This window comes from Anas acuta, chromosome 17 (genome assembly GCF_963932015.1).
Source record: "Anas acuta chromosome 17, bAnaAcu1.1, whole genome shotgun sequence".
In the NCBI taxonomy this organism is placed as follows: domain Eukaryota; kingdom Metazoa; phylum Chordata; class Aves; order Anseriformes; family Anatidae; genus Anas; species Anas acuta.
In genome coordinates, this window is record NC_088995.1 from 1,433,238 (window position 1) to 1,640,958 (window position 207,721).

Sequence of the window (207,721 nt, forward strand, 5' to 3'; positions counted from 1 at the left end):
ATGGGCAGGATCCTGTCCTGCCAGCACGATGACAAATCGAGTTTGAAGTTTTTACAAAAATCCGATCTGCCCGCCTGTGTGGTCCCACCGGCACTGCCACTTCGGGGAAGGCTGGGGAAGGAACCTGTGATGATGATAAATTCACCGAGGGATTTTTTTTTTTTTTTATATTCCTTCCACATCATTTTATAGGAAATACATGCTGGAAATGAAATTGAAATGAAAATGAATAAATATTTCATAGAATACAATTACCGTGGCTCAGGACCAAGACAACTGCAGCAGACCCCGCCGCACGGAGCGCCTCAGCAATTCAGCCTCCACCAATTGCTCCCTCACCTTTTGGTCTGCTTTTTGCTACCCAAATAACCCCCCGTGCCCCGGGATGTGCCCGGTGAGAGCGGGGCGGTGGCCGCAAGCCTTGGCCATCACCGCAGGACTGGGGAACCTGGTGCTGCTGGCGGGGCCGGCGGTGCCGCGGGCACGCGGGCTGCAGAGCGATAAGAGAGAAAAATCAAACCAAATCCAATTCCTCGCCGTAAAAGCAAGAAGGGGATAAGGGACAGCGGAGGAACAATGAGGAAGATGGCAAATTCAATAAGAGGTCCTGGCGCAGCAGGTCCCCGGGTCCCGTGGCTCCCGGTCCCCGTATTGATTTCCCGTCTGCTCTCCCCGCGCCGCGGCTCCAGCAGCCGGTGACAAACATCCCTGCCTGGCCACAGCTCCGCGGGACGCGGCCGTTCTCAGCCATCGCCGGTCCACGGGGAGGAAGAAGTGCCTCTTCCAGAGCGCGGCGGGGAGCGGAGGATTTATGAGAAGCAATTTGGTGGAGAGAGTTTATTTGGTTTGCTGCCTTGTGGCCGGGGCCTGGGGAGCAGCGGGGCGCAGGGCCACCAGCCGGGTGGCCACCCCGACACATCCAGCACCTCCTCGTGCTGCTCCTGTCCCCCCTACGGCCAGCACCCACCACCCGCACGCCCTCCAGAGCAGAGGGGAAGGGAGGTGGGAGGCAGAGCAGCCTTCCCAGCACGCCACCCGCACGAGGCCCCGTTGTGTTCCCTGCCAGGTGCTCGCAGCAGCGGGATCGGAGGCGCTTTGATGCTGGCGGCGCTTTGAACGGGGAAAGCTCAACAAAATGGCACAGCCGCAGAGGCGCGGCGGCGGCGTGTTTTCCCAAAGCAGGCATAAAGCAGACGCGCAGACAGTGCTTTGCAAACAATTTAATTTGCCTAATGCTTTGATATCGAGGAGGACGCGGCTCGGCAGGCGCGGAGAGAGACGAGAAACTCCCTTGGACGTGGTGAGGGGGGGGGGTGGCTGCGCTGTGTGTGACGTGCTGGCGTGCCATGTGCTGTGCGCCATGTGCTGTGCGCCCTGTGCCATGTGCGGTGTGCCTTGTGCCTTGTGCCATGCACCACGTGCCAACGTGCCTTGTGCCATGTGCCGTGCGCCCTGTGCCATGTGCCGTGTGCCATGTGCCATGTGCCATGCACCATGTGCCATGTGCCACACGCCGTGTGCTGTGTGCCACGTGCCATGTGCCTTTTGCCATGTGCCACATGCCATATGCCACGTGCCATGTGCCTTGTGCCATGCACCATGTGCCATGCGCCAATGCCCTGTGCCAATGCCCAACGCCGTGGTGACCCCAGCTCCCTCCAGGCTGCACTACAGCAGGGGACAAGCGTCACATCCCGGTGCCGACGCCACCCCCAGCATCAGCCAGCCCTGCCCAGCACCCAAACGGGGCCGGGGCTGCGGGAAGCCTCTCCCCCAGCACCCCAGGAAGCTAAAGAGACAGGGCTGGGAGCGCTTAAGGAGCGCGGCTGTCAGATATGGGGCGCGCTGAAATATTAATGGAACTAACATTTCAATTACCTTTTATCTGTACAGGCTCAGGCTGCAGCGAGGAGGCTGGGGCCGCCCCCCCGCCCCCCCGCGCGCTGTCACCCAGACATTCATGCTGTGCTGGTTCTTTTTATTGGTTTTCATCACTTTTGACATTGCCAACAATGAACCTTGAAGTAAATTTTCAGTAGTGACTGTGTCAGTGGAAAACCGTCTCCCCGTCATTTTTCTAAATTAGGCAATGATTTGAGTCCTTGTGGCTGGAGCTGGAGGAGAAGAGATGGGGCTGAGGAGGAGGAAGGCGGGGGACACACGGAGCCTATTTCCAACCCCCCCGAGCTCATGCCCAGCACCCCATTCCTGGCAGAATGAAGCCCTGCCACCCCTCACCTCCCCGAGCAGCCAGGAGCTGTGCGGACATCTGTGGTGCCGCAAAACCCACCCTGAGCAGCTCCCACGTGTGCCCCATCACCAGATGCACCCCTGAGCCAGCTGTGCCCCAAAACCAGCTGCGCCCCACCACCAGCTGTGCCCCACCACCAGGTTTCCCCCCCCACCAGATGTGCCCCAGCAGCAGGGCCGTGGCCCCGCCGCCCCCCCCCAGGTCCCCGCACAGCACCACCAGCCCCCTTCCTGCCGCGAAGGCAGACGTCAGAAATCAGTCAGCCTAATTAAATTGCTACTGACTTCCACTTGCGTCCTCAGTCAATAGTTACTTTAATGCTATCGGAGACGGGGCTGGCTCTCAGCTGAAGACGTTTCCTCCGAGCCTGATGCGTTCTGACGGCGAGCTGATGGTTGGCGATGATGCCGGCAGGAGGGCTGGCCGCCGGGGACGTCACCACAACGCGGGGACATGGGGCACGACAGCGCCTTCCCAGAGGGACCTCTCGGACCTCCAAATGCTCCAAACGACCCCGGAGTGGGGGAGCCCCAGCCCGGTATCCATCACCCCCTCCCAGCCCCTCTCCTGGGACACTCGCTGGTCCCCCAGCCCCGTGGCATTTGGGGCCAAGGAAGAGCCCCAAATCCAGCACAGCCCTGGTGGCTGCCTCCAGGGGCACAGAGGTGGCAGGGACGCAGCCAGGGGCACAGGGGGGATGCAGAAAGGATGCAGGAGGGTTGCAGGGGGGATGTAGGGCAGATGCAGGAGGGATGCAGGCAGGGACCCCCATGAAAGGCATCCACAGACCCACTGCAGGGTGGGCTGTGAGCGAATGCTCCGATGCTGCTAACATTGCCCCTGCTAGTGCCGTGCAGCCAACGATGATCCAAAATCACCTCCCTACAGTCATGGCAAGCTCCTGGAAACCAGCTTGATGCTGGTGATGCCGTGCTCAGCCCAGCGCCGTGGGGCCGCTCCGGTTCCTGCATCGTGCCGGCGCATCCGCACACCTCCGCCGAGCCCCGGCCCTCCTCGCCCCGGGGAGACCGAGCACAACTTTAATTTTAATGTTCATCGAGCATGTAAAGGGAAAAGAAAAAATCAATTTAATAACTTCACAAACAGTGCCTGGAGGCTGCTCGGCAAGCACGGCTCGGAGAACTTGGGCGAGTCCTTTGTGCTGCGCTGGGTCCCGTGGGTGCTGGGGGACGTCGTGAGCAGCGGCGGGCATTGCGAGGGGGCAGCAGCACCACCACAGCCCCTGCCTGTGTTCCGCTGGGTGCCTGAGTTGGTGTCAATCAGGCTGAGAAAATCACCTGCGTTGTGAGACAAACACAGCCCCAAATTCCTGGTTCCTTCTTGTTACTCTGCACGCGGGTTGCGCACTGCATTGGGGCTGCCTGCATGGGGACGCAGGGGATGCATGAGGTTGCAGCTGCCTCTGTTCTCATGGGAGGAAGCTGGAAATGCTGCCAAGACTTGAAAATAACACGTATGGTAATTAAATACACCTGAGTTTTCTCCAGGTACACGCACAGGAGGCAGGGACCTGTGGCACGGGTGCAGGCGACCCCGGTGCAGCGCATGCGTGGCCAGGGCCGTGCCCGCTGGGCGGGCCGCTCGGTGCTCTCACCACCAGGATCAACTCTGCAGGCATCCAGGGAATAATTTATTGGTGAACTATAATGCAATTCGCAGGATAAATTATTCAGCAAACTTTGTTCGACGTCGGGCAGCCGCCCGGCTGTCACAGCGGCTGGAGGAGCCACTTGGTTCCCTGCGCCGTGCAGCCCAGGTTCGGGGAGAAGCCCTGCTGTGGGCTGGCAGCCCCTGGCCCTGCCACCAAGGGGCTGAGCACAGCTTTAATTTTAATGCTCATTGAGCGTGGAAAAAGGAAAAAAGGAAAAAAAAAATCAATGGAATGAGCTCGATTTGCAGATGGCCGGGAGGCTGCAGCGGGTAGCGCCTGGGGACACCGCGCGACACCGGCACGTGGCTCCTGTCCCCACTGCATGGAGAGACCGATGGGGGTGAGGGGACATGGGGACATGGGGAGGGGACTGCTGGAGCCATCAGTAGGTCTGTCAGAGAGGGGAGAGGCTCCTGGCTTGGAAACGTGGCAGAGGTGCAGCAGCTCGCGTCTTACCCGTGGTGCCGAAGGGGGGCTGCAGGTGGTGGTGCCAGGGAACCCCCCAGTTACCTGCAGGCACAGGGGTGATGCAGCCCAGCCCTGGGTGCACCAGCAGGGACAGCGAGGGACAGCAGGGGACATCGGGGAACCCCCAACACAGCAGCGCAGGGTTGGGGCCGGGGCCAGCCACCAGGTGCCCCGGCAGCAGCGGGTGCCCGCCCCTGCTCCGCCGCAGCACCGAACGCAAAGCGAAGCAATCAATTCCTTCAGCCACGATTTGGGATTATAATGATCTTGCATTTAAATAATTATCCACTCTCCCCCTGTTAGCTCTGCTGAGTCGGGTGAAAATTTTGCATCTTATTTATGAATATGGTTTCCTTTAGTCACTCGCTGCCTTCCCTTTCCCTCCTCATTAAATGCGCTCGCAGCACACACTTCAAATGGCACATTGCTTGCAACATGCCTGCCCCAAAGTGCATATTAACAACTGTTTGCTATCAGCTTTTGATTACATTCCTTTTTATCTTTACATTTCAATATCATTACAAATCCTAGTGTTATTCAAATTACATCAATTATTCAATTTCTACTGCTCAGAAAGTGAAGTCAGGCTTCACAATGGCTGAGCAGTAATGATCCAGCCCTTCCGAAAGGATTTAAAATTCAGATGGGATCCATTTGAGTTCCATTAACCTGTACTTTTGGCTTCTGATAAAACCAATGAATTGATTCAAAAACACTTTCAAATTCATTTCAGGAGACAATTTGCGGCGGAAATTATTTTGAATAAACTTTCTGTTTACTTTGATGGCAATTTCTCAGCGCCGCAGGTTGCAGCCCCTTTCCTTTTGCTGCTCCGAGAGGGGGGGGCTCCCCGTGCCTGGGCTCCATCCATCCCCCCCCCAGGACCTAATCCTGGTGCGGGCGATGCTGTGAGCAGAGCCAGGAGGTCTCTGCCCCCGGAGCTTCCCCATCAGTGCCAGGGCAAAGCCCCGTTCTTGCCCCTCCTGCCCCCCAAGACCCCCGTGCCCCCTCCCTGTCCCCCTCTCCGGTTTACTGCGGGTGACACGCAGATAAATAGCCCCTGTCATCGCCCCCGTCCTGCAAAGAGGAGGTGTCACAGTGATTTATGGCACTATCTGCAGCGGCCGTGGTGCGCGCCGGGGCCGGCAGCCAGCGCCGTGCCATGGGGCAGCCGGGGAGCGCGGCCACCGCCGGGACCCCACAGGGACAGGGGCACCGGTGCCGTCCCCAGGGGTGCTGGTCCTGAGGGGCTGCGGGGGGATAAATAAATCCCATTTCTGGGGGTGCTGCATGGCACGGAGCTGCCCTCCTGGCTGTGGACAACCCACAAGCTGTGGCCTGGTGGTGGCTTCTCTGGTGGCTCATATGGGGTTGAGCCCTCACCTACCTGCCTTGGGGTAAAGAGGGCAGCCCCCTTTGTTCCCTGCAGCCCCTTTTTATTCCCTGTGCCCCTTTTATTCCCTGCAGCCCCCCCAGTTTCCCCAGCTGGGACTGCCAGTAGGATGGGGAGGAGGAGGGAACGACTCCGACAGCCTCCAGGTGCGGCAGCCACAGGGCCTGAAATGGCCAATTTGTGAAACGAGCACCAATTTGGGGTGAATTTCGTCTTCATCACATGCACATGTGTGGCCCCAGTGCCCAGCTGGTGAGCTCCTGGTGTGAGCCCTGCCCCGGTGTGGGGCAGCTCCCAGGGGACCTCACCGACCCCCCCACACCCCGTGCTGCTGCTCCGCACGCCCCCGCTGTTATTTTCTTTTTGCGCACGAAGCCACGGGCAGATTTTGCCCGAGATCTCCAATATTGGTTCTTTCCCACTGGGAGAACATTTTGTATAAAATTAAAGAGAAACGGCTGTAGTCAGCGCTGTCAGCCGCCGACCCAGGGCTACTTAGAAATTGCCTCGGTTAAATGAAATTGAAATAAAATCGGAGACGTGTGTGACATGCAGAGGCGGGCGGCGCCGTGCTGCGGGGGCCCCTCGCCTCCCCCTGCTCCATCCCCACCCCGGCTGGGGGGCGATGCCGGGGTCCCTATGGCCCTGGGGACACCGACCCCGCTCCCCGAGCCCCCCGGCCGCCCCCAAATGCTGCAGCACCCCCAGATTTCTTTCCTTTCCAATCTTTTTGCCTGGCACAAGCGTGATTAACACATCAAAAGGCTGCTTTGCTTTGCTTAACGCTATTATATGCTCACCCGCTCCGTTAATTGAATCACGGCGATGTTTGTTTGTTCAGGTTGGGTTCGTCCTAACAAGTCTATTTTATTTTGACTCCTTTGGTGCTTTCTTAGGGCTCCTCATCCCCTCCCCGTGCTGCAGGGCCGGTGTCCCCGAGCATCCCACCGACACCGGTGTCCCCAGGTGTCCCCTGGGTGTCCCCAGCCCCGCTGGTGGCACCTCTGGGACTAGGACATGGAGGGGTCACTCCCCACATCCCCACATCCCCCCTGCTTTTAGGGACAGGGTCAGGAACGTGGGCAGCCGGGAGGGGGCCAGCAGCTTCCCCAGTGGCTGAGCTATTTCTGGAGGGTTTTTGCGCCCCTCTGCCCGTGGGAGAAGAAATCTTGCAGGAGGGATGGTGGCAGGGACACAGCTCTGGGCAGGGAGCTGGGGACGTTGGGGACGTTGGGGACGTTGGGGACAGCACCATGGGAGAGCCACCGGGCAAGTGCCACGAGAGGGGTCACGTCCTAATGCACCTTAGCAAAATGCTGCAGGCTCAGCCATGGCACGGCACGATGGCATGGTGACACGATGGCGTGGTGACACGATGGCGTGGTGACACGATGGGAAGGGGCACCCGGCTGGGCTGGTGCTGCTGGGTGCGCAGGGACAGAGAAATCCCTGGAGGGACCCAGCCAGCAAATAATCCGGCTCTGAAAAGAGCTGCTGATGCCTCATTAACAACTTTGCAAAGCATCCGGTGTAAAAAGCTCTCTGCCCTTGTATTGGGTGTTTTCTGCTCATTCCTCCTCTTGTCCTTGATTAATAAGGACATTTGCATGCAAATTGCCTCCTGGCTCCTTGGGAGCTGCTGTGCGGCTCCAGGCTGTCCCCACCTGAAGCTTCCCTGGCCCTGCAGCCACTGCCCTGCCAGGTATGGCACAGCACATAAAATTTGGAGCCCCCCATCCTCACCTTGCATTGCAGTGATCAGCTGGAGCCAGGGACATCTGTAGGGCAGGGATGTGGGGCAGGGTTGTGGGGCAGGGGCTCAAGGCAGGGCCACGGCGCTGGGGAAGCCGCCAGCCCGCGGTGCCCGGGGTACGGCGTGCCGCTGTTGTGTGTCGCGCGTCGGCTCTGAAATCCTATCCTGTCAAACTGAGAAGTGCCTCTGAAATGACTACTTTTCTGTTTATTGTATAAAAACCATTTTACAATTGTTTGAACAAGCTCCCCTCTCCGAGCCTGCGCTCCCCGGAGACTTAATTTTCAAAAACAAATGCATTCGCTGAATGCATATGGAAAAGTGCCTCTCAGTTGGGCAATCCGTCTGGCTGGGTTTGATGTGTCATTCCCACATCGTGTCAGTTTAAAAGGTAACATTTTGTTAATGGAAAACACTTCGGGGCTCTTCCTTCTGCTCCTCTTTCTCCATCCTGGGCGGGTTTGGGGATGGGCGAGCGGACGTGGCCAGCCCTGTGCCACCGCACTGTCCCCGTGCCACCGCTGCGGTGTCCCCGCCTGTGCCAGATGCACTCGCCCTGCTGCTGGCTGTCCCAGGACAGGGCCACCCATGTGTCCCCAGCAGGGTGAGGCAGCTGGTGGCAGCGCTGTCCCCAGCAGGACCCCTGCACCAGGCCGCTCAAATTGCTGCGGAGCCACGCGGGAACATGCGCGAGCGCAGCCCCGACCATGGGGACCCGGCACTGCTGCCCCCAAGGGAACGTGCCCAGGGGCCAGGGAGGCTCAGCCAAGCGTGTGACGAGCCTGAGAGCCACCGAACCTCGTGACAATGATGACAAGGGCACTGCCTCGGGTAGCTCCGTGTCTGCAGGAGGAGGGCAGCGAGCGCACGGGGTTATTTTTAGCCCGGCGGCGCGCCGGAGCCCGGCCGCAGCGGGGACGGGGTTATTTTAAACCCATTGCGTGCAGCGGAGTGCCACTCTCCGGCACAATGAATTCCCCCAGCCCCTGCTAATCAGGAGTGATTGCTTAATTGGCACATTTCTGCCTGTCTGGGGTCTCTGCCAAAGAGGGTTCCTCTCCGCTCCCGGCAGCCGTGGACTGAAGCCTCCCGCACGCTCCCCAGGCAGAGCTGGGATTGTCCCGTGATGTGGGGCGGGTGACAAACTGGGGACACTCTGGGGGTGGTGGGGTGGCCCCAAGGAGGGCAGGGCACCCAGGATAACCAGGACACTTGGTGGGTGCTCTCACTGAGCCGAGCTCCACCACCAGCTGCACACAACCTTGGTCACATCCCTTAGCCTTGAGCGGGGCCCGGTGCCAACGTCACCACCCCTGTCCCCTCCGTGTCCCCCAAACCTCGGGCACGTGTGGCACCAGGGCTGCCCGGGGCCCTGAAGCCCAGCGGGACGGTTGGGATGCGGGTGCCACGCACGGGGGTGAGGCTCGCGTGAGCCCCCATTTGTGTCGTTTCCAACCTGCCATCGCGAATCAAAGGAGCTGACACGCACGCTGCAACCCATTCTTCTCATATCACTCACACCATTTCCATGCTACATTGTGACAATAGGGTATAATTAAGGTGTCAGCATATCATTTAGCCTTTTCAATATAAAACCAGGAGACAGGCTGGGAAATCTGTAGTCTTCTTTAATGAGGAACGCAGGGAAAAAAAAAATAGAGAGGAGGAGAAGAAGAGGCAGCGACTTGGTGAGGGCGAGACAAAGGCCCCTCGGTGGCTCGGGGCGCTGGAGGACACGGTGGCACTGCCAGGGGACGGAGCACTCCTGGGCCGTGCAGATCCTGCCAAAAGTACTTGGGTGCAGGACGAGCTCGTGGTGCTAACGAGCACAACCAGATGCGTGACGAGGGCTGAGCTGCGTGCGCTGCGAGCTCCGGGGCCACACCGCGGATACGGACATCCCGGGTGCCGTGGGTGCTGCGCCCACGGTGTCACCAAATGGATGCAGGGCTCCCGTTCCGGCCCCATTTATATTTTCCCAGAGCTCAGCAGCTGGTGCCCAGCAGGCTCTAGACATCACGAGCCCAGCTCCATCACCGTGCTGGTGAGTGGGGAGCCCCCGTCCCCACCCCGTCCCTCGGGCACCACGCTGCGCTCGGGGAGGGCGGCGGTGCCGAGGGCAGCAGGCGAGTTCAGGGCCATCAATAACGCCCTGATTTCTATAGAAAGCACTTTCCAGAGGAATAAATCCTCGCTGCATCAAAAGGAAGCTACAAATCAAGGCGTGAGTCTCCGATCCCTAACGATGGGAACTCGGCCGAGGGTTTGGGGGCCGCACACGGGGCCGGGGCTGTGCCCCCGCGGCTGCGAGGCTCACCCGCTGCAAGCCGGGACCAAAATTAATGACGGGACAAAATGAGAGCGGGGAGCAAAGTGGAGCAGGACAGGAGTGAATTTGGGGGCCCAGATCCCAGCCTGGCTGGGTGCTGCTGCCACCACACTGTCCCTTAGGGCTACCCACCAAGGACACCCCGCAGGCTCCTCGTCCCGCTGCGAGCAGGACCTGGTGGTGTGTGTGGGGGGGATATTTGTGTGTCCTGACCCATGGCAAGTTTTCTGTGGGGTGAACCCCTCCTCAAACAGCCAGGGGAGTTCAGGTCCCCCAGCCGAGGAGGGGACACGGCCCCGCAGAGCTGCTGTCCTCGGGCCCAGCCTTTGTCTGCTCCGGGCGCGCGCCCGGGGAAGTTTCTGCGAGATGGATGTGCGGCCCCGCGAACGCAGACATGTTAAATATGAGATCCTGGGAAGAGGTTTCCTTAGCAACAATAATGAAGTGAGAGAGAGAGAAAAGCTCTCATGGCTCCGCTCCCTCCTCTTGGGACTTTTTAGTGGTTTGGGGGACTTCCGACGATAGAAGCGCATTTGCGGGGCCGGCTGCGGGAGCGCGGCGCTGCCACGAGCCCCGGGCATGGACCCTGCACCTCAGCTCCCTGTACCCGTACCGGGGTTTGTGCATGGGCTGCTGCCACCTGCATGGCCCTGGCCCTACCCAGGCATCGCCCCGGCCCCGCAGCACCCCTGTGCCTGCTGTCACCGGATCTCCACCGCTCCCCGAACCATCCTGCTGGGGCCACCGGCACGGGGACAACCGGTGGCACAGCCGGGGCCAAGGCACGAGGCCAGGCTCCCCCCCACCACAGCGCCCTCCTGCAGCGTGGAATTGCTAATCAGCATTTTTAATTACCTCGTTTGAGTTGTGTTTCTCCCCTTTCACCTTTCCCTTAATGAAAGCTCAGGTGAGCGCAGCCCCGGCAGCACCAATTTGATGCCCCGGCTGGGAGCGGCGATGCTCCTCTTTGCTCCTCTTACAGCGGGGCCACGCCAGGTGCCGGGGGGGGGGCTGTGGCTTTGTGCGAATCCCCTGGGGGTGCCGGGGGGGGGTTAATGGGGCTCAGCACATGGCGATATTTAGGCTTCCAGGGAGAGTCAATCAGCACCTTGTTAGCACCGAGCAGCACCGTGCTGCCACCGGCCAAGGCGCCGACGACGTTTCCATCCTTCCCCGGCCCACCCTTGCAGCCTGCTGGGCTTTTGGGGGAAAAGACGTCCAGTTTGGGCTGCTGTTCAGTTTGGGTTCAGGCAGGTTGGTGCCCATCCTCTGCGAAACCTCTCCTGGGACGAGGGACCGGCGGTGGCACTGGGGCACAGCCCTGTCCCCGTGCCGGGGACCCGCCAGCCTGGTGCCCCCTTCGTCCTGCTGCAGTTTTCCAAATTCTCCGCCGAGCTGTCGCACTGCCCCTTCCTCCCTGGGCCCTGCCGGCTCGTCGGGTGATGGCACTGTGCCTCGACTCACAATTACAGCAAATAAATCCGATTAGAAGTCCTTTTCCTACCGCATGTGCCTCATTACAAGATGCCAAAACCCCTGGCTCCTGGGAGCTCCGTCATAATGAGGAGGGGATGTATGTATGCTGGAAAAAAATTAATGCTTATTGGAGTTAATTTGTTTTTATTAGCTCACTTCGCCTGGCAGCACGGATGTGGCCGGGTGCAGGGACGGGCAGCCGGGGGAGCCGCGTGCCAGCGCTGTCCCCGGGGAGCACCGAGATGGAGCAGGGGGCGCATGAACCCGTGGGGCGATGCCAACGGGGCAGCGGCATCTCCGCAGTGCCCCAGCCCGAAGGAGGCTGGCCGAGGTCATAGCTCGTTAATAGGCTAATTAAGAGGAAAGCATCAAAAGCAAAATCCGAAGAGCCGTGCTAAATAACCCGGAGTGGGGTTAGCTGGTAATTAACTCATCAGGGCCACGACGGCTGCTGCTGCGCCCGCTCCTGCCCCGGTTGGTCCCTGGGAGCCCCCTCACAGCGGGGCAGCCCCAGGGGACACGGGGGACACCAGCTCGCTCCCCGGGGTCACACCGTGCTCTGTTTGACTGCAAACCCCAGAGGATGCCGGGGACTTTTAGGGTTTTTCCCAGTGCTCCAGCACAGCCTCTCCGGGGATGGTGCCGTCCCCTCCCGTGTGGGCAATAACCAGCCCCAAAATCCTCCTGGGAGCGAGGGGCAGGGTGGCCACCGAGTGTCCCCATCCCCATCTCTGCCCTGTGGCCACCGAGTGTCCCCTCAGCTGGCCCCGGCACGCAGCACAAACATTTACAGCCGCACCTGTGGGGTCGGCTCGGCCTTCCTGCCGGGCTGGGAAATATAGATCGCGCCGTTAATAATACATACATTTATTAAAATTAAACCACCAGCAGATATTACATCCAGCAGCACTGAATTATGGATAGGCCTCGTCCCCAACCTTTGTTTTTAATTAAAAAGCCCCTTTCAGTAATTCCATTAAGGCGGTAGCTTTATGTTTTCTTTTTCTTCCCCTCTTTCAATAATGCAATCCGGCAGCATTTCAGTTGTGCTGATGAAACGTCTTTGAAGTTTCATGAATTGCTGATGTAATTGAATAAAAATAATATTAAGAAGAGAGAGAGAGAGAGAGAGAGGCTCTTCTCTAAACCCAAATCCTAATGAAATCACCTTCGCGCACCGAGCGGAGTGACAGCGAGCTCCGGATTTGCGCGTCTTCCAGTAATCCTAAACCCATTAGCGGGGAGGCGCCGCGTGGGCCACATGGTGCGGATTATGGCCAAATAAAAAGCCCCGAAAAAAACCTTGGGCATCCCCTCGGGTCCCTTGCCCCACTAACGAGCCCCTCGCAGCCCCGGCCCCAGCGCCCCCTCCTCGCCCCGTTGGAAGCCTTTGGTTGGCTCCTTCCTCGGCCTGCAATTAAGCTGGAGGGTTTCCCAATTATTTTGCCGTGTGCCATTATTAATGAAAATATTAATTTTACATTAAGTGCCTCTCGCCACCCTTAACAACGAGCAGGTTTTGTAACGCTCCCGGCCCCGCTGGGCGCACGCTGCCCGGTGGCCTTGGCACCTCCTGGGCTCCGGGCTGCACCCGGCCGCCTTCCCTCACCTGGTAATTAAAAGCTAATTGAGCTCGGAGCCAGCGGCGGCTCGGAGGATGCTCCGTAATAAAGGGGAATGTGTCAGGAGGGTTTTTGGCTCCGCTTCCCCGTTCGATCTAATTGCAGCTTCCACCTTGCGAGCCGATGGCGCGGCGGCTTCCCGGCCTCCCGTTCTTTAATTGTCATCGCCTTGAATGCGTCGTCCCCGCCGCCGTTAACAAAATGATAATTGCGACATCGATCTTGGCAAAAATCACTGCAGAAAACACGGGCTGCTGCGTTTTCACACGGAGGTGAAGGGCAGTTCAGCACACCGCCGGCACAGCTGGCACCGGCCGTCCTGCACCCCCTGCACCCCCTGCACCCCCTGCATCTCCTGCACCCCCTGCGTCCCCATTCCCCCACGGGATGGTTCCTGCAAGGGATGCTCAGCCCTGCTCAGGAGGTGATGCCCAGGCAGGAGGCGATGCTCCAGCAGCCTCCAGCAGTGCCCGGACGCACGGTGCATCCCAAACCTTCCCCACTGCCCGGGCTCGGGACCACGCTCACCGGGACGGGGAAGACCCCCTCGCCTCTCCTTCCTCCTCTCTCTTCGAATTTCTTTCTTCCCAATTTCGACTCCTCTCCAGGATAATGCAATAAAGACACGAAGCACCTAATTTTCATTGGGGGACAACAGACGCAATGGTATATTTACCCAGTCATACCATTATGAAATCCTACAATTAAGGCTTCAATCAGATAAATGCAATTACATAACACGATCTTATACGATATAATTAAAAACATCTGCAATCAAACCGAAGCCGATGGTACAGTAATCCTTAATCAGAAATTACCCACCAGCGGCTCCACGCCACAATCCAGCAGGACGTGGTGGCAGCTCCGGGGTCCCCCCCGTGGGCACGGGTGGGTGCCCTGAGGGGACCCCGGCACCGCCGTGCCCGGCCCCGTGCCGAGCAGCGCCCGCGTGCACCAGGCCGATCCGTGCTCGGCTGGCTGCGAGCGTTTAAGCAGAATTGACTGTGTATTCAGGCACTTTCAAACACAAGTAATCTTCATCTGGGAGACGGGAAGTGAAATATGTTATTGCTGGCCGCAGTAAATTACCCGTGCCAGCCCCGGCGTATAAAACATTACAGTTGCTGGCCAGTGCACTTACTCACCGCGCTGTCTGCATCCCATGATAAATTATGAAAGAAATGGATGCTGGTCAGTCCTGACGCACCGAGGGGGCTCGGCCGGTCACAGCAGCGCTCTGCCCAACCAGAACCAGCCCGAACCCAGTGCACGGGGCCGGATCCTGCCCCAAAAATCACCAGGGGCAGCTGGAAGGAGCGGGGAACAGGCGCTTGGAGGCTGCTTTCTCGCCTCCTCCCTGGGGGGCAGCCCCACACCGCTGTGTCTGTCCCCTCTCCAGGACCCTGCGTGGGTGACCTCGGCCTCGCAGCACTGCAGGGTGCTGGTGCTGGTCCTGGGGCAGCTGCTTCGTTAAGGCTAACGAGCTGCGGTGCTGGAGGGCGGCAGCGTCGCGCCCCGCGGAGCCGGGAGGCGAGCGGCGGCGGCGGCGGCTCTGGCTCGTTTCTTTTCCCGGGGAAGGCCTCGAGAAAGCAAAACCCCCAAACCGTAAAATAAAGAAAATAAAATAAATTCCTGCAACTTTAACAATCATTGCGTTGGATTTGGGAGATGTTATTCCTAGTGACAGACAAGGGCAATTATCTGCTATCCGCCAGCAGTTTTAGCCTAATTTCATTACTGCTGTGCAATTCTTCCTGAGCCGCTAGTCTATCACTGTCTCACAGAAAGGATTAGCCGGCACTTTCTTCATCTTCAAATGAATTTTAGCTGTCATGCCCTTGATGAATAGAACGGGAGGAGTGCGAGCCCGTGCCGGCGAGCGCGGCGGGGCCAGGCCACGGGGCTGTGCCGGAGCCCGGTGTGTGTGCAGGATGCTGCTGCTGCTGCTCCTGTGCGCCACGGGCTGAGCTCCGAGCCCCGTGTTCTGTGTTTTGTGCTCCTGCCGTCCTCCTCCCTCTCCAGAAGACTTTTAGCTGCCAGTCCGGGCCACCGAGGAAGAGGAAAAAGCAATTTGAGCTTCAGAGCTGAGACCGAAGGCGATGCTGCGGGGAGCAGTGCGCCCTCGGTGGCCACGAGCCCTTGGTGGCCACGAGTTTTTGGTGGCCACAAGTTTTTGGTGGCCACGAGTTTTTGGTGGCCACAAGTTTTTGTTGGCCACAAGCTCTTGGTGGCCTCAAGCCCTTGGTGGCCACGAGCCCTCTGTGCCTGTGAGCCCTCGGTGGCCACAAGCCCTTGGTGGCACGTGCATGGCAGGGGGACACTGCCCGTCCCCGAAGCCCCCCGTGGCCCCGCAGCGCTCCCCGCGCACCCACCACGCTCTGACCCCGACACCGGCCCGGGGGGCTCGGTTCTTCCACGAATGTCAATTCCCCAGCGGCGCATCGTCCCGGTGGAATATTTTAGCACCTTTAATGCAATTTCCTCCTCTCGCTGAAATATCATTTCAATCCGAGCCAGCCGCACCGTCTACCTGCTCCCTAATAAACCTCTGCGACTTTAATGAACTAAATAGCAAATTACTTTTTTATTCAAGAATGAAATTTCATCATATTCATAATTCATATTTTATTTCAGACATCTGCTGCTGATTACATTACATTTAACTAAAATTAGATGATGCTCAGAATGTAATTAAGCCCCTGCCAAATTCTCTGGCCCACCAATACCAGCCTCGCTCAGCGGGGGCCGCTTGGAACCTAATATGTAATTAGGAGCTATTTTCTAGCTGTTTTTAAAGTCTGAAAATTAGCTGCCTTTATTAATCACACAGACAAATATAAAGCGGAGCCAACGCTTGCTGAAATTTCTAAAAAGGATTTTTTTTTAATTATACACCACATAGTGCTGAGACTCATTTTGAATGTTGATTTGTTGTGCACTGACATTTTGACAACTAGTTCTCAATTTGTCTGTCGTAGTTAGGCAACAACAAAGCAGACAGTAATACTTAACTTTCAAAACCTCTCGGCGTGCCGGGAGGGGCTCGGGGCGGTGCCGGGGGCTGCTCCCCGCTGCCTCTGAGCATCCCCATCCACGCCGAGCCCGTGGCCAGGAGGATGGAGCTGGATGCACCCATGGGTGCTGCCCGGGGCTGGATCCGTGGGGGAGCCCCTCCTGGGAAACTCCTGCCCTGGGGGTGATGCTGCAGCAGGGGGGACACCGGTGTCACTCGGTGCCACCAGTTTTGGGATGACGATGGCACCTGGGGACATTCCCCGGGGGCTCTACGAGGGCTGGCACTGCAGGGAGCGGGACGGGGCTGGGGGTCCCCATCCTGGCAGCCCCCATGGCCGGGGGGGCCCCCAGCAGCACCCCCCCGGCGGCTGCGCGCTGACATTTCCTCGCCGTCCCTGACCCTTTTTCTGTTCTCTCAAATAATGTCACTGCCTCCTTAGCATCGATTCAGCAGAGCAGAAGGAAGCCGCTGCTGACACGGATTAAAAAAAAAATGCCAGCTGTGCCTCGCGGGGCAGGGCAGCGCCCACCACGGCCCCAAAAGAGCGCACGGCCTCGTCCTGCGTGGGGAAAGGCTACCAGGATGTATGAAGGGATTTCCTTTTTTTCTTGTAAGAAACACCGGTGTCCCCCTGCTGCTGCTGGAGCTTTGGAGCAAAGGGAAAACAGCCCTGTCCTGCAGGAGCCAGCTGGAGTATCGAGGGCTGCAAAGTGACCCCTGGAGGGCCAGGTCCTCGAGGTGGGGAAGGTCCAAGGACCCCGTCCCGCTCCCCAGCATCCTGAATCTTCTCCTACAGGCGGAGGGAGCGCGGCTTCCCCTGCCCGCCCCCGTCCTGGCTATTAGAGGCAAACCCCGGCTCGTTAGTCTTCCTGCAAAGCTCATCATGTGAAAAATGAAGCCGAAGAAAAATTAGCCAAATTACCAGGCTAATCCTTCAGCGGCAATCGCTGCTCCGCTCCACATCCGTAACATCCGATGGGGGAGAGGAGAGGAAAGGAGAGGAAAACAGAGGGGGCACCCGGGCTGGGCTCAAGCTGAGCACCCCGAGCAGTGAAGGACAGGATTTGGGGTGCCCCGTGTCCCCCTTTGCTCCGTAAAACAAGCACAAGGGGTGGCCGTGAGCTGGTGCTGCTGCCGGGTGATTTCTGCGCCCCGCGCGGATGCCAGCAGCAGGCTGCTGCCCGGTGCCCCCCCGGTAATCCCGCTGAGAGCAGCGAGGAGCCTGCCGAGCCTCTGATTGAGCCTGGGAGGGAGGAATAAATGAAGGAGAGCGCGGGCACTCCAGCGCTCACAGATGGATGCTAAATCCGGGCTCACTGCTAACAAATTGGGACCGGCTCCAGCTGCTGACTTACGCAATTCTGGTCCTGGTGGCACGGGGGGGGGGCAGCATCCTCCCGTGCTGCAGCCCCCGCCTCGTGCAGAGATGATTTGGGAGCCTGGGAGGCAGGAGGGAGATGGGGGGGGGGACCAGCACCCACCACAACCCCGATCCCTCCAAGGTCACCGTGTCCGGGCTCTGCCCCCTCCCCGCGCCACCTCTGCACCTCCACCACCCCCCAGCCAAGCAGAGGCCCGCCAGACGAGGCTGAAAGTTTGGGGACAAAAACGCCACAGGTCACAGATTGCAGCAGAGCTCGTGCCGGGTAGTGCCAAGGCCTCCAGCTACGGCCCTGGCACAGCTGAAAGATGAGAAATGGAGCAGAGCCAGCACGCGGGGCCGTCGCTGAAGGACTCGTACGGCTCAGCGGGCTGATAACGGGAGGACCCACACGTCTCAGTTACAATTTAAAGCAGCAAACCAACATTTTTTTAGTTCTTTTCCTACCAGAGCTGCCAGGCCTTCTTCTAAGGAAAGCAGCTAACGCTGATTAACCCCCGAGACGTTGTTTTGAAGTGAAGTTTCTTCGCAGGGAACGTGGCATTTCTTTGTGCTCACCAGGAGAAGCTACAGACACGTTTAAGCGGTGATGAAGGCAGCACGCACCCAGATCCTCACATTGATTACACTGTATTAGAAAACGGTAAATTATTTATCAGGCTTTCTGACTTGTGATTAGTGTAAAGCTGTTCTGGGATGCAAATTGGAATTGTAATTAGACATGTAGAAAACCAGCCTCTGAAACCTGGTTTTATCGAAGCAGTGTACGGTACTTTTTTTCCTTTTGTAGCCGGCGTAATTATCAAAGAACACTTTGCACGTATAAAATGTCAATTTATTAAAAACAGAGACAGTTTTATTTATGTCTGATCAGTGAGCTAAACCTGGTCATGAGGATGGCAAGACGTTAGAGCTGGTAGACCTCAGCTTCTCACACTTGATTTCTTATTCCTACACGGGAAGGGGAAGGCAAGCTCCCCCACCTCTGACGATTTATTATTTGGCTTTCAGTGAAGTTAATTCTTGAGCAGAGCAACACTTAAAAAAAAAAACAAACAAGGACAAAATCTTCAGCAGGTATCGAAGAGATCCCAGCCACAAAGAGTCAGCTTATTTCTGGGGTCACGTACTCACCTCCCAGTTCCATTAGTTCAGCAGTACACCATTAACATTTCAGAAGAAGCTGCATTTACACAGCGAGTGTAAATGCATTCAGGTTTTATGCCTCACCACTTGCAAATTGTGGTCAGCTCTTGAAAAGTTTTTTTTTTTTTTTTTCCTTACTTAAAACCAATTACTTTAAGCTAAGTTTTTAAAATCTGCGTTTGCTCTGTTTGCTGACCCCCTCCATCTCTCCCACCTTTACAGGAGGCACAGCTCTCACCCCCACCAGCAGGCTCATTTAAGACAGAAGCATGAGAGCACGCTCCCCAAACACATCCCAGAAGAGCTATGGTCAGTAGAAATCCTAAAACTGCCTTTGCCTCCAGCCACCCTCCCTGCAGGTAACAGAACCAGAGCCTGAACCAGACCTCGGGCACGTGAACAGAGCCTGGTTACAGGACCCTCTTTATCAGCCCAGAGTGAAAACAGTGATAAATTCATTAGAGTTGTGCTGTTTTTTTTCACGTTAATTATCCACCTCTTAATTAGTAACAGGTAAGAGCTCTATTTAAATGTTTCCTTTCCACTGTTAATTGCAGTCCAGGAAAAACCGAGACCCAAGTGTCGAGCCCTGAGCTGCCAAGATGCTTTTCACCCCCAAATGTCAAAGCACTCCGCACATCCGCCTCGCCAGCCTCGCTGCACGCCCTCGCAGGACGCCAGGGGAGACGCGGAGAGACACCGCACGCATCTGAAGCAGGAGAACCAAGCCGAGTGTCATTATCCGTGCTGGAATCCAGCCCAGAGCTCTCCTCCTGCCCCTCGAGATTAGCACAGCAGTTGAGAAAGGAAATTCAGTAGAGGATTTTTGAGAGGCTGGGTCGGGCTCGGGCCCAGAGCAAGTGCGAGCAGTTGCTCCTGGGTCCTCACCGCGGTCCCAGCTCCCCGAGGCACCGGCCCTGAACCCCACCACCCAGAAGGATGCAGATGGGAGCACTGGGAGAAGCTCCCAGGCAGCAGGGGCAGAGCCAGCCACGAGCTCGGCCTCGCCAGGGGCAGCGGCTCAGCTCTCGGAGAGCTCGTGCAGCACTTGGGCTTTTAAAGACGAGGAGGAGTGCAGGGTCACCCCGGGGGCCCCGATGTCGGTCTCCCAGCACTCAAATCCGCACGCGCACAGATCTCGCTTGGCTGCTTCCACGGCCTGCGGGGTGGTGTCTGCCGAGAGGGAGGCAAGAACGGGCAGGAGGTCAGCCAGGCCGTGCCTGGAGGCAGGAAGGGGCACCCACGTTCGCCCCCGTGCCGAGCTGGGCGGGCAGAGGGGCACTGACCTGGTCGCAGCAGGGTGATGCCGCAGCCGCCGCCACCAGCGCCGGTGAGCTTGCTGTGCAGGCCGTGCGAGGCCGTCACCCGGCACAGCCGGTCCAGGGAGGGGTGGCCGACCCCGATCACGTTCAGGTGGTGCTGGTTGATGTCGAAGAGTTCCTAAAAGAGATTGCACAGAGAGGAGATGAGCAGGCGTGGTGGGAGCAGCTCTTCCTGGCCATGGATCCTTCCTCAGGATGCTGCGGGGGGCTGCCCTGCCTTCCTGGCCACCTGACAGCCACCTCGTGTCCACGGGGAGCTTGGCCACCAGCACGTCTTGGGGTCCAGCAAGGTTGAGGCCAGTGCCTGAGCCCCGTGTTGCTCCTCTGACCCCATCCCCATGATTTGTGCTGCTCCAGCCCATCACTGTGACAGCGGTACAGCAGCTTCTTGGCCTCCTCACTCAGGAGGGACAAAGTCCTGGTCGCAGCAAGCTGCTCACAGATGTTTATTCCCGGCCCTAAATCAGAACTCCCCGATGCCTCCCGACTGTTTCGCCTCTCCCCTGTCACACAAGCGCTGAGCTGAGCTCTGTGTGGGCTGCAAGCCAGGGGGCCTCTCACCAGCACCACGCCGGGCTCCTGGCACCCGGCACAAGTGGGGTCAAGAGGAGCTCCTCTGGGAGCAGCACGAGCTCTCCCAGCAGGGCTGCCTGCACGGCTCCGTGCCAGCCCCCAGCACTGCTGCTCCTGGGGACAAAGCCTGAGCGCCCCAGGTGACAACAGCAAGAGGCAGGGCTGCAGAACAGGTTCCAGAACAGCCAGATGTGTGCACACATAGCTGCTGCATGTGGTCGATGCTAAACCCAGATGCTAAAAGGAGCTGCACTGCTGTACCCATGGGTTGCTCAGCACCCGTGGCCAGGTTTCCCTCAGCTGGGCACCACCCCACGTCCTCACCCTGCACGGGGCGGTGCTGCAGCGCTGCCGGCACCGCCACGAGCTCCCCCCGCTCGGCAGCAGCCTCTGCTCCTCTGCACAAAGCCAAGCTGAGCGCAGATCTCGGCGTGCACCTCATGCATCAACGTCAGGTCAGCTCTGGGCACAGCTCCGTTTGTCATCCTCTGGAGCCAGGACGAGCGCCGAGCGCTGGGAGCTGGCTCGTGAGCAGCCCCTCGAGCTGGGCTCCCCGCTCTCTGCTCCAGCCCTGGCAGTGATGGAGCAGCAGACGAGCGAGGCTGCCCAAACACACCCCAAAGTGTGTTTCCTTTTCCAACGGAACAAAACCTTTAGGGCTGCAAGTCCCCAGAGCGCCAGGTCCGCTCCCTCCCTCCCTGTCCTCTGTGCTGCGGGAAGACACAAAGAGCATTTTCTGTCCCCCGGCTCCCAGAAGGGCATTAAGAGCAGCGCACGCAGACCACAATTCCACTCCGACCTGAACGCTTCCTGCTATCAAATTCTTTCTTAGCCCTAATGGTCTTTAAATGACATTTTGATGTTCAACAGTAACGGCGTCTAAAAATACTGGCGAACGAGCCCCTTACCTCCAGCACAGGGTAATGCTCCGGTGATGGATTTGCAGGCATCGCTTCCAGAACACTTTGGCACTCCTGAGAAATGGCATCGATGGAGTCCAGCACCGGGTTCATTATAGCCGGGAACTGAGAAGCAGAGAGGCGAGATGTGAGCAGACTGCTCGCTGGACCTAACGCCACCCCGAGAAAGCCGCCCCAGCCCCCTGGAGCTGCACAATTCCTCGCCCCACGCAGGGCTGCTCGCTCACAGAAAAAAACAGGGCAGAGCAGGGCAGTGCCCAGGTGCTCACACCTGCAAAAACTCTAGGAAGAGAGGGAAACAGAGGGAAACAGGCCAGAGAAAGGAGCTATTCTGCTTGATGGCTGAACACTGGTGATTTTTGCAATGAGCCCCATGTGCTGGAGGGAGGGAAGCTCAACTCCAGTCCCCAGGTGTTAGCTAGGAGCGAGCTTGAATGCAACAACCCCGAGACCTCACAAGAGCTCCCTGCGAGCCCTGCAGGAGATCAGAGCTCAGCAGGACACTAGGGTTACCTCCCCCCAGTGCACGCCCCCATCCCCGTGGCCACGCAGGCGCTGCACCTTCAGGATCTTCTCCTTGACCCCCGCCACCAGGACCTTGGTGCTTCGTGGGACTTTGGTGTTGGTCAGCAGGATCCTCAGCGTCGGCACCCTGCGAGCAACGAGACACGGTCAGCCCCCTTCCTTCAGCAAAGCCCCGCAGCGCCCGAGCCCACCGGGCCTCTCGGGGTTTTCCTTTGAGCACAACAAAGACAAGGGTCCCATTAATTTGGGGGAAGTTAGGCAGGTGCTCAAGCACCAGCTGGATTCAGACTTGTTCCTCTCGGTTACAACGAACAACTCTACCAGCACAACAAACGGGACCAACGTGTTTACCGAAATCCGTGTTTTCCAAGTAAAATCTTTCCTTTGAAATACTGCAAGGCTGGCCAGCAGTGGCCATTAGCCACTAATAAAGCAATTTCATGCACTGGGGAAGATTTTAATGGAGTCAGATTATCCTCCCGTGGCAGGAGGCATTCAGGGCCCGGCCCTGCCCTCTGCAGCTCGCTTTTTACGCAGCGCTGCCATCAGGTACGCGAGAAGTTTCCCCCCTCCCCACAATGTCATTCGCTGCCAGGAGCAGATCCGCTCCTGCTGCCCATAATGCCATGAAATTAATATTGATCCCCTGCGCCGCGTTCATCTGATGTGGGATAACGACCAAACGTTTTGTTGTTCTCGCCCACCCCGCACCGAGGCAGACACTCAGGCTCCCCACACCCGGGACAAAAACGTGGCCGTGGAGCCCCGCAGCCTCGTGCAGTGCCACATCCACCCGAGGCACTGCTGCCACGTCCCACCCCCTGCGCCGCCGAGGAGTTATTTTTAAGCTCCAGCATTACCTCTTTAACGCTTTGATTTTTCCTGATTGGTATCTCAGGGCTCCACCTAAAGTGAAACACATGCATTGTCTCAGCACACAGCCCGCCGAGATAAGGCGGTATTGTACGAGACAGAAGGTCTTTCATCTTCAGAACCTCACCCAGAGCACATGACAGTAATTGCAAGGAACACCAGCTAAATGAACCATGTTCGCAGGCAGCATGAATCTGCCCGGCCCCGCTGACTTAATGAGAGGGTCTCGCTGGACACAGTTAACCCGGTGACTTTCCCTCTGCCCTCCTCTGCTTCAGGATCACGTTCATTTATTTATTTTTCCAAAGGCAAAGAGTTTGGCCAGCATTAAATCTTTGCTGAAAGAGACTCCAGCAATGATTCCCCGGGGTAGAGCCAAGCGTGCTGGTTTCAGACGGGACTGGACGCGTGCTGGTGTCAGCAGCTGTCTGCTAGCAGGGAACTTCCCCGTGCTGGACGATTCTTGCCTGGCTCCTGCTTCACCAAGGCACTGCGATTAGGTCTCATTAGAAAGATTACCGAAAGGAAAAGGACACTTCCCAAACACTTGGAAGTCTCTGCTAATTGAAGCTGCGTGACAGCTGTCCGAGCGCATTTTCTCCTGCCTGATCCCGGGGGCAGGATTACGTCCCTTTGTTCGGACCAGAACGTCTCGGCTCCTTGCAGCAGGGTCTCTGCTCTACAGCACCTGCCCGGGGGATGCAGACCCCTGGTGTAAACGCAGGTCTGCCAGCCCCAGAGCTGGTTCCAGTCCCAGTTACGGACGGGGCTCACCACCTTCCAGAAGCAGGGCTGCTGTTCTGGCACAAAAATCCCCTCAGCACCCCCGTTTGGGGTCGGGGAGCAGCACACATGCACGTACCCCAAGTGCCAACAGCGTTGTCCACACCCGAGGGATTGCCGTGGATCACCCGCTCCCCTTGGAAGGCCCAGCTGTTGATCAGAGTCATCTCCTCTTCTGTCCACCTGGAAGGCAAGAAAAAGACTCAAAATCACCCAAAACAGCCCACAAGGAGCAACAGAGAGAAACACGGAGAGCACAGCACACCCAGAAGCAGATCAGGGTCTGCTCGCTGCGCACCCAGCCCCATCCACACCTCCCAAAACTGCGTTACCACACTCTGCCCTGAGATCCTGCTCACCAACACGCAGGACAGCGAGTTCACACGCAGATGAGAAGGGAACCCCAAAAGTTGCACCTCGCACAGGCAGCCCCAGCCTCTAATTGCCAGCTGCTCAGCCGCAGAAGCCTCACAAATTGGGTCAGAAGATGTCACTGGAAGCGATGCTCGAGCAAAGGCTTTGATTTTTAGGGATTAACTCCTAACACTTCAAGCCACGCTGGATGCTGGCACTTAAAACACAAAAGGGAAGCAAATGCCGAGGTGTTTGTGCTGAGAGACACAGGAACAGGCTCTCTGTGGCCCTGAAAGCAGTCACACAGGCTGCTAAGTGCTTGGAGAGGTTAAACGCTGGCTGAAGGGCTCGGTGCTGGGTCAGACTCGGCCAGGATCGAGGCCCCTGACCGAACACACCAATTAAGGGGCTGCAGCAGCACAAAAACCCATCCCGGAGCTGCCGGTTGCAGAGCGGTTTAATGCTCCGTGGGATCAGATAACCCAGCACCAGGACCTTCTGCAGAGATCACAGATGGCATTTGGTGCCCAGAACACAAACTGGGTGCCGGAGGCAGAGGCGCAGAGGCAGGTTTTAGATAAGCACCAAGCAGCCCTACACGAAATAAGGAGCAGTCGCTGACCCCTGCTAGGGTAGGGCAGAAATCAGGGGAGCTGCCTGCTACCTGGAAGCCCCTTCCTCACACTGCCCACGTTCCCAGGCTGCAGCTGAACATCTTTATCCATCTCCGCGCATCTTTAATTTCACTTGCCAATATTTAATCTGCGAAGCATTCAGGAAAACAGCTCACACCACCGCTACTCAAAATAGAAGCGCAGTTTGCTGTAAACCACTTGTTTTTAATCCTCTTTGAGAGGCTGCGATTCTTCTCGACGCAGGAGTCATTATATCACGCTGTTCTTTTCTTGCAATGTTAAGCAAAAACCTTCTGAAGTCTGACACCCCCATCTCTCACTTACCCCTCTGCACGCCAGCTGGAAGAAAAAAAAAATTACGCTGTATTCAAGCTGAAGCTAAGAAGTGTGAGCAGGGAATGAAGACATCCTTGCTGCTCCCTGCTTTAGAGCTGGCCTCTGGTTTCTCACGTCGTGTGACCACGGGGAGGTTTGCACCCGCTCTAGGAACGTGTTTCTGGCTGTTTGCAAGCTCGGGTTTTGAAGCAGAGCAGAGCCACCCCCTCTCACGGTCTCACTTCCAGGCCCCCCCAAAATCCACAGAGCCAACCATAAAAGGTTGCACCTGGCTCCGGGGGAACAATAGAGGGTTCTGCAGCTCCAGCTGCGATACGCATCTCTGAGCTGAGCCTCCTTCCACACACAGCAGAGCAGACCAGTTTTTCAGGATTGAACTCCAAGGGAAAGCAGGGGAGAGGGAAAGAAACTCCCTTTCAACAGCCCCTGATAAAGGGCAGACTCAGGCAAGAAATCGGAAGGAAACGTACCACGTGCAGAAAAAAAATCCATGGGAAAGCGCAGGAAAAAAGACAGAAAGGATCTCTGACTCCTTGACAGCTCAAAGCAAAACCTAAAAGATGCTCAGGGACAGAGAAGAAACAGAGGTAAAAAAAATCCTCTACATTAAAGGAAGTGTTTTATTTTCTTGGCAAAATAAAGCTACCTTACCCTAGACAGAGTAAGCAGCGGGTTAAATGTGTGTGTTTTTACCAAGTCTCTGCATCCAGGTGCTTTTATCAGGAGAACAGAACTGTAAACACGATTCGCAGGTCAGAGCCCTGGGACAAGACACGCCTCTGCTGCTGGAGCACAGGCAGCAACAGGCAGGGAAGGGAAATAAGCTGAGCTCAGGGTGCCACAGCCACGCTCACAACCAGAGCCTGAGCCCAAGAGACGGCCAGACAGAGCAGGAGAGGTGCCAGAGCCAGGATTTGCTCAGACAGAAGGAAAGAGGGGGGCACAGCGGTCACAGTGTGGGATGTGCTGATCCAAACAGACCCCCCCAGCCCGGGGCACGGACCCCACATCGCAGCGTGCTGCTGTCAGAGAGCAGGGCTGTCCCCGTGGCGTGCCTCCCAGGCGTTACCTGGCTGTGATCTCCCCGTCCTTCAGCGGGCAGGAGATGGCTCCACAGGCGTGCAGCAGCGCCGCCGCCAAGCACACCGCGTAGGCAGCGCTCGACCCCAGCCCGGCTCCCGTGGGCAGCTCCGACCACACCACGATGTCCACGCTGGGAACGTCTCTGAAACACAAAGGGCAGGTTTAGCGACCTCAAATCCCATCTCGAAACAACATCTCAGAGGCAGAAGATGCCAATTAGGACCGATCAGAGGAAAAGCTGCTTGAAAATTGGCCCCATCAGCACACACACACACGCAGGCAGCTGAGTAGCCTCGCCGAGCACCGTGCCAGAACAAAGCCTGGCTGAGTCGGCTCTGTGATTAGCACAGCTCGTCAAGCAGCTAGGAGGGGCACTCTGTAACCAAACACTTGAGTAGCACCACAAAGAGACCCTTCAGAGGCTGTTGCGTGAATTTAAATGTGCTTTCAGTAAGGCCCAAGCGTCACAGATGCCCAGCCGCATCCTTACACCTCGCTGGAGCAAGAAGCTGCACGTCTCACACCTCGCCCCAAACACCCTGTCAGTAACTTCCATTATCCCCAGCTGTGCTGATCAAGGTTAGAAACTGGAACAGCCTCAAGCTGCAGTGACCCCAAGTTACCAAATTCGGAAGGAGATCCAGCTTAGCAGAGGGATCAGACGATGAATTCACAGCTTGTTTCTGTAGGTGTTTCTCTAACCTACGCTAAGCCCGTATGAAACGAGCTGCCTGCACCAGCTCTGAAGGGGTCTCTTGAGGTGCCCAGAACCTAAATAAAGGGCGATTCCCTTTGATTTCTTATTCTGCCTCAAGGAGTTGGCTTCCTTCTGTGACCTTAAAGATTCAATTAAAGCTGAACGCCCCAAACACATTTATTTTGGGGCAGGAGGCCAGCCTTACCCATACTTAGCTGAAATAGCCAGGCACATATAAAGAAAGGCAAGAATAGCGAGGCTGTCGGGACCGGAGGCTTCGGCAGGGATTCCAGCAAACTCTTTCAGTGCTTCCAGCAGCTCTGCGCTGGGGGGCTTCGATTCATCTAAGTCAGCTAGGGAGGCAAGCAGGGGAGAATTCAAACACTGAGAGGCCAGGAAATTGTTAAACTCGAAAGCTGCGTTTACACAAACAACTCTTGTTAGAGGAGGCAGACACAGACTCTGAATTAGTTTCATGTTTTACCTACAAGCTTTCTGCTCGGGATAAAATAAAGCAAGACCTCCACCAGCCACCCTGAGAACCTGATCTTCCCCTGCACCGTCTCAGAGGCTCCCTCCTTGCCTTCGCTTCTCACGTGTGCCCATCCACCACCAGGCCGAATTTGGGAAGCCAAATGCTGGTTATTAAAGACCAGGGACGCTGAAATGCTTCAGCCGAGTCTGAGAGCCAGCAGCCAGGGCAGGGATGAGCACAGGAGAAGTTCAGGCCGGTGCCGAGGTCACCGACGTGCTGACCCTGCAGACTTTGCCCTGCCGAGCAGACCAACCCGGTGAGGGGCAGGGAGCTGCCACCAGGTCCCGCAGCGGGAAGGGCCCCATGGGGTCACCCGGCATGAGACGCTGAGAACCCAGGGGTGCTTGGGGCTGGATGGGGCCCTTACGGACCCCCTGGTTGCAGCCCCCTGCCCCAACCCCAGGTTCCCCCAGCCCCATCCAGCTTGTGAGGGATGGGACACCCCCTCACCCTGTACCCCTGCCTGTTGATGACCCCAACCCAACCCAACCCCAACGCCAACCTAACCCCAATCCCAATGCCAACCTAACCCCAATCCCAACGCCAACCTAACCCCAACACCAACCCAATGCCAACCTAACCCCAATCCCAACGTCAACCTAACACCATCCTAACCCCAATCCCAACACCAACCCAACGCCAACCTAACCCCAATCCCAATGTCAACCCAATGCCAACCTAACCCCAATCCCAATGGCAACCCAACGCCAACCTAACCCCAATCCCAACGCCAACCCAACGCCAACGCCAAGCCTAACCCAATGCCAAGCTTAACCCAATGCCAAGCCCATCCCCAACCCAACCCCAACCCAACCCTACCACAAGCCCAACCCCAATCCCAACCCCACCCCACTCCAATCCAACCCCAATCCAATCCCACTTCCAACCCAACCCAATCCCAACCCAACACCAACCCAACTTCCAACCCAACCCAATCCCAACCCAACACCAATCCCAATCCCAATCCCAATCCCGACCCCAACCCAACCCCAATCCCAACCCCAACCCCCCCCATCCCAGTGCCGCCCCCAGGACCCCTCTCTCCCCCCTCACCCCCGAGGCGCTCCCTGAGGGCGCTGAGCCCGGGCCTCTCCCAGCTCCTGAGGACTCCAACTCCGGGCAGGCGGACCCGGAGCCGCCCCTCACCGCCGGGCCGCAGGCACAGGAAGGTGCGGAGCCCCAGCGCCACGGCCAGCGCCGCCTGAGGGAAAAACGGGACAAAACGGGACAAAAACGGGACAAAACGGGGCGTGAGCACCGGGAACACGAAGCCCAGCCCGGTCCGTGCCGTTCTGCCCCTCACCTTGCCGTGCACCACCGCGTGCTCCCCGTGCAGGATCACCTTGCCCGGCGCCGACACCACCAGGCCCCGCTCCGCCATGGCCGCCCCGGCACCGCGCTCCGCTCCGGCTTCAGCCGCAGGTCCCGCCCCTCTCGCTCTCAGCCAATCGCGAGGCTCGTAGAGGTGACGGAGAGGCGGGTTGACCAATGGGGAGGCGGCGTTGAGGGGTGGTGAGGGGATGGGGTGAGGCCGGCGAGGGGCGGGCGGGGGGCGCGGAGGGTGGCGGCGATGCTGAGGAGGGCGGCGGAGGCGGCGGCCAGGGGGCTGAGGAGGCCGCTGGGGAGGCGGCAGAGAGGGGGGGGCGGCGGCAGGTGGGGACGGGATCGGGATCGGGAAGGGAACGGGGCCGGGAAATGGGGACCGGGGCCGGGAACGGGGCTGGGGAACGGGGAACGGGAACGGGACCGGGAGGGGACCGGGAAACGGGGGTCGGGACCAGGGACCGGGAACGGAGCCGGGGATCGGAGCCAGGGAACGGGGCCGGGAACCGGGGAACGGGATCGGGATTGGGAACGGAACCGGGAGCGGGGCTCGGGACCTGGGAACGGGGACCGGGGACCGGGAACCGGGGCCAGGGAACGGGATCGGGGCCGGGAACCGGGGAACGGGATCGGGACCGGGGATCGAGCACCGGGGGATCGGGACCTAGGAACCGGGACCAGGGACTGGGAACCGGGACAGGGCACCGGGACCAGGAACGGGGCTCAGGACCTGGAACCGGGGCCCAGGAGTGGGCCCAGGAGGTGCCCGCCGCCCCCTGACACCCCCCTGCCTCCCGCAGCCCCTCCAGCAGTGCCCGCGCCCCGAGGATCTACACCCGGACGGGGGATGGAGGTGGGCAGGGGGCTGCCGGGGAGTGGGGGCTGCACGGTCCCCCCCCAGCCCTGCCCTGACCCCCGGGACCCTCGTGACCCCCGCAGGCTTCTCCAGCACCTTCACCGGCGAGAGGAGGCCCAAGGACGACCGCGTCTTCGAGGCACTGGGCACCACGGACGAGCTGAGCTCTGCCATCGGGTGAGTGCCCCCCGGCCGCCTCCTCCCCAAACCCCGGGGGGCTGCGACCCCGCTGCCCCCCTCACCCTCGACCCTTTTCCCCGCCGCAGGCTGGCCGGCGAGTTCGGTGCCGAGAAGGGGCACGGCTTCGTGGAGCAGCTTCACAAGGTGAGGGGTGCCTGCAGGCCTTGCCCGGCCTCCCCGCCGTGTGCTGTGCTCGTAGTTTTACACAGGGTGCTCCCCTTGACACGTAGGAATTTGATAAACTTAGTATTAAAACATTAGAATGAAGCATCCCGTAAATATTTAAGGCTCTGAGCCACAGTTACTGCCCAAGAAACAAACTTGAGCCAGGAAGGAAACCAGCAGGTCAGCAGCAGGCAGATAAACGTATCTGCACGTACCCAGATCTGTGCCCCCACACATCACAGCCAGGAGTTGAGCCTTGTCACAGAGCCGCAGGTTTGGGATCAGGGCACCAAAACTGCGTGGCTATGATGGTGGGAGCCTGCTCCCACCATGGCACCGTGTGGGTTTTACTAACTGGCTTTGCTGTGCACAGGAACTCAGGAGCTAATTGGGGACCTTACAGAGCTTTGTGAGGCTGTCTCTGAAACGTCCCGTGCTACGGAGAGATGTTCCTCAAATGGATGTGCCACCGAGCCAGCACCACCCCCAGCTGTTTGGCACTGCCGTTCTCTCAGAGGTTCCTGGTTTGGTGTCCCACCAGCAACGGGATCCTGCGAGTGCTCCTGTTCCGCTCTCACCAGGGTCATCCAGGGTGGTTCAGCGTGCCAGTGAAAACGAGTACACGCGATAATCTGGTTTCTCATAAAGCAATTAGGGAGCACGTACCCGATCCCTCCTGCCAGCAGGCTGGGGATGATGAACAGCAAGGGTCGGATCCTCTTTAATCAGCACAAGCAGCTGTCGCCTCCCAGAGCTCGCTGTGGTTGTACCGGAGCATCAAAGGCTGGATAAACGTAAACACCTCTTCTTTTTGTCCTGATTGCCACTTCTAGGTCCAGTGTATGCTGCAGGATGTGGGCTCCAACATCGCGACGCCTCTCTCCTCAGCCAGGGAAGCTCACTTAAGTAAGCCCCGGAGGATTTTCCTGGGATAAGAGGTCGTGAATCCACGCTGTGCTGGGCTGGGGCAGGGAGAGCTGTCCCAGGGCTGCCCCACACTGTGTGCCTGGGTGCTGAGTGTGTAACGTGTGGTTCCACGAGCTGCTCGTGCTGTGTCTGCGTGACTCGAGCGATGCGAGCTGGCCTGGGGCACTGCCACAGCTGCTGAGTGGGGAGCCAGCCCTGCTCCAGCAGGAAAAGTGCTTTTGGGGTGCTTTCCGAGGGCTTGCCAATCCAACAAAGGTGAAAGGAGAGCCCCGTCTGTGGAGCGAATGCTGCATTTCCTGCAGTTGACTCTTCTTTTCCTTCTGTAGAACGAACTGCGTTCAGCGAGAAGCCTGTCCTGGAGCTGGAGCAGTGGATTGACAGCTACTCAGAGCAGCTTCCTCCGCTCAGAGCTTTCATCCTGCCCGTAGGTATTGCTCGTGCCGCTCGCTGCTGGGAGAAGGCTGGCTCTGTTAGGGTAAATCTGCCCCACCACTTGCTGTGGGAGCCAGGAGAAAACAGCGTGTGGAGCTGTTATTTGTGCTGACAAATAGCGAAAAAAAGCACGGAGAAGGACCAGGCTGAATTAAATTCCCATAGTTCTGCATTTAGGTCTCTCTTCCTAGTTGCCTGGCCATACCAGGGCGTGCGTTCAGCTGCGTGTGTGCGAGATGCGATGAGCTTTGCTGCAGCTGTCCCACGAGGCGGGTGGCTGTCTGGCTGCAGGCACTGATGTGCTGGTTCCTTCTCGTTGCAGTCGGGAGGTAAAAGCAGCGCCGCTCTCCATTTTTCCCGAGCCGTCTGCCGCAGAGCCGAGAGGTGGTGAGTGTTGGCTCTTGGTGTCACCGAACAAAATCAATAGAAGATGATCAGATTGCCACAATAACAGCAAACCAGAAGGAAAACTCACCTGCTCATTACCGAAATTACTTCCCTGTGAAGTCGCTTGTGTTTGCCTGGACCCGCTGTGCAGCAGCTCCAACCCAGCTGATGTTGAGGGAGACGTTACTGCTGATGTGCTCTCCTTACAGCAGGGCAACCCAGTCTGCAAAAAGCTAACATCACAGTCAGTTGTTTCTTCAAAAGACAGCTAGAATGAGCGCTGTACGCCAGGCCAGAGGCGATGAGCAGCTCTGTTCCCTCACCAAAAAAGGGTTCCTGTTTACCTGCAGAAAGGCATAATGATCCTTACAAGCTGCTGTCATTATTCAGTGAAACCCACTCACGAGTATCCTTTGGTGGAGCACACCTGCAGGCCTCCAGAAAGTTATGGTAACGATTTGTGTTACGTGGCCACCACGGATTTCTCCTGGTGGAACTGAGCAGCGCTCAGAGCTGCCATGGGGGATGAGGACAGGGGCTCCACGTGAGGTTGGGGTGTGAAGTTTGGTGCTCCAGCAAATTGCATTTATTTGTTCTTTCCGAACTAGAAAGTTAAATGCACTAAATCCTCCCTTTTCTTGTTCTAGCGTGGTTCCTTTAGTACAAGCAGGGGAAGCAGATCCAAACGTGGCCAAATATTTAAACAGGTAAAAAAAAAAAATCCATCTACCTCTTTATTCTTGTAACACTGGAGTGTGCTTGTTGTTGTTCCCTTACCACGGCACAGAACTGCGGGGTTTTACGTTTCGAGGAGTTTCCCTTCCAGATGATGATCTTTGAAGTTTTAACAAGCAGCGTTTTAAATATGATTGCATGGCCTGTATGTCTGTGCAGACACTGCTGGGGTGCTGGACGGGCAGCCACCTCGCTTTCTTTGCTCATTGCTTTTCCCTCGGTTTCCAGACTGAGCGACTACCTCTTCGTTTTGGCCCGTTACGCTGCAATGAAGGAAGGGAAGGAAGAGAAAATATACATCAAGCCTGAGCAGTGACTGGGAGCTGGGATCTTTGCTTTCTAGATCGTGGAAAGGTAAATCCAGCAGAGTGCTTCCCTCAGGCATGGATAGGGCAGAGAGCAGGCCTGCGCTGGGAATGCGAGATGTCGAGAACTTCCAACTAAAATAACTATGACCGTGTTCATAAACGCTGTGAGGAACACAGCTGTTCTGCTTGGCCTTGTCCGAGTATCTCTTGCGCTGGCTTCAGAATTATTCTTTGTCCTACACTGGAACTGAGTCAGGAGGCTTTTAATAACTACAGCCGATTTTTAGAGATGTCTTAATTTCCCTGGGCAGCGGCAGGTTCTGTGGAAAGGCTTTGAGGCTTTGACGGGGCTCTGAGGAATGAAGAAGACAAAACAATCAGCTTCTCTCTGTAAGTCACAACGCCCGTGCAGAACAGCCACTGTGCCGAGATTCAGGAACTCTGTCCGCAGGCTTTGAAATAATAAATGTGATTTACTTGTACCAAAGGGCCCCTAACTGTCATGCTTTAATACCGAGCCCAGCTTGCTTTTCTTTTTTAAGTTGCTTTCAATCCATCAGCCCTGGCTGGAGCTGAGCTGGGTGGATTTACAGGAACGCACTTCGAATTCTTTGGCTCTGGCTGCCTCTCCTTATGCATGTGAAAAATGTCCCCGTGCTGACAATCCCATGCATCCTCTGCCAGGAACAGGCTCGTGCAGGACGGGGATTCAAGGAGGAAGGGCCAAATCCTCCGGGTCAGGTGCAGGAACAATCTCTTGAGTTAGCTGGGGTTAACTCGGTGCAGAGCTGCCCTCCCAGCATGCAGACCCCTCGAGCACACCTTGGTCACGGCGTCCCCCCTTGGCTGAGGGTATTTGAGTCCAGTTATCAAATCCCTATCAGCTGCAGGCCACTCGGGTCCAGTTTGCAGATAAAGGCCTTGTGGGGAGTAGCAGAAGCCTGGAGGTTTTTCAGCTGGCACAGCTGGAGGTGGAAGAGAGAGGCCTATACCCACAGATGTTCGCACCCCACACATTAACGTCCCTGGGATTTGCACTGCTGCGGAGCTCTCAGCAGAGCGGACGTCCCAAAGTTTGGGGAATCTGGCTGCAAACACCAGGATAGGACATGGTGCTTCCAGCAGAGGAGACATCCTGTCGCAGAGCTCACCTGGGGCGGCTGAGTGCTTCATCTTTCAGAACAGCTGCACGTTTTGCTGTTTTTTTTTTTTTTTTTTTTTTTTTTTTACCGTTTCTTATCATTTTCAGTAAATTTGAGTGTAGCAATTTCCGTGATACAAGCTTAGCAGCCCGATCTTCTAGCAGCAAGCCAAAGGCACCTCCAAGTAAATTGACGGAGCGAGCTAACTAAAATTCAGAGACCTCAGACTCGCTCTGTTGGAAGCTTTTTCAGCTTCCTGATGGATTGGACTGCCAAAAAAACCTGGTAGGTAAACAAGTGCGTTCCAGCCAGCTGAACCAGTTAACACCTTGCTACCCATGCTGGATGCACAACAGCCGGAGGACTCCAGTCCACGCAGTCCAAATCTCTTACAGCTCAGAAATACAACCCGTCTCTCACACGTTCTTCCACGTGGGTTTAAGTTGTCCCCTCCTTTTGCGGAGGAGCATCCCAGAAAACGGGGCTGTAGGGTGATTACACAGGTTAAGGGTGCTCGTTTCACACCAAGAGCGTGACTCTTGGTGGTGGGAGCTCTTCACTCACGCAGCTTCCCCTGGTCAATCATTTAAGCAGGAACAACTTCAGAGTTGCTCCCCAGAACTCTCTGGCTTTTGTATTAACTTTTTAATCAGAGTGGGGTCAGAGTGAAGAATGCCCAGCGCTAATAGATACTGGCTCATTATTCACCCTTTTTTATTTTTTTTTTAACGCATATTTCATGGCTATTGTTAATGCACATTTTTCACAGAGTAATTTTCCAAGCCTTAGCCTGTAACACATCCCAGTGACAAATGCTCTTGATTTGGACTGTACCGTCAGCTGCAATGTCACATCAGACATTTTCTCAATGCCTGCTCCAGACAGGCCATCCAGTTTTATGATAGCTCTGTCTCAGTGATCACTATTGAACCTTAAGAATCCAGCGGCTTTTCAAGTTTAATTGAATAAAATTCTTAGCAATATAAATTCTTCATGAATGCTATATAAATCAGCTCCAGGATGGATTTATAGTATTTTCTTTTTTTTCCAGCTGGGGGGAAGGAATCTCACTACTGTTTTGGGACCAAAGCTGGTATTGTTTTGAGTGCAAGGAGGAATAAATTTAGCTACCGCACTTTTATACGATGTAGAGATTAAATTTATTAGAGTTCACTCAGCTTCCAGCTCGCCCCCTCTCCCTTTCTGCCCAAACAGCCCCGTGCAATTGTTTCAGCACAGCTGAAGCCCGGGGGGGCTGGTGTCTGGGGTGCCCCCGTTGTTCCGGATAAGCAGGCACCGGGGGCAGTGCCTGAATTTAGGCAGGAGCCTGGTTCAGGCTGAGAGCAGTCCCAGCCCCAGGTGGCTGCAGCTCAGCAGAGCAGAGCAGAGCTCCCCCGAGGCCACGCTTGGCCCTTTGCAAGTTCTCAGCCTGCAGTGCTTGCAGTGCAGCACAGCCCTGGATGTATTAAAGGCACTCCTCTGTCCCAAATGCTACCCCTTAACAAGGGAACTGCTGGCCATAAAGCTGCAGAAAGGCTTGGGGGAGCCCCTGGGATGGAAGCAGGGACCTTTTGCACCAAACTCCCCAAAAAAGTCCCAGTGCAGCTGAGCTGGCAGCTGCTAGCGCTCCGGGAGCAGCACGCAGCAAGAGAGGGGCTGGGTGAGCAAAGTAGGAGTGAGAATTAAATCCAAACTTAATTCTCCCAGCGCTCTGCGTTAGCAGGTGTTGTTCCCAGTCCTTTGTCCCCACCTAGCACATCCAGCTGTACAACACGGGGATTCCGCTGCCTGCACCTCATTAATATCACGGGAGGGAGGCAGCTGCTTTGTCCGTGCTGACCGTCTGCAGGGCCCAGACGCATTCCTGCCTAGCAGGGTGCCTTATTTATGATTATGTTGGATCTGCCAGCGCAGACATATGTTGGTGAGGGTCGTTTATTCTTGTTTGTAAAATGTATGGCTGCTCCTAGCTTACGCACTGTCAAAACTGGAAGAACTGGCCCCAAAATCTCTTGCTGCATGATTGGATCAGACGCCTGTACATCTGTTAACGCTGTAGGAGCTGTAAAATGAAATAAGTTTCACTATAACTCAAGCACCTCGATTACTGCCACAATGTGTAAGCAGCAGAGCCGGCTGCTGCTCGCGCAGAAATGACACAAACATACATTTTGCCAAGTTGTATGTAAATTTATACGAGGCAGCATTTGCTCTGCTCGTGCAGAGGAGGAAGGGCTGGTACATGAGTGGGTCCCCACCCCGCCAGGAGGTGCAGGGGCTGCCTCCAAAAAGGAAGCCAAAAAGCCAGGGGCCAGCAGCGGTCCCGCACTGCTCCTGCCAGGCTGGAGGACCAGAGGGACCAGAAGGACCAGAGGCCAAATCCTCTGCACTCACAGGTCCCTGAAACACTCGTTTTGTCTGCAAGAAAACCCCTCCCTGCCCAAGCAGCAGTTTTACAGCAGGGTAAGCCCCGGCTAGAAGAGGACAGGCGTGCAGTTAAGGCACCCCGGACAAGAGCCACAGCCCCTGCATCAGACACAAGCAGGCTGGGCTCAGGCTGTGCTGCACAAACCCATCCTGCTCTCACACCTCCACAGCAGCCTGGCTGTTCAGCACCTGCACAGGTCCACAGGGCAGGACCGCTGGCCTGCAGCAGGTCAGGGACGTGGAACGGTCCCGGCGTGCACGGAGCCAGCCCCGGCGAGCTCCCCGCTTGCTGGCTCACCACGCAGCGCCGGCGAAGCAGGCATTTTGCAGGCCTGGCTGTCTCTTGCCAGCTTTCTGCCTTTGCAGCATCTGCTGTGGGGTTTCTTTTTGCTGTTTTTGACGGCACCATATGCCTCGGTGTCAAAACAATGGTGCTTGCACACTGACTGGGAGCCCTCTTCCACGCTCCCGCCGAGCGCCCTCTCCCCGGTCGAGCCGAGTGCCCACGGGGCCGCCCCGAGCACCGTGGGGCCATCGGCACGGTGAGACCCGGCCAGGGGGGCACAACGTGGGGCTCTGAAGCTGAACCTGAACACGGAGGGGAAGCTGGACCCGTGGCGACAGGCACAGCTCCATACTCCTGCAAGGAAGCGGATCCCAGAGCCAGGAGAGGGGAAAAGCCCGATGCAAAGGGCCCCACAGGGGAAAAACAGCAGGGGCTTTCAGCTCTGCTCCCTTTACCCCTACCTCCAAGAAGTACCTCTTCTCTCCTGAAGGTTCTGAGGACTGACCTCACAGCACCCTGTGGATCTAACAGCGTTTCTCCAAGCATATTTTAAGACCCAAGGACAAATCCTGCTCAGAACAACCCTGCCAGGTGCCTCCAGGCTCAGGGCTGCTCTTACCACCCCCAGTAGCGCCCCAGGAGCCCATCTCAGGGCAACCCGAGCACATGAAAGGATCCAGCCTGACAAAGGGACATCCAAGTGACAGCAGCCTTCACCTGCTGGCAGAAAATCAATGCCCCAAAGCTCTGCTCCCACTCCTGCTGTGCGCCCTGAGCAGCAGCATCGCACCCAGCGGTTTCCCTGCCCCTAGGGGAAGGAAGAAGAGACGTCCACTCATCTTACTCATACCAGGTTTATTTTTCTCTTCCCTGCATTTCTTATCCAAGGGATGTACCAAAGGCTCCACGGCAGCAAGTCTTCCGTAGAAAAAACAGCCAATCTCCCTCAGCAGAGCCATCCTGCCCTGCAAGGGACCCGCGGCATGCAGCAGCGCGGGCAGGGAGCAGACACATTCACAGCCCTCTGCTACGGGAAAACCATCTTAAAACCTCTCTGTCAGCCAGGAGGCAGCTACTCAGGAGAAATATCCTTGTGCACGCGGCCACCAGGGCAGTTAGCAGACGATCACGTTTTATACGCCAGCTACAAATCGGATGTGGTGTCTCCTAGTGCAATAATTCCAGGTTGGTGGGGACCTAGCAAAGGCTGCGCTAAGATCTTTTCTAGGAACTGTGCTCCTGAGGAATAAGGGGGAAAGGGGAGCAAGGATTTTACCTCACTGGTTTCAGCAAAACGGCTCACTGAACAGTCACTGTGCTCCATTTAGACACCGCGTTCTACGAGAGGGATCTTGTGTAAGGTTTCAAACTATGAATGGTGCAACCCAGAGCCTAAACCTCTCAACTACACAATCAATGACAGCTTAATGCTGAAATGCTATGGAAAAAACAAAAGAAAACCCTAACCAAATTATTTTTGCTATCAACTTTAACTTCTCTGGACTTCATCCAGTACCTTGAGTTCTCTGGACGCAGACACTCCTGCCCTCACCAACGCTTCCAATCACTCCTGCTCAATATTACTGAGACGACTCAAAAAAAGGACCCCAACATCACTTCTAGCCATTGATTGAAAAATAAAAAAAATACAATTCTTTCTTTCTGAAAATCTGCTGAAGCCAGGCAGAACAGAGAAGGATGAAGCGAAGGGCATTCCTTTCCTCTCGGCTGAACGTTGCCAAGTATTTTCTGCTCTGCTTGAAACGCGACCACGCGGCGGGTAACAGGGCCTCTTCCAAAGAGCCCAGGGAACCTTCCCCGCGAGGACAGGGATGCAAATCCCCGCTGGATGGACCAAGGCAAGGCAGAGGACGAGGCAGGGTACATCAGCCTCACACCAAGCTGCTGCTGCGAGCTGACTCGTGCAGCACAGAGGGGCCAGAGCGCAGGGGGAGAGCCACCAGCGCCCCAGGAAGGGGATGAGAGGGGAGGCAGGGCAGTGGAGCTCCCTGCAGCCTCTGAGGTTGGTTTTGTGAGTGAGCGGTGACAGAGGAAGGGGAGAAGGTTTTGAATCCTGTCCCAGAGCAGAAGGTACGCGGCTTTGCTTTCTGCCAGAACCCAGCAAGGCCCGGGCAGCCCAGCAAACTGTGCTCCCACCGGGCAGGGCGTGCAGCAGCACAAGGGATCCAGGCTGGGAAGCTGCAAAAACGCTGGGCAAATGAGGCTCTGGACTTTGTTAGAAACAGCAGGAAGGCTCCACACCTTCCCAGCACACACACACAGGCACACACACCCCCACGCTCACGCTGTCCTGAAACACGACGTCCTGGAATTCACAACCACCTGAAAAAGCTGCCTGCTCCAGGCAAACAGCAGCTGGAGAAGTAAGGCCAGAAAGAGACAAAACAACCAAAATCAAGACTTTGGCAACAAAGTGAGCGTGGCTGTTACACAGAGGCCAAGTCGGAGTTCACCAGTGCATCTCCCTAACCAAAGAGACCGCAGATAAAAGGGAAACTTCTGTCCCAGCAGGAGGAATTTTGCCAGTGGAGGTTTCCAGAGGACTCTCGGCAGCTCCGCACGCTCCCCTTCCAGAGAGAGCAGGGGGCACCTGCCCCGCTGCAGCACTCTGCTGGGGAGCGAGGGCTGCCCGAGCTGCGTGCCAGCTCCCCAGCTCTGGAAGCTAAATAAAATTAAACCTTTTCTGCTCCCAAGCAAGTTCTGACAACAATTCCTTTTGTCCAAGTCGCAGGCTTTAGTGAGAGCTTGGCAGAGGCGCAGCTGGCTCAGCACGCTGACCCCCACGCCTGCTGCTTGAGCTCTTAACCTACAGCACTCCGAAGCCTTCCTGAGAGTGGCAGGGTCCATCTGCTCGCATTTAACCTGCTGCTTCTTGAGTCTGGGCTAGTGGTTCATGCTCGAGACGAATTCAAAGGCCTTGCACACAGCAAGGGTGTCGGGAAGCCGCCCCCCCCCAGTACCTGACCTGAGTAAAGAGTGCCTGTTTGTGGCACATCCAGTGCTGCTGCCTCACGCTCGTCTCCTTGGGGGCTCAGTCCTGTTCCTGCCCTTGTGCAGCTTTTCACTGACTGACTTCCACCCAGGAAGAAACTGGACCAGCTCCTGGGAAAGGAAAAAAAGAAAACGGTCCCCCTGTGGCAGCTGCCCAGCCTGCCCAGCCTGCTGGGGGTATCACGGTCACTAATCTGACTGGCACTTTTAAGGCTCCTTTTACGCTCCCCCGGGGTTTGCTTTTAAAGATGATTTACGTGGGTGTCAAGTGAAGTGTATTGGGGCAGGCCCATCACCTCCTTCATCCTGGAGAAGTGCCCAGGAAGAGCCAGCCCTGTCTAGCCCAGCAGCTCTTCCCTGTAAACCTCTAGTATCAGCTGCATCTCTCCGGCCCCCGAGCGAGCAGCCAGCTCCCGCAGGGCTGATCCGCTCTGCGCGTGAAGGCCTCCACCTCCAGCAGCAGTCAGCAGCTCTGAGAGCCCCCGTCGTGGAGTCCAGGGCCATGGCAACTAGGACAGCTCAAAGCCAGTGTTCATGCTGATGGCGTAGCGCAGCTTCTCCCGCAGGATGCTCTTCTTGCTGTAGTTGGGCAGCTTGAGGAGGTTGAAGCAGGTAGAGGAGGTCGGGAGGCGCCCCCCTGGCTCTTTCTTGCGGATGGTGAAGAAGCCCCGCAGCACGCTGCCCAGCGTGTCCCCGGTGTCCTGGAACGGGGTAGAAATGCTGAGCTCATCCTGGCTACACGCGGGGCAGAGCTGCTAACACAAAGCCCGTCTGCTGGGAGCAGGGAGAATCAAACCCCGAAGCCCTGTCCCCCACAGCTGCTAGAAATGAGCTCATCTTTTAACTTCAAATGCCATTACACGTGCAGGGTCCCCTTGCAGGGTGCAGAAGAGGATCAGTAGCACGGGGGGGGGGTCACATGTGAGGAGAAAACATAACCCTGCAGACAAGCAAAGGAGCCCAATCGCTGCTGTGTGTGGGAGAAGGGGGGTGCAGCCACGAGCATCCTATTAGGGGAAGGTTGCTTTCACCTTCCCCTGTCGAGCAGATATCTTTCAGGTTTAGTTTCCTGGTCAGAGGGAACACACGGCACACGAGCGAGCAGGCTGCCTACCTGATCGTCAGAGACTTCCACGCAGCGGATGGAAAACGGAGGCTTGAGGTAGGCAAAGCCCAGAAGTGGAGGCCTAGAGCAGCTGGTAACGAACTGAAAAAGTGATGGAGAGTGAAAGGCAGCAGCAGGGCGAGCAGCCTGGCTCCCACAGACACATGGCTAACGCAGTCGCAGCGAGCGGCTGCTTGGACTGGCATCTGAGCACCCCACAGTACAACGCTGCTGAGCTTTGGTGCTCCACTAGCCTTTGAAAACCACCGTCCATGCAGGATTATTCGTGGCAACACGAGGGCATTTATGGGAACTTTGCTCCCAGGGCTGCCCCTCTGCTCGCCCAGGGGAGCAGGGCGTGGATTTTAAGGCATTGAGCATTCTGATACTGCTATTAGGGCAGGAAACAGGCTGAAACCACCCCGAATTCCAAGTTGGGCTGAAATGGCATTTACCTTGAGGAACATCGCTCTCTCCTCAGGGCTGAAGTCATTGGCTAGGATGTCCCACAACCAGATAATGACGCGATGACTCCCGTGGAAGCCCCCGTAGTACACCGTGTGTTTTCTGGGGAGAGAAAGGTTGTGACAGGCTCGTGGCTCGCTGCAGCAAGAGTCCCCACAAAGGGGCTGGATCAGAGAAAAGGGAAGGGCAGAGAGAAATTCTGCTTGCAGGAACCATTGTATGCCAGTGGAGGAAAAGCCCCTTCACGTTCATTAATACTTTCTCCAAATTTAAGGAACTTCTTTACGTTTTTTTCCCATCTGCTCCAAAAATTCCAAACAGGAGGAGCAGAAAGTTGGGAGTCAGCCTCCTGCAGCCCTCCAAACAACCACGCAATAACCCAGCCTGGTTTGCTGAGTGAGAAAGGCAGCAGACCGAGCCGGCCACTTACTTTAGGTCCTCGAGGTCGATCTCGGCGTTGTCACCAGAGATCAGTCGCTGCAGCTCCGGCGCGGAGAACATACGAATCCACTCAGGCTTGATGATCGACCTGAATCCACTGATGAGCGCCGCTGTCTGACTCTTGATTTGCGTGTGCATGCGGAAGTGAGCCATGAGATGGATGTAGCTGATCCTGCAGGCGAGAGGCAGGGTGGCAGGGGGGGGAGCTGGAGCAGCAGGAGACACCCACCTCACTGGTGTGACTCGGGGTTGCCAACCTGCCTCTCCAGCCCACGGGCACTAGCACTGCCTGGAGAGGCGTTATTTCTTCTCCTCCAGGCTCCTGCTCTTTATTTAAGCAGGAGGAGCTGTTCCTCTGCCCAGACTTTTTTCCTTCTGTCTCTGGGCCTGCCTGATCCTTCCTTAAAGCTCCTTCCCAAGCCAGAGACCAGCTGGCTCTAACAATTAGCTGAATAACCTTGGCTGAACAGCAGCTGACACAGGGGGAGCATGCAGCCAGCTCCTCTTTAAAGGATCAGACCCCCAGTGATAGGAACTTTTCTAGGTCTGAAAATCAGCTCTCTGGGCTCTGATACTGCCTGCACTGAAACCCATGGCTGATCAATGTGGTTGTAAAGGGTATCATTCCTGAGCAAGCCAGTAAAAGCAGGAATAGTTGGAAGGGGAAGAGCCAACAGATGATTTTGCAGAGTTTCCCATGGCTCTTTCAAACAAATGCAGCTTCGAAAATAATTTGATGCTGCTGTGGGCAGCTACGTAGACAGAAGCAGCAGTGTCAATGTCTTACACTAGCCACGTTTTCTATCTTGTTACAGTCCAACACGTTTTAGATGATCCTCAGAACACACAAATTGCTATGCAGTACATGCAAAAGAGGATTCAGCGTCTGCTCACAATCCTCAGAAATACCGTGCATACGAAATGCTTTGCTATTATGAAAATAAAGGGCTGTTCTCAGTTCCTCGGGATTAACAAGTCATGCTCTGCAGAGCCTTCACTGGAGCCGCAACTAACACTAAAAAAACTCAGGAGATTTCCACGGGCATCCCAGGAGTAAGAAGAGGTGCAGCGTTTATTAGAGAGGCACCATCATTTTTCCTCTGCTTACCAACAGTGGAAATAACTGACCTTGCTGTTCATCAGGCAGACACCACCACAATCACGTCGAGTGGGTTTTCAGCTAGGTAACCTCGCTGTGCCATTAAGAGACGGAGCCGTTTCCAAATTGCTTTCACTTATAATACTTCTCCCGCTCCCTCTCAACTACCAATTTATGTGCACATCTGCACAAAAGCTTCAAAGTTTCTGCTGTAAGCGAGCACAGCAACACACAGGACTTTCAACCTCCTCCCCGAGCTGATTTCTGACAAGCCAGAGAGAGATCCTTTCAAATGCAAACTCCCTGGTCAGAGCTCAAGAGGGGAAAAGACTGGGGAGCTCAGACTGCAAAGCACACTAACAAAGATAAATCTTCAGGTAGGATCCAGCTTTCACTTGCCATTAGAGAGAACAAGCCCCAGATTACCAGTTCAAACACGCATCTGCTTAATAGATATTTTACCCTGCTTTTATGATCACTGAAGGGTATAGAGAAGAAAAAAAAAACGAAGGGAACAAAAAGGTGGGTTTGGTTTTCAGGCTCTGGAGTTGACATTTACGATAACTATCTAAAAGCCGGTTATCTGTGAAAATAGCTACAGGGCTCAGTGTCTCCTCTGATTTCCTGTGTCTAAAGTACGACTGTCGACTGCATTTGAATTCAGCACTGACTCTTCTGAAGAACAGTGCTTTATACAACTGCCACATGTTATCATTTTGAGAAGATCTGTCTGCTCCAAGGTGTCTTTGAGCATCTGTGCCCTCTATGTTCACGACTGTGTGCCTGAATTGCTTTGAATCCATCTGTCTGTATCTATCACCATCATTAAATCCTGCAGAATCTCACAGACTGTGTGCCTTTGACCTCAGAAGCACTGTTTCAAGAAGTAAATTGTCAATTTTTATTTTGCAAATCGAATTTAATACAATTTCTGCCGATGAACTGTAACCAGTAAATTCTATTAAGATATTTATGGGCTCCTTCTACTCTAATCTATTTCAATTCATTCCAGATGCAAGAATAAAGTATTTTGCAGTGATGACCTTAAAAATCTAATTGCTGTACTTACTTATTTTCATTGGTAACAGGAATGGTCTTCCCTCCAGGAACAAGTTCATGGCAAACAAGCTGAGGGAAGAAACGATTGTGTTGCTAATTACTGCCTGGAACCACAATGGAAAGAAATGCCACGCTAAGCTGTTACCTCCCCATAAAACATTTATTTTTACAATAAAACAGTAGGATTTAAAATTTAAGTAATAATCCTGCTTCTGCCTCAAACCAGTTTCACTTAACTATTAACGCAGTAATTGAGCAGCAGGGAACTCCAACTCTCCCACCGCTGGTGCCAGCCCACCTTCGAGGAAGCCTCCTCTCTAGGCTGATCCATCACTGCTGAACCGCACACAAATCAATGCAAGGAGCCCTGGGGGGCTGTTGCCATCCCAGAATCCAGAAACAGAACAACCTCAGGGCCTCTGCATGGCCCAGTCTAACAGCCTGACCCGAAGCTATCTGCTCCACAAGTCTCACCTGGCACCACCCGAGTGACAGAGCTCCCTGGAGCTCACTCCCTCAAACTGGTTACTCAAAACATGAAGCAGAGCACGCTCAGAAAGCGAGATGGGGGGGAAGGATCCTTCCTGCCTTATTGCTGGGCTCTCATATGCTGGTTTCTTACTTGAAAAATAAAGTGGAAAGCATAAAACAATGTTTTTCAACTAGAAAAGAAAAAATCCTGGCACTAGAAAAGTTAAGGGTCAGAGGGCAAACTTTGTTGAAAGAGCTATTCTCTGCCCACAGCTAAATATTGAACGAAGCCACAGAATCCTACGGCCGAGTTCAGACAACCTCTGAATCCGAGCCAGCCTTTGAGCACAGGCATTTTTTTGTAAAAGGAGAGCAGAGCTAAGCCCTAACCGCAATCAAACACAAGGTCATTTATGAGTCAATCTCCTCGAGATTCTCGGTCAGATGGGGCCATGCAAAGCACGCAGGTTACCCACCCAGAATCAGAGTGAAAAGCGCTCTGAGAAGCACAAGTTGGAACAGATTGCCTGTTCGATGCCCAAGACCAGCTATCAGAAAGCTCAGCAGAGAAAAACAGATGCCTTCTGTTGGCCACACAGACTTCGGTCAGTATCTCTGCCCTACAGACACTACTAAAAGATAGAATACTTCTGCTCAGGGGTCAAACCTGCTTCTGCTGCTAACTGCTTATATTCACAACCTGCCACTTCAGGCATCACAGGCTTTCCCACAGCAGTGAGCACTGATCCTCAGGATTGCTCTCAGCGCTTCTGAGGTTCTTCCTGGAAACATCAGACAGGCAAGGGAGAAAATTCCTGTAGGGAACAGCTAGGATCTAACTGGGAGCAAGAGGGATTGCCTGAGCGAAGACTGTGGACTCACTATCGGTGTTCATCAACAGATAGCACAGGGAGGGTGCTGGGAACACAGCAGGGATGAGGTCCATGTAATTAATAAAATTAGTAAAAGCCTACCTGACCCATCACATCTTCATCGTAGGACAGCGTTAAGCCCAAGTCACTGATGTCACCATCATAACGCTACAGGAACAACAAAGAGAAGGAAAGAAGTCAGTGTTCAGCAGCAGGAACAGCATGTCAGTATCACTCTCCCACGATGTGATCCCTACAAGGAACTAGGCACCAAATAACAACAAATATACGACTTGCTCAAAGTTATGGCAGAGCACACAAAATCTGAGGCTAAAACTTGTGAATTGCTGATTTCCAGTTCCAAGCTTACACCTTCAGACTCCTTTTTCATCCCTGCTTGCCCCAGTAAAAACAAAGGGCTGCTGCATGCCAACTTGCTTTGGTATCAGCACGCAGCTCCACTAATGCTATTACTTTCAGGGTGTTTTTCAAGGCGATCAGCACCCTAAAGGCATTTGCAAATCTATTATTCCTAGCAGCAACCAGTGGTATGAGTTGAACATCAGGAAAGATAACGCTCAAACCTTAATCGAAGTGAGATTTTTATAGAATTCGGAATCCAAGGAGGGAAGTTCATCTACAGAGCTGTAGAAGACGCTGTGGTGGTGTCCAAGCAGCTGACTCAAGAAGAAGGAAGCAAATGGTACATCCACAACTATTCCCTGCAGACAAGAAGAATGCAGAAGGAAAGTCACTCTGTGTATTTGCTACGTGCAAGGTCTGTGGTTACCTAGGAGGCCTGCAGGACAGATTATGTGTTGTGGGACAAATACAAAGATTTAAGATGTTGAAATCAGCTGAGAAAGCCACATTCTCTTAAAATCCATTAACTAATGGAAAGGTGCAAAAAGGCAAACACAAAGGGGAGCTCTGTTTCCTTTAAAGAACTACCTTAGGTGGAGGTCACTCTGCCTCTGAACTACTTAGTGCAATACTAACAGCTACAACACCCTAGGGCAGCAGCTTTAGCTCACCTCATATACAGCCTTCCCAAGCATCTTTCCCACAAACTCAAAGAGCTGCAGGTAGTTCTCATGGATGTAGGATGTCGGGGATGGATACAGCCTCTCATCACCACTGGTCGTCTGCACACAGAGGAAAGAATACAGTGAGCCAGAGAAAAGAATACATTTGGGCAGGCTGTTTGTGTTTGCAGCTACTCATGACAGCACCTGCAAGCCTGCAGCGTACCTTGAACAAGTTGAGAGCAGGGTCAAACACCTTTTTTATTATTTCTTCCAGAAACTCTTTGAAGACTCCATCTTGATCAATGCCAGCCTCATCGACACCCAGATCATTCACAAATTTCACTCTGATCACTCCCTTCATGGCGTTCTGGGAAAGCTGTCGTAGCTGCTCATATCCATCCTACGTATATTGGAGAGCCACAGGACAAACACGGTAAGACACATGAAACACCCATGCAGACATGCAGCAGAGACAGGAGACAGGGGTACAACACTTAAATCTGCGTTTGTCACTGCATTTGTGTGTCCAAAATGACTGACATTTTTCCTAGTCAAAACTCCAGGTCTGCAGCAGTCTGAACTGAAGTCCAACATTTCCCTTTAGCACCAATTCATCAAAAAGCAGACAGAACTGTCGGGGAGTCCCTCAGCACCCACAGAGAAGACAAAAACATATTCACATCCCTCCCTTGTCAGCCCAAGTCGCTGGTTTGTTGGCTCCTGCCAGCCCAGTCACTCACCTCCAACATCCGTGAGCGGCGGATGGTGATGTGGGTGACGTGAGGTGACGCAGAGCTGGTTTCAACCAGTCCAAGCTTCTCCTTCTCCTTCGTAACCATGTTTCGGAAAAGCAGCACCCTCTTAAAAAGAAAACATGGGTAAGCCTTCACCCACAGGGATCCTCATCCTCCCGTGCAGCAGGGCTTTCAGATGCTCCCGATGCACAGCTAGAGCCAGCTCTCAGTTGTCCTGTCCCCACGTTGGCCCTACACCATCGTCACCTTGTCACTAGAAATGGGGAGGATCTGCCTCCTTGTTCCCCAGTGAGGCAGAGAAATTCTTGAAGCCCTGCTTTGGAAGGGACGAGGTCCCAACAATATTAGAGAGTGGAGAGCAGACAATATAGAGGGAGGAGACCTTTGTTTAACTAGCATTCCAGTCACGAGCTTCACCCCACAAAATGCTCAATATACACATCCCTTCTGTCCCAGGCTACCCAGCTCACCCTGGCTTTTCAGCCCCCATCCTTTGCCCCTGTCCCACTCACATTCTTGTGGGGAATGACATGCGGGATGTACTGCAGGAGCAGCTGGGCTCGTTTCTTGTCCTTGTCCAGCTCCTGGAAGAGCACGCTGGGTTTGAGGTCCCTTACAAAGAGAGGCACAGATTCAGAGACCCCTGAGAAACGCCCAGGCACTGTGAATAGCTGGGGGTAGGACAGAGATGAAACCCATAATGACTTCAAAAGTGACTTGAGGTGTACACATCTGTCCCATGAATCACTTCTCAGAGCACCACCCTCCATGAGTAGCAGCTTATCATGGCACCACAGAAGAGAAGCACCTCTGGGGGGTATTTAAACCCAACAGAAGGGGTATCCTTAAACGCAAACAACCCAGGGAGCGCTTCCAACCTTGACCTCGCAGGCAGAATGAAAGGCACCCAATTTAAAGTAAAGTCTCCCCAAGGGGAGCTGCTGCACCGGGACAAGCAAAGAGCTGCACAGGACCCCTGCAGCGAGCTGGGACACTCACTTGCGCAACCAGTGGTCCTCAGGAGCAAAACGCCTGCGGCAGTCCCTTTCATACAAGACCATGAGCCAGCCATGGACAGAATGAAACAGCTCCAGCGTCTCTCCTCGGGCATTCTCTGAACAAAAGGAACAAAGCAATAGTGTGCAGGCACCCTAGGTAACAGGAGTGTCCAGGAGCAACATGTGGATCACCTGCCCCGTGCTGGTAGGAGCGGTGTATTTCTCCTAACTGCCTTCAGAGGGAAGGAAGAGATTTTGTGCCTCCCAGGAGACAGACAACCCCTTCTTTAACTGAAGTGAAAAACTCCTACAGATGGCTCCAACCAAGCCATCACAACAGAAATGGTCTATCTCCTCTAATTCTGAGAACCGAGCTGTACCAAAATTATTCCCACACACAGACTGACACTGCTAACTACAGAAACTCTAGCAAGATGGCAAAAGTCAGTATCCCCATTGTGTCTGGTAAAAAATTCTCACTTCAAATAGATGAGTGCACCGTATTTGGTGCCAAGCATGACAGCGGCATCTGGACACCAAAGTGCTGGGACACATTCTCAAGCCACACAATAATATCGTTTTGTTCAAAGCAATAATCAGCAGAAGCTTCATTTTCAAAAATTAATGGCATATATTGTGCTAATAGCATCCTCAACTTAGGCTACAGAAAGCGCTTACCCACAATTCCATCCCAGATCATCTTAAACACAAAGGAATTCAGAAAAGATGAGATGGTAACGAGCTCCTCCAGTTTGAATGAAATCTGCTCTTCATAGACTTCTATGTCATCAAGAATCCTATCGGAGAAAACAAATGCAAATGTACAAGTGTCAATTTAATTCCCTCTTGAATTTTTTCATACAGGCACATTATCCTTTAGCAGCAGCTTATTTCTATGACAACTGACACACACGAGGATCTGAAGTCATAAACAACTAAACCTTATTAACTGATTTTAATTGATATCTGATCCTAACAAAAAACAGTATGAAAGGTCTGAGATACAAGCAGACAGTGTTTCATAGTTAAAAGGACCCACGCGCTAGTTCCCAGGAGACCTTTTTCATCATCCAAGCTAAGAAAACTGTCTCTACTGACCAGCAAGGACAATTTTCCACCACCTCTCCCATCCTTTGTGCTGTGCAAGTCAGTGATTGATACAGCAAGAGTTGCAAACAGAAGCACGTAAGCTGCAGAGCTTCCTTGCAGCTATACCACCATTCAAAAGCTCATCTGGAGACACCCAAGTACGTGCTCTGGACTGATGCAATTGCTGCCCAGAAGCAGCAGAAATATTTATGTCCCTTCCCTAGCTAGTTCTGCAGTATTTCATCACCACTTCAGCCATCTGTATATTCCTGAAGCAGCCCAAGGCTGATGGGGGAAGTCCCTTTCAAGTCCTCTCTTCCTCAGGATTGCATTTGAAAGCCTGCTGCCTTACTCTACCTCATTATCTTTAAGCAAAGTCAGCAATGCATTAACTATTCCTCTCGAAACCTAAGAAACACGAGAGTTTCACATTACAGGCCTAGAGCACGCCCTCCTCTTGCTACCTACGTGATAAGGTGGCGGGAGCAGTCACAGAAGAGCATCAGCATGGCCAGCAGCCTCTTAGATTCCTCCGTGTCATTATTCAAGCATTCCAAGAAGAGCTTTAACCCGCCCTGTGGTCCCAGCTCACAGATAAAAGCCCACAATTTGGGCAACAGATCGTCCAGGTAAGTGAGGCCTGGCAATGGAAAAATACAAAGCACACTCAGTAAAGCTTCTTCTGCTTTATTTGTGCATCCTCCAAGAGAGAAGTGTAACTCGGAGCTGACAGATCCTTTTGCAAAGCAACCCTTTGCTTGAAGGGAACATTGGCATCACACCGGGCTCCCAGGTCTGTCTGTATTAAGAGGAGACGTACGGTCACCAGGAAAGCCAAAAAAAATAGGCTTTTTAATGAGGGATTCATTATTAGTATATCTGCAGCCCTTTCCTGCTGTGGACTCTTTCCTCCACTCTATCCACCAGGCCAAAAGAACACTCGTCTCCTCCTCTACCCATTTGGAAGACAGGCAATTTGTTCTTAAAACGTATGAAAGCATTCAGAGTTTCCATCACAAAGATTAATACTGCCAGGCTTCTTGAAAACACTGACTCAGTCTTAAGTTTGATATGGAGTAAGCAAGGTTTCATTATAGGAAAACTTGCTTCAATTTGTATTCTGGAGTGTTAATGCTTGATAAAGAAGTGATGAATGCTATTGATCAGGTGCACGGTGCAGGATGGAACAAGCCTTCCACCCAACCAGTCAATAAACTGTTGTCAGCAATAAAACCACCAACAAGTCAACAGAATTTAATAAGAAAAATCTATTTTTTCTCCACTATTAAGCAATTTGAAAAGCGCAGATGTGCCCTCACCTGTGAGTATCTGCAGGCGGATCTGTGTGAGGGTTGTGAGGGTGGTCTGGTACAGGACGCAGATACTGCACACCTTCTGCACTTCTGCCGAGTCCACTCGCTTGCCCCCAACAGGCTTGAGGATGTTGCGGACAGACGCAGACTTCTGGAAAGCTCTCTTGAAAAGATCTGGTGACAGAGAAGCACGTGAAACGTTGGCTCAGGAGACAGAAGCGCTTCTCCAAACCATTTCTTATCCTCAGCCACTTGGCAACCTTGTGGCGAAGAGGATTTTAGCAAACTGGGTCACGGCACGGGCAGCAGGTTTTGGTAGGTTTTTCTCACAGTACAGCTGCCAGCAACACAGAAGAATGTTTTGCTGGGGACATTACTCTGGAGCTTAAAACCTTACCAGAACTGCAGTAACTAACGAGCCACGGGATCTAGTGCTATGCACAGCAGCTGGAAAATAGCTACCTGTCTTATTCTAAACATCCTGTCTCGTTCTAAATCTGCTTTTGCAGGATCCCCATGCTTCACAGGCCCAGAAGCCTGCTTCACCCCACTTCTCACGTGGGAAGCTGGCCTCCCCATCTTGCCTCGGAAAGCACTAAGCTATGCTGTAAGCACTTCAGCTACTTGAGCAACAATAAAGAAAAAAACTGCTAAAATAAGCACATATTTTCACAGCACCAAAGTACAAGACTTGCCCCAGGTCACAGAGGCTTTGTGAGCTGGAATTACAAATAACTTAGATCATATCCCCACCTAAGCAGTGGCAGCTGCTGCAAGTAATTACTCAAAGCTTTTAGCTTAAGTGGAAAAGTCCAGCTCCTGTGAGACTGGGAGAGAGAAACAATCACACTCATGCAACCCCTCTCCCTCCCAGCATGTAGACACAAAAGCAGCCCTCCAAAACTGACTCTTCATAGGGAGGCTGTTCTGCGGGGAAGCTGGCTGTGCTGGCAGCTGAGCTATTTCCTGATTCTCTAGCAATTTCTTGCTGAGCACATCACTGAAGAGGATGCGAATCATATGGACTCCCCAGAGATGCTGCAGTTGCTTTGTCAGCAGAGGCATGGACTCATTCAGTCTGAAAGACAAGTCAGAGAGAGATGTTAAAAGGCAGGCTGGTATAAAACACCAGGGATACTCTGATACACTTAGCTCACAGCCAAAATGGAGCATGAACCCACCCTGCAGATGGTCCTCAAGGAAAAAGCAGTACCCAGGTCCTATACCAAGCGTGCCAGCATGGCCACTGGTACCAATCTAACTATACTAATTGAATTTCTTCATGTGATTGTTTGTGTATGAATGAGACAGTTTAAATTGTGCAGATATAACCTGAACCAGCTGAGAAGCTACTCTGAATAGGGTCACGCTGTTCATCTCAAATCCTAAAGCACTTTGCAGCTTATAAATAAACAGAGGCTTAAACCATCTATCACCATAAGGTCGTCTTCACTTACCCATAATCCACAGTCTGTGAAAACCAGCCCAGAACAGGATGCCAGTGGGTGAGATTGGATTTCTTTTGGGAAACGTACTTCTGGCAGTAGGAGAGCATGTGAATGAGCACACCCACAAAATGAGCTGTCTCCTCCTCAAGAACTTTATCATTCAAGGAGCCCAAGAACACAAGATTACCTGGCAGAACAACCAGCACAGCAAAACTTAAATGAGGGACAGACACTGCAGGACAGTGGTTACAGATAAAAGAGACAAAAAGAACTCGCAACGAATTTCAAGTCCACAAAAGGATTACCAATAAAAAATTACTGTTAGAGGCTACCCTACAGGAAGCCATTTCCATCACATCAACCACTAAGGCGGTGCATCACTTTGGCATTCTCTTGCAGCCTTCTCATTTGTAACTATCTAAAGAAGAGTAAAATGTGGGGAATTGGAGGCAGATCAAGAGTCAAGTGAGTCAAGACTCCCTTCCAAGCACAGAAGGAGGATGTCTTACAGGTGCTTACCCAACAAACACAGAGTGTGACTTCCTTCCAAGCACACGCAGACATCTCGGCACTGAACTTCACGACTTAAAAACAGGATGAACTTGCGGAAAAGCTCATGAGATTCTATCACTGCCAGTCGCTGAAACACAGAATTTAACTGCAGGTGAGGCTGAGAAGCACCACACAGAACAACCATAGCTCATCTGCTATCAGCAATTTGGACTGCCTTTCCTTTCCAGATAAATCAGAAAGTTAAAACTGTTGAAGACAGAGAAAGTCCTCGACTCAAAGCTGGTCTAAGAAATGAAAAGCTTTGCAGATGAACAGGCCACGTTCTAGTTGTAGACAGACTTTCAACTGTCTGCAAGAGCACAGAATGCCGATTTTGTGCAACAATTGCTGTCTGCACCAAGCTACGCAGAGGAGCAGACAAGTTTAATTAATTAGAGGACAGCCTGCTAGTTCCCATCAGAGATCCTCTGCCATGCAACAGATTGATTTCTATTTTGCCTTTGCCTACAATTACAGAAATGGAAGGATAAGTACGTGCAAAAACTCAAGCTGTGTCACATATTTCTTTCACTTTGTTTTATTTATTTATCTGAGGACAGTTCAGTCCATCACCTCATTGGTGTTGATAACTCCTGTGGTATTAGAAGCCCTGAGCATGTGGAGGGATCAAGTATTTCCTCAACAGAGCTTGCAATTGGAAAAGAAATGCCGATGTTCTGTTCTAAGAGCCGATAAAATGGAATAACAAGTGGCCCTGTGTGATAGTCAGTGGATTTTTGGTACTGTTACCTCACCCACTTACCTCAGGTGTTAGAGTAGCGAGATGAGTCATTATAGCAGGCACAGACATGATATGGATCAGAAATGACCTCAACAGATTGTCTGAAAACTGTGCAGCAATCACAGGGCTACAGAGAGAAAAATATTTCAGTGCAAGATACCTGACCTAGCAAAGGAGGAAGCAGTCTTTCTAACCGAGCCATTCAGGACCGGCTTCTGATTCTATCCTCATCAAGAAGCACGACTGGAGAAGAACGTTCACTTACACTTCTGTTACCACAGCAAGTTCACAAAACTGCTCGTGACTCAAGGGAATAGAGTAAGTCAAACAGTTCACAGCATAACCTATTTTTCCACAGCTCATCCACGCAACCCAGAGAGCTATAAATGTTAAGCAGTTCATCTCCTAAGTTCCCCCTCTCCACACTGCCACAAAGATAGTAATTAAATAATGTTTTCCTTAGGCAGACGTTAGGAGACTTATTCAAGAGCTCTCTACGGTGAGAGATAAATGTGTAACAACAGTTCATCATTAAGGGGCACAACTGTACTTATCCAGAGAGCTCTGGTCCCTTCTGACAGTTCAACAGAACAGCGAGCAGATCCAGTGTTCTGAACTGGAACTGCACTCCCAAGTCTAGACTTATGCTAGCACTTATTACTAACTTAATAGCATTCTGACCTGAAAAAACGATGACAGGAAAGTGAACTATTTGCCTAAAGCAGCTCTTTTATCAGGGAGAAACTCTCAAAGGCACAAAGGGACTGGCAGAGAGAGGTCTGCAACAGCACAATAAAGCCTTTGGCTGCCTTACCGCAGTGCGAGGGAGAAGATGGCAGTTAAAGAGCCTTTGGACAAGGATGGTCTGGATCTTGCCAAGCCATTAGTTAGCAAAATCTGGAATAAAACAAACAAAAAAAAAACCCTGCAGTACTCAGAAAAAAAAATATTATAACTGTTTGTGAAAGATGTTGTGTTCATTTTCAGAGCAGAGAAAGAACAACACCAAAAAAAAAACACTGAAAAAGAGTTACTGCTAGATATTTGGCAGAACAGAAGGGTTCAGATTAATAATGGCATAAAGAGAAACTGCATTCAAATCAGGCAGCCAGTAGTTCTTATTTCTCTAGGCACTGTACTCAGAAGATTCCCAGGCCTTTTAAAATTAACAGGCAAGGCTCACAGCAGCTTGGTAGCATCATTCTAATTTAAAGGATTAGGTAAAATGACATCGGTTCCTTTCCCTAACAGAACAGAACACAAACCAAAGTTAGGAAAAACATTCCAAAGTCCTTGCTCTTGTTATAAGACAATGAAGTAGCATTTAGATTTGCCAGTAGAGACAAAAGGCAGACGATGTATTTGGGCTCAACAGGAAGACTCTGTTCTGAAGAAAAGCATGCCCACACAAACCACCAGTGCTCCCCACCCAGCCTCTCCCCGACAAACCACCACCCAGAGCTCACAAAAGCTTCCTCAGAGCATGGAAGCTTGTAGCACGGGACTGGGGTTTATTTAGAATAGACTGAAGACAGCTGTAGCAGCCCGAGACTGACCTGCAGCACAGAATAGAATCCCTTCTGGTTGAGGTGTCCCATGATGTTAGCACAGATGTGGTTCATGGCAGGCCGCAGGGTTTCACCTGCCAGGTTAAAGCAGTGACGTTACTAAACCAGTATCACAGCTGCACTGCTCATTCTCTCACAACCTATAAATTGATGTGTCAATTCACAAGCCCTTCTCGCATAAATTCCTTGCCCTTAGATGTAAAACAACCATTTTAGCAGCATTTCACATCACGCCTTGTTAAAATGGAACATTTAAGCTATAAGAGCTGCATTTCCTCACTGTACTTGTTTACTTTTTCTCTGTATTTCCCCCACAAACACCGAGTTAAATGCACATCCCTTTATCCTCTGAGCAATTCTGGTGTGTGAGACTCCGGAGAACCATAAAAACCTTGCAACAGCTGTTGCTGTTCTAAGGGAAGTAGCCTCCTTCATCTCAAAGGAATCCTTACTGCCATTCCCTGCTTTGTGCGAGCACAGGCATAGCAAATCTTTGCGGTAAGCATGGGGAGAAGGCAGGAGCAGAAACAGTTGGAAAAACAAGCCCCAGGTCAGTGCCTTAAGATACTGAAGCAGATAAACCGACCTTTTCCCCGAAGGATTTTCCAGGTAGAAGTGTCTGTGAAGGTGACGAGCATCGTGAGGTGCAAATTGACCAGCCTGGAGTCTTGTAAGATGTCAGGCTGCAATGAGAAGCACCGGCGTTAATAAACCTCATCACCTCTGTGCCAAACTGCAGAATTGTTCGACGCAGGCAGACAAAAACGCAAAGAAAATGTTTTTGGTTTTGTTTTTTACCTTTAGCTGCTTGAGAAACTCACAGCAAAACCACAAAATGTCCTTGATCTGTTTGATCCACAAGAGTGTGAGGTCTTTGGAGAGCGCCAGGGACACGTACCACACCTGAGGCAGGCAGGATACGAACAGGAACAATCAGTGTTTGTGCTGCTGACGGGCTAAGTACATTACCACGAAGCTCTGTAACAAAACCACCTCTCAGAGCCCCACTGAACCCAGCAGTGGAGCCAAGTTAGCTCTCTTCCCAGAGATCACTTGGTCAGAGCACACCACCCACCACAGGACACTAAAAATATTGGAGGGGTAGTGAGAAACCTCTCCAAACAGCCACGATGGAATCTCAGCCATGTTTGGGGGAGTTGAAAGCGAAATAATTCCCACAACACCAACCTAAATCCCCACCCACAGAAAAAAAAAACAAAACCAAACAACGTCCTGCTGACCTTGGGCTCGTTCTCAGCATCCATGCTGTTTAGAATACACCGGCACAGCTTTTCGAATCTCTGCAAAAACAGACAGAATAACAAAAGTGATGGTGGTTCTAACTGCAGTAGGGGCTATTCTGGAAAAGCACGAGGAACAGAGCAGAGGGAGCGAGGTCTCTACACGTGGACACGTTCCAGCCACGTTCCCCCTGGGCAGTGCTGCTGGATCCTTCCCCGAGAGCTCATCTACGCGCCCTGCCAGCGCTGTGCAGACGAGCTCTCTCCTTGGCCACGCTGCTCGTAAATAGGAGGAATTCCTCAGCCTTCCCAGTTCGGTATCCAAACTGAGGGGGGTGCCCAGAAACAGAGCGCAAGGAAGCACAGACCAGCCCTGTGCTAAAGAGGAAGGAGAAGAGGAAGCAGAAGATACGGATTTCAGCACCTTGTTACCATAACACAGAACTTCAAACAGACACCAGGCACCTAAAAATTCCATATGTGGTATCCACGTTTGGTTTTCATGCTGTAAATCCACGAAGATGCATTTGCAGCACTTGTCCCTTTGTCAGCAGGAGGAGTTTATTGGAACAGAAATGTAAAAAGTCACAAAGTCACACCCTGCTGCTGCAATTTAAACACGGCCTTTCATTTTTTTCAACTGTTTTCCTTTCAATTAGCCCTCATAGCTCTCTGGGGAAAAAAAAATCATCATTTCATGGACAGAGACACTATAGCACAGGGCTTTGCCCTGAAGCCACAAATTCGGGGCAAGGTCAGAGCAGCAGCTGCAACACAAGCAGCCTGCACGCTGCACTACGCCAGGACAGATCTTTGTGGGCTGCCACAACGCACCTGCCCGGGGCGCTGGCCTAGCTGACAAAATCATGAGGCGCAGCTCAATTACCGCTGCTGGCACGGTCACCAGGAAAAACAGCTGTTAAACTATGCCCTGAGTACAGAACCACTACTGAAAAACTCAGGGGCTCTTCTGTTTCAGTCCCGCAGTGAGACCTCTCTGAGAAAGAGCAGGAGGCAGAGATCACGTTTCTGAAGCCAAAAGATATTGCAAGAGCCTCCAGGAACACCGGGTAGCTATTTAAACAGAGTTAACGTTAACATATGTAATTGAAAGAAGGAAAGAATGTCGCAGTAGAAGCCTTACCTCTTTGTCCTCTTTGTGGTTAAAAACAAACAGCAGCTTCCGAGCGATTCTGAAGACAGAAAGCGCGCTCCGTTTACTCGAGGCGGATTCATTCGCCCCAAAGAAATCCTCCACTTCTCTCCTAGGAAAGGGGGAGCACCGACACTGGGGGTTAAACCCCAGCACGGTGCTCTGATGGCGAGCAAAGCAGAGGGCAGAATGTCACCCACCTGATGTCCCTCTGCAGGCGGCAGCGGCACAGAAACCTCCTGGCCAGGGCCTGGATCTGGACGGCGGCACGCTCCCGCTCCTTCAGCTCCCTGCGCTCCTCCCGGGCCTGCCGGGCCTTGTCGAGGAACTGCGCCTTGGAGGACTGGCTGGCGCTGAACATCTTCACAGCCTGTAAATAAAGAAAGGAACAAGAAAAAAGATTAAGGAAATAAACCAGAAATAAGCTTAAGGCAAGAAGCGGTCACTGCAGGGCTGGGGACGCAGCAGGGACACTCAGGGGGCCCGGCTGAGGCGGGCCGAGGCGGTTGAAGCACGGAACGAGCGAGGGGGCGGCCGGGCCCTCACCTCACAGCCCCCACAGCCCGAGCACGGGCCCGGTGCCCCAGCCAAGGGCCCGGTTTACCAAAATCACCTGCAGACGGTACCGGGAGCGAGCCCACGGGCACCGAGGGGGCACCGAGGGGGCACCGGGAGCGCCCCCGGCCGCAGCCGGGCCCCGAAGGCCGCGCCCGGGGCTCTGAGGCGGCTCCGAGGGGGTCCCCGGGGCCGCCCCCCCCCCGCCCGCCGCCCCCGAGCCCGAGCCGGGCGCCCCGTGAGGCGCCGCGGGGCCGGCGGAAACCCGCGCCCAGCCGCTACCGTTCCGCCCCGCCGCCGTTCCGCCCCCTCGCTGTCTCCCTGCACCCTCTCTGTATCACAGCTTAACCGCAGCGGGACAGAGCGGCTCCGCGCCCCGGAGCTGCCCCCGCGGGGGTCGGGCCGTGAGGCGAGGTGAGGCGGCGGCGCGGTGAGGTTGGAGGGTGGGGGGGATTAGGAGGGGGTTTGGGGGCAGCGCCGGACGGGTTTTGGGGGAGCACCGCACCGGAAGTGGCGGGGCCGGAAGTTCCTCGCCCCGGCGCTCCTGGGCCGCGGGGCAGCGCCGCGCCCTTCATGGTGAGGGGGGAGCGGGGCCGGGACGGGAACGGGGACGGGAATGGGGACGGGGGGGGGCTCGGGGAAGGGCTGGGGGTGCTGGGGAGGGTGGGCTTAACGCGGCTGGGATCCCGGGATAACGGCGGGGTTGGGCCCAGCTGGGCCTCAGTCGGTGGGGGGGGGGCAGGGGATGAGGGAAGGGGAAGGGACTGAGGGGGGGAAGGGGAAGGGAAGGGGCTGAGGGAACAGGGAAGGGGCTGAGGGGGGTGGGAAGAGGCTGAGGGAACAGGGAAGGGTCCGTGGGGAGGCTGAGAAGGGGCTGGGGGGGAGTGAAGGGGTAAAGGGGCAGGGAAGGGGCTGAGGGGGGAGGGAAAAGGCCAAGGGAATAGGGAAGGGTCCGTGGGGGGGGAGGGAAGGGGCTAAAGGGGGTGGGAAGGGGTTGAAGCAACAGGGAGGGGGCTGAGGGAACAGGGAAGGGGCTGAGTTGGGAGGGAAAAGGCCAAGGGAATAGGGAAGGATCCGTGGGGAGGCAGGGAAGGGGGCTGGGGGGGCAGGGAAGGGGCTAAGGGGGGTGGGAAAGGGCCAAGGGAACAGGGAAGGGTCTGGGGGGGGGAGGGAAGGGGCTGAGTGGGGAGGGAAGGGGCTAAAGGGGCAGGGAAGGGGCTGAGGGGGGAGGGAAAAGGCCAAGGGAACAGGGGAGGGTCCGTGGGGGGGGTGGGAAGGGGCTGAGGAGGATGGGAAGAGGCTGAAGGGGCTGAGGGAACAGGGAAGGGGCTGAGAAGTGAGGGAAAAGGCCAAGGGAATAGGGAAGGATCCGTGGGGAGGCAGGGAAGGGGGCCGGGGGGGGAGGGAAGGAGCTAAAGGGGGTGGAAAGGGGCTGAGGGAACAGGAAAGGGGCCGAGGAGGGGGAGAGGGGGGAGGGAAGGGGCTGAAGGAACAGGGAAGGGGCTGAGGGGGCTCAGGGCGTGCAGCCTGTCAGCCCCCAGGGTTGGCTCCATGCACTGGGGACTGCCCAGTTGTGAGTTGGGTTATCCGTGAGGTACAAATTTGGGGTTTAAAAGGTGTGAAGGGAACAAGCACGGCTTTTGTGGGAGATTCTGGCCTCGCTGCCCCTTGCTCAGCCCTTCCCAGGCAGTTTGCTTTGCCCCCTCGGCTGCTTTCTGCCACCGCCACGCAGGGCCCAGCATCTGGCACCTCCAAGGGCTCCTCAGGAAGCTTTAGGGCTGGGCACCGCGTGGTGGAGCTGGGTCTGAGCACCCCGACCCCCTTACCCGCAGGAAGAGATGTCGGGAGAAAGCGTGGTGAGCTCAGCGGTGCCGGCGGCCGCCACCCGCACCACCTCCTTCAAGGGCGCCAGCCCCAGCTCCAAGTACGTCAAGCTGAACATCGGCGGCGCCCTGTACTACACCACCATGCAGACGCTGACCAAGCAGGACACGATGCTCAAAGCCATGTTCAGCGGCCGGATGGAAGTCCTGACCGACAGCGAAGGTAGGGGGGGGGGGCTCCAGTTCGCTGCCTCCCGCTGCAAACGGGATCAAATGGGCTGGAGCAGGATTTAGAGGGGAGGGAGAAACGTCTCATCGCAGGCCTGGAGGTTTCTGTGTTTTATTAGTGTTAAAATTCATCTTTTACTCCCAAGGAAAGGTGTGGAGTAAAAGATGTGTGTGGCTTAACCAGCCGGGGGGCACAGAGGAGCTGGCGGTGCTGTCAGGCCCAGGCTGGTGCTGGCATCTGAAAAACCAACGTGAAAACTCTCAGAGTGTGTGCAAAACGGTGAGGAGAGCAGGAGGGGAGCTGTGAGCTCAGGGCTTCGTGCGTGGAAGCTCAGCAGGCAGCTTCCTCACCTTGTTTCCTCACCTGAAACGCAGATAGAAAAAACGATCACTTTAGAATTAACTGCATGGCTAAAAGGTGGTGGGGTGGCGGCTGCTGGCACGGTTTGGGGTCAGTGTTCCTGTGTTTTGGGGGCGTTATGGTTTAATTCAGGGCCCAGCTTTCTGGGAGCCTGCTGGTGTCCTGCCCCAGCCGTGTTTGTGCGCTCGGACACCTCGTCTAACAGCAGCTCCTGCCTGGCTGATGCTGCGGGCCTAAAACACCTCTCTCCTGACGGGTGAATTACCTGGAATTTGTTGTGGAGAGCCCCGAAAATGCTTGGCTGGGTGAATCGGGCTGAGCTCTGGGTGCCTGCGTGCAGAGGTGGGGCGGGACACGCGGTGGATTAGCAGGGCTCTGCCTCTAAGCTGCCCCGGGGCAGGAGCAAGTGGATTTGGAGGAATAAAAAAAAAAGCTTAGAAAAAAAAAACAAAACAAAAACACAACAAACGGCCACAAAACCCACCGGGCTCCTCTGAATATCCCCGTTTTAGCTGGAGGGGCTCGTGTTTTTGGGGGTGCTGAGAAGCTGCCTCGTGCTGCTGGAGCTGTGGAGGGCGGGCTCCGGCTGGAGGCACGGAGCTGGGCACGTTCTGCCTCCTGTGGTGCTGATTCTGCTGCTGTTCGGGGTTTGATATCAAATATTTTCTCAAATATCCTGCCTGAGCTGTAAAATCCCGGGCTGGTTCTGCCCTAAATCCCGCTGTGTCTGCGTGGGCAGCTCGTGTGGTGTTAGGACCCCGAGGCTTCCTGCTCCGTACCCGAGGCTCTGCCCCCGCAGCAGCTCCTGCTTTATCTCCTGCTGCCCGGGAACGGGGACAATAGGGGCAGGGCTGTCAGAGGAAACCCTTTATCAGAAACTCCTCAAAATGCTCCAAAATGGTCACACCCAGAGGCTGGCAGAAAACAAAGCGGTTCTCAGGAAGAGAAGCCAGATTTGGGGAGAGACTGGGAAGGAGCAGAGTCTGGCTGTGAGCTGGGGGCGTGCTGTGCTGTGTGCCCCCCTCTGTGTGTGGGGGGCGTTCCTCAGACCCCACTCCCTTCTCCCCAGCTCCTTCCCCAAGCTCAGCAGCTCCCGCACGCTGCTGCCTGCACTGGGGGAGGATGGAGGAGTTCCCTGTGGGGCTGGCAGGTGATTGTGTGCAGCCTGGCTGAGAAATTGTTCCTCCAGCTCATGGATAACGTATTCCTGCCCCAGTAACTGGATCCCAGCAGGTTTCTGTGGCACTGCAAGCAGAGCTGGCCTCAAAAGGCCCCCGCTGAGCCCCGCTACCTGGGCTCTGCGCAGCCCTCACCCAGCGGGGATTTCTTCCCGTGAGTCATCTTCATCTGGCTGCAGCTTTGCTCATTGGGTTAAAACACGAGGATTTCGTCAAAGCTGCTGCAGCAGCCACTTTGTGTTTTGCAATGCTGCTCGAAACACTTTCTCACCCCCCACCCCGCCTGACAGTGAGCAATTCTTTGCTTTTGCCATCTGCAATCAGAAGGTGCAGCAGGTTTCTCCCCCTGTGCTTCCAAACGGGCTCCTTTCTGCCCTGGTTGTGTCGCTGTGCTGTGTTTGTCGGCCTGGATCAGGAATTTTATTTCATTTCTGCCTCCAGTTCTGCCTCCAGCTTTCTGTTCTGTCACTGCAGCCTGCGGAGTTCCAGCTGGGAGCACACCTCGTGTTTCGTGTAGACAGCAGGGTGAGGAGGGAGCCTGCAGGAAATTTCCCGAGGGTGTCTCGGTTTTCCACAGAGCAGCACGAGGGGGACGTGTCGGCCTCCCAGACGTACCCAAACGCTGGGGTTTTAGCACTAATTCCACTCCTGCAGAAGGCGCGGGGTCTGCTTTAACCTCCTTGCCTTATTTGTCCAAAATATGACTCCTTCCCCACGAGCCTTTCCTCGCTGCATTCCTGAGCTGCAGCCCGCAAGCGGCCGCCTGCTCCTTTATGGAAACTCGCCGGTGTCTGGGCGTTGCGAAACGCCTCGTGGGGTCCGGGCCCGTGTCAGGCAGCAAGAGGGGAGGCAGAGATCCCCCTGCCAGCAGCTCAGCGCTGCAGATCGGGTTGGTGTGGCTCTGTGGGGTCTCTCACCCCCTTCCCATCACACAGAGGTGCTGCTGAGCTGGGGCAGGGGCCGTCTGGGCCGTCCCACTCCCGTGTTTCAGCTCGGCAGTTTGGGGCCATTCTGCTCATCGCTCACCTGGGGATTGCACAGAGCGGAGCTGTGCTGGCAGGGACACGTCCCACGTCTGTGCTGCCTTTCTTTTTCTGACCTCTGGCACGTCTGCTGGAGGTGGTGGTGGTCCTGACGTTGTGCTCAGGTGCAGGAACCCACAGATGGCCCGGTCTGTGTGCGTGTAGCAGGGCCCTCAGAAGGTGAGAAAATAGTCAGGGGCTCTGCGAGCAGAGGCAGAACAGAGCTGGTTGCTTTGACAACAAGAGGAACTCGTTCCTCTCTAACAGGTAATCGTTTGTCAATAGCTGGGGAGCTGTGAGAAACGAGTGAGCCTCCTGCCTTGCTCCCACACCCAAGAAAAATGCAGGAGGAGGCAGTGAACCCCCCGTGCGAGTGCTGCTCCGCCTGCTGGCTCGAGCTGGGCGGGAGCCTGCTTGGTGCATTGCTCCTGAGCCAGACTCGAGGTTTTTGGCCACGTTGGCCTCTGTTGGACCGTGCTCTTCCCTTTCCCCCAGGCTGGATCCTGATCGACCGCTGCGGGAAGCATTTTGGGACGATCCTGAACTACCTGCGCGACGGCGCCGTGCCGCTCCCCGAGAGCCGCCGGGAGATCGAGGAGCTGCTGGCCGAGGCAAAATACTACCTGGTGCAGGGGCTGGTGGACGAGTGCCAGGCAGCCCTGCAGGTAGGTCGCAGAGCTGGGGCCTGCTGTTTAATTACATACAAACCAATTAGTCCCTGCAATTCCCGAGCAGCTCAGATGGTCCCTGGGGGAAGCTGTCCCGCAGCTGCAGCGCCAGCTTGGTTCAGAACAGGGACCAGAAGCGGCTGCTCGGTGCCGTGTGAGGGCAGATCACACGCTGAGCTTGCAGCTCTCCAGCAGTGGAACAGAATTTACCCAGTGAATGCTGGTGGACCTCGAGGTCTGTGTGCATTCAGCGTCCGTTTGCTTCTTGTTTCAGCAGAACAAAGATGCGTACGAACCCTTCTGCAAGGTCCCGGTCATCACGTCGTCCAAGGAGGAGCAAAAGCTGATCGCCACTTCTAATAAGGTGAGAGAGGCTGCGCCCGGGAGGGTGCTGGCCTGCTGCCCTGGGGCTTGCTTGGGATCTCGACCAAGTATTTAACAAATATTCTGTAACTGTTGAGCTGCAGAGCACTGGAAGTCCACACCAGACCAAGTATTTCTTCTAAATTAAAAGCCAAACGTTGCTCGGGCTGGGCCTGGCCGTGTCTTTCTCCACTTCAGCTGGTAAAATCGGTGTCGTTCTGCACAGGCTGCAGCAGAAGCAGGGCGGGTGCTGGGGGCTGGCAGATCTGCTGGGTTGTTCACTGGGAAATAACACCAGATGATGCTTTAGCTAAAGTGGATCGGTGACCCCTGCTCCTGTCCTGTGGTGGGTAGAGGGGAGGGTGAGAACGAGTTAGGATTTAGGCACAGAAGAGATCTCTTCTCTGAGGATTGCAGACCCTTTGCCAGCCAGAGCACGACAGTTCTGTGGCAACAACGAAATCCCACCGAGTCTGGGCCTCGTGGCATCATTTCGTGTTGCAGCTCCTCTGCTGTGTGGTCTCGGGCTGAGCTGGAACTCCAGCGCGTACCGCGTGGCCTGGAACTGATCTGTGCTTTGTTTCCTTTTACAGCCAGCGGTGAAGTTGCTATATAACAGGAGCAACAACAAATATTCCTACACCAGGTAAGCGGCTTCAGATCTTTGAAGTTGTCTGTAGACTGAATTCCACGATATGTTTGCTCTGAGTTATCCACTGCAGTCCTGGAGACCTTCTTCAAACGCCACCATGGTAGAGACGTAGGAGGGCAGAGGAAGCTGGGCGTGCAGACCAATAAATGCTCGCTGCCTGACCCCTTCTGTCCTGCCCCTAACGTGCTGCCTTCTTTGTCTCTCGCAGCAACTCTGACGACAACATGCTGAAGAACATCGAGCTGTTCGATAAGCTCTCCCTGCGGTTCAACGGGAGGGTGCTGTTCATAAAAGACGTGATTGGAGACGAGATCTGCTGCTGGTCCTTCTACGGCCAGGGACGGAAGATCGCTGAAGTCTGCTGCACCTCCATTGTGTATGCTACTGAGAAGAAGCAGACCAAGGTACGAGTGAATCCCTGAATGCTTCCAGCACTGGGCCCTTGGGCTGGCACCCTGGCATCTGTTGCTTTTTGAATGCTCTTTTCATTGTCCAGCATCTCAATAGAACAATAAATTCCCATTCACAGTGAGAGCAGCACAGTGCAGCTCGTCCTGGGGGTTTGTTGGGGTGTGGGGCTGCTGGGGTGCGGCACCTCACACGGGGCAGTTGTGATGTTCTGTGGTGCAGGCTCAGTCCAGTTGTTGTCTTCAGGCAGACCCGTGCGCTTACCCAAATTTGGTGGCCAGCCCTGTGTAAAGACAGCTCCTGGTGAGCAGCAGCATCCCTTCCCTCTTCCTTTTTCCTTCTCCCAGGAGAAATTTGACTGAATCTGCCCTGTGAGTGGGACAGATCTGAAAATAAGACTTGCTGGGTCTCGGTGGCTGAAAGCAAATAACAAAACGGAAACGTTTGTGCTAGAAAGGATTTCTACAGCTAGTGTACAACTAAGATTTTTTTAAAAACAGGGAGGTATCAGGAGGAAAGAACGAGGTAACTCGGTGCCTGCAGTGACTGGCACTAGTTGACAGTGACCTTCTCTCTCTTGGTGGGCAGGTGGAGTTCCCGGAAGCCCGCATTTACGAGGAGACGCTGAACATCCTGCTGTACGAGTCCCAGGACGGGAGAGGACCTGACAACGCGCTCCTGGAGGCCACAGGAGGGGCAGCCGGGCGCTCCCACCACTTGGAGGAAGACGAGGAGCGGGAGCGCATCGAGCGCGTGCGAAGAATTCACATCAAGCGGCCGGACGACAGAGCCCACCTGCACCAGTGAGCGGCCCCACAGCCACCGGCTGCACGGGGCTGCCTGGGCAGCTCCTCTTCTCTTCAACCAAGTCTGTAAATTCCGTTTTTGTAACAAACTAGATTATTTGGGGGTATTTAAATGCAGTAGTTCTAGGACAGGAATAAGAAAGGTCACCGGGCGTGCGGTAGATGTGTGAGGCCCCGCTGAGCGTCGGGAGAAATGCCCTGAATTTTTAGCACTCTCGTCTTTCGCTCTTTTGTGGTTAGTGAGGAAGAAGGCTGGCTTCCTTTGGCTTTTGTAATTATCCTGCACTTTAAACCAAACCGACAGACAAACCCGACAGCAACAAAAGGTCAGTCAGCCGCCTGTCCTCCTTCCAGGCACTCCCTGGCCCTGTCTCCTCCCGGGCATTGCGGTGTGGGAGGAACGTGGCCATCCGAGCACCGGAGCTGCTGCAGAGCTCCCTCTCCTCCAGGCCTGCAGGTGATGGGGTCGGTAGCTCGGGAGTGCCTCAGCACGGCTGCCAGCCCAACGAGAGCCACGTGCTGAGCACCGTGTGCTGAGCACCTCGTGCTGGCAGTGCCTGGCGTAGAGGGAGCCCTGCGTGGTGCTGGGCTGGGGGCAGCTGCCTGCAGCTCCCCACCACGCTCGGGGCCCTCTCCTCCAACGGTTTGGTGGAGCTGCTACAGCACGGAATTGTAGGCACCCGGCCCTGCTTTGTCGGTGCAGTGCTGGGGGGAGATGTTAAAATTCCTCCAGATGGAGGACCAGGAGCTAATTGTACCTGCTGGCTTTTCCTTGGGGGTATTGCTGCCAGTTGGAGCTTAGAACTTCTGCCTGACCCCACACCTGTGCTGGGGAGCCTACTTCCATCAAATTACGGGTCAGGGAGCTGTGCTTTCTGTCCTGCTTTCACCACGGGTTAGATTTCATCGCAGGTCCAACCATTCCACGCCTGCCTCACGTAGGTTGGAGGCCAGCAGCCGTAGGTGGGTTCTGTGACTGATAGGGGAGCATTTTCTTGCACTGAGTACCACGGGGAGGAAAAGACGGTGGCCCAGAGGTGGCTGATCCTTGTTTGCCTTTATCCTGAGCGTATTTCCAAGTCTCTTTGCAGAAATGGCAGCTGTGTGTGAAAGGGCGGAGCTGAAACGTAGAGAAAGCTGAATCGTCTCGCTTCCTGAGAGTAGTTCTCTATTATAAATGAGTGTCTTATCTACCTCCTAGTCTCGTGTTGCCTCGTGTGGAGTCAAGTGGCAATTATAGTGGTAGATCGTGTGTAATTCGATAGGATTGGATGCTGAAGGATAGTGAGAAGAGCAACGGCTGTAATGGTCGATGCAGCAAATCTTGGCAGGGAGAGAAACCAGCAGCAGCGAGTCTTAAACTTCCCGGCAGGATGGCAGCCACCACAGCACTTTGGTTTATTCTATTATTTTTGACTCTTCATCTGGAATATCAACTGGCCTCGACAGCCAGCTGTCTCACAGAGCAGCAGCTCTGTCTTTACGTGGGTATTTGCTTCTGTAACCTTCGTGCTGCAAGGAGTCCTGCTCCCGCTCAGGGCTGCTGATGGCATCCTAACACGTCAAAAACCAAAGGTGTGGTCAGCATCACCAGCGATGTTTTATCTCCAGTTGCAGAGCAGCTGGCTGGGGTCTAACTGCTAAGGTTGAAGCCTTTTGTTTGTGTGGGTTACACTTCTGGAGCATTGTGTAGGACTACAAGCTCACGGTTAGGCTGAATCTGTCTTTCTAGTAACCAAAGACTTTTCTAAATTACAGACACTGTCTGTGGCAGATGTGATTGTTGTTCCTGTCTCTTCTTATCTTTCTTCAGCTACTGATAAGTGAGAACTCAGCAGCGCCCAGCCGTATCAGTGTAGTTCAGCAGCTTCAGCCCTGTCCTTCCTACCCTGGGCTTCTGTTTTAAGCTGTACCTGCGTGTGCTGGCAGCAGTGCACGCTGTGGGTTCGTACAAGTCCATAGTGCAGCTGGTTGTGAGGCCCCGGTGCCTCTCCCTTACCTTCCTCATGCGATAAGCTGGGGAGCGTGGAAGTAAAGTCCCCGGGCTCGCTCTCTGGCACCGTGCACTTTGACACTGGTGTTTGGGGGGGGCTGTAACAGGCCTACTGCCCTCGGGGGGGGGGGGGGTGTCTGTGCTCTGCCCTGTTTTAAGCCATTGTCTGACTCCTGCATCCCCTCAGCCCCCTCTTTAGCTGGCTGTGGGGCCAGCAGGTGGCTCAGCACGGGGACAGAGGAGCTTTGGGCAGTGGGGGCTGCTCAAACGCCATCCAATCCCCTCCTGGGGTGCAAGAGCAGCTTTGGCTCCAGATGCTGAGCACCTGAGAGGTCACAGCTCTGTGATTAACCTCTCTGTAAATAGATGAGTAACTGGCTTCGGGATTTCCTCTTTCAGGCTTTGCAAACTATGTTCTTAAAAGATAGGGGATGATTTTTTTTAATCTTTTACAGCTGTTTATTGTAGGCATTGCTTTAGTCACTCCAGGAGAGTCTGAGCAGGTTTCAGTTTTGGTATTGGATTATGGGCAGGCTCTGCTTTAACACACTCCAAACTGAACTAATTGCCCCAGCTGTGTAATAATGATGTTAATAACGATGTTAATAACAATGTATTGCTGCCATGTGTTACAACAGCCTTTACCTACTGGCCACTTGTCCTTGCTTTGTTGAGACTTAATGAACAAAACCAGCTCCCACAGCTCCTTAATGCCATTGCACAAATGCTCCTAGCCCTTGAGCCTCTTACTTTAAATGGTTTTGTATTACGGCTTTCGGGGGAAGTCAGGGTGCAGGGCAGCCACCCTGCTCACAAGCTGAAGGAGTACTGCATGGTATAAACAGTGCAGCCCTGCCTGCTGGGATATGTACACATTGCTCTTCAGCACCCAACACCAGCCCATAATACTGACAGGGTAAAGCAGGCTGAAGCCTTGCTCTTGGAGGTGATTTTAGTCCATTGTAGAAATGCAGAAAAGCTTCAAAGCAGCAGCTTGTGATACGGTTAGGGGTGGACAGGACAGGCAAGAGTAACCCCCAGCCCCAAGCTAGCTAAGAACGTGTTTGCTCCCACCTCTCAGAACAGCTGTAGCTCCCCAAAGCAGCCACTCCTGTATTTGTACAGCCACGTTCTGGAGCCCCCCCTGCTGCAGGACATCACCTGGTCAAAGTCTCCAAGCTCCAGTCTTACCTTTGTGCAAGGGTGGGTGGAACCCTTTAGTCTTAATGGAGTTGTTGTGTTTTGTGTTCTGTACAATCATTCCCTCCTATTTTGTACTTATACCCAAAAAAGCTTAAGATGGACTTCAGTGTATGGTTGATGTTTGCAATATGTACTTTTTTTTTTTTAATATGACAAAATAAATTAGAAGATATTTCATATTTACATGGGAGTTGCTTTATTACTCATGTGAAGTTCAATGGCTAGCACGCTGTCCTCAGGGGCCATGGAGCTCAAAAGAATTTTTGGTAAAAACTACTACACCTCATCCTCACCTAGCTGTTCATTTCATTTCCTGGTAACCTCATGGCCAAGTCACCACTAATCTTGCTCTAAGGACTGCAGAATTCCAAGTCAGGGCTCCTTAGGCTGCAGTTTCAGCCTAGATCAAACCAGTTTGCCTCAACATGAGGCAGCAGAGGAAGTGCTACAACCAGATATGGCAGCTGCTGCCGCCAAATACCCACCTTGAGAGAACAGTGATGCCTCCCCCACTCACAGAACAAGCAGAATCTCAGCTCTGATAGATACAAAGGTTCTTAACCAGCAGGGGACTTTTCTTCTGAACTGAATTACACCAAGGCAGCATGTCATCCCTCTTAAAAGGGAAGAATTTTGGTCATCTGTCACATTGCCACTCCCGGAGTCTCACTGCGCTGTGCATAGCTGCTTGCAGGGACAGGAACAACCTCCCAGCCCCACAGCAGAGTAGACAAAGCAGAGAACTGAGATACCCTGATGATGCATCAACTCAGAAGATGAGTGCCAGCCTTATTGCTACATTCAGACAAAGCTCTGCATGCTGCTTGAGAGAAACAACTTCATTCATCTGCATTTTACGTTCTTGTGATTAGTACAGTGACTTCAAGTAGAGCTTGGAGAAACCTTCCATTCTCTCTGAATCCTTCCTGACTGGTCAGAGCTCTCAGCCTTAGGCTCTACGTGGTGCAGAGATCAACATTTTACAAGTGGAATTACAACTTTTTGTTTGAACATCTCCCTGTGACAGCATGTGACAAGCATCTATGCTTCCTGGAATGTTACAGCAAGGTAATGAGTTTTGATAAAACTGAGTAGTTTTAAGCTATAAAAAGGTGCCTAACAGACACAAGCAAACTCTCAAAGCACAGCAGCCCTATGGCATCACAGATTTCAGGGGAGATGCAGGTGCTGGTCTCATCCTGCAGGCTCCTTCCCGTTCCTAGCCAAGACAGGGACCAGAAACAGGAACTGCTTCTCATCAAGACTTTGCTTGGGTTGACACCTGGGACAAGAAAAGGAAGGAATCAGTAAGTTAGGTACGAATGGTAGGTACTTGAAGTATCCTTGCTTGCCAGCTTGGGAGAACAAGTAACAGTGAAAGTTCAAGTACAAGGTGAGTAGCTGCAACTCCCAAAGTAATTACCCTCTATTACACATCATACGGAGGCAGACACTGACTGGGTGGTTACGTCAGGCACCTCTGCTCTGTAAAAGGAACTGAGTCCTCCTGCTGAACTTGCACAACAGGGCCCTTGCTAGGTCTTAGCTGAGTTCTACAAGGGCTGAGCATCAGAGAATGTGAGTCACACTCCCAGAGTCTTAAATGAAGCCTTACCACTGTTAGTTGTCCATTTTTGGCTTTAAAGATCTGCGACTCCTGCCCCACAGTAAACACCATTGTCCCTTCCTTCCCAGAGCCAATGCGAAAACGAAGACTGCAAACACAGACAATTACTTATTAGATGCTTTCCTCACAATAGGCTTTACTTTAAGCCCCCTTTATTTCTGTTCCCTTGGCAAATCTTGTTAGATTAGAAGATCAGAGCCCTCTAGCTTAGGTAAATTTCCTAAACAATTGCATTATAACATACAACCCAGAAGGGTTTGATAAATGGTGCATGCCTACCTAGTCTGGGCTCTTGAATTTTCCTGGTGCAATTAAGTATTAGAAGATAAGCAGATCTGACCTGGAGTAAACCATTGAACACAAAGAATCTAATTACAATTGAAATGCAAAGGCCAGAGAGAGAAGCTGGAACAGAAGTACAGGTTTCATATGCCAGTTTCAATTTAAGTATTGATTTGAGAGACAGATTGCATCCACCTGCCATTAGCTTGCTGGTGTGACTGAAAAGGTTCCTGTGCTCAGCAATCACATTTCAGGGCCTTCTGAATCTTTTAGGGAAAGGAACTTTTATCCTGAAGTGACCCACAGGCTCAGCCCAGCAGGCTTTTCTCAGTCAGAGCTGATGCTAATGAGATCTGCTGCAAGGCCACTAAACCCACAACCTCAGGCCCAGGTCACATCAGAAGATGAGTGGGTACAGCCAGATCCAACAGGCCTGCCAGTAATGCAATGAAAAGCATTTCAAGTACAGTCATCTATAAACACATTGGGGTTTCAAGCAGATGGACTGCGGGCAGTTCTCAAAGCTAAGCAGTGCAGACCAAGCCTTCGAAGCAGAGACCTCCACAAAACACAGCCTACACAACACTACCCATTCAACTTCTTTCTTACCTTCCCTGCACAACTTTAACAAGATTTTGCTTATTGGCCAGCATGCAGAGTTTACTGACTACCTCAAAGATATGTTCACAGTGAAGGATCACATCTCCCTGGAAACAAAGGAGAGGCAGAGTTAGCTGGCATTACACCAGCACACAGGGCAGCCAGCAGTTGTACCTTCAGAGAAACTCCCTGCTAAGTGCTAGAGTAGCAATTGCTGCACAGAAGTGAGCACAGAACAATTACAACAAGCATGTATCTACAGGTCTGACTGGTTAAACATCCTCTCCAGGGACTGTTTAGGATTTATAGTAACTTTGACACTAAACAGAAGTGAAAGCTTTTATGGTAAAACAACAAGTGCTTAAGACATAGCTGATTACCAATCAGTAAACATCAGTAATTGTGTATCTGAGGATTTCAAAGGAAAATATTTGAAGTGTCAGCTACAAGAGTTTATTTCTAACCACACATTCATAGTAGGGACATTTCGTCTTCCTACCTTCTGTTTGTTGTCCTCAGGAACATGAATGACTACAATCCCATCACTCAGGTTACTGGTAGAAATACCTTCAGAAGAAACCCAAACGTTAGAGGAAAGACAGCCAGGCAGCTACGCGACGTGACCATCCCCATCCCATAAGGGTGCTGTTCTCACGGGCAGTGACTCCAGCACTGAATTGTTTACTGAAGGAAGTCACATTCCTGAAGAGGGCTCTGAATCTTATTAAGGATGAAGAAAGTACATTTCCCTACTTAGACATACTCTAAAAAGGAGCATTGTTTCATTATGTCCCAAGTTTTTAAGATACCTTCTGAGGATCACTTTCTGCCATCCACAATTCCACCAGTAAACAAGCATTAAACATTTGCTCCATACCCTTCTATGCTATCATGAAACCACTACAATCAGCATTCTTTCAAGGCATTTGGAGATCTTTAGTCCTGTTACAGAACAGTTCCCCTGCCTCTCCTTAGACCACTGGTTACTTCTAGTCCCCTAAATCCAAGAAAAAAAAAATCTTTGGAAGATTCAGAAGCTTGTCTTTCCCCCACCGCAGGGTCACTGATAGGAAGGAAAGCCCCACAACACCAGTTGACACCATTACCTTTCAGAGTGGCGTAGTCTATTTTCTGCTTGATCTTTGCCATTTCCACCACATATGCCGAGGACTGGGTCAGAACAAGCAGCCGCTCTCGTGCTTTGAACCCGTTCCTGTCATACTTCACCACGGGGGTTGCGTACTGAAAGCAAGGAGCCGGTGTCAGCATTTGGCACTCCAGCAAGGCCCTGCTCTGGAGGCAGCTCAGCAGGCAGCAACAGGAGCTGCAATGTACAGCTCACAGCACCTGTTGCAGACCTCTTTTTATGATAATCTCAGGTTTTGGTGTCCTACACCCTGTCACTGGCTGGCTCCAGGACTCAGGATCTGGACGCAGCTAGTTCAAGGGCAGCACCTGCTGATGGGCTGCTGAGCTCCAGCTTTCTTCCCTTACCTTGATCTTCTCACCTTGGATGAGCTGCAGCACTTTGGGGTTTATATCATTCTCTTCTGAGGATTAAACCAGAAAGACAAACTGAGTGCACATGACAGATCGCCACCGCTCCCACCAGCAAAAGACAGAACTGCTACGTTATTTATCTTAACCCCGTTAATCCTTGCCCCATTGGTAAACTCTTTTAAACCAATGGTTTAGACACTACTCCTAAACCTATTCCAGTGATTTTACTGCGTGATAAGTAATTCATGCTGGGAATTGCTGGTTGATTGGGGATCTGTCCTTGGTTCAGGCTCTAACACAAAAGGATTTGTGCTAAGAAGAGTCCAGGTCACTTTTCTTTCTACACAGTGCTTCAGCTGAAGCTGTTTGGGAGCTTCCAATAACAGCAGCTCCAGTCCTTGGGATCACTCAGCACTGCAAGAACAGGTCCCTGTCAAGTCCCAGATTTTTATGCTTGGATTTATGTCTGTGTACCATATAGAGATAGTCCAGATACTCCCAGCAAGAGAACAAAGTCTGGCAAATTATTGGTGACCACTAAACATGACAGGGCAAGGGGATTCAAGTGATTAGGGTCCAAACCCAGCAGGAGATGCTGCCTCTGTCAGGCAGGAATTTCCTCTCAGAAACTGAACTTATTTTGTCAACATTTCTCTGACCAAGGACCACAAGGCCAAGCCCTTCAGGAGGTTTGGGGTGTACTCACTCAGTCGAGTATCCGCAAAAAGCTGGTTTATGCTCTGCACGTAGCCTTCCTTCTTCCCTCTGAAAACGGCACTTGCTACAACTTTTTGCTGTAACTGTTTTGAGAAGGAACAAAACATCCTTTACCCTCTTAGAGTTTGTCCATGGGCAACATCAGCACTTATAAAGTATGCAGCATTACTGAACAACACCATTCTTCCACTTATGCATTATCTTCCTGGCTGATGTGGCATTTTTTCCAGAATCTTTACCTTTTTATTTTCTATAACACAGGAGTAAGCTAATAAGGGCTAAAGAGTCTTACAGATCCTTCCTTTCTTATTTATGTATATATTCTATTTTGATGAAATGTTGTTTTAACACCATAAGATGTGCATCTTTAGAACTGCACTGTACACTGCAAGTGCCACTGAAACACTTAATTCCAGTCTGAGAAATATTTGCTCAGCACAAGGAACAGTGGCCTGTCAGAAAGTACAGTTTGCATTTGAAAGAATTCACCAGCAAGCACGTATCGCATGTTCACAGCGTGTTTCAACTTGCATGTTAGCATCCCATGTATTAGTTACCTGCACTTTCCTCTCAGCAGTGACACCTCTGCAGTATTTTCTTACTAGGTTCCTAATGCAGATTTTCTTTAGCATCTCAGATGTCTGCATTAAAACAAAAAAAAAGGAAAAAAAGAAGTGAGGCTGTGCAGACAACAGCTCCTGCAGTCCTAAAGGCAGCTTGGATCAGGCAATTTTGTTAATATCCAGTCACAAATCCATCTCTGCTCCCCCAGCGCACAGCCCGACCTACAGAGCGCCTTTATCACCAGAGCAAGGTCACTGCCCACGCAGCAGCTGAAGGACACAGGACACCAAATGGCTGAGTTATTACCACAGCTACTGAAAGCAGCAAACACCAGCTGTCACCCACACACGACTGCAGCGCTGTGCAGGTAGCATGCCATTAGCGTTATTCTTTACGTTACCTTCAGCTTTAGCTTTTTATCTTCCTGTGCCCACCTGCCCTGCTGCGTACTGGCCACAGCCAGCATGGGAGTGATCTGTTCTGGGCCCAATCTTCCTGATCAAAGAGGCAGTAACAAATATCAGCAGCTGTTTCTAAATGAATATTCTGCTGGAAGCAATTAGAGTTTGTCCAATTCATGCACTGTGGATAGCTGTCCTGCCAAATCCCAAACACAGGATGAAATGCTACTTGTCTATCTGTGCTGACAGTTTTAGAATTAATCCCAAGATGTTTTGTTTTTCATAGAGCTCGTAAGGTCACTTTTCTGTTAGCACATCTTCCATTCTACTGCTTAAAACAAGGCTCCCTCCTTCCTCTTGGAAACCTGAGTGACGGTGCCATCCCTCCCACTCCCATCCTCCCCCAGATACAAAGGATCTCAAAGTCTCTTGCAGGCGCTGCCACCATGCAAGGACAGAGGACAGGCCAGCAGATCACTGCTCTTTTCCTATGTGAACGCACAAACAACCACAGAACAGAAGCCACCTTTATCATTCCCAAAGCCCACAGCAAATCTCACCTCTTCCAGGATAGAAGGAGGTCGGAGCCAGCTCTTGTCCAAAACATTTTTTGGAACGTGGTCTCTGAGCTTCATGAAATAGTTGTACTGCACAAGCCGCACAAATTCAATGTTCTCTGGGCAAAGAGGTTTCTTCCGATTGATGAAGCCATTTATGAATCTACAGAAAGCATCCAAACCAGAACTTACATCTTATGTTCAGAAGTCAATGGGCATGTTAGGAGAGTCATAAAAGGCACATAACGGGATAGTAAACTGCTGACATTCACATGCACTATCATCTGTGTTACCATGATAGCAAGGGATCTTAAGCTCTGTAACATGCTGAACATTAACATGTTTTTCCAAGTTCCATTGAACAAAACAGCACCTTAGATTTAAAAAGAAAGATAAACACCACTTCAGAAGTTGTGTTTAAGGGTGTGGAGAGGCAGGACCATGTAAGAGGTGGTAAGATACCTGGAGAGAAAGGACAGGCATGCAAAGGATTCATTTGGAGATCCTTCGTACCCCTACAAGCAGAACAACAGAAATCTGTGCAAGCTGGAAAATTCATGAAGAGAAGACAGGATTTACTGATCAAGCCTACCTGGCAACTCTACTCCTAGCAACAGTGATATGGGTATGAGGATGGTTTTGACTATCACCATGCTGTGACCCATCATCTGTAGCCCTCCCCATGACAACCACACAGTGATAATTACTTCCTGATTATCTGAACAGCCCACGTCCTCTTCTTGGCCTCCTTCCGTGCCAGTGCTCCTCGCCAGCAGGCCTCCAGCTTGATAGCTGAAAGAATTAGTCAGTTACTTATGTTAGTGTCAGAGGTCCTATGCAATGCTATCCTGTGAATTCACAGAGCAGAAATTATAACTGTTTCTTTTGCAGCTCTTCCCATAAGCTGATCTTTACAGTAAGAAGCTGAGAACATTTTATTCTCCGTAATAACTGGCTGATCCAGCACTACGTGCACCGAAAAGCTCAACATCAAAGCAGTGTCAGACCTTGCCATCACTCAGGCTCCCACTGTACCCTGTGCACAGCACGCAGACCATCTTAGAAAGCTGGCCTTTGAGCCTCTAGTATTACACAGCAGCCTGTCCACTGTGATCAGGTTTAATCCCCTAGCAGTTAGCTGAGCAATCCCTTGGCACCCAAAACCCATCCCCACATGCACAGCAGAGGGTGCTGCCGCTGCACAGCTTGGCCTGAAGAGGCCAAGAGCAGTAGGTGGTGTGAGGAGCTACACAAAACTAAAGGGACCTCTAAGTTTCCCACTTAGTTATCACCTGCATCTGAACCTAACACTCACAGACCTGCGGGGAAGCTGTGAGTGCTACCCACAGCAAAATGGATTCAAGGCTTCCCAAAGCTACAACTCCTATTGGAAAACATAGCCCTAAGAAGAGAATCCTTGATTTTAGAGCCCATACCTGCTTCTCTCTTCTTCTGGTACTCCCTCTTCCCAAGGCATCCTTTGTATTTGGCTTGTAGTCTTGAAACTATCAAAAAAAAAAAGCAGAGATATTGCTTGTATCTGCAGAATCACTGCATTTAGGAATTGAGCTCTAAATCTCAGTGATTAAACACCTTGTGCAGGATTTCCTGTGTCTGTCGCACTCACTGTGCACAGGAACAAAGGTACCAAAAGACCAACAAAACAGGAACAAAAGCAGCCTGTGTAGGAAAGCGTGACTTTAGGCAGTCCCACGCATTTCAAGTGGGTACAAACGGGTAATACTGGGATCAAGGACAGGTGGCATCCCAATCCCTGGGGAAAGGGACTTAGGGCATCCAGACACTGTCCAACAGTGTCACTAGTAGGACCGAAGTGGGGAAGTAGCTCTAAAAGAGGTATATACCCAGGACTCAGGCAACAGCTACTGACTTGTCCCCACCCTGTAAAAGACTGAGTTTTCCTTAGAATCTTCATAACTATGCAGACCAGGGATGGTCTCAGCTCTCATCATATTCATCTGCTAAATCAAGAAGCACTGTCCGCTCAGGCTCTGCTATTTCATCTGTCATAAAGGTTGGAAAAGATCTCCAAGATCATCTGGTCCAACCATCGAACTATATGATAAACTATATGATAAAGGGAACTGCAGCCATACCCAAGAGGTGCTTTCTGATTTCAAATGCATCTTCAGTAGCAAACAAGGTCTTTGGGAAACGAATGAATATTTTGGTTCTGAAAAAGAGACCAGGAAAAGGAGACAGTTTGTTCATGGTGAGCCATCATTTCAGCTGCCCTAATCAGGCTCAGACCTCCAACTAGCTGTAGTACTGACAAGTTAATCTCTTTCCTCATTTGTCTAGCTGGCACATCCTGAAAAAGGCAGGCAGGTTGCCTCAGGCTGCTCAAGCAAGCAAGAAGGCCTGGAGCTGAACCAAGGCAGCTCATCCCTCATAACCCAGAGATGGAGGAAACTAGGCTAGATTCAAGATTCCATGGAAATACAAAGAGGAAAATAAAGTGGAAATTTATACATCTGGGTTTCTTATTTATCCCCTTGCCCTGTGTATTTTACTTGTAAGTTTACTTGTTTTAAAGTCACTAATCAGTAGCTCTCAGGTTTGCAGATCCAGGTAGGTAACACGGTAAGCAAGAGCCAAGCTTAAAGGATCTGTTCATACTACCATGCCTTGTGGCTGTCTGGAAGGATAATGTGGTGACTTGTAGTCACAGACAGAACAGACGATCAGAAATGGCAAGCACCATGCAGCTGACCAGCCCGGATGACAGCTAGAGAAAGAAAGTTTACCTCCCTAACTTGTATTCCTCAGGCTTATAACCGAGATGCTTGATGAGCCTCTCCACACCCTCAGCTGCTGGCCCATGCCAGTGTGGCCAGGTAGCTGGACACAAAGATTTATACCTGAAAGATTAGCAAGACATCAACATAAATTAAATAGCATTCGAGGAATTTCTCCCTGAACAACCACCACCAGTTTCTACTCCTCACTCAAGGCAGAAGATGCTGAAGCTGATCAAAATGGATATAGGCAAAAAACACCTCTGAAGGTTACATTTAATGCATAGTAAAAAAACCTGACACCTCTGCATCTCAGAACTGGGACGTGACATTTAAACAATCCTTGCTCTAAAGCCCTTATGGGAGGGCAGATTGTACCTGGCTAAAGGGAAGGACAGCTCCTCTTACCTTTGCAAGAAGAGTTCATACTTCCGCCGATACGCAAAGCCAGCTCGTCTCACCCGCAAGTGCTCCATCAGTCCCAGGTATTTCACCTGATGTCGGATCAGGAAATCATCAAACTTCCCTGTGGTATGAACAGATACATTCTGGTAAATACTATCCGTGAAAGCTCACTCACACATTCATCTATTGAGACAGATATGGAAAAATTAAATCCACAACTACCTAAGGCGACATCATAGCTGCTAAAGAAATATGTGCATATTGTACCTAGCGATACCTAAAGCCTCTCCCTTTTTATTCCATTACCTCTGCTGTGTGCTCAGCTTAATGCCTTACCAGGCTCCTTGTTCTCATTTGGTTTAATACAGCGCACATAAGAAGGCTCCTTGGACATCAAGATTTCTATTAGGCTCATCAGACTGTTTTTGAACTGGGTTGCAACCTAAGATGACATTGAAAAAAGCTTGTTTAGCTTTGCAACTCAAGCACTGCAGTCAATGAAATCAACTTATTCACCGCACTCTTCTTAAAACTAAGTAAAAGGCTGACACATGCATTAGTACCACAAAGCTTTAGAAGCATAGTTAATCATCAGTTAACTGGACAGAGTGCTTAGCTGGAATATTTGAATCCCTGCCATACATCTGGACACGCAAGGTAGCTCTTCAGAAACTGAAGGCTGCTAGATGCTGTGCACAGAGCTCATTTTAGAATGATGCATTAATAACAACATTAAGGTCTGTCACATTGTTTGCTGCTGTTTCAGCAACATCACTGTTGAACTGCCAGGAAGTTACCAGGAATATAACATCAGAAAGAAAAAAAAAAATCAGGACTAAGGTCAAGAACAGCAGTTAAATCAGGACTTGGGAAGTTCAGTTTATATTCAAAGTTAAGACTAGACATTGAACTCACAGTCTCTGGCCTCCTCCTGTTGTCTAGTTCTGACAGTAAAAAGCAGTCTCTAATGATTCCATTTTTAGAGTTGCACAGCACCTGAAACAGGATAAATGAGAAACTGTTATAGTTAGCATGAATGCTCTAATTATGATGCTTTTAAGCTTGAGCAGCACAGCTGTAAGGATATTTAACAGAGAACTTCAAGCAACAGTCTCTAGTGCTGAAAGTCAAAGCAGAAGTGACCCCTGCCAGTTATCTGACTTGCTTCACATGTACAGCGTCATGGCTAGAAGTTATGTATCTATTAGAAGGACAGCACGTTCTGTGTTAAAGACTAATCTACAAAGTTTATGGCCCAACTTTCCAAGTTCAAGTCCTCTTAAGTCATCAGGTCACCTATGGGTCCAGCACAAAATTGCTATATCTGTCTTGCACATATATTCATTAGGAGCCTTTCAGTTGATTTTGATTTCATCTGAAGATAATCCTCTTCTACCTAGACAGGCTTCATGTAAGTGCAAGAACAACATGCCTTTTTTCCAGTCTTACCTCTTTCAGGTTTCTATATAGGAGATCATTGTTCTTTTCCAGAAATCCTGAAGAGAAAAAGAAGGTTTAATTCTGTTTGAAGGCTATGCTAAAGTTTCAAGAGCTTAGGAAAAGACCTGATTTTGCTGGGAGGCAAGAACTCAGTATATCAGCAGTCCTGGTACCCTCCCCACAGCCACCTTGTGTCTCAATGGGTCTGCTTAGAATATGATGGTGAGCGTTATTTATTAAGCCACTGGAATAGTGCTATTTCCTGCTGTTACCACTACCAAACACTAGTTCAACAGATGCTTTCTGAGTCTGACTCCAGTCAGTGGCAGCCTGTTGCCCAAGAAGCACAGGCCAACACATTTGAGTTTATCCTTCTACAACTCAGTGCATCTCTGCAGTGCTAAAATTCTGTAGCAGAAGAACAAACTCATTTTTATTTTCCTTCTGAAAATTTACATGCTGGGAATTCATGCTGCATTTGTGTTTAAGACTTCCCAGTAACAGTATCTTCAGATATTTTGTAATTCATCTTCAGGTGGAGTTATTATCTACCGTATTGGCTTAAATACTCAAGTAACTTCTAGCCTGGCATTTTGTTCACTCACCAACAGCACAGTACGTGACTTCTCCTGCATAATGAAGGAGGCGGAAATCCACCCAATCGATTGATTTTCGTGTTTTCTGATCTGCAAGCTTGCGACTACAGGGAGAAAAAAAAAAAAACACCAAGAGAAAAAGCAGCAAACAGATTTCCTCAGCTTGTAGAAAGTGTCCTGCACAAAAACCATCTGTATGACTGCTGGAAGTCTATTAAATGTCTGTTCCTATCAACATGGCTCTGATTATACAGTTATGGCCCATAATCAAAAGATTATCTGTTCATTCTTAACAGCTAATAGCAGAAGCCAGTGCTGGAAAATGGGAGTCATCTACCACACTCTACTGAAAATACCTGCAACCCATCCATTGCCATTTGGCAATGATCACCCTTTCTGGATGGTATTAAGATTTCCTCTTATAACATTTATTTAAATATATTCTCATTGCCTACGTGCTAAAAAGATCACCCGCTTCCTCAGTCTCAAGCTGAAACCAAAGGGGAAGGATTGTTAGAGGTATTTTGCCCTAGAACAAGAACACAAATACAAAGGAGGAATCAGTTTTTGAGAACAGAAGAAAAATTTTAGTAAGCAAGGGCTGGAAAAAAAAAAGAGCAACTTAATAATTTAAGTTTCAGCTTTGTAAGCAGGCACTAACAGCACAGAATTGTGTGTCACAATAGCACATTAGTACATCAAAGTTTCCTTCCAAGAACATTACCAAGTACAGATTCTGTTTAAGTAGCTCTAGCACTTCTATTTAAAGCTTTTAATCAGGCAGAGCAGTATTAAGGCACATTGTGGTGACAAGGAAGTTGGCTACAAATTTTCCACTTAGCTGTAATGATCAGAGATCTAGAAACAGTGACAATTCAGCAGCATGACTCTGAATTGATGACTAGTGAAAACCTTTCAGTAGGCTTCTGTTAGAATCTGCCAGAACAGCCTACTGTGCACATCTTAATCAGCCAGCAGAATCAGATCTACAAACATTACAAATTGAGTACTAACTAAAATGCCACTCGTTTGGGAGATTCTAGCAGGGGCACGTTTCTTTTCTCCTCAAACCCAAAGACCACACACAAAGATGAACTCCTCCAAAAGCATTTATGTACACCTCATCACCTCATAGGCTGAGGTCCTGTGCTCCTCCTCTTCACAATACCTTCAGCTTTCCCTGAAGTCAGCTTGGGACAAACTAATTTAATATCCACAAGATTGGTCTTTTTTTTTTTTTTTTTTAATTATTATTGTTATTTTTTAATGCAGTACATGCAAACATGGAATGAAGCAAGATTAAAAGATCATACCCTACCAGGTAGGGCATTACAGTGGGAGACAATGGACAGGCTGCTTGATCTTCTCCAACAAAGCAAAACTGTTCCCTCCCCAGTGCTCTGTTATGGGTGAGAGATGGAAAGAGTTCCCTTTGTGGTAAGATACAAAGCATAAATGCATACGTCACAAAGTGGGCATGATCTCCTACTTTCTCTTCCAGCTTTTCTAAGAAGCTCAAATCAGTTGCTTCACCGGGTCGTAAGCACTCTTCATCCTGAAGCAGCAGGCAACAGATCGAATGTTAATTCCACCTCAAGCTTGGCTATATGAGTCCACAGGAAGCTTACTAGATTTCTTACTAATTAGTGTTTGCATTCAAAAAAGTATCATCAGAGAAACTTGTGTGTTCAAGTCTCTTCCATGTGGAACTGCACAATTAATTGAAATTAAAAAGGTTTCTTGGTATTGCAAAATACGATCCTCATGAAAAACTCCAGGGAGAGTTCCCTTCAGCCTCTCCTATTTCTCCTGCCATCCCTATGAAGGCACAAAGGGTGGCTCCTTCAGATCAGCAGTTTAGGAGCAGTAACAACAGAAGGGAAAGTAAACAAGAGCAAGACCAGGAGCTCAGGAGGAGGAAGGCAGTTCACATTCTTCCTGCCTGCCTGAGCCCTTCTGAAACATCAGGCATCAAGGCTAGCAAGTCACATAAGCACACAGATGGGATGAATTGTCCTTCACGTTTATAAGAGTCTGGATAGCTGGCTTCAGGTAGGAGAAAGAGAGAGAGAGAGAGATCTAGGTCTCTTATCCTGCTGAGAAAGTTGCTGTGGAAGCAGCATAGTTCTTTTAAAATCCACACTTTTTTTAACAAGCAGATATTCTACCCTAGTCTTCAGGGTCTCTGAATACAAAATCTGGCTATTCGTTAGGTTCTGAATAATGCAGAACCATCACATAATTAGAAAAAAAAAAGTTATTATGAACCATTACAATAGAGCACAGGCAGGCACGATAATTTAAGTAGCACAAACTCTGTTCTCACCAGAATGGAGATTATTCCTTTATGCTTCTGCTCAACCAAGTCACAGATGATCTTATTGTTAAAATATGGAATTGGTTCCCACTGGAAATAAAAGGAGAAAAAATAAAAGGTTTATAGGGAGGGAAGTCTTTTCCCAGCAATTTTTAAGTTCTTTAGGGCCAGGCTCTGATCCCACTGAAGATCAGTATAGCAAATTAGAACCAAGCCCAGCAACCCATTCCCCCTACATCACAGTCTTCCTGTTCTCAGCAGCCTAGACAATCCTCTCTTATCTACATTAGTGCGCTCCCTCTTTCAATGTCTCGCACTGTGGAGTTCATTTCTACAAGGATATTGTGCCTGTTAACCTTCTGAGTTTTGGGGACTGTCCTACTCCTTTCATAGGTGATGCAAATTAAGTCTAGGCTGAATTACACTGCAAAAATGGTTACAGAATGGGATCCATGGCTATCCTACACATCTCACATGACGAATGCACAGATGAACTGTCCAGATTTGTGAATCTTCTCCTGGGTGAAAGAATGACAGGTATACGCTGAAGCAGAATACATTTAGGAGAAGTATTTAAAATTAGTATATAAATACACAAAAAGGATAGTGTTCCATGTAGGCAGAAGGAAACATGGCAATTAAAGAAAGCAAGATGCCTTCTTCATTGATGATCAAAAGCGTTCTGTGTAACGGCTGTTCAAAGGAATAAGAGGGGTGGGGGAATAATAAATTACCTCTATCCCTTCCAGTTCATACTCCTCCTGCTCTGCTTTCAAGGTCATCTCAATCAACAGCTGCTGGAGTTTCTCATTGCAGTAATTAATGCAGAACTGCTCAAAGCTTCAGAGTTGTTAAGTGAGAATTAGTTTTTAATTATTTCATGAATACAATCTTATTTCTCACACCACAACCTACTATTTCCCAGTCAAACAGTCTGCAGTGATTAGGAAAAACAGAACTTTGACTTTAGAAAGCTACTTTTTAACATGCCTGTAGTTTTTAAAGCCTTAAATCTTCCACCTAAAATAAATAAATACTGCATATATTCTTTTTACAGTGTTACACCAATGGCTTAAATCAGGGCAAGCAGACTTAGCTAAAGCTTTTACTAGAGGGATCAGCTAATCCAGAGCATTTGCAGACACCTGTAGCGTGTTTTTGCTGGGACAAGACTGTGCTCAAGAAGCCCTGTAGCACTCAGCACATGCTCCTGCCACTAGGACAAATTACCCCAGGTCTCAGGAACTGTTGTTACCTGTTTGTGTCCAGCACTTCAAAACCATAGATATCCAGAAGGCCAATAACTGTTTTCTGAGTTGAATCCTGTTAAAGACACCATTTGCAACTGTTGTTTAGCTGATGCTTCCTCCTTGCATGATTTCATGTTCCTTTTTTCATGTAAATTTTAAACTTTCACTTTCAGAGCTTCATGTCACACACCAATGGGGTGGCCACATCAAAGCAGGTAGTTAAGTGTTAAAACTATTTAACACACTGCCTTCCACACTTCGCTAAACAGTTTTCCAGCTTAGAGCTGTGGGATGCCTCTACATCAATTACAAAGTGCCCAAGATATTTGGCAATGAGCGCTGTAGGGCCCCACTGGAAGAACTGTACTCAGTGTTAGGGTGGACACTAGACCAGTTACTAACCTTGTTGGCTAGAGAGCCATTAATTTTGTTGACTAGCCAAGTGAAAGTCCGTCCATAAATTGCCTTTGCAACTGCATCCCGAGCATAGAATGCCAGATCCACATTCAATGGGCTTAGGACCTAAAAATAAAGGTTTGCCAGATACAATAAATAACACGATAATACAATAACAAGAGCAAACTTCTGCAAAACCAGTTCACGCTTCTGGCTTGGAGAATCAGCAGTTGTTGCAAGCTGAACATTGAGCTACAGTATATCCGAACTGTGACTACTTAGATCTTTATTTACTATTAAAATTATTTCAATTATTTCAGTCTGGTACATCTCCACATGCCAGCAGGACTGTGAGATACTACATTTCAGAGAATACTAAATATAGAAATGTGAGGAAGAGTATTTTGATTTTTTTTTAGTTTTATTTTATTAAACTTTGTACAAAATGCTCAAAGAACACTTTATATCAGAGCTTTATTTTATTTATGCTGTCTGGTTTCCCAAGAAGCACTTCAGGGACAAAACAAAAGGAAATTGGCTCACATACACACTGCTTGCATGTCTGTTCCTAGCTTATTAGTAGTTACTACTTCATTCAGCAGTAAAATTCATAAATAAATGAATATATATATAAATATATATATATTCCTAATGTTAAAGTCTCAGACTAGAACAGAAAGGAAACATGGGTGAGAAGGACAGCCAACATTATCTGTTTTTACTGTAACACTGCTGAGAACAGAGCTCCTTATCTGTCACTACCACTAGCTGCAGTGGCTCCCAGCTGCTAGGGTTACACAGCACTACCCCGTACCTCTTCGGATCGGGCTTCGATCTTCCGATGGGTGAGAGCTTCTTGCAGAATGGACAAGTGGACACCTAGCAGCTGTAGAGGAATAAATACTGCTCTCAGCATGGCCAACAGGAGATTGCTGAAACAGCATTGTGTGATTGATGTGTCATCCTCCCCCCTTCAAGTGTTCACACACTGTGCTGGGGGAAAAAAAAGGAGGGGGGGCTACAGTCCTACAGTTTGAGATCATTTATAGCAAGACCTGGGTATTTATATAGCTGTCTGTCTGCTTTGGGGAACAGACACAAAGAGAGAAAGAAACAGCACGGTTAAGTCTTTCTTCATACCACTTGTAATACTAGCACTACCTGGGAAGCGAAAGATACCTTTGAGATCCATTTGATCTGAGTGCCATTGCGAATGATGGCATGCCCGTTGCTATCTTCCTCAAACTGAATGTTCCCCAGGTGCAGGACACTAGCAACAATTCCAAAGAGATGCTAATACAGAGAAATACACCATTAGAAAACAGGTTGCCAGAGTGTCATGAATGGTACTAATTTTCTCTGCACATGTTCATAAACAGAGTATGGCTAGGCTGAAGGAGGTGAGTCAGACAATCTGTTTCAGATATCACACTGTACCAAGCAATAATGTTCCCTACTCACCCAGTCCACCCTCCTCCTCCTCACCCCTTGAAAAAGATGTCCTGTTCCATCTTTAACACATCTCCCAAGCAGGACTGCCTCCATCACTTTCAAAGGGAACACCACACTGCTTACATCGGATTCACTTTATTGTGCTCATTCCCTTTTAATTTCCTTACCTCTAAATCTTTCTCAGTAAAGTCAATGATAGAAAAAGCTTTGCGGACTATTTTCCAGTCATTCTTGTCGTTAATAGAAAACACTTTGGCACATCGACCCTACACATTAAGAGAAAGATGAATTAGTAAAATTTGTTGGTAAAGCAATTTTATCGTCAACAACAAACACAGCCTGGCCACAATATTTTCATTTCCACTTTTCTTCAGCTTGTATAGATGCAGTCTGCACCCTGAGGCTATCACAGCCAGAACAGTCCCTGCTACAAAAGCTGATGTTTGCAAGCAATTTGCCTCTGAGTTTCATCCTAACATGACACACAGCGAGATGTTCTCAGTGGTTTGCAGAGCACCGTCTTGGTGAGTTAAGGAAGCTGCATTTGGAGATCCCTACAATTCCAGAAGTGTGAGAGAGAGAAATTCTCACTGACCTGTATAAGATAAGCATACTTCTGGGGGTTGCGCTCCAGCCCAAGCCAACAGAGAAGATCCTTGTCTCCGCCCTCTAATAACTGGTAGAAAATATGGAAATTCCTCTCTCCGTGGTTTTGATGGACAACTCGGGATTTCTCAATCAGGTAACTGAGGATGTGCCCTCCTACCGGAGCTCCCTAGCAGAACAAAGCAGTCAGGTCAACACCAGAAGCTAAGTAACATCACTGAGATGGCTGTTTATCCACACGTAGGAGGAAGAATCAGGAGATGCATGTTACTGCTGTTACTTACCTGTTTTTTCTGTTTAAGAATTAGTATCCAACAGCAGTACAAGCTGTATGTAAAGAGTTTTCTCTCCTTCTAGTGCAACTTATGCTTCACAATATATATATAAGTTCCCACTGAGTACCAGCAGCATTGCCAGTAATGTAGGAAGCTTTCAGGATATATAACTAGTCGCCTTACTTACAAAATGCATGACCTGTAAAAATAAGGTCAGAAATCTGCAGTGCTAGTAAGCCTTAATAAATCCTCTGCTGCCTGGTAAGTGTCCAAGAGCTTCACTGATACAGCTTGCTTTAATAGCGGTCCATTAAGTTTGTTCTCACCTTAAAATCAAATTGGATATCCATGTATTTCCCAAATCTACTTGAGTTGTCATTACGCAGAGTTTTTGCATTTCCAAAAGCCTATGGATAAATAGATAAATCGAGTCACTTCTCATCTTATCGAGAACCTGACACTCAAAATAGGACAGAGTTCCAGTTACAAAGGTTTGCTGCATCAGCTGAGGCTCACTACAGAATCTAGAGGGATTAAAGAAACATGAACTAATGTATTCCATAGCTTTAATTGGAACTCAGCTAAACAAATTATGTCTCTTTCTAGTGTAACCTGTAACTGAAGCCACAAGGAACTCTTGTATGGTGTACAGTTTCTTCATACTCCCAGTTTCAGCTATTCTCCAGTATTAAACCGAGTTTAAAATTTCTAAATATTAAATGACATTAAATCCTAAGCATTTTCTCAGACATTGTGCTCTAAAGAGGCTGTTCCTGGATGCAAGTGTATAGGCAGGCATGAAAGTCTTGTGGAGTGAGGCCATCAACAACTCTTTTCGTTATGCCCATTTAGTTTTTACCTCCAGAACAGGATTGGACAGTAGCAGACGATCACGGACGATCTGCAGCTGCTCTGTAGTTGGACAGGTTACTGCATAGTATTGCAAGATCTTCTTGGAAGCCTCTGTCTTTCCAGCTCCACTCTCCCCAGAGATGAGGATGAAATGGTTGTTGTATTCACTGCACATCACCCGGTAGGCATTGTCAGCTATGGCATATCTGAACAAGGATCACAAAAATACCCAGAGATGAAGCATCCATCAGAAAGGTGTGTACTCCTCAGTTAACATCACAGGCATTGGATGTGATGGGAAAGCAGAGCTCAAAACAAAAGTCTACAACCTAGAATCTCACAGTGAAAACAGTCTCTGAGGGACAGAAAAGGCTTGTTCTTCTTCCACTGTTGCTGTAGGATTTAAACAGGCTACATGTATTTATACTGAATGTAGTTTACAGGCAGTGAAGACTCCCTCTTCTAAAGCAGAGTTTTGATTCCAGTAGAGGGAAAATCCCAACTTCTGCTTATAGAGACAGATACAAAAATAACCAGTAGTAGAGGCTTCATTGCATATGCTAATTAGCAAAGAAAGAGGAAAAACAAAAACAAAACCCAACCAACTCAAATCACCTGACAACTTCCAAACACCAACAAAATTCTGGCTGAGAATTCTGAATTTCAGATTTCCTCCCCCTCCTGGCAAGCCCAAGGAGAGGCCATACAGGAGCATTACACTAGTCTTGAAGGCACACACAGGACTATCTCAGTCCCTCGTCTCCTACAGTTCCCCCCAATCACTTCTGCAGTCTTTCTGTTCCCCTTTTATTCTCAGTCAGCTAAAAGACAGAAACAAATTCAACCTTACCTACTGAAAGATGAAAATATCAGCATCCACCAGACCTAGTGACACCTGGATAGATATATCCTTGTTGCTAGTACACAGCATCACAGGGGAAATCCAATGTGTTAATATAAGCTGAAGTTTTATGGGTCCTACTTACAGATGTGGTGGCAGTTCAAAGAAGTTCACCCCTCGATAAAGCTGCATCTGTGTCACTGTGTAGATATCCAGCTCTTTGTAAGGGTTGACAGACACAAGAAGAGTACCAATATATGTCTGCAGGGAGAAAGACCACACACAGGTAGGAAATCTGTACCAGCACTAGAATGACAGCTCCTGAAAGAAGAGTCAAGTACAGCAGCACATTACGTAAAAACAACTGAAAAGGATGGCACAGAATTGGAAAAAAAAAAAAACACAACCACCTCCCTTCTCCCCCCCCACAAAAAAACAAACAAACAAACAGAAAACCCTCATCTACTGGCTTTACCATTTCCAAACCTCAAAGCCAACACTAAACTTCCAAAACCTACCCCGCTGATGGTGGAGTTCAATGATAAAGCAAGCTTAGAGCCTTACATTACCACTCAGTTGGGTACTACCAACACCTAACAAGGTTTGTTGTCTCTCTGCTCAATGAAACCAAAGCTGGAAGAGTGTGCTCAGTGTTCTCTGTATTGATAGTTCTTCTGCCCCTGCAGCGTCAGCTTACATCCTATCTAGGTGGGCTATACACACACCCACCCTACTACAACCTCTTCAACCTACTACAGGCTGCATGAATCCACATGGCCAACACTCACACTAGACCACGTACTTACATAGATGAGGTTCTCTTGGTACCGCTTGCGAAGATTGTTCAGGAAGGAGGTCTCACTGGTGTGGGAGTCCAGAAGCACAAAGTCCTGCACCCCAACTCTGTCCCGGGCTATCAAAGCCCCTTCCATGTTTGCATCAGTATTATCTTCCACCTCTTCTTTCTGCAACACAAAGGAGGTGTGATACGGGCTTAGGAGACAGCTGGCAGGGATCCTAGAGGTCAGTTAAGTCCTTCCCCATACTGCAGGGCCAAATCAAGCTTGCACAGGTAACAGCAAGGTGTTCTTAACACCTTTTTCCCAAAAATAGCAATTTCATGCCAGACAAGTGTGCGCTCTAATTTCTTTACGGTCAGGAAGTCAGAGATCCATTGCTGTGATCAGAGAGGAAGACCAAAGCCTCCAGGAAGCCCTCACTATTAGAGCAGTTGTCTGAAACAAACCGAGCTCCAGAGATCTGAGTATGATCGGGGACACTTCGTTAACTCAGTCTAGACAAAGCAGCTGCAAGCACAAAGTTGGCAGGGAACAGTGGAAGATTTCGTATTTGCTGGTGGTGTAGAAACTACTTTACACAGATAAAAAACGTACACAGATATAACTATGAAACTGAGAATCTCCTGAAAAGGTGTCATTTTTCTAGACCTCTAACTGAAAAGATGAATCCTACAAAACACTGAACAAGACCACTTCATTATTACAAATGGGTTCCAGGAGCAGATCAGTCAGCTTTCAGATTTGGGCAGCAGGTGTCTCCACACACCAGCGAGAGATCTGTGATGTGAAAAGCCAGTCCGCTGATTTGATAAAAGTAATCAAACATTGATTTAGAATAAAATAAAATTCTAAAAAGTATTTAGAATAAAAAGAATAAACAGCTAAATCTTCATTAGCACCCAAAACCTGCTTCTCAAAAAGCTGAAATATGCAGAAAGGATATCAGTGACCAAACATAATCCCTTTGCATGCTCCCCTTCCAATTCTTTATCATGAAATTTGACTTTATATTGAAAATATTGCTGTGGATCAAGCTCTTGTTTCAAAAGCTATACAAATTAATTCTATATTTGTTGTTTTTAATTAAACCAAGCTGATAATCTCATGTTAGCAAACAGGCAAATGGGATATACTTCATTCTATAGTAATAATGTATTTTTTTAAAGACAGATTACACAGTTCATAGAATAATTCCTGCTCTATGGCATAAAATAAATACTCTCCTTATGACAGAAATGCAGTTAATATTTTGTGCAACTTACCTTTTAGAGTTCCTGGGCTTTGTAAATTAAGTAAGAGAAACAGGCTGAGTAACCCTCAGCTGAACACACACAGCAGTTCCTCGGATCCAGAAGCGTGCACATGAGCCCAGCACATTTGCTATTCTCATATTGCCCTTCATGACATTGGATTTTTTTTTTTTTTTTTTTTGCTGCTCCACTGCTCAAGAAGATAGTGCATAAGATTTTGAACACGCATTAAAAGACAGAGACGGCATGATGTAAAATGTTTCTGCTAACTTTTGGCAAGCCCTGACTTTGGATGTAGGCTTTCAGCATAACCCTGCACAGCACTGGTGGAAGATGACAGCACTTGGGACACTTCTATTTAGACACAAAATTTCAGCGCATAAGCATTATGAATTTAATTGCAAATCCATTTTTAAAACAGAGGCATAAGCCTGACTGCTGCAGCATAAGCCTTCTGTACTCCCAGTATCTCCAGTAAGCGATGAAAGCACATGTGGCATGCTTGGCACATTAGTCAGCAGCCACTAGTACCAGACCAGGACACCAAAGCCATTATGTCCTGAATTAGACCCATCCAGACATTTTTACCCAACTGCTGGATATTAATGTGACATACAGGAGGAGCACTCTCATCTGGAGTATCCCACACTACCTCTTTTAGGGCTTACAGCATATGAAGCCTCTTACCTTTCTCCAACATTGCTTTCTGTCACCTGGGAGTTACTATTGCAAGCTACTTCTGGCAGTCTGAGTAAGAAGCTACTTGATTTTTGTGACACAATTATTGCTAGCAAAAAGAATACTTGAACAGCTTCAATGCTTTCAAAATATATGTACAGTTTTAATCGAAATAAGAATGCTCTGAAACCCTCCTTCCCCTACAGATACCTCAGACCAGGCCAAGCAAAGATTTCTAAACAGAACACTCTAAACTAAGTTTCACCTAAGGAATTATGGAACAAACAGTATCAAAGCCAAAACTACTTCCCTTATTTTTACCTTTGAACTGTTGATACTCACTTTTTCACTCCGATTTGGTCATAGCACAGCGGCTGCCTGACAAGGTTAGAGTTTACCATTTTGTTAGGACGATGCCCTGCACAATGCCTGCTGGCACTTTAGGTGGATTTGTTCTTCTGAGCAAGCACCCAGGACAAACTGAACAAGAGAATTTTACCTTCTTTCCAAGCTCAGAAACGTGAAAGAACAAGGCTGAAACCACAGCAGCTATCTAGCTGATCAGGTTTCCTTAACCTAATTCTTTCACTCATATGTTAATTGGTAAGTGACACTGCTCCCTCTTCAACAAAAATCCCACACTCTTTTCTGGGTGATTTTGTGCTCAGATTTTCTGAGCATTCTGTTGTCGCTGAGGTCAGACAATTTTATTATCACAAGCACTACTTAGCACCTGTTGTGTGTCCCCCCTCCCCTTCCCAAACAGACTTTTGGAAGTTTTGTGCTTACCTGGTGTTATCACCAGTAACAGATACCTCGGCAGGACTCATCGGTGCGCATTACACCAGCAAGACACTGCTGACTGCTCTTTTTAAAGGATTATTTTCCTTTCCTCATCACTTAGCTGTAAGCATCAAAAGTTCTTTCTTGCCTACTGAAGTGCAAACTCTACTAGGAAACCTATCCCTAACTACAGTGAAGGGTTTTTTGTTTCACACAGGGATTCGTCTATCCACGCTGAGAACTATCAGGAGCTGAAGTGTATCAAAACAGATTAATGAGATGTGCAGCTCTTTAGTAGGAGCTAAAACAAGGTCAGGAGCAACAGAGTAGTTTGTTTGACAAAGTTTGTACCAATTTTTAACAAAGAAACAAGTCCTGACAAGGAATAGTTATTAAAGAAAAAAAGAAAAAAAAAAAAAAAAAGAAAAAGAAAACCAAGCAAAATTTGCAAAATTCTTACTTATCTTTGCCAGAGGCTCAGACCTTAGTTTTAAAGCAGATTAAGTTAATTTTGTTGTTTCTTTGATTGGCATAGAACTGAAGAGCTCAATGTACAGGGGAAGAAGAGGACCAGTTACGATGCCCCTGTTATTTTGGGAGCACTGAGGAAACACACCATGCTACGTGCTACCCATGCAAACACAAAAAGAGTTCAGAGCTTCAGATGGGCAACATCTGTCCCAGAGCATCTTCCAAGTGTCCTCATACCCATTCGGTCAGGCAAGCACCCGTATCTCTAGCGAAGGGTCACACAAGCCACCAAACTCTAGATTTACCGGGTCCATCCACAACAAGGACCCCAATTCCCACCACAACAGCAGAAAATCTTCTCAGGACTCCGCTGCTCACCCCGAGCCATCCCGACCTGCCCAAGATGCTGAATTTCTTTAACACCGCCCTAAAATTCAGAAGTCTTAGTCCTTCCCACGTGCCTCCTTCCCGCTTTACCTCTGCCACCCAAGCTGCAGTGTGCCATCTCCTGCCAACTCCTTCTCCAAAATGCTCTTCTTCCATGAAGAGTTAACGGGCTGAAGGTAAGGCCCACTGATACCCGGGATCGTGTGTCCGCTGGCTGCTCGCCTTCCTCCTTGGGCACAGATCCTAACACCCTCGCTGCTTAATGAATTATCTAACAAGCTGGCAGCACTCAAGCTGTGATGAGGTTTATGCTTCAAATCTCACCAAATGGTACTGTAAGGTACTGTCAAGAGGCAGAAGTCTGAGTTTGGAGGCAAAGCCATGGACTGCAGCCTTCTGATGGTTAATTTGGGCAAAGCCAGGTACAAAACACACCACCCCCGGCTCGTTCCCCTTCCAGCACCTCCCGGCTTAGCTCCCCACTAGAGGTCACTACGAAACCCATTTTAATTTGTTGTCCGAAGTTTCTACAGGTTTCCCCCTTTTTCACGTGCATCAGGCAGGTTCCCCCCACCGTGCCACCCCAAAAGGACTTTTCAGCCAGGACTGTGATCACTGCAGACTGTCACACGATGCCAGCTTATTCCCTTCTCTTCCACCTGCCTGTAAAATACATCAACAAGCATCTCCCCATGATTATTCCTCTGCATAAGCAATGGTCAGCAGAATAAAATCCCTCCATTTGTGCAGCCAGTGATCCTCAAGTAGCCGCGAGGGTGACCTCTTGCTTCTGTTCAACCACAATCCTGTAACAGCTCTGTATTTGAGAAGCTTCACGCCCAAGTCCAACCTCACCAAATAACGAAGGTGTCCTTCAAAAGGAACTCAGAGCAACTTAAGGGTCTACAGAAGTGGAAGGACCCTTCCTGAACCACAGAATCTCTGCCTGGTCTCTTACAGTAACATTAAGAAATTAAATAACTTACCTGATGGCTCAGAGCCATTGAGGAAAAAGGTGAACAGTAAGATCTGGGGAGCTGAGCAAGGCAAAAACATTCCTGATTTGTCCTCAGCTAGTAAATGCTGATTATAACAGGAATGTTCAAGACTTAAAATTTAAAATCTCAATCATTTATATTTCTAATAGACAAGTGGAAAGACACCTGTTTAACAGACAGTTTATTTAAAGCTATCCATTTCCCAGCGGAATCAGTTTTTGCTAACAGAGAAAGATAAATCTTACTGACAGGAGCACGCTTGTGTTACCGTCTGCAATAAAGCTTCCCACCCCCACCAAAAATCAGAGCCTTATTTCATGCTGGACACACTGATCCTAAGGCACACTTCGGTCTATTTGTTCAACTCTGTTTCCAGCTGGCATTCTAGAAAATCTATTGTGATGCCAAACATTTATGACCTTTTTGCCTGTTCTTCTGTTGTTACACCCTTGAGATCTAAGCAAATACAACTCACGCCACAAGAATGCAGCGCTGTAAGCAGGCATCTCTGGAGCCATCTGATTTAAAATAGAAATGAGTCTCGAGTCTGCCCAAGACAGATGAGCTTGAAGCAGCACTGCTAACAGATTCCTTCAGAAACGTCAGCGCTCTGTTTTGGAAATACTCACTCACTGCAACGGGCAGCGCTCCTTGACCCAGGCCTGCACCCCTTGTGCTCAACAGGAATTTGCTCATTAAGGCTCCTCCAAATGGTACAGAGGCACTGCAAGGATTACACCAGGGAAACTCCTGAGGCTGCGCTCCACCTTCCTCCACCAAAGGCTCTCCGAAGAGGCTGTCCAGAAACGCAGTGACAGAGCTTGATCATAAAAAGCAGTTAAAAAAAAAAGAAAATGAAAGACATTCTGCAAGGCACTGCGGAAAGCACAGCCTGCTTGCCCAGTTGGCAAGGTCAGCAGGAGGGTGAGGACGGGCCCTGGCAATCGTGTGCCCTCCCTCGACCCTGGCAGCACCCTGCAGGTCAGGATTACAGCATGCCATGGGGCTGCACACAGCTGCCTGCACAGCATCTGCTCCGAGAGGAGCCCAGACCCCATCCTGCCTTCCCCAAAGGGAATTTGGGTTCAGTGGCCATCAAGGAGCCAGTACTACCTGACAATAAGGCTTGAAGCAGTGCATTACTGCCCTGGAATAATGGCAAGCCCAGGGTGACAGGGAAATGCTTCCCTCCTACTGTGGAAGCTTTGGTGTGGCTCATAAAAATTAATCCGTTCAGAGTAATTTTCAGATAAACCAGAATTGCACGTAAAACCAATTAACACAGATCAGATCTGTATCAAGTGACCGTGCTACGTCTGTCTGATTGCAGCATAACCATAAAAAAAAAAAAAAAAAAAAAGCCCAAGACTATTACTTTTATTATTTTTTAGACATTTCAGTTAGACCAGCCCCTATATCCCAGGAAGCCTCTTCCACATTTATACAGAAATTGAAGCATCGCACATCAGCTGTGCCTGAAAACACAGAGGCAGTGCAGAAGAGTGATGCTGCGGGTCTGTGAGGCAGCACTCAGGACATCTTGAGCTACTGTACACACTTTTCAAGGTAGCAGAATTCATAAATACAATTATACTGTGGAAAAAATTACACATTGTAACCTAATTTCTTTTCAAAAGAATACAGAGTAAGAGGGTTTTAAGGTTAATCAACAGCCTAGGGAAACGCCAACAATTCTTAAGGCCCCTTGTCTGTATCCAGGGAATAGCCTACTATAGACTTGTTAAAGGGTGACTGTCTGTCTTTCTCAATAGAAGAGAGGTCGAGGTGAACTACTTCACTTTCATAAATCAAAAGAAAGAAAAAAGTGAGAAAATCTCTAGAGTTCAAACATTTCTTTAAAACCCAAACTTTAAATACTAAATGGGCTTCATGGCTGCCATTTTGAAAAACATTAGTTTGCCAAAGGACCCTTTTGATTTCTATTTGAAATGTAAGAGCTCACAGATAATCCATTGAGAATCAAACCCCCACAAAAGGCTTTCTGAAACAATCGTGGTGCTTGTGAAGGACAACATTTTTGTGCGCAAAATAAAACATTTTAATGCGCTACAATCCATTACACATATATTCCTCCATTTCCTTTCAGTAATTATTCATTAGAAAACATTTAACGTCACTGCAGATTTCACACTGGGCAGTCTGCACACAAAGGAGAAGAGTTGGCCCATTTATAAGGGACTGAGGCCTTCTTTTCTAATCTGAGAAACTCCAAGGAGGTGGGGGCTGCTGGACACAACGGGCAGGCTAAATTGTGCGGTTAACGGTCAAAGCCCCCCTGCCTACTTTGACACTCATTTAAAGATGACAAGGAACAATAGAGATTTGTTCTTAGCAACTCTTTCTTGTTATGCGGTCTACATCGGCTAAGCTGGGCGGCTCAATACATGAAACCGGCCCTGATACCCGGTTCCACCTGCCAGCGCTCGCCCTCCCTCGGCCTGCGCTCTCCTCGTCCCCCCCCTTGTCCTTTCCCCACTTTAACACAATGAGACAGGTAAAGAATATCATTAAAAAGAGTCCCATTCAGCGTGTCAGCTTTAATAAAACAATTGCCTGTCGGGTTAATATGAGCAGCTCGAATTTTGGGTTGCTGCCAGCAATCCCGCTCCTCTCAGCCAGGTTAGTAGAAGCAGCCCTTCTCTCCCCAAAATGCCCACTTCACCTCAGCAATTCCAGCAAACATCGGTGTTTCCAGGCTGCAGCACTGTCAGCAGGCTCCTCTGCATTAAGGCTACCTGATTTACAGCGTAAAACACCTCTTCAGAACCTTTAAATTGACAAAAACATCACAAAGCTGCTAGAAACGATGGTTTTGCTTTATCAGCTTGTTTTGCATTCAACAGATATTCCGCTGGCTCGCCCCAGACACGCTAACTTGATCGGCTAGGAAAGAAACAGCAGTGGCACCTCACTTGGGAAATGGAGGCCTGTAAAAAAGCAAGCTACAGATCCTGCTAGGACAGAAGACCAACGGTTAAAACCGCGTGCTATCTCTGTGGTGGCTTTTTAGATAAAAATGCCAGAGATTTCTTCAGCACTGACATTCTTGGACCTACTGCTGCTGGACCGGAGGCAGCTCCTTAATGAATCCTGAATATTATTTGCAGAACAGAACAAATTATTAGAAAGCATAAACTGCTGAGAAGCTCCATAAACTGTATTTCCTAGGTAACATAGCACAGGGTTTCCAGGTGAAATGCTAACATTCAAAAGTTAAAATTTCTGGAAAGAGGGAAAGAGTGGATTTACTCAGCTTTTGGAAAGACAAGGACAGTCCTCGAGCATCTGACACTCCGTATGGCACAGGGAAGCATTAAACAGTAAGCTGATGTATTTAGAAGTCTTGCAGATGACCAGAAAGAGATGCCTTGCTTGCTACGGTGCCTTTTGTGGAAACCAGAGCCCAGCTCAGACCTCAGTAACTACAAAGAATACGTAGTAGGATAAGGGTACTTCTGGAAAGTTTTCAAAAGATAAAATTGACTACAAGGAAGATGTAAAAGCAGCTTTGCTGCCTGGATTAGGTTGCAGCACTCTGTATTTACCATTATTGCTTGTTTTGGTCTCAGTCAGGAGTTTGGCTGTTCAGAACAAGCACTGAATTATTTACGTAGCATAGGAACAGTGATGGAGTGACTTCCCTCAGCTGCGTGGTGCTGCAGGCAGGAGGTCCGGCCCTCCGGCCGGGCTGCAGGTCTGTGCAGACACCTGGGAACCAAAGGCACCTTCTCCTCCTCTCACACTTTGAATACTTGGCTTTTCACAGTCACAAAAAAAAAGCAAGTCATGTTCTTCCCCACTACTAGAAGCCCCATACCTCAAATTTTTCCTTCTGTAGTCTGAACAGCGAGTGATGAGGAGCACACTGCTCCCAGGGCTGCAGACAGCCCTTCTGTGCTCCATTTCACTAAGTACTTCTAGCCATAGCTCAAAAGGCTAATGAAATCTACAAAGACAGGCAATTTACTATCAGCAGCCACTAGCAAATATGTCAAAACCAGTTTGAGAAGCAAATTGGAGGTCTAATCAATTTTTATCTTCACTCTTAGGATAGAATTCCAGATGGGAAAAAAAAAATAAATAAAATAGCCAAAACCTCGTGATCACTCAGTGCTGCAGTCCTGTTTTATTTTAAAAAATGAATACACCATCATGGCATTTAGCAAGTGGTTGTGACATTAGATGGGCAAGTCTTCAGAAAAGAACTAGGGGAAAACTGAATGCAAACACATAATTTTGGACACAGCAAGAAGGCCATAGTTGAAATAAACATTGACATCACTTCTCCTATAGACGCATTTTAACACAATCCCCAATTATAAAACCCTTTGGACATCTGAAAGCAAAGAGATCTTGGCCTGTACAATCACATCTCTCAAGAGGTGACAAATCAGTGTAGAATCTGAAAGCAGGGAAGCTGAGCAATGCCTGGGACAACAAATTGCCATCCAAACCAAGCTTTTTGTCTCATCATCCTGTAACAAAAGCCAGTCTTTATCCCTGCACCAGATCCAAGAAAAATCAGGGGTTCCTTTGACAACTACTGCAAAGGAGTCACCTGCACCGGCTGCAGTGCAAGATCTAATTCACGTGAATTACAGCAAAGGTCACCCAAACACTCACGTTAATTTACAACGTGTACTTGCTCTGGGCCTGGCTTGTCAGGCTTGAAGGAGCATCGGATGCCAAGGCTGCAGTTTTGTACACAGGTAGGAAGAGCTCGGAGGGTTTATTTGAAGAGGCTGCGAACAGACTCATTATCTAGCTGCAGATTTACTGGCAAGTGTAATATTTCAACAGAGTCTGGAGATGCAGCCACAGTGCAGCAAGGGGACATTCCTGTGAATAAATAGCAAGCCTCCCTCAAATTGATTCAGAAAACATCTTTATCAGACATTCCCTGTTGCTTTTAATTTTCCTGGACCTCTCTGTGCACAAAGCACTTAGCTAACAAGCATTTCAATTTAGTAGTCAAGCACGAAGACGTTATCAATGGGCCACGTAATTGCTTCATTCTGGAAGCTACTACCTGAAGCCACGAGAGAGCCTTTTACACTCCACCAGCCAAAACACCTAGCAGAAAGGTTAACAAATTAAGCTTGCTTCAAAGCCACCTGCATCATTAAGCGACAGTGTGGTGAGACTTAATACAAAATAATTTTCTCTAAAGGAAAGAAATGGGGTTATCTTCAGAAGACGTCCCTTTACTACTCCTCGTGGTACTTTACGGTGCACGAAATCCAGTTTTGACAATAGGAATATCTGGGCACAGCAGCCATGAGGAGCTTCCATGGCTGCTTGCAGCTCTGAAAGCAAGTGAGAGGAAAGGACAACACTCTGTTGTTGACTGGGTACCAAAATGGGGCAGAGAAGGTCAGGGAAGAAGTACTGTGACCCCCCTTCCCCCATAGAGGGTCTGAGTTACTTTTGCTCCGTGCTAGGTACAGAAGTGGGGGGAGGTCTCCCCCATCCTGTGTGCAGCAGGTCCCGCAGGTCAGGGCCATCCAGGGGTAATTATTCCCATGCTGGTTTTGTTATTAAAATAAAGGTCAGGGCTCCTCAAGCAGTCACATATGAGTTCCCAGGCATTTTGGTGTGCATACAGATGTTGCAAGTCCCCTTCTATACCGATCAGAAAAGCATTCCTTTTTTGACTCCTACTTCCAAGTAGGTGAAAGTTAGCTCCTTCCCTCCTCCTTTGGCCACGCCATTCACCCCAAATAACCCTGGATACAGTTCTACTTCTCTTCCTTTGAGAAGGAAGGAAATAATTACCCCCTACACAACACAAACCAGGCACCCAATTTGCCAGGATAGCTGTCCCTCCTAATTTAGCTGGAGATTTTCATTTTAAAGCACGTATTAGCATAAAACCTTGCAAAGAGCTCTGAACTTACCCCTGCTTCCTCCGTATTGCTACAAAAAAGTAGCCTAAAGCAAGCTGAGCAGGAAAGGAACAGAATTAACCCCCACCTTCTGAAACAGATTACCCTCTCTGACTACACTGCGTGTTCCCACAGCAGTACAGGCTGCAGGGAGAAGTGACATAGCTGTTAGCTGTTATGGCTAAAAGGCTCCTTAATGCCTGACATGAGGAAACTTAATCATTTCAAACAGGGAAAACCTGCTAAAATAGGTAAGTGATGAGGTAGGTTTTAAAGGAGCAAAACATTAATACCATCTTAGCCTCAATCCTTAACAAAATGACTGCTATGGTGGAGTTGCTGTAAAACCTTTTCATTTTTTTCTCCCATAGAAAAGAAGAAAGGAAGGTTTTGGTTTAATGAACTAGCAGTATGTAAAAGAAAATAGGATATATTCTACACGGAGTTATCTTATTTGTGCTTAACAGGGATAAGAGAAGAAAGAAGATATAAAAATGTGGTTGCTAAAAGCAGATTTTTGTATAGAATACTTGATTTTTTTAAAAAATAAACCCTAACTGAATAGTATGGCTAAATGCTTTCAAAAGTGAAATGGTAACAGAATTGCAGGCTAACAAACCTGAGACCAATATATCAGCAGGTGCTTTTGTATTTTACTCTATTTCATTTTATAAGATGGCACAAAACTCTTGGATTTACACGCTTGGCTGAGTCAGAAAGTCTTACTGCTGAAGTATATGTTCCTGTTGGTCTTGAAAAGTAAATCTGCTCCTGTGTTCCACCTGCAGCCATCGATGTGCTCAGGGTCAGGGCTCTGTACAGTGCTCAGCTGCCCTGGCTTCTATGAAACAACAATTATCGCAGTAATGAACGTGCCCAGCCCATTTGCTGTATTTCTGCCTCCTGTCATTAATACAGTAAATAACTAGATAGGGAGCCCTGTCTGAGGATACAAATAAAGGCTGTGCCAAACTCAAACCATATGCAACTTGCTGTTTGGTCCTCAACAGTTCACAGGGCAGATAATGTCGTCTTTGTTTCGCCTTTCATTATGTTTGTAAAATCTCCCTCTCCATGGCAGGTGGCCACGTCCCCTCCCCCAGACACCAGAGCAGTGCCCCAAGGAGCCCGTGCCCGCCTCGCTCGCTGCCTGCCCAACCAGCCCAGAGCCCAGAGCTCTTCGATGCCAGGCAGAGAGGACAGAAAGTTTGGTTTTTCAACAGGAGAAATTCCTCCAGCCTTGCAGCTCTTTTGCAAACCCAAAGTTCAATGGTTGTCCAATAGGAAGATGCTGCTCCTGTCCTGGTGGATTACAGCCAGTTAACGAACTGCTCCGGGAACAAGTAGGATGTGACGTGCCAGGAGTGTCCCAACACTGGAGCTCAGGGGTTTGTGAAATACAGGGCGAGGATACACAAAGCCTATTGCCTGAGGAATTACTCCTGGGTACCACTAGGATTACTGTGCTGATTTTACAGTCCTTAAAGCTGACCTTCAGAAGGACAAATTGAGAAAAAGGAGCAGGGTATTCCGCTCTGGGGTTTTTTGAAACGAGAAATGCACATCTTGCCTGTTTTTTCCTGGAAGGATGAATAAAGAACAAAAAGAAAAAGCAGGTTTAACATCACTAAGGCCAAATAAAAGGCACGGGGTTATCTGACCTGAGCAAATGATTTTTCTTTCAAGCATTTTTTTTTTTGTCTGATAACTGTAACTTACATCAAATACCTGTCAAGCAGTATAACAATGGAAAGGAGAACTCTCACAACAGTTCCAAAAGGCCCCAGCTACTAAAAGCTGTTCCTAAATCTGGATCTGTCCAACAAATTTACATTAACTAAGAAAAATAAGATTTTTTTTTAATTGAAAAATTATTTATTATTTTTTTTCCCTGGGGAGGAATTATTTTCAAGCCTTCTACAACTATTATTAAAAAGAAATTCCCTCATTCCTGTATCAGTTTGAAACCTCAACAGCAAGGTACCCATCACATCCCATGAACTAGCCTTACATTTACACTTAAGCACAAGCCAATCTGGACCACTGAACGAGGGCTCAGCTGTCTCTCATTCACATAGACTATCCACCATAGAGTAGCAGCCCTGAAAACCACATGGAAAGAAAAAAGCTCTCAGTGTTGCAATAAGCAAAACTCCAACAGGTTTAATAGGATCATTGCACAGCCACACAACCACATCATCTCCAAGTTCAGCAGGCAGTACTTCACCTGACTAAAACGCATTCCTTTCTCTCTCTGAGTGGTACTATGACACATCGAAGCAAAACTGATATTACTTCCTTTCACTCTGTGTTCTCACCAGACATAAGATGGGGAAGGAATTAATTACGGCTAATTAAAAATTAAATCCTCTGCCTTGCCTTTGGTTACTGTATTTCTCTCTGTCTCAGAATATTCAGCTTAAATGCTCTGTTACGTTCTGCCTCTGCCACCTTTTATTGGGGAATAATTTGCTTACTTCTCTTTGGCTTCAGCATCGAGCTCTGTCATTTGGTCCTCACGGGGCCAGCTGTGCAGTTCCAGTCCGGCTCACACCTCTGCTCCCTCCGTGCTGCTGCTTGCAGCTGACCACCGCCGCTTCAGCATCCCTCCCAGCGCCTCAGTGCCACTCCTCACTACAGGCATCCCCCCAGCCTGCAAGGGCCTCCCTCCCCTCGTGTGCCAAGCTGACTCTCTCCAGCCCAATCAGTTGATGGAGCAGCTCTCCGCGAAGCTTTTCAACTGCAGTTCCTCCTCGGACACCACCTCTGCTGCACAACTGACCTTCATGAGACATTTTGTGAGTGAAATCATTGTCCCTGTCAAACACAGACAACCATTCTCTATGGGGAAGAGGAGAAAAGGAAGTGCAAAGCATCGTTTTCCTTTGGAGCAGGTCTCAACACACCGATGCTCAATAAATAAATGGAGGATTAACAAAGTTATTCTGCAGCCAGTGGAATGTTTGCCAGGCAGATCACAGGAATTTCACAATGTCAATCACTTGCTTACAAGCTCTGGACCAAGAACATCAAGGTTATGTGGAGGTCTGTCCTACAGAAACCATCACCAGGTTTTGAGACGAGATCTGATGGAGATTGCCGGAGGCAAAGAGTGACACATCAAGACTGTGACCACTGTCTAAACAGGTCAGCTTCAGAACTTCCAAAGGATTTAGAAAGACTAAAGTGGACTATTTAAGAAAACAGTGTCAATGATGCACGGTATCTATGGAGGTATTACAGAATTCTTTCTAGAAGATTTGCTACAATCTATGTCAAAAGAAAGTCATCAGCAGATACCTAGAAATGTGCAACTTGATTGTAAGAGCTGTTATAAACCTTTGAATGTTAATATCCTGCTGGAAAAAAGAAGTACCTGTTTTGATCCTGGAGTTCCATCTGTCATCTCCTCTGTCAAGACCTCATTAGCATGCAAGTGAGATGTCACCCCAGCCACAGCCTCCAAGAAATTTCTTTGTCAAAGTCCACTAAATTAAATTAGCCAGTAGAGAGGGAAAGTGCACATTTCTGAATATACAGGTACCGAGGCTAAAAGTAGTTCCTACTGCTGAAGGCATATTGTCCAAGCTAAATGCAACACACGCTCACTTTTGCACCACAAAGTTTTTGAAAGGAGTCTCCATATTTGTGATTGAATTATATAGTTGTATGCTCTATAAAAATATTAGTTCAAAGTAATTATAGCATCACCTAGCCTATGGAAATGCACTACTCAAATATTTGCTAACGCAGTTAATAGAAATTGGAACTACATCTCTAGCTGCTAGCAGATCTATCACTACACCCACTAAGAATTAAAGTTACCTGGGTATCCATCTTGAATGCTGTTAAATTCAGCTGTTAACAATTATTCCAGCTAAACCATTCAAAAGGTGCTTTGAACTTGTTTAAGGTCCTTCGTAACACTGTGCAGCTGGGTAAGAGGCTACGTTCTCACCTGAACAGAATACCATTAATAATTTACGCTGGGAGTCAGGGACTTTGTCCTAGGGTACTTGCATAGGCATAGTGGCCACTTTTCCAAGATAAGAACTTGAAACTGTATATTCCTTGAGGTTACATTGCAGACACCGGTCAGTATAAACATTTTCTGTTACTTAGAACTACCAAAATAAGTGACTGCATATATCTGCTCTATTAAAACTGTCCCTGGGGTCAGCCCAACCCAGGACCATGCCAGTGTTGCAGACTGGCTGGTGGGTGCTCATCTGCTTGTCCAGAACCCTGAACACCAGAATCTGTAGGAGCTGACTGAAGCTGGAAGCTTTAAGGTTAATAATGCATATCCCCTTGTTATAGTATCTCTCTTCCCAGGTTGAGGCTAAGACATGCTTAAAAATTAAAAGTGCAGATATCCTACAAAGGAAGAACAGATGCTAAGACTACACATTAAACTTTAATGTGACTCCAACTCAGAAAGTCGATTTTACTAACTTTCCTGCATTACTGCAACCTCTATGATCTTGTAACCCTGCTGTATAATGTGCAGGGCACAGGTGTGGATACAGACTTACCCTAAATAGAACAGAATCAAAACAACGTTATAATGAATGAGTACTTGACACTCACATTCACATATTGTATTCTCTCTTTTTCTTCTGCAGGATCCTGATGTGTTGCAACCAGATCTAGTGACAGGCAGTCCTACCTCTGCTGGCATCCTCGTAGCACTGTCCTCACACTCAGTCCCACATATATGAGCTGATGAAAAATCAGACCTCGAGCTTCAAACAATTTCTACAGCATAAATAAAAAGACAGAGAGAACAATTATTAGTTTTTCAGGTTTATCTAGCCCGTTCCCCTTTATATATCACACAGAGCATCTAAAGTGCATGCGCATATTAATGTGGTGTCCATGCTCCCCCAATAAAGCAGCAATGTGCATAGCTATGTAGAACAAGGAATGATGAGTACTAACGTCAGAAAATTAAGCAGCAGCAAAGGTAATGCTAACAGTCCCGACTAACTTCTGTATCTTCTGTGTACATTTGCATCACAGGAAATACTGATAAATACTGATAAATATTGCAAAGCCACTTGATTTAGATCTTCAAGCACATTCCAGAAAAGAGAAATAAAAAAATAACATAGTATCACAGTATAATACATAGATGAAAAACATATGAACTTGCATTATTGACTTCAGTGCAGAAACCACTTAGGAAAATTCCTCAGTTTATGCTGGGCTAGTCATCAGACTGAACTTGAGTGTATCACCGAATGTTGTAAGAGATGGAAAAACAAAGAATGCTCATGCTTCTAAACTCTTGGAAGCAAGTGCTTACAACTACTGATCCCTTGCAATCACTTATTTTGCTGACAAAAGCTTTTGTGCCCATCCTCGTTCCAAAGTCACTGTCTTCACAAAGACAAGGCAGCACATTTTCAGAAGAATCGTACTGAGTGTTTATTTTAACGTGCACTCATGCTGTTACCTTGACCACCAACAAAAGCATTGTTACTCTTTCAGACAGTTACGACTTCAACGTTGCTACCAGCTATAATACCAAATAGATGTTTTCAGGCCATCACTTTTTGGTAAGGAACACTGAAGAATTGTTTCGCACAAAGTAGGATAAAGCAGACATGGAATTATAGGACAGAAGGAAATACTACTCTCTACTGACAAAGGCAAAATGACAATTAATTTTACTTGGAATCAATGCGCTGATAGGCAGATAGGAATGGGGCTCTTTGATAGGAAGAAAACAGTTTTTACAACTTAGTCTTAAGAATTTAACACAGAATCTTGGATTCCTTCAGCGTTCACACTGGTAAAAACAGAGATGTGAATATTGCACTGCATTCCCACTTGCACAATAGAACAGTAAGTCCATGCCTACAAATAGCTCATGGAGATACCTCACACAGGAAATCATTTTAATATGTTCTGTTTTCCCTGGACATAGTGCACTTGGGTAACTGGCCTCATTACAGAAGGAATATTTTAGCAGTTGGAAGTGGCTTCATGCTACAGTACCTTTGTGTAGAGAGATCACCTTCAGCGATTATTTATTTCAGGAGTTCAGATTGCTGCCTTCCTGTGACATGATGAATGACTTTTAAGTAACATAATATCTGGTTTCCTCCTCTTTCACACACCCATTTCATTGCCAGTTGTCTTTAGTGACCAGATCTAAAAGGATTGTTTGCAGTCAAAAGGGAAAGAGAAATTCTTTACCACATGCTCAGCCTCCTCTTGTTCATATTTAATTGAATTCCTGCTTGTTTTAAAATCGTTATCAATTATTCACCCTGAGCTCATTAACTCCAAACATCACAAGTATAAATAGGACTGCTCTGTTAAAAATCCCCAAATTTTCATTTTCCCTTTTAATCTGTTCTCTATGTAACAGTAAACTATTGAGTGAATTATATGGCTCTTTGCTGTATGTATTATTTAAAGCAAAGAGCAGGCCAGCAGACAAGGTACAAAAGTCCTGTGATGTTAGAAGGTAGCACGGGCAGATCCATCGGGCTGAGTCTCTCCCATCATTGTTGGGCCATTGATGGCTGAACAGCACTGAGAAAAAAAGTCCTGTCCTTTCCAAACAGCAGCTCAGACCTCTCTTTCTGCGTCAGTTTTAAGATTTGAAAAGAGTATTTTTGATTAGCTAAATTAAATCCTCAACGTGTTTTGTTTATAACCCACATTCTTCTCAAGCCAGTTGATATTACAACCACACAACATCAAATATTTCATGGTGCAAGACTCGTCCATCCCTGTAAGATCAATACACACTATTTTCACATGGCACCCAAGGTGCAGCCAGCAACCCCAGCAATGCTGAGCTGAAGATGTGCTGTCTGTACACAGTGCTACTTGACAGAGCCTCTGCAGTCACTCAGACAGTCAGAAGGCCTTAACCTTTAAAGCCCTGCTGAAAAGAGAATGTTACAAACAGAAGCCTTTTTTTTTTTTCTTTTTGTTTTCTTGCAATTCTTTAGTATCAGTCCGGTGTGGCCATGACAATCCATGAAGTTTTTGTAGCCACTGGGTAGTTTTGTGCAAGCAATGGAATTGTGAACATATCCCATTAAAAACTTCATCTTCACAAAGCAATCGAGAAATCCATACAAATATGACACATCCTACTGAACACTTCACCGAATGCCTCAGTTCTCCTACCTGTTTAATGGGACTTGGTTTACATTTGAATTCTTACTGCCATTGCTCAGAATGGTATTTGGAAGCTTTAAAATCCAGGATAACCTACCTTCTTGTGGTCTGTGTCTCAGAGTCTTTTCATGGATTTATTCTTTTGAAATAAATGTATCCTTTTGCTTAAACTTGAAATTAGAGCAAATTTCTTAGACCAAGGATTCCAAGTTTCACCCTAAACTGGAAAGCATTCAGACAGAAATATACCAAATAAGCAATGCCGTGGCTTGACTGTAGTGCTGAAACATACACAAGGTAATTAGCCTGACAAATATGGAAGCAATTTTTTTAGCTTTGTTCTTCTGCTAGCAACAGAGGGGGTGACACATGAAGTATTTTAGCTCTGTAGCTGAACGGAGTCATTATGCCCACTGAACGTATGACAACAATGCAGTACAAAGCAAGCATAGATATATAAAATAAAATTAAAAACAAAACAAAACGACACAGAAACTGGTCTGCTTTTCAGGATCTGAACCACTTGGGTCTACCTCATCTTGGTCTGTCCATAGCATTGTGCTGTATCCCACAAACACACCCTGAAAGCTTCACCTCCACATCTGTAAAACACATTCTTCTTCCTTGCATGGTCGCGGTGAATATTCAAATGTGAATTGTTGGTAATGTATAAGGAAGCCATTAAAAATGCCAAAGATAGATATAAGGTTTCTGGGGGCACATAAAGTTGTAATAAATCTGTTCCAAACTCACTTCTCACGCAGGTCACTAAATCTGTGCCTATAATATTAGGAGTGTGCTGGCTAACTGGCCACTAGCTATACAAAAGCCTTTTCTCTCCAAGTTCAATCAAAAGGACAACAGCATATGACAGACCCCTTGTATCTTTTGGTATTTTAGCCTGTCACAGCAGGGACCTCCTGCAGTGCTAGGAAAAGAGAGTTTTTTTGCTGGCCAAGCTAAAGCTAACAAAAATACCTAATGAGTAGAGGAGCTGAGAAGCTCATGCATTTAGCTATGTCTAAAGTAGCTTGTGCATACTGAATGTGGGCATGAAAAATTAATTCCAGGGATCCTATTGGATATGCTTTCAGATGACTGTTTGTACTAAAAAAAATACTATTTTCTGTAATGCTTTTTACTTCAATTAAAAATATTTTTGTGGAGAAATTATACACAATCACCAACTCCATTTTCTCCTTATAACAGGGGGAAGGGAACTTCTGCCCTGCCACCTAAACACTGTCAGTGCCTTATGTCTGGCAGGCTTCTGCTCTGCCCTTCCTCTCTCTAGCACCGGTTTCTCTCCCTGCTGATAATCTCCATCCCTCTCACGTGTACCACATTTTTTCACCCATCTACGCCAATTTCCCACCAATTCAGCCCAATTAATTCAGAGGGGAAGAAGACAAGATGGTTTGAGGAGCTCTATGCAGTGTGGCTACACCTCAGGAGAAGGAAGTGCTGCGAAGTGGAGTTACAGAAGCCTTGTCCTGTCCTGGGAAAGGATGAACTGAACACACTGGAAATGCTGTGCTGCTGCAGCTGCTGGATTTGCAAGGGTGCTGCAGTGCACAAGAAGGCCAGATAACATGGACTTGTCTGTGCAGCCACAAGGAGCACCGTGGCACAGAGTCTTGGGGTGTATGGGGTAGGGAGATGTGGCAGCATGAAGCCGTATGAGGCTAATATTGGTGTCCCCCCACCAATGTTACCTGAGATTCCTATCAGACTTTCAGCACGGAAAATATTCCCTACTGTTGCTCTAAAATATAACGTGCATCTCTGCAAATGAAATAAATTGAAATGAAAATTAAAAACTCTAACGGCATCTAACAGCAGAAAGGAAATGCATTCCATAGGAGGAATGACGGTAGGGCAGACTTTTCACGTGTGATGGCACCATTGCTTGAAAAAAGCAGAGCAGGGAAAAAGAGCTAGAGGTTCTGTCTAGGATAATAAACAAACAAACAAAAAAAGTATTAATTCAGATGTTAGTTTATGCTCCAAGTATAACATGCTTCAGAAGAAATTTTAGAGACAGCTAAGAGATGGCAGAACTGACATTTGTTCTGGAGTGGATGCCTATGCTCAAGCCAAGAAAAGCAGTTAGAATGCTGGTTACAGTGACTATATAAACGTTGGGTAATCCTTGTTCTTTTTCTCTAGGACAAACTCAGCCTATAGGCTTGATGACATAATTTCCATGACTAACTATTTGTTAATTAAACTCACAATATATAACTATTAAATGCAAGATGATTGAGCTCTTAAGAAGTCTAGTCACTACGGTTCCAAACAGACGGATATTTGTCTTGGATTCCTAAACTTACACATTTTGTGAAAGAAATGTCCAGTTTGATTTTGTTTATGTTTGGCACATCCCATTCGGAAAGTTTTGTAGTTTATGTATTTTTCCTTCAAGCAAACCTGAAGAGGAAGCTAAAGCAAATGCAAATATATTACTGCAAATGTACTTAGAAGGAAGTATCTGTTAACCTCACCTTTTAAAGGAAAATCCAGTATTTAATCAAAGCCTTCTGTAACTAGGAAACTTGGTTCCAAAGTCTTCAATCCAAAGAGGAGTATCACTGGTGGATTACTTGCTTGAATGACATATTCTGGCAAAGCTAAAGATTTAGTAAAAATTGACATCTTGCATTCCACTGTTGACTCACTATATGCTGCTAAGAAAGAACACAGAGAAGGGCTTTACAAACTCTTGTATGACTTAAGACTACTAGAGTAAGGCTTGTGAGACTGACCCCTTCATCAGTGTGGATTGGTATGTTCCTTCCTAGCCAAAATTCAGTACGTAACCATTTATAATATCTAGAGTATCACGCATCTGTGTAACAGGATGGTTTAATTCTGTCTTTAGTCAGGGGTGTCCTTACAGAAAAACGCTACTTGATAATTAAAAAATATTGGCTTAATGACAGAAACAGAATAGGTTCTCTGTTATGAAGTGGTAAAAATGCCTTTGTTGAGGTATAAACAGATATGTTAATTTTAAAGTTCTAAATAAAACTTCCACTTAGGAGTTTTGGGGAAACTTTCAGTATTTTCTTATATTTGCATGATCAGTGACTGAAAATCTGTTTAAAACTATGTTAACCATTCTGTATGAAGCTATCACCAAAAGGGCTAAGTTTATAAGAGAATAAAGAGTTGTTCACCACCCCCTCATGCCTACATTTTCCATTTCCCTATAAAAGTATATGTAGTGATAAGGTACAACAGGTGCTTGATCAGCTCAGATACTAATTAACCTACATATCATCATGCAATATGCAAGTTTTAAATAATGTAGAGCTCAAAGCAATAAAACTATGTAAAAGTGAAGCCTGGAAACAAAAACTGTTGTTTCATTAAACTTAAAATACAATTTGACTCTACCATACCAATGCATATGAGCTATCTGCATTAAATTGTGTTTAATTTAACTCTAGAACTATAGGGCCCAATTAAAAATAATGAGGCCTGTCTCCAACTGTCAGGCTCAATTAGAGATAATGGGAACTGATAGTTCCTGGAATAGATTCATTTTTGTCTGATAGACGAACTGGGGCAGGGGTCTTGGCAGGGGTCATTGGAATAGACCTGGCAACAAAACATGGGTCACTCAAGCTTAAGGAGTCTTAAGGAACCCAGTTATTAAATAAGGAAGTAGGAAGTAAATCAAATCCAAAAGCACATGAATAACCCCAACAGATTCTCTTTTTCTGTTACATACACATATATTTCAATTCATCTAATCATTAAACTGCCCACTTTACCCGAACAAAATATATATCACAGAAAAGTTAAACCTCTTTGATAAGATAAAAGAAAAACTGGAAAAATAAACGCCTAACTTCAAATTCCAGTACCAGTTTTCAACAGTGTAGAAGGACCAATATTTTTATGTGATGTACCAAAGATTTTACTAAAATGGCTGAGCTTTTATTTTATGCATTACAAAAAACAAAACTAGGAAAGATAATTTGGATATACAAGAAACCTAGCATCTTGGTAGATGTTACTTATGACGAACAGAGTACTTCCTCTTCAGCCTAAGCAATAAACATAGGAAAAATATATCAGCTGTTGCTAAGCACTTCCAAAGATGTCATTGAACAGTCAGGCAAATTCAAAAATGTGCCTGAGAGCAAAGAAGCCATTTGTCCCTGAAGAAACATGAATGGATGATACAGCCCCTGACAACTTTTAGGCACTAGACAGTAGCTGTCATTTTAGATGAGTAATTAATCTTGAACTGAGAGGGAGATGCAGAGCACTGTTGACTGTTTATTCGGCTACAATGACAGTCAGCATCTGTTAGAACCACTTTTCCCCTGCCTGGAATTCATAACCTCTCTGAGGCAAAGCTTGCCTGTGCATCTATTGTCAGCAGCAATGACTCTGAAGTTCGTGTTGGGCAATCCTGACGTGCTGTGCCTTGGCTCGCCTTTTGTTTCTCTGTGAAGACACTTTTTTAATCTAATGATATCTTTCTCAATGTCTAACGATGCTCGTGCAACATGCTGCCAATGGCATTTTATCCTCTGGTCCCCTCCCCCCTTACATGTACAGGCCTGCAAAGTCATGCTTTGCATTTTAAATCTGTTCTCTGTGACTTCTGAAGAAAGAATAGTTGAGCATTTGAGCTTCTCCACAATGAGCCTTACTCTTTGTGCTGAAAGAATGCACAAATTTATAATTTGATCCATTATTTTCCTTCATGCTTCCCTTCTTGTACACTAAGAACATTGAGAAGAGACCCTCTACGGCCACATTAGACCGCCACAAACACGCTGCTAAAACATGGTGTAGAGCTACTGGCAATACAAAGGACCACTTTTTTTTTTTTCCTTCTTCCATGCACATTTTTAATCCCCAGAAAGCATTATTACCTACATTTATTGTTGCACCCTTCAGCTGGAAGAATCAGATGTTTTGCTAGCTTCATTTTCAGTTGAGTCTTATGACTTTGGTTCATTTTCATATTCCTCTGTCTCGTTCTCATCCTGCGAGTCTCACAGGTATATAACACCTTTGAAAGACAAATTTAAGCATCATGAAAAACTGTAACAATTAAATTCACTTCATCATGTCAGATATTTAAAGTGGGGTAGCATATTGAAGTATGAAGATTTAATACGTAGTTGAATTTAATTCCCAACTTTGAAGGGAGTTCAAGGCACTCATAACACAAAGATGCTGTATTTCCCAAGCAGTTGATCTGGAAGAGGTTTCTTACAGTTCAGTTTCTGCAACATTGCAAAGTCAAAGCCTAGTTTTCTTAAGTGTTACCATTAGGATTCGTGGAAGCAAGTCAAGTTGAATTCATCATTTTTTTGCTGTAAGGAAATGTATTTATTTTTTCCTTCATTGCAATAGCAAATTTTTGATATATTTGCATTTCTACAGCCTCTTCTATCAAAGTACCTGAACATTTTATAAAAAACTAATGAAGTCCTAGCACAGAAATAACAGACATTATCTGCTTTACAAAATAATTAGCCACGCCACAGATCACGTTATGCTACTCTCTATTTTTATATTGCAGAACTCATCTAACCAGTTATTTCTGTGAGTAATTCCAAATAACGCATTTTTTCAGGAATTGAAGTTCATGTTTTCAACACCATGCAGCAAATCTGTTTCTAGTTTTGTTGTTCCTGACTTGGTTGTCTAGTTCAATTCAAAGCCTGGTATTCAGCAGTGTTTGACACGTGCTGATAATGGGTTACTAACTTAATTAGCAAAGACATACAGTATGAGTGAATACTTCAGAAAATGTGAAAATCTGTGATTATGCAAGGCTATACGTATGGTCTATGACAGCACTAGGAAAAGAGCTGTATTTCTGCTGTGTTACTTGCAATCATTTAAATAAAAATATAATATTAACAACAATAATAAACTAGTTTCCAGACTTGTTGGTCCTCCAGTTGCTCTTTATTCAGGAGCTCATTTTCTTTCCCAGCTTCCCCCCAGCTCTCCTGAGTTACCCTTGCAGCAGGACAAGCAGCAGAGGCATCCCAGAGGACGTGGGTACTGCAGTAGCCTGGAACAAGCAACAGGGGATGTTGCTGGATCAGAGCCTGCAGCACAAACAGGCTGAGAGCCTGCTCCTCTGAGCTGCTGCATGCTGGAGACCCCAAAATGACCACAGCCTAAATTCTCTCAGATTGCTTTTTCCATGCAAAACATAAAACCAATGAGAAAGAACAAACCATCTGATTCCTTCAGTGCACCTGTACTCAATATACATGGGAAACAACAAGAAAATGAAAAAGGTGAGGAGAAATGGCATTTGGATTAGATTTCTTTTTTTTTTTCAATCTTCACCTGAAATGAAGACAATGAAACCCAAATATGAAGCACTAAAAGACAGTTTGTAAACTTTGTGAAAATTCCTAGTTCTTAGGGATGAGAATGAATACACCGAACTTCCACTTGCCGAGTTGGCCAGGCATTAATATTCTAATGCTAAGTAAAAGCAAAATAAATAAATAATTTTTAAAAATAAATAAATAAATAAATAAAAATCACTTCTCTTTTTGGCTTGCAAAATGGTGCTACATATTTATAGAGCGCTGAAGTAAAAGCAAAGCCAAATGCCATCTGACAGATTTCAGTGTATGTGTATCAAATGTATGTGTATTCCATCTAAAAGATAGTGTTATTTATGGTTAATTCCGCCTCCCTCATGAAACCAGAGTTTCTTCTGACTTCAGTGGCCAGGCCTAGACCCTTGGTTTCTTTTCAATTTCACAATAAAATCAGCTCACTGTAGCTTGACGGCATAATCTTTCTTAAGGGGCTCAGAGTGCATATGCCTGACTTTCTTCAGCAGGTGCATCTTCAGAATCGATTTCTGCTGCTCCACAGAATGCCCTTAATTTGGAATAAAAAGTGAGATGTTGCTATCGCTTAAATCTGAAGACTGTCACCACTAGAATAATCAAACATTTATCTTACACTGGCATTTGAAGAGGTTTCAAAATACAAAGAAACTCAGCAGGCAGTCGATGAATTCCCCTGGCCCCATCCTAAAAAAAAAAAAAAAAAAAAAAAGAAAGAAAAAAAGAAAACATTACTGAGGAAAGAGAAAGAGACACACAATTCATCTTGAAGATACCGGAGGTTTTCTTTTTTCCTGTTGAGTGGTTCTAGTTTTGAACAGGCTATGCTGGAGTGCATCATAGCACCGGGGCACCTCCCACCATTCACTTGGTCACCTCCGTACTGTAGCAGAAACTGCCAAACAATCAGTTTATTCTCTTGTGATAGTAACCCAGGAAACAAATCTATGATGACACTGTTACATGCATTCGTGAACTTCGTGGCCTTGTAGGTCACTGGACAAATCTCTCTAAACTGAACTGTTGACAGTTCTTTGCAGGGTTCCCCACAGGAAACTGAAGGTTAATTGACCATTCTTTCAAACCATGAAATGCTTTTGAAAATGTTAGTTTTAAGTCTCGTAGCCTAAAATCTGATGAAACAGCGTGTCTGTACTGTGGGCTCTTCTAATTACTGAAATTTTAGATTTTGGTCAGGGAAGGTGCAGAAATGGTTTAATTAGATTTCGGTGTCACTGTGATATTGTTTAGAACAGAGATGCTGAGGTAGCAAGACACCTGCCAGAGAAGCTATTTATAATAGAACTGACCACTTCTTGCTTATGGTAATTTGGTGATGGCCTTATTAAGGGAAGGGACCATACATTTTCAGTCTTAGATCCTTAGAAAAATATGTATGTGCTTATCTTTGCTCCTGTGGATTGTCTCACTGATGTTACAGGAATTATCACACTGTTGGTTTCTGCAGAATGCTTCCACCTGTAAAATCAGAGCTATGCAAATACTCACGTAGCCAGAATGAGAAATTCCAGAAAACAGCCAGTGCTCTTCAATGACTGGAAGGAAAGTAGGTTTGCTTTATGAGGTACAACACAGGCAAAAAAAAAAATGTTTATATATTCACTTAAGACCTGCAGAAGCTACGAAGAAAATGGATATCAAATATTCAGTCCTTTACCATGCTGTATTTGAGCTTTACACACTGACGGTACTACCCTGACATCCTATGGTGTTATTTTTTATTTGAAATAAAATGATGATCAGAAGTCAGGGTAACGGTGTTTTAATCCCAACTGTTTACACCAACAGATTTTCATCATATATCTAAGTACAGACGATGCCACCTTCCACACACGCTGTACTAATTGTTATCCACACCGCCGTATCTGCAGACAACAGAATGGTTTGAGGAGGCCGTTTTAGCCTCCATCCTGATTTTTCTCATTTCTCGATGCTTGTATTAGATGCTATATCTCTGAAAGTAACTATTTTGCTTGAGGCTATTCAGATACGCACTGAAACTACATTTCGGAGAGATCACTTTCTTGTTAATGAAATTTCGAGGGTTAAAATTTGCTAACAGACAGCGATAAAGGCAATTACGTTGGACATTTGAAGTGGTGGAACACGTGCCAGCCAACCAGAAATCTCTTGTCACAACACTTGCTTCATAATATTGTATATAACAACCATTGTGCTGCACAATTACACTATCTATAAACTATGTTTTGCCCCCAAATAGATATGTATCAAGGCAAAATACTCTCGTAGTCCACTCACACAGATATAATTGTGCAATGCTTAGGCTTAAGTGGATAAATTATGAACAGATTGGCAGGGTTTGGGTTTCCTAGTGGGCCCGTTTTTGTGGTTTTGCCAGCTCTTAAAGTGCATATAATAATGGCTCTGTATTATCTGTGGTACTGTGGCATTGAGAAGCCCCAGGCCCATTCTTTCAGGCACTCTGTAAAAATACAGCAGTGAGATCATTTCAGCCTCCAAAGAAATTACCTGTCAAATGCATGGCTTCATTTAGCACTTTAGTATAATTCTAAGACACATGTAAGTACAATAAGAAAGGTTGAGGTTGTGGTAAACAGATCAGCTATCTCTATTTTTTTCTAAACTTTAGCATTCTTCATTAACATGCTATTCTAAAAACAACATCTTAATCCATAAAAATATACCAGCAAAGCAGTTTCCCCTTTCTGATGACACACCTTACCCTAGCTCACCCGGATTCAGTATGATGGGTTTTGTTCCTAAGTATTAACAATTTCACATTCAGATCAGTGAGTAGGCTACACAGGGCAATGATATCACCTTCATGAGGATAAAGATTAATTTCTTACAGGCCAGACTACCAACTCTTCACAGAGAGCACGACAACTGAATAAAGAACACCAGGAACTAGTTTTAGTAAGAAGGGCAGTGATGGTTAGAAGCTGCCAAACTCCTACCACAGGAATCACTTTCTTTGTTGCCTAAAGACACAACACAAAACAAAAAGGAAATAAGAAGAGACGTAATCTCCTTAGAAATTAAAAAAGGCATCTTAACAGGTGTATAAAGCAGGTTTCTCTGTGTTTGGGATATGAGTTGTAGAACTTTAAACTGTAAAGGCATTTTAAAATGTAGCTTTTTCTGGCCAAGTCAGGCACTAGGACCTCCAGTGTGTTTTCCTTACCTTAGCCATGAGGAAGGCCTTTTTGTCCGTTACATCCATGCATGTAATCAGTGATTGTGCCCATTGTAAAACTCAGATTCACCATCTGTACGCTCCCAAGTGGCTAGACGAGAACTAAAACCCCATCCCTATGGGATTAATCTGCAATTTCACACTAAATGATTTTTAAGAATAATTTGTTACGATACAGTATTCTAAAAAAAAAAAAAAGTCGGTGCTTTTGCATTTTAATAAAAGGAGGAAGCTTGTAAGTTTCCTATATTTAAATGGGTTGTACGAAACCCACTTTCACTTTAGTTTCATTTAGACATGAAAATGTCTAAGGAAAAGTTCCTTTTGGTAATTGAAACAGTTGCTTTTTATTTCTGAGGGAAAAAATGCAAAACCAAATTCATGATCTGTGCGCTGAGAAGGGGATAAAGTGAAAATTATTTCTGGTTTTGTTCTGGGTCTGGGACTTTGCATCATTAAGCTGCAGTTTATAATGTAAAGAGAATATTTCAGTTTTGTACTAAGGGGAATGAAGGGATGAATTGTAAAGGCACTGGGTGGAGGTAAAGAATCCACTTTCACATAAAACAAAGCTGGCTTGAAGTGTGCAAGGAAATTATTCCTTTTTTAAGAAGCATGGTCTGCTTTTAGAAGCACCTCATTTCACCAAGGAGAGGGCACTGATCTTAGTTTTTACCTTTTTTTTTTTGTCTCCACACATTTTAGATACCCAGCCGAGAAGGATGAAAACTACAACCAGAGAACATGCCAAGCCAGGACTAAAAGACTGAGGGTCTGGGCATGTTAAAGTCCTTTTACAAAAACGATGATGTAAAAACATGAAGCAGCTTTTCAGCCTTTCTGCATTCAACTGTGATAACCAGTCCAAATTGGTTTGAGGAAGGGGAAATATTTTGATTTTATAGCCTGACTAGATGGAACACAGAGGTCATCAAAACCTTCACTGAGTTATCACAGATAACTTTTGAGGGTTCCTCAACTCTCCCTTGCTTTTTCTGACTTACCTCCTAAAATATACTTGAGAGTGAGGAAAATAAAACTTTAGTTACTCCAAAGAAGGGAAGAATTTAGTTGCTGAGCATTATGGTATTTTAAAGGCTACATGTGGTTTTCCATGCCCCAAAATAAATTAGATAGAATCTGGCAGAACAGAAGTACCTAACACATTATTTGCTAATATTCACTACACAAATAGCTTCAATTGTGTCAGGTGCACTTGACCCATTCTTTAACTTAGACAAGACTATAAACAAAAACAGTAATTGTCCACATCCTGTATTCTCTCATTTTAAAACGTGTAAAAGGAACCCAGCTAATGTGTGTAAGAAAACCATACACAACAATATCCCTTTTCTTGCTATTGTCATGCTATTCTCAGACTGCACAATACCTTCAGTGTAACATTAACTGTGTGAGAAAACACTTAAAACATGGGAAAAATGACTACAGTCAGTCTCTGAATCCAATCATCAACTTGCAGTTTACCTGCATTCAAACTTCAAGATGCCATCTCTTAATACAAAAGAATCAAAGAATTTCTGAAGAAAAACATAAGGAGATAACAGAAAATGAAACAAAACAAACAACAACAAAACAAACAAAACATAGTAACTTCTAAGGCCAGTTGTTTATTGAGGAAACTTTGTGTTTTAAAACTGTTTCATAGGTTTAACAATGTTTCAGCTGGTAACTGGCAAACTCTACCACCTGCTCTGCTTAACAGTAGTGAAAACACCAGCCTGCAAGTAATTATGTTTGTGTTTGGCAAGGAGTACTACAGGTTACTTTCATGGAGTCAAAGAGTAATTTAGGTTGGAAGGGATCTCCAAAGGTCTCTGCACAAAACCTCTGCTCAAAGCAGGGCCAAAGCAGACTGATTTGATCAGAGCTCTGTCCAGCCAAATTTTAAAAGTATCTCCAAGGGCTGAGATTCACCATCCTTCTGTGCCCTTGTGAAAACTTCTTCATAATGTTTAACCAGAACTTTCCTTGTTGCAACTTGCTAAGTACTCTTCTCTGTGTTTGGTGAACTAAGCTCTTTATCCCTTTACATTTCAGTTTAAGCTCCCCTAGTGAGCAAGACAGGTACAAACTACCTACCCGTCTACTTCATACCTGTTATAATCCGGCCTTTCCAAGCAGGAGGTATGCAAATCACCTGAATGAGAGAAACAAATCTGTACGTTATATGCATTACTACAAGGAAACCAGCCGAGCAGAAAGTTCAACACAATGGCCAAAGTGAATTCTCAGGAATTCTAAAAGAAATATCATGTTTTATCTTTACCTCTCCTACAAATATTTTAGCTACAGGAACAAAAAAAAAAAAAAAAAAAATGTTTTTAAGTTGCAAGGTAAGATTATAAAGACTGTAGGTAGACCTTAAGTTAAAAAACAAACAAACAAAAAAAAATTAGTAAAACATATCACTGCAATTTAGGAAACACTTGCAACTGTGCGAAATCTATGCCTTAGGCTCCAGCAGTACTGTTACTTTTTTTAATGCTCCTATTTGGCTCTCCAGATGTGCCTGGGATAGGCCCTGCTGCTAAGAAGTATTGATTACTCTCCATTTCTATTGACAGTAATTAACAGAGGGAGTTTTGATGCTCATCAAAGTGAACAGATTCTCATTAAGAGCAGAAGAAAAGATCTCCCCTGCCTTCACATTCCATTCCCTCTGTACCACATGGCAAACTGTCAGGCACAAGCAAACAGATTTCTCATGAGATCTGCATTTTCATTCCACACATGTAAAGTGTTTCCACACTTACACTTTATGCAAAGCCCGAACAACACGGTTTCATCACTGATTTCAAACCGCTTCCACGCAGAGGCCACCTTTCATGACAAGTAAGGTAGAGACCTGTTTCGATGGGGGATTTAGGGGAAGAATAATCTGGTAAAGCAAATCAAGACCCGACAAGCCCAGGCCAATATTTTCTGGGTTTGCCCCTCCACTGGCACTTTTTTTGCCTGTGGTTCAGGCGTTTTGCTCCCATCTCTTATGTGGAGGTAACACTGGCCTAACCTCACACCTTTACAGTTCACTTTTGGATGGTGTAGCATGCTTAAAAACATTGAAGAAAGAGGTACAAGTGTGAGTTAGGTTAAACTCTTAAACTCCACAGGCACCCCCAGCAGGGAGAGCAGCTTCCCCTCAGCCCCCTTCAGAGGCAAGGCGAAGGGGGGGGGGGGGGGGGGGTTCCCCTCACCCATTTCGTTTTAATTTTTTAAGGTTTCGCTTCTTTAGGCGCCCCTCCGGAGCCCCCTCGGCCTGCTTTGTACCCGACCCCGGCCACCCTTCTCCCCTCCGGGCCTTTCTCCTCAGAGCCCCGGCGCCTCCCCGCGGTGTGCCCGCCTTTGGGCCCGCCTGACGGAGGGCTCGGGGCCGCCGCTCGCGGGCACCTTCCCGCGGCCGGCCGGGGGGTGGAGGCCGGGCTGAGGAGCTGGCGGGCCCGGCGGCGGGCAGAGCGGGGCTGCGGGCGGGGAGAAGGAGAAGAGAGGGAGAGGAGAAGGAGAGGAGGGCCCAGGGCGCTGCCTCCTCACCGAGAAGGGACCGGAGGAGGCTTGGGGGGGGTCCCTCAGGGGGTCTCCCCCCCACACCCGCCGCTTTGAAGGCGCTGAGGCGGCTCGGTGGGTGCGTGTCCCCCCCCCCCCCCCCAGTACTAAACGCCCCCAGAAAGTTGCGAGAAGTTGGTTATTTATTTTTAATTAATTACTTTATTTACGAAACTCGGCTCGTTTAGCGTTAATCACAGCCAGGTCTGTGGAGAAAAAGAGAAAGGAGGGGGGGTTAATTGAAGAGGGGGGGGTTTTGCAGCGCTGCCGGGATACGCCGAGCTCCGCCGGCCCTGCCCCGGCCCTGACCCTGCGGGCGGCCCCGGCCGCGCATGCTCCAGGCTGGACAGCTCCTGAGAGGGAAATTTAAAAACGGGCAGGAGCCAGACCCGGCCCCGCCGCCTTCCGCGCTCCCCACAGCCACCACCGCGGCCCCAGCCCCCGAGCCTTCCTCCTCTGCCGGGGGGGGGCTTCGCCTCACTGAGGGCTTCACCTCCAACCTCTCCCCTCCCCTCACGGAGGGCCCCGAAGCGCCCGGCTGAGCCCCCGCTGAGGGCAACCAGCAGATTCCGAGCCCCCCCCCTCCTCTCCTCTTCTTCTTCTTCCTCCTCCTCCTCCTCCTCGAGGGTCGCCAGAGGGACGCCCCGCCGCGCCGGGCCCCCCCCGAGGGCCGCCAGGTTTGTGGGGGCGGTGGGGGGCGGCCAAAGCTCTGCGGGGCCTGTCGGTGTGTGCCCCCCCCCACCGGGGGGCTGAGGCAGCGCGGTGAAAAGCTCGAAACCTCCCCAAAAAGGGCACCTTTTTTGGCTGGTCCCGGCGCTGAAGCGGCACCGAAAGCCCCACAGGGGCTGAGGGGGGTCTCCCCCTCCCTCAAAGCCCCTCAAAGCCCCAAATAACGACCGGTGGGTGATGGTGGGGGGCTCCTTAGGCTCCGTTCCCCTTCAGCCCAGGTGCCTGAGTGGGGATTTTGTTGTTTTCCCCCCCCCCCAACTCCGGTGCTGAAGTGCTGGATAGCTACCCCACCGTGTGAATGCTTCCCTCCCGTTCTGTTTTCTTCTTGTCTTTTGCGAAGGAGATGATAGAGAGCGATCTCCCGTGCATCATGTCAGGAGGCGTCAGGAACGCAGGGCAGAGCCTCCACCCTCCGCAGGAGTACAGGTGAGGTCTCACCCACCCGGCCGCACGCACTGCGCTGCCAGAGCCTGCTGGCTGAGGGTTCATTAACAGTTTTCATGATTTCCGCACCAAAATGTAGCATGTAGAAATCCTGCTGTCCAAAAAAAGCTAGCTGCGTTACTTCTCTGCGCCAAATTGGCTTTCTAAGGTGGTGACTGCTTATAATGCGTTACTTATTGCAAGTATTTCTGTTTAAAGTGTTTTGGTGCTAAGCCATTTTTGATAAATACACCTTCAGAGCCTCGGGCTGACCTTCTAGTAAGCTCTCTCTACTCTAAGAGCTTTGCCAGACAAGGATATTCTTCCTTAATTATGTAAAAGTTCCCTTTCAGATTGCATTTTGCATTATTATGAAGTAGTCATTGAATGACTACATCACATGCAGCACACGCTGGAAGAGTTTTTCATTAAAACAAGTACTTATGTAGTACTTCAAAGAGCTGACTTATGCCAGAGTTCAGCTACTATCAGTGGGAACAAATCTGGTTTTGCCAGCAGCATCTGATAATTTGCCTATGCCAATACTGATGCATTTATCATGTAAAAGCGTTGTTAGAAGTCACAGGACAGTTCTGCACGAATTATAGCTGGGTTAAGCTAGGTTACATCTTGTCACATGATGGCAAGTTCCAAGAAATACGTAACAGCAGAACGTGATCTGGTTCTCACAGTTAAAAACAAAACAAAACCCTTTTTATTGTTTTAAAATAAGGAGTGATGGACTATCACCTTCCTCCCAGCCTGAGGGTGTTGTCACGCGTTTCTGTGCGTAAGAGGGGTCAGCCGCAGGTATTCTTCTAACAGCCTCTTTCTATTCAAAATGCAAACACTGCTCTGCAGCCTCTTGCAGCTCAACAAGTGACTTGTAATTCTCTCTGAAGCCACTGTGGAAAAAAAAGGTTTGTGGAACTCTGTTTTGCTGTTTACGAAAACGCTGTTTGCTACAGGCATTTTGCTGGCTATGTAAATATTTGTAAAGAAATTATTCAGTATTTAATGACGGGTGTGTATGAGAGAGGCTTCTGGGTACTTACATGTAAGTCTGTACCGGTGCCCTGAAGAACTCACCACCTTAACAAAGACCCTGAGTACGGAGAGAGCTATTCTTTAACTCATAGCTGCAGAAAAACAAAACCACTTTTTTTTACTGAGAAAGATTGAATTTATCTTACTGCCAGCAAAGGAACTGTAAAAGTTTCTCCTTTTATCAGGGTCAGCTGCTTTTTAAAACTACTGTTAATTCTCTGTTAAGCATTTTGAACTCAGCGATCAGAGTTCTCTAACGTTTTCCACCCATTTGTGATTTCTTTACTGCAGTTCTAAAATGAATTATTTGACCTCGTTTAATAGTGGCAAATTCTGATAAAAATGCATAAAATCTGAACTGCACCATAAATGCAGAGCAGTATTTGTCCTACTTCATGAGAAAACACTTTGGATTATGTAAAAGAAAATCTTTTAGACTGAATGATTTTAAGAAAAGAATAGACCTGTCAAATTCTATCAGCTCTGTTTACTCTCCTGCTGTCACCACAGTCCAAGACTGGAACCCACAGTCCTGAGTGCTCCATGGGGGAGCATCAAGGCTCCGCAAAATGGGAATGGCCTCCAATTAGTGAGTGGGAGGCTGGGGCTGTGCTGAGAATACTCTTCTGTCTCACTTGGAATCTTTCAATTGGGCAGTTGGACTTAGAGGAGACCGGGCTTTCCTGGGAGGCTGCAGGAAGAAACACTGAAAAGGGAGAGAGCGCTTGTGCATGTGGGCAGGGGATCAAATCAGTAAATGCCAACACGTTTTCCTGCATTTATGCATAGAGCCTGAAACTATGGGTTTGCTTGTTTTAAAAAAGTAGGAAAAAAAATGATTTTAGCAGACATTAGAATTCTCTGGACCTAAAGCATCTACAGTAAATTTGAGGTAGCAGATAGCAGCCTAATCCTCAGTACTACTCTATACAAAGTCCAAGCACTTTTTGCACCATAATAAAATGATTTTAGGTAAATATCTATTCTGTGGATTCAGCTGTGGGATATAAAACATCATATTCTATATAGGAATGATAAAGGGCCATCTCATAGCTTCTCCAAGTCCTATGTTGTTATGGAGCTTTCACTGCCTGGCTATCAGTGCAAAGCAAAACTTGATACCAGCAGATTTTCCCAAAGAAAATACTGCTTCCATCATGGTTTTCATAATTGTAGTGGTGACAAACATTTCTAATGATTTCATGTGACATTTCAGGGAATAAAGGCAGGGAATAATGACACTTGGAGTTTTTAAACACTTTACTAACACTTTGTTAATTATAATTAAAAGCCTAATATTATGTTTTAGTGTAAATATTTTGATATCAACATCAAAGCAATAAGCAGGGTACAAGTGCAATGGTGCACTTGTGGTTGTGTCAGCACAAAGCTGTGTGTGTTATAGGAGCTGACTCAAAGCTACCAAAGCAGTGGAGAGCTCCCATGGTCTTCAGTGGGTTTGGAGCTGGTCCTTGAGATTCAGCTCATGAGTGTTGTGGTCTTCTTGCAGTATTTTTTTTCCCTGAAATTTGCAGTTTATCTTCATGCAGTCTAGTTTAATTGGTGCAAGAGAAGTAGAAGATCTATGGCAATGAATGCAAGTGCAGAATCAGATTTACTGTGAAGATCTTTAGCATGAGAAGCCCCAGTGAGGCAGGTGAGGTTAGAGTAACGGATTTACAACACTTTACTTTTGGCTTGGCTAAAGTGGACTTGAACTCCAGCAGCTCAGCATTTTGTGTAAGGACAGTGGTTTTATTCTTTCATTGTATCGTAGCTGTGTATTATGATATACTTCCAACTGACAGAAGCCTTATGTAGTATCTTGAAGGCCTTGTAATGCGTTTTCTATTCACGTTAAACTGGAATCAAGTTCTGAGTAGCAATCCTTTTGGTTGGTCATCGGCAATTACTCCACCATAAAGCACTTAGCATGTTAGTGGACTGTATCCCCCTTCATCCCATTTTAATCGTCCCTTTGGTTCTTAAATAAATTGCTCTATATTTAGCTGATTAGGCATTCTGATGATTATTTTTTGCTGTAATAATCACTTTATACTACCGCAGTTTATCATCAAGTCATGTTTAAAAGATAAAGGGTTTTCTTGGTTAAGCTGCTCTTCAGTTCTTGTCCCAAACAGTCACGGTGTCACTTTCTCCAGCTATTGATCCAGCAATTACTTAAGACTGGCAGCAAATCCCATAAGCCCTGAATTATCATGTGTATAAATTAATTATACACACATAACCCCTGGGTTTCGTATGTTCCAGATGTGACTGCATGCAGGGGTGAAAAAGGGGGACAGTCTTTATGTGATGCCGGGTACGTTTCAGCTCTCCTAAGTGGTAGTCTCATATCTGGGTTTGAACTAGGGAGAGAGAGCTACAGTTTGGGATGTCTGCCAGTCAATCCTGTGGGTAGATGGCGGCTGGGAGTTTGCAAGAAGTAAATTTCTGCAGACAAAAGGTTGCAAATGCATAACTAACGACACCGTAATTGTTCCTGAAGAAAATGTCAGTGTCCATTCCCTTGACACCATGTGTGTCTGACAGGGAGTGAGATAATGACTCGATGTGTCGGAGGAATTTCATCACGGGAGTTGCTTCATTCTTCCAAAAAATGTGAGAAACCTCCTAGGAATCAGTCAAACTCGGGCCGCTGTGGATTGATTTAAGTGGATTAGCTCAACTGTTTCCTATGCAGTTCCTGAAATGTGCTAATCAGTATTAATAAAAAAATAGTGGCCCTTGCTCCTCAGATTGTCTTGTAGTTACTGCCAGAACTAGGAGGGACTGGTTTGTATCCAGGCACTATCCCATGGGCTTCTGTTTCCAGTGAAACCAGAACCAAGCTCCTGCGTTACCTCACAAAAGGTGCTTGACCTCCAGCTCAAGACAAGGAAGCAGAAAAGGAATCTGTATCTTTTCAGCATTCCTCTGAGGAAGCTCCCGTGCTCAGGGCACATCGCTCTTATTTTACCCATTGACAAAAACCTCCCCTGCACGGAAAGCAGAGTTGCTGGGTGACCACAGCAGTGACTAAGGCAAGGGAGACAGGTTCTTGCACCACTGCAAAACACGGGATGGTGTATTCTGTGTTCTAAATCAGTTCAGTGCTAATAAACCACAGCTGAAGCAATGTTAAAGGAAAAAAAAATAGCTTTCCTGGTAGACAAGAGTTGATTTTTACAGAAAACATTCGAGTAGTGTCAGATACTTCAACACATTTTTGCACCAGGAGAAACTGATTTTGACATTAGTCACAGCAGATTTTTTTTTTAACTTTATTTAAACAAAACAGATAGTAGATGAAGATACAGGCTGCGTTTGGCAAATCTCACTCTATGGGAAGAAGGGATGATTGTGTGGGCAAAGCAGAGCAAGGAGTGAGCGCCTGGGAGTTCGGGGCTGACTTTGCTCCTAACTTCCTCTTAGGCTTAAGCAAATCGTGCAGGTCACTCGTAATTCAGTTTCCCTTCATCCCAGACTGAAATGATGTAACGGGGTGTTGGGAAACCCCAAGCTGAGATGTATAAAAGTCTCCAAGAGCATGTATAGCTGGATCTGTTAGAGCGTAAGTGTCTTTGTGGGAGGTTTTTGGAGAATCGTCTTCTCTTCTGCACCATGGTGTAAGGCAAGGAGAACAGCAACACCTGACGGGGTAATTGTGTTATTTGCTTTTTCCTTGCTAGCTTTGGTTCATCTAATCCAAAGTATCCTGAGTTGTAGCTGAGGAGAGATGTCCTGGCTGTCCCCTGAAAGCTGCCTAATTTCTGTTCTTGTTTCCAGCAAATCCAGAAATTGCTATAAGAACTTGAAGGCAGGGAGGAGAAAGGCAGGCTAGATATTTGGGACTGGATGGGTGGCGTGACTTCAAAAGGCAAGGTGGAACTGCAGAGTAAAGCAGTGGTGCGAGCTGCTGGCTGTGAGCAGGTGAGGAGCTGGTGCAGGAACGGGGAGGAAGGAGGCAGATGGTTGTGGAGCCTGGAAAACAGAACCTCGTGCAGGGAAACACCTGCACAGGGGGAGAGTGCGAGGAGGAGTGTGTGGAGGGAAAGAGCAGGACAGATGGGATGAGGAGCTGAAGGAGACGGGGAAGTTGACTCCTTTAATAAAAGAGAGTTCAGCTGTCTCCATGGTGAGAAATAGTCACAAACATAAATATTTTCCTTGTGTTGTTTTACATAAGGGAAATTGTTGTGCTTGTTCTAAGGACCGTGCGTAACCCCAGACAAAAGCAAACAGTTTCTCATAACTGCTTCCAGAATGGGTTTTCTGAGGACTTCTCCAGTTCAGTTGTCACTCACTGGGTGAACTGTTGCAAACAGCTAATTAAGGACCTATCACCCTGATTGCTTCGACTTGTTGAACAGTTCCATTGCTTGTGCATGAGCAAAAAGCTCAGGAGTGCTAGAAATGGTAACAAAAATTGTCTATTGAGTGAGAGGCATCCTGAAACTGTGCTTGAAGCTGAACATGCCAAGTGCAGCCACAATGATTTGGTCTCAATTTATTTAGAACAGATGCAATTGAGAGAGCCCGTAGCACTAGAGTCACCCTACAACATCAACCAATTTGAGTGCTTGGCATCTTTTAGGGGCGTGCTCCGAGCAGGCAGAGCCCCCTGAAGTGTGGGAGGTTCAGGGTGCACAGCAGCGTGTAGCTTCCCGTGCCGTATCACAAGGAATGCCCCGTTATTGGCTGAACCACCTGGAGATGAAATATTTTAGGGTGTGCTGGTCACTGCCAAGCTTTTCTTTAGTCTCAGCAGGCATGTTCGGTGGACTTTCTGTAATAGTGCTGAAGGTTCCTGTGCTCTCCAGCGCTGAGTTCCTCGCACAACAGAGCCTGTGAGCGTGAAAGAGGGGAGTTCACACTGACAGCAGGCTGCGGTGACCACCACGTTACACCCAGCTCATTATCTCCAGCTGCGTTAGAACAACTCAACACGAGGAAAGATGCTAAGGTCAGGTGTACAAATACACAGCCCAATTCTTTTCTAATGCTGCAGGCTTCTGCAAGGTGGTGCCAGGAATGAATCTTTCCCTGTAGCTGGGTGCTCCGTTGGTGTCTCCTGCCGGTGCCACGTTAACCATTCAAAACAGCAGATGTGCCAGCAGCACACGTGTATGTGAGGGGAAGAAATTGAGCTTAGGTACGTGTAACAAGTGGTTTTGCACTGCTGACAGGCTCTTGTGAGCTTGGTCAGGTGTGCATCCAGTGCAGGACTCCAATTTCTCAGTGATTCCTGGCAGGAAACTCTGGAGCTCAGCATAAGGAGGTCTGGAAAGGGGACTCATTTTAACGGCCACTTTTCCTGTTTCAAGTAAACTTTCTGTGGGCTGGCTGCTGGCCAAGGGCTATAGGTAAATATTTTGGGCAACGTGTGGTAGAGCAGACAGCAAAGACAAACGTTAGCACTGAGCACTGCAGCATCACGTACTGCAGCATGACTCCTCACCGTCATGTGGAGTCTTACAGATGTGGTGGCCTTTCTAGGACAGAAACACAATGAAACTGAAGGGTTTTCCTGCAGAGATCTGCAAGGAGAGGGGTAAAAAAGGAGTTGATAATTTCACCACACCTTTAAAAACTAACACTGGGTTTGCAACACGTTTGGCATGGAGGGAGCCTTTCTGCACAGCTCGGTGTGTGTAGCAGGCAGCCCTGGGGAATGTGCAGCTGGGGACACTCTGGGCAGTGTGCATTAATTACAGCGTATCACTATTTATCTCATTTACATGCCTTGAAAGGAAATGGCTGCTTTTACTACAGTGCCCCATTGTGCCAGGGCTGTGAACACCCATCTAAAGACACGATCTCTGACTCCTGAAGTTTACCCTCAAATGCGAGATGAAAGGGATGGTGGAGGGGAACAGAATCAGGAAATCACAGCCCGCATTTATCCATCTGTAGCTGGCCTGGCACAGCCCATTTTGCAGGTCGGACAGTTTGAACCCCAAGAGATTAAAATGTTAGGTACTACTGTGCACAACTCTCCTTCCAGAGACAGTTAGCTCAGCGTTTCTCCCTGAAAGCTGGACGCACACTGAGCCTGCGTACTGGGATAAGCTGCTTTTAGCTGGGCATTTAAACACCTCTGTTGGACAGCAGTGGGTGTGCTGTAAGCAGCCTCACCTTCGTTAAGGTGTATGAAATTTCAGCATTCATTGTGAGGACAACCAGGAGAATAGTCCTTAAATGTGAAATATTTATTTTAGTCTGATTAAATTTACCTTTAGTCCCATGATCAGTGAAGACAGTTGTTCTGTAAGTTATTCTGTGTGCGTGAGCAGCAGGGGTGACTGTAAAAGGACTGTAAGATTGATTTCAAAGAGCTGTGCTGTAGTAACATGGGGAAGGGAAGAAAATATCGTTGTTTTGGAAAAAAGAGCTGGCTTGTGCACCTCGCCTTATTACTAGATGTTATTGCATCTTGATATGTGTTTAAAAAGGAGCTTGGTGACTGATATAGACCTAAAAATTCCTTGTAATCACCTGGTCTGCACTGGTAATGGCAGAGCAGGGATGGGATGGGACGCAGCGTGGCCAGGGAGCGATGCTGCCCAAAGCAGGACAAGCCCCCAGGACGGCGCCCAGTGCCCCGCAGGAGCTGCGTGCGGAGCCCCCGCTGCAAGAACAAGGTGGGGAGACCTCTTCTCCCCGAAAAGACGACGGCTGCTGCTGCTGCGGAGCCCATGCAGGGCTGATCCCTGGGCTGACAGGCGGCGTGTGCGGTGGGTGCTGACCCGCGCCGCCCAGCTGACCCCGGCGCTCGCTGCCCGGGCTGCGGGGAGCAGGGTGCCAGATGGCGGTGTGTGCGCGCTGCGTGGCGGCTGTCATCCGGCCAGATTAATGTGGGGTTGGTAAAACGGAGGGGGAAGGGAGAGGGGGGGGGAAAAAACAATTAAGCAAGAATCCCAAAAAAACAATCGAGGCCACGTGCCACTGGGCAACAGTCGTTGCTCCACAATGGGTTATCGGCTTACAATGAAGGGGGCCAACTGTTGCAAACGACATGAGCCTGCCCAGTTTTCAAATCATTTAATGCCCTTGTTTTCTTCCAATCCAGCCAATGTCTGGGCCAGCAGAGCGGTCACCTGACATTCTTTTTATGTATTTAAGTCCCAGGCCTCACAAAATAACTGAACAGGGGTAACCATGGCAATGCTAATTATTGCACTATAACTACAGTAAGAGAAAGAAGCCAGGGTAGGCTGGGAGAGAAGTTTGGAGATGTTTTGGCCAGGATTTGGGCTTTTGGCTCCTGCTCATGAGTGTCTTTTCTTTTGCTTTTTCTTTTCACAGTCTTTTTTACAAACAAATACATTAAATTCTGCTTCAAAGATCTACTAGATAATAGTTTGGGGAAGTTTGATGCGTGTTTCTGGAAATCCTGAATAGAGGAGCTGAAAGCTCCTGGGCAGCCAGGCACTACAGCTCTGGCTCCCTCTGTTAAGCTGCTTTGGAACCATGCAAAACCTAAGAGATGCTCCAGCAAGAGACCAGATTTATTTAAGGCTTCTGCATCATTATTTGGCAGCAAACATGCATTAGTGCCATGCAGCTGGCTTTAACACTTCTACAAGAGTGCTCTTTAAAGGCTTTGTTTCAAAAGCAAAACCAACTACATCCAACCAAACTGTTCTTCTGGATGAAAAAGGTGTCTTCTTGGACAGGAATCCTGCTGGGTTTGCCCTAGGTCTCTAATGATATGTCCTAAGTGCTGCTGCACTCCTCAAGATTGCCATGACTGCTGAGACAAAGTTTAACAGAAGTAAAACAATTTATCCTTTCATTCGTGATAGTTTTTGTTGACTTTAATTGGAGTTTTGACCACACAGAAGCTTGTGAGTACTATGAATGTCTCCCATTATTTCAGTTTTGTACAACACATGCCATCAGAAGCAAAACAAAGGCAGGTGTTAAGGAGCATGCAGAATGTGTCAGAGCAGAGCTTTAAACCAAAAGCAGTCTGTCACAGCTCTGCCTCAGTTTTGTCAGCTAAAGACAGACAGGATGGTCTTGTTTACTCACTCTGTAGCTCTTCATTCAGATCATTTAGCATGTAAAAACTGCCTAAAAGATTGGTTCACATGCCTCATGGTTCCTTGTAATGTATCAATAACCTCATGTGCCCAAATGGAAGAGATGAACAGCTCATTCTGTAATTTTGTTTATGCAGCAGATCTCTGCCTGTCTGTCCCCACCAACGGGTACAGGGGCTGAGAAATGCTCTCTCCAGGAGTTAAAGCCAGCAGCGGGTTCTGGAAGATCTCAGCACAGAAACTTCTTCTGAGGCTGGCTGCTCACCGGATTTCAAAGCTCATGCGAATTTGCCAGGTTAAAAATCCTGACAAGTTTCTTCTCCATCAAGGCCATACACGTGCAATCTTCTGACAAATGTGAAAACAATGAATCAGCTTTGGTTTTGTTTCCAGGCAGTTTCTCTTCCAGGTTCTCATGCTTCCTTCCCCTCCAAATACTGCAAGAGAAGGCTTCTTAATCAAAACATTTTGTATTGTACAAAGCAACACATGATTATGGGCTAAGGACACTGGTGACCGGCTAGCTGTGAAACAAAAGGTCGCATCTGAACTCTGCAAGCAGAATCCCAGCCTGATGTGTTTTCCCTGCTGACCTTCATGAGCTCAGGCATCCCAGACATCTCCTGTTTTACCAGGGACAGACTAACAGCATCTCTGCTCTGTTCTAACCTTTCGCGCTATTTTACAGGCTCTTAGCTTCTGACCCCTCCCAGCTGAGCGAAGATGACCTCCCCAGTGACTTGCAGTCCTTGTCGTGGCTGACATCTGTTGATGTTCCTCGTTTACAACAGATGGCCAGTGGAAGAATGGATTTTAGCCTTGGCGCTCAGAATGCATTGCTACAACAGACAGGTAAACTGTCAGGAGGTTAAACAACCGCTCTCGAAATGTCACGGCCTCCTGCCCCTCTTACTTTCCTCCACACATGCCAACTCTCCCATGAGTAGATTTGTTTTAGGTACATTACGTTTCACTTCCTGCCAGAAGACTGGAGGCTGTTGTCTTCTGATAATGAGGATATCGTTAATAGATTTCTTTCATTTGAAGAGGCAGAGTCCTAGCAGTCACAACAGCGATCTCAGGGTCCGATTGACTGTTCTGCTCAGTGTAGCTGCTGTTGCCTTGTGTGAACTCGGGCCAAGGTATTTAAGACTTGCATTTCAGAGGTTTTCAACAGCCATGAAATTAGGTAATTAATCTTTCTTGTTTGTTTCAACATTGATAAAATTAAGAGCATCTTATTTACCCCATACCTGTTTGCTTCATACAGACTTACAGCATATGTTCACTGAACGCCTTTCTTTTCGGTGTGAACTTTCTGTAGGTAAACACTCTTGCTCCCTAAGGCATTCTGCTGAGAGAGCTCAGTGTATCATCCTGCTTCCTTTAGAGCAGAAATATATCTGGAGTACAAATAGTGCTGAATTTGTGTTTTTTTTTTTTCCTTTTTTTCTTTAGTAAGATACTGTGTCTGTAGCACCGCTGTGGACTCTTAAACAGCTGTCATCTTTCATTCCCCGCATAACAAGTTTTAGAAGCAGCTGAAGTCATCTTTGCAATTTGTGAAATGTTCAGGGTTCTTTGGGGATGGAAAGCTATGGAGAGGTGTGATTATCCACTCCAGAGCTTAGCTGTGATAACTGCATCTATTAAAAATAAATGTCAGCTCTCTTTTCTGACGTGTACTTTCATGTGAACAGTTATTGCGTTTGCTTTCTCCAAAATAGGTCCTGTGGCAAGCAATATGCACTCCTCAGGAGCACCTGGAGCAATGATTCATGTTCAGGCCAGCCTGCCACAGGGAATCCTGGGTTTGAATTTTATTTCAACACATGGAGCAAATGTAAGAGCAACCCTTGCAACACTTCTTAGGAAAAGATGTTGGTAATTTCAAGACTGACATGTCTGTTGTCTTCATCTCAGCAGATGAGCCAGTACCCTGTAGGTGGGCAGCCATCTCCTGGTTTACAGACACAGCAACAACTCTTCCCTCCTCCTCATTCACAGCAAGTGTTTGCTATGGCCCAGAACACACCACAGGTACTGTTATTTCCTTGTGATCTGTGTCTCAGAGTACCTTCCAAGATCATCTCTAGAACTCCTTCAAAAGAGAAAGAAAATCCCTAAGCCTACATACCCGTGGACATTCTGCACCTGACATTTTCCTTTTTTTCCTTCTGCATGTAGTGCAACCCAGCAGCAATCTACAACCCACCCTATGGGACCCAGACACATTATTCTCAGCCACGCCTGGCTCCTCACTCTGCCCAGGAACTTCATCCGAAACATTACCCCAAGCCCATCTATTCGTATAGGTGAGTGGGTAACAGCATGGCACGTTGCTCACAGTGTTCACTGAGGTGTTTTTAAATACTGTAAGCACAACAGCATGAGAATATTTGATGCCTTTTGAAGGGAACAAAATTCCCATCATCCACTCAAGAGTTCTGTGGAAACTGCCCATGGTGGGTAGCAGGAACAAATGAGCAGCTGGACAACCAGCATAAAGGTGGAAAAATAGCACAGAGGAGTAAAATCTGCAGGATCACAGGGTGACTTCTGAAAACTCCCTGGCTATAGGTGCTGGGCAAGCAGAGCACCACAGGAATCCCATGACCAGCCAGGTGTCTGAGGTTGCTAGACCAGGAGCAGGTGTGATGGGATGGCTACGTGTATGCAGCCTGCTGCTAAGTGTTTCTCTCTCCTCTAGTTGCTTGATTGCAATGGCGCTGAAGAACAGCAAAACCGGCAGTCTCCCCGTGAGCGAGATCTACAGCTTCATGAAGGAGCACTTCCCCTACTTCAAGGTATGCGTACACCTGCAAGGTGGGGGTAGAACATCACAAATATTGTTCATAACTTAGTTCTCTAACACCTTCCTGCATCTTTCAGACAGCCCCCGATGGCTGGAAGAATTCTGTGCGCCACAACCTGTCCCTCAATAAGTGCTTTGAGAAGGTGGAGAACAAGATGAGCGGCACCTCTCGCAAAGGGTGCCTGTGGGCTCTCAACCCTGCCAAGATTGACAAGATGGAAGAGGAGATGCAGAAGTGGAAGCGGAAGGACTTAGCTGCCATTCACAGGAGCATGGCTAACCCAGGTAGGGATTATACTACACTTTAATTACTTATAAGAGAGGCGAGGGTTAAAAATGTCTGTTTGTCCAGGAATACGTGCATCTTAAGAAATTAGTTCTGTGGCACAGAGCTGGCTGGCGCAGAACTCCAGCCTTACAACAGCCTCCTCCTCAAACCTGCACAGCGGAGACACCCCCTGTGCTCTGCACTGAGTCAAGTCACTGCTGCTGGCACGAGGCTGCGTGGCAGGGCAGCGCTGCTGCAGCTGGAGGTGACTGAACTGACGGTCATGGCTGGAGGCACTCAGCATAAATCAGTCCCCAGGTTCGAGGTTATCTTTTTCCCCTGTGCTAATCTATCTAGCACATCCAAGACCTTCTGAGGAGCTATGCTGCCTCCAGCATCAGTATCTATAGTGGCAGGTTTTAACTGTTACTCTGCAAAACTCTTTAGTAAGACCTTCTCATTCTTACTTATAAAGACAAGTTTTTGAAGCTTTCAGGAGTTCAATACTGGCAAAATCAACTGGAGTTTTTTGCTGTAAACTCTGTAATATGCAGTCAATGATGAGTAGCATTTTCCTTTGCTTAAAAACAAAAGTGCCGCTGAAACGGTCAGGAGGCTCTCAGATGAATCTTACCCCAAACCAAAGAGTTCAGCGTCCCTGGAAGCAGGAGACGTCCTGAGGATGCGGAGTTCTGCAACTGCAGGTCAGCTGCCATCAGCAGCAGCTTGGTTGCTCTGTGTAAATCTCATGTGATCATTTCTTCAGCTCTGTTAGGGGTTACCATGGAATTTGACTAGGGTAAGGGTTAAGGGTAGGGAAGTAGATGGCATTTCTTTACCCTTTGCACAAAGATTGCCTCCTGTGCTGCTTCTCACACAATTACACTGTTTGCCTTCTCAGCTTCACGGCAAAAGTCTGTGGCTGTGCTCACAAGCGAAATGCTTTGACAGGGCCCTGCTTGAACAACGGGGTTAAACTCACTCTTTTCTTCCTTGGGAACGGGTACTGCATGTGCAGAGGAGCTGGACAAGCTGATCACTGACAGACCGGAGAACTGCAGGCGGCCCGGCAAACAGGCGGAGGGCGAGGTCTCCACCCTGCCCCACCTGGCAGCAGCCCAGGGCCGGATCTCCATCTCCCAGCTGCAGCCCCAGCCCATCATGACGCTCTCGCTGCAGTCCATCCCCCTGCATCACCAGATCCAGACCCAGGCTCGCATCGCCCCGGACTCGCCGGCACCTGCCCAAACGCCTCCTCTCCACGCTCTGCCTGACATGAGCCCCAGCCCCCTTCCCCACCACCCCCTGGGCCGCCCACCTCCCGACTTCCTGACCATGAGCGCGGACATGAACACAGAGGTGGATGCCCTGGACCCAAGCATTATGGATTTTGCGTTACACGGTACAGGAAAGGGAATGTGGGGGAGCAGAGGGCAGGATTTATACAATTATGGAGTTGCTAAATACAGAAGCGGGGCTTCAGCCAGCTGCACTGGGGTGGGATTAACTGAGATAAAAACTTGTGCACTGCGGTAGATGTAAGCAGGCGTGCCAGGCTAACGACCTGGGACACCCCATCTCTCTGCCCCTGGGAAATCACAACTTTACCTGTGCTGTGGTTTTGCCCATTTGTAAAAGGAGAACAACTTTGGTATATAGAGATGCTTAGCACAGTCCCTAAGTTTCTGGTTAGCACGTGGTAGATAAATGCTGCCCAGAAAGGTCCAACCTGCTGCTGGAAGAGCCTCTCAGTGCTTTTGCACTACAGCTGGCACCGTCTGCAAGCTGTGCTGTTTCTAAGCAGCACGTAAAACCCTTTAGTTAAGGACTGACCCCCTGCACAGTGCCTGGGCAGGGTGGATGTGTTGCTGTGACTGGAATTTAATCTCTTACAGGTAACATATGGGAGGAAATGAAAGACGACAGCTTCAGCCTCGACACCCTGGGTGCCTTCAGCAACTCCCCGCTGCACCTCTCAGACTGTGACCTAGGCACTCCCGGCCTCACCCCTGCATCCAGCGGCAGCGACCACTCCTTCTCAGACTTGCAGGTCACGGGTCTTTACACCACCTACACGGCCCTGGACAACGTGGCAGCAGCAGCTCAGTACATGAACCCCCAAGGCAACAAGCCCATCGCTCTGCTCTAAGTTTTGCACCATTCCACGGACCTCTAACTCGGGGGCCAGTTTCTCCCACCCCTTAAGACCTGACCCGAAAGCAATAAAACAGCTCCTCCTACAGACACGTGGAAGGTGTTGGCTATTTACTGGGACGCAGCGTGTGATGCCAAAATAACTCGAGCTGGTGGCTGTGGAGCTTTTCATCCATGCCAGGAGCGAGGAAGGGGCATGGACGGTCGTGTTGCAGGACTGGAGAGCTCTTAAGGACTTGGAAAACATCAATCAGGAGGAACTTTTACTAGAATGCAGCTGAGCTAAAGACAAGCCCAGTTAAGGAAAATGCATTTACCTGGCACTGTGACCTGGACGTTGATGTCGTCACACACACAGCAGCCAGCGCAAGCCAACGGGCTGCTCAGCACCACGATGAAGTCTAGAAGAGTTGATCTCGTTCCACATTCACCTTTTTTCTTCGATTGCCAAAAGACTGTTGCCATCGAACAAAGCTCACATGCAGTCTCTGGAGACACTTGCACCTCTACAACTATTTTGACATGACTATTGCTAATTTATTGTTATGAGATAGCAAAAAGGAGCAAAAAAAATAATGAAAAAGCAAATCTATAGCAGACAACTGTTATATCTAGGGTTAAAAACAAAGTCCTTACCCATGAAGGAATTGGTACTACTGAATTATGAAACTGATCACTGGCTAGAAGTTTTTAGGAATTATGCCTATTTTTAGGATTTTTTAAAAAAACTAGATTTCTTTGTAGTACTGTGTATCGTGTTTCTGTCTATTCTCGTGCTAGGCAGTATTACTATTTGTAAATTTATTTATATTTATTGTTATGAAAAGAAATTATGTAAACTGAGCACTGTTCAATTTTTTAAAATGCTGCAGTAACCTGTTTTACATCAACTAAATTATTCATATTCAAAAATGCATAAATTTTAATCGCTGTTTGTTACACTACATTTCTTTTAAATAAGCACTTTTGATACTGTGAAACTCATGTTTTTTTAAAAAAAATCAGAGACCAAATATTGTAACTGTTCCATACCAATTCAGAATCGTCTTCCTGTTCTGATGAATCCAAGTAAAACTGATTCTAATTTAGATTTTTAGATTTACAAGCTCTGCTGGATACTTGGTAACACACACTGCAAAAAAAAATAATAATTGATGAAACAGTTAAAAAAAAAAAAAAGAGAACTGTAAGTTGAAATGTAGCATTTAGTCTACTTATACCTCTGTGACCATGAATAATATTTATATCTCGGGTTTTGTCTGTTCCTGTTTGTTAATGGAGCTTCCAGGTGTCATGCACGTGGCTGGGGCTGGCCCAAGGCAGAAAGCCTCTCCAGCCGATGTCCAGGTACTAAACACCCACCACAGACCCAAACTTCTTCACAGGTCCCCCCGGGAGGCTGCAGCAGCCCCAGAGCGGGTTCCTTGTGCTGAAAATCGTGGTGGTGAGGCTCAGGGGCCAGGAAGCGTTGTGTGGCCGCGTCTTCCAAGTGCACACAGCCACGGCAGCCCCTTCCAAACGGGCACGATGGTCCAAATCGTAATTTATTGTTCAAGAACAAAAATGTGATTAATGATCATTTGCTGTGACTGGTTTCATCTACAATGTCTTCATTTTTTAAAAAAATAAATATTATTTCTTAGCATTAAGCCCGGGTCATTCTAGGTGTGCTGCATCTCAATTAATCTGGTGCCAAGCAGGTGGCGCGCTGCAGCTCAGCACCGACCACTGATCCCAGGCAGCTGCTACCAGAAAACCAACCCGGCCAGGAAATAATCACACACAGCTTGCAGATCAGAAATGTTTGACTCCAGCCACCCTGTCCAAGCGTGCTGAGAAGCAGACCCTTCTCTTAGGTCTAAGATGTGTGTTTCCATGCCACCACTACATAATATTATCCATTTACTAAGCATTTGTAGCGATCACCTGCAAATGGAAGGGCTTTTTTCTGAAAAAAGCACCTTTCCTCAGGCTTCCTTATCTTTACAGACATAATGCTACATCCATGTTAAGGGTTTTCCCTGGCTCAAAGCCTCCAGAAGGGTTTACAGGTACTTACTGCATGAATTCTTCTTCCAAGAGCTGCTCAGCACCAAAACAGCTCCTGTGCTCCAGGGAAGGAGGCTGCTACCATAGAGCAGCAGCCGCCATCCCATTCTCAGACCCTCCCTGTTCATACAATGACAAAATCAAAGAGCTCAGGAAAACCTCCTTGAGGGCAGTGCTCGTTTTATTGCCACTGGTTTGGCTGCGTGTTTCTGCCCGCCTCCCACGCGGCGAGCATCACCCCCCACCTCCCCCTGACAAAGCACAGTGACACTTTCACACCAGAAGACATCTCCTCACACCCTTTCCACCCCGACCCAAGGACAAGGAGAACTCCCCCCACAGCCCCCAGAATGGCCAAGGGGGTGTCCAACACCGCCGCATTGCCCCCGAGGTCCCGTAGCCAGAGGTGCTGCAAAGCACACGGTCAACTTTTCCCCCAGGTGGATCCATCTGATTAGAGGCCACCAGGGAACCAAGGCAGGGGTGCAAGCAGAGACCTGAGCCCGGCTCCTGTCCTTCAGCAGAGGAGCCAGGTCTTTGAGGCCGGGGCAGGGGCACCTGGAGTTGTCCTCCCTCCTCTCCAGCCTCCGTGGGAGCTGCAACGCGAGCCAGAAAGGGCAGGACGGGAGAAAGGAGCAGATGGGGCGGTCGCCCTGGTCAAACCGTGGCAGCTCCGCTGATAAATCTGCAGCACGGCTCATGATGTGTCCTCTGGGCCACCAGCTATTCGTAGTCCTGCCTACTGACTGCTCCGCAGCACAGGGGAGGATGAGACAAACTGCTCCTCACAGTTCCTGAGTTTATTTTAAAGCTTCTGTTTGAGACTGCTTCTTCAGCAGGATTTACATTTCCTCGTGCCAGTGCATGGTCAGCCTCAGAGCTGGACGGAGACCTCCTCCTCTGTCCTCTTGGTGCCTCAGCCATTGGGTTTGTACTTCCAGCTCCATCCAGTCCTGTGAGATTTACCTGACACTGGTGCTTGTTTAAAGGTTAAGGCCAAGTCTTGTGACTAAAACACAGTAAAAGATTTTTAATTCTTTTTTAAAAAAATCAGTGTTTGCACCAGGTCCAGGCTCCAGCCTTGGCTCGGGCCAAGTTATCTTCTGCCAAGCTGCCCCTCTGACGAACGCCCCCAGCGCCAGAGGGCCCTCCGTGTAGGCGGAGAGAACATCTTCATAGCTTAACATACAAACAGCGGCGTTTATTTAGGCACAAGGTAAGAGTCCAAGGCTCCAGTTTGAGGGCTGAGGGACTGGGCGGGGAGGTGAGGTCTGGCCTCTGAGCAGCAGCGTGTCCCGGTGCCCCTCCTGCTGCCGGCTCAGGATGGGCTGTTGTTGTCCACCGTGGAGAGGAGACGGGCGACCTGAGCCTTCTGCGCGCGGGTGATGTGCTGTGTCATCTGGATGATGCAGTCCATGGCCACCTCGGGATTGGCTTGGACCAGGCTGCAAGGCATGAAGCAAGAGCTGCCTCGTCTCTACCACCTGCAGGCCCCAGCCCAAGCCATGGTTTTGGCCTCCACGCTCGGCTCCGTGGCCACTCACCTCCGGATGTGCTTGAGCACGTAGTCCCGCTTCAGGTACTTGATGTTCTCCCGGATGGCTGACTTGGTGCCGTCGTCCTCCTGCATGTGCTTCTCCAGCCACTCCACCACCACCTGGTTGTTGTCCCAGAGGTAGCCCTGGGGAGAGCAGCACCGTGTTGGGGGGCCCAGTGCCCACAGGCTGAGCCCCTCTTTTGCTACAGCCCTGGGTTTTTTCCTCCCGTGGCACAACCAGACAATGGGATTCGTCTTCTCAGTCCTGCACGTATGGCACGGCATGCACCCCAGCCCATGTAACAGCCATGGGGAGAGGGGTCAGTATGGAAATCAAAACTCAGAAAAGCTTCATGGACTACTAAAAAAGCAAAAGGTTAAGGGAGAACACGTTTCCTTTGCACCCCTTCACTCCCCAGCTCAGCAAGCGCAGGACCGAGCTGGTGAGGTGCGTCACGGCACTCACTGCATGCAGCTCAAACACCAAGACCCCAGGTTTCTCTTCTGCCCTGGGAAGCCCTGGTGGATGGTGGAAATGAACAGGCCTGTAGTATTTTCGAAGGACGGGGCCCTGGGGCTCTGTGTACCTTTTCAGCTCCCTCCGTCTCCATGAACCAGCGCCGCAGCATGGACTGGATGTGGATATGGCTCAGCTCGCTGTTGGCGTTTAGGATCTCCATCCTCACCACTTCCTCCAGCAGCAGCCGTCGCAGCCGCCAGTAGAGGAAGGAGCGGGCGTTTTTCCATTCCAGGATGTCCTGCAGAAAGCCCAGGGAGAGGAGCTGACACACGGCAACTGCCTGCTCACAGCTCGTGCTGGCAGGCCTGCAGGCAGATCTGCTGGGCTGCAGCAGAAACCAACACCCGGAGCAGGAAAATGCACAGAGCAGCAGCCCAGGACCCTGCAGGGAATTTTGGCTCCCACCTTCATGCTTCTGCTGCAACCCCAAAGCCACGCCAAGCCCCCTCCCCAGCCCTGCCGCTGCCCTTGCTCACCGTGATGACGCCTTTCTCCTGCATGCGGCCGGGGGTGTCGTGCAGGTCGGCGAAGCGCACGGCCACCTGGTAGTAGATGGGCAGCAGGAGCTCCTCCCGGGCCTTGAGCTGCTTCTCCAGCTCCTTGCGCTGAGCCTCGGACAGCTCAGGTGTCCCTGCAGGGGCAGACGGCTGTCATTGCCCAGCAAGGGGCCTGGTCTCTGCTCGCTGTTCCTATTTCAGCCATCCCAACGTGATATCCCTCTGTTTCGGCACATCTGCAGCCCTGCCCAGAGCCCAGCCGCAGAGCCCCATGTCTGTGAAGGGGCCGTGCTGTGCTCTGTGCCCGCCACCACACAGACACTTCATGGGACTGTGTTTAAGCAAGGTTGGGGGGGAAAACCCTCCCAGCACAGCCCCACCGCCTGCTGCAGGCAGGAGCAAATCGCAGGGCAAAAGGAGCCCTGGTTCATTAAAGGAAGCTTCTGTGCAGCTCTGTAACGATTATTTCAGCTAATTTCGGCACTGATGCAGCATGGCTATTGCCATACTTCATCTCAAAGCACAGGAGCAGTTGCTGTAGCAAAATCCAGCACCCTCCGCAGAGCCCCAGGGGATATGGGGATTTGAAGGTACCACCACAGCCCCTCAGCAGGCCCCGTCATCAGACAAACCATTAGGAATTTTCCCAAATTGATGAACACAAAAGGGTTTCCTGGTGCTTGCCACCACGGTGTCTGAAGCAAGTGTTCCAACTCACCACTACCAAGGCCCAGAGGCTGCAATGCCCTTCCCTTACCCAGCTGCTCAACAAGCCTGGCATAAACCGTATCGATCCTTCTCATGGTCTTCACCAAATCTTTCTTCCTGAACTTGATCTCCACTGTTCCCCCAGGCTCCAAAATGCCGCCCCTGGAAGGAATATTTGGTAAAGCAAGGGCAGGTCAGCAGGGGACAATAAGCTCTGGGACAAGGCATTGCTGCTGGTGGCAAAGTGTGGCAGTTCAGGCAACTCCCTCTTCTAAGAATTAGGGACAGAGAAAACCTAAAATAATGTTGTTTCCAATCTGGGATCCTTGGCTATTCTCCCTCTCCTTACAGCTTGTCCAACACACATTAATTCAGGCTAGAGAAACCCTCCAACCCCCCAAAGAAAAGGTTTCACTCCCTGCAGCTTTTGCTGGACACCGGAGGATCTCCCCAAGGAGATCCTTGCCACACTGCTCCCACGCTGCTTTGTAAGAGCCCAGGGACTTTTAGCTGATTGAGCAAAAACTCAAGAGCAAAAAATAGAAGTCTCTGGTGATCGGCGGTCTCCGTGAGCAGGACCCTGACTCTGCAGACCCCGTGTGTCAGGCTGTGCGGGATGCCCACGGTCTGGATGGAGCACTGAGGCTGACCTGCTCTCCTTGTCCGCGTAGAGCTCCACGTACAGGGGGTTGATGGTGGAGTCGATGACCACCCAGGAGCCGCCCCGCAGCTCCGCGTGCGGCGGGATGTACACCAGGATGGGCTGCTTGAAATCCCGCAGGCTGTCGACGATGAAGGCGCCGAACTTCAGCATTTGGTCGTACATGTCTGAAAGCCAAAGGGACTCAGTGGCTGGGCACCCCGAGTGCCGCAGGGTGGGCTGCTGCCCTTTACCTCCTCTCAGCCTTTTCCAGTCTGGCTGCCAAAAACCTTTTTTTCTCCAGCAGAGCCTAAACAAACCCCTCAATCCAGCCCAGTGGGAAGCCACCAAGCCCTGGAACCTGGGTCCTGGCAGTGTCCCAGCACCTCTCCATCCCAACATCATGTCCCGGAGCTGCCGGGCAGGACCCTGCCATGCTGGGTCACCCCAGGACCCCAACGGGTGGCAGAGGGGCTGGTGGCACAGCACAGTGCAGGGATCCGGGCCCCCTGAGCGCTGGTACCTTTCATGCCGCTGGAGAAGCCCCTCCAGTTGGCGAAGATCATCAGCGGGAGGTGCTCCCGGTTGAAGTCCCGAATAGCCTGGGCTGTTTTAAAGGCAGAGTCGGGGAACCAGACCTGTCCCGCCTGCTGGATTATCTGGAAGAGATGGCAAACAGCATCACTGAGACCAGTGTCAGTGCTTCCAGGCAAACTGTGCTGGCAAGGCAGCAGCACGCAGTGTGTGAGGGCTGGAAGGAGACAAACTGAGGGCGCACATGCTCAATTTCACCAGGATTTAAGGAGAATCAGGACATGCCAAAAGGTTACACTAAGCTTTTTTTCCCTGCTTTCCCCTCCAGCCCCCCTGCTGCACACTCTTCCCTGCCACTCGGTGGCACCGAGGTCTCCCCACGCACCTTTGCCTCCGAGTCGGGGTTGGCAGGGTCTGCAGGTATGGTCACCTCCACAGGGCGGGTCTCCACAGCGATGACACCCACGGGGAGCCCTCCCAGCCTGCGGCAAGGCAGGGCACCTCAGCAGGGGCCGGTTCCCCTGCATGCTGCAGCCCTTCTCCACCAGAAATGTCCCTCCCATAACCAGCCCCACGGGCACAGAGCACTTGCACGTAGCTGTGCTTGCAGCCTCCCCGCCCCAGGGCTGGGTAGGGACAGGGAAGCCCCCCCTGAACCCAGCAGTACCTCGCTCTGCCAACCACGACCGTCTGAGCCCACGGCCTCATGATCTCCTGGAAGCTTCCCTGGTCAAAGAAGCCGCTCTGCCACGTCCCCTTGAGAGCTGCAGAGCAAAGGGGAAAAAGGAGAGACAACTGCGAGTGCTGAAGGGTTTTCTGTGCAGCAAAAAGCACCTTCTGCTCCAGGACAGGAGAGTTTGCAGCCACGGGATGCATTTGGGCAGAGGTCTTGGGCTGTTCTCACTTACTTGGGTGAGGCCTCCCTGCCAGCATCCACCTGGGGTCATAGGGGACTTTGGAGGGGACAAAATCGATTTCTCTTTCAATGGGGTCACTTATGGCAGTGACGGGCACTGGGCTCCGGTTATCCTGTAAGGGAGAGCCCCGAGGGCAGGTCACCAGCCAGGAACCCCTCTAACAGCCCACGCTGCCACCCCGCAGCACCTTCCCACCTTGGGCATGTAGGAGAGCCACTGCAGGATGGTGTAGACACCTTCAAAGTCATCTGGGACAGTGACATGGGAAACGCCGTTGTTGTGCATGATCTGCACGCCTCCCAGCTGGTTGTTGGATGTGTAAACCTCACGCCCCAACACCTAGGTGGAATTACCAACAGAAACACAGATGCTAGAGTAAGGAGAGGCAACTGCTGCTCTATTTGCTAAGTTAAACCTTTGCCTAGGTTCATTCCCTCTGGTCTGAGGGATTTGAATTTCCACCTCTGCCTACGCAGGGTGATGTTAAAGCAAACTGCCAGGGAACTGCCCCCTCTTCCCACGGGACGGGGACGGTGCTGGAGCACGGTACCTTGTTGAGAGCTGTGACACCGGTGAGGATGATGTGGGAGTTCTCCACCTGGATGACGCGCTGGCCCAGCCTCACCAGGTACGCGCCGATCCCGATGGCACGACACGTCACCTGGGCACAGACACACGAGGACACAGAGTTACGGGGGGGGATCAGGCTGCAGCAGTGCTGCTGTCAGCTCTGCAGGGCTCTGCATCAGGTTGCTTGTTACACCCTGTTATCCCCTCCAGGAAATGTTAAAACCAAGGAGAATTGGGGAGGAGTGGAGCAGGGGAAGGCCTGAGGCTGTACCATGCTGATGGTCACGATTTCATCGTAGGCACGAGAGGACTCCCCAGCGATGGTGCCAGCGGCTCGCAGGTTTTCCACCCCAAATCCGTTGTCCTTCCCAATGATGTCCAGGAGGACGTACCTGGGGGAGAGGCAGAGCTGGGATGGCTTGGGGAGGACAGGGCGAAGCGTTCCTTTGCGTGGTGGGACCAACAGGAAGCCGGGCCAGGATGTGGGAGCTGCATTGGCAGAGATGTGGGGCAGGGTTTGGGGTTGTCCCACAGGACAGCAGGGCTCACCTGGACTCGCCCCCTTCCTCCACATGCTCGCAGTGCACCGAGTTCATGGCACTGATCCTCGTGTAGTCCTGGGGAGTCAGGTACAGGTACTTGAAGCCCTGAAAACAAAGGGGAGAGTGAGCTGCAGTGCCCACTTTGTGCGCACTCACAGGGGACACCGAGCGCTCCAAACCCATCCCAGAGCTGTCCTCACAGCAGGGTCAGGACCAGGGCTGGACAGAGCAGCTGCACCAACACAGGCACCTTCATCTCCACCCCACCAGGGAAGGTGGAGGGAACCATCCCCATGGCACTGCATACACACAGAGTCTCACATCCCGACATTTTGTCTCCCAGTTCATCTCTGATCCTTCCCCAGACAAGTCCTCTGATCCTCTCTCTGACAGCCAGAGGTGAGGTGCCCACACACCTTGTAGGGATCCTCGGGGTCCACCCAGGCCACTTGGAACATGTGTTTTATCTCCTCGGCGAAGCCGATGCGGGCCCCGCTGTTGGCGGCGATGTAGACGCGGGGGATGCCCTCGGCCCGGGCCAGCTCCGAGGCCCTCAGGAAGACCAGGTCCTCCTCCGGCCCGAAGGAGCCGATCTTGTGCGTGATGTCGTTGCAGATGAGCACGATGTCCCGGCCCTTCGGGTACTCGGGGGTCTTCAGCTTCATTTTGAAGGCGACCATCCCCACCTGCCCCAAAATGGCACAGTGTCACAGGGCTGGCTCCTCCAGAGCAAGGAGGTCGGAGCTGAGAGTGCAGACAGACAGAGCTCCTGTTTGGGGAGCATCTCCCAGGCTTTGTGCACAGCTGGGACAGGGAAGCCACCAGCAGTTCCCACCGGTGGCAGCGCAGCTTCCCACCCCCCTGCTCCCAAACCGCTCCCCGCTACCTCGTTGCCTCCAGGGAGCCTGTTCATCTGCACCAGGTGTCCCTGTGAGTCCAGAACCAGCTCGGTGTACGTCAGGACATCCTTGGGGTAGAGGTCTGAGGAGCCCCACAGCTTGAAGAGAGCCTGCAGAGACACGGAGCATGGAGCAGGCTGAAAACACGTGGCCACGGCTGCTCCAAAGCCATCACTGAGTGTGAACGTGCACTTCTGCAGCAAGCTGGGACTTTGTGTGAGCACAAATTTTGTGTTAGAGTCCTGCTGCCGTCCTCCTTGCCCCAGGGCTTTCTGGTTCACATTCTTTGTGAATACAGCTATGGCAACTGGCAAGAACTAAGAATGAATTCTGAAATCCTTCATATAACCAAAAAATTCAGGGTTTGGGTTCTTTCTGTTTTGTCTTTGCCAGCTCAGGGGAAAGGAATCCCACTCAAGATGGGAAAACGTGGGAAGGGAGGGAAAGAAAAGGAAATTCAATCATTTGGAGCCTCTCTGCTTCACCAGACCCACCTGCCTGATCATCTCGGGGAAGTCGTACACGTAGGTGGTGCCCAAGGACTGTGCCTGGAAGCGCTTGGCCTGGAGCAGGTCCTTGGTGACGTAGGGGGTGTTGATGAGCATCCCGTGCTGCGGCCCTTGCTTGTCCCCGTACGACTGGAACATGATCTGGAGAGAAGGGCAGAGCGTTGGAGGGGGACACAGAGGGGAGGGACGCAGAGAAGGTCGCTGCACAGGGCTGGGGGCTGCAGGAACAGCCCCGCAGCTTTGCCACAGCTGGCAGCTGCTCGTTCTTGAGCACAGGACCCTGCGGGGGGACTCGGGGGTGGTTTGGGGTGGTCGTGGTGGGGCTCCTGTTTGCTGCCACCTCCTGTGGGAACTCACGTTGCCGGTGCTGGAGTCCCTCACTTCCTTGTAGAGGCTGATGTCCAGGTAGTAGCCGGACTCGTTGGTCAGGAAGAGGCGGATGGGGATGGCCGTGGTGGTGGGCGTCAGGCGGATGTTGATCTTCACCTCGGCCTGCAGGACCCGCAGCTTCCAGAGGCGGCTGCCGTAGCGCATCACCATGGACCGTACCGACTCCTCGATCTGGGTACGGGACAGCTCGTGGGTGCTTTTTCAAGCCCAAGGGACATCGTAGTCCTTGAGCGTGCGATGCTGAGCTTGGAGAAGCCCCATTGTGTCTCCACCTCACCAGACATTTCAGGTTTGCTCTGCGCAAGCCCCTTCCCTCCCTTCCTCCCTGCCAGGGGCCAGTGCTGCCATCCGGTCTCTCCACTGGGAAGAGGGAAAGATGGTGCCTTGCATTCCCCTTCAAACAGATAGCCTCTGCTTTCCTGCCATGTGCTGCCTGGGGGCAGAGCCCTCCACTCATCCTTGTACCCTCCAGCAAATCACTGCTTGTCCAAGCCCACGCTCACTGAGAGGTGTGAAATGTCAGCATCTCTCCAGTAAAAATCTCACAGACAACAAACCCCCAGATGCAGAATTGCTCTGGGGCTGCCAAATCAATCCCCTATCCAAGGCTGGGTGTGCACTGGATCCAGCAGCCAGCCTGTAGGGTGGCAGCCCAACCAAGCCCAGGGACGAGGCAATCTCCATCCTCAGCTCAGCACCAGGAAGCAGGACCCCCAGAAACGCACCTTGGAGGGGTCCATGACGACAGTTGGGACAAAGTTGAGGAAGATGTGGTTGCAGTCAGTGCGGACGCTGGTGTTGTTGAAGGCCACCTCCAGCTCATCCATCGCCTCCAGGAGCAGCCGCTCGCCCTCGTTCTGCAGGTACTCGAAGGAGGCCTCCTGCAGCACGTGAGGCAGCTCTCAGGAGGCCAGAAAAAAACCCTGTGCCCAAGCTGCCACAGCCTCCACCCAGGACCAGGGCTCTCCTGCAGCAGCCAGCCCCCATCTCCCACGGGCCGGGGCCGCCTTGCCTTGGTGATGAGGTCCGAGTGCCGCACGATGGCGCGGATGAAGAAGCGGTAGTCGGTGGCCTCGGTGCCCGCCTGCACCTTGGCGGCGCCCAGGTAGAGGTGCATCTTGTGGTTGGCACAGGGGATGGCCGTCAGGTCGAAGTTGCGCATGCGGCTCAGCTCCAGCTGGAAGGCCAGAGCGGGCTCCAGGTGCCGGTAGATGCGGTCCTCTGCGAACTGGGCACGGGGACAGAGAGTCAGGGGCCAGCCCATGTGGGCAGACCCCGCTCCATCCCAGAGGGGGGGACAGCTCCTACCTCGTCCCTGGCTCTGAATGTGAAAAACTTTGGGAATTCTCTCTAGAAAAAAAAGGAGGAAGGCAAAACATTGATAAACCTGGCACAAAGAGGGTTTTTCTGAGGATAATACAGGAGATAAACCATTATTTGAATCCCCAGTTGGTTGATTCCCAGCTCTCCCTCCCAACACGTGGCACATCATCTCTGAATGCTCGAGTGGCAGAAGCACAACGTGTCCAAAGCCACTCTGTTAGCATTCAGCCTGCACTGACCTGCTGGGCAATGAGAAACGTGATTCTCCGGAGACCACAGTCCACAAGGATGGTTTTCTGCAGGGAAATAGAAGGGAGGGTCAGAGCACAGGGTCAGAGCACAGGGGCCGGCCGGTGGAAGGGGCAGCCACTGGGGTCTGGGGTCCCAGCTGGGAGGGTCCAGCCCGTTTGGTGCACCTTGGACTGGGCGAAGGCTCTGAAGATCGGCACCAGCTTCTCGTCCTCCACGTGGTCTGCACAGCGCAGCGCGATGTTGAGGATGTGGATTGGCTCCTCGCGGATGTTCTGGCAATGAGAGCCCCGCTCAGCCCTGCTGCTTCAGCCCAGCAGCCCTGCCACCAGCCCCGCACCACCCGGGGGGGGGGGACAGGAACGGTGCCGTGCCCACCTTGCCATCCTCCTCCTCGTAGACGGTGGCTCGTGCCTCGCTGAAGAGTGAGGTCTCCAGAGGTGGGTTGGCAAAGCATGAGATCACTTCATCGAAATTCCTGCCCAGACAGCAGGCATGGGGTGAGAAGCCAACATTTTGCCCTCCCCAGCCCAACAGGACAGCACCACAGCCCTCTCACCTCGTGAAGTCCTCGAATTTGTCGAAGGCCACCATGGCTCCCATGCGCTGGCTCAGGGGAGAAAAGCCACTGTCCATGAAGAGCTCGGTGCTGTGCCGGGCCAGGTCGGGGTTGGAGATGCTGATGGGGACAGACATCCTGCACGGGGCAGCAAGGTGGCTGTCAGCCGTGGGCAGCACCGCTCCTTGGGCCCAGCAAGGACCACGCAGCTCCCACACAAGACCCTGACCCCGAGAGCACTCGTCCTGCTCCCTGGCAGGGTCCCCACACTTCGGAGAAATAAATCCGACAGCTTTGCAAAAAGGACCTCATCTGGAGGATGCCTGAGAGGCGAGGGTACCTGTTGGGGTGGGAGAAGGGCAGCATGAACTGGAATTCCACCAGGCAGGTGCCGTCCGAGAGCTGCCGGTGCTGCAGGCTGTTCAGCTCGTAGGCGATGTACCCGCGCCGCACGTACACCTGGGGGGGACATGCTGGGGGGTTACCCCCATCTGCTGCTTCTCTGCTCCCACTTTGAACATCTACACACCCCAGGGAGGGTGCAGACACCCTCCCGTGTCCCCACAGCCCTCACCTCCAGCGCTGCCATGCGCACAACCTGGTTGGTGTGGTAGAAGAAGATGGGCAGCACGTCGAAAATGGTGGTTTCCGAGAGGATCAGTTTCTGGAGGGAGAAAGCAAAGTTTAGGGTAAGGATGGAGTGGGACCCCCCTTGGCCCATTACAGGACACTGGGAGGCACAACTCAATGGGGTTCCCCAGTGTGGGCTGCACAGGAGCAGCCCCCAGGTGTGGTGGGACACCCAACCCACTACGGGGACATTGATAGTCCCAGGCATGGATCCACACATCAATCCCCCTCCAAACGGGGCAGGGAAAAGGAGACGAGACAGGCACTGACACTGAAGCAAGCTTTTTGGGCTGTTTTTAAGCCTAAGCCACTTATGGAGCAGATCTCCTCACCGGAGCCACCCCAGAGTAAAAATTTTTCTGTAGAGAAACACGAGGTTCCCAACCTTCAGGTTCTCAGGGCAGAATTCGTGTCCATACATGTCGATAGCAGAGAGGAATATGGACTCCACCTGGTTGTGCCGCAGCTCGTAGGAGGGCAGGTGAGAAGCAATGAGCACCTGCAAGAGGAGAGGTGACTGGGATGGGGACAGGGATGGGGACAGGGATGGGGACAGCCCAGCGTGGTGCTCGCTGACCTGCCGGGCTCTCAGGGCCACTTTGGAGTGTTCAGTCTTGCTGAGCTGTGTCAGCTCGTTTAGGATGGCCGTCAGCTCGTCCGTCAGCGTGGGGTCACGGCCACAGAGCTGGTCCTACAATGCACACACCGTGATGTCAAGGTTTGAGCTGGCTCCTTGCTGCGGGAAGCACCACCACACGTCCCCAGCCCTGTGGGGACAACAGGGACAAGACCCCGCGCAGGGAACAGGGATGGCAATGGGCAAAATTCTGCTCTTTGAAAGAAGTGCAGCAGTGTAATGCTAAGGAGGGGACATGAAGACCCCCTTAACACGGCAGCCATGGGGTGAAACAGAAAGGGATGCTTGAATGCAAACCCAGACCCTGGGGATGCTCTGAACAGAAGAGAGGAAAGAAAATTTATCAAGCCCCTGTCCACTTTCAATGGGAAAGCACAAAGCTGTGATGGCCACAGGCAGCTGAGTACTGGGGCAGCCTTTCCCCATCCCACAGCGATATGGAGCTCGCCTTACAGGATTTTTCCTACCACGAGCTTTTGCCACTGCACAGGCCACACTCACAATTAACATGGTCACCAGCAGGTTCTTCTTCGCCACCTGGGCATGGGAGAAGATGCTCTCGAGCACCGGAGTCATGTCAGGTTTGTACTGTTCCCGCAGGCTGATGACGCACTTGTCGTAATGAGCTGTGGGGCAGAGCACCGTGAGCCCTGCAGTCCCCCCCCGAGAGCCCCCCCAGTCCCCGGAGCCCCCCAAACCCTCACCGTGCTGGAACTGCATCTCCACTTGCAGGTAGCGCCGCAGCAGGTCCAGCACCACTGCCTTCATGTAGCCGCGGATGCCACTGCGGTACCTGGGGAGCAAAGAGCCCGGAGTGCTGGGAGGGTGCTGGGGGGGGGACACAGGGGGACACAGGGAGCACCGGGCTCACCTCTGCACCAGCTGCACCACGCTCTGCGTGTTCATGAAGAAGACCTCCCGCTCGGCCTTCCTCTGCAGCGTGGCTGCGTGGGTGTCCAGCACCGTGGCGATCTGCAAGGGCAGGGGGTTCGGCACTGCTCAGGGCTGCCTGCTCTGCTGGGGGCAGCACTACCACGCACAGGCACTTCCAGGGTCATTCCCCCCACCCCCAAATGAAAAAACACAGTGGCCAATAAATATAAATGTAAAAATATAAACTTTTCCCATCGCTTTTTTTTTTTTTTTTTCAAATCAGGTCTTAGCAGGACAAATTCAGGCAGGAGTTCCTGAAAAGGGAAGCCAAAGCCAAGTTTCTCACCTGCTGGCTGGGAAAGCGGCAGAGCACGGAGGTGATGTTGCTGGCATACTGTGCCATCACCTTCCGGATCGACTTCTCCACAGAGAGAGGGATTCTTCCTGAAATGCTGGTCATGATTTCCTGCAGCTCCAGGAGGGGCAAGGAGGGATCCCGCAGGGTTTTCATCAGCTGGGCCACCCACTCCTTCACCTGCAGGGAGCAGGGGCTGCTGCTGCCTGCACCCCGGCACTGTGTGCACCCCCGGAGCTGCACGTCGTGCAGGGCACGGGGGCTGCCAGGAGCCGAGGATGCTCTTTGCCCTGGCACCCACCTTGGCACTGAAGTAGGGCTCGGGCAGGCAGTACCCGTTCATCACGTTGGTGAGGTTTTCCAGCACGTTGCGGAGAACCTGGTGCTGCTTCTCGCCGGTGATGGGGAGGGTCTGCTGGGGTGGGAGCCCCCCCGTGAACGGCTGCGCCTGGAGAAAGTGGAGAGAGGGAGGCTGGCCTGAGTCCTTGCCAGTACAGGGCTGAGCACCCAAAAGCTGCAGCTGCCCCGGCAGACACCAGCCTGACCCCTCCAGCATCTGCTTTTGGTTGGAAGAAGCACCTAACGGCCAGCTTCATGTTTCTGCCAGTACAACGGCATGAAAAAGATGCAGAAAAACTACAGATGTAGTCAGAGAATTATAGCTACACTAAACCATGCACGTTAACTTCTGTACCCAGAGCAAGCACGCACAGGATGCTTACCCAGCACCATGCCAGCCCCAACACAGCCAGCTGGGGACATAGCATGGGCGCGCAGTGCCACCCTGTGCCGGGACAAGGGCACATCCCAGCCCCGGGCTGCTTCTCAGCTCTGTCCCCCAGCAGGCATCCCTGACACCCCACGGACTCACCGGCTTCACTTTGGTGGGGTCATCCAGCTCGAGGCGGGCGATGACGCAGCCTGCCTCCAGCAGCGCGCCCGGCCGCTTGACGTAGTGCACCCGACCTGCCTCCTCCACCGTCAGCGTCATGATGATCTTCATCACCTGTGTAAAGAAGGAGCAAAATGTAAATTCACCCACCACCACCCTGCTGCTGCTAAAGGGTTTGACCCCGAGCCATGCACCGGAGCCCCGGGAGTGCGCTCACCTCGATCTCTGCGTACACGCTCCCTTCGGCGAGGTGCCCGCCGTCCTCCACCGTGTACTGCAGCAGCTTCCCCGCGGAGGGTGAGCGCAGCACCGTGGGGTCCTTCTCCTTCTCGAAGTCGCACGTTTTGTTGCCGATGGTGATCCGGTACCTTAGGGAGAGGGAAAAGTCTCAGCCTGGCCCCGTGGCTGCCACGGAGAAGGGCGCAGCGAGGGGGTACCTGTCGATCTCCTCCTTCATGTAGGTGGTGTAGCTGTTGCCGTTGTAGGAGAGGAGCAGCCCCCCGTCGTTGAGGCGGTGCACGTCGATCTCGATGTGAGTGTGGTTCATGATGATGACGTACGTGGTCAAGGACTGGCGGGCAACCTGCAGGCAGCAGCCAGAGACAGACTTCAGCGAGACCTCCGAAATGTGTGCCATGGGTTTTCGAGAGGCTGGTGGTGTGTGTGTGTGTCTGAGCATCTCCCAGTGCTTGGTAGAGAAAACTGCCATGGGATGGGATGCTGGAGGCTTTGTTTGAACAGCTGGTTCAACACCCAACCAAGAGCTGGGTTAACTCACCACCATGGCTCATCCTCTGCTTTTTTTTAGAGAGTATTTTTCATGAAGTTCAACTTTAAAAGCAAGGAAAGGAGGCTCTTTGTTAAGATCTGGGCCATGGGATGTATGACTATGTCTGTCTTGTTTAACTGAGGTTATCAAACTCATTTTTACATTGCACATTTTTAAAGGACAGCCTCATATTTATTGCATCTCTCTCCTCTCAGCGGGACAGGAGCACATCTCCTTGTCCTGGGGAGAAGCCTGTGGTGCCAGCGAGTGCTGCAGCCAGCTCCGGAGGAGCACAGCCCAGCCCTTACCTGCAGAACGTACTTCACACCCTCATAGATGAGCTCCACGTCAACGATGTTCAGCAAGGAGGCTGCGGGCAGCACTTGGCCCCTGAAACACAACGGCAGGGTCAGGGACACAAACCTTTAATTCCTCGCCTGTGCAACCCGTCGGGGAGCCAAGTGTGTGAGATGTCAGAGGTGCTGCTGGCACCAGGCTGCGTGGGGAGGGCACTGAGGTGACCAGAGGGGACAGGAATTTATACACAACCCACGTGAGAGCCTCTTACAAACACAGCCAGAGGCAGCCCAGACGCTGGCAAACACGCTCAGATAAAGGCACGGAGGAGAGCTCCGCGCGTCCTCCAAGGCCAGGGGAATAACCTTGGTGCTTGAGCACAAAAACAAAAACAAGCTGCATTCAGCTCAGCTGCTTTCCCTTGAAGGCTGTTTTCACAGCCATGCGGAACGTTGTTTCTCTCTTTGGCTTCTCAATATTGCTTTATCCAGCGCCCTGTGAGCCACAGCACATTCTGACACTGCCCCATGGCACTGCCTTCAAATTTGCAAAGCAAAAATAAGAAAGAAGACAGCCAAGGGAGAACAAAACCCTGATCCCCATGCTTGAAGCAGCCACGCAGATTTTAGGAGCAGCCCTTTAGGGATGCACTCCCCTTGTCCCCCATGCCCATGGCCATCAGGTCCCACAGCCCCAGCATGGGCAGCTCCCCCCTGCACCTCTCCAACGAGTGCAGAAAGTCAGTCATGCACGTCCTGAAGGCAGCGTCTGCGACGTTCAGGGCACCACAGACGACACCCAGCATCGTGTCCGGCTTCTCTGCCTAGGGGTTACAAATAACGGGGTTGGGGTCTCCTCACGGAAGGGAGAGGTGACCCTGGGGGCTGCAGGGGCCGGTCTCCTCCACCTGCACTTTCTCGGCGATCAGATGGTCCAGCCAGCCAGTGTCAATCTCGTTGTTCTGGAAGCTCTCTGTCTCCAGAAGTTTAACCAGATACTCCACCGTGGTCCGGAAATCCCCGCGGATGGAGAGCTCTTTCAGGGCCACCACCATATTCCTTTCAGGGAGAAAAAAAAATAATAAAACATTTTCTTAATGACAAAGCAGGGCTCTGCTTCATCCAAACACACTTCCCCTGCCTTCTAAGCTGTCCCCGGGCACTTCAGACACCAGGAGCTGCTCCTGTTTTCCACCCCTTGCTCAGGGCAGGTGCTCACCAGCTCCCCATGCAGCACATTTCAGGGGCTCTGTCACCATTAGCCCATCAATGGACCAAGGGGCTGAAGGGGTTGTTATGCAGCAGCCAAAGGCTGCAGGAAAAAAGCACAGAGGCTGGAACAATGAGTGCCCGGCCCCAGATGCCCTTGTGCCAGGATAAAACATTCCCACAGGGCAGGAAGGGGATGACATAGTGCACCGTGAGCCTGGCTCTCCGGCTCTTTGCTCTTTAGGATTTGTTCCAGTTTGTTGAGAAATTTCCTGCTCAATGTACAATAAAGCTTTGATTTCAAACGCTTAAATACCCAGGACAGCCCTGTTACATGTTGCTTAATTACTGAATGAACACTGCTGCTCACTGGCACTGAGAACGTGACTGCCTCAAAGAGCCACGTGGATTAACTGGGGCCATAACAGTACTGCAGTCTGAAAACTTTGGCTACGAGCAGATGGTCTCTGCAACACCAATAAGCCACCCAGCACTGCAGCTGAGATAAGAGCCAGCTTTCCTGGCTCGGGCACCTATTGGGAGTCTTTTCTGAGGACGCTTTCTCAGCCCCTAGAGTGCCACACTCACGAAATGGCCTCCTCCCGGTTCTCTCCCCACGAGAAGCAGTGCCCAAACTGGGAATCGGCAAATTCGTGCAGACCCCCGGCAGCTGCCACGCTGAAGTACCCCCAGACGTTCTTGCTGCTGCGGAAGTTCAGCTCCTGCACTGTCCCTGAGCTGGGCTTGAAACCCTGAACAAAGAGCAGAAGGCATTGAGAAAGCAGGCTTGGAGCCCACGCGGAATAAATAGGGAAGGGGGAACCCCTCTGCCTTTTATGAAGATTTAATTCACCCCAGGGGTTGAATTCCCTCTGACTCTGTCCTGTTGGGGAGGACCGTGCCCGGTTCACCCCCCCAGCAGCAGGGTCCTCGTGTCCCCAGGGCTCACCTCCTCGGGGTTCTCGCTGGTGATGCGCGCGGCGATGACGTGGCCCCTGGGCACGGGGGCGTTGGTGGGGCTGTTGAAGCAGATGGGGGTATCGCCCCACGGGCTCTCCCCGTACAGCACGCGGATGTCTTTTATCCTGTGCAAGGGGATGCCCATGGCAATCTGCACGAGCAAGAAAGAGGGCTTCAGCTGCTGGAACGAGGCTGAACACACTGGTATATGGCGCAGCTTCCCTCTGCAAGCCTCCAACTTAGTGCTTTTCCCTAAATTGCAAAATTTCTTCATTTTGTACAGCTTGCAAAGTGACCCGCGTGCATTCAGGTACCTGGAGCTGGGCAGCGGGGAGGTTCACATCCGCAATCATTTCCGTGCAGGGGTGCTCGACCTGCAGGCGTGGGTTCAGCTCGAGGAAGTGGAAGCTCCCGTCCTCGCTGTAGAGGTACTCGACGGTGCCCGTGCTCACGTAGCCCACCATCTGCGCCAGGCGGACTGCACACTGCAGGAGAGAGCGAAACCACAGCGCTGAGAAATTCACCACCAGGGCTGCCTCAGCAGTGCCCCTGCCCACGTAAAAGGACACAAGCAAGGCCAACAGGCATTTCTGGAGAGCCCCCGGTGCCCAAAACCGGGGCAAACCCAGCAAGGAACTGGGCATCTTCTCTTTGTCACCTGCAGGCTGGGGCCACCCACCTTCTCCATCACCTCGATGACAGCAGGAGCTGCGATAGTGGTGGGTGCCTCCTCGATGATCTTCTGGTGGCGGCGCTGGATGGAGCAGTCGCGGCCGAAGAGGGAGATGGCGTTGCCGTACTCGTCGGCCAGCACCTGCACCTCCAGGTGCCGCGCGTGCTGAGCCAGCTGCATCAGGAAGATGGGGGAGCCGGGTGCCTCTGCCTGCACCTGTGGTCACACCTCCAAAATTAAGCCCAGGTCCTGCAGCAAGCCCAGGAGGTGCCACTTGGGTGCTTTGGGGTGGCAGCAGGACCCTGGTGCGTGCCCCAGCCTGGCCGAGGGGACAGGGAGGGACAAGACAAGGGCTCCAGGCACCTCTCACCTGTCGGAAGCAGGCACTGAGTTCCTCTGCTGCCTCCACTTTTCGGATGCCTTTGCCTCCACCACCTTCTGCTGCCTTGACCATCAGCGGGTAGCCGATCCTCTTGGCCACCTGAGGGGAACAAGGACTGGGGAGGCCAAAGAGCTCTGGACCCCAGCCGGGTCATCCTGAGCTGCTGTCAAAGTGTCCTTGCATTGCTGCAGGCTCCAAATTAAAATGATGGTGCACAGGGGACAAGTGGCTGCCCGTGGGCTCAGCTTTACCTCCAGGCCTTCCTCCACGTCCTTCACGCAGCCTTGCGCGTACGTCTCGAGGGGGATGCTGATCATCTGCTGACCCTTCTGGTCCTCCTCAGACCACTGGGCCACCAGACCTGTGAGCACACCCAGGGACACGGTCACCACAGGGGTGGCAGGGCCACCAAGGGGACTGCCTGCTGGGTACACCCGGGGTAGCTGGAGATCCCATGGGGACACATGCCATTTCCCTGGGGTCCATGCACCCTGTCCCCAAAAACCCTTCACCCAAACCAGCAGCCACTCAGCTGCTGTGGGGTCCCAAATGTCCACAGCCACCCTGTGGCCAGCCAGGCAAGGGACCCCCATCCCTGGAGCTTGCTTTGGGAGAGAAGGAGAGGCAGGGAGTAGAGAAACGGGCATGGGGAGGGTGTGTAGGGCCGCATATAGGCACTTACCGCTCCCACTCCACGGCAGCGTGGGGATCTGGACTGTCTGAGCCACAATGGTGGAGGCGACTTTGTCCCCCAGGGCCCACATGGCATCGCTGGGGGGACCTTAGAACAAGGAGGGAAGGGATGAGCTGGGCCAGCCGGCCCATCCCCACTGCCCAGAGGTGATGGACACTGCAAAAAGCTGCTCCCCACTGAGCTGCCACCATCAGCCATGGGGATGGCCCTTCTGCAAAGACAGGGGGTGCAGGAAATACCCCCCCAGACCCACTGTCCATGCGGGATGGAGCTCAGCCCCTCTCCAAGGGGCAGCCCAGGAGGTCTGCTCCCACCCACGACACACGAACCAGGCAGATGTCTGAAACTGGTGTCACTGAGGACCAAGCATGCATGCACCCCCCTCCCAGTGCCCAGGGCTCCCTCCAGCGAACGGAAAGCAGTAAGCCCTTACCTAGGAAAGCTATCCCATTTTTCTGCAGCAGCTCTGGCAGCTTGGGGTTTTCTGAGGCATGTCCCCAGCCTGCCCATACAGCCTGGAAGAGGAGATGGAGCAACACAAGTCGTTATATTCTGCACCAGCACCTCCCTTTGGCCGTGGCATCATGCCTGACTCCTCTGCTTGGGGGGGGGGACACACATCACCCCCACTCGGAGCACCCCTTTTGCTCTCTGTGTTTCCCATGGGGGCTCCCAACAATTAATCCCAGCCCTTGCTGGCACAGGAGCTAGGCATTCTGGCACCAGTGTGGTCCTAAATCACACCTAAATGGTCCCCTAAGTCATCGGGGAGGCCCAGCAAAGAAGGGGGAGGCCAGCGAGCAGCTGTTACCTGGACTGGGATCCGTTTGGAAATGTCCACGATCAGCTCCACGTTGGCGTAGTTGTTGTTGTTGGCCCCCCCGGGGACGGGCACGTAGTGATCAGCCATCTTGATGTACTCTGAAAGACAACGTGGTGGCAGTGGGAGCATCCTCCCGCATCTGGGACGGGGAAAAAGTTATTTATTCCCAGATCTGGTTGCACGGAATGGCAGTGGGTGACCCCAGGCTGTGCAGAGCATCCCACGTCCCAGGCAGCGACGTGGCAAGGAGCGGGGGGGGCTGTCCTGGAGCGGTTTTAGAAATTACCTGCATTAGCCTTGAGGTCTTCGGGGGTGACCATGACCACAAAGCGAATGGCACGCTCGTTTCGGAACATCTCGTAGGCCCACCGGCGGATGGAGCGCATGCACTTGACGGCGGCGATGCCGTTGTTGGCGATGAGAACCTGCAAGGGACAGAGACGGGGGTGTGAGAGGAGAAAGTGGGGGGATGTGGGGGCTTATCCCCTGCTGGCTGTGGGGGCAGGCAGCCCCAGGAATGGCAGAGCAGGGACAGGATTTGGGGCAAGACATCGGGCAGCCCCAGCTGGGAGCAAGGTGGGGAGCAAAGCCAAGCCACAGACAGGCAGACGGGCTGGTGAGGCTCATTAACAGCCTGGAGCTAACGAAGAACAGGACTTTGGTCTTAATTTGTGTCACTCATGCAGTGCAGGAGTGCACGGCAGCATTCAGAGGGCTCTGCTCCCCAAGAGGGGATGAAGCCGACGGGACAAGGGCTCCATCTGCCGTGGGTGGCACAGGGGGATGCGGGCAGCACGGGGAGCACAAGGATACACGGCGAAAAGCCAGCACCCCACCACCAGACAGAGGCAGAGCTGAGTGGGAAGCCACCTTCTCGATGACACGGTTCCCCCCGAAGCGGGTGACGAATTCGGCGGGCGAGGCGACGGTGAAGTCCCGCTGCAGATCCATCTTCCTGTGCTCACGGCCGCGTTTCGCCAGGTGCAGCCCGGACATGCTAGGCCTGCAACAGGACGGGAGAGACATCAGCAAAGGGTTACGAGCCAGCCAGGAGTGCTGGAAAGGCTCCTGCCCTCCCCGGCTGCCTGGGAGGAGTCAGTCCTGTGGGCAGCCGGAGGCTTAGCACGAGCCAGCGAAGACCCAGATAAGACTTTGCCTCCTCCGCGGTTTCCTCTGCTGAAAGCAAAAAGCCAGCCCTCAGCTGCTGACCCCGCAGGGAACACAAAGAAGGCACTCTGTGTGCTACCAGCTCCCCATCACCCCGTGGGATCTCTCCAGGGATGTTTGGCACCTGCTGCCAAACTGCAGCGAAAACCGCTTCCAGCTGAGCTAAACAGGACGAGCAGCTCGGGATGAGCAGAGAATTTTGTGATTTCAGCTCCCCGCCCCTGGGAAAGGCGCAGGTGATCTCCAAGGACGCCGAGCGGCCGCAGGTCCGCGTTTACACACCGTGTTTGGCAGCCCCGGGGGCTGGCTGAGGCCCTGGCATGGAGGACAAAACCCTGAGGGTTTGAAGCTGGGGAGCAGGGAGCTGCTCAGGATTTCTGGCCGTGGTGGGATTTCACACCACGCTGCCCTGTGGCTGGGGAACTGGGACCCCCGTGGAGATGAAACTTGGCGAGCAGCCCTGCTGTGAGCAGCAGGGACAAAACTGGGGGTGCCCTGAGCCCACCCTGACCTTGCCCTGGGGTTACTGAGGGAGGGCGAAGAGCAGGCAGCGCTCTGCAGGCAAGGCTTGGAAGGAGCGTGGTGTTCCTTCCCCAAAAGCTCTTTTGGGGATTTGCTCTTGCACAGCCTGCAACGACAGCTCCCCCGGGTCAGTACTGGGTCAGACCCCATCCTGCCCGCTCCATGGCCCTGAAATCCCCGAAATAATTCCCTGGGGGCACCACACCACCAGCCGGACTCACCCCTAGCACGGTTTTCCACTGAAGGCATCTCCACAAGCACCAGAGCCGTTCCTGGTCTCCCACCCCACAGCCCCAGGGGCTCAGCAGTGGGGTGACCCTCGTGTCCCCACAGCCATACACTTCCCTGCTGGCATCCAGAAAGTTTTAAGCAACTTTCTCTTCTAGTTACCAGATCCACCTTCTCCCCTCATCACCCAGCCAGGCCTAATGACATTGGACCTTTGATTATGATTCCACAGGTGAGCTACAAATAAGTGAAGGGAGAAGGACAAGCACCCCCAAACGACCAGATTTCACACCAGCGGCACACTTATTTTAAGGAGAAATATGCCGACACCCCCTGGGAGCTCAGGAAATGCCCCATTCCCTCCGTACACTCAGGATATTTTACGAATAGCCACGATTTTACGAGGTGATGGATTTATCACTTCCCAGTGCATCTCCCCAATGCTCAGCATCTCGGCTTCCCTCCCGAGCCCCCTACAAACCAGCGCCAACGCACCCGTGCCATCCTGCAAACCACAGCAACCACCTCCCCGGCGAGCCTCAGGTGCTGACGGAAGAAAATTCCTCCCATGAGAAAGCACAGACGAAAACCGAAAACCAGCGGGGCCCACAAGCAAGGCGGTGCCTGACACCTTCCAAACACCCAGCTCAACAAGGAGACGCCGTTTGGCTGAGCCGGGCGGCCGGGCTGTGGGTTTTCATAACGCGTTCCCGCAAAGGTCTTTTATTTTTAACTGTGGTGGGAGCGGAGGAGCCGGGCAGCAATGCTTTGTTTCCAGTTATTTATAATTGTCGTCAGCTGGGTTTGCACGGGAAGCTGTTGTGTGCTGCCAGCAGGCAGCGGCTCCTGTCCCCTCGCACAAATGGCACGGGGCATTGCCCCTGCAGGCTCGCATCAGTCTAGGCTCTTACTCAAACATAGCTTTGAGAAGCCAAGAGATGTTTTGGAAAACTCAGTATTGACAAGAGAAAGAAAAGCTTCCCCATTCCTGCATCTTCCCTTAAAAAATAAAAAAATAAAAAATAAAAAAAAAGTTTGGTTTTGTAACTCAGCCAGAATAAGTGGGGCACTACCCGCAGAATAAGGCTCACCTGCTTTTCATCAACTCATCACAGAGCAAAACCACCAAAGTGCTACTTTTTTTTTCCTTTCAGAATTCATCTGGGATGGCTGCAAGGGCAGAGGACGGGCAGGAGGGCTTCGCTGCTTTCCCAAACACCGCAGCAAAACCACCAGCGAGTGCCCCGCAGCTCCAGCTGCTCTGGGGCAGCCCTGGGGACATCCGCAGCGAGCCTGCCAGGCTGCATGGGGGCACGGCAGCACCCCACAAAGCCCTGGGGGCACATCAGTGTGCCCCCCTGATAGGAAAGTGCCTGCAGCAGCTGGGCTGGCAGCAGGACTGGCCCCCCATAGGACCTGGCCCCAGGGGCACAGGACAACACGTGCGTGTACAAATACACGTGCAAGTTCATGGGTAAGTGCACACGCAAGCACCCTGTTACAGGACTCAGCTTAATTTGCAGATCTACCCCCCCCCCCCCAAATGCAGCCGGTGATGCTCGTGCACAAAACAGGCACCCAGGCTGCAGGGTGAACGCCAGCAGCACCCACTGCTGCTCAGCACCAAGACCAACACCAATTTCGTCTCGTTGTGCAAGAACCCCCCCCCGTGTCCCAATGCCCTCCCCTCCTGCACCAAGCACAGCTGTGGCCAATGCACGGGGAGGGGGTGCAGGGCCGGAGAGAAAAACAGGAAAACAAAAGAGGAAGAGAAAAACAGCAGAAATTTGGTAAGTTGGCTTCAGTGCTGGGGTTTGCACTTAAAGGAACATCACACGCACACAAAGCGGTTTCCAACCCATTCTTTGACATCCAAAATCAATGTAAAAAGCAATCCCGTTCCAGCCATCCTTGATGGGGATTCAGGAGCTGTCACAGAGGGCCACTCAGACACATCCACCCCTGTCTCCAGCGTGCTGCTGTTAGCCTCATTATCAGGGTTTTTAGCACCAAGAGCACAGGGGGCAGGACTGAGACATCGCTGTGGTTATCTGCTAAGCACCTGCAGGTGGTTTTTAGCAACAAGGGCCCCGAGGTTGGAGAAATAAACCACCCAAAAAAACATCTGCCTGGCCTGAAACCGCTCCTTTTTGCTCCCCCCCCCCTCACATCATACCTTATGCCAACATGGGACTCCAACAAGGCGTTGGTGGCGGGGGCCTCAGCACTGGATCCCCCCGCGCCCACCAGGCTGCTGCGCCGGCTGCCCACCCTGAAGGCTGCAGCCACCACCTCGTCGTCGGAGGAGTTTTCATCAAAGGAGCCCAGCACAAATTTGGCCAAGGTCGGCCGGCGGAGAGCGGCGGGGTTGTACACCGCGATCTGCTCCTGCTCCCCCATGGCCGCCCTGCCGAGCTGCAGAGGGAGGCTTGGGGCCGGGGGGCTTGGTTGTACCGGGGGGCTTGGCTGTGCCGGGGGGGTTGCCAGCCCTGAGGGGGGCAGCGGGGCCGGGCTCTGCTCGGGCATCTCCTCCTTCTTCTTGGGGCTAGAGCTGGACATCTTGAGGCACATCAGCAGCGCGAGGATCAGCAGGAGCACGGCCACCAGCACCATTCAGCTGCCCTGGGGAGGAGAAGCCGGAGATGCTCCCTGAGCAGTTTTGCTGCATCACGGGCTGAGCTCCACCATCAGGGGATCCTATCCACCCAGTGGCAGCTCCGACACCGCCAGCCATCGCAGCCAGGGGACAGGAGCCCCCCCGGACCCCCTACAGCACCCAGCCCACCCCTCCCCACCTCAGCCGCCAGCTCCTGGAGCTGTTTTTTCACTTCCCAAACCAGCATCTTGGCAGCGGCCGCGCTGCTCCTCTGTCAGGATGGGAAAAGCCACCCCGTGGCTGGGGGCTAAAATGGGCGCCCTGCAGTGAGGGGGTGGCCCCGTTCCCCCCCCCCCAAACTGCTGGCACCCAAGGGTGGCGGCAGCCCTGAGGTGACAGGGGTGACCCCAGCCCCAGCTGGGTCCCCGGGGCAGGGTGGCCGTTAAACCGAAAATTCAGTTCTGTGAACCGTTAACGAAAGGGGGGGGCACAGAGGGGAACCGCCGTGCTCCCCTTCTCGAAGGGGTGACCTCCCCCTCTCCATCTCAATAAATACACTCAGCATTAACACTTCGGTTGGTTTATTTTTAAGAAAGAGCCCATCCTGGGGGCTGCATGCACCCCTCATCCCCCCAGGACAGCCCCCCCACTCCACAGCTCAGCACCTACCCACGCAGGGGGTCCCCAATTACCCTCCCAAAAAAAACACAAACAGCAGTAGCTATATTTAACCCCAAAACACCACAAAACCCAACGGGGGCCACTCACCATCGCTCCGAGCCCCCGGCGTCCCGGGACGAGCCCAAACCCAGGCTCGGCCACCTGAGGGGCCACAGCTCCAGGCCGAGCCCCTCCACACCACCCTGAACGTGTTGATCAGGGCTGGTGGCACTCGGTCCCCTCGCCAGGCCGGGTGACCGCCGTGTGCTGGGGACAGCGCGTGTCCCGACCCCCCCCCAGGGCCTGCAGGCCGGGGACATCGCCTGACCGCCCGCGGGGTTTCACGTTTCAGGCCCCCACGGCCTGCGTTAGGTTTGCCTGGCTCGCACGTGACGTTAACGTCAAGCTGAAATATTTCCCTGTTAGCACGCCTGGAAAACTTCTGCTGGAGGAGAGAGTGGAAAGCAGAGGCGGGGACACCCGATCCTTGTGGGACAAAGGTGCTGGGCCTGCAGAGGGTGACGAGGAGAAGCTCCCGGCCAGCAGCCCCCAGTCACATCTCCCCCAGGCTCCCCGCTCCCTCCACTGCTTCTTTCTAACCATACCAGACCACAGCACAACGTAAACCAAGAGGTTTTTATTTAAAAAAATCTGGAAAACAAATGAACAAACAACAACACACTTGAAAACTTGACTAGTGTTACCTTCCAGAGTAAATACAAAAGGTTTACAAGGGCATTCTATAAAAACATGAGTACAGAACAAGGCACTTCCATTAAAAGAAAGTATGAAGTCAAAGATAAACTGGAAACCCAGAAGCAACAAGTCCTCATCTTCTGCCTGGATTGACGATGAGTTATTTTCTACAGTGGCTAGAAACCTCGTTTTACTTCTGTGAAGGCAAAGCACAAAACTATCTCTGTATTAAGATCTTAAAAGATCTGAAACCTTCAGCCCATCAACTGGCAAATCTTGATGGACAAGACTTGTTGAACTCAGTCATCTGACAGGGAGATCTGCAGGAAAATCCCCACTCAGGAGGGAGTACAGATTTTTTTTGAGACCACTTTCATATCTTATGTTGTGGTATACTCCATACAGGATCACCCCAGGGTTCATCGTCATCACAGCTTACCTGTCATCCAAGTGATTAACGCAGAACAGAGTCTAAAAAAAACCCTTAGTTCCCCCTTCAAAGGGCATGTTTCCTTTGGGAACAAAAAGCTCAGAACATGACTGGAGTGTTGGTCACAGGCTGCCCTTGGCTGCTGGGCAGGTCAGCCCTGAAACCTTGAGGACAGACACGGTGAGTGAAGCCTCTGACAGTGTATTAACAGTCCCAAGAACTTGTGTTTCTAATCAATCTTGCATCTGTAGCAAAAAGGGGAAGAAAAAAAAAGTCTTCTCCTACAAGGGGAATCAGCATGGCTCTAGTTTCTCCCCAAAAAAAGAAATCCAGATTTGCACAGCAAAATGCTAAGGAGGAGGAGGTAAGGCAAGGCATTATTTACAAAAGCTGAACAGCTTAACCTGTAACAATTTACATCCCTTCACAAGCATTTTCCCATCATAACAAACACAAATTAACATGAAACTGTTTTTGTTTCAAACCAGGCTGAAATCTGTTCAAAGAGTAGTCAAACAGTCCACATAACATTCAAATTTGCTCTTAAAACAGAAGATCTGAGAGTCAGGTCTTCTGTTCCTTGAACAACATCAGGAGAATAATCTCAGGTCAGCAGAAGTTCCACAGAAACGAGACAACCCTTGAAACAGGGGCTGTTTCTGACCACCGGACCCCACAGCTCATGCTCAGAGCGCTCTCCAGTCGATGGGCTTCTTGCCGGATTTCTTCAGCAATTCGTTTGTCTTAGAGAAATGCCGACAGCCAAAAAAGCCCCTGTTCACAGAGAGAGGCGAAGGGTGAACCGTCTGCAGGACGTGGTGGCGCTTCTGTGAAAGGTAAAAGGAAAAAATCATTAGATCTGCACAGTTTTAGCTCCCGGGATGAGGCTGGCTGCTCCATTTCCTAGCAAGCAGCTGTAATTTCCTCTGCACATTTCCTCGGCCATCAGACCGAGGAAGGAAGACCCAAAATCCCAGCCATGAAGGCAGAAACTTTTGTCCCACTGAGCAGAGGCAGGAGGAGTGGCTGTGCACAGAAACAATAACACCCAGCCCATTTTTTCAGTTGCTGTAATCCTAACAAATTTTACACTTATTCACAAGCCCCTTCCTAGAAATATCCTGTCTGGGTCATCAACTGGAAGCTCTTCTCACAACAAGAGGTTACACTTGCTCCACTTTTGTTGCTTAATTCTGGCAAAGACCAAGCTAGAACAAAAATGCAATTAAGCTTGACAGCAGAGTTCAAGCAGGGAGAAAAACTCAACTCTGTAAGGAAACTGCCCTCTAGTGTCCACCACTCAACTGACCAAAAAAATAAAAAGGCTGAAGAGAAACAGGAATAATCTGTACCCTGTCAATAGAGCTGCCTTTCTTCTGCGCGTAGGCTCCCCAGAGCATGAAGACAACGCCATCCAGGTTCTTGTTCAGCCAGGACACCACCACATCTGTGAACTGCTCCCAGCCCTTCTCCTTGTGGGAGGTGGCCTGGTGAGCTCGCACCGTGAGGACAGCGTTGAGCAGGAGCACACCTAGCACACAAACAAAGCCACGTTAACTGCTGGTTCCTGCTTCCCCTGAGAAATGAGGAATAACTGGAGCTGTTCCTACGATCTCAGGGAATTTACCTTGCTTGGCCCACCCTGTTAGATCTCCATGACCAGGGTGAGTGAAGTCTTCAATATCATTAGACAGCTCCTTGTAAATATTTTCTAAACTGGGGGCAGGAAGGGAAGAAAAAAAGATTTTAAATTATGCTTGAGGCAAACTAATGATCTGGTATTTAGATATTCAGCAAAACTTGTAAGATAAGATACCTTAGAATCTTTATTCAATTTCTACCTAAGTTACTATTACTCCTCGTGGGAAAATTAGATCTTTGCCTTTCCTACCAGTTATCAAGCAAGCCCCAACCTTGCAAGTGCTTCCAGCAGCATGCAAGTGTCATAAATTCACAGCCAACAACTAAGACACACCTGCGCTCTTGGAAGGGCACGTTTAAAGATAAGAGCACACAGCACCGCTTACTGCTCTTACACTGAACAATGACATTATTGATCTTAATTTAATCATTTAAGATAACGCAGCCCTTTGTAGCAGCTGGGCAACAAAGCCTCTTTGTGTTCCTAGCTAGATGCTTTAGGAGAAGGTCTCAGCACCACAGGTGTAAATTTATGTCTAAGCATGTTCTTCAGAATACCATATCCAGAGAATTATGCATTTTTTCAAAATGATCTTTCCTCTAGGCAATGCACAACTCAAGTTTCAGCAGCTGTGACACATCCCCTGTCAACGATCTGACTTGCAGCCATGAGTAACAGAATGAAATAATTTGTAAATAAAAGTACTCCTGCAAACTGAGTACTGCCATACCTGGGCGGAGGTGGAACAGGTTTCTGGACACTGAAACAGAGCCCATGAGCTTGATTAGGTCCATGATAAGGATCTTGTCCCAAGATCACAACCTTCACCTGAAAGCAGAGCTTCATTATAACTGGGTTGCAATCAGCATTATTGCCAAAAGAGGAGAAAAAGCTTACAAGCAAGCTCTATCCTAAAAAAGTCAGACAAAAACCCAAAGAACTGACATACCTCACTACACACAAGTTAAGGAACACAGCCCCTACCTAAGTCTAACCTCACTGCAGCTTTTCTGCCAAGATTATGGAAGTACTTTGAGTACAAAGGACCAAAGCTTTCAAAAATCCACAACACTATGAGGGTATTTTCCAAGGAAGTTTCCTTAAATTTGAATTTTATAACACATTCACAGTGATATCCACTATTACAAACACAGCTTATTGCCAAGGGGATTACCTAAGAAAGCTACATATATTTTTTAGTTACAGTTCATTAAGAGAGCGGAAAAAAGCACGAGGTACAAGATGTGAGAACAGGCACCACATTATGCTGGTAACACTAAAAATAAGGTCAAAAGCCCCACTGCAATTCTAAGGGAAAGCCCACAGCCAGTAATAAAACACCAAAAACGAACTTGGGTGTGGGAGGAGACCAACAGAGCGGGACCCATGGGTGCCATGAGCCAGCAGCACCCACACTGGGGCATCCCCCAGGACCCCACAGCAGTGTCTGCACCCCCCCTAGAGACTGAGACCCCCGCAGCCCCACTCACATCCCTGATGTCGCACATCTGCGTCCAGGTGAAGACCTGCTCCGGGGGCGGGTACACGGTGTGCCGCTTCCTCTCCTCCGCCACGAAGGCCATCAGCTGCGGGCAGAGCGAGTGGCTCAGCAGGGACCGGGGGCAGGGAACCGGGACAGGAACCGGGGACCGGCCCAACGCTCACCTCTATGAAGTAGGGCTTGGAAAACTCCTTGGCCAGCTGCCTTCGCCAGCTCTCCCCGAAGCCCGGCGGCACGTTGCGGTCCGCCAGCCGCTGCAGCGCCGCCTCCTTGTTCCTGCGGATCCGCTCCAGCTGCTCGGGGCTCAGCGGCGAGGCCGCGCCCGCCTCGCTCCCTTCGGCCTTCGCCTTCTTGGTGGCGGCACCGGCCTGGAAATAACGAGAGAAAAGGCGGCTGCAGAGCGGGCCCAGCCTCGGCCCGAGCAGCCCGGGCGCCATCCCGAGCCCGAGCCGTTCCGCGCCCCGCTCCGCCCCGCTCAGGGCGGCCCCGCGCCCCACGCGGCTTTTTCGCGGCAAAACAGCGCCGCGCCCCGCCCCCTCGGCGCGCTCTAATTTTCCTATTGGCCGCGGGCACAGCCCGCTCTTTCCTATTGGCCAGCGGCAGCGGCGCGGGGCAAATCTACCTAGCAACCGCGCCGCGAGGATTCCCGCGAAACCCACGGGGCGCGGGCTCCTTTGGCGGGGCAGCAGCGCGGCGTGGGGACGGGACCGGAGCCCCGCATCCCCCCGGGACACCGGTGCCCTGCACCCTCCCCCAGCGCCCCATACACCCTCAGCTCCCCCCCCAGCAGCCGCTCCCCGCATCCCTCTCCCCATCACCTCCTCATCCCCGTCCGGCTCCGGGGAGCGGCTGCGCTTCCTGGCGGGCGCGGTGCCGAAGAAGGAGAGCAGCGTGCGCTGCCCGATCATGGTTGCAGCGGAGCCCCCGAGCAGCAGCAGCAGCGAGACCCGCGTGGGTTGGGGAATTTGGCGATTTGGCGCCAAAACCGGACGCGGGGGCGGGGCTTGCGGAAGGGGGCGGGGCTCCGGGCGCGCGCGCGCGCATCCGCAGCGCGGGGGCACCGATGGCGGGGGCGTGCGGGAAGAGGGCGAGGCTGGAGGAGAAAGAGGCGGAGGGGGACGGGGGTGGGGACGGGGGGGCCGTGCCCGTGCCCGTTCCCATGCTGCCGCCCCCCCCCTGCCGCCAAATCCGCGGGCAGGGCCTGAGCTGCGAGTACCGGCTGCTGTTCGGCCCCGCCGAGGCGGACGGCATCCTGCGGAGGCTGGAGCAGGACGTGCGGTACCTGCCCGGTGAGAGCCCCGGAGCCTTCTTCCCCGAGCGGGGAGGAGAAAGACAGGGGGGCGGCTGGCAGCTGCTGCATGCAGGACCCGGGATCTCAGGGTGGTGGCACCCCAGGGTGGTGGCAGCCCCTGGGAGAGGGGTGCGGAGCTCGCCCCGACCCCTTTGCCTCTCGTTTGAGCAGATGAACAGAGCAAGCTGCACGTCTTCGGCAAGTGGCACAGCATTCCCAGGAGGAAGGCGGTGTACGGAGACCCCGAGCTGAAGTACACGTACTCGGGGGTCACCTTTTCTCCTGAGCCCTGGATCCCAGTTCTGGACCACATCAGGGAGCGCGTTGCCTCGGTCACAGGGCACAACTTTAACTTTGTGCTCATTAACAGGTACGTCAGATGTCCAACTGCATCAACCGTGCCAATAGTTCACTGAAAAATTGCTTGGCATTCATTTTATGGAACTGGGAGAAGAATTAATTATTGCACTTACAGATACAAAGACGGTCTGGACCACATAGGAGAACACCGAGATGATGAGAAGGAGCTGGTTCCACGCAGCCCCATCGCCTCTGTGTCCTTCGGGGCCTGCAGGGACTTCGTTTTCAGGCACTGTGAGTCCCGAGGAAAAAACGCCAAGCGCCGCATCGAGCCTGTCACGCTGCAGCTAGCCCACGGCAGCCTGCTGATGATGAAGTACCCCACCAACGTGTACTGGTACCACAGCCTGCCCATCCGCAAGAGGGTGCTTAGTCCCAGAATCAACCTGACATTTCGGAAAGTGATGGCTATAGACAAGTGAGATACTCAGTGATCAAGTCTTTAGACTCTGAAAATGAAGGTTTTCTTCCCCAGTATGGCTGCCAGTTTCTGCCTCAAAGTCTTTGACAATCCAAAGCATTAAACCAGAAGAGTAGATAGTATTCCTGGTAATTTACTAATAAATACTGCAACTATTAATCTGCAGTACCAAGAATACTTTGTCGGTACACTGTTGCTGTAGTCCTGCTGACACGTACTTTTAATGAGTAATACCCTTGAGGAAGTTTGTTCTCATCTGATCTTAATCTATGCCCTTGTTCAGAAAGATTGAAATATTCTGTATTGTTGAGATAGGGGTGAAAGTTTGTAAGTTCTATAGAGTGAACCTATAAGCTGATAGGATTTGTTGCCTGACACTTTTCTATGTTCTGTCAATGAGCTACAGTTTGTTTTTAAAAATAAAATACAAATGGGACCACTGTGAAAGGAGGATTGCTAAGATATGAATAAAGTGAGTGCAATATGTTTTACAGTCACCATGATCTGTCTGCATCGATTCCTCTGTTGCTTTACCTCATCTGCTTGGATGGAAGACTGGGTTCTTTTGGGCAGCAGTGTGGTGGGAGAGGACTGGAGGATGCACGAGGTCCTGAGCCAGAAAGGGAACTGGTCCCTGTGTAACCAGGCTGTAAACATGTGAATTGCACTGGGCTGCAGCCTTCAGCAGTAGGTCTGGCAGGATTATGGAATTAACACGGATTAGACAGTTTGGAATGGATAATCCCCACTACCAGGAAGGGGGATATTTAGTGTGGAAAGCTGTGAGAATGCATCTTACCCAGAAAATGTGAAGTGCTGCTTCTGTCAGACGCACTGTACGCGGTCTGGCTTAGAGCTTGGGCTGTTTCAAGAAATTACCACCTGCAGACAGCTGCTTTTTCTATTAAGTTTGTTCATTTATTGCTACTGTACAGTTACAAAAATACCCTGAAGTGAAAACGCAACTCCAAACAGCAGTGCAGTGGTTTGACTCTAATATCATACATTTTTAAATAATACACAAAATAAAACAAGAAGAATCCAAACACAAAGATGTCACCTGGAGGGCCTTATCTGATGTTTTGTAACCTACGTTTCCTTCACACCTTTTCCACCATAAAAACTTGTGAGCAACAAATAATAATATTGGATGATCCTCATGTGCCTGCACAGAGCCCACTGACTTTGAAAGGTGAAGGCTGGGTGGGAAACTTCAGCAGAGGTCTTCGATTCTCCCAGTTGGCTGAGAGCATCCAGCACAGGACCAGGATTGAGGCACCAACAGTTGCCACCTTCCTCAGAGAGCTCCACCAGGACTGCCTACTGCTCCCCAACAGTGAACACCAGAACAAATGCAAACTATTCAGAACAAATTGCTGACTCATCCCTAAAGCCCTTGAGGAAGCTTTCAGAGTAGGTCTGCAGCTGAGTGAAAGCAAGCAGTTTATTAATGTCACATATCAACTATGCTCCCATACTCAAACTAGTCCCTGCTAGAAAGCAGCTCTTTGCAAAAAAAGACATTAAAGGTGCAAGTTTGCAGCACTGCATGGCTTTATGTTGCTGTTTTTTATGCCACGCTGATGAGTTTAAGACTGTTTATCTGTTGTGCGTATCTTCTGACTCACCTCCAGCATTGCTGCTTTCTAACCAAATGACCTGTTCAAATTAACATAAAATTCACAGTTTAAAACCCTTAAACAGACCCTACTAGGAACAGATAATGCAGAATATATGCTATTGGCAGTGGAAATGGTTGAGGTACAAATTGAAGACCTGCTGGAGCTTTGCAGGATGTTTTCCCTTCGGTGACCCCCAGCTCTGCTTTACAGAATTCCTACCACACACCCGTGCTGCTCAGAACAGAGGGGTCTCTCCCCTCTTCGCTTCCCCAAGTCTGTTAGATCTTAGTTCAGGTCATTTTTGGCATTTTGCATCCTTTTTTTTTTAGTATTATTTTTTTCCTTAACTTAAAAAAGTTAAAACCATGCTACTGTTGATGCCCTAGCCTAAAAAGGGAGGCTCCTTCTAATTAGTTTGTCGACTTAGAGCATTTTACGTACTATGAACATTACCTGGAGGAGGAGTTGTGATCCACACTCTGCAACAACGTGACTGTAGTAAATATTTGTTCACTTACATCTATTACCACTCCTATTTCAGCTGGTTTTGAGCCTCCCATTAAGGAACTTGAATGCCTGTGAGTTTTATGTAGTGATACCAATATAGGAAGGGGAAAGCTGTCTTAAAAAACTACTAAGACAGTTGTTACCAGCTGGAAACTTAGTTGCCGCTATATACTGAAAAACCTAGTCTGAGAAATTAGGTCTTTTTCCTCCAAGCAACAAGGATAGAAAAGAGCTAAAAACAGCCTACTTACTTAATTCCGAATAAATTAAAAAGTCAAAAGTAGCTTTTGCTTCTCCTTTCCTGCTTTGTTTGGGATTTTTTTTTTTAAACACATCGATCTAGAGCAGCAAAGTACAACTTCCATGTACTTTGCAGGTCTCTCTGTGTATGGAGACCTGCACATCTAACGCAGTGACAGCCTTTCCAGACTACTTCACCAGACAAGCTCTCATCACTCCTGATTCATTTGCAGACACTCTAACGAGGATGCTTGGGCTGCTATATATCTTAGCTCACAGTCACAACCAGCATAAGCCCTAATGCTCAGCTGCAAGCCTGACTACGTATATCTGAATGGTTGATGGGAAATGATGGTTTGCAACGTTAAAATAGGAAGGGCGCATCTAGAACACCAATTACAGTAGCCTCAAAGTAACGGCATTAAAAGTTGTAGTCCATACTACAAGCAACAGTATTCACAGTTTCATAATGACCAAGGAAATTACAATACTGATTGCTAACAAAAGCTTCCGTCTCTTCATTTCACCTATAGAGCAAAGATATAGGGCAACAAATCAGGGCGTCAGCTCTTCATTGATAAAAGAAATCGATCTTTTCTCCTGGAAAAAGGAAACTGCAGTTTGAATCAGTAAAAGTATTTGTGATGTATAAAGAACTGAAATCTTAAGGAAAACAGTGAAGAGGGAAATAGGTTTTTGGATTGTGCATATTACGTAGAGATGCCTTGTTTTATTCATTAGCTGCGATATCAAAAGAAACCTTGTTTGTTCATAATTCATCCCATCATCTTGAGACATTTATCAGAACACAACTGACAAGCAGTGGACTCAGACAATGGTAACCTAACTGTTCAAATGAGCTCAAGGCACTTTGTTTCTCAAGTCATTGCCTTTGATAACAGTAGCTTCCCATCAGCTGCTTCTGGGGCTCCCTTGTTCAGAAATGTCTGCAGTGAAATGTATCGGATTAAAAGCATCTCCCTTTGAAAATTTACATGTCAGGATAGGGAATGTGGCCCTGGGAAGTCTGCTTGAAATGTCTGCTTTAGAGCTGTGATGTTGACAAAATTACTACCTAACAGAATAAATGCTTCTGTCATACAAATACGTTTTGGACTGCACAACGTTAGCAGACCAACTTTGGGTAGCATCATTTTGGTGCAAAACAACTCCCACAGGAGCCAGCCGTTGCCATAGAGGGAGGGGAAAGTTAAAGGGCCTGTGGTGGATTATTTGCATAACAGACAGGAGGTGCAACGAGGATCTCAGAGGAGTTTTGGCAGTTTTTGTCCTCTTTCAGTTCTCAATCATTCCTCAGCCCTCAGCTCCAAACGTTGGTGCTGTACCTTCGAGTGCACACGCTCGTAAAAAAGCAAGTAAGCACTGGAAGAAAGGACCTCCTGCAAACTGGCTTTGCGAACTGTGTCATCTGAAATCCATAACCACTGATTGCTGACAGACAGCGGGCTCTTTGAAGAAGGCGGAGAGCGGCGGTAAGTCACAAAGTGTCCAGAATGCATGTCTCCGTGGTGAACTACGACTGCCATCAGACGGTAAAGGTATACAGGGGAACTGGAGGAAAAACGAGAAAAAGGAAAGGGTCACCAGACCTCGTGGATCACACATACCTAACGAAGCTCTCTTTTGTGTTCTCTTCAGTTGCAATTTCTTTTTGGAGCAAATAGATATCTCTGTAAGAGATGTGCTGCTTCACAATTACTTTTCAGTATACTAAATCTTCTCTGCAGTGCTGCCTTATTCTGCTGAGAGAACCAAACCACTTGTTTTAAATGTTTAATGAACCAGAGGGCTACTACGTTTTGCACAGTGTAACTGATTTAATTTTTCAGCAATGTTTTCCATCAGACGTACCAACATGCCAGAGTTTAGTTCTTACAGCACTGACTGAACAGAAAAGTTATTCTAGAAAAATGTTGTTTTAAACTGAAAAGAAGTAAAGTTGTGTCAGGTAATCCACAGATGACAATGGGTGTACTTTCAAGGACTTGCTCTACATGTACAACTGTCTTCAGAACAGATGTTTGGCACAAAATGCTTCCAGGCTACAGAGACTGCAGGAACTGTTCCCCATGGGAATAATAAGCAATGAGAGACAGAAGAAATATTATAGAACTATCATTGGTCACAGACAAGAAAACAAGTGAACCTTCTCAAAAGCCAAGAAAACACACTATCAGCAGAAGCATCAAGACTGGATTTACAAAGTAGAATCATTGCAGCTGCAACTTAAATTGAGCTTTACAATATAATTGTAAAGAAAAATCTGTAAGAGTTTTAAGATTTTCTTGCAGTAATTATAAAAAAAGTAAAAGGAAGGGGTAGTAGAAAAACAGTAAAAATAAGAATATGAGTATTCAAAAAAATGACTGCTGCATCATCAATCATAGAAAGAAGATTGAATTTTGCTTGTAATATGCTATACTCTTTTATAGTAGCAGAGAAATGAAGCCAAAGACAACCACTAAAACTCAGCCAAGAGAAGAGCAAAAAAATTCTGCACAGGAGCTAGAATAGATGTTAAATTCCATGACTACAGAGCTTTCTACTAAAGACGGAAGAAAACATAATTTGCACATATAGAAATACAAACAGGGTACACATTTCTCACTTACCTGCATTCAGGGAATGCAGCGAGTGGAAAAGTTCCCGAGGACATTAAAAACGAAGTGGAGCAGGCACCATTCATAATGAGCGATTTAGTACCATGTGTCTGTTCTGCATCTGCAAAAAAAGTAGACATCCAGTAATTTAACTTAAGATTGCTAATAACTGTTTCTGTTTCTACTCTATCTAAAAAGTATTGTGAAGTACTGTGAAAGTATCTTGCTTGATTTGCTACATTAGCACAATCCCTTAGCAATGAGAGGAGTATAATATAAAAATAATTGCCACTGCCCTTGGATATGACACATGTGAAAAGGGCCATGTGTACAAAATCCAAAATAAGTAAAAAACCCCAAGTTGCCTAAGTTGTAGATTTACTACAGCTAGATTTTCCAGTTGCTTTCTAAGAAGTCACCATTCCAAGCATCCCTTCTGCGCCATTTCTGAAGCCTCAGAAGAGATCACTAACAAGCTAATCACTAGGACTTCCTGAGGGCAACGTTCATCAGTCCTTTGGATCTAAAACATGTAAGTTCTTCACTATATGGCTTTTATTTGTTTCTATGTTTTTTAATATCCAATAGAAGCAAATTCAGTAATTAAAACTGAACTTTAAGCCTGGAACAGGCTATCTCATTACTTGCTGGGAAACAGATTTCTACCTGTCCTCTTTGCACAGTTTAAGTAAAGATTCTGCTCTTAGAATGACGTTCTGCAGATCAGATGTTTTATCACTGAAATGGAGAAAGACCTGAATTATTTTACTTTCAAAATAAATACCTGAAGGTTTTACTGCTATCCCATCCTTTGTTCCAGGCTTTGTCTCTTCAGAGTTTTTCTGATTCAGATCATTCTGGCTTGGTTTATGAACAGGAATGTGGTATTTGTAGATGTCCATGATCAGAAACTCATTGAACTGTACATGTTCATGACGTTTCAGGGGTGTGCCTTGGTTTGACCAGCTCAGTCTTTGCAGATGGATACATAAACACTGGGGGAGCTTCAGCCAAGTTCCATACAAAAGGAAAGCCGAAATACATTTTAAATTAAGAGAAACAGCTGTTAAAGTTAAAAGCACACTAATGGAATGGGTAAGTCTAATGGATAAGGAAGAAAAAAAAAAATCAATGAACTGTTGTCTCTTTATGTATTCATCTACTCTATCTGCATTAAACTTATTGCAGTAGTATCCGTGAGTTACAATAAAAACTCACAGATTTTGAGATTTCTAATGATGCCATTACTGTTCACTAGGCAGTAGGACACCTCAGGTTAATCATTTTCTCCAAATGGCAGAAGAAAAAAAAAATCAATAAAAATATGTTCTTGTTCCTAAAAAGTGCATATCATTTAGCTTGTTGATCTGTGAGGTAGAAATGAGGACTGGAATTTGTTGCAGTGAGACATTTGCTAACACACAGTAAGTAATAGCTTTGCACAGTAAGAGTACATGGAAGAAAAATGTCAAGAAGTTATAAATATCTGACACTCGATGTCATGCCAGGACTAACCTTTGTCAATAAGTACATATTATTATTAATGACACCTAAGGCTCTATTAATTAGGCCAGTGCCCTGTTGTCCTCTGCGTTACATGATCACAAAGCAAGAAGAAACAAGAACTTCTAATGTAAATTGTACCTGCTGTTTAGCACCGTATTCTATTGTTTAAACCATCTGTATTTAGAACATTTTGAATTCTTTGAAATGTGCATTTGCAAAATATCACACAAATTTTATATATGAATCACTTTACTTACCAAGGAAATTAAGAATTAATGCAAGACACATGAACTGCAATTAAGCCAAACTCACATTTAAACACTTTGCTGAATAAAAGAAGAATATTCACATTTTTTAAGCTACAGAGTTGATGCTTTGCTGAAGCAAGGCCTCAATGACTACAAATATTTAACAAGTGTACTTTTTTTTTTTTTAAAGTTTAATATTAAAGTGAAATACCAAGCAGACATGAAGCAAACAAATCAAATAAAGAAAATACTGTTTAATAGCAAAAAACAGATTTGGAGGGTTAGCTTGCCTCACCTTCCCCAACTTTAATTGCTTAACAAATGTTGTTCTCTGGTTTTCTATGCTCTGTCCATTCAGAGTCCCTTCTGCCTGAATCTGCAGTCAAAGGGAAAAAAATAGTCATTTGATTACTTGTTCTATCCAGTTACACATAGTAATACTGCAGACAAAAGTAACTTTCTGTCGAGAGCTATGCTTAATTCATTAATCGCATATACAATTTTCCATGAATGTTTTCAAGAGCTGTTGGTCTATCCTAATGGATCACAGTTCTAACACAAAATTAAGCAGAAATGAGCATTTAGAAAACAAACCCAGTCTCCAGGTTTATGTGTTCTCTGCCTCTTCTGTTAGTTTTCAAACAAACTGTTTTGGATCTTTATTATCAAATTGTATTCACCTGTAAAGTACTGTTTAAAAATATCAGAACAATATCTTAAGTATTATCTAGATCCAAATAAAGCATTTTTAAATTGTCATATCATTAATAAATAAAGCTTAAAAAAAAAAAAAAGTGAGGTAGTAACTCCCTTTTAATCATAAGAAATCCCAGGAAGGCTGCAGGCTTTCCTGAAGTCACGAAACAAGGTATAGAAAACCAAAACCATAATTCTCAGTCAAGAAGGCTTGAAATTGAGCTAGAATGTTACATAAATTAACACTACATACTTTTGTGCAGTTGTCACACACAACATCCTTCACAGATTCAGAGGAGATGAAATGATGGAGGCAGTGATCCAGCGTCAGTGGACGACCCTTAGAACAACACCAACACCAAAATTATTTGCAGCAGTCTTAGGGTGCGTGCCATTTAATTCTGTGACAGTATTTCATAATCTCTGCCATAAGAACCATAAAATTGCAGATTTGCTTCTGGAGAAAACTGACTAACTGGCTGAGTATAAAAACCATATAATACAGCTAACTGTGGGGATTCTTCCTGAAGCTGGATTCCACGTGGAAAACATTGCAGCCTCTAGGTACAAGCAACAGCTCTAACTCCCTGCATGCCTCCTTTTGTGGCATTTTAAATCACAAATTCCTGGGCCTGTTGCTATTTTTCCTCCGAAGTTCCAGCACCTCTTGGGTCACTTTTTGCACTTTGTCTCTCTACACAGGAGAAATACAGCATTTCATTGAGTTTAGGCACTCCTTCCTATGCTTCCTTGTAGGATGTACTACATGCAGCCAGTGTGAATGGCATTATCTTCAATGATAGTATAAAATAAAACACAAATAGCAGAAGATGTGTCAGAATCCAAATCCTCTAGCTATCCAGGAGCATATTTTGGAGATAGAAGTCAGTTTCCATGAGCAAAAGTAGTTGTTTCTTGTCTGTAAAGATGAATCTCTAGCAGTCATTAGTTAACAAACTGTTACAGAACAAAGGTCCTGCACATTTTGCCCCAGAAATCTACAGTGTTTTGTCATTTAAAGTTTCTTCACAAAGCCCAAGGGAAACCAAAAAAATTTCTGGTTGAAATCACTTGATCTAAAAGACTGTATTGGGTAATAGCGTGCTATTGCTGCAGAGACAGAGCACTTGAAGGTCACCTTCTGAGGCTGCCAAAAACACACGGCCCTTAGGATACGATCTGGTCTGTTCAAATTACGACGAAAGGACCAAACACGTCACCAGGAGAAAATTACTGGTGTCAAAGTCACACTTGTTGTACTAACTAATAATTTGCCATATCACATTCCTGGTAAGGTACTGTGTTAGCCCAACAGGATCATTTATAAAGACAATAAAATAAACTCTAGCTGCTCATTTACATGGACTGTAGCAGCTTAAAAAGACACTAGTGAAGATAAAGCTATGATGACAAGGCAGTAGATAGACCAGTTGGATCATCAATAACAGATACATACCCACACAGCTGCTGGGATACTCAGTGAGAGACTGTCAAAGGTATCATACCTCACAGGACTCTGCAAGAGAATATTTCACATCCTGTGAGCAAAAGGCTACAACAGACCATAAAAACACAAAACCAACCAACCACACAACACTGTCACACAAGACAAATGTATACCTTCTGCTGTCCACATGTATCTGGTGGAATAGGGTCAACAACACCCACGTTCCCCACTGCAGTGCTAGGAAATACCCAGTGCAGTGCACAAGGTGCTGCTCTGCCTGTTTCTACTGAAGCTGCCCCTGCTCACTTAAATTTGTTTGCAAGTTTTTGAAAAATAAAAGTACTAAATGTACTCTTATAGTTTGACCTATGAATGAGATTTAATTTCTGTATTTTTTTTTAAATCTAGATTTTCTTCATCTCCTTACTCTGCACAAATTAAATTGCAGTCTAGTTTTCCAATCTCAATCCTGCATGCTGAATGAATAGCTAGTCCTAATCCACGTGAGTGGATTTTCAGGTATGATATTGTGATACTGGATAATAAATGTAGTAAGACACTTATTGGCTGCTATCCCCAGAAAGTGAATCACACTTCATTTTCTTCAGTATGTCTAGTGATACGTTCTTGTTCATCACCAATGCCATAAGTAGCTAGTAAAGTAAAAGCTGTGAGTCCCGCAAACCTCTGAGCTTAAACCTGCTATGTTGCAAACAAGGGATGATGATTTCACTTCAGAATGCACTCTGAATCTCAGGCATCCTTTTTCACATATAGATATTACCAGACACACTTTGTTTTACCTGGTGTTCACAGTGTTTGCAAACCATGTTGCTAGTCAGCCTTCCATGAAAAGGATGCTGAGACTTCCAGCGATTTGACATAGGAGGAAGAGACCCTGAAATACAAAATTGAAATTGCCCTTTTATTTTCAAAACATCCATGTTTATCACTGTAATCCCCCCTCCTTGACCCACAGCAACAAAAGTAACTGCTCTAAAACACATTCTGTCCCACTGACAAATAATTAGTGGCATTTTACAGCTGAAGGGGAAATGCAATTCAGTCCAACAAAGACAAAGTGAATACACTATGACTTAATATTTTGATTTCAGGATGACAAAAAAACAACATACCTCTCGTTCTGCAGGTTATTTGCTTTTGAGTTATTTCTGGCTGCTACAGGGGAAGATAAAAGATTCATTAACTCCACCTCAGAAAACCTCAAGTATTAAATACGTTCTTATTTCATGCCTGATATACCTTTCTTCTGTTAGAACAATTGTATAAATTTAAGTGTCATCATATTTCAAAACAAAAAAAAAATGGTGCACAATAAACTTCTAAGTTGCAAAAAATAACACTTCTAATAAAAGGAACAATTAACCTATGGAATTCTCTGCCTGAGAGTACTGAAATAAAAGCTTAACAGATTTGATAGACTTAAATATATTTTAGACAAAAAGATAAATATCTTCTGTCAGCATAAAGCCGACCACTAATATTGCCAGATAAGCTACAACTTCATCTCCAAATGGATTATTCCACAAGCATCCACTCTGCAGTTCTGAAACCTCTTTCATCTGTCAGGTCTTACAGATAAGACAAATTGGTTAGGTGGATTGCTGTTGCATGCTAGTACTTCAATCCCTATAGTCAATGGATTTAGGGATGCAAAAGGCCACACGAAAGTGGGATCAGTATAAACTCAAATACATTTGCTTTCAAACTTTTTTTTTTTTTTTTGCCTGACCTATTAATTCATTTCTATCACAGCAATAAAGAGCTTTGTAAATGAAATTAAAACAACTTCAGTTTCTAATCAAACACTTTATACTTGACATAACCAGGAATCCAGGCAGACTACCAAGGAGATTTAGGAACTTCTGCTGTTAATGAAATATCAGTAAATAAGTCACCTCCAGTGAATGCACATCAAACAAATGTGTGACACGTGGCTGACGATCCCGTTCATCTTCCAACGAGGAGGTAAGTACATGAAATAGTTCATGAGCATCCTATTAAGTAGAGGTATAAGATTTAGAGAAAGCAAAACCAGAAGAAATCCACACACACACCAAGAGTACTAATGCTCACATGACTACATCACTGCACTAAGCAATTAAAGGAAAAAATACTGCTTAGAGCCCATCTTACACCTTAATAGCAATCATTTGTACATCCACTGCAATTTTGGCAAAAAGTGTTTTATATGAAGCTGAACTTCATAACATCACACATTATTAATAATATTCTGCCTTGGATAAATTCAAAAGGTACGAAAATCCTTGGAGGAAAAAAAAATGGATGCACAAATGCCAGCTTCCTCGGGCTTCAATAAAAGCATCATTGAAATCTGTGCTATTTGTTTTGGCTCTGAAACATAAAAGAAGGATACAACCGCATTTTGTGAATGAGATAATTGATTCGGTTCGCTGGCCAGCTGGATTCACTTAGTGGCTGAAAATACTGAAAACAAAGCTTAGAAATCTTGTATGTTACATGCGACTGAATTTGGAAACGTTAGTGAAGAGGAGCTCATCCCTGCAAGCAGGGTGGGACTTTAGCATAGACCCTTACAGTATAGAGAAGTTAAGGCTGTCTGCCTTCTGTTTTAATATTACTGGCTCCAATTTACCAAATCTGGCCTAATTAAGTATGAGTTTTGAAGCAGACATGGTTTCCATAACAAATATATACGCAAACTGAAAGCACCATTCATTAATTACAGGATTGTTTTCCTTCACTATTTAAAGCAAACTTTTTGCTACAGCACAGATTTGACACCCACTGTTATTAGTACTATAGCTTCAGTTTTCTTTTATTCCTTATCTGAGCTGTGTACCAGGCGGTCTAGCTTGAATTTTGTAATCACCTGCTCTTCAAATGATGAGATCTGCCACCTGTAAATTCTTAGAACTTCTAATAAGCAGCTGGCATCCAGGACATCATCTTCCGGTACCTCTTGACAGGATAAAGCTAAAGACATTGAATTTTAAAATGTTAGGAGGTGCCACAAAGAACGGTTAGAACACAGATCTGTTCATTTTAGGATTTATGGTACTTAGGCGTAACTGATTGCCACAAAGTTATTCTTGATTAAGACAGACAGATGATGACAATCAAACTAGAATGTATTAATTAGCATTCTCACCTGACAGCGTCACAGACTGAATACAATTTTCCTCATCTAATACATATGCAAAATGAAAGGTTTCCTCAACTAACTGATATGGAGAGAATAAATAATATTAACACTGTCTGAAAAGATTCGTTTTATCCAACATAAAATGTATTTCATTTAATAGTCTGTATTTTTGACTAAATAGTAGGCTTAGAAAAAATGCTTAAACTGTATTATAAAGCATTAATTTTCCTGTATATAGATTTCTGAGTGCCCATCTAATTGAGATAGCATTTTCCTACTTATACTGAAACCATTTTTATACCATTTTCACCATTAATATTCTGTGAACAACAAATGCCTTAACCACATGTGGTTCCATAACCACATTTTCAACACCCCTGCTGCCCTCTATCTCAGTTTGTTCAACCTGCTGGCAAATGGCTTCTTCCAAACAGGGTGCAGGATGCTTGACTAGCTGCTGCTTCTTGATTGCCAGGTGAGTCAAACAAGACCTGAAACTTTCAGCTGTTGGCTATGGAAACAAACAGCTTCAGGCACACATGCAGTTGGGCCTTATATTACTCGGGCTTGGAACAAAAATACCTCTTAGATCTCTACCTGTCTGCAAAATTTGGTTAAATTTGGTCATTAAGTTCAAAGTTAATAGGAAGAAATTTAAAAAAAAAGAGGAATTAGGACCACCTGACCTTCCTTCCTTTGGAAATAAGACTTACAAAGAGTATTTATGCTAAGTATTTTCTTAGTTTATCACAACGTGAAAAAATTAAAGTACCTCTGAGGAGATGCAGCAAAGTGAGTGACAAGTATTGATGCTCGGCGGACTGGTTCTGCTCTGTCTTGTATTGTGCTGTAAATTCCTCCAGCCACTTGATGAAAGACGGACAGGAAGATAAGCCTTGCAGCAGAGAGTTCATAAAACAGGTGTTCCCTAAGTTCAGGAGGCCAGGTACGAGCCCTACAAATACATATGTATGAGTTTACACCATGAAGCCTAGGCAAACTTTACTATTTTTACTGGCAAGTGTTCCATTAGGTATTGAAATCACATTAAAATTACATTATTTCAGTTTATTTAGTGCCTGCACCTGCTGAAAACTAGAAGACTCCCATACACATGACAGCATCCTATAGCTATGTCCATGGTGGTCTCCAAGAGTTTCACCACTCCAAAAGCCTTTCTAAATTTTTGTTTGAAAAATATTCACTTTCCTGATAGGGATAGATTTTTCACTTTTCTGATACGAATAGATTTATATCAACAACGATAAGTTTCAGGATTATCTGCAGGTTTCTGTACAAGCGGGAATTTAAAGCTGTAAACGTTGGATCTTAACAGATAGAGGGTTGGGAGCCCTGGGGTCACCGCTGTGCCTCGGTGGAGTCTGGGGGGGCCAGGATCACCACACTGAGCCAAAATCTCGCCAGGGGCTGGCTCAGGGCACTTCTGTACAACCCCGCTTAGCCAGAGGCTTCCACTCACCTTGCACTGATGGCAACAAGAAGATATTTTGCACCCAAAAGCACAAAATAAGATAAAAGCCTTTACCTGCAGCACTTCAGCAACGAGCTTACCACAGAAGCGATACAAACATACTCCTGATAAGCCAAAATTTTTAAAAATAAACAATTTAAACAGCGAATATTTTACTATAGGAACAGAATTCCTTTTTCTACACCCATTTCTTAAGGCGTTACGTTCCCAAACGCAAGGAAAAGGGCCAAAAACGTCTCCCCAGCAGCAGCAAGGGATGAGGAAGCCGATAAACCGAACCCAGCGCGTCCCCACCTCTCCGGCGCCTCTTCCTCTGGGCGATGGGCCCCCACAGCACGTACACACCGGCGGCCAGCGCGGCCGCCAGCCCCCCGAGCACTCCCCAGCTCCTCATCGCCGCACCTGCAGCGGCCCCACGGGGCGAGCCGTGCCTAACGACGAGGCCTCGGCTCCCTCCCGGTGCCGGTGGAGGCGCCGGGCCCGGGCCTGACCTGGCGGAGCCGCCCCCGGCCCGCGGCTCCCCCTCAGCGCATCCCCCCCGCCGCCGCCACCGCGGAACCCGTCCCCGCGGGCTGTGGGGGAGGCGGACGGCGGGAGGGATGCGCCGGAAGTGCTGTGGGGGGCCCGTTTAGCGACCGGACCGCCCCTAGCAACGGTTGCTAAGGCCGCGGGAGGGCCTACGCGGCCTGGTTGAGCCCGGCCCGGTCCGGGCGCGGCCCGCGGTCGGAATTGGGCCCCGCAGCTCGGCCCGCAGCGCTGCCGCCTTGTGTCAGCAGCTGTTGGGATTCGGGGGTCTGTTAGCAAGGGGTGTGTTGGCGTCCGAGCAGCGCTGGCAGCCGCAGATGGCTCTTGAGGGATCTCACCTCGAGGTGGCAGCTGCTGAGCGCGGCTGTGGGGCTGCTGCTGCTGCTCGCCCTGCAAAGGAAATCTGCCGGCCTCGGGGAGCCAAGGGCCTGCCCAATGCTCCTCGGGTGCCTGGCGGTGCTCCACGTGTGACCTGTGCTGTGACAGAAGGACAAATAAATAAACTGACAGAAGGGCAAATAAATAAATAAATTGACAGAAGGACAAATCAAATTGACAGGACCAAATCTCACACCCTTAACTTACTGGGAAATTGGACCCTATTTAGTAATAATAAAAATAATATATATATATATATATAGTTGCTATATTCTGAAAACAAAGTTAGTGCTTCTATCCAATACATTTCTCTCTATTAAAAATGCTGTTTTCTACCAAGCTTCTGGGAGAAGCTACCAAAATTTCAGTGAACACACATTCACAGGCAGCTGTGTGGATAAATCCTGGCCTGGCACAGTCAGGCAGCTGTGCTGAGGCTGTTCTGAACAAGGCTTGTGATGAGTGCTTCCCTCTGGAAGCTTCAGTCCAGGAACCCCTCCCATTGTAGACCTAATCTACGGTATTTTACCCAGTGAAACAGAACACGCTTCTTAGATCATACAAAGCACTGAACTATGGTTCCTTTAACACCTATTTTCTGAAGAGGAAACGCAAATCTTGAAAATCAGGAATGTGTTGGTAGACCAGTTTTATCTACCGAAGCCTTTCATTTTTTAATTGTTATGGGCCTGGTTGCCTTTCATTCCAAATAAACTGCTGAGTGCCTCTGTGGTAACAAACGGCTGGAATTATGCTGTTCCTCACCCCAGTCACATCACCACCCAAATCAAAGACAGGTGAAAAGGTGCAAAACTGAAGAGTCATGTCATTTGTGCAAATTTGTGTCTGGGAAGGACAAGCAGAAAATGGCAAGGGAGGTGACAGAGATTGGAGAATCCAGATCTAGGCAGAAATCACACAGGAGGCCATGGGAGATGTGCAGTTACCTGCAGTGGAACCGAGACCCTTGTGTAGGAACCAGGACTCCAGGGCTAGGCACAAATATGTCGTTAAACAATTCTCTTGGTATTTTTAAGGCAGCTGAAACTCTAGCTAGATCAATTGTGAGTCCTTTCCTGTAAATGCTACACGCTGCTAACATTTTCAGTATTTAGTGTCACAAGCTAAATCTGTGTGACAGTTGAGCAGCTCTCATTCACAAACTGAGGCATGCTTGGTTTGCCATAGCCAGGCCAAGCTTCTGGCTTCATCAGGTGTGCCTTGTCAGGAATTTTTGCACCTTCTTTCTCACTAGAGTGCTTTTCACCTGTCTTCATTTGACTTTATTGTGTTGATTTCAGGCCATTTCTCTGATTTGCCAAATGAATTTTACATTTTAACCATGCCAGAAAGCTTTCGGTCCTCTTCCTGGCATATCTTTCCTCTTGATTTTTTCCTGCAGGCCTTTCCCTAGGAAGGATTCTTCTGTAAGTGCAGGCCTAGGCACAGGTCAATTTTCTCTACCAATTGAAGGAAAAGGTCTACAGAGATGAATATTCCAGGTAGATAAGTGTGATTTTTTACACAGTGATCACATTCGGAGCCTGAGGGGCGCACACTGGGAACCCCCCGTATGGGACCGGTCCCCGAGCATCTTCAGCAGCTCAATAACCATGTGGGGGCTTCTCTGCCGAGCCCCTCACCGACGGGACAGTTTTGCATCCCACCTGCCAGTGCTGGGAGCTCGGGGAAGACCCTCCGCAGCCCTCTGGGAGCAGCAGCCCACAGGGAAGCCACCTCCACGGTGCCCACCTCATTTTTAGGGGCAAGCATTGCCCGCAGCAGCACGGCACAGCACGGGGAGGGAGTCGCTGCTGCCTGCCGCCTCTACCCACCGTGCCGTGCCGTTCCAAGCCGTGCCACGCCGTGCTGTGCTGTTGTGAGCTGTGCCACGCTGTGCTATTCCCAACCGTGCCGTGCCGTGGCCAGCCGCTCAGTGCGGGCTGCCGGAGCTGTCCAGCCGCCCGCGCTTGCTTGCCCGCAGCTCCAGCCATCCCCGCCATGCGAGAGCGATGAGAGCAGCTCCTCCAAACGCAGCCCGGCAATGGAGGATGATTTATTCCAGCTGAGACAGCTGCCGTAAGTAGCACCGGTAGGGGAGAGCGGGGATGCGCGGGGTTTCTGCTCAACGGGCTGCGGGGATGGTGTGCATCCTGGGGATTTTGCAGGGAATTATTTCGGGGAAGTGTCTTAGGCCCCGGGAAGCAGGCCATTTTCCTTGTGTAGCTGCCTGGGTTCAGCATCCTGGGGCACGCAGGCAGGGGTCGGTTTGTTATATAAATTCACTCCATTTTAATCCTTGCACGAACTTGATGGCTGGTAGAAATAAGGAGGGGTGGAATAAAACCCTGCAAGTGCCAGAAGATTTTCTGTGAGGAAACACTGCTATTGCATTTGCAAGGTGGATTGCATCTGTAAATAATGTTGTGCTAGGGAAGGCATCTTCCTCGGCTTCCTGCTTCGTGCAGTGAACTGATTGCAGATTGCAACCTTTTTTTTGCAAAGCTGTGTGTGCAGTGAGTATCATTAATACTTGCTAACTGTGTGTTTCAGGGAAGCAAACGCTGCTGCACAGGGAAAATGCTGTTGTTTATGACAAACTCCTTGCTGTTGGGATGTGGTTGTTAGATCTGTGCAAGAAGGTGATAAAAGCGCTGCTGCCTTTTAACAGCAGGATTTCCTTTCCTTTTCATGAGTTCAAAATGCTTTCTTTCAAAATAAGTGCATTTCTCCTAATGCTCCATTATCGTGTGGTTTGAAACACATTCCTGTTTGTAAACCATTGAGTCTGCACGGCAGGGAATGAATGTTTAAAGTTGATTTTAAATATTAATGAGCTCGTGTCAATGACAGAACAAACTGTCCCATAACATTTCTAATAAGTTGGGAAAATGGACTTGAACTCCTGGTATTTTCAAATACTGAGTTCAGTTGCATTCAGCTCGTAAGTAAAAAGAATGAGACATGATTTCATTAGGCCATTTTTCCCATTTTTTTTTCTTTTTAAACAAAGCTCAGAAAAATGTTCTAAAGTACTTTTCAATGTAGGTATAATTAGATTTATTCCATACTGTAAGATCTTGCAAACAAATGCCTCTCACTGAGATGTCTCAGCTGTGAAAAAATTAGGAAGTACGGAACAGTGAATGCCTCTGTGTGTTTTTCTTCGTTTGTGTCAGTTTGCTTCATAGGTTCTTAAGTGAAAACCATTTTCTTTTATTTGCTGTGATGAGGAAGGTGGCCAGGGAGCTCTCTACTCAGATTGCCACTGAAGTATTTACGATTTTTAGATCAGTCACTGTACCTTTGTACAGCATCTGGAACCATCGTCTCCGAAATGGTCAGTTCTGAAAGTCTACTTGAACAAATATTACACAGTATGAAACAGTAACACAGGGGTTTTGTGGTTTTGTGATCGGGTACTTTATGGTCAGAAAGGCTTTTATTAGTGTAAAAAGTTTTGCTTGTGGCTTGCTAGAGCACTGAATAGTTGCCAGGATAGATGGTATGAATGAGATTCAGTCATAATCCCCTGGAGTAATGGCACTTCAGACCTCCTGAAATCTGGAGAAAATACGTCCATGTGCTTCAATGGGCTTTGCATCAGGCTTTGGGACTACCAAAATTATAGTAAATAAGTAAACTAAGAACCTGAACTTGGGGAAGTTTCATGATTCTGTTCATCTTTTCTTATAACTGAGCAAAGAATGCTCCCAAACTGAGAGAATTCTTGGTCAGTTTAGTTTTCTTGTTCATTTTGAAGAGGCCTAGAGTTTTGTTCTGTGTGCTTATGTTTAAGACCTTCAAATGTTACCCTAGGAAACAAAATTTGTCAATCTGCTCTTTGTCTGCCAAGAAACAAAGGTGAGAGAAAAGCTTTTTGTGTCCTGCTGCAGCTGAGAACATTACTGAAGTAGTACAATGACTATTTACCCCATACGTATCTTGGGATGCCCTCTGTACTCGGCCAAAAAAACAGTCCCAAAACATCTCAACAGCCTGCAAATCAAATGTTTGTGAGTGATAACCTCACAAAATTATTTCTGTGCTTCTGTCTCCAGGATGTTGCCAGAATATCATTGGTGAGCATGTGCAATTCCCCAGACGGGATGTGGTCAGGGAAATGAGGTGCCAGGACTTTGAAAAAAATATATCTATGTTCTGGATCCCTCCACTATATGGCTCTACAACAGAGAACAACCAAAGGGCTGGTTGTGGCCAGGACTCCTTTATTTGTAGACCCCATGGGTGACTGAGATATTCATTCCTCCATCCTCTTGGTCACCACTGGACCAAAATCAATTTACTGGAGTTTTGTAGATTGCCCATCTTTTTGCCCTTATATTAAGTATTGACTGTGTCATCAACCCTTGTAAGAGAAAATAAGATTGCCAAATATACAAAGCCTTCCAGATCACCTTTACAAATGTCGTACATGCATGTCAGTTTGCTGCAGCTGCAGCTGGCAAGGATGCTGATAGTTTAGTTTTGGCAACCTTTAAGCCAAAGGTTTAAACTGAAATTCAGGAGGCTCTTTGCTAATCCTTATCGTAGCATTAAAACACTGAGGTGTTGGAAGTCAGGAGAGGCAGTAGCAAGACTACCTTAATCCATTTCCAGAAAAATGCTTCAATGAGGCCCAAGAAATTGCTGTTTGCCAGGGTGAAAAAATTACACTGATGTTGCAGGTAGAGTGAAGGAGGCCTGAGGAGTGTGTTGCACCAGATATGGTAGATCTGTTTCCAAATCTTTGTTTCATCTCATGAAAGCGACATGATGGAGAATGACCCTACTCCATATTACATGAAGCATTGCCCCAAATCACTCTTCATCAAAATGTGAAAGTTGTGGCAGTTGAGCAAAAAAGTTCTGTTTTCGTGTCTTGTTCTCTCCTTGGTCTCACTGCAGAGATTAGCCAATTCCCACTCACATAGTGCCAGAAATGATGTAAAATATGGGCAGTTGTGAGCATGGCACTCACATGGCAATCAATATGTCATAAGCCACAGCTGTAACTGTCAGGCTGGTACACCCTTCAGTCCTAATTTGGTTTTAGTGAAAGAAGAAATATCCTCTGATTACTTTCTTATTCTGTCCCACCTCGCTACAGATTCAAAAATGCACAGATGAACCAAGTATTGGAAATCAAATAGTTTCTTAAAATACAGGTATTTAATTAATACATGATATTGAAGACTTAAGTTCAAGACAAGATGAAAGCAATCATATTTATAGTCACAGAATCATCACCATGCATTTCTTTGCACGTTTACAACGTGTATATTATTATAACTTTATATATTACTATGATGAGATCCTATTTGTACAAAAATGATAACGATATCCCATAGCAGTGTGGCTCTGCAGTTTTTCCAATGATAGTAGCAACCAGCAGGTTACCATATTTAAGAGCAGATACAAATAAAAGTCGCAGCATTCTCTGTGACTGTGAAATGGAGACAGGAGGGTGGTGGGAAAGCTGCCAGCTATTTGACCAAATAGTCCTTCAAGACTAACCAAACACAGCTTCAACCTGGGAAAGACCCAGCAAAGTGTTAATCCTCATTTCTGTATTCTCAGGGTGGTCAAGTTTCGCCGCACTGGGGAAAGTGCAAGGTCAGAAGAGGATGCCATTTCAGGAGAACATGAAATTCAGATTGAGGGTGTTCGGACAGAGCTAGAGGCTGTCGAGCTAGAGGATGGAGCTGCAGTGCCAAAAGAATTTGCCAACCCAACTGATGGTGAGCACGTTTCTTGTTTTCCTTCACGGAAAAAAAGTGTGGCCTCCTCACATCAGCCAGGATGAATACACTGGGTTTAGAGAAGCTAAGGATCCCCCGATCAGAAAAGGAAACAATAACGGGTAAATTAGGTTGTACCTGAAAATGATGATTTAGAATGATGATTTCTTTGTGTTTGATTCTATATTACCAGTACTAGACCCTTTTAAGGAGCCGTATATCCAGTTGTCATGGCTGATTTCAGATAGGCAGCTTGCTAAAGTTTCCTTTAAAATTGATCGGTACTCCGAAATCATCTCCAAGTTTACTGGAACAGTTACACGTGGCTCAACTGAGCGGGAAACCTCTGTGGTGTCCCTGTCTGCCACTTGCCTAGAGGACAAGAGGGACAGAATAAATTTCCATCCCAGCCTCTGCTTTCTGCCTAGGAAAAAAGTGCTGACTGCCCTGAAGGTAACACCACTTCAGAAGGCATGAGAAGTGCTGGTTTAGTCTTAGCACAAGACATACTCAAATTTTCTAGGATGGCTGTTTTCCCAGAGTCTTATTTGTTAACATATTGATGCAATAGGAAGCCAGAATAGCATGGAGTGAGTTGGATGAATTTCTTGAAAGACTCAGTGCATCAATGCAAGTCTGCAGATATATGTAGAATATTTCAGTTGGCACACTACCCAAAAAAGTGCAAGCGATGCAGCCTGCCAGTACAGTGAGCTTCAGTGCCAACACATCAAATGCCTGGGTTGCAGTCACAGACTCAGGTCCTGTGACATCTCTGCTTTATCAGTTGGGTTTTGATTGATTTCCTTTTGGTTTGTGTTTGGTCTTTTGTTTTGTGAGGGTGTCCAACTCTTAGCTAGACAAAGCTTTCCTGTGGCAAATGTACTTTATGAGCTGCTGGAAGTGTTAAATCATTGAAACTTAAACTGATTAAAGCAACTTGAAGATCGAAATTTGGTTGTATTTTTCATTTTGCATTTGAGCAAAGGAATTTGATATATCTTAGCCTCTTCAGATAGCACAAAATAATGAGGTCATGGCAATGTGGGAAACAACCATCAGCATTTGTAACAAAACTTTTTTAAGTTTTGGATGTCTTGGGAAAATTCTTCATTCAAATAATTACAGTTTGACTCTCAATTCAACAAAATATTCTTCTGCACTTTCCATCTCTTGTATAGTATTATATATATTTACATATATCTTGTATATATATTATATATACTTATATATATCTTTTATAGTATTATATATACTTCTCAGCAGAGGAAGTTGCAAGTGAGTGGCTGGTCCAGTCACTCTTGGTAGTAGTAAGCTGAAAATATACCGAAGTCATTGGTGCTACACTGATTTACTTCTACGTGAATAAAATATTTTATGAATATTTAAGATTGTCGGCTTTAGCACAATTCCCGAAAACCATAGAGATTTTCCTGGGTAAGATTTGGATAAAAGCTAGGTAGCTCTGCTATTTATTTTAAACCTAAGCAGATTATCCAATTAATAAGTAATTGCATTGACAGAAAATGCTGTCTCAAGGGATGTGTCTTACTAGGAAAGGAATACACTTCTGCACTGGAATTGTTTTCTTTCTAGATACTTTCATGGTGGAAGATGCGGTGGAAGCCATTGGATTTGGGAAGTTCCAGTGGAAGCTCTCTATCATTACTGGATTGGCATGGGCAAGTAATTTTTATGAAGGTCAATTGCATGATCACTAGTTAGAGTATCTAAGTGATTTTAAATTATGTAGCCATTCTCTGTAGATGAAAAAATCTCTAAACAGATAGTTGTGCAATGAAGAGTGTTACCTAAAATTCTAAAATCACAGCTGGACTCAAACTTGTTATGTAGAGGTAATGAGTGGCTGGTTGGTTTTGCTGTTGCTGAAGTTGTTATAAGTCAGGGTTTGAAAAATCATTTTGGTTCTCTACTTCAAATACTTGTTTCAAATGAAAAGTGTGCTAGGCTATTCCTACAGAGACAGATCTCAGTCTTCAGTCAGTGATTTTACCACATTTCATCCCATTAGCTACATTCTCTGCTTCTTATATTAGTCAACATTATTGTTCTTGTAATCTCTTTTCAGGTGAACAGCGGGCCAGTACTCGTAGTTTTAGCTTTGGTATCAAGAACAGGAAGACAGGCTTTGTTTTCACTTGTCTGCTATTTCTGAAGTGGTATTTGTTACGTTTACTGTGGTATATTTAGGGTAATAATACCTCAAGCCTGTATTTACTGGCTATCATCTACATGTAAGGTTGCAGTCTGCCGTGGTTCAGATCCTAAGTCAGTAGTGGAATTTGTACATTCACTGTACCTTGCAAACATAACTGTTTTATTTCACCTGCAGAGTGGAAATCGCATGAGCAGAACCAAAGTTAATTTCAAGATGATGGATTATGAACTGCTATGTCAATCGAATTTTCAGTCAGTTATTTGTTCTTATTTCTTTTTTACCTTTCTAGATGGCAGATGCTATGGAAATGATGATTTTAAGTATCCTAGCTCCTCAGCTTCATTGTGAGTGGCGATTACCAAGCTGGCAGGTTGCATTGCTCACATCGGTAGGAAAAATAACTGACAGCTCCTGTATTCTGTAAGGTTTTTCCACTCATTGTTCAGATATTGTGCTTTAGATCCCAAAGTTGATTCTGTTCATGACCTTTACAAATTGTGTTTGGCTTAAAAGAAATCAGATTCTTTATTAAAACCAGAGCTTGAAGAAGAAACTTAGGGGAAACTGAGGAAAATTTGCAAGTTTCGGTTTCAAAGTTTCATGTGATCTCTAGGAAAATATATGAAGTGACTCGGATTCATCCTAAAATTCAAACCATTTAACTAATTTAAAAAATAAAATTGTAAATTTTGGCCATCTTTCCTGAAAATCCTTTTCACTCTATGTCGTTTCCCTTGTACATAGCCAGACTGGGAGCCATAAGGGAAAGAGCAAGCAGTCACTTTTCAAGGTGGATCATCCAGTGATCTTTGCAAGCAAAGCTCTTATAATACCACCTCCAAGAATGGGGCTATGATGTTGGAAACATGTAATGCCTTTGGAGATAAGAAAAAATTGTTTGGGGAACCTATTCTCAGCATATGCCTCTGTTGTGTTGTGTGCACTTTAACTCCTGCAACATTTCTTTTTCCTGTAGATTTGATACTATTTGTGTTTTTGTGTAAATTGATCAAAATACTCATTAAATTTAAAGAAGTTAAAGTCATGGGGGGCCTTTAATTGTGAAGCTGCGTTTTCTTTGCTGACATACAAAAATTTTCACTTGTCTTGTTGTTAAGGGGAAGATTTTTTTCTTTTTTTTTTTTTTTTTCATAGGTTGTGTTTGTGGGAATGATGTCCAGTTCCACCCTCTGGGGAAACATTTCAGATCAGTATGGGAGGAAAACAGTAAGTCTTCAGCTCTTACTGAAATATATTCAAGTATTGCTGCAGTGTGAGTGTTCTACTGCGTGATGTTCACAAATCATTTAAATGGATTCTTTGTACAAGTAGAGGAACTTTGTGCTCTGTTTGTGAATGGGCACATATATGCATCACTTACATCAGGTAACTTGTTGTGGTACCACCCGTGCCACCTTTCTCCAGTCATTAGGAAACCTTTAGCTATTGGGCTTACAGAAATAGCATTGGCACTTTCTGGGTTTTAAGCTCTAGTTTACATTTTGTTAATCTGTGTAACAGCAGAGACTTTCTTTTCCTCTTGCTTGTTTGTTAAATACAGGGGCTAAAGATCAGTGTGCTATGGACACTCTATTATGGGATCCTCAGTGGTTTTGCACCGGTGTACAGCTGGATCTTGGTGCTGAGGGGCCTGGTGGGCTTTGGCATTGGAGGAGTGCCTCAGTCGTAAGTAAATATTCACAAGTCCAAATTTCTCTTTTCTATCTTCTTTGGTTTATGTTTTTAAAAATGCTTGTATCAAATTGAAGACGTTCCACAGTTTCACTGTCCCAAGCTCATTTTTCTTTTAGTATTCGCAACTAATACATTTAACCCTGAGAAGGCTTTGAAGATATCTAATACATCACTGAAGCGAATCAGATTTACAAAGACTTCCATGTGAATGAGCTGGCTACTTAAAAGTAATATGTTGTGTGCCCTGAGACCTGTTAAGCTTCTCTCATTCCCTCAGGTAAACTGTGCTGAAAATGAGAGGCCCAGGTAGCCCTCCTAGAATTGGATAAAACACAACAGACAGTGTTTGGTAGCTGTGCCCAAACACTGCATTGCCAGATTGTATTAGGGAAGTCAGTAAGGGATGATGTGGACTTGTTGCAATAAGCTTGGAGTTAGAACGAAGGGGTAGAATGAAGCCCTGACTACTGGTGTTTTTTTAGAAGAACTCCAGATTATCGTTCAATCATAGCCTGATCTTCTGGTTCTGAACCTGAACTGGAATTCCAAACTCACATCATCCAAACCTGGAGCAGTTGAAGTATTTTAATGGCTCAGACACATTTCTAACACGAAAGTAGCATCAGGATATTTCTCTACTACTTCATTCCATTCACTTAAGAGGAGGATTTCTAAATTTTCCACTTTAAATAAATAAATTTGCTCTTGGCTTTTAATTATAAATGGAAAGGGATGAGTATATCTATTCTCTCTCCGTGTAGTCTTTTATCCTTATTAATAATTGATATTTTGCCCCATGGAGGTGCTATTTCGGAGTAGTCAGAGCCTAAGTTTGATTGATGGCTCATAGACTTCTTCACAAGGCAGGTCAATATCCTGTCTTTTCTACTGCCATTCCCAGATAAAAGATTCAGAGCTGAGATGGAGCATCATAGTATTATTAATTTTCTTTTTCTGCTCACGTGACCTCTTTCAGAAGCTGCACAAAAGCATAATGGGTGTGTAAAAAAGGAAAGTTCTTAGCCTGCCGTGTATCAACCAGCAGTGAGGCAGTTTCTGCCATGCAGTTCCAACTGAGCACAACTGGAATGAAGCAGGAGAACAACAAAGACAAAGTGTCAGAGTTAATAATGCCTTGTACTGCAAACACGTATTAGTGTTGTTCCACAGAGCCTCAGTGGAATGGCTGCAGCTCAGCTAATGACATTTTAGAGAGGGGTGGATAAAACACAAAGGCAACGTGACTTAATGAGAGACAAAGAAGAGATGGTTACAGAACTCAGAGTGCATTCCATTGCTGCTGAGCCTTTTTCTTGCTCTTACTATAACAGTGATACCTTTGACAAAAAGAATAAATATGTAAGTAACGGGAGAAATATCTCCTATCTAATATTAAGTAGGCTGTATAACTTTGGAAGTGAGTAGCTGAATTTCAGTGGAATGACGTAGGCATCTTTATCATTGTATTGTTGTATTCTACAATGGATACGAGAGAGAATTTTTGTGAAAGGTGCTATTAAAAAGAATGCATCCAGCAGTAATAAATTACCTCCTCTTGGAATGTTCTGTGAGATATTATGTAACCCTGAGGATGATCATTCACTTTTCCAGCTTCTAGTCTTGCAAAGATGTGTTGTATTCTCTAAAGAGAATAATTCTTTATAGCATTATTTTTTCTCTGATTCCTGCTGTGATATACAGGGAACTGCTCTACATTTCATGACATGATTCTTGTTCCTTTTCCTCTTAATTACTGATTTAATGGCGTACTTTGATGAACCAAATTCTGGGAAGTTAGAGATCAATCCACCATTTCTCAAGTGAGAAGGAATTTTGCCACAAGCATTAAAGAAAGCCTAAGGAGTTTACAGGCAGGAACAGGATGAGTCAGTGGAATGCAAATAGAGTAGGAGCAAAGTACTACAAGTCTTTCCAGACTGAAGGGGACAAGAGAGCCTCAGCTGGCTGCTGGCCCTGGGGTTCCATCCTCAGCAAATACTCATACAGAAGCTGTACCATTACTTCTTGGCACAGTTATGAAACAACTCTGCAAAGTTAGACGATTTCTTTTTGAATTCCCATGATAAAAAAATGCAAATTATTTACCAGTGTTATACGTTAAGTATTGTTATTATTGTATACCAGTAACACAATCAGATCTAGAAAGTATTTACCTCTTAGAAAATTGAAACCTGGCAGAGTAGGCCAATGTGAAATTCACTGAGCCAGTTGTAAAGCCCTGAGGAAATACTTTACCTAGCAAGCGTTTGTGCTGACTGCTGATGGACCACATTGAAAATACAGGCATCATGCCTGTCCCAGCCCAAAGCAATGGTAGGAAAACATGCTCCAAGAACTGCTACATTTAGCCAACAACTATAGTGTCACAAAGTCACATGAACAGAGCAAATTTTGTCCTCTCTTGCAATGATAAACTAAAAAAGATTGTTTTGTTGTAGCCAGTGGAGCCTGAACACTGTCCACAGTCTTGGTGGCTCTGAAGACCATTGTGGGTTTGGTGATTTTAATAAAAAACAAGTGTGTGTTGTCTGAACATCTCTCGATGTGCTAATGTAACATTTTTCTCAATGTTCACTCTTTACAGGGTAACCTTATATGCTGAATTCCTTCCAATGAAAGCCAGAGCAAAATGCATTTTATTAATAGAGGTGAGCAGTGTAGCTATATGTACTGGTCTGGAGGGGGACAAATTCTGCTGTTGCTTACATCCATTCAGTTAGTGTGGAACTGAGGTTAACCTCATACACTAGATCTAGTTCAGGTCTGAAAGCAGCATACTGCATTTTTGTAAGGGTTTGCACTTGTTGCTGGTCTGCCTTTTTGCAAATGAACATGCATCCAGTGCTGCATAAGTTATTGTTGTGCTCCGAGCTAATGTGAGCTGGCTCGTGAAGATCCAGATTAGGAGGGTTTGCATTTGTATTCCTCAATACCATGAGGATATGTGCCTGAAATCTCCTTTTCCCATATTTCTGAGGTGAATACTCACATGGAGTGAGCTAAGACAAGCCTGCATCCTGTTCTCCAGCACTTAAGGCTAGTGGTCCCAGAACCAGTGCCAAGCACCCAGCACTTCTAAGGGTAGCATGAAGGAAGCCCTTTGGGTATGACCTAATGCCATGGTGAAATTAATCTACAGCTCACTACTGGATAACAGAGAACTGACTGTTCAGTAAATTGAGAGCTAAATTCAGCTCTCCAGACTCACTCCAAATATATCAAAGTCACAGAGCGCAGAATTTTGCCTTATAAATACTTTAAGGCAACATATGCAGCCCTTGAACGGATGGTTGAAGGGTGCCAGTGCTGAGCAGAGAACAGTACCGTTACTTGTCTGCATCAGTCCATTCAGAAGCAATATCCTCATGAAAAATACTAAATCCAAACAGCTTCTCAAATACAAAATCAGTTTTCTAAGGTAACTGCTGGCTAATCCTACTTTCAGTTGCTTAATCTTCTGGAAACAGAGTTCAGTAGGTAAATGACGCCTTTCTGTGTCACTTTTGTTCTGCCACAGTTTGGCTACCTCAGAGCAACCCTGGGTTAGAAATATATTCTGAGCATTAAATAGTGAGCTAACAGGAAAAGGAAACTAGTCCTTGTGCCGATTCATAATCCAAAGGAGAATAACCGTGCATGGCTAAGATATGCAAGACGATGCCAGCTCCATTACTTGCCAGGAAGCTATCAATTCCTTCTTTCATTTGCAGGACAAACTCTGTGGCTTTGGTAGCTTGGTTTGGTAAAGGAAAACAAATACCATAAATCTCATAGTGATAGAGGGGAATAATACCCAGAGACAGATGTTAATAGTTATTTTGCTTAAGAAGCACAATGTGATGAGTCCTTTCATGATGAGAAGCTACCTACAGTTAATCATGAGTGTCTAAAGAAAGTCGATGCTAGATTTTCAGAACTGAGCTTCTGCAACATGTAAACAAATCCCCTTAAATGTCTGGGTTTCTGTTGAATACAGTGGTGCATATTTGAAATGTCTCTGGCATTTCTCTCTCCAGCTGTCCCATGAGAGCACATTTTAGAATGCTACAAAGAATGCCTTAATAACATTCTCATTCTCATTTCTGACTGTTTCTTTTCCCTGTGGCAGGTCTTTTGGGCTATTGGGACCGTGTTTGAAGTCCTCCTGGCAGTGTTGGTGATGCCCACTCTTGGATGGCGGTGGCTTCTCATTCTTTCTGCCCTTCCACTTTTGCTCTTTGCTGTCCTATGTTTTGTAGGTATTTTTCTAAAGATGTGTACCCTGATTGAAGGGTATTGTGACAGCTTTTGGGCTTTGAGTTGATGTATTTGTGAAACATCTGAAATAATGACAAAAATTCCATTGTTTCAGCAGAGTACTAGTAACGACAGTGCAGTGAGAACTGTGTTTATGTGACTGTAATTGCTAGAGGACAATGGTGGGCTGGAATTTATGAAGCCAAATCAGGCCTGGCAATCTCTTTCCAATTTAATGAGTTTGTTTCAAGTCATTTCAATGGAATCAACATTTTATTAAAATCTGTTGCTGTTTTCCTGACTGCTCTTTAGATTCTTAAATTATTTTACCAAAACTCATAACTTCTGTAATTAATGTCCATCCAAAAAACTGACCCAAGCCAGGGGTAAAATCTGCATAGTGCAGGTTCTTAAATAAGGATGTATTTAAGTTAAACCTGAGCTTCGGTGTGCTATTAGGTAATATGTCTGCCATTCATTCAGTCTTCTCAAACATGTATATCCTTGTCAGGTTGTTTAGCAGCTCTTATTATTCCTTAGTCGCTGTCATTGTTTTTCAGGAATACCTCCAAACAGTTATACAAGTGCTAACATGCACTGTTTTTAAAAGGAGCTTAAAAATGCAAATTTTGTAATGCCTAGAGCATCTTGTTATCTGCCCTGGATGCTCTGCCTTTCCCACTGAGAAAATATAATGCCAAGATCCTGCAAAAATGTCTAATATTTCTCAAGAATGAAAATGAGGCAACAGAAGGGAAAGATTTAGGCTGGAGTTCTGACTTTATGGTGAAAGTGCTGTTTTGCAGTTTCTTAAAGCCTAATAAGGAACTTGACCTTTGACACAAAGATGTTTTTCTGATTTGTTAAAGATTGGTTCTGTGATCCCTTCTTATGTTAGTAGTCTGCTGGAGGCACGGAGATTTCCCACTGTAAACCCACAGAGAAAGTCCCCAGTTTGTGTACTGCTGTGTTTTTGACATCTTTGTGCATGTGATGTGCTTTGCTCTGCTAGTGGCTGCCAGAAAGTGCCAGGTATGATGTATTATCTGGAAATCAAGAAAAAGCAATTGCCACTTTAAAGCGGATAGCAACAGAAAATGGAGCTCCGATGCCCTTGGGAAAATTAATTATTTCCAGACAGGTAGGTACAGGTAACAGACACCTTAATAATGTGGGATGTAGTGAAACTGTGCTACAGTCATGTGTATTTTTATAAGCAAATAATCAATGTTAAATTTAATTTTGATGTCTCAACCACTAATTAAACATGAGAGATGATCACGTATATCTATTCCACAGTGAGGAAGACTTAGCCTTTACTATCTACACTTTTATTTACATGAAAATCCCAAAAGTCAAAAGGACCCTCAAAATGTTATTTTGTTTCTCTTTAAGACCTTAAAGAAGATCAGATCTCATGACTGTAGGAGAGCTCAGATCAAAATTCCCAGACCTAAACTCATGAGGCAAGGTGGAATTGGACCCTTTAGCTGTAGCTCATTTTGGATCTAATCCTGGTTTTGTGGAGTTGGAAAGCTACAAGCTCCTATTCAGTCCTAACGCATGGAATAATTCAAGTTGTTACTTCTGAGCTGTATTATATTACTGTGTGAATTGCACTGGATTTCTTTTCTCTTTAGTTTTATATGGCCAACTTTTCAGCACCCCTGTCAACATACAAAGTGGCTCTGCGTTTACAGAACAAAGAGCAGGCTTTTATAGGAAAAGAAAGTTACAAGAAAAGTTACAAGAAAAGAAAGTTAGCCAGCAATCAGGGACAGCAGAGGGAGACCCATAGGTTTGAACAACAGCAAAATTGTAGAACTAGGCAGGAGCCTGTTGGTAATGATCTTGCTAATTGGAAATACAGGTTTGATTTTCTTTGGTCTGCATCAGTGACGACTGGAGATCCTGTGCCTTTCACAAATGCTTGGTTCAGTTAGGGTAATTTTGATGGGCTGTGCAAGTTTTTGATGGTCTGCGAGTTTTGGAAGATTCTGTTTTCAGGGTGGGGTGGGAAAGCACTTTTCCTTAACCACAAGTTTATGTGCTGAGCCTGCCTGTCTGTCTGTCTAAGAAACACTCAGTTTAAAAGGGGTCTGCTTGCCGGAGGGCTGCTTATAGTTCCATGGGACCTCACCCTAGATCAGAAGCCCTGATGGGCTGTGCTAATTTACCAGAGCTGACTGTGGGCCACATGAATCATGTGTCAGCTGAGGATTGGCAAAGTTCTGCTCTACCTCTTTCCAGCCTCTCCTTGTTCAGATAGATTCTCACCTCCCTTGTGAAGCCTGCCCTGTGCATGAACTGTTTTGATAATGTTGTGTTCCCAGAGAATTCCACTTAGCAGAGGATTCCAGCTTCAGTGTGGCTCCTCCAACCTGAAAAGCCCCAAGCTGAAACTGAACACTTATCCTGAGCTATAGTACATCATACTTTGTGTTATGTTTCCCTTGCTACCATACGTCCTCCAGTCCAGGACCAGTGAGTACCACGATTGTCTGACTTCCATTTATTTTCAACAGGAAGACAGAGGAAAAATGAGGGACCTTTTTACACCACATTTTAGATGGACCACGTTGTTACTCTGGTTTATATGGTAAGAGAAAATATAAATGGCTCGGTGCCAGCACAATTCTAAATGGCTTTTGATGGAGGTATTTTATAGTATCACTAAAATACAACAGCTTCCTCTTCCTCAAAATAAATAAATAAATAAATAAATAAATGTATTGATTTGTAATTTATTAAACCACCCAGCCACTAGCATTCTAGATCTAATTGCTCTTTCATTTTCTAAATGCTGATAGGAAATAGCTTTGAGGTAGTACTTAGCAGAAGTCCTCACACAGTGAGTTCAGTTTTGATTTGTGTTGTTTGCTATAGGTTTGGTCAGCTGAAACTTCCTCTCTTATTTTCTTCCTTGCAGGTTTTCCAATGCTTTTTCATATTATGGGTTAGTTTTATTAACTACAGAGTTCTTCCAAGCAGGAGATGTCTGCAGCAGTGAGTACTAGTCCATCTCTTCTTTTTAAATATGCCCTGCAAAGCAATGGAATGTCTTTTATTGGCTCACTTTCTGCTGTTAGTTTGAAAAGGACTGTGGATGCCAGTCTGAATTTTAAGGCATCAAAACTGTTCAGTTCCAGCTGTATCTTCTGGGCAGAATATACCTGCTGTTCAGCAGAGTTTCTTCCATGCTTCTCTTCTATCAGTTTCAGCAGTAAGAATTGTGAGGACATAGTAAAGGAAGATGAGCGGAGAAGAGATTACTTAAATTATGTTCTTTTTTTTTTTTCTCCCACAGTTTCCAGTAGAAGGAAAGAAGTTAAAGCAAAGTGCAGCCTGAGCTGTGAGTATCTGACAGAGGAAGACTACACTGATCTGCTCTGGACAACTCTGTCAGAATTCCCTGGTAAGTGGCGATAAGAAGCATCAGTTCTTCACTGCCAACATGAGCGGAATGGACTCTGGTACAGCAATGCAATGGGCTCTTCTGTCTGGCCTAATATCAGTGTATTTTCAGCTCGGACAGCTTGATATATGCATTACACGCAGTAGCTGTAGCTCTCTTCACTGTCCATGTGATCTCTGCAGATAAAATCACTAATAATTGCTTTGTGAAGCTATAGTGGCCTGTCTTATTGTGGATTCTATCCAAGCAACACATTACACATTCAGGGGAAGAGTAACAATTAAATCAAAGGGGCAGGATTGCTTGAACTTTTATCCATAAATGACTATCCAGAACTATTTTAAAGGGATCGTGGGTATAGTGAATCAATGGAGGACTTGCTTCCTAAAGCTCTGTGTCCAGCATTAGTCCTGATTTTTAGTCAGTTTCAAATGAATTTCAATGAACAGCTTGACACAGGACAACCAAGATAGTATATGAGAGCCACTGCTTCTTCACATGTAGAAGATGATCTCTCAGTATTAATCTGTTTGAAGTAATACTGTGAGGCAGTGGTCAGGATATGTTCAGTGTTCTGTATTGTAGTTTCAGGGACTCAGAGAGAAGCCACTTAATAGGTGAAAAGTTGTACTTCTGTGACTGGCAAATACACATAGTCCCTACCTAATGGGAAGGCTGTCCTGTATAACTGTCATTCTGAGAAGGAAGTAAGTGTACAGTGGAGAGAATACAGTATGTACTCTTGGACTCATGCTGTAGCTGACCAGACTGATTTGATCTTGAGACGTAATAAAGTAGGAGTGAGAAATAATAACGGGGTATTTCTGAATGACACAGGCAACACTGATGCTTGCATAATCCTCACACTTGCTGTACCTCTGCTTTGAAAAAGATCCGGAAAAGTTGCAGAAGGGACTATTTGAGATTGGGAGACTTACAGAGCTTGATCCATTTCTTTTATTAAAGAGCAGGTGAGAAGTAATTTGATGGCAGCATGTAAATAACTTAATGGGAAGAAAATACTAGGTTCTAAAGAGCCTTAAATCTAGCAGGAGAAAGATTAGTAGGGTACAGTGGTTGGAAGTTGAATGAAAGATATTCCAGTTAGACATGAGTCAGGTATTTTCAGTGCTCAGGTTGGTAACCACTGCCAAGAACCAGTATTTAGCAGATGTCAGAGTTGATTGCTTGCTCCTACATCAGGTTGTGTCCCCTGAATGTGCAGGCACGTGGGTGCTTGGACCTCTGGGGCTGTGAACATGGCACAAAATCATCTGAGACATGGAGCTTCTGCTCTGCGTGTCGTACCAGTGACTGGGCCTGTCTGCTCCACTCCCCTGCCTGATGCCTCTGCCAGCAAAGTATTATAAAAAGACAACAATTTTTCAAATCTTAGTAACAGCCTGTGTTAAAAGCTAGCTGATGCAACCTCCACCTGAGCTCTGTTCCCAACAGTCAACTTGTCTCCTTCTACAGGTGTGTTAGTAACACTGTGGATTATTGATCGGATAGGCCGCAAGAAAACCATGGCCCTGTCCTTTTTTGTCTTCTCGTTTTGCAGTCTTTTGCTGTTCCTCTGTGTTGGAAGGTAAGTAAAACACAATGAAAAAGTGGTACTGATTCATCCACATTCTCTCTTGATTGTAGCAGAAGTGGAGGTTTGAAAATCTGTGAGTTGGTCGTGCTCAACTGGAGAAAAATAAGGATGATCTTAGGTTTTCTCACCAGGGTTTGGTAGAAAATTAAAAGAAGTGGGAGATGAGAAATACTTCACTGTAATTTTACAGACAGAACAATCCAAAGGGGAAATTAAGACATCATGTCTGATTAGGAGGTAGCCATTGGACAGTTTTAAAATCAGATCTGATGTCACGAGCCTCGGTAGCTGGTTCGTGTACTTCTCCCGGTGCCATTCATTACTCAGGTTTTCCCCAGGCTGACTGTGTAATAATTACCAGGGTAGTGCTTCACAACTGAGCCCAGTCTGTGCCTCCCATTCAGAAGCTCTGACCTCTTCACTTGTTTTTGTGGGCTCTCAGGGGTCCCAGTGCCACAGCACAATTATGTGAGAACCGCAAGTTGCATACGACATGGGGGAGTGGAGCTTGATGTTGTCATTGCAGATAAGTGGGGCCTGACTTTAGAATAACTTGGTTTCACATTTTCATATTGCTCAGCATCTGTCCTTCACACAGATTTCCCAAAGAACAAGTCAGTTGGCAGCTCTGTCCTTGGATCTTAACGGTACCAAATTTCTGGCTGAGCACTGAGAGTCTGCCTCTGACTGCATCAAGCCTCAGTGCCACATGCATGCAGCACTGTCTGTTTCTTGGGGCTGAAGAATAAGGAAACAAAAATGTAGCTGGAGGAGAGCTGTCTGAATTTAAACCTTTTCAGGCACTGTAAGAAACATTATAGTACAGAAAATTTATAATGAGAAACCTTACAAAGCTGCAAATATTCATTTGGTATGGAAGAGGAAAGCTGCAGTCTGATTTCCTTCTTGTCTGTGCCTTTTTTTCTTACCACCATTCATAACATGGGATATATTTTTCTTATTTAGATAAGCTTAGGCACTGGCTGTTTATTTCAATAGTCTGCAGCTGTCATTTAGAATGAATACACTTAGAAAACTGATGTGGTTGTGGGAATGCACGTTGTTTGGCATCATTATTATATTAAAGGTCCAGAAAAAATAAAAAGGGTTCATTAAAAAACAAAAGGAATTGCTCTAACAAATTTAGCATTTTTTTATTGCACTTGCCTCCAAGTTAAACAAACAGATTGTACAGAACAATCCCAAACACTGCTCTCCTTTTTATTCTCGCAGAAATGTTCTTACTGTGCTGCTCTTCATTGCAAGAGCTTTTATTTCAGGAGGATTTCAGGCTGCTTATGTTTACACTCCTGAGGTAAGGAGGTTGATTTTGTAATGAGAATATTTAAGGGGAGTGAGAACATGGTGGGAAAGTCATTTTTTATGACCTCTTCTCAACGGACCTAACCCCAGATATGAGTTCACGATCTTGTTGTCGTTGTCTAACAGAACGTGCTCTAGTGCCACTTATTAATTTCCGTTGATTAAGGAGACAGAAGGAAGGGCAGAGAGCTGCCCACTTGGGTTAACAGCTTAATGCTTTGTTCACAGGTTTATCCAACAGCCACGCGTGCTTTGGGGCTGGGAACGTGCAGCGGAATGGCCAGAGTGGGAGCCCTCATAACCCCGTTCATTGCACAGGTAAATTCCCTCCTCCTGAGGCTGATGGCACGGGAAGGTGATGGAGAAGCTGCCTCTGTGCTGCAAGGGCTGTACCAAGGGCAGTCTGTGCATGATGGATTGAAGGAGAGTTGTTGCCTGTTTCCTGAGGAGAGTTCAGGCTCACCTCTGATTTTACCTCTTACTCCAGAGGTCATATGATGGGGAATAAATAACCAAGGAGCCGGCTGCTGCATGGATGTAAGGGTGGTTTGTGAAAAACATTGCAAAAAATAGGTCTTAAATAGGGGGAAGAGCACAACCCAGATCAAGAGAGCTCTTTCTGTAGTCTCCCTTCCAACCATATTCCCTGTGCTGGAGAGCACTGTAATGGGTTAAATTGCCACGGCACTAAAATTCATCCTACTACACTAGGATTTGCACTTCTTTCTGTGATAAGCCTCAGTAAGTACTATTTTGTATTTTCTGCCTTTTTTCTGCAGGTGATGTTGGAATCCTCAGTCTATTTAACACTGGTGGTTTACAGTGGATGTTGCCTGCTGGCCGCTGTGGCTTCCTGCTTCTTACCCATTGAAACAAAAGGCCGTGGACTGCAGGAGTCCAGCCACAGAGAATGGGGACAGGAGATGGTTGGGAGAGGATCTCATTCCCCGGGAGTCACCAGGTCAAACTCTGGATCACAGGAATGATGGGACACGAAATCCTGGGGAAAGAATGGATGATCTGATCAAGATATGGTTCACAAAAGTCCAAGCCTGAAGCGTAGAAAGCAGACCATACTGTCACTGCCAATGTCATGTGTCAAACTGCAGGAACTTTTGGGTTGAGCCCAAGCAAATCGCATCTCTACTGCTCCTTGCTCACACTCATGAAAACTTTGCTTCCGTATTGAGAGGCATTTGATCCCGATATCATTTGAAATTTAGCAGGAAGGGTTTTTCTTAAGTTTCTTGTGCTTGCATGGTCAGCTACTCAGCTTAAAATGTCCCGTGTCAAGCAAATAGCTAACTGAATGCCACTCAGTATAAGCTGTAATTAAAATAATGTACTCTCGATGCCTAAAATCAAAAGATTTATATTTATTGTGTACCTGGCATAGCACACGGTGGATTCCATACACTACAGGATAGGTTTTATGAATTAGATGCCTGCCTTGCACTTTTTAGCCATTGACAACAACAAAATGAGGTAACAGCAAACCAACCAATGCTTTCTAGTTCCCTTGCTTACGGGTTCTGCTCCTTGAGAATTAACAGGCACTGTAAGTGAGACTGCTTGGAATCTGTCTCCTGAATGTTTCTGCCTCCCGAGGCAGGTAGTTTTGGTTGGTGAGGAGTGGTATTTGTTGCAGAGATGGAACCTCATATGAAAAATGTAAATCTTGATGGTTTGGAGCAGAAATTGACTTTTCTAACGTTGCCAGAAACACTGAGCACTCTGTTTGTTGCCTGGTGAAGACTGCTTCGGCTGTACTGGTGTCTCTGTGTGTGTGGAGATGCACGCTGTGTTTTTCTGCATGGGTCCAGGTCTGTTTCTGCTCAATTTGCCTAAGTATGTTCCCGCAGTGGTGTAGCCAGGCCCTTCGATCAAGATGCCTCCGTCGGAACAGCTGCGTGTAGCGGTTTGGATGGAGCCTCTTTCAAGTGGCTCCCAACAGAAGCTGATCTCCTGACAGCTGGACTGAACTTCTCGAGAGCTGCAGATTGTACATCGACTGCAACGTCAAGCTGGTGACAAAGGAATGTATCTGGCATCATGTCATAAACATACAAAAATCCTGGGAAGAGCCAAACCGCGATCTTCCTTGGAAGAGGAGCTGCACTCCTTCAGACGTAGCTAGCCTGCAGAGGTCGGTGACCCTGGAGAATGTAAAAGTTCAGGTGGGGATACGTTTGTCTTCTTTGTCTGAAATCTGTCACTATGCAGGGAGTTAGGTTTCAGAGTCTGTGGACATGCAGCGAGGAAATACGTAAGGAAACTGAGACCTGCCCGAGCCACGTCTCGGTTTATTTTACGGATTCCAGACTGTGGAACACACGACCAAATGTGAGATGGACTAGATGCTAATCACTAGGCTGTGGGAAAGCAATACATTTTTGTAATACGTGTGGTCAGTTGTCTCACATAAGCATAGGTAAGTGTGCAACAAATTTTGCACAGTAGGCTATTTTAAATATTCGGGGAACCAGGCCCCTTTTCTCTGGGGCAACAACAGGTCACTGAGTCCGTGTTTGGGTGCAATACAAATGAACACAGTTGGGGTTCACCTTTCACTTAGGGATTTGCAGCACTGTAGTGTGGTATAATGCTCTAAGACATGTTAGGCTGTCTGTTTGTAGCACTGAAGGAAAATCAGAAGTGGATAATTCCTTAAAGAAGCGGAGGAAACTCAGACTAATAACAAAAAAAGGCCAAAGAGATTGTTGATATTCTGTGTTTGCGTATCTTCTGCTGAGAAAGGTTAAAGTTTGACAAGGCACCAGAGCGTCTGCCCACTCATTTACCACTGGATGATGGTGACTGCAGTGAGAGACTCCAGAAGCAGTTGGTGTGAGCGGGCAAACTTCCCTTCTCACAGATGGGAAAATGCAGCTTGGCTTTTGGGGGTCCCGCTGTGGCTGTGGCTGAGGACGTAGAACCACCCTGTCCATCCCCTGTTGCTCTGTGTGGGTTCGGTTCGCGTTGTCTCTGCTGTGTCTGCGTCCCCTGTGCTCAGCCTCCAGCAACCTCACGTTCCAGTCAGTCCTCAGCAAAGGGACAGGGCTCTCACGGAGCTGACAACCAGCGCAAGGAATTTGTTTTCACCTCCTTTTGTCAGGCAGTGGTTGGGAATTTTCCCAATGTAAAACTGGGGCAGCTCAGCGCTGCCTCCGAGCACAGACACCCCGACTGGTTGCCCACTCGGGCACACCCAGAGGCTCGTGTCTCTTCTCACCACGCATTTGTGCAGTTAGTTATGTTTACAGCACGGTGTACCCCAAAAACTGGAGGGCTTCAGGGGGAATTCAGCCCCCGTCAGAGGTCAGGGTGGATGCAAAGTGCAATCCGTGGCCTGAAGGAACGGCGCCTTACAGCCGAGCTGCTGCGTCTGTCTGCCTGTTACTGGAGGCCTTGGGGTTCAGATTCTGCTTTTCCAGTGTTAATGTTCACATAGCGCTTCATTTTTTCTCAGTCAATATTCAACAGCTTTAAAAGACTGCATTGCCATGGCCTTCAAAATGTGCAGTCGGAGAGTTTTAGAGAAGAATATCTATCTAATAAACTCGCACACAAGCATACTTCAATTAACATTTTTCCCAGGTACCAATTTATCGGTAATGCAAAGCCTTTTGATGCTGTTGAGTAGCTCACTTTTAACCTGTGACATTTACAGTATTAAAAAAATATATATATATTGAAGGCATTTTTGCTTTTCACTTTTAACAAATTCTGCATTGAGAATGTATATAATGGTACGAGTGCCAAGACTGGTCCTGCTGGGACAGCTTCACGTTCTGGGTCTTTGATTTAAAGACAGAGATGCCTCCAGCATGCTCCAAAGCTGGGTGAGGTCTGTGAGAGCCTCCACGGACATTCACGGGCTTTGGGCGAGCTGAGCAGAGAGCACAGGCAGGAGCCCACCACAGCTGCCATCAGTAGGAGCCTATTGCACACGTAGGAAACCGAGGTTCAGGTTCTGCAGGTGCTGGGATATTATTAATAACGGGAGGACACTTTAGATAGTTCACCGAAACATGGAAAACAATTTGGCTTGATACACAATAGCCTATAAACGATCACAAGTCATATTTTGTTAATATGGCAACACCATTGATGTATATAATAAGCTTCCAAAGATTGTTTTACACACCGTCGAGTATTTTTCACTGATGGAGGAATTAATAGAGCTAGTTCATTTAAAAAAAAAGATAAAGTCAGATAATTTTGGATTAAAATTGAGAGCAAACAGAATTGTGGGATTCGGAGTTTTGCTAACTGTCCAATATCTTCATGTGCAAAGCTGTTGTGGGAAAATACTTCTCCAAGTGTGCTTTGATGGAATGATTCAGTATTCCTAAATGCTTGCCGAAAGAACATTGAATGTTTTCTTGTGTTTGAATGTACAGTTTCTAAGCTGGATACATTTTAATGTTTAAAAACTTTGTGTATATCAGGCTTGTTGTAAAATACTCCTTTTGTTCCTATGTTCCCGATGCGACATTGGATAGTTTAATTCCACACTCAATATTTTATGTTAAACAAATAAATAGTTTTTTCAGTAAAATTGCTGCTGGCTCTTCCATGGGACTTTTACAGAGGGTAAGTGACTCCTCTGGGCTGTTCGGTCTTGGAGTTCAGCTCTTTGAGCTCTGGGGACTCAGCTGGATGCCCAAGGGCTCAGAGCTCTGCAGACCTGGCTACGTCTGCGTGTTTTGTGCCTTTGGACCTGGAGGAAAGCCACAGGAGCCCTGTCTGCCTTGTACGTAACCTCACAGATTACTACAGCTAAATAATTGAAAAATTATCTGACAATCTTCAGTTGCCTCTTGGATTTCATTTAATTTGGGCAATAAAAGCCAGGCAGCTTTGCTCCTTGCCTGGGGGCTGTTCTGGCACTGCCTTTAACGCCGCGACGCACGGCTGCGCATCACACGGGCACGCAGGGAGGTGGCTGCGCGTGTCTGGACTTTGGGGCAGGGAGGGTCCTTTCTGCTTATTAACTTTTTCATGTAAGCTTTTATTTTACCTATCTCGTTGTTATAAAATCTAATTAAGCGCACGGCCCCGTGTTCCCCTGCCCTTTAAGTGATGTTCTTGTTTTGAAGCCCGGCACTTTCCAAACAGGAGGTTGCTCACGTCTGAGTCAAAACGAGGATCTGCACGTACTTTGGATGCTAATTCGGCTCCTGTCCCGGCGTGCAGCAACCTTCCCTCTCTGCCACCGACAGTCCTTTGGGATGAAAAGTCTCATTTCTGGGAACAGAAACAGCCGGTAACTGCGGGAGTGATCGCGTTGTAGAAGCGATGCTTGGGGAGAATATTCATTCTTCTGTGTTTGCTGTGATTTTTTTGGCACCCTCAGCCATTTCTGAAGCTCGTTCTGCTTTCCAAAATGCCAAAGCTGCTGTTTGCTTACAGAGGATAACTTTACTGATACTTGATGTATTTCCAGCTTTGTTTTGTGTCACAGGCAATCGTTGTTGGGAACTGTGAGTTTGTAAAATG

The 207,721-nt window shown here is 48.6% G+C and overlaps 11 protein-coding genes and 3 long non-coding RNA genes across 32 annotated transcripts; 6 read left to right on the plus strand and 8 right to left on the minus strand.

The window, feature by feature from the left end:
* Nucleotides 1–18,174: 18,174 nt before the first annotated feature.
* On the minus strand, nt 18,175–28,601 carry MVK (mevalonate kinase). Of its 2 annotated transcripts, XM_068654078.1 has the most exons (11): nt 28,447–28,601; nt 28,197–28,344; nt 26,814–26,961; nt 25,898–26,053; nt 24,817–24,831; nt 23,583–23,686; nt 22,708–22,753; nt 21,884–21,974; nt 21,311–21,427; nt 19,794–19,947; nt 18,175–19,680 (listed from the first exon to the last, which is right to left on the minus strand). In XM_068654078.1, the coding sequence occupies exons 1-11, from the start codon at nt 28,522–28,524 to the stop codon at nt 19,529–19,531; spliced, it is 1,209 nt and encodes a 402-aa protein (XP_068510179.1). In that variant the 5' UTR covers nt 28,525–28,601; the 3' UTR covers nt 18,175–19,528. The 2 variants fall into 2 exon arrangements, with proteins under 2 accessions (XP_068510179.1, XP_068510180.1); XM_068654079.1 differs by lacking the exon at nt 24,817–24,831.
* A 47-nt stretch (nt 28,602–28,648) lies between these two features.
* Nucleotides 28,649–32,943, plus strand: MMAB (metabolism of cobalamin associated B). Of its 2 annotated transcripts, none has more exons than XM_068654086.1 (10): nt 28,649–28,668; nt 29,267–29,319; nt 29,406–29,499; nt 29,589–29,646; nt 30,501–30,573; nt 30,921–31,018; nt 31,349–31,413; nt 32,061–32,120; nt 32,377–32,502; nt 32,768–32,943. In XM_068654086.1, the coding sequence occupies exons 1-9, from the start codon at nt 28,664–28,666 to the stop codon at nt 32,462–32,464; spliced, it is 594 nt and encodes a 197-aa protein (XP_068510187.1). In that variant the 5' UTR covers nt 28,649–28,663; the 3' UTR covers nt 32,465–32,502; nt 32,768–32,943. The 2 variants fall into 2 exon arrangements, with proteins under 2 accessions (XP_068510187.1, XP_068510186.1); XM_068654085.1 differs by having other exon boundaries at nt 28,661–28,796.
* A 4,203-nt stretch (nt 32,944–37,146) lies between these two features.
* On the minus strand, nt 37,147–57,556 carry UBE3B (ubiquitin protein ligase E3B). Of its 2 annotated transcripts, none has more exons than XM_068654075.1 (27): nt 57,269–57,556; nt 56,923–57,092; nt 56,714–56,834; nt 55,570–55,629; nt 55,127–55,231; nt 54,915–55,011; nt 54,317–54,402; nt 53,575–53,657; nt 52,782–52,887; nt 51,986–52,106; nt 51,476–51,653; nt 50,927–51,096; nt 50,025–50,192; nt 49,174–49,345; nt 48,295–48,413; nt 47,618–47,732; nt 47,131–47,230; nt 46,604–46,723; nt 46,087–46,263; nt 45,870–45,980; nt 45,420–45,557; nt 44,938–45,003; nt 43,503–43,561; nt 41,324–41,506; nt 40,884–40,995; nt 40,438–40,530; nt 37,147–40,024 (listed from the first exon to the last, which is right to left on the minus strand). In XM_068654075.1, the coding sequence occupies exons 2-27, from the start codon at nt 57,081–57,083 to the stop codon at nt 39,833–39,835; spliced, it is 3,213 nt and encodes a 1,070-aa protein (XP_068510176.1). In that variant the 5' UTR covers nt 57,084–57,092; nt 57,269–57,556; the 3' UTR covers nt 37,147–39,832. The 2 variants fall into 2 exon arrangements, with proteins under 2 accessions (XP_068510176.1, XP_068510177.1); XM_068654076.1 differs by having other exon boundaries at nt 57,336–57,544.
* A 116-nt stretch (nt 57,557–57,672) lies between these two features.
* On the plus strand, nt 57,673–68,165 carry KCTD10 (potassium channel tetramerization domain containing 10). Of its 4 annotated transcripts, none has more exons than XM_068654084.1 (7): nt 57,673–57,691; nt 59,110–59,323; nt 62,385–62,554; nt 62,832–62,921; nt 63,514–63,566; nt 63,781–63,976; nt 64,569–68,165. In XM_068654084.1, exons 2-7 carry the CDS (start codon nt 59,116–59,118, stop codon nt 64,785–64,787), a joined length of 936 nt encoding a protein of 311 aa, XP_068510185.1. In that variant the 5' UTR covers nt 57,673–57,691; nt 59,110–59,115; the 3' UTR covers nt 64,788–68,165. The 4 variants fall into 4 exon arrangements, with proteins under 4 accessions (XP_068510185.1, XP_068510181.1, XP_068510182.1 ...); XM_068654080.1 differs by lacking the exon at nt 57,673–57,691 and adding an exon at nt 57,735–57,853; XM_068654081.1 differs by lacking the exon at nt 57,673–57,691 and adding an exon at nt 57,735–57,853 and having other exon boundaries at nt 62,835–62,921.
* A 299-nt stretch (nt 68,166–68,464) lies between these two features.
* MYO1H (myosin IH) lies at nt 68,465–102,474 on the minus strand. 4 transcript variants are annotated; one of them, XR_011088557.1, is made up of 33 exons: nt 102,069–102,474; nt 88,226–88,384; nt 87,565–87,680; nt 86,586–86,784; nt 86,053–86,133; nt 85,441–85,620; nt 85,013–85,111; nt 84,573–84,686; nt 84,208–84,279; nt 83,400–83,519; nt 83,003–83,070; nt 82,482–82,587; nt 81,757–81,837; nt 80,894–80,985; nt 79,440–79,534; nt 78,844–78,890; nt 78,310–78,390; nt 77,731–77,836; nt 77,398–77,515; nt 76,999–77,112; nt 76,348–76,424; nt 75,667–75,735; nt 74,938–75,022; nt 74,234–74,393; nt 73,266–73,349; nt 72,698–72,791; nt 71,986–72,041; nt 71,598–71,733; nt 70,991–71,058; nt 70,501–70,598; nt 69,889–69,949; nt 69,598–69,697; nt 69,231–69,264 (listed from the first exon to the last, which is right to left on the minus strand). XR_011088557.1 is itself a non-coding variant. In XM_068654087.1 (32 exons), exons 1-32 carry the CDS (start codon nt 102,096–102,098, stop codon nt 69,241–69,243), a joined length of 3,129 nt encoding a protein of 1,042 aa, XP_068510188.1. In that variant the 5' UTR covers nt 102,099–102,473; the 3' UTR covers nt 68,465–69,240. The 4 variants fall into 4 exon arrangements, 3 of the variants coding, with proteins under 3 accessions (XP_068510188.1, XP_068510189.1, XP_068510190.1); XM_068654087.1 differs by lacking the exon at nt 69,889–69,949 and having other exon boundaries at nt 68,465–69,264; nt 102,069–102,473; XM_068654088.1 differs by lacking the exons at nt 69,889–69,949; nt 102,069–102,474 and adding an exon at nt 98,705–98,887 and having other exon boundaries at nt 68,465–69,264.
* On the plus strand, nt 102,395–103,498 carry LOC137841317 (uncharacterized). Its single transcript, XR_011088558.1, has 2 exons — nt 102,395–102,786; nt 103,318–103,498. It is a non-coding gene; the product is annotated as an uncharacterized lncRNA (long non-coding RNA).
* On the minus strand, nt 103,283–104,915 carry LOC137841318 (uncharacterized). Its single transcript, XR_011088559.1, has 2 exons — nt 104,696–104,915; nt 103,283–103,450 (listed from the first exon to the last, which is right to left on the minus strand). It is a non-coding gene; the product is annotated as an uncharacterized lncRNA (long non-coding RNA).
* Nucleotides 104,916–108,346: 3,431 nt separating this feature from the next.
* LOC137841115 (uncharacterized) lies at nt 108,347–119,108 on the minus strand. Of its 4 annotated transcripts, none has more exons than XR_011088452.1 (7): nt 118,937–119,108; nt 118,162–118,253; nt 117,503–117,545; nt 113,698–113,744; nt 112,805–112,875; nt 110,735–110,870; nt 108,347–108,522 (listed from the first exon to the last, which is right to left on the minus strand). It is a non-coding gene; the product is annotated as an uncharacterized lncRNA (long non-coding RNA). The 4 variants fall into 4 exon arrangements; XR_011088451.1 differs by lacking the exon at nt 108,347–108,522 and adding an exon at nt 109,551–109,890; XR_011088453.1 differs by lacking the exons at nt 108,347–108,522; nt 113,698–113,744 and adding an exon at nt 109,551–109,890.
* Nucleotides 119,109–119,160: 52 nt separating this feature from the next.
* Nucleotides 119,161–136,046, plus strand: FOXN4 (forkhead box N4). Of its 2 annotated transcripts, none has more exons than XM_068653636.1 (10): nt 119,161–119,625; nt 120,018–120,103; nt 129,884–130,047; nt 130,923–131,038; nt 131,119–131,235; nt 131,383–131,510; nt 131,906–132,002; nt 132,088–132,295; nt 133,297–133,680; nt 134,174–136,046. In XM_068653636.1, the coding sequence occupies exons 2-10, from the start codon at nt 120,021–120,023 to the stop codon at nt 134,425–134,427; spliced, it is 1,551 nt and encodes a 516-aa protein (XP_068509737.1). In that variant the 5' UTR covers nt 119,161–119,625; nt 120,018–120,020; the 3' UTR covers nt 134,428–136,046. The 2 variants fall into 2 exon arrangements, with proteins under 2 accessions (XP_068509737.1, XP_068509738.1); XM_068653637.1 differs by having other exon boundaries at nt 119,162–119,625; nt 131,122–131,235.
* Nucleotides 136,047–137,661: 1,615 nt separating this feature from the next.
* Nucleotides 137,662–161,630, minus strand: ACACB (acetyl-CoA carboxylase beta). 3 transcript variants are annotated; one of them, XM_068653634.1, is made up of 53 exons: nt 161,350–161,630; nt 160,162–160,607; nt 156,939–157,071; nt 156,355–156,493; nt 156,057–156,166; nt 155,679–155,760; nt 155,234–155,332; nt 154,803–154,912; nt 154,540–154,650; nt 154,176–154,385; nt 153,811–153,981; nt 153,486–153,647; nt 153,125–153,288; nt 152,236–152,386; nt 152,048–152,151; nt 151,340–151,421; nt 150,700–150,845; nt 150,480–150,630; nt 150,242–150,376; nt 149,672–149,818; nt 149,362–149,550; nt 149,014–149,114; nt 148,847–148,935; nt 148,644–148,768; nt 148,083–148,196; nt 147,891–148,004; nt 147,450–147,539; nt 147,216–147,334; nt 146,876–147,013; nt 146,695–146,794; nt 146,484–146,591; nt 146,307–146,363; nt 146,053–146,094; nt 145,757–145,972; nt 145,470–145,625; nt 144,712–144,915; nt 144,340–144,495; nt 143,833–143,955; nt 143,363–143,632; nt 142,954–143,051; nt 142,676–142,796; nt 142,385–142,495; nt 142,030–142,173; nt 141,826–141,946; nt 141,585–141,681; nt 141,303–141,399; nt 140,907–141,042; nt 140,394–140,571; nt 139,793–139,905; nt 139,015–139,169; nt 138,606–138,776; nt 138,026–138,162; nt 137,662–137,926 (listed from the first exon to the last, which is right to left on the minus strand). In XM_068653634.1, exons 2-53 carry the CDS (start codon nt 160,596–160,598, stop codon nt 137,800–137,802), a joined length of 7,161 nt encoding a protein of 2,386 aa, XP_068509735.1. In that variant the 5' UTR covers nt 160,599–160,607; nt 161,350–161,630; the 3' UTR covers nt 137,662–137,799. The 3 variants fall into 3 exon arrangements, with proteins under 3 accessions (XP_068509735.1, XP_068509734.1, XP_068509736.1); XM_068653633.1 differs by having other exon boundaries at nt 148,644–148,935; XM_068653635.1 differs by lacking the exons at nt 160,162–160,607; nt 161,350–161,630 and adding an exon at nt 158,481–158,708.
* A 233-nt stretch (nt 161,631–161,863) lies between these two features.
* UNG (uracil DNA glycosylase) lies at nt 161,864–166,495 on the minus strand. The gene is made up of 7 exons (XM_068701162.1): nt 166,329–166,495; nt 165,675–165,878; nt 165,500–165,595; nt 164,740–164,837; nt 163,995–164,083; nt 163,720–163,898; nt 161,864–163,194 (listed from the first exon to the last, which is right to left on the minus strand). Exons 1-7 carry the CDS (start codon nt 166,416–166,418, stop codon nt 163,054–163,056), a joined length of 897 nt encoding a protein of 298 aa, XP_068557263.1. The 5' UTR covers nt 166,419–166,495; the 3' UTR covers nt 161,864–163,053.
* Nucleotides 166,496–166,535: 40 nt separating this feature from the next.
* ALKBH2 (alkB homolog 2, alpha-ketoglutarate dependent dioxygenase) lies at nt 166,536–168,085 on the plus strand. The gene is made up of 3 exons (XM_068701163.1): nt 166,536–166,799; nt 166,973–167,171; nt 167,277–168,085. Exons 1-3 carry the CDS (start codon nt 166,574–166,576, stop codon nt 167,581–167,583), a joined length of 732 nt encoding a protein of 243 aa, XP_068557264.1. The 5' UTR covers nt 166,536–166,573; the 3' UTR covers nt 167,584–168,085.
* A 393-nt stretch (nt 168,086–168,478) lies between these two features.
* USP30 (ubiquitin specific peptidase 30) lies at nt 168,479–181,715 on the minus strand. Of its 2 annotated transcripts, none has more exons than XM_068701159.1 (12): nt 181,404–181,715; nt 180,390–180,572; nt 179,345–179,448; nt 178,389–178,487; nt 177,606–177,645; nt 177,273–177,367; nt 176,479–176,538; nt 175,276–175,362; nt 174,622–174,702; nt 173,357–173,576; nt 172,585–172,693; nt 168,479–171,523 (listed from the first exon to the last, which is right to left on the minus strand). In XM_068701159.1, the coding sequence occupies exons 1-12, from the start codon at nt 181,501–181,503 to the stop codon at nt 171,259–171,261; spliced, it is 1,443 nt and encodes a 480-aa protein (XP_068557260.1). In that variant the 5' UTR covers nt 181,504–181,715; the 3' UTR covers nt 168,479–171,258. The 2 variants fall into 2 exon arrangements, with proteins under 2 accessions (XP_068557260.1, XP_068557259.1); XM_068701158.1 differs by having other exon boundaries at nt 177,606–177,648; nt 181,404–181,714.
* A 1,622-nt stretch (nt 181,716–183,337) lies between these two features.
* Nucleotides 183,338–206,780, plus strand: SVOP (SV2 related protein). Of its 3 annotated transcripts, XM_068701156.1 has the most exons (17): nt 183,338–183,514; nt 183,997–184,091; nt 187,593–187,753; nt 189,350–189,435; nt 190,222–190,320; nt 191,088–191,159; nt 191,494–191,618; nt 194,233–194,296; nt 195,757–195,882; nt 196,897–197,025; nt 198,410–198,483; nt 198,814–198,890; nt 199,192–199,299; nt 200,776–200,887; nt 202,130–202,211; nt 202,448–202,537; nt 202,999–206,780. In XM_068701156.1, the coding sequence occupies exons 2-17, from the start codon at nt 184,057–184,059 to the stop codon at nt 203,203–203,205; spliced, it is 1,647 nt and encodes a 548-aa protein (XP_068557257.1). In that variant the 5' UTR covers nt 183,338–183,514; nt 183,997–184,056; the 3' UTR covers nt 203,206–206,780. The 3 variants fall into 3 exon arrangements, with proteins under 3 accessions (XP_068557257.1, XP_068557256.1, XP_068557258.1); XM_068701155.1 differs by having other exon boundaries at nt 183,338–184,091; XM_068701157.1 differs by lacking the exons at nt 183,338–183,514; nt 183,997–184,091 and adding an exon at nt 184,164–184,528.
* The last annotated feature ends 941 nt before the right edge of the window (nt 206,781–207,721 follow it).

Bases quoted from the DNA above. Each gene is read 5' to 3' on its own strand.
- MVK (XM_068654078.1), bottom strand. From the start codon at position 28,524: ATGGCGGAGCGGGGCCTGGTGGTGTCGGCGCCGGGCAAGGTGATCCTG. The intron at 26,054-26,813 runs GTAAGGCTGGCC...TTTGTGTTTCAG, and splicing joins GCTATTTCAGCTAAGTATGG to AGACGTTCCCAGCGTGGACA. The intron at 19,948-21,310 runs GTAAGGGGCTCG...AATCTCTTTTAG, and splicing joins AGCATTACCCTGTGCTGGAG to GAACTCTTCGACATCAACCA.
- MMAB (XM_068654085.1), top strand. From the start codon at position 28,714: ATGCTGAGGAGGGCGGCGGAGGCGGCGGCCAGGGGGCTGAGGAGGCCG. The intron at 29,500-29,588 runs GTGAGTGCCCCC...TCCCCGCCGCAG, and splicing joins GAGCTGAGCTCTGCCATCGG to GCTGGCCGGCGAGTTCGGTG. The intron at 29,647-30,500 runs GTGAGGGGTGCC...TGCCACTTCTAG, and splicing joins TCGTGGAGCAGCTTCACAAG to GTCCAGTGTATGCTGCAGGA.
- UBE3B (XM_068654075.1), bottom strand. From the start codon at position 57,083: ATGTTCAGCGCCAGCCAGTCCTCCAAGGCGCAGTTCCTCGACAAGGCC. The intron at 50,193-50,926 runs GTCAGTTTTGGA...CTCTGTCACCAG, and splicing joins GAACAGCCTCCCTATGAAGA to ATCTTTTCAAGAGAGCTTTC. The intron at 41,507-43,502 runs GTAAGTACAGCA...TCTCGCCTGCAG, and splicing joins CCTGTTACCAATGAAAATAA to GATCAGCTACATCCATCTCA.
- KCTD10 (XM_068654080.1), top strand. The intron at 59,324-62,384 runs GTAGGGGGGGGG...CCTTTCCCCCAG, and splicing joins AGTCCTGACCGACAGCGAAG to GCTGGATCCTGATCGACCGC. The intron at 62,922-63,513 runs GTGAGAGAGGCT...TTCCTTTTACAG, and splicing joins TGATCGCCACTTCTAATAAG to CCAGCGGTGAAGTTGCTATA.
- MYO1H (XM_068654087.1), bottom strand. From the start codon at position 102,098: ATGACAGATGGAACTCCAGGATCAAAACAG. The intron at 79,535-80,893 runs GTATGCATTTAT...TTCTCCCTGTAG, and splicing joins GATCATGCCCACTTTGTGAC to TCGCAAGCTTGCAGATCAGA. The intron at 72,792-73,265 runs GTAACTAATACA...TTCTCAAAACAG, and splicing joins CTGCTGAGAGGAAAGTGCAG to TTACAGCAAAAAGTTGTAGC.
- FOXN4 (XM_068653636.1), top strand. From the start codon at position 120,021: ATGATAGAGAGCGATCTCCCGTGCATCATGTCAGGAGGCGTCAGGAAC. The intron at 131,039-131,118 runs GTAAGAGCAACC...TCTTCATCTCAG, and splicing joins TTTCAACACATGGAGCAAAT to CAGATGAGCCAGTACCCTGT. The intron at 131,511-131,905 runs GTGAGTGGGTAA...TCTCTCCTCTAG, and splicing joins AAGCCCATCTATTCGTATAG to TTGCTTGATTGCAATGGCGC.
- ACACB (XM_068653633.1), bottom strand. From the start codon at position 160,598: ATGGTGCTGGTGGCCGTGCTCCTGCTGATCCTCGCGCTGCTGATGTGC. The intron at 155,333-155,678 runs GTAAGGGCTTAC...CCTTGTTCTAAG, and splicing joins AAATGGGATAGCTTTCCTAG to GTCCCCCCAGCGATGCCATG. The intron at 141,947-142,029 runs GTGGGAAGGTGC...TCTCCCTTACAG, and splicing joins GGCTCTCCTACATGCCCAAG to GATAACCGGAGCCCAGTGCC.
- UNG (XM_068701162.1), bottom strand. From the start codon at position 166,418: ATGATCGGGCAGCGCACGCTGCTCTCCTTCTTCGGCACCGCGCCCGCC. The intron at 165,879-166,328 runs GTGATGGGGAGA...CGTTATTTCCAG, and splicing joins AGCCGGACGGGGATGAGGAG to GCCGGTGCCGCCACCAAGAA. The intron at 165,596-165,674 runs GTGAGCGTTGGG...CTCTGCCCGCAG, and splicing joins CCAAGCCCTACTTCATAGAG to CTGATGGCCTTCGTGGCGGA.
- ALKBH2 (XM_068701163.1), top strand. From the start codon at position 166,574: ATGGCGGGGGCGTGCGGGAAGAGGGCGAGGCTGGAGGAGAAAGAGGCG. The intron at 166,800-166,972 runs GTGAGAGCCCCG...TCGTTTGAGCAG, and splicing joins GGACGTGCGGTACCTGCCCG to ATGAACAGAGCAAGCTGCAC. The intron at 167,172-167,276 runs GTACGTCAGATG...TTGCACTTACAG, and splicing joins AACTTTGTGCTCATTAACAG to ATACAAAGACGGTCTGGACC.
- USP30 (XM_068701158.1), bottom strand. From the start codon at position 181,503: ATGAGGAGCTGGGGAGTGCTCGGGGGGCTGGCGGCCGCGCTGGCCGCC. The intron at 176,539-177,272 runs GTAAAACAAAGT...ATTCTCTTGCAG, and splicing joins GCAAACACTGTGAACACCAG to AGTCCTGTGAGGTATGATAC. The intron at 175,363-176,478 runs GTATGTATCTGT...TGTTGTTCTAAG, and splicing joins GTATCCCAGCAGCTGTGTGG to GGTCGTCCACTGACGCTGGA.
- SVOP (XM_068701155.1), top strand. From the start codon at position 183,586: ATGGGACCGGTCCCCGAGCATCTTCAGCAGCTCAATAACCATGTGGGG. The intron at 190,321-191,087 runs GTAGGAAAAATA...TTTTTTTCATAG, and splicing joins AGGTTGCATTGCTCACATCG to GTTGTGTTTGTGGGAATGAT. The intron at 202,212-202,447 runs GTAAGGAGGTTG...CTTTGTTCACAG, and splicing joins CTTATGTTTACACTCCTGAG to GTTTATCCAACAGCCACGCG.